Raw genomic sequence first — 269,413 nt, 5'->3', positions numbered from 1 at the left:
GCTGTCTCCACAAGGGGTACTTGGGTTTTAAAGAAAAGGACTTTTACCGAAGCCTTACAAAAGTACCTTCTGTTAGTGATTTGGGCAGTGAGCGCTGTGTCTTGGGGTGGCTGCAGCCCGGGGCAGAGCGTGACCCTCCTGACCAGGCATGCGCCTGCGGAGTAACCCGCCGAGCAGGAGAGAACTTGGATACAGAAGCAGCATCCTCATCTGGAAGATGGCCCGCTCTCTCCTTAGCTTTTATCAATATACTTTGCTATTAACTTGAAGCAGCAGTGAGTTCTCGCTGAAGCTTTTGATGAGCTGTGCCGCGGGTGGGGTAGGGCTGGAGCTCGCCTCTGCCCGGGAGCAAACCCTGCGGATCCCGGAGAGCAGGGGCGTGCCTGTGGCTGCCCTTGACAGCGCAGCGGCAGGGCTGTTAGTGCCGATCAGGCTGGATGTGCGTGTGGGAAAACAACTTCTTGCACGGGATCTGAACTCCCAGCTCTCCTCGGCACATATTTTATCTTCAGAGCAAAATTTAAAAGTGTATCTTAAACACAGGAGATAATTCTGCATGAAAGTAAGGGGTCTAGCACCCAGCTTTGCACTCCTGGAGGCTTAAGGGGCTTCTAGGTTAATTCACCAGTGTGAAGGGGATAAGCATCACCTCTGTTGCCACTTTGCTGCTCGAGCTGCCTGCTCCTGCGAGGGCTGGATGTGTCCACGGGTCCCATGCAAGCTGGCAGCACCCCCTGCCCTGAGTGGAGCACAGCAGCAGTTTTCAGTGAAAATGTGAGGCAGGAGCTGGCCTCGTGCTGCTCAGCACTGCGCAAAAATCGTCTTCATCTCCGTGATTATCTGGGCTGTCTGAATGGGGAGCTGAGACATTTCGTGTAAGCCGCTGTGCCTGCATGTGGGGCACGGTGCCTGAAAATAGCGTCAATGGGCAGCGCCGCTGTATATGACAGTCTGCAAATAAATGAGGCTCTGTCCCCAGCTGCCAGCCTGGCCAGGAGTTTCTGTAGCCAACGCAAGTCAAATCCACCATCACTGACTTTTTTTTTTAAGTGGCTGCAGGTGTTTTCCGATGGAGCATCCAGCCCAGCATCGGCTTCTCTGAGTGGTGTTTGTCACTTGGCTGAAACGGCTCCGTGGGGACGGGAGGAACCGCTCTGGTCCCTCGGTAGCTGCCGGCGTGACTCTGCTGATGAGAAACTCTGCTGCCATATGTAGAGTTCAGAGTCGGGCTGGTGGTAACGTGTGCTGTGGGGTTTCTTGCTTGTTCTGTAATCTGCTGCGTGCATTAAAAAAAAGACTCATGTAATCCTGGATGTGGATCTCTGTATGTAAATGTACAGAGCTTTGCTGTGCGTTATCAGGGTGGTGACATCACACCGAGCTGTGACTTCCCGCTGTGCGTCTTGTGCACGAGCATCCCTGAACTCTTGCATCGCGCTCTGCTCGGCTCGGTCTCTGGGGCTGCTCACGCTGCTGGCTGCTCGAGTGGTGTTCGGCTTTGACGAAACAGCCAGCCTCGGTACAGATAAATCAGGAGGTTTAATAGTCCTGAGAATAAGAAATATTTGTTGGGGCTGGTGACTCGCCGGCCTCAGGGCCTCGTCCCCGTCGCTGGACTGTGCAGGACGTGTCCCAGCCGTGGTGGGTGATGGCCGGGGGCCCGGCTGCTCAGCGAGGCCCGACGATGAACCCGTGCAAGGAGATGCCCTCCCGCTCGAGCGTGCGCTGCCGGCTGGATCAGGGCTGCCTTTCCATCCCTCCCCTCCTGCCTGGCTTCTCCCCTCGGCACAAATTGCCGAGACACCCAACTCAGACGTGCTGAGTCTATTTTTGCTGGCAGGAAAGAGTATAAATACTGCAGAACCTGAGGTGCAAAACTGAACCGGCTGCACAGCAACATCGCACCCAAAACTGTGGGGTTTGCCCTCCCGCTTGCAGTGCTCCCCGCCGGGTTGTGTTTGGAGGCTGGTTCGCTCTCTGTGTCATTTATTTGTGGCTGGTGTTGGCTGCCCGGCGTCCCCGGCCGTAGTGGCACGGGACGAGGCTCTATCAATGTGCGGACGAGGATGGGGCCGGGGCAGAGCTGCCCCAGCCCTTCCCGCCTGCACCCTCCTGCTGTTTATCCCTGCGGGTCGGTGCTGGGGCCGGCGTTGCCGAGCGGAGCCTGGAGCGACACCATGGCCCCGGCAGAGCCACACCAGGAGCTCGCCTGGCTGCAGCCATCCACAGCCATTCCGACCCAAAAATACTCCTCAAGCATAGCCCCAGCATCCTTGAACATCAGCTGGTGGCCGGTAAAGGCACCCTGGTCTCGGGACAGTTATTTGGTGTATTTCTGGAGATCTCCCCTCGCTTTGGCTTTTATCTGGCATTTCCGGGGTGATCTACATATTTCTAAAGTGCACAGTATAAGTCTACCACTGAATAAACAGGGGCCTTTGTACAGATGCTCTCAATAGAGTACTGAACATGTTAATCAAGTTGCTTTACACTGTTGAATTTCCAGGACTGGAAGCAAACCTGTCCTGGAAGCATGGGGCAATCTCCAAAGTGTGCTAGACTTAAACATCATAGGAACAGAGAGAGAGCCCCTCACTGAGCTCCGCATCCCATCAAACTACTTTTCTTGTTCCTCAGCTCAGTCGGGGCTGGTGTTTGAATTTTCTGAATCAAGAGCCCACAGTTCTGCAGCCCCTTAATCAATCCTAGGGAAAATAAAAATGCAAAAATGTGCACCCGGAGCAGAGTAATGAAGCCCATGAGGGTCTGTTTGTCAATTTAGAAACAATATTGTGATGTACAAAGGCTGTTTCTTAGTCTGATGTTCTGAGATTGTCTCCAAAATAGTGTCATAATTTATGTGTCAAGAAGCCCCTGTCAAGAATTATATCTGTGCTCTCAAGGAAATCCAGTCTGCGGCTGCATGGTAACAAGTGCTCATTTTTTATTAGAACCACAACAATTTACTTGCAAGTTGTAAAAGGGAACCTGCGTATTTAAGGAGCCTCCTCGAGCCTTGAGCCACTCTGCACTCGAGCTGCAGGCACGGGGCGTACCTGGGGAGGGTCCCGGTTTCCCAGGAAAGCTCGCCCGGCGCTCCCCTGGGATGCCATGGCTGCAGGGGTTTGTCTTTCGGCGGCATTACAATGTTCTTCCGTGGCCGGGCTGCGGGGCTGGCCGGGCGCTTTTGCCCCCCAGGACCATGGCGGTGGGGCCGGCCGGGCTCTTGCCCCGCGGTGCGGGCAGGGGATGGGTGCTGAGCACCCCAGGGCTGCGGGCAGCGGGGGGCTTTGCTCTGCAGAGCCATGGGGCGGCCCCCGAGCACCCCCGCTTCGCAGGGTCTGAAGGCAGGGAAGGTCCCCCCGCTGTCAGAGGGCCATTTATAGTTGGATTATTTTTAAAAAAAACCCACTACTTTTTTCCCCCTGCAATGTAAACAGCCTTTTCCCCAGAATGAATACCCGGCCGAGCGCCAGGGAGAGGGGCCGGCGGCGGCCCGGGCTCTCGCGGGCCCCGGGGCGGTGTTGCCCGCGCGGGTGGGCCCCCGAGCCGCTGCGAGGGCAGGGGCGAAGGCGGCGGAGCAGCGGGGGCACCTCCGGCTCCCGCGGGGCCCAGCAAATCGCCAGGCCCTTCCCTGCGGGATTTAAAGCTCTGGGGGCTGCAGAGCCCGCGCGGGGCGACGCTGGGCTGGGCCCCGGCGCTGATGGGGGGGCAGCCCGGCTCCGGCGGGGGCTCCGAGCCCTCACTGCGGAACAGATCTGTGCTGCTTTGAAATGGGAACGTTCCCGAGTCGTGATTTTCTCTGGCCTAATTATGGAAATTTTTTAATTAGTTGATAAGAAAGATCACTTGGAAATTGCAAGGGAAACATTTTGAGGTTAAGTCCTAACCCGTGCCCCCGTCTGCCTGAAGACGGGAGCTGCTCCGGCGGCGCGAACCTCCGTAAGGCTGCAGCAGCCGGGGTGCCGAGGAGGCAGGGCGTCCCTGCCACCTCCTACGGGCTCCTTCGGCCAACAGGTTTGGTCCTGGAGGAATCAAACCGACCTGGGTTTCGCTCGGTTTGGCTCTGAGGCCAGGCTGTCGTTTCATACTCCACGGGCTCTGGGCTTTTCCCTCGCGGAGGGGAGGTGCCCGCGGGACGGGGGCTGCTGAGCTCCGCTTGGCGCAGCCGTGGACCACAACGTCCTTTGTGGTTCCCGCTGCTGGCCCATGCCCCGTCTTGCTCCAGGCACCCTCTGCTCCGTTGGAACGGATCCCCTGCACCGGGCTGGTTTTCCTCCCCTCCCAAACCAGGCGGACCTGGTGGTCCGGTGGGAGCCCGCGTGGTGCCGGCTTTGGTCCGCGTGTGTCAGCGTGGCACGCACGCCCCGCCGGCCCCCCAGGCCTGCTCCCGCGAGCGGGACTTGGCCTCGGACCCCAAGTAGGGGATGGGCTGGGGCATCTGTGGGGGGGATCTGGGCTGATGCCACCGGCCGCCTGCCCGGCAGGGCTGTGCCCTGCGCTTTATTTCCAGTTTGGGTATTTCTGGCTCTGACGTCGAGTTGCTGGCTCTTGCTCCGCATCGGCGGGGGATGAAGGAGCTGTTGAAGGTGGGGTGGGTTTTGCCAGCGTAAGATCAGAGGCTGCTTCTCACCTTCCTTTCACCTCCCAGTTCTTTGAGACCTCCGCTGCTTTGAACTGGGAAGAGTACCGCAGCCTGCTGCAGCGGGGAGCAGCAGGTCGCCTCTTTGTAAAACTGCATGGCAAAGGGCCAAGAGCTTTTTGGGGTTATTTTTTTCCTCTGTCTCTTGGAGCAGGAGAGACGTGGGACTGGTGACCTGGGCCTTGCAGGTGCCGCGGTGTTGCTGCCCTGGCCATCCGGCTGCTCCCTGGACCCCACCGAGCCCAGGACCGGCGTGGCGGAGGTGCCAATGGCCACCCGCCTGGGTACTGGGAACCAGACCCCAGAGCGGACCCCAGCCTCCTGGCCAGCTGCTTCGGGAAGAGGGATGGAGCTGGCCAGGTCCCGGCCCCATCCTGCCTGGGGATTCATCCCGGCCCCCAGGTACAGCGCCCAGGGGGATTTCTGGTCTCAAAACACTTCAAGCTCTCTCCTCCGGGCAGCGGCAGTTCCTGGGGGGTGGTGCCCACGGCAGGACCCTGCCCTGGTGCCGCAGCCTTCGGGGGGCTGGTTTCCCAGGGTTTGTGTGTGCCTGGCCGGCAGCCCGTGGGCTGTCACGGCTGGCTGCAAGCGGTGTGGAGGGAACGCTCCCGCTGGCGAGCGGAGCAGGAGCCTCCTGTCAGCAGCCAGGTCCGTCCCTGCGAAAGAGGGATGCGCACGGGGGAGCTGATCCCTCTTCCCTGCCGGGGAGCCCCTTGCCCGGCTGCTCTGCGCCATCGCCATCCCGCCGGCCAGCGTTGCGTGGCCTCTGCTTCCCAAGGGGAGACGGCAGCAGCCCCGCTGACGAAGAGCACGAGCGACCTGGCGCTGCCCTGCGCAGCGCGTCCCTGAGGCACGACGGCGCCGAACAGCCCCCGTGCTCGCAGGGGCCGCTGCAGCGCCTGGCGTCGGGGTCGAGCTCGGCACGCAGGTGTTCCTGGTGGCCCTGACCAAGCAGCTCCCTCTGGGATTTTGTGGATGTGGGTAATTTCTGGCACCCGACATTGCGCCGAGCTTTGGTAGTTGTTTCCCCACACGACTCTGCTTCAGCAATTCTCGCTGAGCCCGGGCAGTAATTCCTGGGTACACATCTTCAGCAAGAACTCCTGCCATGTTAGTGGAGAAACAATTGAAGGCTTTGTGCCACTCCTTCATCCAGCACCAACACGGTCCGCTGCGCTCTCCTCGTTTAATCTGCTAGTCACAAAGATATAAAAAAGAAGAATGGTGGCTGAGAATTAATATTTTTAAAACCAAGAACCCTGCTGTGGGACAGATAGAGGCGTCAGGGCTGGCCCGGAGGGCGCCATGTCCTGTCCCCGCCGGCGGCAGTGCCAGCCCCGGCAGCCCCTGCCTAAAGCCGTGCCTCCGGCAGGGCCTGGCCCAGGCGCTGCTCATCGCCGAAGCAGATTTCACCGCACGGTTGCAGCTGGTGAGGGACCTCGTTCCCCGGCAGGATCTAACCCACCTCTGGAGGGGAATCGGTTCTCCAGGACCTTTCTGGCTCTTTGTCCTTGTGCCGAGCCTGGCGGAGGAGATGCTGACGGGGACCGTGACGGTCCCTGGGGACACACCTCCTGCCGCGTTCCTGGAGAGCGAAGCGGAGCAGCCGGGAGCCTCAAGCGTGTCGCTGCACTCCCGCCCCGCGCACCCCCGGCCCTCGGGGCTCGGGTGTTTATTGGGAAGAGAAACAACTGCAGCCCAGTGGGGCTGGGCTCCTCCAGGCTGTATTTATTTATTTTTATTTTGAAGTGTCACTTTTCCCATTACTGTTTGTCATCTGCTCCCCTCACCCTGCCCTCGTCCTCCCAGGGAACACGTGCTGCGGGGCGCACCCACAGACACTGTTTGTCTTGGTCAGGCGCGCCGCTGCTTTGCATTCGTTTGAAGTGCTGGAGGCACCTCAGCACAGAGCCTGACTGTGCGCTGGGAGCTGGAGTTTCTTCTGAGGAGCCCTGAAATGTTTTTAGGGAAAAAAAAATCCCAAACAAGGGAAGCTTGTTACTGAGCCAGTGGGAGATGGGGGAGCGGCACAGAGCGGGCTCCTGGCAGGATTGCGGGGGTGACCCTGGAGGGCCCGGCAGCAGGTCCCCCCCGGCAGCAGAGCCTTCCCACCCATTGCCGGGTGCGCTTCGTCGCACGCAAGGGCAGAGCCTATAAATATCTCAACTCCCAATTTTTTGAGCGCCGTTACGAAAGGGCTTTAGAGGATTAAAGGGCGCCCAGATTAATCTGTGCTCCCGGAGGCGCAGGGTGCCGGAAGGGCAGCTCTGACGCTGCGGGGACGCGGTGCAGGGGGTTCACCGGGGCTCCTGGGGTCACTGCTCCCTGTCCCACTGCAGCGCGGGGCGGCAGCAGCGGTCGGGCCGTGGGGCCGTGCTGGCGGGGCAGGGAGGGATGCTTCAGCCGCGTTTCCAGTCCCCCGCTCGCCCCTCAGCCCCGCTGGGCACCCCAGCCCTAGCCAGCATCCCTCGGGTTTTCACAGCTCAATGTCAAATTTCTGTCCTCTCCGGTTTCCAGAGGAGGTAATTAGCAAACAGGCATAATAGCAGTTTAATAAGTGTGTCAAATTAGTAAGCCAGTCGTGGTGTAGGGCACGCTGTGCCTTCGGAGGAGCCTTCCACGGGGTGGGGATGTGGCAGGCGGCCTTTCAAAGGGGAACACAGCAGCCCCCTCCTCCAAGCTGGGGGTCAGGCTGTTCGTCCCGTGGCCGCGCGTGAGCTGGCTCCTGGCAGGGAGCTGCTGCGGAGCTCGGGGAGGGACCTGGGACAGGCACCCCGGCGTTTTCATCCGCGCCGGTATCTCGCGTCCCCGGCCAGATGCGGAGGGGAGATTATTTGTGCTGCTCCATTACCGCTGGAAGGGACGCGCTGCTGCGGGGTGGGAGCTCGCAGGGCAGGATGAGTGCCGACTCAGGCAGCGGATGAGTCAAAGGGATTTGCAGGAACCCGGCAGCCACCTGCACCTCCGGATGCTCGCGTGACGCCAGCGCTGCTGCAGTGCCCGTGCTGCTCCGCGCGGGCCGCGGGCTCCGGGCAGCGGCGAGCACGGCTCGGGGGAGCGCCGAGCTGGGCTCTGGCAGCAGGAGATCTGGCTCCCGCGCATGCCTGGGTTTGGCCTCTGCTTAGCAGTGGGAAAGCTTTTCAATTCGTCCTCCTAAGGACTCGGGCAAATCCTCTCTTTGGCGAGGAAGGCGGCGGCATGTGCTGGTGAGATGCTGGCAGAATCCCCCCCGAGCCCACACCCGGCTGACGAAGGAGCTTTTTCTTCTCGTGCCGGTTGCGAGGAGCCCGACTCCTCTGCAGCCCCGGCCGGGGATAACGCTGTGAAGTGACAGAGGTAACAGCAGGCAGGGCAGGATGGAGGCAGCTGCCTGCGCCGAGGTCTGGGGCAGCAGGGCCGGCGTGAAGCCGCAGTCCTGAGCAGGGTCCCCGCTGGGCGCGTCACCTCTCGGGGAGGGTGACGGGGAGCGGCGCTGGCTCGTGGCAAAGTGCCAGCTGCATCGCTAATAAAGAGCCGGCCCATTTGAATACTAATTAGCACACGGCGCACAAAGCCCATTTTGGCTGCGGATGGAGCGAAGGGGTGGCTGGTCCCAGGGGGCTCGCGCAGACGGGGGGGACGTGGCCGCGGGAAGGTGGTCGCCAGTCCCGGGGGGCTGCAGAGGGTCGTGCGTGGGGCCGGGCAGCGGCCGCGCCGAGGCAGGCAGGGCGGTGGGCTCTGCCCCCAGCACGGGGATGCCTCGTGCGGGCAGGGCAGGCAGGGTCACAAAGATGCCTCTGGAGAATTTGGCCTCTCCCTGCCTGCCCTGGCCCCGGCAGCACTTCGATGGGGTGTAAATCAATAATCAAGAGCAGGAAGTCCCCAGAGAGCCCAAACCGCAGCGGCACAGGGCTCCCACCCTTTCCCCAGCACCACCGAGCCCTGTCCCGCTGTGGGACCGTGCACGGGTACCCCGGCACCCACAGCCACGGTCCGGAGCCCTCTTCCCATTGCTGAGGCAGGTGCCAAAATTTCTGCCTTTCTTCACCTGCTGACAAGGCGTTGGAAAAGGGATGATTTTTTAAAACATAATACAAATAAAATTAGGTCTTCTGGTAAGGGATTAAATCGGTGCCCTCAGCTGTATTTATAGAAGGTTCAAAAGTAAATCTCTTCCCAGACTGAATAAATATTTTGCTCAGGCAGGCGCGATCTTCAGTTCATCTGTCTTGGAAAGACTTGAGTGAGAGGGGAATTGATTTTCTTCAGCTTGAACAAGGCAAGCAACTCTCAAACCCAGATAGATAGTGAAGTCCCATTATCAGCTAAAATGGGGAGGCAGCTGGGAAATCATTAAAGAGAGAGTGAGAACGAAGCCGCTTTAGGGAGGCAGCGATTCCCCGTCCCCCCCGTCCCCCCGATGGCTGGGGCTGCCTCCCCCGGGCGCTGCTTTGGGGCCGTGTCGGTCCAGCCCATGAGAGCGTTTGGCGATGCTGGGTGACCGTCTGCCATCAACACCACCAGCAGCTCCCCGGGGAGACAGGAGCGGCCGGCACTGGTCACACTGGTGCAGGGACCACCCGCCAATGGCCCTGTGCCGGGGATGGGGGACCTGGGGGTGGCGCGGTGACAGTGCCAAGGACGTGGACCTCAACCTCTGCACCTGCACTGATCACCCTGAAGTCTGGACACGCCGGCAGCTGGGTTAGCACCGCCGGGCACGGAGCCACCCAGGGTTGGACCCGGCTCCCGCCGTGTCGCGCTTCAGCACTCGGACGGCTGATGTGCTGCGCTTGCCCTGCCTGGAAAGATGAGAAGAAATTCATGACATGTCCCTGTCACCGACCCCAGCCTGCTGGGACGCGGCCATTCGCCATGGGCTGCCCGTGCGGTCTGGGCAGGGCCGGGGCCCCCGCGCTGCTGCTGCAGATGGCACGGGCAGAGGTTCTCTCCGGCAGTGTTTGCTCCGGCGTTGGCTTGTTTCGCAGCAGAATTCCAGCTCAAAGAGCTTGTTAATTCAAGCCGGCACCTGGTGTTTTCAGACATCAGTTTCCGCTAAGACAAGAGCTTAGTGCTTTGCTTGTGACAAAAGCTGCTGCCGGGTCAGCTCCAGCGCGGCACGAACTGCGCAGCGAGCGCTGCCGGGGCTGCCCGTGCTGCCGGGACTGCCCGCGCCTCCCGGCTAACGGGGGTTGTAGCGCTCCCCTTTCCTTTTCCCAGGTTGTAAAGGAAAAAATAAAAGGGAGAACTAAGAAAAAGCCAAAGCCCTTGGCAGCGTTGTCTGATTTCTTCTCCCCGTTTTCCAGAGGAGAACCGCATCAAGCAGACACTTGTCTGCAAAAGCTCCGCAGCCCAGGTGGGCAGCCCAGTGCTGGGATGCCCGGGGGGTGGGAGCGGTGGCGGTGCCAGGCAAGGGTTTGCTGTGCGAGCTCTGCCCGCCCCGTGCTAAAAAAAGCCACGAGATGAGCAAAATTATCCGCTGAGTCACTGATCACTCACCCGCTGCTTTAGTCACCAGCTTTCCCACACTGGGGGGACGTTTGCTGCTGAGGGGGCATAAACTGAATTGTAATCGCGTTAAATAGATGTGACCGAAAGAAATAAAAGAGCTGCCGCTGCACACGTAGCTTCTGACACCAGATGGATCATCGGGCTCTACGGCCACCAGAGGTGCTCAATTAATGACGACTCCCTAACGAAACCATTGATTAATAGCGCCCGCGTGCTGCGGCGCCGAGGTGTGCTCCCCGCGGAGGTGGTGGCAGCGGAGCAGCTGCTGCCCGTGTCCCGTGACGGCGCGGGTCACTGCGTCCTGGTCCCTCCCCACCAGCGCCTCTCCGCGGGCATCGCAGCTCCTGCCTGGGGACGTGAGCTGCTTTTCCATGGGTGCTGGTGTGGCAGGAGCAGCCCCTGCTCGGGAAGGGGTACTGGGGGTTGGAACTGTGGTTGGGTGACCACAGTGGAGGCACGTCCAAGATGCCGGGACTTGGGAAAGCAAAGCTGCCTCCTGCTTCCATCACCTGAGCCAGAGGCTCTTGTCCTTCAAGCAGAAAATGCTGCTGGAGAGCCGGGATTTGCCACGCTTCTTTCTCAAGCGTGTGACCTGGAAATACTGAGGAAGGACTGAGTCAGGGCTGCAAACCTGCCTGCGAAGGCCCACGGTGGGAGCCAGGGCTGCGGGGTCCCCCATAACACAGCTTACTCCTCCGGCCCGGGGAAGCCCCGGTCCCCTCCTGCTTCCTCTCTTACCCGGGTGCCAGCAGGCACCTTCCCTGGGGGACCGCAGCACGCTTTGCTCCGCCATTTGCCCCAAAGCATCTCGGATGAGGAAAGAGAGATTATTGCTCAGGTGTCAACACGTTTGCAGCTGCAAACGCAGAGGGACGGATGCTGGCAGGGCGGCTGCCCCGTGCTGCTGGGGGGGCCGGGTGGGTGTCACGTTGCTGGAGCCTCCAGACAGAAATAGCTCCCTGCGCAGCCCCATTTGCAGGGAGCCTGCGGGGCCAGGGAGAGGTGCCGGCTGCTCTGTCCCTGGAAGAGGCTCGCTCTGGCGGGGGGGATTGCTGTGGGGGAGAAAGGAGCTGGGAGCTGCGGGGTAGCCCCGAGTCTGCAAATCCTGTCTGTGTGCATGGAGCAGGGGCCTCTCTGGGTTTGGTGCAAAACAGCGTGGGATTGGGCTACAGGTGGGCCTTAATCTGCTGGTGCCATGCCGCCTGGGCTAGAGGGGACCGGCTGGCGCAGGGGGTGTCCTGTCCTGCAGCCCAGCCTCGCCGCGAGGGATGCCCCGGGGCAGGCACGGGGTGCTCCTGGCCGGGCACCCTCCATGGCATCTCTGATGCCCACCTGGCTCGCTCAGCGCTGGACCTGGCCATCCCTGTCGCTGCTGTCCTCTGACCTGCCCCAAGCCAGCTTTTCTCCCGTCCCGGACGCGTGCCGGCATGGTGGGGCTGGGCCGGGCAGTTTTCTGCTGCACCGCGGCCCTCAGCCTCCCCGGCGGCCGGTGCCTCCCTGTCTCCCCCCGCGCCCAGCACGAAGAGCTCTTTTAGCCGAGTAACCCTGCCGTGCCAGAGCCAAGTGCATGTGAAAGGGCCTGTCTTAGAGCAGGAAAGAGCCATAAAGGGCCTATTTATGTAGCTGGCTCCTTGCAATGTTTTCAGACACAACCCTCGCATGTTTTCATAACAGCAACGCCTCCACCTCTCGCCAGCTGCCAGCGGAGACGAGAGCCTTTCGCTGCTGTCCTCCGCTCGCGTCCCCACGCACCCGGGGCCCTGGGTGGCCGTGGTCGGTTCTGGGGCAGCGCCGGGCTCGGCGGGGCGCGGGCGCTGCGGGGCTTGCTGCTGGCGCAGGGCTGGCACACTGCTCGGCGATGCTCCAGCCGCCCTCCCCGGTTAGCGAGCATCTGGGTAGCGCGCAGGGCTGCAGCCAGTGTGGGGGCACGTGTGCTGGGGCCGAAAGGAGGGGCCCCTCTCCTACCCTCCTGCACGTCCCTGTTTGGAGCGCGTGCTGCCCCTCCGGCTCCCATCCGCCCCGGAGCAGTGCTTGCCGCAGGGGAGTGGTGAGCTCTGGCGATGGGCTGGGGCTGGGGCTCCCGTTGGGGTGCTGGCCCCAGCACACGCCCCGGAGGCAGCCTGCAGGACCGTGCCTTGGCTGCCTCCCCCGATCCCGGCTGCGAGGGTGGCACTGTGCCCACTCATGAACACGCTCGGACCCTTGGCACGGACGGGCTGCGTTGTCTGGCGGCCGTGCATCCCAGGAGGCGGACTTGCCAGCACCTCTGCCCGGGCCACCTCGCCACCGTGTTTCCTGTCGCCTGGAATTTGCTGGCAGGCACTGCCAAGCACAGGGCTGCGTCTCGCGCCTGGCTGGAGGAACAGCAGCTCCCAAGCTTCACCCTGGGAATGCCCCTGCGGAAGAACCAGCCTCTCCTCCGGTCATGGCTCCCGTGCTGCTCATCGGCCGTGCACGGGGGTTGGTGTGAGCTGCCCTGTCTGTGCCCAGCCCTGCCATCCCCCCTGCGTCAGGCACCATCCGGTGACAGCAAGGCAGCCCCTGCGGTGACAGCACTGCAGCGACCGCAGTGTCACGCATGCCGAGCGGTGTGGGAGGCAGGTGAGCAGCAGAGGAGGGAGGAGGGAGATCTTTCCCGTTCAGCACCGATGCGCGGGGGGGAGGCAGGCGCCGGTGCCTTGGCTTGCACAGGGCTGAGCGCAGCTCCTGTGGGTGCCCCAGCACCCTGTGGGGACCCCGTAACCGCTCGCGCGCTCTCCTGGCCACGGGGCAGTGACGGGCTCCTTGTCCCCTTTGGCGCGGTGTTGCAGAGCGGGTGCAGAGCTGCGGCCCCTGGGGCTGGAGTGGGAAAAATTTCTAAGTGCTGGGGGTGAGTCCCACTCCCTGCGCCAGCCGAGCCTGAGACAGGACCTGGGCGTTGTGCTGTTACAGACCTGCCTGGAGCCTCCCCCCCGCCGTGCAGCGAGCCGTCTGCGGCATGTACCGTGCTCCGCTCTGCGTGCCCGGGGCCGGCTGCTCGCAGCCCGTGTCCGTGTGTTTTCCATGGCAGGGAGACAAGTAACTTTTCATGAGTCCATTTACGAATTCCTTTCAAACAGGAAAGCTGACCCACTAGAGCTCATTAAATAGCGTTAATGGTGCTGCCCAAATAAATATTAGAGCTGCCACCTGCGCTGCCAGCCAACACTTGCTGCCTTCTGGCCTCCTCGGAGCAAAGGTTTCTCAGTTTAATTGGACACACGTGCTTCTCTCCTGACACCGGCGACCTCTGCTACAGCAAAGGATGCTCACACTGCAGCGACTGGCTTCCTGCAAGTTTATCTTGGTGCTGCGAGAGGAGGGGAGTGAGTCCAGCCGGCTCGCAGGAGCCACAGGCTGCCGAGCTTGGAGATAACCGAAGAAACCAAAACAGCGTGCGGAGAGGAGGTGACTAATTCAGGCCAAGCTTATCACTGAACTGATTAAACCCGAGCTCTAAAATTCTTTTCCTCTTCCTTCTGTCCTCTAGCCAGCGAGTAACGTATAACTTCATTAGTCCATATCCAGGAGACACTGAAAGACATGGACAATTAATTATCATCTGTCCCGTTTAATTTCCCTGCCCGTCAGTGATGGCTTCCCAGCGGTTCACAGACAAGTCAGTGTTTCGAGACGTGAGCTGAGGCTGAAGGCCAGCGCTCCTGCAGCGCAGCTCCCGCTCGCGTAGCTCTGTGACGGGACCCTTGCACCCCCATTGCTCTTGGGGAACCCCGCAGCGGCATCTCCGGCTCCTTGCTGCTGCCGGGCTCGGGGGGCTTGGGCGTGCTGTGCCGCCCCTGGGCTGCAGGACCACCCCAAGCAGGCTCGAGGCTTTAGGGGCTCGAGGACTGGATGGACCCAAAGTGCTCCCACATACCAACGTGCGCCCCGTCTTTCCAGCAGCCCGGGAATGTCTCTGCATTTCTCCCCAGCCGCCCCGAGGCAGAGCCCTTCCGACACCTGAGAGATTTTGTCACTGTCCAGAGGGTTTAATAATTCTGCCAGATCCCCACAAACACCCTAATTACCTGGCTGAGGCCAGTCCCCGGGGGCGCTGGCTGCTCGCCGGTGCCTTTGCCATGGGGCCGGGCTACCTAAGCCGGCCGGGCCAGCGCCGCGGTGGCGTTTGGGTGCTCCGAGCAAGCGAGAGGCGTCGGGGTGCCCCGGAGGTGCAGGTGCAGCAGGGTGGGACGAGTCACCCCGACACCCGAGTACCTGCGCTGGTGGAACCTCCTGAGAGCCGCTGCTGCCAGCGGGGAGCCCGGGGGTGCTGCAGCATCGCCCTGCCGGGCCCTGATCCCCCTCGGGGCGGCCGGCCATGCACCCCAGGGCCTCGGAGCAGCCGGCAAGAGCTGCAAAACCTGGTGGAGAACTGGCAGCTAACAGTTGATAAAAATGAATAAACCCAATTAAAAGGAAAATGACAGAGCCCCCCTCCTGCGAGGCGGCCCAGATGAGGGGTGAGCCCGGCGGTGATGGGAACGGCCGGGCTGCCTCAGGCTGGTCCCCAGCCTTGGCGGGGGAGTTCTGGGAGGGGATTTAATAAACACCTTGAAATTTCTATAAACAAATAAATGGTTGCAAAAATACTATGCAGATGGAGGCATTGCCACGGCTAAGCTGAAGGCGTCAAGCGCTGACTGTGTGGACCCTCTCCAGCCTGGGCACGAGACCGGGGTGGATGCAGAAGCGAGGGATGGTTTCGGACCCCTGTTTCTGGCTCCTCTCCTCCCCGCGGCTCCAGTGCCATCGCGCTTTGCCCTCCTCAGACCCGTCCTTCCCGCTGGCACTGCCGGCTCGGCCATGTGCCCCTCCTGAGCGGGGACCAAAGGCCGGTGCGTGGGGCTGAGGCTCCCGTGGTGCCGAGGAGGACGGCCGCAGCGGGTCCTGCGGGGTCCTGCCCGTACGGCGCTCGCCTCAGATCCTGGTTACTAATTGCTCTGCAGAAAGCATTTCTCGCAAGGTTCTTTTGTAAGAAATGGTAAGCACAGGCTGTGATTTAGCTCTCCTTTTCCTTTCTTCCTTTCTTTTTTTCTCCCTTCCTACCCCAAATGAAGAAACCCTTTTGATCGTGCCGGGTTCAGACTCTGTAACAAGCTTCTGTTTGTGTTGTGGGGTTGTCAGCGTGATAACATGACAACGCGTCTCCTCGTCGTCTCACACACAATGAATTATTTCTTCCACTCTTTCTTTGTACCATCTCTGGGATAAATTACTGCTTCCAGTATTAGCAGATGGGCTTGTCAACCAGTGAAGCATCCTTAAACTCTTAGATTATATGCTGCCCAGCACGGAGCGCTGGCCACTGTGGCTCAACCGAGGCTGCAGTAAAGTGTTTCTGTGGGGAATTGTCAGGCTGGCTTGAAAGCAAATTGCTTTGCCAATTTATTTTCTTTCCTGTGTATGAACATATTTTTCTTAAAGGGATGCTGTCACATTAAATATGGAACTGCCAACTGCAGGCATTAAAAAATCATGGGTCGTCCCATTTTCCTTCCTCCCACTCTAAATTCTAAGACAACAATAAATTCGGGGTTCTTTTTACTTGTCATCTGCCTTTCAGCTAGAGACGCTCTTTCAAGCTCTTCCCGGCAGTCGGGAGGTTTGGGAACTTCAGAGCCATGCCAAGTGCTGCAGATCTGGGGCAGATCGTGCCGGGGCGGAGCAGCGGAGGGGCAGCCCCTCGTGCTGCGGTTTCAGGGCAGTGGGCTTTCTCTCTCGGTGCCTTCTCTCCAAAGCTCAGGGCCTGGTGGCCAGCGCTCAGCGGGCAGTCTAGTGACAGAGCACTCGGGGAGCCTTTCGTTCCCACCGAAGCTGATGGGACCGAACCGTGTGCTGGTAAGCAAATTTTCCCCAAGTTTGTCCTTGAACACACATTCATCGTCATCAAGCCCGATCCTGCTGCCTGGACTCTGTGTCACATCTGCTGTGACTGATGCAGAAAATCCTACTCCAGCCTTTACATTTCCAAGCACTTTTTAAGGGACGTTAATGAAAGCAGTTTTGTTATATTTTGACAAAGTTTCATTTTTAAAGTGTGTTTTTATACAGCAAACATATTGCTTATCTGGGGAAGCAAATCAGGCATTTGTCAGATCTGAGCCGCTTCACGGCAATTCCTGCAACACATCTATCAGAGATCTGTTTGAAAACAGGTTTCACTTTTGGCAAGGTGCTTTTCCTTCTCGCTGGGGTGGTGAGTCCCCTGGCCCGCAGCTGCGGGTGGTGGGTAACACCCAGCCAAGGGCAGCCCAGCTGGGCTGAGTTGGGAGGGGTATAAGAAGGGGAGGGGAGCAGCTGGGGGGGCTTAGGAGGGGGTCTCCTTCCTGGCATCCCTGCTCTGCACCCGGCATCCTTGGCCTCTGCCAGCCGGCCCCCTGCGATGCTCCGGTAGGTCCTGATGTGCTGTTTCATTTGGGGGGGTCCTGGCCTGGGAGGAGCTCGCTTTGGCTTTGGTGGTGGTTGGTGCAGCTCCCGCCCGAGTTTAAGCTCTTCTGAGTGTGATCCTGAGATGTAGGGAGAGCCTCTGTCGAGACACGGGTGTTCAATGCCGGTGGTTAAAATTCATGCAGCATATGGTTATGGAAGTTTCAGAAGGCAGAAGTAATGCAAAGTCTTTTGCCAGTCTTAGCTTTTTAATGAAAATAGCATTCAAAGCTATGCTTTAATGGCAGGCTCGTGGGTCAGCAGGGCTCAGCTTATTTACTGTCCCCCCGCACCACTGAGCTCCACTGCGTGGGCTCCGGAGCCTCCTCCAGGAGATTGGGTGTTTGATAACTTTTATTTTAATAAAGCTATGGGCTTGTTTTGATGGACTGATCCAAAGCACTACATGGGTCTAAACAGATCCTGTTGCAAATATCTTTATTTGATACCCCTGCAATGACTGGATTTCAAATGTCACTTGCTTAGCGCTATGAAATATTTAATTTAGGTTGTAATATAGTAGCCTGCAAGAGCTCTGACTTAAATTGGAGGTCTCCTGCAATAGGCAGCAGCTATCCACAAACACGCTTAAAAGCCGGTTTCTGCCCCGAAAAGCTCCTGACCCAGATGTGGGAGTGAGGGGGCCCGGGAGGGAAGACCCTGCCCGCCTTTGCTGCGGGTCCCTGCTGGGACCCTGGCGCGTCACTGTAAGTTCTCGTGGTGGGCGTCCCCTACCTCTGTCCTCCCGGGGCACGTGGGGGTGGGGGAACGCGATGCCACTGCCGCCGCCGCCATGCTCGTGGCTTTGTGCCCCCGCTGGCGGCTGCTGCTGGCCCAGCCTTCGGTGCCCGCGGTGGGGGTGGCGGCTCGCCGGGAGCTGGCAGCCCCGCGCCTGGTATCGGGTGCCTGGCGGGCGCCGGGCTGCGGCCGCATCCCGCCTGGGCGGGCTGGCTGGGATACCGGCCCCGCGGAAGGGTCTTTTCTGCCCTGGGGACAAAAGCTTTGAGCGGTGCTTGCCTGGCGAGGCCTCCGAGCTTTGCTTTCTCTCCTTACGTGGTTCTAGCACAAATCCAGCTGCAAGGAAATTGAGCTCCGCAGAGGGAGCAGCACTGGCCGGTTATCTCTGAATTGTGACTTTTAATGTTTAATGCAATAATCTCGCTCTGAGTCCTGCACATGTGGTAAATCATCTCCTCCAGGAACTTGCTTGTGGCAGCGTCAGTGAGCAGTGAGAGGGGCACGAGGCGCTGCCGGGGCTCGGACCTCTCCCCATGGCATAACGCGTTTCTCTGTATTTTATTTTCCAAGAGAAGGTAGTTGCAGCAAGTTCAGTGAGGAGAGCGGCGAGGGTCAGGATCAGGGCAGGGGTTACCTCGAGCAGCACGGGAGGGACGGTGCCTTCGGGGAACTCCAATGCAGCAAAACAGCATCACCTCGTTTGTCTGTGCGAGTTGCCACGAGTGTCGGGGCTCCCTGGGGGTGACGGGAGCCAGCCCTGTGCCCAGAGGAGATGTTGCCACCTCAAAGTGGTGACTGGATTTGATTTCAGGGGGATTTGAAAAAAACCCTGGTTGTAGCAATTAGGAAGAGCCAGCGAGGAGCAGCTCGGCCAAGACTTGCCCCGTGGCTGCATCGGGTTGCACTCCTCGGGTCTATTTTAAGAGGCGAGCGGCGCGGAGGCAGGGGAGCCGCCAGAGCTGTCATCTGCCAGATCCCTTCGGCTGGGCAGCGCTCCTCCGGCAGCCGCCCCGTGATTACCGGTGTGCCAGGGCGACATCCCCGCTTTCTCCCCAAAGCTCGGCTAAGCCTCCTGTTTTGCTCCTCTCCTGCCATGACTCTTCAGACCCCCACCTCGCCGGCTCCTCCCTGGATGATGCCCGCAGGCAGCCCGCTCGGCCCTGGTGCCCTCTCTGAATTTTGGTGTGGTGTGGGGGTGAGGGCTTGGTGCCGGGCGGCCGCACCAAGGGCAGGCACAGCCGCAGCTCGCCGCGGGTTTGTAGTAGGCGGCTCTGCCCTAATCTTTGTGCTGATCACAAGAAACCTGAAGGATTTTGTGATCTTGCAAGCCCCGTGCCAGGCGTTCCTCAGCTGGCAGCCTGCGGAGCGGCCGGGGGGAACAGCAGCAGTCGGGATGTTGAATTGCTGGTGCCTCAATCTTTCCTCTCCCGCTGCTCCCTTACGCTGTGCTAACATTTACAGCCGAACCCCCGGGGACAAAATGTTAGACCCCCTGCCTGTGTTTGCTTTGCTTTTTTCTCCGCTGGTGCAAGAGCGGGTGGGTCGCTGCCGGGAGCCCCCCCCGCTCACCCTCACCCACCCGGGGAACGAACGGCACCCAGCCGTGGCACGTGCCCAGGACAGCGTGCTCGCCAGACCAGCACCATCTCATTTATCGTTCTAAAAAGACACAGCCCATGCAGCCTGCCTGCCCTGCCACCACCGCGTTTTCTCTCTCATTATCCCACACTTTGCCCATTTGGTCCCTGCTGAAGCTGATTAATCAACCTGTTACGGACGCGGTGTTAGAGCTGAGGGACTGTGGGACCCTGGGATAGGAGCCGAGAGGTTCCTGGGGCAGACGGGCATGTTCTCTGCACCGCTGCAGAAAAGCAGTGTTGTTCCTTCCACGGCATCTCCTTCAGTTCGGGTTTTAGCTGTCCTCGCTGTTCGGGAGCAGGGCTGTGATCTGCTGATTCAGGGGACGCGCAGCCCCGCGGTGTTAATGATCTCTGATGTGCAAACGAGAGGACAGGCACAGCAGCACCGGTGTGCCCGTGCAATGCCCTCTGTGTGCCCGGGGTGCTGCAGGACGCCCTGCTGCCCTTCAGCGTGTGGGAGCGGGGCTGAGGGGGGCCCTGGGGGGCATCCGAGGGTAAGAACCAGTCTGGGCGTTTGGGGGGCTCAGACCCGAGGTCTGAGGATGGTCTGAGCCCGCTGGGTGCCCTGGTCCCTGTGCCAGGAGCCACCATGCAGCCCTGGGCTCTCTGGGAGGGCTGGCTCACACTAATCCTTGCTCTGACAACGGGTGGTTTATGCACTGACCCTAAAGCGTGCCTCGCTCTGGCATTAGTGCAGCATATGTTGGGGCTGGGGGGGCAGAAGGGGGCTGGTTTGACGCCGTGTTATGAAATGCTGGAAGTGATGTGGGCATGGCCAGGGCCCTCTGAAATCTGCGGTCTGCCCACGTCTGCTTAGCTCTTAGTCCAGGACGTCAGAGCATCTCTCGATGCCGTAGCAGGTCTCCTGGGCCACCTCCATCCCAGGGGGCCGAGCACCCGTGCGCTCGCTGCAGCCGAGGCCAGTTGCCTCCGCATCCCTCCACCCGTGGCCGGTGCCTCTTTATGAAGCTGCACGGGGAATTTTCTGGGTCTGACCTCAGAGGCAGCCTGGGGAGCTCCCCCACCTCCCCGTTCACCGGCAGAGCTGATGTCCGGTGCCTTCGCCCGCTCTTGGCTCAAGGTAGCTCCTCCAGCGCGGGCTCCTGCCAGCTGGCGCCTGCTCCCCCGCGTGACGCTCGGGGCTTTCTGGGAACTTGCTGAGCCGCAGGCACCCAGCTCGTACTCACCCCGGCTCTCGTCTGGAGGCTGCTGATGAGGGCTGATTTAGTGGCGATCGAACCGCATTTGAAGAGCTCCTTGAAATATGAGACAAGTGTCGGAAACTCTCCGGGCGTAGGGGCATCTGCTGTGCCCTGACGGCCGCGGCACACGGGCAGGAGCCGGCTCGGCGGCTGTGAGAGGGCAGGGCTTGGCGCTCCCTTTGCCGGCGACCAGGTAAGAGCCTCCCCGCGCTGGGCTGGGGGCTCCGGGCGCTGCCTCTTCAGCATCGCTCTGTCCTGAACCCAGCTGGATGGGTCAGCTGGAAATCGCCTGCGCCAGCGGTGAGGGGTCTACACGAAGGGAGGGTGATGCGGCTGCCTCCCCCGCTGGGCTCCTCTGCACCCCGAGGCTTGGGGGCTCCCTGGGGGCTCTAGAGGGTGGCCATGGCCAGGCGTCCCCGGTGCAAATACCCGCCTGGCCTCTGTGGGTGGCAGTGGTCACGGAGCTGCTCCAAGACTCGAACTGCCCTTCTGCTGAGATGTACACCTCCAAGCATGGTATAGCTATTGGCTAATTTACGCATTCAAGCCAATTTTAATGGGGACACGCTATCAGCTCTAAAGACAAATTTCAGTAGAAAAGTGTAAACTGAGCCAGCAATGTGATGCAGTGATTTCGGTCGCGCTCCGGTAAGGGTTTGTGGTATTTTCTGGCTTTCCTGTGCATCTTTGCAAATTCAAACAGGGCCTCTGCAAATAAGATCATTGCTCGGGGGGGTTTAAGTGAGTTTTGTGACAGCTATTGGTGGCAACTTTCATACTAATTCTTCTACTTCTGTTGCTTTTATTTACTATTATGTGCACTCAACCAGAGGTAAGGAAAGCAGGTTCAATGTTATGGAATCACGTGAACTCAAATCAGATTTTTTTTTTTAGATTTCTTGCTCTCTTAGCAAGTTCATCCAAACTTCAGGTTAAGGTGGTAGTTTCCCTGATTCCACATTGTTGAATGGGACAGATCTTCAGATCATCAATTTTGATGCCGCTCTGCAGTGAAGGTGGTTTTACTTGGGTGGAGGTTCTGCCCCCACGTGTTGGGTCCGTTGTGTTCAGGCCCAATAAAACACCTGTGGGGCACAAATCGGTGCCAATGGCAGGAGGGAGCCCGGGGGTCCCTGCCAGGGTGGGACTGGGAGAACATCCCCGGGCAGACGCTCGGGCTGCATCGGTACAGAAGCCTCTGGCTGGGCTGTGTTTAACTGTGCTCCCTGCGCGCCGGGACAGCCTCGCTGGGTCTGTCCTCAGGCAATCTGGAATGTCGGAATTGAGGCAAAGGACCCAACATGCATCAAACCTGCACTCTCATCAGGATTTCGTAGCTTGGCCAGAACCCTACTGTCCTGGTGACTTAGCTCGTGCCCAGCCAGCTGCTTTTCTGGGTGCAAGCCTATTCTCTCTGCTAAAAAGGAGCTATTTGGAGATTTGGGGGCCCCAGCATGGAGGGTGGGTGGCTGCAAGACCTCCTCCTTTACAGGCTGAGGGTGCGTAAATGTGTCAGCACGCTGCAGATGTCTGCTGGCATCGCCCTCACTAATCGCCCTCGCTGCCGGCATCGGGGGCTGCTGTCGCCCGCGCGCTCCTGGCAGAGCCGCCCAGCAGAAGGTGGCCAACAGCAGCACGGGGCACGCTTTGGTCCACTCGCACAGCCCAGGGGCTCAGCGAGACCTGACCCTCCCCGGCCGCAGAGCTGAGGGGTGCTGCGTCCCCGCGCTCGCCACGTGCAGGCGCGTGTCGGCACGGAGCCGCTCTCCTCAGCCTGCGCGGGAAGCTGTAGCTTCTGGAGTTTGGCTCCCATTTAGGACCTGAAGTAAAGGATGTCCCAGCATGGGGCTTCTTCAAAAACTCCTCCACTGACTGCACAGAGCAGCCGCAGCGATGTCCCCTGCGGAGGGGACCACAGGGCCGGGCAAGCCCGGTTCCCGCAGAGGGAGCCTGGAGGCGCCGCGGTCTTGGGAAATGGGATCTCTGCCGTGTGCGCGCCAAGGACGGGGCACGGCTGGGCCCCGACGCCCAGGTGACCAGTCAGGGTTCTCCAGGGGCTGAAATTAATTTGGGCTGTGGCATCAGCTGAACAGTCACCCCGGAGCCCAGGGATGCGGCGTCCCTGGGGCCAGCGCCAGCGTTGGGACAGTCCTGCCGCCTGGGGCCCCGGTGCAAATGCATCCGGCCCGGTTCCTGGAGAAGTGGCTGTTGGTGGGGAAGTGAGGTCCGTGGGGGGCTGAACGGGGCAGTCAGGGAAGGGAGCAGTGGCTGCAAAGGTCCTGGAGCAGATGAAGCGGCGTGTCCTCGCCCGGCAGAGCCTCGCTCGGCCGCTTGTCTTCCACGCGCAGGGGTGCTCTTTGGAAAGGAGGCGAGGTCTGCTGTCGTGCACCCTCTATAAACCAGAGTGTTTCTTATTTCAGATATTCAATGCCTGGATTTTAAATTCTCTCTAACATTTGTCAGCGCTTTACAGCCTTTTGCAACATGTTTATGGTGTTATTAAAAAAAGAAAAAGAGGGAGAGACCTGAGGTTATGGACTACTGTACAAGAGTATAAAACTGACCTTAAAATTATGAACTCGCTGTGCAGAGCCGCCTGCCCAACAGCCTGCTGTGCTGCTCGGGCTGGGGAGACCAAGCCTGGCTGCTGGGAGTGACGGGGGACGAGAGGATGGCAATCCCAGAACCAACTTGTTATTCTAAGTGATCGCGAACAATAAAAGCAGCGAGGACTAGAGGGGAAAAGCTGGAAAAGCTCCCTTGGACTCGGAGATTGGAGTGCTGCAGTCCTGGGCTGGGCTGTGTGTGTGTCTGCAGGGTGTCCGGGGCTCGGGGACCAGGGCTGAGGATCAGCGTCCGGTGGGGGACGGGACGGGGGCTCGCCGTGCCGGGTGGGCAGCGTGTCCTGGAAACGCCGCACCGTGGGAGGACGGGTGCTTTGACGCAGCGCTCGCTGCTGCAGTGACACCCAAGCCGCTCTGACCTTCTTTTATTTCAGAGAGATTTGGACATCTGTCAGGGAGCTTTTCGTACCCGGCAGGAGCATTTGGCCCCGCTCGGACAGCGCGGACCTCGGCGGCTCCGAGCAAAGGGCAGCAAAAAGCGCAGATGGGGGGGGGCATCGCGGGCCGGGGAGGTGTCGTTGGTGCTGATCAGCCAGGTGAAATATGGGCAGAGGTAAATCTGGGTGAGTGGCGGCTCAGCCCCCCATCCCAGTGGAGCCCTGTGCCCCTTCGAAGGCCACCCGAAAGAGGAGTGGCTCACGCTCCTCCATGGAGAAGACAAAGGTTTGGCTTCCTTGGCCCGGGGTGGGATGGGGCGGTGGAGCTGGGATGCGGTGACCCTGTGCTTGGTGCTGGGTTTGGCTCAGAGCCCCTGAGTCACCTTGGGGCATGGGGGGTATCACTTAACCTTCACTGTGCCTCAGTTTCCCCTCCTTCCCTTGTGTGGGCACCATGAGTACAACCACCATGTTGGAGACAGGGTGAGGGCTGAGCTGGCCATGGGCGGACCTCTTGGGGACCTCAGCCCAGGTAAGGGGCCCATATTGAGGTGCTGGGTGTCAAATAGTGTCCCCCCCTCGTCCCAAAGATCCTTGGTGCTTTGCTGAAAAGGTGAAATCTGCCCCAAAGTAGCCGTCAGTCAAGGAGATGCAGGTCCTCATATGTGCAGTGACTGGGCAGTGAGCCAGGAATCACCAAATTTATGGTCCTGACACCTGAGAAGCAGAACAGGCGCAGCAGAAATTAAGTGAATGAGACAAGCGTGCGCCCAATTAAGACAGACCTTTTAAACACTGCAACAAGAGCTGGGACAGGGAGCTGCTGTCTAATCAAAGCAACAGCAGTTCCTTTTTTTAAGATGAGGGAGACTTTTGGGATGCTTTGTCCACATAATGTTCCAATTTTAGCTCTGCGTCCCAGGGTGTAATTGCATTAAAAATACCCGGGGAGGGGGAGGATGCCAAGGGCACCCAGGGACCTGCCTCTGCTGGCGCGTCCCCACCAGTGCTCCGCGTGTTCTGCTGCATCCCTGAGGCCCTGTTTCACATTCCCAATGCTGATCGTCTCCCAGATCTGCTTTCTGGCTGCTCTGCTAATGGTTATTCTGGTAAAGGCCCTCTCCCTGGGGTCCTGCGGGGCTCCCTGCCCATCCGAGTGCAATCAGGCATCGATCGCAGCGAGTTTTGGGGAATGACCACGGATGACGTGGTTCGGTTGGACGGGGCAGCTCTGCTGCTAAGATCTTCGCTCTCGGCGCGGGGCGGCTCCCTCCTGCCACTGTGCCACCCCCGCGTGCGCCAAGTCCAGGAGGTTTCATTTGAAAAACGTCAGCTGTTTTTTGGTTTTTGTAAATAAAATCTAGGGGGTTTTGAGCCTTTCGGGGTTGGGCCATGCTTTTTTCACTTGTCTCAAGCACAAGGGCTATGCATTTTCTTTTGTTTTCATTAAAAGGTGAAGCTGGAGCTTCAGGAAAAATCCTGAGGTCTCTAGAGAGAATCCAGAGTTAACAGGTACCAGAGGGCTGCGTGCGAACTTCAGGCTCCTAAATCCTTCTGCCAAAAAGTAGATTTACTTATTTTTAATGTAAAGCTCCTTTTAGTTATGCTGCTTAGTATTTAGCTGGTGAAGCAGGAGTTTAAGGATCTTATTGCTAACATTTTTGGCTAATCGTGGAGTAATTTAGGCTGGACGTTGGTGGTTGGTCCAACCTTCTGCTTGATACACAGCGGGCTTAAAGGTTGGAGCATGTTGCGCAGGTCCTGGTCCATCCCCACATGCGGACACCCTCCCTCAGCAAAAATGACGTTAATTCCTTCAGGAGATGGTGGCAAGTGCCACGGTGGGTGCGGGCTGGTGACGTCCCCTGGGGTGACACCGGGCTGGCTCTGCTTGCGAGCCAAGCAGGGTCGGGGGCAGCCTGGGTCGCCCTCCATCCCTGCAGGTCCTGGCTTTTGCCCCGGCTCAATTAACAGCTCGTGGAAAAAACCTTCTGTTACTCTTTGCTAAATATAGCCATTAAGGGAGATGCTTGTTGTCACCTCCAGGGAGCTGGAAGGAGCAAGACGGGTCTGGCGCCTTGAAAATGCCAAAACCCGCTGAGGACCGGGGCGTTCGCCGCACGGGTGGGTGGGTGGGAGCGCACCCACGCACCGCGGCGGGGGGGTACCCGCTGCCTCCCCGTCCCCGCAGAGCGGCACCCTCCCGCACCGCGGGCCCGGGCAGGGCTTTTCGGGGCCCCCGCTGGGAGCGGGGCCGCCCCGGCCCCCCGCTCCGCTTTGCCGCGGGGACCCACGCGCGGGGACCGGCGCGGAGCGTGCGCGCCACCGCGGGGCCGCGGCCGGGGCTGCAGCGCCCGGAGCTGCCCGGGCCGGGGCCCCGCCGGGGAACGGGTACCGAGTTGTGCCTGCCCGCCTCTGGTGCACCAAGACCCGCTTTACCTGCGCGGCCCCCGCTGCTGGGTGCTGGGTGGGTGCGTGGGCAGCCCCCACCGAACCCACCCACGCCGGGCTCCCGGGGCTGCCCGGGCTCGCTGCTGAGCGCCGAGGGGCTGCTGGGGAACCCGGGGCACTTAGGGTGCTCAAGTTGCAATGGGTGGTCTTTGGGGAGAAATTACTGGACTTGTCCCGGAGAGGAGCCTGCGGGAGCTCGGCCTGTCACCTCCTGCAGCAAACACGGGTGGGGAGGGCTGGGCTCACGGTGGGTGCGGGACTGGGAAATGCGAGGTGCGTCGAGGGGATGTGCAGAGCCTCCCACCATCTGGAGCGGCGGGCTGGGGCTGCTGGGTGAGGTTTTGCAGGATGGTGCTGCACCAAGTCAGGCAGGGAGGACCGTGGTGTTTCAGGCTGCCCCTTGCATGAGCCCAAGCCTCTGGTCTGGTCCCTAATGCCCGAGGTGTGCCCGGGTGAACCCCCGAGCAGTGTCTGCGCAGCCCTTCCCGATGCCAGGGGCATCTGCAGTGCGCCTTTGGGGCCTGCCTGGCCGCCCACAGACACCCCGGTCCCCCGCTCTCGGGGCGTCTCGGCGCAGCGTGCCTGTGTGTATGTGTAACCGGCAGCTGCCAGCTCCAAAGTGGTAACTGGATCGCAGGGCACGGGTGACCTTCACGCCTCTCCGAGGCTCAGTTCTGGATGTCCCACCGGCTCCCAGTTCGGGGTCGGGCAGTGGGACGGTGTGTCTGCGAGGCGAGGGCCCTCCGCGGCTGACCCCAGCCCTTCCATGGGCAGCTCTTCCACGTGGTGTCCCTGTGCGGGTCTCCATGAGCTCCCAATGCGAGTTGGTCCCGCAGAGCCCTGCGTTCAGGACAGGCACCCGCTTAACGTGGGTGAGAAAGTGCTCGTGGTTCGAGGTGCTGGTGCCAGTCCTCCTCCTGCCGCGGTGGGACGGGCTGTGGGACACCAGAGCAGCACATGAGTCCTTCCAGTTGAATTTCTTGCCTGCAGAGAGTTGGTTACCATCCCAGCTCTGTCCTGGGCCAACCTACAGTGCTGTCTCGGCGTGAACAGAAAGACCTCAACTGACCTGAGGAGCTTTGTCTGGTGCTAGATTCTTGGAAGAAGTGGGTTATTCCCTGCTCCAGCACTTACCTCCTAGGAATGCTGCTGCTCATGTCTTGCCTAATGCAACTCCTTGCAGAGATGCAAACGCTGTTGCTCTTGCTCGGGCAGTCCCCGGATCCAGGCAGCCTGAGCACCGCAGGGCGTGGGACCTGTGCTGCCTCGCCTGGCTCCCTGTTCTGGTCCCTCCGTCCTCATGGCAGGTCTGTCCTTCCTCCCGCAGGCATGAAACGACCGCTGAGCCCATCCCACAACCCCGAGAACGGGGTGCGGCTGGTGGAGGCGGCCAGCTGCCCGCCGAGCCAGCCCGAGCAGCGCACGAAGCGGGAGAAGAAGCACCAGTCGTTCACGCTCTGCGAGGTCTGCAACATCCAGCTCAACTCGGCCGCGCAGGCGCAGATCCACTACAACGGCAAGTCCCACCAGAAGCGCCTCAAGCAGCTCAACAAGGGGAAGATGCCGGCAGCCCAAGGTAGGAGCCCATCCATCAGGCTGAGGTTGCCCAAAGGCTGCTCCTGCTCTGGGACAGCTGCTCCGCCGGGCTTGGTGCGCTGGATTTGCGGGATGTTTGGGAACGCTGTGTGGTGTCCTCGGCGTCTGTCACTTGCTGGTCTGCCTGAACTCCGGGGGCTTCCCCACCCCACTGTCACTGCTGGTCCTCAGGTGGTTTTGGGGCCTGAGAGCCCATGGTGCTGTGCCGGACGGATGGACACATGTGGGTCCTCTCTATGTGCAAGTGCGGTTGCTGGTACCCTGTGTCTTCATGAGCATCTCCTTGGGTTTCTGTAGATGACTTGTGCAGATGGGATGAGTGCATCCAAGGGTGGAGTGGCTGTCGGCTTCTGGGTTACTGGCTACCTGCTTTCCAGGTGCCATCTTGGCCCCGTCCCTCCAGCCACTGCTGTGCACGTCTCCTGTAACTGTAATAGTTTGGCTGCTGTTGACTCAAAATGCTGCTTAGATTTTGGTGCTGAGGGTTAAGGGCGGACCACTCAAAAGCTCTCAAGTGACATTTTCAAATATTGGAGGTTTTCCTGGAAACCACGATCTTCTGAAACTTCACCTGTGTTTTTCTGTTGGGGTGCTCTGTGTTGGCAGCCCCTGTTAGCCTGCTGGGCCCCGTGTCAGATGCTCTGGCAGTACGTAGCTGCCTGGCATCCCACTGGCCTATCGACGTGTAACGTCCTTGGCAAATTGTCCTGCCGTGCTGGCTTGTGGGCGATCTTGCTTCTTTCTTGCTGCCCGGGGAGGGCTCCCGTGGTGCGTTTGCACAGGGGAGGTCACTGGCCCGAGTCCCTCGTGCAAGGGGAGCTGTTACCTGCCGTTAGCTCGCTGGGGTCCCAGCGAGCGCTGGGACATCGTCTGCTGCGACACCGGCACTTGTCGGGCCCTACAATAAACCAGACTAGCTGAGCCGCCTGCGGTCGATGTGTTCAACAGGGTCGGTCTCTTCCAGCGAGAAGGAAAGCACCAGCACTGCAACACGGGCGGGTTTTGTCTTCTGTTTAGAGAGCGACGTTTATCACAAAAGCCACTTAGCAGAAGTGGCAGCCAAGACAGCTCGGTGCTTGCCCTTGACAGGATGCTTTAAGGTCCGTGGTTTTGTTTCACCCAGCGTTTAGGTGACGGGCTGAGCGCACGGGACCTCGGGCGTTGCAGCGTTAGGAGGCAAAGGTGTCTCTTGTGGGATGCCCCTAAGCACCGCTGTCTGAACTCCCGGGGTGACGTGCTCAGTGGCCTGGTGCTGGTCATCCATGCGATGCTGGGGATGTAGTGATCCGAGGCTGCTGCGCGTTGGGGACGGTTTCTCTTTTTGGACAGTGGAGCTCCTGTTCATCGCCTAATTATTATGGAACACCTCCGTGGTGTTACGGCTGGCAAGAGAGCAGCCCAGCATCACCCCTCCAGGCAGGCTCGACGTCCACTCGATGTTGTTAGCAACTCCGGGAGGTGCAGAGCAGCACAGTAACTCGTCCGGCTGCAGCACGAGGAAGGAGCGTGTCCTCTGACGGCTGGACAAAGAGCAACAAGGTGATCCCTGTCACGCTGAGCCTGACTAACCAAGTCTCTGGCTTCCTGCCTGTTTTTTCCCCAAATGTCACCCTGGTGAGGACGGTCCCCCCTAAGCCCCCCTCATTAGTTCTCTGAGGCACTTTCTGAGCGCACAAGAAGGGCTGGCACTTGCCCCGGGGGTGGCTGGCTGGGTGGTCCCGGCCCCTCGCCGTCAGCCGAGGCGGGGACGTGGCACAGGGCAGGTGCTGCGCCGCCGGGCGGGAGCTCGTGCCAGGGCAAAAGGCTGGTTTGCCTCCGCCATCTCTTGGTGTTACCGGACCTGGGCCCGTGCCGTTGACTGCTGCAGGGAAACGTCCCCACAAACGTCACCCTGCAACAACCAGTGACCAGCTCTGCCCGAGCCTTCAGCTGCGAGGGTTTGCCTGGCATTAAGCAGCAAACCAAGGGAATTTGTCCTTCCTGGGGCTGGTGCAGGCACCTGTGCCCAGGGCCGTGCCCAGAGCCCGGCGTCCCCAGCCTGGGGCTGGGGCCAGCGCCTCCCCTGGGAGCCCGTTGCCATTTGCGGGTGTCGCTGGTGTGACCCCCTTCGAGCTGCACTGGGCAGCCCACTCGGTAACTGCCCTCCTTTCCTTACAGACTAATTACAAGTTGGATTAATGAGCTGAGGTCTCCAAAGCACTTTGTAGCTAACTGATGCCTTTATCTGCTGTGCGGGTATGTGAGTGTGACGAGAAGTTGAGGGGATGGGGAAAGGGCAGGAATGTGCTGGAATCCTGTAAAACGGCGTGTTTGGTGCCAGCCCCTCGCTCCCAGGCACCCTGCGCCCCGGCTGCCTCCTGCGGCCCACGGCCTGCTGTCCCAGGGAGCTGCTCTGCTGAAGAGCCCTAAGGGGCTGCAGTCCAGTCCCAGTTTTGTCAGGAAATGTTTGTTTAATAACATCTCAAGGGTTGGCAAACAAATCTGCAATGCTTTTGCAAACAGCAAAGCAGCAGTGGGTTGCAGGGTGGTAAAACCTGCTGCGTCCGGCCCCCCCAGCCCCGTTTAGTGGGATGGGGGATCATGGCAGCGTCCCACGCGTGCACAACGCGCGATGCTCTCTGGGTACCAGGGTGGCCGTGCTCGGTGCCGGTGCCTTTGCTGCTGGGCTCACTGGTGCCTTCTGGCACATCTGCGGTGGGGGGTCCTGGGTGCGAACGTGGACCCGTGCTCCCCTCCAGCACTTTCCATCCTGCTGAACACTGAATTTCCTCAAAGGCAGGAAAGTGCTGACAGGACCTGGCTCACAGCCGTGTCGGGAGGATGCTCGTCCCCAGCAAACCAAGAGGCGCTGCGGTCGGTGCCAGGGCCCTGGCTGCGGTGCCCTGGCCTTGGCAGACCCCTGGGGATCAGCCTGTATAAATACCTGCTCCTGCTCTTGCTAAAGACTGGGCAGGCTGGAGCCGTAAATTCCTAGCATGGCAATGGTCATCTGTGAGCCAAATGCTGCCCTCCCTGGTGGTGGTTTTGTTTGAGCAAGGTTGGGATATGCAAAGGAGCTGGTCTGTTTATCATCATTTACTGACAGACGGAAATATCGTCTGCTATTTTAATGGGAACAGGGCTCATAAATTCCAGCCTGCAGCTTCCAGATTCTCCCCCTGGACTCGGTTGTGGCTCGATGGGAGGCTGTCCAGGGATGCGTTTCCTACCAAGCCAAAGAATCTCAGAGCATGCAAGTATGCTCTTTGTACTTCTGTATCCTCCCTGACCTCTGCCAGCGTCCAGGGCTCCAGCAGACAGTCGCAGCCCTCGGGGCTTTGCTGCACTGTCAGCCTCGCGCGCGCGTTGCTCTGGCGTTCAAGGTGAAGTCGGCTTCTCTTGCGCAGGGCTGCAATTTGCTTATGTAGGGAAATTGTAGATGGCATCTGCTCCCCTCGCCTCCCCGTCCCTCCTGTCCCCCCCGCAGCGGCAGCGAAGAGGCGCCCGTGCAGGATGCTGCTCCCGCTGCAGCCTGCTCCACACGTCCAGAGCCGACCTTGTCCCCCATGCTTTTGTTCAAAAATGTCATTTCCAGCTTTGTCAGTGGCAACCTTTCCCAGCCTCCTGAGGCGTGAGCATGGGAGGGCATGTGGCCACGAATGACAAATTAGGGCTGGGAACTGGCTGACGCGATGCCCGTGTCCCCTTCGCGCTGGTCGCCGAGCGTGCCACCCGGCCCCGCATCCGCTGCGCTGGGAGAGAGGCTGATCCCCCCCAAACCCAACCGTCCACCGCTGCCGAGAAGAGGGGACCAGCCCTTTCTGCCTTGCCCAAGTGAGCTGAGGACAAGCGCTGGAAAAGCTCCTGGTCCGTGCTCCCGCCTGGGCTGCAGCGGGCAGGCAGGAGGGTGCAGGCAGGGCTGGGCAGAGGTGGTGGCTGCTTGGGCTGAGCCCGGTGAGGGGGGCCCTGCCCGGCCCCATCACGCTCCTCTCGGAGCCCTTCACCAGCTGAACCAGCACCTTTGGGTGCTGAGAAAATGCACCCGCTGCGGTCACGGGAGCAGTGGCCCCTTCTCGGGCAGCCCGGCGTGCGCCCAGCCCTTGCTCAGGCCAAGCTGCTGCTCCGGCGATGGCCGCAGCCGGCGGAACCCACGGAGAGGGCAGGCTAACGCGGGTCTCTGATAGCGTGTCAGCACTGGGGGAGCCTTGGGAGGAGGGGGGGGCTTTTTAAAGACAATGGGTTAAATGAAATAATTGAGTTAGACAAAGATAGGATATTCCTCTGAGCTGGAGTCTCTGTCTCGCGCTGACATCTACCGCTACATCAAAGGCAGCTTTCACAGGCGCTGCTCCATCTTCCCCGTTTCCCCTCCGGCTTCTCTGATCAGTTATTTCTGCAAAGGCTGTAATCACTTGTGTTTCATGGAGCAAAGCTGTGGAGGAGCTTAGCTGGCAAACAGATGCAATAATCAGTATCATTACAATTTATTAGCTCTGTGCCAGAAAGACCTCCAACTTAAAAACAAATTATTGTTCATTACGCATTTTCTTACAAGGCAAATCATAGATTTCTGTTGTCTTGTGTTGAATTGCAGTGCAGCAGCAATTAAATACGGGATGTCCACAGATGAAAGATGTTTTCATGTTGCAGATGCCAGTTCAAATCCAACTGGGTCAAGAGTGATTTAATTACTGCCTGTGATTTTCAAGGGTGCCCAAGTGAGCTCCGTTTGCTCTTGGTGTCCTCATGCTCCCGCAGCCAGGAGCCGGACCCCCCGTTCTGGTGCCGAACGAGCAGAAAGAGCTGTGCCTCCCCCAAAGCAGGGAGCGGTGGCTGCTGGCACAGCCTCCAGCGCTGCTTTTGTGCCAGGGCAAACTGCTGGGAGAGGGCAGGGGACGGGCGACGAGGCTTTGCTGCCTTCCCTCTTTCCCCCTGGATGATCTGGGGGCTGCCCATCGCAGGACGGGCTGAGCTGGAGCATTTCAGGAATTCACTCCCTTGCTGTCCGCTGCTCCCCAAAAAGGCCCTTCCACCAGTGTCCCAAAAAAGTCACGGGATGTAAAGAGCAGCTCATGCTCCCCCGCTGCCGGAGCGGAGCCGGTGTCCCCGGGCCCTGTCAGCTCTGCATCTCGCTGTAACGCGGCGGGGAAAGCGCTCTCCTTTGCAGCGGGAGTCTCCCGGCTTCCCTGGGCAGATCCCAGCTGACAGCCGCTCGTATCCTGCCTCGGCCGGTGGGTGCCCGGGCGTCCCTCGTGCCAGGAGGGTCCGTGCAAGCCCTGACCCACCTCGAACCACCTTTCCCGGCCCTGGGGGCTGGCGGGCTGCTCCCCCAAACCTGGTGCCAAGGCTGGGTGGGCAGGGTTGGGCCAAAACAGCCGGAGCTGTGCCCCGGTGCCAATCCCTGTCGCAAGCTCTTCCTCCGCTCCACGTGCCCCCATGGGGTTACGTACCCAGACCCTCCCCGGGGCTGCCCCGTGCTGTCCCCAGCGCTAGCGCTGGAGCTCCCTGCGCCGCTGTCCCCCCGCTTGGCAGCACTGCACAGAAATAACGGCTCCTTGCAAAGGGGGAGATCCCGTTTCCCCAATTAGCCGCTGAAATGTCTGTCTGTGCGTGTTTGCAGAGCAGAAGGATTTGAGATGAGCAGAGAAATCGGTGTGACAGCTTCAGCATCACTGGGTCTGCAGCAGAGGGGGTGGGCCCCCGGGAGGGGACATGGGGACCCCAGGGGAGCCTGTGCCACTCCGGGAGCCGGGGAGGGGCTGGCGGCTGCCGGTGGGGGTTCTCTTGTGTTGCATGGGGGGTGCCAGCCAAAGCCCCTGATTTTGGCAGCGGGCGGAGCTGCTTCTGTGGGAGCTGGGGGGGAACCCACTCCTCTGTCGCAGCCTGCGGTGCAGACCCGGGGGCGCGGTGCGCGAAGGCTGGTTTATCCAGACAGAAGTGACGGGCTGTGGAGTTAAACCGTGGGAGACCCCCAAAGGGTCCCGGGGTGCTGCACTGCTGACCGAAGCTTGGCGTCCCTGGGCATCACCCAGGCTGTGGCTGGCCCGGGCGAGCAAGGGGAGGGTCCCCGCAGCCTGCTGCGCTGACCGGGGGGCACCGGTGCACGGTCGTGCTCTCTGCTGGGCTGGGATAACCCTGCTGGTAGACGAGTCCTGAAAACCACCCGGAGCATCGCCTGGGAAAGCAGTGCCCTGGCGTGGAGAGCAGCGGCGGGAGGGGAGCTGGCAGGTCTGACCGTGCACAGGCCGGCTGGTGCGTAGCTGCTCCGGGATCCTGCTCCGTGTGCTCCGGCATCTCGCAGGTCAGCCACAGGGAGCGTTTCCTCCTGCCTTCCCCCGGCTGCTCTCTGCTGTCAGAGCTCTTCAGCTGTTAATTACCAAGGAAATGGGTGCCAGTCTAATTTTTTTCAACTTCATGTCACGCATGGAATCCTTTCATTGTCTTTAATAAACAGGGCGATGCTCAGCGGCGCTTTGTCTGCGATAAAATCCAATGTATTGATTTAAACAATATGCAAACATGCAGGATTAGAGTCTAACTGGGACTAATCGGGGTGCAACGGCCGTGTCGCCGGCTGGGCCAGGGCCGGGATGTCCTCGAAGCCGGGGCAGGCGCGGTGGGAAGGTGCCCGGCTCCTCCGGCCGTGCCATGTTGGTCCTTGCCGGGAGCCCCCGTCCGTGACCAGCCTCGGCAGCCTGCCGGGAGCTGCACCAGTGATGCCACGGGGGGGAAGTCGGCTTTTCTGGCTTCCTCCTTAATTCCTGCAGTGGTTTGCTGCTCTCCTGCTTTCGGGAATTTTTGGAGAAATTTGGCAGGGAAAGCCAACGGTCCAACTGGCCCGGGAGCCGCGGTCGCAGCGCTCCCTTGCCTGGCACAGCCGAGCGGGCCCCTGAGCGTTACGTTGGCTGATGGGATTAGTTATAGATATCGGAGGGGGGAAGAGCAGTTGGGAGCGTAAAGGAGCAGCAGGCGAGTGGGGAAGGGCGGGCGCGGGTCTCGCAGGGGCCGGGGGGGAACACCCCTGCTCCACCCCCGCCGGGAGCGGAGCCCGAACCGCCCGGGGACGTCGGTGCAGCGCATCAGGCTCTCCCGAACTTCATAACGGGAGGTCCGCGCCCACCCTGTGTGTTACAGGGTCTTTAACATTCAGCTGCGAGAGACGCTGCGTCTGCCCGTGTGTTGATCGATAACCTCGTGGCCCAACAGCGGCGGGGTTCATATTTTAAGCTTCTGTAAATTTAGTGAAGGACAAGCAGACGGAGGACTCCTGCTCGGTTGGCCTCGGCTGCTCCCTTCAGCTGCGAGCAAAGATGATTAAAAATAGCTTTTCAGATCGGATTTGAATAACCTGGAATCTCAGAGGGGGAAATGTAATGTTTTTTCACATCTTAAAGATGTTTGCTGGGATCAGGTGTCATTTGAAGAAGCGCAGTTGTGCAATTGTACGTTTTCCTCCCTTCTGCTTATTCCCAGGCTTCTCCCTTCCCCGTGGGGGCGCGGGGACGTCCCTCGGGGCTCCCGGTGGCAGCGAGCCTCGGCTGGGTCGGGGGCTGGGGGTGCTGGGGGGAGCAGCAGCCCTGCCCCAGCCCAGCTGCCGAGGGGCGAGAAGGGAGATTTACCCTCGTCACTGGGAACTGGCAGAAAAACCTCTGTCCCACTATACCGAAAAAGCCATTTCGCGTGGGGGAAAAGGGCCCGTGGGCTCTGCACGAGAGACGCCATGTGAGCCCAAACCCTCCTCGGCACATCAGCCTTGTGCCAGCCCATTAGTCTGGGGAAAACTGCTCCCTTTTTAAATCCTCTGAAAATACCCCATTAACTTGCACTCCCTCTGAAAAGCCCAGCTATTCAGTTTATTGTGGATTAATAACTGTATCATAATTAATCTCTGGTTTAACTGAGTCGGTAACTTCAAGTAAAAAATAAATTGGTCAGCTGTTAGCTTTTGCTGGGAGGATTTTCTTGATGCAGTGCCTTCCCCGCCAGGGCAGCGCCCCTCCGCTCTGCGCCCTGATTTCTGGCCAGAGGCTTCAGGGATTTTTTTTCCTGACACGTTTATTCTAAAAAGATCCTTAAAATTTAAACTCTTGGCCAAAAAATGACACAGAGAAGCTACCGGGCTTTGCTTGTGCCCGGCGCAGGCAGTTATGTGATGCTCAGAGTGAGGGGGGGTCGGAGCCCCTGCGGCGGGGGCTCGGGGGGCTGGGGCGGATGCTCCGGCTGCAGCCACGGGAGGGTTCTGCCTTTAAAAAAAAAAAAGAGACCAAGCCAAAAGATAACAAACTAAGATAATATATATCGAGTATAATTTTGGGGTGGGCTGGCAGCCTGGGCTGTGGGGGTCAGCGACTACGGGGGCGTTTGGAAGGGGAGCGGAGCAAGCTGTGGTTTCTCAAGGTGTTGAGGGGAAACCGGGGGGGTCTCACGGGAACTGGACCCGTGTCCGAGAGGGCAAGAGGTGTCGCTGCAGAGGGTGAGGACAGCGCGAACGTCGGGGTGAGGGAACGGGTGGCAGGAGGGACGGGGTCATTTTGAAGGGGAGCCCTCGGCAACCACTGCCAGTTGCACACAAATATTAGAGACTGACTCTTGGTCCCGTGCCAGCCCCCAAATTGTCTCCCGAGTGTGAAACGGCTCTGACCTTCACGAGGCGCTTCTCAGGGGGAGGGTGCGGGCCCTGCCCGTCTGCTGAGGATGGGGCATCGTGGGGGGAGCAGAGCGCTTTGATCCGAACACTTGGTCCTGCGCTCAGCTGCGCAGCTGATTCCTCCTCTGATAACGTGCTTTTTTTTGCCCCGCTTTCTTTCTCTTAAAATCACCCTCACCAAAAGGCTGCGATCGTTTCTGGCAGCTGGGATGAAGGGGTTTGGTCCTTTGAGCCCCGAGTGGGCACAGCAGCCAGCACGGCGTTCCCACGCGTCCGCTCGTTCCTCTGTGGGAGCGACTGATGCCAGGGATGGGCTGGGATGAGCTGGGATGGGCTTTGGGGGAGCCATCAGCTTAAATCATGGCTTGGGGTGCCCGGGGACAATGGCCCTTGGCTGAGCCTTCCAGGGGGGTTTGGTTTGTGCCCCGTGGGACCGTGTGTGGGTGCTGTGGACGTGGGGGCAGCGGGGCTGTGGAAACGGAGAGGTAAGGGGAGCAGCAGCAGCCGGGCAGGGCTGTGCTTTGCACGGGGCGCTGCCGAGATGTGTTGGAGGCAGAGGCTGAGCTGTACTGTGTACGGAGGATGCCGCTGGCGGTGGCGATTTTTCCCAAAATCGGGAAGAAATTGCCTCATGTTATTTTTAAGTGCTGTTATTTTGTGAGCCAGTTATCCTTAATCTTGGATTTTGCTGTAATTTTCTTCCATTTGGTTTGCTATCAAGTTGCAACAATAGCATTTTATGGCCACTTAGCTCAGGCATGCGTCACACGTGATCTTAATTAGAAGTGGATTAAGAGCAACGGGGAACATGCCGTCATGGAGCATTTCACGGTTTCCCATGTAGCATCAGCTCAGCAGACTTGGAAGAGGAAAGCCTGGGATTTATTTTAAGTGGGGAAAAAATGGTAAATGCGGCAGCTAACCGTGAGCGTGTCTCGGCTCGTTAGTGGCCGCCGAACCCTGTCCCGGGCGAGCGCCGAGCCTGGCGGGGCCTTTCCCAGGGAGGGCTCCAGCAGAGGCTCCGAGCGGGGGCGAGGTCCCCCCGGGAGGGGGGCGAGGTGCTGGGTCCGTGCCGGGGGCTGCTCCAGGGTCCGGCAGCTCCTGGCTCTCGCAGCCCCCCGGGCATCGGAGCCGACCGCGTCCTGCTGGAGGGGGCTCGGCTGTGCCCCCCAAGCGCTCGGGTGCTGCTGCGCAGCCTCGCCCTGCCAGCCCTTGCACAAAGGTACGTTTTGCTCCTTAAACGTCCCCAGGGAGAGGTGAGGACGTGCGGGGCCCCAGGGGACACTACGGCGGGGGAGGCTCTGCTGTTCCCGGGGAGCTCGGCTGCTCCGGCATGGGGGGAAGGCGAAGCATCCCACTGCATCCCGCTCCCTCCCGCTCCGGCTGCTGTCGTCAGGGATTAGAGGTGCTGGATAAAGCAGGTCGCACCGGGCTGTCGTGCGTGAGGGCTGCCCGGCCGCCCTGTGCCCAAAGAGCACCAGGGCTGAGCGGACAGGGGGTCTGCGGCACGAGGGGTGACAGCGATGGGGAAGTGACTTGGCTGGGGTCTCGATGAACAGCCAGGCTGGGAACGCAGCTCGTCCCTCCCGGCCTCCAGCCCTGGGCCCCTCTCGGTGCCCGCTGCGCCTCGGCTCGGCTGCTTCGCTGCACGCGTGTGCTGCTCTCCCGGGGAGGGGGGAGCGAGCGTTTGAAAAAAGGAAAATGGGGAGGGGAGGTAGGTAGGACTGAGCTGGATAAGCGCAAGCAAAGGTTTGTGGGTAGTGTAAAGCTGTCACTGTGATTTAGGGTCGGCTGGTTAAACTGGTTTATGTTCACAGACAGTAAGTCATAAGCAATATAAAATTTTCTATGAAGAGATGATCTTCCCTCGTCATGCTTTATGCCGTCTTTCCCAGAGTGATCGCTCCTTTTTATAACCCTGTGGTGTCGTGGCATGGTTGTACCGAGGGGAAAAAAATGGATTTTGGCCATTTGAGCAACGGCAACAGCCCGAGCCCCGGAGGTTGGGTCTCCGCCCGGGAGGGGAGCGGGGAGCCAGCGGGGCTGGGCTGCGGTCGGGGTGCTTGGCTCCCTCAGCCTGACCCCCGCGATTTGGCTGTGTAAGGCCGGGCGCTGCTGCTCCGGCCCAGGACCGAGGGGACGGAGGGTCCGTGAAGCGCCGTGGCCGCGCAGGGAACCCGCAGCCCGGCGGGGCATCGCTCTGCCCCGGTGCTGCCGCGGGGCGGCTGCTATTGCTGAGAATAGATCGGCGCAAAGCCCGCGTGTGCCGGGCGGGTTGGCCACGAGTGACCGGTGCGCGCTCCTGCACGGCCGTGTTTCCCTCCGGCACAAGGACCGGTGGCCTTTCCCCTGCGGCTCCTCCCGGGGCTGCGGCCTCTCCTGCTTCTAGTGCATGGGAGGCGGCTATAGTCTATTGGGGCAGGACAGCATTTGACTGCAGTCATTGCATGATCGCCTTAAATTGGGTTTCCTTCCTTTTTCTTGCCTCTTGCTGCTTTTTAAAAACTTGCACACAATGCTGCTCCAGTTCACCTTTGATATTTTCTACAGCCATAGATTTATGAGTAATAGTTTCATTTATTTTACCGTTGCCGTGTCAGCGGGAGCGTCTCGGCGTGCTCTGCGCCGTGGCACTGCAGCGTGGTGCTGCTGCACAGCCAGACCGTGCTCCCCGGCAGCGGCAGGTCCCGGGAGCCCCCCGAGGCACGGAGCTGAGCGGGGACCTCGCGGGCGAGACCAGAGCCAGCGTCACCCCCTGGCTAATTAAGCATCAAGATGATTTTGGGTAGCTGGTTGCCATGCCAACCCCCAGCTGAGCTGATATGGGGGCTCAGGAGCCCTGTGGTCCCCCCGGAAATCTGCACAGGGCTGGGGGGAACCGGCACAGCAAACGCTTCTCACCCTCCAGCCAGGAGGATGAGGAGGGAGGAGGAAGGCAGCTGCTCTGGGTGCCGTGTGGGGCAGCCCTCGGCCACGGGAAGGGGATAACGATGCTGGCCGTGTCGGAGCGAGGCTCTGCCTCCGGCGCTGGCGGTGCCGAGTGGGCTGGGGCTGGGGCTGGAGACCCGGCGACGGGGGGAACCTGCGGCAGATGTGCCTATAGCTGGGCGGAGGCTGGAGCCCGGGAGCTAACAGCGGCTTTGGGAAGGCGTGGGATTTCCTGTGGCTGTGCAAGCTGCTCCCAGTTAGTACCCCTCATGTCACAAAACCTCCTCCAAATATTTTCAAGCTGTTGTGCTGCTGTTGATGCCAAGTATCGGAGGTCAGGTGCCGGGTGGGCTCTGTGCTGGCAGCCCCGGGCACCTTCGTGCCGGGTGGGCTCCAGGCGTCCTTCCCGGCAGCGCGGGGCGAGCTTGGGATTTCAAACAAAGCACCGGCTTTTAGATCCGTGCGTGCGTGCTCGGGGCTCAGTGGTGTGTGAAGGGTTTCTTCATGTGCTGAAGTGTGGTTGCAGGTGAAATCCTCTGCCCTGTTTCTTCCAGGAGGGCCCTCCTAAATTAGATGGAAAATCTTACACTCTCTCTGTGAAACTATTTACAGGTGTAATTTCCATCCCTTTTCCTGATAATTAAATATTTTTAGGTCATCCAGTTTCTCCACCCTATTTGCAGACCTGTCCTGGATGCCTTTGTAATTAGACATCTCCCTGTGAAAGATGATTAACGCGGGAGGCAGCAGCCGTGAGCGCAGCCCCGCTCTCCTCCTGCAGCCCTGCCCGCGGCGGTTCCGGCGCCCGAGCAGTTGCTTGTCCTTGGGGCTCCTCGCGGGCGTCCAGCCTCAGGCACGCTGGAGCCCCGTCCCCTCGGAGGGTAACGATGGATGCGGCAGCCCCTGTTTAACGTCCCCAGATCTGGGGGCACGGTGGCCGTCCTCTGCGGTGACATCGGGCAGCAGTTGGTCTTGTTATTAAAGGGTGAGAATTTTGAGAACACGCGTTTAAGCAATTTTAAGCAGCTTTTATGGGGTGGATTCTTACTAAAATGAGGGGAAAATAATGTTTTAATGCCTTGCCCTGCAACAAAAAGGCCCTTAATGGCGTAGTTTCCATCACGGTTTAAAGCAGAGGCTTCGCACAGGAGCTGGGATTAATGAAAGGGCAATATTGTTCTCCGCTCCTGAAACGGCGAAGATTAAAGTAGCACAGAGAAGAAAAGCCGAGGTGTTTGTCTGTTATCCTGGTTCTTAGCAACACGATGAGAACCAGACCTTCCCTTCATGGGGAAAATTGAGGTCAGACCCCAGCCCCCCGGCTGCAGCCTCCTGCGGCGCGTGGGCTCCTGGCAGCGGTGGGCAGCAGCCGGAGGTGCGTCCCCCCCCAGGGAAGGCCAGCACTGCCGTGGGTCACCCCTCGATATGGCAAAGGCATCGTTAGCTCCTCTGGTTTGCTCTTTTTAGATGCGTAACAGCAGAACTCTTCAGGAAGAATTAATCAAAAAATCAGGATGCCCTGATCCGATCGGGGTGGGCACCTGCCTGCGGACTCGGCGGTTTGAACGGGTCCCTGTTTATCGGGGGGGTTATGGGGGGAACGCGAGCTGCAAACCCCATCCTCTTTGTGTGGGAACCCCCCGGGGGGAGGATTCAGCTCTTAAAATATGTTATCTTAATCCTGAGCAAACTCGGGAGCAGGAAAGGTCAGCGCCCGCCTTCCTGGCCTGGCGGGGATGAAACGCGGCTCCACGCCTGAGCCTTCTGCTTCTGACGGGGCTCAAGTTACAGAGCAGAAGAAAACCGATATGCGTCCTCCAGGTGTATGGGTCTTGATCCTATCTGGCATCTTTCACCCCCAAATTATACCCTAAATCCTCGGTGAACAAAGTCAGCCAGAAAGGCTCTGGAAGGCTCGGGCAGGGGGGGCTTCCTGCTGGTTTTTTATCCCTCTGTCTCCCTTCTCATTTATTGATGTGTTCATTGCCCAATTCTGGTCACTTTTTGCCAGGCTGCTTTGGGAGTCTAAGGTTGGGGAGAGCCTGTCCCGGTCGTCTCTCAGCCAGCGAAGAGTTTAACATTGCCCTCGGTAGGTTTCAGAGTAATCGCTCTGTTGTGGTTCCTGGAGTCTGTCCTCACAAAGAGCCCGGTGAATCGGCGGCGCTGGGGACAGCCCGTGTCCAAACCGAGCCTGATGGGTCACAGCCGGACCCGTTCTGCTTCCTGAGCACCCTCCCCATCTCCCTGCCCTCCTTTTCCCTTCGAGCCGCTGCTGCCTGGGGTGCAGGCACGGCTTGAGCAGACTTGCCCGAGCAAGCCCGGCTCCACGGCGGGTGTGAGCAAACGCTCCCCTTCTGACTGCGTGTTCGGGATTTGCCTCTCCAGGACGCGCGCAATGAGCTGCAGGCTGAGGACTGCTGCGGGGCTGCGGCCGAGCCGGGGCAGGCAGTCCTGCCTCTTTGCGGAGAAGCCTCTGGTTTCATCAGCGCTCCCTCCTAACGCTCTGCCGTCAGGGCCCTGAGTTTGGTTAACAACCTGTGTCGAAAAGTAGTGACCGCGGGGGGGGTGGAGTGGTGTAGCATCTGACGCAACGATGCCCGTTGGCTTTGATTGTTTTTAGTGCCTCCCACGGTGTTACGCCAGGATGGCAAAGCCGGTTGTCAGGGCCCGCGGGCGCCCTTCGCAGCGGCAGGCTCTGGTGAAGGCGCTCGGCGGCGGCAGTCCATCCCGCAGAGGACGTTGCGGGAAGACGGGGCCGCGGGCTTTGCTCCCCCGGGTGCAGGGTGGCTGGCGATGCCCCCGGGAGGGCGATGCGGGTCTGAGCCCGGTGGGAGGGTTTGTGCTGCTGCCGTGTGCCAGCACTGGGGTCCACGTACAAATATAGCAAGTTATGCACCGGCTGGACCCACGCTGTGTCACTGGGAAATTCCAGTGATCCGCTGCGGCTGGGCAGGGGAGGGCAGGAGGCGTTAATGGCAGGGGTCTGTAATCAGTACCTGCAATTAGCCACTGCTCCAGCTGGCCTCAAAGGCTCGGCCATAAAACACACCGTCCCACGCTGTCGTTCCTCTCTCCCACCCCTCCATGTCACGCCAGCTCAACCCCTTTCAGCTGCGGTGATGCCGGCCAGGACCTGCCCGCCCAGCTGCGGTAAACTTGGCACTGGCCGGAGCAGGGAGATTATTTATTGATGAAACTGCTGTGCAGAACTCGAGGGGCTGGTCAGGGCTGGGGGTGAGGGTGGATGGAGGATGGAGTGTGGGGGTTCAGGGCTGTACGTTGGTCCGGCCGGTCCTTGCCAGCGGGGCTGGAGGTCAGGAGATGCCAAACTTGCCCTGGCTTGTGGTTGTCCCAGGGGAAAGGAGAACAGCCCCTGGATGGTTGTCAGCCCCCCGCTCCTCCTGGTCTTCACACCTCCACGCTCCCCTCCGCTTGACGCTCGCTTGCAGTAACACCAAACTGCTGATGACATTAAACAAATTAATATCGGGTTTAAATAGCCTGCCAGGAGGCTGGTAACAGGCGGCGCTGGCCCAGCTGTCAATCCCAGATTAGCGAGTGGCTGGGCTAAACTTACTGCTGCTGCTAACGACCCCGAAAGCAATACCCTGCGTGGGGGGCACGTGTGCCCGGTGCATCGACCCTGCTGGGGGCTTTGCCGGTGCTGCCCTGCTGCCAGCCGAGCCCGGGTGGGTGTTGGGAGAAGGACCCACGCAAAGCCCTGGCCTGGTAGCAGCGTGCAGGGGGGGCCCTGACAGCTTTGGGTGCTTTTCAGAGCACCAAAATGCTAGAATTTACCCCAAAAATGCCTGTTCTGGCTGCAGCGCCTGGGAAGGGAATTTGGCATCTCGTGGTTTACATCTTCATTTTTGCTCTGCTCGTGGCTGAAGGAGAGGTGCTCCTGCCCGACTCTGTGAACTGTTTGACTTGAGGGAAGCATTTAAATCCTTCCCTGTTCTCATCTCCCTTTCGGGGGGAGATGATTGTTTCCTCTTTTCACAAGCAGGTTTTTTCATCATTTCCCTCCTTAAAAGGCACCATGCAATCGAGTTGTGAACCTCCCCTCCCGAAAAGCTCTGGAGGCCAAAAATTCAGCACAGAGAAGGTGCTGCCATCGGGGAGGCCGACTGCCTCAGCCTTTGCTAATGAAAATGATGGGGAGGGCAGCAAACCCTGGGCTCCAGGGCTTATGCAAAACCCCAGTCACAGGTGGCTGGGGCGAGCCCCCCACCCGGGGCAGGTTGCCTGTGCCTACCTGTGTTGCCCCGCAAGGCGATGTTGTGGCCAAATCGAACCCTGCGTGTTGCTGGGGCCGAGCCAGGCAAGGACACGCGGCTGCCAGGCAGCGCAGCCCCTGCTGCCCCTTTCCCCGTGGGGCCGCACCGCCTGCGCAGGTTGTCCGGCACCCGATGGATGCTCCGGGGCCGGCTGGGAGGTTCGGACCTCTCTCAAGTGGATAGTGGGGAAAGGGATGAGTTCGTGCTGCTGCTCTTGAGCGAGTGCCAGTGTCTCGGTCATGAGCCCCGAGAGCTGAGGGATGTGCTGGTGACTGGAGGGGGGATGGATGCCGGTGTGTGCGGGACGTGCTCGGGTTCCCAGGCAAACGAGGCTCACGCACTTCCAAGGGATGGTCGGCTCAGCCCGCACCCCGCCAGCGCGTGCGTGCGACCCTGCCCCCGGGGGGGATTTCGGGGAGCCTTTCCTGGAGGGGTTCTGGGTGGGCGGCTGCCTCCCCTCCCTGAGCAAGCCCCGCACGGGGGCATCTCGGCAGGTGCCATCTCGTGATGAGGTGGCATCTCGGCCACCCCAAAACAGCCCCCTTAGAGGGGGGTCCTGGGCACTCGGAGAGAGAACTTGGGGGTGCAGACGAAGCCCGTGGTGGGCTCCCTCCTCCCCGCTCGAAGTTGCTTAGCCCCGGCGTTCGCTCCGCGCCAGGCTCGGGAAGCAAAGGGCGCTTGTGCTGCGGGGGGGCGGGGGGAGCCGGTCCCTCCGCTCCCCCTCCCCCCGTTTCCATGCTAACACCCGGCACCTCCGGCTGCTTCTCCCCTCCGCGCTCCGGCTTGGGCCGAGGCGGGGCCGGACGCGTGGGCGAGGGGCTCGCACCTCCCGGCGGCGCGAAGCTGCTAAGTGGGGTGTGCGGGGGCTGCGGGCGAGCCCAGCCCAGCCCAGCCCGCAGCCCTGCCCTGCCCGCAGCCCAGCCCGGCGAGCGGGAGGCACCAGCAGCGCCGAGGCGACGCAGCCGGATCCAAAATGCTTCTAGGTGGGTGAAACGCAACTTTCCCTCCCCCGCGGGAGCAGCCGGCCGGGGGCTGCTCAGCCCCGCCGCTCCCCGCCGCTCCCCGCCGCTCCCCGCCGCTCCCCGCCGCTCCCCGCCGCTCCCCGCCGCTCCCCGCCGCTCCCCGCCGCTCCCCGCCGCTCCCCGCCGCTCCCCGCCGCTCCCCGCCGCTCCCCGCTCTTATTAACCCGCAGGAAAGCCGTTTGCGGAGCTCGCCGCCCGGGCTGGGCGCGGAGGGTGGGTTAGCGGGAGCCCCGCGTTACACGGAGACCTTGGAGCGTGCGGGGCTCGGCCGGCGTGGCGGGGGCGGGGGGTCCAGGGGGAGCTATGGGCAGGGGGCTGGCCGGGGGTCCGGCGGGGGCTGGCGGGGGGCAAGGTCCGGGGCGCTGGCCCTGCTGCTGTCCCGCGGATGTTCCTGCCTGCACGGACCCAGTCGAAGCGTTCCTGCAGGCAGGCGGCTTTTGCCGAGTTACTTGAGCTTGATGAAATTTAAATAAATCAGGGTGCGAGTTGTTCTTTAAAGAAAAAAATACATCTAATTTTTTCTTATTTTGTGGGTAGCTCTGCTAAGGTTATGAGGAGGGGGTGTCTTTTCTCCCCTTTGCGATTTTGACCACAGACTTAATAGTGAGAAATTGAGGTGGGTTTTTTACTGCCAGGAAAGAGCTCCAGAAATATGTGGTGCTTGAGTCCGGGCTCGGGAGCGAGGGGCTGGTAACAGACTCGGCATCAAACACAAATATTGATTCACCTGTGGGGTCCCCATCCTGCTCCCATCAGGGCTTTAGCATGCTAAATTACCCTCATGAGATTTTCTTATTTCTAAGCAAATCAGGTCGTTACCGTTCCCTATTGCCATCCTGCTGGAAAACCCATTTAAAGAGCTGTTCTTTTTATTTGCATCAACTAAGCTATGTACCATACACCCACAAAATGGTCCCTCCTAGCCCAGGCACACATGCAGCCTTTTTCTTCAGCTCCCAGCCTGCTAATCCTAATTACTTACAGGATTCAAACTGAGTTGGACTTGCCGCATCTTATTGATTTTTCCCAGGGCTGCAAAAAGAGGAAGAAAAAGGTCACACGCTGACATGGCTTTATTTTGCCCTTGCTCCTCATTTGGGGGTCAGCTCCAACTTGCGTTTCTGCTGCACCCACGATGCAAATGTTTGATGCTTTTTGGGTGAAATGAAGCTGGGGGGAGAGCGACCAGCAGCGCCTTTGAAGAAAAGGCAGGGAAGAGCTGGCCGGGCGGGTGGTGGTGGTGCCTCGCTGCTGGCTTTGGCTGTCTCGGGCTTGTGGAGCGGAGCTGCGGCAGCAAATGGAGCGGAACGCTGCTTTCGGACCCGTTTCACGCGCAGATTCGGGGCTGGTAATTTCGGTGCTTTTGTTATTATTGGCATTAACTTTCCGGCAGGCTGCTGGGAAGGAGCATTGCCCCCGGCTGCCTGCGCTGGGCAGAGGTAGGGGTCCGGCAGGTCCCTGCGGGCAGCGATGCTGGTTCTCTCCATGCGTGTATGCACGCATGCAGTGTACACATATGTGTGAGTGCGTGCATGTCTACATGCTTACATGCACTCCTGTTCCTGTGGCATCGCAGGCGCGTGCTTGTTGTGCCTGCGGCTGTAGGAGAGCGGCCGGCCCGGGCAACCGCGGGTGTTATTGGACTGGCATGTCTGACAGGCGGCTCCGAGGTGCTCGCCGTGTTGTTGTAACTGCAGCCTTGCCCGTCAGCTGTCTCCTATGGATCTCTTTAATTTTTCTAATAGTTTGAAATACAATCTTTTCTCCGTGAGCTGTCTTTCCCTGTATCTCTGGAACGTGTAACGTTACTCAGGATATTTAGCTGGAATACTTGTCAGGCAAAGCATTTTAAAAAAAAACAAAGTAAACCCCCGTCCCTGTCCCCCCGCCCCAGCTTGCTTTTAGCCTTGTGGTCTCAAATATGTAGGAAATGTTGTAAAGCCACTAAAGCTTCAATTTTGAACCCGTGCTGCTGGGGCTCGCTGGCAATCTCCATGATGGGGCCAGAGCAGACGTGGGCTCGGGGTAGAGAAACGCGGTGGTTGCAAGGTGCTTGTGCGGTGGCTGCTCCCTGCCAGTGCCAAGCATCCTCTCCCTGCCATGTTTTAAACACCTTTTCAAAAAAAAGTGGGAACTCGGAGTCGTGCAGCTTCGCAGTGCAGACCCACAGTGGGCAGCGCAGGGTGGGACCACGCGTGGGTCCTGGTGCTGCTGTGAGTTTGCTGTTGTTAATTGGCTGCTTAATGAGGCTTCCTGTCCTCTCCGCTGGTGTTGGGGTTAATGGAGAAGGGAGCCGGGCTGGGCACGTTTCTGTCCCCACTCAAACACTGGGTTTGGCTGTGGGGCTCCCTCATCAGGTGGTGGGACTGAGCTTTCCCTAAGGTGGTTTTGGGTGAATTTCCCTGTAAATGCAGCAGTTGTTTTTATTGCCAGGGGCTTGCTCCCAGACATGTCCTGGGGAAAACATCTGTCCCTTGGTTGCAACCATGAGCGACACCCAGGGGGGTACTGGGGGCTCTGAGCTCCTCGGACAGCCTCAGCCTCCCCTTCGGAGTATTTTTAGACCAAACTGTCATCTAATCTTGACCTCCGGTATGATGTGGGCTAGAAAATACCACTGCGTTGCCAGCATCAAGCCAAGGGTATAATTCACAAATCTTTTTAGACCATTTCTAATTCTACCTCACCTTGCTGGAGCAATGGGTTGCTGGTGGGTATTTTGAGCAAACATGAACTTTTTTGAAGTTTCTGCAGCGACGATGCTCCCAGCAGGCTGCTGGCGGCCGCGCTGCTGGCACCAGCGCTTTGATGGTCCATTCCAGCACCCGCCTGATGTCCCTGAGCTCGTAATAACTGCAGGGGCTGGGTATTTCACAGATTGCTTTTTTTCCCTTTTCTGAGCGGGATGTTAGAACAAGTAGGCTGGCTGTTCCCACTCTTCTCCGAAGTGATTATATTTGCACGGCCTGGGTAGGAGTGGCGGAAATTACAATGAAATACTAGCGCTAGGAAATACAAATCTAATTAAAAAATAATGACAGATGTGTGTCTGCTTCCAAACCCCGGGTATGACCAGCCTGGCCCCGGGGCAGCATGGTGGGGAGTTACACACTTCTGCAGCTGTCAGCGCAAACGTGACGGTGCTCGGGGCTCCCAGAAAATGACGTGAGCAGAAAGCAGGCGGAGGGAGGCAAAGGGCTTTGACCTTTATAAAACTTAGAGGGGGAAAATATGTAAATGGATTAGGGTTTGCAAGTTCTCTCAGCCCCCTGGGACTTGCACCCCCAGAGCCTGAGTGGGACCCCCTGAAGTGGGGTGAGTCCCCTTTCGCCCCCTCGAGCAAAGCCGGGAGGGACTGGCTGAGGCCCACGTGGTTTCTCTGCCAAGGGGGGCATGGGGGCCCATGCTTTGGGCCTCACCACGGTGTCTGCGTGCGTCGCTCCGGTACGTCTGGGATGGTACTGCTGAGAGGGGACGGCCACCAGCCCGGAGCCTGGCTCTGCCACCGACCTGCTGGGTGCCCCAGCCATGTCTCTTATCCTCTCTGAGCCCGTCCGTCTCCTCACGGCTCTTCTCTGCTCCCCGGGGGCTCGGTGCCCAGCCCCGGCGCTGCGAGGGAGGCACCTGCCTTCGGGTGCTTCAATAATAGAAATCATTAATTTTCACGGCTAAAGGAGGAAACGCTGCACTATGAAAAATGTGCGTTGGCTTAGAGGCAATTCAAAAGGCTGGTAGAGATGGGAGCCCCTTAATTTGTTCCAAACTGGTTGTTTCACTGGAATGGTGAGGAAGCATCAATTTGAGTATCTTCTTTCCCTTTTAATGTCTGTCAGTCGCTCCCTGGCTGTAATGGCTGTAATTTTTATGATTTAAATGATGCCCAGAATACGGGCTGAACTAAGCTGGGGCGCCGGACTCCCCCCGCCCTGAGCTCTCCATCTTTTGGAAGGACCCTGACCTCTCCCCCACCACCCCAGAGGAGAAGGCGATGGTGGGGAGGGGCGGGCAGGGCTTTGGGGAGCGGAGTCGGGGTCAGTATTTAATGCTCGCTGCCTCCTTTCTGCCGCCGCCCCGGGTCAGGATTAGCCCAGCTCGTTCCTGAGCAACTCGGTACCTGTCACGGAGATCAGCGAGGTCTCGGCCAGGCTGCGCCAGCCCCGGCAGTGACGCCGGCCGCGGCGTGGGGGATGCTGAGCTGGTCGGGGCTGGACGGGGGCTCTGCAAGGAGGGCATCACTAAATGCTCATTTTCAGATAATTAGACACGGGGAGAGTTGGGAATGAAAATCCAAGGAGAGGTGTGCTCAATGCCTGTGGACATGGGGAGGAAAAGAGGCTTGATAGATCAAGACCTGTGTCCAGTTGTGCTCCTCAGAAATCATTTATTATGTCAGTTGTGCAGGGTTACCGCTCCCTGCAGCTCCCGAGCGGCCTTTCAGGGACCGGGTGCATCAACTGGGGGGGAGCTCAGGGTGGGAGATTACCTTGTCTCTGCTTCTGCTCTTGCTCCGCGACAAAAGGGCTTTGCCCTTCACGGCTGCTGCATCGTGGAGAGCAAACTGGCCCCGTCTCTGATCGGAGGAGCGTTAGCCCGGAGCTGGGGTCGCCGGCAGGGGAGAAATGAGCACTGCCCCCCTCCCCAGCCCAGACAAATAATCTGGTTTGCGGCCATGCCCGGGAGTTTGCAGGGATGTCATCTGAGTTTATTTCAAGGCTTGTTCCCTGCCAGCTCAAGTCACGCAGCAAAAGGTTGTGACAAGGCTGTGCAGGGGAAGGAGGCGCAAGGCAGCGTCCTGCAGGCTGGTAGTGGCTGGGGGGGCGGGGGTTCCCCATGTCAGCCGCTCGGGGGGCTTCCTTCTCCAGCAGCACCCCTCAGTCTCCTCTCCATGGCCCATGCCCACCCAGGCCCCTCTGCAAGGACCTGAGCGTGCCCGGGGCAGAGCCCCTGTGCCCGCAGCGGTGCTGGAAGGGCCCCCCTCGGGGAACAACCCCCCGAGCATGTGCAGGAGAGCTGGGACACAGCAGGGAAATATTGGGGTCCCCCATCCCCTTCCCTGAGCCAAGGGACCCGCTCCTCCCCCTGACCCCCCGGTCTCTTTGCAGCGATGCTGTGAAGCAGCAGATCCCGCAGGAGGAGCCGGCCCTGCCAGATCTGCCTGTCCAGGCAACAGCCCCGGGGGGGCTGCAGAAGTATTTTTAATTTGTCTGAGCTGACATGGTGTTGAGTGCTGTCTCCCTCGCAGAGGGATGGCTCTCTCCTACACAAGACAGCGGCTCCTCGCAGCCTGCCTTCCTCCGCCATGCACAGCAGAGATTAAATTGAACTGTCACCACCTTCGGGCGCGAGGGATGCTGCGGCGGCGGCAGGCGAAGCCGGCGGTGGGGCTGGGGCGGCCCTCCGCGCGTCCCCCCGCTGCTCCCAGCCCCCGGTTCGTTCTGGGGCCTGTGGCAGCTGGGGCTTTGGGTGCAGACGGGGAGCGGGGACCTGCGGGGCAGCGTGCGCCTTCCCTCCCCCCGAAATCCTCCCTGTGCGGTGTCAGCACCGCAGCCCTCCTCGGGCAGCGTGCCGGGGCTTTCCCAGCCTGTGCCCGCGGGATGGATGGGGAGGAGGCGGCTGGCGGAGCCGGGCACCCAGGGTGGGCGGGAGAGCTGGGGGGCTGCAAGGGGATGGGGCTCCCCTGGGTTAGCAGCTTTGGGAGCACCAGCAACTCCTCTTCCCCGCTGGAAAAGCGTGAGTCATTCCCCAGAGGCTGGCTTAAAGCAGAGAAGGAAAACAAAATCTCGTAAATATGTTTGGACTCGGGCATTTAGTATCTTTTGGGGTAATATGGCTGGGTTTTCTGTCTCTTCTGTTCAGCTTCTTGCAGATGCAATGAAAAACCCTCAGGGAAACCCAGCCCCCGGACGTGGGGCTGAAGTGCTGGCGGGGGGTGCCGGGGTCTGGCCCCTCGGCGGGAGCTCTGTGCCTCGGGTTTGGTTCGGCCGGCGGGGGCGCGGGGCTCAAATGGAAACTGTGGCTCATCGGGCAGCGGCCGCCCTCGTGCCACGCTGATGATAAATGTGCTCGTGCAGACAGGGCACCTGCCCGCCCAGCTCTCTGGGCATGTCACGGGGGAGAAAAATAGCAATGATCGAATCAAACCAAGACTGCTGCTGCTGCATAGGCGTAAACAGAAATATTTCCATTTCAGTTCCTTTAGGAAGGACGTCTGACATCCTGCAGGGACGCAAGGGCAGGGGTGCTCGCGAGGGTCAGGGACATCTGCAAACACTGCCCAAAATCCACATTAAAGCTGGAGGCTTCCAGCAGAAGTGTGAATTTATGGAGAAAACAAAAAAAGGCGATTAGAAGCCTGTTTCACACGAGGCGTTTCAGCTGTTTCCTGTAGCCTCCCCGCCGCAGGACGCCGGGCAGAGGCGCGCAGGGCAGAAGAGACCAGCGGGCTCAGCCACGCTGACCCCAGCACGACGCAGGCAGAGCCCCCCCTCACCCCGGCGCCCGCGGGGTTCGCCCAGCCCACCCTGGGGCCGACCTGCCCCGTCTCCCTGGTTTTCTGGCCGTGCTCAGAGAGGGGCCCGGGCCCCGCTGCGATGCCGCGTGCTGCCGTGGTTGGTTTGCCCAGCGGGATTTTGGTGTCCTGCCTGGTCCCCGTTGCTTCTTTTCTTGAGCGGTTTTGTTTTCCCGCTGCGGATTTTTCCTGCCTGGCTCCCTTTGGCTCATGATAATTATAAGCGACTGCGTTTGTCTCTAGTGCCGGTAAAAGCGGAGGGGAGGATGGGCAGTGAGTGCTTTTGCCAAATCCGCCTGTTTTTCAGGACTTTGCGTGGGGGTCCCTGGCGCTCGCCCTCCCCGTCCCTCTGCTCCCGGTTTGGGTGCCTCTCCCGAGGGTGAGGGGCCGGAGAAGCCTGCGGGATCGGAGCGGGCTGCTCTCTTTGGGAACCAGGGGAAAAAGCAAGCCTGTTCCCAGAAGGAGTCCCCTGGTCCTGCCAGCGGATCCCGGTGCGGGGGCTCGGTGGGGGCCAAGCGCTGCCGGGGCCATGGGAAACGGGGTCAGCCCCAGCCCGCGGGGCCGCCGGCCGCTGCCCGCCCCGGGACCGCTGACCTTTGCAACCTGCTCCGGATGCTGAGAAGCAGGGGATGCGGGGATGCGGCAGCCTCCTGCCTGAAAACTGATTAAAAAGGCTAAGTCCTCTTTTCTCACTTGCATTAGCACAAGAATAAATAGTGCATATTTTCACCCCTGGGAGCCCCGGCTCTGGTTTCACCCAGCTCCTGTTAGCATTAACCCTGGGCTGAGGTGGCGGGGCAGGAATGTCCCGAGAGCAGGAAGAGCCCCTTGCCCCGGGACATGTCGAGGAGCCTAAAGACAGGAATTCACTCGGGGGGCGCCGGTCCCCTCCCTGGTGCGGAGCCAGCCGGAGCCAGGTACAATGCAGCCCCTAATCCAGGCACATACCGTGGGGCCGCGGCACTCCTCGGGGCCTGACTCTGACCGGGAGCAGGTGGAGTCGGGGCGAGAGCATCCTCCAGCGCCCGCGCACCGTGTCCGCGCTGGGGGGTGGGGAACGGGTGGGGTGTTCCCATTGGAGGCTCCTGCGGGACATCAGTGCTCTTTGGGATTTTAGTGTCCTGGGGAGCCTTGTTTGGGGGAAAGCAAAGGTGGCGTAAAATCCTATTTTTGGAAGAAGTTGAGGGGCTCTAAATTTCACCTGCATTTAGTGCTAAAAGAAGGGGTTTTGGCATGAGTGGAGCCCCCCTGCTCATTAGGGAGCCCTAGCGCGAGGGGGTGGGTGCCAGGCGCGGGTGCCAGTGCTGGTCCCAGCGCCAGTCCTGCAGCCATGGACCAGGAGCGCCGTTAAATGGGGCTTGAGCGGGAGCTCGGTCCGAGTCCCGCTGCAGTGTTCCCTGGATTTTGCAAAAGCTCAAGGCCTGTGGGCAGGGTTGGAGAGCGGCTTTGCCTGCAGCTGCCTGCTCGCGGAGCACTTGGGTCCCGCTCTGCCCAAAGCCGGGGACACCCGTCCTGGCTGGGTGCAGATGCTTTTGCAGCTCGTCCTGCTGCATGTGCTCAGCCCTCGGCCGAGGGACCCAGGGCGGGGGTCCCCGGGGGCCACGCGCCGGGCACCCGATGCCCATTGCCTTTGCTCTCCTTGCGTCTTGGGGGAAGGTGTCCAGGCCAGGGAGCGTGCAGCGTGCATGGAGCTCAGCTCCACGTGCTCCCCTTCCCCAGGGGCTGGAGCCCATCGCCCAGCCACCGTTTCCACCATCCCTGTGGCCAGGCCACGGCCACCGCCACGCGGCCTTCCCCGTTCCTGGCCACCGCTAGTGGCCACTGCCGCCGTTGGCTGCCGGGAGCATCCGCGGAGCCAGACAGTCCTTGCAGCAAGATGGCTGCTCCCATGCTCCCGTGAGCGCGGGGCGGCAGCCGCAGGCTTTGTTCCCGCAGCCGCTGCGCTCGGGGCCGCGGCAGTGCCGGCGGGGCGCCCGCCCCCATGCGCTGAGCGGGGCTGCCGGGGCGGGGGGTGCGCTGCTGCTCCCTGCCTCCCGGCCAGCTTTTTATTTTTATTTTTTTTTGTGGCTTTGCATTGTTTGGCTGGGTTTGGTTTTTTAATTAGATGTATTTTTTTTCCTATTTAAAAACCAAAATCTGGGAAGTTTGCAAGCCCCCTCACCCCAAAGCTTATGGCAGCCTTTAAATGGTACGTATGTAGGGGAGGGCGGGCGTGCGGGTCGGGCACGCAGGGCTGGGTGCTGGGGGTTGCGTGCTGCTCTGCTCACCCTCACCCGGGCGGGCATTAGGTGACCGGCAGCCAGGGCTGATGCACCCGGGCGCGAGGGTCAGAGCAGCGGCTCGTCCTCTTGCAAGTAAATCCTGATCCTGCCCAAACTTCCCTGCGGACAGCGCTCTTGCCCTGGCTGGGGGCAGCAGGAGGCTGGTGGGGTACAGTAGTGTCACCCCCACTCCCAAGCCGCCTCCTCCCCCCCGCATGCTACCGGGTCCCCGAGGAAACGCAGTGCTGCTTTTCCCGTGGCCAGCAGCGGCCGGGGAGCGACGCGCACGGCGGCAGTGAAGGGTGCCCGGGGCTGGTGCCGGTGCACGGCAGGCGCAGCGGGAAGCGGTGCCGCGGTGCTCTGCTCCACCCCGAGCTCCCCCCAGCCCCGTGCACCTCAGACACTGATTGCTGCTTTTCTTCTTTTGCTTTCCGAGGTAGAAGTTTTTGCTGGAGTGAGTGCCAGGGCTGTGTGTAGGTGGGGAGGGGTTTGGGAGCGAATGGGGTCAGTGACAGGGAGGGAACAGAGGAAACCCCCCCCAGGGCTGTGCACCGTCCCGGTTGCAGCCGGGGCACACCACGCTCGACGCCTGCCTGGTGCAGGGATCGCGGGGGGTCCGGGGCAGGCTGGGCACATGAACCATGAGTGAGGCTGTCGAAGATGGCAGAGCTGTCCCTGCGGTGCGGGCACCTCCTCTTGCTTTGGGGTGAGCCCTGAGCCTTGCCGGGGCACGGCAGGGGCACCGGCGCAGTCCCAACCCTGGCAGAGCCTGCATCCCTGGGGAACGTCTGACGGGTGCTGGCAACTGCAGAGGAAACAGTTGACTCTCACGTGGCAAGTCCATCACGGTTTCCTAATTAACGTGCTTCTGAGGAGACGCTGCTCTGGCCGGCACTCGGCGGCTGTGGTGCGGCTCTTGGACCGGCCTGAGGAAGCGGCTGCAGCTTTGGCGGGACCCCCCGGCTGTGGGAATCGTTCCCTGGGTGCTCTCGGCTGCACCGTGCCAAGGTGTGGGACCAGGTGGGAGACCTGGCTGTGGGAAGCAAACCAAACCACGTGAAATAGGCTAAGAGCAAGATGCAGAGGGAATCCGCGCGCCCGTTGCAAGCCTTGAAAGCTTTGTGCTCCCTGCAGGCAGGAAGAAAACTCCCAGCAGGGCTGTGTCCTGGGGTTCTCTCTGCTTCCTTGGAAGCATTTGATGCTGACTGTGGTTAGAGCCAAGTTTTGGACTAGCAAAGCCCTACTCTGACCTGGGCTGGCTGCTCTGGTCCTTCTGTCCCTGTCCCCCTGCCCTTGCAGAGCTGGCTTCCAGCTCCGTTTGCTGGAAGAGCAGAGGGTGGGAGCTCCCAGGGCTGGCAGCAGAAAGCTAAAGCTCTGAAGATGCACAAGTGCCTGGTGAACCGGGACAGGGCTGCTCAGGGAGCCGGGGCCGCGATGCACCTGCACAGCAGCAACGGGAAATACGGGCTCCGAGGGTCCGCACCATGCCGAGGGGCCGCACCGCGCCAGCCCCGCAGCACCCGCCTCTGCAGGGCGAGGTTCGTGGGGCTGGCCGGCGTGCGGGCTGTGGCCGAGCTTGGAGATGCCGGTGCCGCCTGCTCCTCTGCCGGCTCCTGCCTGGGCGCTGGCGTGTTTTCTCTCTGGACAGAGAGGGGGTTTCCTCCGACACGTTTTTACCAGGTTACTCTGGTTTCTGTGATGGAGGAGCAAAGCGGGAGCACTGCTCCTGTCGAGCGTGGCAGGAGCTTTGGTACGTCCACCCTTCATCGGGAGGAGTTTGATGGGGAGGAGAAGGAGAGGGTCCCCGAAACTGCCAGAGCCCCGGGGGGAAGACTGATGGCTCGGGGCTGGACCTGGAGGGGCCAGCAAAGCGGCGAGCGAGGACGGGCGGCTGCTCCTGGGCACCGGGGAAAGCGCAGGGGCTGAGGGCGGTCACCCCTTCCCCTCCTGCTGTCAGTAAAGGGTGTTCCTCGGCCCTGGGGAGGGTGGCCGGGCGAAGGCAGCCCCGCGGCTGTCGTGCCGGCTGGCTGTGGTGCTGGGCAGCTCCACCGCCACCCAGCCAGCATCGCCCAGGGCACCCCGAGGGGAACCCCTGCTCCACGGGAGCGGGTGTTTGCAGCTCTGGGAGTCGGGGTATTGCTCTAACGCCTGAATCGTGAGGCTTCCCACTTCTCCCTGAGCGCTGTGGTAATGGCTCTGGTGCCTGGGGGTTCGTTCTTTAGAAAAACCCCAAGTTCCTTGTGGGTTTCTCAGAAAGTCACACTGACTGACTATTCCCTGGCTTGCACTGCTGCTGAATGTCCATTTTCTTTCCTTTTCCCTCTGCGTTTCGGTTCCCCCCTTCCCCACCCTGCGCTGGGTTCCTCCTCCTCCTCCCACCACCTTTACCACAGCTCAGTTTGGTTTTTCAATCCAGTTCATGGAAGAACACAACGATCAGACTGAGTGGGGCTTAAGTACAGGGAGGGAGATAAATGGATGCTTAAATACTTCAGCTACCTGGTTTAAATACCTGCCCAAGTGCTTTCCAGCCTCGGGCTCCAGCAGAGTTTGGGAGCCCCGGCTGGAGCGGGTCCTGTGCATCAGCTGCCCCTGGGGAGGGCTGCTGCGCTGGGGCGCTGGCTGCGCAGGGCACGGCCCTGCTGCCGCGGCACGCGGCGCGGCTTTGGCAATTTCCTGGGATAGAGACACGCACGTGTTTCTGAGCTGGCCCCCGAGTCATCCTCGTTCAGGTCTCTGGCACTTGCCGTCAGCAGCGGGTGCTGCTCTTCGTGGGGCTGAATACTCTCATTTTAGGTTCCATACCTTCCCAGCATCAGCCGCAGCATGGAGGTCTGGTCTGACGGGAAGCGTGTTCGGGTGTCCCTGTGATTGTGAGGAGGACCGTGACTGTGTGCCGGTCCCACCAAGAGCTGCTGGTGACACCAGCGAGGCGCTCGGTGGGATCCCCCGGCGCGGTGCCGGCGCACAGCCCCGCCAGCCCTGAGCGCTGCCGCCGTGTCACCGCAGCTCTTCGTTAGCAGCCAAGAATAAACGATGAGCACAGGCTGAGGTTTGCAGCGCCCTAATCCCTTTCCCTTGTGTCTCTTTCATCTCCAGTCGGACCAGGAGAGTTGTAATAGACCTTCTTACTAAATTAAATGTAGAGGCTGCTCCTCCAAGGCACGTTTCAGTTCAACCGTAGTGTTTGATTTCCCAGCCACAGCAATATGGTGCCTCCAGGGAAAAAGCCAGCTGGGGAAACTTCCAATTCCAATAAAAAGTGTAAGCGCTATTTCAATGAGCACTGGAAGGAAGAATTTACCTGGCTGGAGTTTGACTATGAGAGGAAACTCATGTTTTGCATAGAGTGTCGGCAGGCGCTGGTGAAGAACAAACACGGTAAAGCGGAGAACGCCTTTACTGTGGGCACGGACAACTTCCAGCGCCATGCCCTGCTGCGGCACGTCACCTCCGGCGCGCACCGCCAGGCGCTGGCCGTGAACCGGGAGCAGCTGGCTTTCGAGACCCGCGTCCACGGCCACCCAGAGCTGCGCTCGGTCATCAAGGTGGAGGTGAACCCGGCGAAGGTGGCCGTCCTCACCACCGTCTACTGGATGGCGAAGGAGGAGATCCCGGAGGAGAAGTGCTCCTCCCTGCTCGACTTCCAGAAGTTCAACCTGTGCCAGGCGCTGCTGGCCTCCGAGCACAGCGAGTACTACCACCCCAGCAGCGTCAGGGAGATGCAGGTGCGTACGCCGGGCTGGGGGCTCTGCACCCGGGTCTGACGGCCGCTGCGGGGCCGGGCGGTGCCTGCGCCTGCCGCGTCCGGCACAGCGGGTTGGGTGCCCGCACCGGCCGGCTGCGGCGGGGAGCTCCGCGCTTCCCAGCGCCCCGACGAGCGTCGCCAGCACCCGCTTGGCTTTTCTTCGGGTGCTGCGTGTGCGAGCGGGAGCTCCCGTCCTGCGGGCCCCGGTGAAACGCAGGGAGGCAAACGCGTGCTCTGCCTCACCGGGGCTGGAGTCGTCTGCGGCGAGGATCGCTGGATCCTCCCGGCAGCCTGAGCCCGGGAGGGCCGGAGCTGGGTGCCGCGGGCGCGGGCAGGCAGGAGGCCGGGCAGGGAGCTGGTGTCCCTGACTCGCAGGCAGAGCAGGGGCTGGGGCCGCTGGCTGCTCAGGAGCCCCGACAGCCTCTGCGTCAGCGTTTGCTGACGGGCAGACCTCTGTCCCCGTCCTCGGCAGGTAAACGCGCCCCGGGGGACCAGGGCATCTCCATGACGTGCTTGGGACCGCCGGCCCGGTCCGCACAACCGGGCTGCTCCGGGGCGTGCTCTGGTCCCACGGGGGCGCCGGCGGAGCCAGGCGATGCTCCTGTTCTCCAGGAGTTTCCACATTAAACATCAACGTGGCACTTTCTTGGTGTCCTTCCCTGACTTGACAAAGCAGGAGAAGGCGATGGGCTCCATCGAGGGAGCCTCGGGCTGATGGTCACGCATGTGCTTCCAGACACGCAGGGAGACCGGGAGCGTCCTCTCCCGCCTGAGCCTGCCAGGCTGCTTGAAGGATAAAAGCTCCCGAGTTCAATTAGCACACGAGCACCGTGGGTTTTTTCTCTTTTGCCCTAAACTGAGTGATCAGAAAGATCAAGTAGCCAGAGAGTTTAGAAAGGGTTTTCTTAATTTTACTAATGCTTCATGCCTGTTAAAATCAAATTAATTTTTTAGTGAGTCTTGGCTGTTTGCCAGGCTTTTTAGATCTCTAAAGAGCCTTATTTTGCTGCAGATAGACTAAATCCTCTAATTAGATTTCTCAGCCTGAAGTGCTACTTACAGTGCTCACACACACCGGAGAAGTTTTCCCTTCAAACCAGGGCATTTGCCTGAAATGGGGAAGGCAGAGTAAAGAAGGAAGAGAGGCCGGGAAGTTTTGCTGCTCCTACCCCTGCCGGGCTTGTAAAGCACAGAAGCGATTGCTGAAGTTTGAACCGAGGCAGCAGGTTTTCGCGTGTTGCCTCGCTCCCGGCACAGGCAGGGCCTGGGGAGCCCCGGGGACGGGGCGGACGGCGGCTCGGTGCTGCCCGGCGGTGCCCGTGGGGCTCCAACCCCCGGCTCAGGGCAGGGACGCCAGAGCTCTCTGCAGCTTCACTTGGTGTTCGGGCTGCAGCCAGAGGCAGGAGGAGATGGTATATTAGAAAAAAAGAAAGTGATTCCAGCTTGTGTACGTACTTGTATATGCAGCTTGCTTAAGGGCTTCTCTCTGACTCGGGACCTTGCGCCGCTTTCGGGGAGATGCGAGGGCGGGAGCCTTGCAGCTTGCTTTGCGCCGGGTGCTGTGCATCTCCCGTGTGCTTTTGAAGTTCATTTGTGTTTCTCTTTCCCTCCCCGCCTGCCCTGCGCATCCCCTTAACTGGCTCAGGCAGCGATCGCCAAAGTCCTGCACAACGAGGACAGGCACAGGATAAAAGCCTCACCGTTTGTTGGGCTGGTGGTGGACGAGACGGTGGACGTCCTGGAGCACCGCAGCCTCGCCATGTTCACCACCACCGTCTCCCCCTGCAACGGGCAGACCTCCGCCACCTTCCTGGGGAGCTTCGAGCTGCCCGCCGGGGAGGCCTCCACGGTGGCGGGCAAGGTGGGCGAGGTGATGCGCTCCTTCGGCATCCCCACCATGAAGATCACCTGGCTCAGCGCCGACAGCGCCTCGCTGGTGGCCGAGCGGCTGAGCGGGGTGGGGACTGCGCTGACGTCCCTCTGCCCGCTCCTTACGGAGATGCACTGCCTGTCCCACGGGAGCTCCCTGCTGCCGGCCGAGAGCATCGTCAGCATTGAATACCTCCAGAAATACGAGACCACCGTGGACGCTGTGTACAGGCTCTACTCCAGCTTCAAGGGAGAAAGCAACGGCCTGCAGGAGCTGCGGAGCGTCCTGGACCTCTGCGAGATAGACCTCGGGAGCCCCAAAGCCATCCACTGGACTTCTATTTTCCCAGCCGTGGAAGCTATCGATTCCTCGTGGCCCACGCTGGTGCTGCTGCTGGAGAGCGAGGCGGAGCGGTCGCCTGTGGCCCATGGCCTCTGTGAAGAGCTCAAGAAGTTCCAGTTTGTGGCCTTCACCAAGATCCTCCTGGACGTCCTCCCCATCTTCCAGAAGCTCAGCCGCTTCTTCCAGATCGAGGACTTCGACCTCTCCATCCTGAAGCCCATCGTCTCTGCCACAGCCACCACCCTGCAGGCCCAGAAGAGCGCCAGCGGCCAGAACCTCCAGGAGTTCCTCAACGAGATGAACGAGCACCCGCGGGACGACCGGGAGGGCGAGAGCCGCCTCTACTACAAGGGCGTCGAGCTGGCCAACTGCTCCAAGGTACACCTAAAGCACTTTGAGCGCCTGAAGGAGAGCTACCTGGAGAGCGTGCGGGGCAACCTGCTGGACAGGTTCCCCAGCAGCGTCCTAGAGGCCATCAGCTCCTTCTCGGCCATCTTCAACCCCAAGTGCTACCCCCAGTCTTTGGAGGACATTGGCAGCTATGGGGTCAGCGAGCTGAATTTCCTCCTGCAGGCTTACTCCCGGGTGGTGGTGAGCGAGAGGGCCCTGAGCGATTTCCCCCTCTTCAAGCGCATCGTCTTTAGCCTCAGCCAGCTCTCCTTCAAGGACCTGTGCGTCAAGCTGGTCTACAGCAACTCTGAGATGCACGAGCTCTTCCCGGACTTTGCCGTCCTCGCAGCCATCGCCCTGGCCTTGCCGCTGGGCTCGGTCCTTGCCGAGAAGATCAGCCGGGGCCGCGAGCTGCTGAAGCGCGGCCGGTCGCACCGCACGAAGGACGAGGGGCTCTCCGACCTCATGAAGATTGCCATTGACGGGCCGGCCATCAACGAGTTTGACTTTGCGTTGGCCATCGAGTACTACGAGAGCATGAGGGAGTCCGGCTTCATTGTGGCGCAGGTGAAGTGAGCGGCGGCCGGCAAAGGCCGAGCCCTGCGGGCAGGGAGCCGGGTCCTGCGGGCAGTCCCGAGCGCCGGCTCGCTGCCGCCTTTCTCCATCGCTGGTCACTGCCAGGGCCGGGCGGCCGCCGGTGGGTGGTGACCTGCTCCATGTGGGAAGAGGAAACGGGATCCTTCGCAAAGCCGTGCCGGTCCCACGACCACCCCCCCCCATCCCCCAAACATCCGTCTGAATTGGCCAGAATTTAAAATCTTGGGGCCACCTGAAATCCCAAATTGCGATGAGGTTTTTTTCAAGGGTTTGTTGTTATTTTGTTTTGGGGAGACAAAGACAAATCTCCTCTTGAGCTCAAATGTCACATTGCCTTTGCACAGTGATACCCAGCAGCTTTTACTTAATACTCTGCAAAAATACCTGATTTTTGTTGTTTTGGAGCCTCGAGAATGAATGCAGAAAAGGCAGCGCATCTTTCTAGCTCTGTGGCAAACCCCGAAATGCCTGGCGGTGTCTTGTTGGTATTCCTTGTGCACAGCACGAAATAGTTCTAGCAGTGGCATCAAGTCATGATCATTTCAAGAGCAAGAGATTTAGAGAATGATATTGTAATCACCGAGGAAATAGTAACTTTTAAATGCATCATTGTGTATATATGTGTATGTGTGTATATATATAAATATATATATAAATATATATATATTAAAAAGGTCTATCTTAATTTTCCTAGTGTTTAAAGTACAAAGATATCTAAAAGGACTTTTTTTGCAATGACAGAATAAATTATAAGCAGGGGTCCAAAAATAATAAATAATGAATTCCTGGTCTTTTCGAAGCGGCATCACATACCTGCGTTGCCTTTGCACTCTGAGCTCTCTGCAACCTTGCAACCAAAGAAAGTCTTTAAACATCTGCTTTTGGGACAAACCTGAGTTGTTTAGCTTGTTTTTTCCTTTTAAACATTCCCTTTACCCCGAAGCGAGCGAAGCCGTCGGGAGCCCGTGGCGGGTGGGGGCTCGGGCTCCTCTGCCGCCGGGGTCTGGGTGTGCGAGCGCGGTGGCCGAGCCAGGCCGTTGGTGCTGCGTGGCATGTCGGGGTGTTTCGGGGCTTCTCTGGTTTTAACTCGGAGGGACGTTTCCTTCAGCCTGTCGGGGTGGGGTGAGAAGATCCTTCTGACTGATTTTAATCTGCCGTAAAGCCAACGCAGCAGCCTGCGGCATCGTGTCGGTTTAATGCTGAGCACCGGGTCCTCCTGCGGGATCTGGCTCTTCTCCTTCCCTGGGTAAGTTGACGCCATCCTGCAGACACAGGGTCCGTGTCCGGCAGGATTTGACCCCGATGTCCATAACGCTGACGGTCCCTGTTGGTCCCATGCGGTTGCCTCCGGCTGGGACTTGTGCTGCAGCGATATGGAAGGGCCGTGGGGGGGCTCGGTCTCGCTGCTCCCCCTCCTCTGGAGCCAGCAGCCACTGCCCTGGTGGATGGACCTTCCTCCGCCCCAGCCCTGGCTGGCGGAGCCCCGGCAGCCGCTGGAGAGCAGCCTGGGTGGCTGGAGGGGTGGCATGGCAGGGCTGCCTCCCCTGTGGGGTCCCCCCAGGGGCAGTTTGCCATCCGTCCAACCCAACGAGTACCGCGGCCCCAGACCCCGTGTCGGGGTGTTTGGGGGTGCCTGGCGGTGTCTCGCAGGCTCCCAGGGGCACGCTGTGCCCTGCACCTGCGGCGGAGGCAGGGAAAGCCAGGATTTCTGTCCTCGGGGCTGGCGGCAGGTGACCGCTGGTGGCCCGGAGTCCGTGTCCGTCCAGCTAATCCGTAAGGCGGAGGCGCTGGTTTGGTGACAAGCGTATCTGGGTGAAGGCTGCTCGCTCACAAGCGTCCCCTGATTCGGGTTTGTGGTTCTTGGTGTGACCTTGTCCTGCAAGCTGGCTTTGCTGCAGGCTGCTTTCTGTCCAAACCGTGCGCGTCGAGGAGGCGGCTGTGGCTGTCAAAAGTTGGAAATAGGAGGATTTAGCAGGGTGGTGCTCACAACGTGCCCCGTCCTCGCGTTCCCAGGGAGGCTGGGAACTGGCGCCAGCGCACGTTGCAGAGAGCAGCTCAGCCCCGGGGGGACTTGGCCCTTCCCTTCCGCTGGGCTCCGCTGGAGCTGGGCAGGATGGAGGGGCTGCGCTCAGCCAAGGCCGGTCCTGCTGCGGGGACTGCTGTGGCCACGGAGCAAACCCACCGTGCCTGGGCAGCCACAGCATCGCTGTCTCCGGGGCCAACAGATCTGCTGCTCTGCGGCCCAGGTCGGGTTTGCTGGGTCTGGTTGCTCTGGGAGTCCGAGGCCGGGCAATCTGCTAATTACTGACGTTCCTAAAGCCAGAGCTGGAGGCACTGGGGGTGCTCTGGACCCCGAGTGGTGCTGGGTGCTGTGGTCATGGTAGAGCGTTGTGACCGGGTGTTGCTGCTCTTCTGCTGGCAGCCTTGGGCATTGGGGAGCGCACACACGTGTTTCCCAGAGTCTCCTGGAAATAGCTGAAGTGAATTCAGCCGATGCTTGGCCAGAGGCAAAAGCTTTAAAGCCCGGGGTAAGGAATTTGAGACACCACCAAAATTTGCTGAGAACACCTACCAAATGGGGGGGAGCCAGACTGCTTCTGTGTGAATAAACAGCTCCTGTCTCCATCTGCCCTGTGCAGACTCTGCGCCAGATGCTCTTGCGAGGCAGCCGCCATCTGCGGAGATGGGTCCTTGGCAGGTTCTCGTGTCGGAATGAAAACCCACAGCGTTGTTCCTGCCGCTTTCAAAGGCGTTCCTTGGAGGTTTACACATACGTAGCGTTAGAGCGCAACAGTCGCTCTGATCTGCCTCGCGGGGGACCTGGGAGAACACCCGCTGCAGACGTGGGTGTAGTTGCGGTGCGGAGCAAAGACGTGGGGGGGACAGGCTGGGGATGGAGCCCAGGCATGGTCCTGGGTGGGCTTGGTTAAATGAAGGACTGAAACACGTCTTTAAATTCCGAGGGACCTCTCTGAGAGTCGTGTGCCTGCGGGACAGGAGCTGGGCTGAGCTTCGGAGGGCTGGGAAGGGGCTGAGCTGATGGCTCCGGGCTGAGCCCCAGGCAGGGGATGTGCGGCACCGCAGCGGTGACGCCGTCTGGTTTGGCGTCTTTCGGTCAGGCTCAGGCCCGGATGCTCAGTTAAGAACGGCCGTGCACCCTCCCTGCGGAGCTGGGGGGGCGAAGGGACCCCCCCAGGCTGCAGCGGCTCAGACCTGACCATGGCTCAGGGCCTAATGCAGCGGCTCGGCAGCGAGGGTGGCCCGCGCAGCAGGGACGGGCACAGCGACCCGGCTCGGGCCGGGTGGCCCGTGGGATTTCAGATCGGCTCGAGCGTGTCCTCAGCACGGCTGACCCGAGAGCCTGGCTGGGGCGTGGGGTGACGCCTGCGGTGCCCTTGGTGCTTGTGCCCGGAGCACGGGGCTCCTGCGCTCCCCTTCCAAATGCTTCACGGAGCCCCGAGCACGTCCCGTCCCGGCAGGACCCGCGGGGCTGACGCCGCAGTGCCGGAGCGGCCGTGTTTGCTGCAGAGGTGGGGGCCCCTCTGCCAGAACGGGGGGAGAGACAAAGACCGCGCTGCGGTGGGGGACGGCCCCGCTCCGGAGCTGCAGACCGAGCATCTGGGGATGCCATTCACCAGCGAAGGCCACCCTGCCGGTGGCCGTGCCCGTCACCTCGGGTAAGGTCATGTCATTCTATACAGACCTGGGGGCCCTGCCACTCTCCCTGAGGCAAATCCCCTTAATTGAGTGTCTAATTAATACCTAAAAATACAGCCCGCAGCTGCTGCCAGAATCTGCCCTGCAGCAAAGGTAAGGCAGGAGTCGCAGTGGTGCGGCCCCATCACTTTGGGGAGGTGCCCGTCGTGCGGGTGCCCCGTGCCCCGGCGGGGTGCTGCGGCGTGCCGGGGCGGCTCGCTCCTCCCCGGGGAGCTCCGCTGGTGCCGGGGCTGCGGCTGCGCCGCTCCTCTGCCCTCTCCCTGCACGTGGTGCCTGTGCTTTGTGATCGCCTGAGGTTCAGGCACACTGAAGCTGGCGGTGCCTTTGTCCCCGCACGGTGTGACTGCTGTCCTTTCCCCCCTCCGTAGCCAGGGGACAGCAAGCTGCGCCAGCGGCAGCTCGTCCCTTCCGCAGCGAGCCCTGGGTTTCCTCCCTTTGCCAGCTGCAGGCACGTGGCCGCTCCTCGCTGGGCGCCTGAACGACGATGATGCTGTTGGAGGCTTTCGGCCCTTTTCCTGCTCGTGGGGGTCTTGTCTACTTCAATGGCAGAACCGGGAGGGAAAGGTCCTGCCCCCTCCGCAGGGTCCCGTCTCGGCTGGGGTTTCTGGGCTCTCTGCTGTCTGTGCCTGTTTTCCCCTGGACTGCAGACCCAGCCCAGAAATATGTTTAATCCACAGATTTGGGCTCAGGGACATACGGAAGTGGCTTGGCGTATCGCGTCCTTGCTGTGTCGGTGGGCAGCAGCCGCTGCAGGCGGTGGCCGTCCCCGGGAGCCCGTGCCCAGCACCCCCGGGCCACGCACCCGCCCGGCGCAGGAGCTTCTCCCCGGGGGGCAAAGCGCGGGGCCGCGCAGCAGCAGCCGGGTCTCACCGGCGCGGTGGCGTTGGCCGAGCTGCAAACTCCCTTTATTCGGTTACAGTTGAGGGGGGCGGAGGTGTTCACCCGTCCTCTTGTTCCTCCCAGTGGTAAATGTAATATGTGTATATATACATTTTTAAGGCCAGTGCAAAACGCACTGACAAAGGCAAGTGGAATGCCTTTGCAATCCAGCCCCAAATGCCTTTGTTGCAACTGCTGCTCTCGCGCAGGGTCATGGCTGCGTGTGCGGGCTGGGGGGTCCCTGGGGGCGGCTCCCCAGGCGCCGGCCCTGCCGTCTCAGATGATTTGATGCAGAAATACTGTTTCATGCCTCAGAAGGTTAGTTATGCATCGTTCACCCATTTCTGCTTGCTTTTGCTCCCTCCCTCATCGCTGTTGCTATAATTTTATTTATTTATTTTTAAACGGTTTCACAGATTTCCCTTCTGGGTGACTCTGGAATTAACTCGATCAATGCACGCCTGATGAAGCAAAATGTAATTTTTCCCCGGAGTCAGGCCCGACTCAGGGATGGCTCCGGTGCTGCTGAAGAGCGGCCTGTGTGCGCTCTCCCAGAAAGAGGTCGTTGTTGCCCGCAGGGCCCGGCGGGCACTCGCTGCTCAAATTCAGAAAATCTTTCAAACTTGGAATTTCAGATTTGTATCTCGGCTCCTGCACCAGCCTGGTTTCTGCCAGCGGAGGGTCCGGTGTAGAGCAAAAAGCAAAGCACCGCGGGAGAGCAGCACCAACCCGCTGTCGGACCAGGGTCCGTGTCGGGGCGCGGGGGCTGGAGGGGGCGAGTGCCCCGGCACTGTCCCGGCGCGGCACCGGTGGTTACGGCTCCCCGTCGGTGTTTCCGCTGCGGGAGCACCCGGCCCCCTCGGGCACTGGCCGCTTTCGTCCTCCCACGCGGGACGGCTGCTGCTCTCAGCTCCGACGGGGCACTGGGCTGAGGTAGTGCTGCACCGGGCAGCCCGGCTCCACGACCGCCTTTGAGGTGAAAAAGAACCCAGAGATCAAACAAAAAAAGGAGCATCGGCCTTGTCCGTGTTCCAGGCGGAGGGTCGGGGCTGCTGAGGGCAGCTGGAGGAGGGAGAAGGCGTGAAGCCATGCGGGATGCGAATGGGCTTTTCTGGCTCACAGCATTTTGAAACCTTTTCTTATTTATTGTATGTTATTCATTCGTTTGTTTATTCTAACTTTTGCCCCCTCCTCGCTCTCAGAGTGCTGCACGGGCGCAGGAGCCCAGCCCGGGCCCCCCGCGGGTCAGAGGGTGTTTTCCAGGCGGGGGGATGGATGAGTCCGAGTGGAAAACCCCAGCCCTCGGGCTGCTGAGCGGGGCGAAGCGCCGGGACGGGAGCGGGCTGGAGACAGATCCCCTCTGTTTGGCCTTCCCTCCTTCCCAGGGGTGTTTTCTTTTTAAACAGAAAATTATTAATAACGCCAGGCTATTTTTAAATCGCACGCCGGAGCTGGCGGGGGACGGTGCGAGGCAGGCGGCAGCGCCTGGCCAGGGAGCGGGCGGCTCTGGTGCAGGAGCCGGCGGGTCGGGGCGGGGGGAGCGCGTCCCCGGCGGTTTCATCCCAAAATACCAGTGGAGGGGCAGAGCTGGGGCGCCCATGCGGCTTGGATGGTCCCAGGGGCACCCAAAATTCAACACCTTTGTAAAGCCGGGGCGGTGCCATGGCGGGGGCTGCTCAGCCCTCTGCCCCCCACCCGGCACTCGTAGGGTGCTCGGGGCTGGGGCGCTCCTTCGGCTGCTGCCGGCAGCCAAAAAAGGACCGGCCCCGGTACGGAGGAGCCCCCGTGGTGCCGGTGTGGGAGAGCCTGGGGCTGCGTGGGCTCCCGTGGGAGAGCCCGGGGAAGGGGCTGTTTCCCCGGGGAGGTTTTGACGCCTTTCGGAGGGTTCACAGTGAACCCCTGCGCATGTCAATGCAAAAACGGCTTTGAACCGGGATGCTGGTTTTGAGCCCGAAAGGCAGAGGGGTGCCCGGGGCCACCCTGGGCTGGGACCTTTCGCTGAGGGGGGTCCGGAGCCCACGGCAGATGGCCCCGCTGCCATGTCCCCACACGCTGTGTCCCCCTGCTGCGAGCAGGGGCCACCAACGCTAACGCTGCTCTTTCCCCTCTGCCTGCCCAGGTCCCTCCGGACACAGCAGCCCCCTCTTAGCGTCGTTGCCTATCCCTGGCCGTCCCCTTCATCCCCCCTTGGACATCAAGCACTTTCTGACCTTCAGGCTCAACGGGACGTCACCGCTCAACCTCTTCCCCAACTTCAACACGGTGAGTCCCCGGGGGCGGGTGGGCATCGGCTGCCGGACCCCTCCTCCCCCGCAGCAGTCCCCCTTCTACACGGCACCACCCCTCGAACCCTGCCAGATAATTTCTGGCTTAATTACCAGGGTATTTGGCTGCTGGACGCTAGTGCAACGCACCCGCCCTGCCCTTAGCTCGGAGCGGTTCCTGCCCAGCCATCACCCTTATATACCAGAATTAAAAAGATGGTTCATTTTAGCCAAGATCAATTGGATTTTGCTCCTGGAATCAATAGTAATAAAGTAGCTCTGGAGAGCAGTTCATTAGTTGAAAAATAAATAAAGAAAAGGAAAGAAAGAGAGAGAAGGTGGATAAAGATACAGGGAACATGGCTGGTGCTGCGTGGCTGCGGGTGTCGGGCGAGCTTCGTCGCTGCGGGACTTCTCCCACCGCCCGGCTGGGCTCACGGTCCCCAGCCTTGAACCGGACCCAGTGCTTGGGTTATGCAATGAAGCGTGTCTAGGGATGGTCTGCTATACGTCTAAATTGACGTGGATGCGGCCAAAGACATACGACAGCGTCTCAGGTGTGAAGTGGCGTTTTCCCTGCTCCGTGCCGCTCTCCGCAGGCTGATCTCGGCCCGGCTGGGGTCTCCGTCCACGGGGCACTGCCCCGTGCCTCCTGCTGATGGGAGGGTGGGATCCACTCCAGGAGCCCCTCTTGCCTTGCTTTGGGTCCCTGCCTGGTGTTTCAGCCGCCTGGGATCCCCCTGGGACCCGGCTCCTGGCGTCGCTGAGCAGCAGGTTTTGCTGTGCCGAGGGCAGCGGCGGTGGGGAGCGGGACCCGGGGCTGCCCCCCACCCCACAGAGGCAGGTTGGGGGCAGTTCTGGGTTTGGTAAATGCCCATTTTTTCCCCTCATGAGCCTGGAAACGGGACTCCCCACTCGCTCGCTGGCCTTTTGTAAGTGGCTTTGAGATTAAACGTGCTCGGAAGGTGCAAATTATCACTGAGATCTTCAAAGACGGACGTAGAAATTAAGTACAGGATTCCTGTTGCTGTTGAATGGGATTCAGACGTCTAACTCCTTTAAGCTCTTTTGAAATCCCAGCTCTAGCCTGTCTCTCCCCTGTGCTAACAAGCAGAAACACAGGAGAGGAGGATTTTTTTGATGCCATTGAGGTTGCTGCTCTTTGTCTGGGCTCCTTTCTGCAGTCGCTGGAGTCAGTCGCTAACTTGAACCAGACCCTGTTGTTTGTTCTGCTTGGCTCCCGCGTGCCCTTGCCTTGGCATGTGTTCTCCAGAGTTGTGTTGCTTTGAAAAAAAGAAAAAAGTTGGAAAATGAATCTCTTGCACTTGCTGGAGCCGCTCAGCCCCGTAGGGCTGCTTCTGCGCTGGTGGGGACTGCTCTGCCCCGGGAGGATGAGTCGGACACGGGGTGGAGATGCTGGGGGGGGCTGTACGGGCACCTCGAATTAATTGCTCTGAGCTCAGACCCGAGTCCGGCGTGTGATGTTAGCTGAGCGAAGCCAGGCTGAGGCTGAGGGTGCGAGGGCCCAGCGACGTGCCCGGGCAGGCGGCTTTGCGGGGAGCAGAGCAGGGTCCCTGTCCTCGCAGGACGCAGGGCTCGAGCATCGCTGCGCCCTGGAGCCGGGCTGGCGGCTCCTCCTTTCTCTGCCCAAGTAACCACGATGCCAGGTCAGAGACTCCACCTGGCAGCTGAGCCTCAGGGGTAATTTGGGAGAGTGGGAGGGGGCATGGGTCAGGGCATTTTACTTTTTGAGAGAGCTGCCGTATCTGAGTTGCTATGAAGGGAAATTGGAGGATTTGCCTTTGCTTACCCAGCGTCGCTGTGATGCTGTGCAGGATTCGGCGTTGCCCTGCAGAGCAGGAGCTGTTTGCAACTGCTCAGCAGAACACTGTGCGCTGTGAGCAGGTCACAAGGCTCTCATGAACCCAGCAGATGTTTTACTCTGGAGCGAGCGAAACCTTTCCAAGCCTTTCTCCTGCCACTTAAAGCAACAACAACAGGGAAAAAAAAATCCTAATGCAACACAGAAGGTGCATTTCATGCTCAAAAGGCCCTTTCCAGCTCCTGGGATGTTGCATATCCTCAGGACCCAGCAGCACCTCGCAAAACCACGGCAGGAGACGCGATCCGAACTGATGCTGCGTCCCTGTGAATTCCCATTTCTGACCTCGGTGGCCGGCAGGGAGCTCAGCGCAGGGATCTCTATTTATATCGGCAGGAACATCCAGGGATAAATAAAGTAATGTGAGTCAATAAGAATTGGCTATAAAGCGGAGATCTTTATTCTCCAAGCGTGCGGTGCCCAAAGCCTACCCCTGCTGTCGGGTCAGTTCTGCTGGAAACGGCCAGGAAGAGCCTCAGCCCCCGCTGCGGGCGCCGGTACGTACCGCTGCGGCACGGACCCCCGCGAGGAGCCGGGTTTCGGGTGCGAGGAGCTCGCAGCTCCTGCGCCTGCCCGGGGCGGTCGCAGGCAGCACGGGCGCTCCAACGGACCCAACTCCTCCCCTGCCGTGGGGCTTGGCGAAAGCACGGGGGGTGTGAAGGCCCAGGTCGGTGCCAGCACCTTATGCCCGGGGAGGACAAGGGGCCCTTTGCTGGGGCTGCCAGCGCCGCCGCCCGGGAGTCGGAGCTCGACCGCGGCCCCGGTGCCGCTGGCTTCGCTGGCAGGTTCAGGTTCAGGCCAGGACAGTCCCCGGCCGCCTTTGTGTCCTCGTGCCGGCGTCTCCCTTTCCTCTGCATCCTCCTCCGCCCCCGCCCTGCTCCTGCCGCGGTGCTTGGGGGGGACGAGCCCCTGGGGGCCAGCAAGGCTCGGTGGGAGCCGCCAGCCGGGCCCCGGCAGCTGCTGCTGCTGCGGTTAGAGCCGTTTTTCTTTTCCTTGCGTGGAAAAGGTGGGTGTTTCTCTTGAAAACAAGAGCTGGACCTGCTTCTGCCCGCAGACTGGCGGCGCAGGGATGCTGCCTGTAGCACGTTGCAATGTTTGTCGTCAGGGGTGGAGCAGCATCTTTGCCATCTGTAGCTTCCTCCGGGTCTCTGCTGAACCCCAGATGCCTCTTCATTTATATGCCAGCTAAGTGAGTAAAATTTCATAGCAAACAGGCACTTCATTAATCACCTGCTTTTACCATTCTGCTCACTCCTGGAAAGGAATCTGGGGTCTTGATAATGGCTCTGTTGTCCAGACATGTGCCTCGAAGACTGATGCACCTGTCTCGGCAACGAAATAGCTTTGCAGAGAAATACGATCGCCTGAAAACCCAGGGCTCTACTGACAGCAGGACTCTGATAAGATAATCTTCCTATGCCACAGGGTAGGGGAACAATACTTGCATTATAGATTATAGCCACGCTCAAACAAAGAGGTTATTCTTATTTTTCCCCCTTAATAAATGCATTTTGTTTAAAACAATTATGGCTTTTCGAACAAGTTTGCTGCCTGGGCTGAGGAATGACGCCGAGCCCTGGGGAGAGACAGAAGCGCCAGGGGCTGTCATCAGCCTGCACGCATCGGCCTCGCCTGCCGCCCCCGCGCGCGGCCCCGCCGCGAATGGGCTCGTGGAAAGACGCCGCTCATTGCAGATAGCCGGGGCTGTTCTGGCTCCACACACACGCCGGTGAGCTACCGGGGGCTGCGCAGGCTTGCAAGTCATCAGCCTTGTAATTCGATTAGAGCAGGCAAAGTGCATACCTGACCGGGAGCAGGGCAGCCCGGAGTGGCTTTGCACGGGCACCACGCCTCGGGCGAGCTGCGGGCACCGTTGTCCCTCCTGCCCCGGCCCCTGCGTGGGCTGTGCAGTGTCCCGTGGGCAAGCAGCAGGCACGCATGGCTCCGCTCGCACCTTCGGCTTTGCACAGGGACGTTTCAGCTCCTTGATGAAGAGCACATGGAGGATTAATGGCCGGCTGCTCGTTTTGATCACCTCTGCCCCCTGTTTTGGTGGTTTCTGCTCCTGTTAAGTGTCTCGGAAAGCTGCCCTGGCATTGGCAGGTCGAGGACAGCAACTGGGAGCTCAAACAGAAACCAATAATTTGCCACCTGTGACACCAGTGTCTGTGGTGGGGGAGAGGGGACGGGGGCCCACGCAGGGGAGCACAGAGGGGCTGGGGAGGATGGGGTCTGCAATCTGTGCCCCCGCAGCGGCCTCGTCCCCTCTGCAGCAGGCGTTTGGACCCTGCAGGTTTGGTTTTTTCAGGGATGGTTTAAAAAGGACAAGAACAGGCATCAACGCAGCCTACGTTGCCCCGTGCAGGGGGTGCCTCCATGGCAGACGGGCTCCTCTGCCTCCCCAGCCGCTCGCTCTTCCAGATGCCAGGCGCGAGCTCTGCTGGCGTTTGCAGCGGCTCCTCGGCGAGCGTGGCGGGTGCAGGGAGTCTCCGGGTCGCGGTGCCGTGCCGGGGCGGCCATTGCGGCGTGGCACCCAGCCGCCCTCTGCCTTCCCTCCCCTTCCAGATGGACCCGGTGCAGAAGGCGGTGATCAGCCACACCTTCGGCGTGCCCGCCCCGCTCAAGAAGAAGCAGTTCATCTCCTGCAACATCTGCCACCTGCGCTTCAACTCTGCGGTAAGCGGGGCTGCGAGCGCAGGGCTGGGCGGGCGAGCGGGGCCGGTGCCAGCGCCTGCGGCTGAGCAGGAGCATCCCACGACGGGGGCACCGCGCGGGCGCCCATCGCGCAGGCGGCAGCTCCTCGGAGCTCTGCCCTCCCTCGCTCTGCGGCTGCCCCAGCTGACCGCCAGCTCCCTGCCCGTGGGCCCAGGCGCTCCCGGGGCTGCCGGGTCCTCTGTTTGCCACGCTGGCTCTTTCTGCTCCTCGTCATTTTGTTCGGGTCTGTTCCCTGCTACCTTGGTCTCGGTGTTTGCGCTTAAGCTGCTTTATCAGCCTATGCAATTCATTTCTGGTCCTTGGGAGCGGAATATAATCTTCCCTGCCTTGGCTTCCCACAGCTCTGGTGTGGCAGGTGGCCTTTTTTCCCCCTTTTATTCTAAGTAAATCAACCACCTTGTAGAGGGGAGGAAGGAAACATTCATTGATCCCCGCGGTAATGAATTGCACACAGCTGATCTTTTGCAGGGGAAACTGATAAAAAGGTTTGAAAGGGAATTCTCGCTCAAAGCCGGCAGGAGAGGGACGGGGGTTTGCAGGCAGCGGGGCTGGGAGCGGAGCAGCCAGAGCCTCCTCCGCACGGCAGCAGCTCGGAGCCCTTCGCCTGGGCTGGCCCCGCTCGCACCGGCGCGAGTCCACCCGCTCCTCTGTGCCGCTGCTGCGTGGCGCGGAGGTGGAGGCAGGAGCCTCCCGCGCTCAGCCCGGCCGGGGCACACGCGTTACCCGTGGAGCTGCCAGCCTGGGAGCGGCCCCTGGCCGTGGCCGTCCCTTCCTGGGGAGCGAGGCAGCGCTGAGCCCCGGTACCCACGGGAGGACGGCCCCGAGCGGAGCTTCATCACCGCGCTGCCTGCGCGCTCGGTGTCCGGCAGCACGGGCTGCCGGGAGCTGCTCTCACCTCCCCGGGGCGGGAGGTGCCGTCCCAGCCTGGCCGAGCTGTATCAGCAGAGCCCGGGGCTGGGTGCTGCTCTGCCAGCAAAAGTCAGCGTTTCTGGGCTTCATTATTCTGCTCTGCAACCAAGCGGCTCGGGGAAAAGCACCGCTTTCCCGTTCCAAGCTGCATCCCGGCTGGAAGAGCGGTGCCGGGAGAGCCGGTCCCACCACGCGCACTCGCTGCCCTCGCAGGCACCCTGTGCCGCTCGCCCCCGCTCTGCCCGTCCCCGTGTCCCCCCCGAGGTCACGTCTGCGGGAGAGCACGTCCTGGCGCAGACCCTCGCGCGCCACTGGCATTTCTGCGCAGAGCGGCAGCGGTGCCGGGTGACCTACTTAGGCTGCAGCCCAGCCCCGTCCCGACCCGTTATCTGGGGGAGTTATTGTACTTGCTAATGAGGCCCCGCTCCGATGGGCCTTCCGCTTTCCCACGTGCCCGGCCGTCGCTGCACAGCCCCGGACGCTATTCCCAGCCCTTGGAAAGCCGCAGGGGGAGGGAAGGGATGCTTCTTCCTAGCGAGTGCGGGAAGCCTCAGCCGGCCTCTGAAAACGCCGTGCAAATTAATCCATGCTGCTCAGTGGTACGGTGTCTTAATTCATATTGGATTTAGTTTCCATGAATTGCTAAACTGTAGTTGGTTTTGGGGACAATGTGGCATTGTCCCCGACTGCGGAGGACACAAATGTTCGGGTGATTTTCTTTTGTGTGTGTTTTTATCAGTTCGGTGCAGGCATGAACCCATCAACATGCACTTATTATTCAGTGTTCGCTGGGAGAAAGGAGCCCATGAATGTAAATCGCATGTCAGACACCCGTAGGTTACAGTGGGAGACGTGTCCTCCCCACCAATGTACTTTTTTATTGTATTTTTACAGCTAGCAATTCATTGTATGTTTCTGAAGTCATAAATTTTGCCTGAAAGCTTCTTTTAAAAGTGACGTGATGCATTTAATCAGAGCAGGGTCCTTATCTCGGCCGTGCAATGCGGCGATGTCTTAGCAAGGTGATACCTTGGCCTGAATACATTTGTGTGCGGAGCAATCTGGCGGGAGGAGGAGAGCAGCTTTGCGCTACACCCAGCCAAAAATACCAGCTCCTGGGGATGAACGTCACCAGCGGAGGTGGCTGCACTGGAAACGTGTCCGAGCGGCCACGGCCCGGGGCTGACCCCTTCACCCATCTTCCCTGTGTCCGTCTGTCTGTCCGGCCCCAGCACCGACGCAGCCGTCCCCGTCTCTCCCTCCCCAGAACCAGGCAGAAGCCCACTACAAGGGCCACAAGCACGCACGGAGGCTGAAAGCCATCGAGGCCATGAAGAACAAGCAGAAGGCGGCGGGGGCTGTGGCGGTGGCTGCCGGCCGGGACAGCGCGGCCGACTTCGCCCCCAGCCCCGAGGGCAGCGGGGAGCCCGGCAGCGCAGGTACGCGGGCGGGGGCGTGCGGGAGGGTCCCGTGCCGGCAGCCTGTAACACCGGTGTGAGCGACCTGGCCGGTTCCCGGGAGCGCAGCGGCGTTTGTGTTCTCAGCCCTGCCGTGGCTGCAGCATCCTGAAGAGCCCGATTAAATCCCGACCCGCAGCAGCCTCGTGTCCGAGCATCCCGCCACGGTCGGCTGCTGGTCGGGCTGAGGAGGGCTGCGATTAGTGTGGCATAAATGCCACCGTGAGCGTTAATAAATGAGCTTTTGTGCTCCGCTGGCGTCCCAGCGTGCCTGGCCGGGGGCAGCGTGGTGGGGAAGGGGTGGAAATCCAGCCCAGGAGCCTGGGCAGCTCCCGCCCCTGGGGGGAACCCGGCCCCTGTGCGTCCCTGCAGCTGCTCGGGGGAACCGGCGGGTGCTTCCCCCGTGATTTGGTGTCTCTGGGAGATGTTCTGAACGGCTGCAGCGTTCCCTGCCCGTGCCCTGGTGAGGGCTCGCACATCCCCAGGGCTCTGCCCCCGCGCAGGGACGGGGCTGCTAGGAGCCGGGTCCCCCGAGCCGAGGCAGCGCCGGAGCCCACTGGGGCTTTTGTGCTGAGCCCGGCTGCCACGAGCCGCAGATAAAAGCAGGAATGGGAGAGACCTGGGGAAGAGCCATCCTCGGCAGGGATGAACGTGAGCAGACATGCCTGAGATGGTCTCAGGGAGGACGGGGGTGCTCTCTGAAATCCAGAAAACCCGTTCAAGCACAGAGAACTTTCCCTTTCTGCCCATTTCTTTCTTTTTCCCCTTTCCTTTCCCTCCCGCCAGCTCAAGCCAACGGCCTGCAGGAGCCGGAGGGTGAGTGCAGCAGCCTGGGGCTGACACCCAGCGCCGAGGAGTCGCCTGCGGAGCTGCCGGGCAGCGTCGCCCCGCTGGGCTCCCCGCTGGCCTCGGAGCTGTCGGAGGGCACCTCGGACGCCACCAGCATGGCCTCCTCGGCCACCCAGGCAGCCGAGGCGCAGGCAGCCGAGTCAGGCAGCAGCGTCAGCTCGGCCCCCGAGAGCGAGAAGGAGGGGAAGAAGAGCAAACAGCACCTGTACTGTCCCACCTGCAAAGTGACCGTCAACTCCCTGTCCCAGCTGGAGGCTCACAACACCGGTAAGGGCATCGCTCGCACGGGGGACGGGGGGACGGGCCCCTCGCAGCTCCCTCCTGGGCTCCGTGCAAAGCCCCGCCATGCCCCATCACCAAACGGCGAGCGTTAATGAATGTTGCTTTAATTAAAAAGGGTTAATTAAGGTAGCTTGCCAAGACAAGTGGTGGTGTTTTACCTGTGCTGCAGCTTATGGAGTGAATTTTAGCAAGGTCAAATGCTTTCTATTGTTCATGTCTCTTAATGAAAGACATTTTCAGATACATTTAATCAAGTGATTGGAGGCTACTTTATATTCCATTGCAGTTTGGCTTTAAGCTGATAGCAGCCTGAGTGCTAGTGCCTCTTTCGGACCCAGGATAATCCTTCCAAAAGGTTCATGGTCATTTTGAGAAGCCCCTTGGGAATCTAATGAGCTTCGGAGCCCAGTGGCAAGTGATGGCTCAGTGGCAAGCGATGGCTCATCGGCTGTGCATGGCAGCCCCCTCGGGGCAGGCTGGCATCTGGGGCTGGCAGGCGGCCTGGGGGAGGCTGGAGGGGAGGAGGGGGTGGCCAGACCCCGCTGGGGCGGTGGCGGGTGGCTGTGGTGGGGGGACGCCCAGGGAGGTCTGCGGGCTCTGCAGCGCCAGCTCCCGGCTCGCCCCTTTCTCTGGAGGATGCTAAACAAGGACGGGCACCCCGGTTTTAAAGGGAAGGGCCTCCTCTCCCCCAGTTCAGCAAGAACTGGGAACCAGTTCCCCCAGCCCCAACTGCCCGCCGGGGCAGCAGCAGCAGCCGTGCACAGGGGTCGGCTCAGGACACCGCTGCGGCTTAGCTGCAAACGTGTCCTTTTGCTTTTGTCAGCTCCGGTTACAAATTTAGGAGCTGATTTGGGGAAAAAGAACAAACAAACAAACAAACAAAATGTTTGCAGGCCAGCGTTCCTCCATGGCTGTCACACGGACTCAGGCTCCTTGCTTAACGCCTTAAAAAATAGAATGAATTAGCAGTGGCTTAAATTACTTGCCCACCCCCACCCTGCCGTCCCGCGCTGGCAGGGGCAGGACAGCGCGCCCTGTCCCCAGGTGCGCCGGGATTTCGGGTTCCTCCTTCCCCGCCTCCTGCAACCCCTGAGCTGTTCTGGCTCTGCGCCGGATCCTCTCTGACCTTGGGCACAGCTCAGATGCTGCAGCACGGCGGGCGACGCGTGCCCGGCTCTGCAGACTGTGTTAACACCCGGGGACAGGCGACAGGCTCCAGCACACGCTTAAAATAGCATTTTCTCCGAAGGTCTGGCACATGGAGGGGGGGGTCTCCAGGAAGCCAAGCATTTCTGGTCTGCCTGCGAAGCGCAGCTGGCCATGAGAGCTTGGCAGGGCTTGGGAACAGGCTGCCGCGTCCCCAGCAAGAGTCCGGACTTCCCGGCCGGCTCCTTGTCCCCTCTGCCGGCAAGCGCTGCCGGGCGCAGGGAGGTGGTGGGACCAGGGTGCCAAGGGAGCAGGGACGCTGTCGGGCGAGTTGCTGGGAGGGCATCCTTCCTGCTGCCACGGCTCTCGGCACGGCGCCGGGTTTGTCTGCAAAGTCAGTGTTTGCTGAGTGTCCCCTCTGCCACCCAGGCGCCAAGCACAAGTCGATGCTGGAAGGTCACGGCACCCAGGTGCGGCGAGGCCGGGGCAAGCTCCTCTCCCGGGCAGGGCACAAGGCCAAGCGGATCGGCAACAAGGGCAGCATCAACATCCAGAACAAGGCGTTTCACTGCCAAGTGTGCGAGATCTACGTGAACTCGGAGACCCAGCTCAAACAGGTGACGATGCCAGGCCTGGCGCGTACCTTTCCCCGGGGAGCGCAGGGGCACGGGGCGCGGGCGTGCAGACCCCTCTGCACAGGCGCCGGGGGCTCGGGGTGGATTCCTGACGGTCCCCTGCGAGAAGGTGATGGGCGTCCCCCGTGGAGCTGAGCCGCGCGGTGCCGCGGGTCTGCCCTCGCTGTGCCGGCTCCGGGTGATCCGGCTGTTTTCCTCTCGCAGCACATGAGCAGCCGGAGGCACAAAGACAGGCTGGCGGGGAAGCCGCCCAAGCCCAAGTACAGCCCCTATAACAAGCTGCAGAAGAATGCTGCCCTCGCAGTGAGTATTCTCAAGGTATCTGTCTCGCTGCAAATTACGCACCCGGTTTGCTCTCTGAAACATCGTTTGCCACGTTAGCTATCTCTTCCAGTTAGAGACGAGGGGCTGCTTCTCTGAAAGCCGCCGTTCCCATGATCACACCTAACCTGCTCCCCGTGGGGAGGGCAGGCTGTCGTGGTGAGAGGAGTTTCGCGTCTTTATTCGTGGGAAGGAAAGCACAGGAATAACTTGTGAGGCCTCTGGCAGCTTCACAACTGCAGCAGTTGTGATTCTTCCACCTCTTCTGCCATTTCGGAACAGGAGGGCTGTGATAGTTGGGTGCTTGGGGCTGGCACGGCTCAGTTAAACCAAGCCGAAGCATTTTGTCTGCAGAGACACAAGTCTCCCTGTCCAGTTTAGCAGAGAGTTTGGCAGCAGATGTCATCCCAGGGCACCGGAGGAAAGCACTGACGCAGGGCACGGCCCAGCCATTGCAAAAGCCAGGGCAGGTCGCTGGGTCGGCGCGATGGGGCTGAGGACCTCCCTGGGGAGGTCATCACGACTGGGGCGTGCTCTGACCCGGGAGCGGCCGAGCCGAGGGACCGGGGCTGTGGGATGGAGTGCCTGCTGGGTCGGGGCCAGGGGCTGCGGAGACCTGCCGAGAGCTCCGCTGAGAGCGAACGTGGGCAGGGGCTGACGCGGGGCTGCCTGCCTGGCCCGGGGGGCTGGGGCTGAGGGCTCTCCTGCAGCCGGGTGCCTCACAGTGTCTCCTCCTCCCTCCCTGCAGTCCAAGCTGGCTTTGCAGAAGCATCTCACCAAAACCCTGGCGACCCGCTTCCTGCCGAGCCCGCTCACCGCAGCCGCCGTCTGCGCCATGCCTGGCCCCCTCGCCCTGAGACCAGCCGCTGCCACCACCCTCTTCCAAGCCCCGATCCTCGGACCAGCCCTTTTCCGAACGCCGCCAGCCCACGTCCGCACCACGCCGGGCCCCATCGTCTTTGCGCCCTACTAGAGCCGGTCGCCTGCCGAGGGTCCGCGGACCGGGCTGTGCCGCGGGGGCTGCACGGTGCGGGGCGGCGCTGCCGGGCAGGCTGCTCTTCTGGCTGGTGGGAAACCGTAGTCGTAGACATCAACCCCGGCTTCTCCTTTGCTTCGAGCGGGCTCCTGCTGGAGCAAGATACCCTGGCAGAGCCCGGCCAGCCCCGCCGTGCATCCCCGCCGCCCCCCGGCAGAGGAGCCCATCACATGGCTGCGCGGCGCAGGGGAGAGGACGGTGCCCCAGTCACCAGGACCCTCTCGTGTCTCGTGGCCGGGGCTGCCTGTCCTTGGCCCGCTGGTTTCTTGTTCATCATGCTCCCAGTTACCAGACTGGAAGAAGAGGAGCTGGCTGGTCCCTGGGGGAAGGAGCATCCCTCTGGCCGGCCAGTCCCTGCCAGCCCAATGGGAAGGGAACTGCGAGGGGAGTCTCAGCCCAGCTCGTACTGGGAGAAACGACCCCAGCACAAGTGGAAAGTCGGAGGTTCCCCTCTTGGACCAGGCTGGCTGTGCCCTCGCCAGCCCTGCAGTTGCCGGTGCTGGCTGGGCGTTTCCGTGCTGCCCACCAGCCCCCTACACCCACAGCCCCCTATGTCCCACCAGCCAAAGAGCCCCCACCGCGGCGGGCACCGGCCACACTGACCGTATCTTCAGTCCGAGAGCAATAGCCGAAACCCAGGGCCGGTGCATCCTCCCTCCGAAAGCACACTGCCCCTGCCCTGGCCCCTGAGAAGCACACAACTTGGGCATGCGGCCGGAGACGGGCCCTGCTCCAGCCCAGCGAGGACGGGAGAGCCGGGCCGCCCGGTGCGGGCTCCCCGAGGAGGTGACCCTGTGCTCGGCGCCGGCTGTTTGCCTCTGTCCCACGCGCAGGGGACGGCCCTGCCCCTACCTCCCGGGAGATGCTGTGAGGCTGAGTGAATGTCCCTAAAGCACTTTTCGGTTCTCCAGTGAAAGGCAATGCTGCTGCTCGCCCGCTGGCCAGCCGCTGCTGGGCCGTCCAACCCCATCCCCATTAGGAGCTTCCAGGGAGTTACCGATGACTCCCAAAAACAAAGGCGTCCCCGGGAGCCCGGACAATCAGGTACGAAGGAGCAGGCAGCACCCGCAGCCTACGCCCGGCGCTCTCCCTGTGATGCTCCCGTCGCAGCCTGCAGAAAGCCGGACTCTGGAGGGACCCTGAAGCCGTAGCTCTGCTTTTCACTGTGCTCAGAAAGCCCAGCGATAACCTGGTCTGAAAACTGTAACCACAGCGCTCCGGGTTCCCAGCGCACTGCTGTAAATAGAAATATGCAGGAAAGTTGCAACCCAAATGGACCTTACGCTGGAGTGACAACCCCCCCGATCTATGCAATCCAGGAGGAGCAGCTCGCCCGCCGCACTTGCTGTCTGCGTTTTACTTTGGTGCTCATGCTGTCTGCACAGCCAGGAGTGGTGGTCGGAGCAGAGAAAAACAACGCAACACTTAGCTCTGTGCAGACGATTCGCGTCCCGTGCCCTGGCCCAGGGTGCTGGCTCAGAGGGCTCTGCTGTGGCCCACGTTCCCTCCCAGCCCTTGGGAAGAGGCAGCTCGGTTTATGCACCTGGGAATCCACACGCACAAGCACACGCATCCGATGTCTTGGCCATAAGCAACGCCTGGATTTCAGGAGGATTTTGCCCAGCGCGCTCCACCGATGCTCAGGACAGGGTCCTTGCAGTGGGAGGTGAACGGGAACCGGCCAACGGGTAACTCGTGCAGCTGAAATGCTTCTGCTTCCCAGAGCTGGCGGAAAGAGCTGGAGCCTTGGGTGAGGGCAGGAAACCTGCACAGAGGGAGCGGGGTGGCACGGAGCCGTACGCCTGCGTCTGGAGGGCCTGTTTCTCGCACCATGGGCAGCGCTGACCTGCGGTGCCGCTGCTGCGCTCCTGCCGCAGAGGACAGGACTGCGAGGGAGCCCCTGGGTACGGGTTCTGCTCAGGGCATCTCCCCTCCACCCCAGGGAAGGAGGAAGTGGAGAGAGGGCACTAGCAGAAGAGCGAGCTTGTATGGAAGGCTGGGGGTAGAGACAACCGAAAGGCTCTGGTGGTGGGAGACATGGCTCGGTGAGCAGCAGAGGGAAGGCAGGCTCCCAGCAACGGCTTGGACAGGGAGACGATCCCGCAGCCCAGGGGACACGTGCAGTCTGGAGCCCACGTCCCACAGGACAGGAGCCTGCGCCGGCTGGGGCCCGCGGGCGACAGGAGGGACACAGCTCCGACAGCGTTGCAGTGCCAAGCAGCCCGCGGTCAGCCTGGCTCCAGCCCTCCCCCTGCTCATCTCACTGTGCTCTTCCCCAGGCCGCCTCGCCCGTCACTCCCAGCCCTGGCCACAGCAGAGAAGGGCAGCGTGTCCCCTCCTGCAACGTGCCCACCAGCCTCAGGAGCGTGGGGAGCCGGGAGCAGCCGGCTGCGGCCATGCTCCAGCCTGCAGGAGCCACTTGGCACTGGTGGGTCATTCCCCTGCATTTTGTTCTAAAAAGCCTGTGCTGGAGCCAGCAGTGGCTGCTCCCGTCTCCCCTCCACCAATGGAGTCCTAATACACTCCTACACTTGGCACTTTAACCCCTTGAAAGCCATTCCTTCTAATAACAATAATACTGCAACGAGCTGCGCAAGAACACACTCCCTCTATCGCATCCCCCCGCCTCCAGAAACCCTCCCTGCTCCTGTGCTCTCCAAAGCATTTACTGCCTTTGACTTAGCGTACGCTGTACTAGGTAGGGCATAGTCCATAGCGCTCAATAACGTGTGCCCCTCTGTAAATAACCTTGGAGTGATGTGAACAGTTTGATTCAAAAAAACCCACAAAAATCCCCACAAAAATGGAATAAACAGACTCTAGGGACTTGGCCAGTACCCCTCCTGTAATGTTCATTGTATATTTTTTTGATGTACTATAACTGTTGGGAAAAAAAAAAAGGAAAATATTTTGATAATCGAATCTCATCGCTTTATTGTGTTACTCAGTAAATAAAAGGAACAAGTATAAACAAGCCAGGGCTTTCTCGTCTTTTTTTTTTTTTCTTCCCCTAGATCCAGACTACCTGAAGGGAACACGTGTTGCTGGGCAGGACCGGGACCCCTTTCCCTTGTCTTGTGGTGGTTCTGAGAGGAGAATCAGCACTGTGACAGATGGGCAGCGAGAGCTGCCACAGCCCTAAGCGTCAGGGTGTGCAGGCTGAGCCCAGTCATGACTGACTCTGCACTCAGTAAGAGGGCTGCAGTGTGTGGATGGGGGCACCCTGCCCTCAAGAACAGCATCTTGCCCTGCTCCGCACCATGCATTCACTGGGGCAGGATGACTGAATATTTCTGCATAAAGGAGCAGCGGGCACTGCCAGGTAAGGGGCAACCTGCCGGGGAACACTGCACCGCTGCAGAGCCAGCTGGGGTAGGACAAGGAAGAGCTGCTCTGACAGCGGCTGGGCTGGAGGCAGGGCCAGCAAATGGGCTTTTCTTACATGGTGTCAGTAAACGTAAAATGGAGCAGCTCCAAAGAGAGGGAATTGTTTCCTCTCGCCTGGCTGTGCTCAGCCGTGGAGCTGATCCCCACCCGCTGGCCAGCCCCATGCTGCGCCTTCCCTCTAGCAGCCTACAGCCCTCGGGTCTGCTGGCCTGCGCCCCAGGAGCGGAGGGGCCTCACTCGGTGAATCCTGGCTTTCCTGTAGCATCTCCAACATCTGCAGGGGCTGGGCAGTGAAAAGAGCGGTCCCTGTCCCAGTGCAGGGAGATGGGTCACCTCTCTCATCCTCAAAAACCATCCCCAGCCCTGGGACACCCATTCCTTGTGCCACCGTGCTTCCTGCAGGCTTCGCGACACCAAACAGGCTCAGCAGGAGGTATGTGCAAGGGAAATAGAGAGGTGAGGAAGAGGAGGTGGCAATGGAAGGGAAGGGAAAACAAGGCTCAGCCATCCATGGATCCGCTGCCCTTGTTCTTGCGACTCAGGGGAAAAGCAGACTTGCTTTGTGGCTGCGTCATCTTACTGGCCAGGTAGATGAATGGCTCGATCAGCGTACGCCGGTCAGCCACAGACACCTCCCACAGCTTCACCTTCTCGCCCTTGGCCCAGTGCTGGGCTGCGTCATGGTCCACCCGGCGCTGCTCCTGCAGGTCACACTTGTTGCCCAAAACCACGATGGTGACCTGTTCAAAAAAAGGTGAGAGGAATCCCTGAAGGTACTAAATGCAGAGCTGAATGGTGCTGCCTGCCTCTGCCTTGAAGACCCTTGGTGCCAGGCCCAGTCCTGCAGCTAATTCCCCCTCCGTGCTAAGGCCTTTTAAAACACCACATTTCCCAGCGCTCCCTTCTGGCAGCTTCCCCGCCTGTTCGGGTCTGTGTGTCTCAAACCAGCCCCGAAGTGGAAGGGCCTGTTGAGCTCTTGTACGCTCAGAAAGCATCCCAGGACAGGAGCCAGTTACAATTGAGAGTCCTACGGAACAGGGACCCCTGCCACCATCTTGTGACAAGCTAGAGAAAAGCAGAGTCTCTGGGTGAGAACCTGAACACGGGGAGCAGATCCCACTCTGCAGCCCCTTTCCCCTGGGGTACTCACCTCTTTCTTGTCTTTGGACTTGTCAATCTCCTTCTTGAGGAGCTCCACCCGCTTGAAGGACTCCTTGCTGTCAGTGCTATAGACCAGCACGTAGCCGTCCGTGCAGGAGAAGCAGTGCTTGGGAAGCTCCAGGCCGTCCCGCAGGCCCCGCGTGTCGTAGAAGCGCACCTGCTCGCGCACCCCCCGGTCTGTCTCAATGGAGCCCACGTAAATGTCCTCCTGGGTCTCGATCATCTCGGAGCCTGCCAGAGAGGCGGGCAGGGGAGACATGGGGACCCTGGCCAGGGAGCTGGCCCTGGCACAGCCCGAACTGTCCTGCCGGGTGGCCTGGGGCAGGACAGCGAGTCTTTCCTCCGCCCCCACCGCCGGTGTGTTTAGGGGGTCTCCGGGTACAGCCTTGCCCAAGGGGGCCAGGCCCTGCCCGCCCGCAGCACGGAGTTGTCCGGCACCCAGCAGGGCAGCCAGGCCCGCCGGCCTCTGCCAGGCTCCCCGCCTCCCCCGCGGACTCACCCACCACATGGTTCCCGTACAGAAGCTGCTCCAGGATAGAAGTTTTCCCGACGGAGGCCTGGCCGCACACAACCACCTTGCAGCTCTTCCCCATGCTGCCTCACCGAGGGCCGCGGGAGGAACCCGCCTGCGAAACGCGGCTGTCAGGGGAGGGCTGCGGGCCGGGGCCGCCAGTGCTGCCCGGTGCGTGCACCCACGGCCCAGAGCGGGCGGGGACGGGGACAAGCGCCTGAGGGGACGCTGGAGGCGCCGGCCCAGGCCTCAGCGGCGAAGCGGGCCTGAGGGCAGCCTGCGGGGCCGGGCCGAGGGGCCGGCGGGGCCTCACCTGCGCGGCGGCGGAAGGGGCGCGGCGAGGCCTGGGAGCCCACAGCGCCCTCTGCGGGCGGGCGGACCGGCGCCTGCCGGGACCCTCGGGCCGCGGTGACGGCGGGTGAGGGGCCCGGCCCGGCCCCGCCCCGCCCCGCCCCGCCCCGGTGCCCGGCCCCGGTCTCCCCATGGCGGGCGGACCCCGGGGCCGGGCCGCTCCGCCCCGACCGAGTGCCGCTCTATGCCGGCCCGCGCGCCTCCGTCGTTGTCAGCGGAAGCCCCGCCCCTTCCGGCGCCGCGCCCGCCCCCGCCCCGCCGCCAGTCGCCAGCCCGGCCCGGCGGTAAGATGGCGGCGGCGGCCGAGTGCGATGTGATCATGGCGGCGCCCGAGGGACCCGGCGAGCCCGAGAGCGAGGAGGAGACGCGGAGGTAGAGCGGCTGCCGCGGGCCGGCCTCGCCCCGCCGGGCGGGAGAGGGGGCGGCCGGTGTCCCTCCCGGCGGGCGGGGTGGGGCCGGGCTCCCTGGGCCGGGGCCCGGCGGGCGGGTAAGGCTGGGGGAGCCGGGGGCGGCCCCGGGCTGCGGGGAGCGGGAGGGGGCCGGGGCCGGGGCGGCAGGTCCTGGGGCTTCGGTGCGGGAGAGCCGCAGGTGCTTGGCCGGCCCTTCCCGCGCGGGTCAGCGCAGGGGGCCGGCGGGCGGGCAGGGCCCCTCCGGCCTCCTCCGCGGGGCCGGCGCGGCGCCCGGCGGGCTGCGGGAGCTCTGCGGGGGCAGCGCCAAGGGGCCGCGAGCAGCGGGGCTCGGGTGCGCGCCGGGGGGCCGGCGGCTCCCGGCCTGAGGGGCGCCGGGCAGGGCAGGGCGCGCTGCCGGGGGGCTTCGGCAGGTCCCTGCCCGGGCCGGGCCCTGAGCGCGAAGGCCGTCCTCCGAGCCGCGCCTCGCCCGCAGGGAAGCGCTGGCTGCTCCCACCCGGGGCTCCGCAGTCCGCCTGGGGCTGTGACATGCCACATACGGGGCAGGGCTGTGCTTGCTGCCGGGTGACACTTTATTTTGGGATGTCTTGGCTGCGCGTCCCGTGGGAGATCTCATGGCCGCCGTCTATACCAGGATTAGAACATATACCCTGCAGTGGAGTCAGGCTGTCTTCAGTCAACTGGAGTTTGAGCGTCCTAGAAATACAATTAACATCCTTTCCGTCTCGAGGCCCCACGGGCTGGTGTCTGAAGAGAGCTTTCTCCCATCACTGAGGACAAGGAAGAAAGGATTAAACTGTGGTGTAGAAGGGAAGCTTCAAACTTGTAGATTTGAGTGCTCTTTGCTTTTTCATCATCCCCAATTCCCTTGTCCCTGGTGCCATTTGAAATCTACCCGCAGCAATTTTTACTCTGTCCTGCCTTGCTGTGGATAATGGGAAAAATGTCACTTGCAGGCGTATGTTTGGGCAGAGTCCTGCGCTGAAAATGTTATCGTACTTGAAGAGCTTCTTCAAGTTTCAATAACTAGTTTAATTTCTAAAGTGGTCTGGTGCCCCTTGTCCAGGGGAGCAGACAGTGTCATCTAAGGCTGGGGCTGGTGGGAATCCCAACCTTTCTTGCACATTTTCTTCTCAAGAGCAAGTGAGCTGGTTCCCAGCAGCAGCTGAGCGTTGCAGTCTCTGCAGGCAGTGAGATGGGAAGGTCCGATGTCTAGGAAACTCCGCTGGTTCTGCAGCATCTAACGCTGGCAGTTGGTTATCTCCTGGGGAACTGGGGAGGAGAGAACTATTTCTGTAGAGGGTGAGGCAATTGCTCTAGAAAATTATTCAGTGGATGGAATTAGAAGGAGGAAACAAAACTGAAAGTGGCCTCTGAGGAATGGTATTTTCAAAATAATATTGATGGCCTGAGGTGTTTCGTGCTGCTTGTTTACTGTCAGAAATTGAAGGCTTAAGGAGCTGGCTTCCTGGTGATGTCATTCTGAGGAGTTAAATTAGATGTTGCTGAAGAGGCACCTGGATGTTGTGCATAGAATACTGACAAATTGCATGGCCTGTAAAGTTGGGAAAGCCCTGTTTATGGGTAAATCATTCCTTCCCCCAGGCTAATTAAATGTGGTGTTTGAAATGTTAAAAATATCCAAATGTAAAAACCACGCTGAAGGCACAGTCATCTTCTGATAGTGACCTCTGATGTTACCCTTCCTTCCTCCTTCCCAAGTTTCATTGCAGAAGTGATGGGCGCAGGAAAAGGAAACCAGTCATGGATAGGATGATCTTCTTGGGAAAGGCTGAGCGGGTGCAGAAATAGAAGAATTCGTGGGCAGTGTTTGGTCCTCGCCCTGCTCTGAGGGGAAGGCTCAGCTGTGAAGAACAGAGGCGGCCTCACACATCTGGGTTTCTCTTGGTGCCATAAGGCCAGTGCCATAGTTCACAGTGATTACCATGAAGTGCTTTTGTAGGTGATTTCACAATGTTTCCTTCTTTGTTGTTGTTGGGATATTACTCCTTCATCTTGCTAAAAGAGAAATGTGTGGGTAGGAGATGATTATTCTGCTTCCATTTATTCTTTGTGGTTGCTCAGAAAGTGCAGGCCTTACACACTCACGCCTTTCTGCCAGCCAGGGCAGATTTTCCTGGGGTCCTGTGCATTAACCTCTTCTCTACTTTAGCCCTTCCTGGCTTACGTAAGTTGCTTAACTTCTGTGGCTCAATTGATCTCATGTAAATTAGGGCGATAGTCACTGTATTAGGGAGAAGTAGTTGGAGGCTTAATTAGGTGTCTAATGTTGTAAAACATCTTGAACTGTGTAAGGGCTATGCAGGCGCTCCGCATTAATGGGCGTGCACAGACGTACACTTGAATCTGATTTAGTACAGCCTTTATGATGTGTCTGTGCTAGCTTCTATAAAAAATGGCAAAAATAAGTGAAAACCCTTTCTGAATCAGCTAAGTCAGCATCAAAAGTTTCCATGTTCTGTATTTCTATTTAGGAATTACAATACGACAAGATGCAGATACTTTGCTTAAGGACTCACCTTTGTCTAAACGCGTGATTCTGTTCTCTGTGGCTTAATAAAAATCAGGAAATTAGCAGATGTGGAGATCTGTATTTCAGAAAGATTGTAACTAATGCACTGGAACAGCTGAAAACATGCCAGATGGCTTGCACACAGGTTGTTTAAGGCACAGGAATAGTGTGGTCACAGGATAATTATTGTCTGCTGCTGCATAAATTGTGGGGGTCCTTATGGAAGAGGGTTGATGTCATTGCATTAATTTCATCTGCTGGGTAGTGGTGCTGTTAGTGCCAGCTCCTCTGCTGGGGAGCAGCTGATGAGCAGGGGTTGAGCTGGTGTGGTCAGAGACTGGTCCACCCCCAAAAAAAGTAACTTTTTTTTTTAAAAAAATTAATTTTAAAGGCTTCTAACCCATGGGAACAGTTTTTCCTGGGCCTAGCTGCTCTGCAAGCTTGGGGTCACTGGAGTTTTGCCAGGGAGAATTTCCTTGTCATCTTCCTGGCAGCTCTAGATTCTGTCTGATGTGCGTGCTTAAGGCTGGATTTTTCTCCTCATTCTTCAGCACTAGAGGATGTGGCAGCCTCTTAAAAAGAAGTATCTCAAATAGTTCGGAAAATATCATTATGAAATTATCTGCACAGACTGTTGCTTTTACAGTGCTTTTGCTGCAGACTTCAGAAGTGTTGATGCCTCGGTAGGAAATCATAGTTAACCTTAGTAAAGCAATGAACATGAAATTTGCCACACAAAGTAAATTGTGCAGAAGTCAAGAAGGTTTCAGACCTCGCCTGACTTTGGCTCACTAATTAGTTCGTCAGATGCTGCCTGGAGGTTGTCAGGTGTCGGTGAGTAGCAAGAATCTTTCCACTGCTATTTTGCATGAAATGAGTTGCTCTTGGTCAAGGCTCCTTCTGAATAAATGTTGTTCCTTGACTGCTTTCACAGGGAGTGCTGGCAGGAGTGGGGGGGATGAGTCGGCTGTAGGGGCACCGTTGGTGGGTAAGCTTCGTTAGGGGATAGCCCGAAGAAGGTTCCACTATTCCTGTTCTGCTTGCAAATGGGCACTTGAGTTTCCCAGGCTGTAAATCCAGCTTATTTTACTAATACTTAATTACTTTATGATCTTATGGTAATACAAGGAGGAGCAGAAGCTGCTCGCATAGTTGTTTGCTCTCCCATACATTTGCAGAGTATTTGAATACTCTGAATTAGGTAGTCGCTTTACAGTATGAAAAGATGGTCAGTACCTACAATTCCAGCCTTTTTCTTTAACACAAGACATGCTTTTCTAGGGTGAATCATGTTGTAGATGCAGTTGTTTTACCATGTAATTCTTACAGCTGGCTGGCTTCCTTCATTTAGGCCTCTGTGGAAAAAAGCAGTCTCTAGCTGGTTCTAGATCCTTCCGTGCGTTCTCATGACAGCTATGATGTGACCGTGCCAGAAATGATCGCGCCATTACTATGAATTAGGTTAATACTGAGCTCTGTGAGCGAGGTGTGTTACATAACTGCGCAATTAAAGTTCGGGGCTCGTCTGGCTGTTTTCACTTACAGCTGCAGGGAGAGGTTTGGTTCATTTCTTTGATTTCTTGTGGCGTATTTTGGTTCTTGCGGCTTTTGGTCTTCCATGTTTGAGTTTGTCCTCGGGTATTGGGAATGTTCTGGGGTGTATGTAGAGGATGGTGTGGGTTTTTTGTGCACTTTCCGTATTAAATGTCAGTTATGTTGCTGTTGTCTGCTCTTCTGAGAGACTTGTGGCAGACCTTTGCTTTTATGTTTCAGTTGCAGAGTCTTTAGACTATCCATGCAGATACTTGCATGTACAGACTTAGTATTTCCCTGGTTTGGGGCATGCTGTGAGTAAATGTCAGTTTTGTTTCTGTATTGCAGCCAGTAGTAAACCCACTCCTTGTTCAGTGGGGGGTGCTCATGTGCAGAGAAAGGTGTTGCGTGTGTACTGTTCTGCTCTGTTCAGTTTGGTCTCTGCTGCAATAGGGTCAGCGTGATGCAGAGGGTGATCACAGTATATGCTATACATGATTTGTGGTGTTTTCTGCACCAGAGGCAGAAAACACAAACACTACTGATGGGAGATTTGAGAGAGAGAGAGATAGAGAGATTCCCTTCGCTCTAAATCCTCACTCAGAGTGTAAAACCTAACCTGGAGGAAGGGTCTCTGAAGCATACAGGGAAGTATACCCTGTATATCTCTGTGGCCACGTAGTGTTTGGCTTCTCTTCTGAGTCCTGAAAGAAGGGAGGGGAGAGTATAGTATGTCCAGTGGCAAATACGACGGCTAATTTTAAGCTCTAGACATCTGCCCGCTGCAAACTCTATTGAGATCACCAAACTTATTTTACCCAAGCAGCTGAGTAACATCTGACAGCTGAGAATCTGGACTGGATTTCAACCAAAAAAAATGCCAGATAAAGGTACCGTATCCTATTAAAGAAAAAGTCTCTGCAATAATTGCTTAGTAAAGGCAGGCGTGTTCCTTTTGTCAGAGCATCCCTAAAAAGATTGTTTGGCGAGGACAGGATTTTGGAGCCTTCCTTAAATCCTAGATATTTTTTTTTTGTCACTGTTTTGTAATGGAGGCAGGAAATGAAGTAGGAGTGAGGGTCGAGAGAGCAAGTCTGCCGCCTGCTTAAATGCTGAATTTCTCTAGCTGGGTAGCATTGCTTTGAGTGCATGTATCTGTGTGCACAGGGTCTGTGCCAGCACCCCTAGATCTAGGAAGTGCTGTTTGCACAGATCCCAGAAGTTTCCGACAATTTAGAAGGCGAGGTGCATTGCAAGGTAGGTCTGCGTACGTCTGGTTAGGAGCTGGAGTAGGAGGGGTGGAAGCCACGATCGGCGCTCGGGCGGGGGCAGCGTGTGGAAGCTCTGAGGAGGCAGAAGTTGTTAGGCAGACGTGGGCTTGTGTCAGTGGTGTGTGGGATGGCTGCTTCTCATAGCTCTTCTGTTCTGGGAACGAGCAGGGGCTGAGCTTTCAGCAGGGCACGGGGAATAGAGGGAGCCTTGTGATGGTGCCTTCTCCCACCAGGCAGGCAGCGAGCGCCGCATGCTGCGTCCTCAGAGCCTCTGGGTGTGCGAGGGGAGCATCAGAACATGCGGCTGCTGCTTGTCTTGATGGCAGGTCCTCTAGGGTGCAGGGGCCGGAGCACTTGAAGAATCAGGGGTCCTGACAGATGTTATGAAAGAGGAAAAAAAATCGACTAGATTGCAGGGAGAGAGTTACTGCAAACAATCCCCTCCTTGTGAGCCTGTGGTGCACGCAAGCAATGAAAGCCAAGCTTCTTCCCGAGATCCTTGGTGCGACTCTTCCCTGTCTTCTGTGTCCAGCATGGAGAGGCCCTGAGAAGACACTAACCTCCCCTCACAAAGCAACCCATTCAGCCTGGATCGTATTTTTAGCAAAGCACGATTCTTCTTCAGTTTCAAAAGTAGCAAGTGGGGAATGCAGCCTACATCAGTGCGAGATGCAGAATGATCTCATTCAGGCTGCAGCATCTGTTTCGATTGAAACAATTACCAGTGATATCAGGAGATCTGCATTTTTTCTTGTTATAGCCAGAGACTGTGGTAAACAAGAACTGTTTTCTCTCTGTGCTTTCTATGTCAGTGGAGCACAACTGGGGAGAGATGCCTCTGTTCTGTGTCTAGGATCTCAGACCACAAGCCTTGCGTTTCCAGCAACTCTTTGCCTTCGTGCTTTGGAGGCAATTCGCTTTTTCTTTCACAATCTTTTTTTCATCGTTAAGCTTTAAGCCATGTAAGCCATAGAAATACCTGTGTACGTCTTTTCTGCTAGTGTTATTTGAGACACTGTGACTTGTCGATATGTCAATTTGTGTAAAAGTAAATGCTTAAAAGGAAAATAGACCAATAAAAAAGAGTAGAGAACAGTAATTCTTGTGTTTGCATGTTTTCTCTAGCATCTCAGAATACCAATGCTTTGTGAAAGTTGGTTTTGCCATGTATCTGTTTTCTTTCTCCTGTTTTCCCAGCTCTTCCCGGCAGTTTGTTGGCAGACAGGGTGTTCTGGCACCCAGCCCTTTAGCTGTATCTATTAGGCAATGCTTCCTCATAACACGACAGGTAGAATTGCTAAAAGACTTGTGAATCAGGGACTGGTGTGCTAAGTAGGTTACAGTGGTGGCTCAGAGAGAAAACTTCTGCCATTAATACTCTTCACCCTTTTCTTTAGACTATACAACAGGGAGCTTCTGAGAGAAGGTACTTTAATGGGATCTGTGATTTTCTTTTCCATTTAGGATTACAGAAACAAGAGAATAAAGTTTTGGTTAAACCACTTACTGCCAAGGTTCCAGAAGTGCAGAATTGCTGATTATTTTTTCCACTGTATTTTGAACGTTTGATCTGTAATATTCAAAAAAGGTGATTGTGTTTGGACACATTTTTAATCATGCAAAGTATGAGTCCTGTCGCTTGTGGTACAGATGCATCCAACAGGCACATAATCATTTCTAGATCTTGTGGCCCTAGGGAAGGAGGAGCACCGTACTGGCAGCTGCCTGCTGTTCAGGATCTGGCAGCGTGCTGGCTTCTGAGGAAGAGAAGGCTGCGGAACAAGCACCTTCCTTGGGCGAGGTGGTGGGAAGGCTGGGCTGGAGGAGGTACGGCAGTTTCCCATCTCAGGCGGGCGAGTTCGTCATCTGCTGGAATGGGAGCGGGTGCAGCAGGGATGAACTGAACCCGGGTGCTGTGACAAGACCCTTCAGAGGCAGGGGGGTGCATGCGCTGAACCGTTTCTTTGCCACCCTGTTACTTACTCATCTTATTTCAAATAAGTACAGCAATGTGGTTGTGTGTTCTTTCCATTGCTTGACTTCAGCAGAGTTACAGTAGAGGTGCATCTGGTCCATTGCCGGCGTGTAGCTGATAGCAAAGGTTAAAAATGAAAGTGAAGAGCACACACTTCAGCTGTGGCCCGTGGGCCCTCGGCCTGGCAGCTCCCTGTGTCTATTGTTTTGCCAGCTGGCAAAACTGTGATGGTTCAGTGAAAACAACCCTTTGCATGAGGCAGTTGTGTGGGAATGGCCAATGGCAAGCCTGAATGAGGTTAAAAACATGTGAACTTGTTTCAACACAATTCCCTTTGTTCTTTCTCTGGTAGGCTTGCTGAACATTGCTCTCGTTCACTGGTGGGGTCCCTCCTCCTCGTTTCGGCTCCTGCGCTGCCTTTGCCGAGATGTGCCCTGCCAGCGCCGGGGGCTCTGGCAGCGCTCCCCGCTCAGTGAGGATGCTGCGGCTTGAGTTCAGTCTGTCCTGGTTTGGCAGCTTCATAGTGAGGGCAGCTTCCCATAGATAAATGCATTTCTCGCATAAGGATCTGATCTCTAGGTACTTCCAAAATAAAAATGCAAAGTGGTGGTCGACTCTTACCAAATCTGCTCTGCACCCTCAGGTCTTGGATTTGGCAGCTTACCAAAATGCAGGACTAGTCAGCAATCTTCCCTTCGGGTTTTATTTTATATACTGAAAGAGGCTTCTCACTATGGTACATTCTAACAGTACGTCTTCTATAGTAAGAGCCCCTTTTCCACTCTTCAAATGTGTTGTAGCTACAGCCTTCAGTGAAGACAGTCAACTTCTATCCTGTTAGGTTTATTAAGAATGTGATTTGCTTCCACTGGGCAAAACCCAGTCCTGAAACATGCCCAAGGCTGCATCTAATTTTTGAAAGTTTTGTAAAGGTGTACAGAAATATAGAAGTGGAATCACTTGCGTTATACTTTCAGCGGTAGATGAGCCTAAATTTTTAAAGCTAAAGATTATCTCTGTGTTTATAGTACCCGGTAGACTGAAGACTGGCTCTGACTCAGGCCTTTGACTGTTACAGTAGTGTTGTCAGATACAGAAATAAAGCTCCTCAGCCCTGAGCGCAATTGAACAGCTTGTGCTTGCTCTGGAGTTGGATGGAGGTATTTGTGTGTAAAAGGTCCTGTGACTCTTCGCTCTCTAATCCAGTGTTCTCTGATTTGGCTTGCTTTTGTTTACCTTGGGTTTCCCTGTAAATAGCTTTCCTGCAGCAAGTGGTGCAAAGAGACACCTTCACTCCTGGATCCTTCTTTCAAGAAAATGCTGAAGCCCAGCGTTTCAGCACAGCCTGGAGCTGCCCCGTGTCTGAGCCTGCAAGTGCAACTCTGCTCTGGCAGACTGGGGAGTCACCCAGCTATTTTAGCTTCCTTGGCTTCTGCTTCGTTGCTTCAGCAAAGGCTGTGTTCAGATCAGTTGGTAGTCACCCAGGAGGAATAAGGTGACCTGTAATAATCGACTTCAACTGTACTGCTTGTGATACGGTCATTTCCCCTGTGCCGGTGATCCCCTCGGCTGGGCTGCTCTAGCAGAGGATTGCTAGTTGTTGAAGCAGAGAGTAGCTGGGGCTTGTAGATATGCTGGCTGCGTCCCTGGTGGGACATGAAGGATGGAGTCTGAGCTGGTCTTTGTTCAGATGGTTAGAATTTGTCTTTGTCTGAGGCCAGAGTTCTGGTTGCACAAGTGGTTTGGAGAGAGGACAAACAGTGTCTGTCGCTCTGGCTGCAGCAGTGAAGTCCCAAAAGCACAATGCAAGTCTTGACTGCTGTATCTTAGGGAGAGTGATGCTTCTTTTGAGTTGGCCTCATAGTTTTTACGTGTTAAACAGTCTAGGAGGAGAATCAAGTGAATTAAATCACTGAATTTAATTCAGTGAAGCTGAACTGAACTTCAGCACCATGGTACCAATTCCCTCTCGGACTGTTTATCTAAAACGGTGAAGGTAGATGGGAGAAGAGAGATGAGGGTTTAATTTCCTTCAGGGGAAACTTTGGAGAGTTTAAGGGATGCTGCTTTAAACCATATGTTGTGTGTTTTTAAATGTCCTAAACTGTCTCTGCAAATGCTTGCTCTTGAGTGTGAGGACTATTTCTGGACCTGTTGCCAAGGCAGTGCCAAACTTCTACTTGAGGCTTGCACCATTATTTCTCCTCGATTTAGCTGTCTTTTGAATGTAGAAATTGTTCTTGGCCCTGTTTCTTAAGTATGTGGGACTGCTTCCGAAAGATAGATAGCACTCTGTTTCTTGACTTGAATGACTGCTGAGGTTATGCAGCACCTCACAGGAGTAAGCTGGCTTGATTAACCGTGTACAACGGAGTTTTGCTGAACTCTAGAAGCCAGTGCATCTGAGGCTGAAGGGAGGGTGCTCAAAGGTGGCTTTAGTCTGCTATTGCATTCCTGTAATATTCAGCTAAGTAATATCCCTGTTCATGGCCCTAGTAAAGTGATGAAGTATCTGAGAGCCAGCAGGACATGAGGTGTGCTGTTTTCTCACGGACAATGTATACAGAGGAAATCTTGCAGTGACCAGCTACAAGCATTTTGGAGCACTGAGGAGTTATACTGAGATTGCTTGGGGATCAAATGCTTAGTCACGGTCAGAATCTGTTCTGATGCTCAATTCTTCTTAAAATGTGGTGTTTTGCTTCCTTTCAGAGAAGCAGAATCATTCAAGGAACAAGGAAATGCATACTATGCCAAGAAAGATTACAATGAAGCGTACAACTATTACACAAAAGCCATAGGTGAGAACAATTGATGATAATATTAATATTTGCTGAATACCATGTCTAAAAATCAAAGCTGGTTATTGATTTAAAATTCACCAGCAGGGTTTCTAACAGCACACGCTGGATGAAAACTTTTTGACCACTTTAATTCCTTGCGAAATTTCACTAGATTGATAATGCAAGTCAGTGCCAATGTGGGTGATTGCAGCAGTTCTTTGTTTCTCCTCCAGCCAAGATATTCTTAACACAAAACCAATCCAGCTTTCCCTGTAATGCAGGGTCAGCAGTGTTGCCAGACTGAACACCACAAACTGTTGTTCTCTATGAGTTAATTCCGGTCTATAATGTGGGGAGTGACAGTTTTATGACTTGCTATCAAACAGCTGCTTGACCATCATGCGTCATCTTAAGCCACTCGGGTGACATGTTGTAAATTGGGAGGAATGTGATTTTTTTAATCCAACCACAGCTTTTTAATGTGTTCTGCAAGTTGTATAACTGCTTGCATTACGCTAACAGTGAGTGCTCTTTCATCTTCTCCAGACACTTGTCCTAATAATGCCAGTTATTATGGTAACAGAGCTGCCACACTCATGATGTTGGGGAGGTTCCGAGAAGCACTGGGAGATGCTCAGCAGTCTGTCAGGTTGGATGATAGCTTTGTAAGGGTACGTGGAAAACTTCATACTTCTTATTCTTGTCTCCATCTATTGCCGCTCTTGCAATCCCCTTTTAACTGTCTTCTCAGGGCCATTTACGCGAAGGGAAGTGCCATCTTTCCCTAGGGAATGCCATGGCTGCCAGCCGCTGCTTTCAACGAGTTTTAGAGCTGGATCATAAGAATACCCAGGCGCAGCAAGAGGTAAGAGGTCCTTAAAATTTAAATATTCCCAGTAGATGGGGCTGTCAAAAGGAACAGATTGAACTGGTAAGCCTTTCACTTCGAATTTGCAAGGTGGAATCACAGTCATCGTTAGTAGTGACTGTGTTTGCATGCTGTGAGGTAATGGGAAAACATGAGATGCTGTCAAAGTCTCTATATCTGGTTTTCAGTAGACCGCCAGGTTGCATAGTTACTTTTGTGTGTGATCGTCTCTTCTTAGCAGAAAAGCGTGGAGCTGAGCTGGTCTTTCACTCAGCACTCCAGAGGAGAAATGGTGAATGGTGGTAAGGGAGCACGGAAACGCGTGATGCAGCATGTAGAAGGCTGCTGCCACTTTTGCGTCTCATTCACAGGGGTTCATTTTCCTGGGCTACCAGTTAGGTCACTTGATTTCAAACTGATTTTAATGCTGGCAAAAGTATTCATGTAATCTGCGTTATTGTCCCATGGTCTGCAATAGTTTTTGCTCTGACACTTTAGGGATTGGCTGCTTAAATGCTGCTTGATGGTGTTTCAGAGCAGTGACTGTCCTGCAACACTTGCCGTGTTCTCCTGTCTTTCAGCTGAAGAACGCCAGTACTGTGCTTGAGTATGAAAAAATAGCTGAAGTAGATTTTGAGAAACGGGATTTCAGGAAGGTAAGATTAACGTGATTGTTTCCTGTAGCGTTATGAACGGACATATTTTACCTGGCCAGTTCAGCCAGATGCATGTCTAATTTCCCTGCCTAACATTAGCTGGGTCCTTATGGGAGGTGCCGTACAACATATTTTTGCTATTGAAGCAGGGCTGTCTTGTGAACTGTAATAGTTGTGAAAATGGCAGAGCTCGTGCTCTCTTAGCACTGAACAAATGAAAACTGAAGAGGGTGACTGGCTCAGGCTAAATATCCTCTGTTACTGTTTGCTTTGCAGCGTGAGTGGAACCACGAATGAGCTGTTTGATACAGATTTTGTCAGCTGCAGCATTCCATCATGCTTTGCTCCTAAAATGCATACCCAAGATTCTTCTTTCTCAACTCTTTAATTTAAAAAAAAAAAAAAGGCAGTCTGTCTGCCAGTATTATAGTGAGGGTCATTGAAGGAGGAATGCAGATCCGTGTGGGGCATTCTCCGTACTGTTTCCAAATCTTTCTTCCTGAGGGCTGTAACAGGATGCAGCTGGTACTGACCTGGTATAACAAGAAATGAAATCTGAAAGGCACCAAACACTTCTCAAGCAACTGTTCAGTGGATGCATGTAAGGCCCAAGTTTGGCCCAGAAAGGAGATTGTCCACACTCTTAGGCTAAACTCAAGGTTTTGGAAGGGTAAATCCCAGCTTTGTGTCACCTGGTTATGAGGAGCAAGTGGGATGTATGGTCAATCTGGATTTGGTGTGTAGGAATTGCCCTGCCTGTACTGCATGTTCTGGGCTTTGGCATCTGCCCCTCACTTCTCTCGTCTCACTTCGCTGGGGAGGCTTGCATGAAATGTGATCTTTGTTTCTGGAGAGCTGCTCCGGCTCCTTCCTCACCCAGAAGCCATTGGCTTCTCAGTCTGGAGCACAGCGCTTCCCACAGCGTGCAGTCGTGATGTCACGGGTCGGGGAAGCAGATGGACCTTGGTGGAACAATGACCCTGTTCTCGTGCAGATGTCCCCACCAGAGAGGCAGAGATGGAAAGGACCTATTAGATCACCCTGCCCATTGCAGTCAGACCAGTGTAAGATCAGTCCCCGCACTGTACTTTTTGTGTTTGTCCAGTCCCAACTGTCTCACTCTATTGAATTTCTGTCCTTCCCACATGGCTTTATAATGCAGGAAACGGGCAGAATTGTCTTCCTTGGCTTTTTCCTTAGGGCCTACAATTTCAGAAGAGTTAAAGGGATGGACCTTCTACTGGTGTCCCTTGAATCTTCTGTGTAGTCATAGTAACACAGCAGGTGCCACAGACCTTTGGACACAAAGCCCTTTAAAAGACAAACTAAAAAACCTGCGCGTGAGGAAAATTTTCTAATGCAATATGTCTCCAGCAGCAGAGGAGACAGGTGTCTGCACACTTGCCTTCCTGTTCAAAGGCAAATATGAAATCTCAAGTGTGGTAGTGGCGCAGCCTTTCAAAGTAGGCCTTTGGCTATTTGCTTTGCTCACAGTTGTGTTTTTTCTTGCACCAGGTTGTATTTTGCATGGATCGTGCTTTGGAGTTTGCTCCTGCTTGTCACCGATTCAAAATCCTCAAGGCTGAATGTTTAGCGTTGTTGGGTCGCTACCCAGAAGCACAGTCTGTAGCAAGGTGAGCGTCTTAAGGCCCAGAGTTTGGGCAGTGCATCATGGCTGCTGCTTGTTTTCCACAGCCCAAAATGAATGAGGGAATATAAAAAGGAAATAGTCCTTAATGCAAATTGTAATGAGGAAGAGTGCATGAATTTATCCCCTTTAAAGTTAATCTTACTGGGAAACTGTATTTAGACTCAGTTAATAACCAGCAGTCTTGCTTGAGCAAGTTCCCATAATTTTTTGCACATCTGTACCACGGACTTGATAAAATAACTAAATATCTCAGTGGAGGAAGAGTGCTTTTGGAGATCAGAAGGCAACTGGAATAGGGAGACATTTCATTTTTTTAACATGTCTATTACAGTGACATCTTACGAATGGACTCAACAAATGCAGACGCTCTGTATGTCCGTGGTCTCTGCCTTTATTATGAGGACTGTATTGAGAAGGCAGTGCAATTCTTTGTCCAAGCACTCAGAATGGCTCCTGATCACGAGAAAGCATGTCTTGCCTGCCGTGTAAGTTGTGGATACTGGGGATGGGACTGCAAAATTACCAGTTTGTTTTTTTTTTTTTTAACCAAATACTTAACTTGCTTCTGCTGGATCAATCCCTTCTCCCTCCTTCAACATTATCATTCCCCAGATCTCCAGTAGCAAGTAGTGTGTCCGGCCCTTCCCAAAGACAACACCTGCTGCTTTAGGTAAAACTGTGAGCGGCTAGCAGCTTTTTCTCAGCAGACTGTGATACTTTGAAGACTGCCTCCCTTTCATTCTTCTTTGTTCCTTGATCAGATACGAGAGCAATAAAACTAGGTCTATCAGTTCTAAAAGAACTTCTGACTTTCAGATGCAATATTAGTGCCTACAAGTTGACTTGCGTTTAAACGCTGTTTCTTTCGTGTTGCTCCTTCCCTCTTTTCTACTCCATTTTAGTTCTTTGACTTTTAAAAATCTGTTCACTTGTACAGGCTCTCAAAAAGTGAGTCCCATTCCTATTTTTTTTTAAATCCAGAAGTTTACTTCACTGTCACGTTCTTATCTTAAACATTAGGCAACCTTTGTTCCTGTGGAGAATGCCTGTAACTGGCAGTGGCTGTTCCTTAGCACTTCTCTTGGGGGAAAGGCAAAATGCTTACAGCTCGTTTCAGCTGCTGTAGCAAGGCTGTGACTTTTGTATCCTGTAATGGTGTCTGAAACCAAATTATAACAGTTATGTTTGAGGACCCTCACCCAGCAAAATAAGGTGCTTGGTATCCCTGAGCCACTTACCTAATGTCCTTATCCAGGGTATATTTTCTTCCAGAATGCCAAAGCACTTAAAGCAAAGAAAGAAGATGGGAATAAAGCATTCAAAGAAGGAAACTACAAACTAGCATATGAACTATACACAGAGGCACTAGGAATAGATCCAAATAACATAAAAACAAATGCCAAACTCTACTGCAACCGGGGGACAGTTAATTCAAAGGTAAGAAATGGTCACCTGGCGGGTAGTCTTTCATCATATTCCTCACCATGTAGTTTATAAATTGCAAATCAGTTATTCTGGAAAGCATAGGCTTCTCTGGCTGCTGGGGCAGCTGGATCTTTCTAGTGCTGTAGGCAATGTTTCAGGTTTTTGTACTTGCGCAATGATTGAGTCTGTTCCAAAGAGCCAACGAAGTTGACTCCTGAATAAAAAAAACTCAAATCCTTGGGCTGCACAGAGTGGGAGGGAGAGGAGGAACATAGTTTAGCCTTATCTTAATCAGCATTAAAGCATCCTTATTTGTTTCCTTCCCGGTAATGAAGAGATATATTTTCTTGTCTTACTCTTCTTGTAGATCATCTGTCTTGCTTTGTTTTGTGATCTAAAAAAAAAAAAGACCTAATTTAAAACCCTGGACACTTTTTCCAGGTTTGCTGTTGTGTTTCAGTCATGCACTATCCAGAGAAACAGTCAGTCATGTGATGGTCCTTCCAGTTTCCACACTGCATTTCCTCTAGGCCCGTTTCCTCCTCAGCTGTCTCTGTGTGTTGATGCCTGTTCTACCCCCACTTGGTCAAGAGACAGAGGCTGTCCTCAAATCTTGGGAAATAGGATGAGCTGGAGGCAGCAGTAATGGATATTTTACATGGCTGTTTGTGTCTGCAAACAAACAATGCTTTTTTAAAAAAAAAAAGTATTTTAAATATTTTTAAGTTTATTTTCCTGTTTGGGAATCAGTTTGGACACAGAATAACTTGGTTTCATTCTCAGGAAGACCCTTGTTTCCAAGTGTATTTCTTAGAGAAGCACCACATAGTTCTTCCGTTTCACTAGCCAAGCTTCTGATTTTTCCCTAGGGAACAAAAGCTCTGTGTTTTGGGGGAATTGGAAAAAATTTCTTAGATGCAGATACACAAAACAGTGAGATTTTTCCAAGATTCTTTACACCTTTCAATTGCCTAAAATCATAATGCTACTTAGGATTGGGATTCTCTTAACTTCCCTTAACTTCTGTCTGACGTTGTAGCTTAGGAAACTTGAAGAAGCAATAGATGACTGCACGAATGCTGTAAAACTGGATGACACGTATATCAAAGCATACTTGAGGAGAGCACAATGGTAAGTAAACCTGAGCAGGTTTGTGGGTAGGAACCTCCTCCCTACAACACTGAGTGACAGGAATAATCTAAAGCTGAGCTGAATAAAAGGTTCCATCTTAAGGGGCCCTGAACTTGTTCCTCTTCCTTATGCTGACAAGGAGACAGGGGAAGCTCTATGTAGTCTGTCGTGCCCACATGGATCTGGGACTGCCTATTGATTGTTGTATTTAGGCAGGATTTGTTCTAAAGCTTGACTTATTATGTTTATAGACTAACATAAGATGTTCTGTCCCAGAGAGCCTCTCTATTAAGCTTTTTCAGAAGGGCTGCCGCCCTTCAGAAGGGCAAGAGGTCTTATCCTGGCAGAGCTGTTCACGATTCCAACAAACTAGATTTTGAAATGGGATGCCCTGCTTCCCATAAAGGAGAAATCAGCTGAGACTGTACATATCTCAGCTACTGCAGTGTAGCGCAGCGAGGCTGAGGGAGTTGTACAAAGGATGTTTGAGTCTGTATGTGTCCTTTGTAACTTGGCACCAACCAGGGAAGTGGTCAAAGCTCTGTTCTGACTAGGGATTTATTTGCTACTTTCCTCAACACTGATTATTCCCCAGTTTGTGGCAAAGCTGCCTGGCTTATAGATGAACCAAAACCGTTATTGCAGCCTTCTTGTGGTCCATTCATTTTAATTTACAACCTTCAGTGTTCTTCTCAAGCTCCATCTCAGTAATTGCTAAATTACAGTAAGTAGTTAATATGTGAGTAAGGCTGAAATGCCAATAGACGGGCACACGTCCCTCTATTTGAGGTGCCAAGTTTGTGACTTCTAACCAGCGTTGCTAGCGTACAACTCTGCACCAGCTTCCTTGAAATCTTGCTGGCTGGTATTAGTTCCTGCGGCTGGATAAAGTAATTACCAGATCGTTAAAGTAGAACTTGTGCTGCCAAATGAGATTGCAGTCTCCACTTGGAGCCCAAAGTACAGGTTCCTGTGCCAGGATTTCCCACAAATAGCAGGTGTCTGGGCTTCCAGTCAGTCTAGCAGTGACCCTTTGTGGGTTCCTCTAATGATTGCTCTTTCTGCAGTCCAATGGACATCTTTTCCTTAATTCATATCCATCTAGAAAGTTTGTGCCTGAACCCCCTTTTGATATTTCCTGTGAAGTACACCTTGGCTACTGGTGTTTCTTTCCACAGTTACATGGACACAGAACAATATGAAGATGCTGTAAGAGACTATGAAAAGGTTTATCAGACAGAAAAAACGAAAGGTGAGCATATTGGCATTCTTTTTGTGTGCATAAGTTTGCCTTAACTGGCAATTTTTTTGTTGTTGCTTTTGTTTGCTTTTCCCCCCACAATATGCTCTAATTTGCAGCCTTTTACCCCAGCAGGACAATACTGGAAAAGTCCTCAGAAGCACTCTGAAATGCCTGTCTCAGAATCTGGTTTCTCTTCCAGCGCTGAATGCTGAGAAGAGAATTCAGCTTGTAGCTGAAGCGATGCACTAGATTTAGAATATCTGATTCTGGTTCTTGTTCTTAACTGTCATCTTGCTTTTTTTAGTAGCCTGAAATGAAACGAACGGAGTAACCTTAGTCCTTGTGGTTCAGTGTCTAACAAATACTAGTTTAATAGCACTGAGACGTTTATCTACATTTGGAAACAGCCTTAAGTGGACAGTGAGGCTTTGATTAGCTAATCTGACTGTAAATCCAAGTGGGTTGGTTACTTGTGGCACTTGAATCCTTCAACCCAGGTCATCTCAACATGTTGATCTTCAGCCTCTTTTAAAGCAGGAGGCTGTGCCTGACACTAAAGCTGCTTTCCTTTGGCATTGCACTTCTTTCTAGAACACAAGCAACTTCTAAAGAATGCACAGGTGGAACTGAAAAAGAGCAAACGGAAAGACTACTATAAAATCCTTGGGGTTGACAAAAATGCCTCTGAAGATGAGATCAAGAAAGCTTACAGGAAAAGAGCACTAATGCATCATCCAGGTATCCACAAACAGTCCGTTATTAGGGCATGTATTGTTGCTTTGATCCCCTTGCTCCATGCATGTGCCCTGTGCAGCCATCACTCAGAGGCAGGAATAAATATGAGAGAGGGAATTTCTGGACAAATAGCAGTTCTGAATCTGTGACAGTAGCTGGGAATGTGTAGCATTTTCCACTTACACTAAGAACTTTTTTCCTGCTTGTTTTTGTATCCCTAGACCGACACAGTGGGGCAAGTGCAGAAGTACAGAAGGAAGAGGAGAAGAAATTTAAGGAGGTTGGTGAAGCCTTTACCATTCTGTCAGATCCCAAGAAGAAGGCCCGCTATGACAGCGGGCAGGATCTAGAAGAGGATGGACTGAACATGGGAGGTAAGTGTTCCTTACGATACTCTACCATGGCAGCCTTTAAAAAGATTAGACCATTTAGAGTCTGCCTTCTCCTCTAAAGCAAACCTCCCATTTATAATAATCCTATGAATTGAGTTGGTTTGGTCTCTGAAAGCATTTGAATGGCAGATCCGCACTGAATGTTTCAAGTTGCAAACAGTCTAAGTTATATGGTGGATGTTATCCTTGATTGATCCGGTAGGTAATAGCTGCCATTAGGCAGAAGTCTTTCATAGGAAGTGTAAAATCAAGCAATACAAAGATTGTTCGTCCCTAAATGCTGCTTATCAAAAATTCTCAGGTTGCCCCTGTGACTGAAATTGCCTCTGACAACTGTTGCTTTTACCTGTTGTCTGCTGCTGTCGGTAGCCCTGTACTCTGCTGCTGTGTAGCAGTGCTCAAAGCAAGCTGTTCATAGCTTTTTGTCCATTTGTAAAATGCTTTATGGGCCCTCAATTAAGTGCCAATTTCTAAATTGTGAAAATTGTAACTGGCTGTTTCACTTCAGCTCACAACTTCCTTTTCTTCCCTGTAGACTTTGATGCAAATAATATCTTCAAGGCCTTCTTTGGTGGGCCAGGTGGCTTCAGTTTTGAAGGTAGGTGGAAGTGTTCTCCTGTCAGCGTTGGAAACGTAAGTACGCAAATCACTTGACAGGACAGCTGAGTTTCCCAGAGTGGATGTGCTGTTTGAGAAGAGTATTTGACTTTTCCACAGAAAAGTATCTAAGCTCTTGAAAAATTCTGTCTGCACAGCGTACCAGCTTATGGCCGGTTCTGGTTCTTTTGTGTTCAAAAGCAACAAAACCCAGGAGTTCCCTTTTCAAGAAGTGTGTGTAGGCTTTGCCATCTAAGTGGTGCTTTGCTGCTTAAAAGTAGTTGACCATAACTTGGATCCAGCTGCTGGTGCTAGAGCCACAAAAGGCGATTCTTGGCCAGAAGTCCTGTGCGTGTGTATCCACAGCTCTCCTCTGGTTTCGTAACACTGAATCCTCCTGAGCGCCTCTGCCTGCAAACATTCTGAGGCGACTGGAGGCGAAGAAGCTGTTACTCAGTGTCCCTTCGAATCTCACACATGGTCAGGCTTTCTTCACACACCTTGGAGTAGGATGGCTTTATACAGCACTGAGCGAGCTCTCGGCACTTAGCTAATACCAATATACCCCTTAGGGAAGTGTGTGTTCCTTAAGGTCTTTTGTTAAGTGAATTTTGAGGAGTCTCGCACGCTTCGTGTACTGTTTACCTTCCTCCTTGTAAATCTGCCTCCTTTACCCATATTATCAGTAGTCCACTCTTTTACTTGTTGGAAATTAGCTGCTGGTAATGCATAGCAAAGATCTCATCTCCTACTTTTTGTAGGGATCCAAACGCTTTTGTTTGAATTAAGTACTGGCTTGGCATCAAGCTACTGCAGGATAGTAGCTAACCATATTGTCTTTGAATTTTGGAAGTGCTAATATCTTTCATTTTCTTTTTCAGCTTCTGGGCCTGGAAATTTCTTTTTTCAGTTTGGTTAAAAAAAAAAATACAAAAACCACCCACACATACCTGATCTGCTTATTTTAACCTTGAATACGGACATACTTAGACTCCTTCCTTCATCATGTCTCATTGTACTTAGAGCAGTTTCATTTTTCTCGGTTGGAGACCTCTGTTTTGTGTGCTTTTGTGTGTGAAGAGGAAACCAGCTCGGGGAGGGGAAGGCTTGTGAATTTTGTTTTACTGTTAACTTTATTAAAAAAAAAATTAAATAAAGCTTTGAATCTTTTGGTCCCTCCATGCTGGCCCGTACTTTCAGACTGTTCCTGCTCCTCAGCAGAGGATTTCCCTGAAGTCCTCCTGGAATCTCAACTTGTAAGAGGGTGAAGTAATGTCCTATTTTGTTTTGGTTGGCTCCGAAGTGCAGTGTGGCAGCATGTCTGGGGTTTGTAGTAACTTGTAAGTTATCTTGATCTTCTGAAAATACTGCCAAGATTCAATCAAGTTTCATACAATCGCGTTTTACCTACCAGCTGTCTTTTTTTTTTTTTTTTTTTTTTTTGCCGTGGTTCTACCAGAACGGTACACTTGGGCATTAACTTAACTGATAACGTGTGAGCTTAACAATTTTGTATCAAAAAAATGCTTCTTTGGATTTAAAAGAGCAGCTTATGTGAGAATTCCCTGTGATGCAGCTAGAATTAAGGGCTTTGTGTTTCCACTCCAAGAATTGTCCTGTTTAAGGGAATACTGAATTTGCTCTGGGCTGAATTTCTTCACCATACTTTTTTTAATTAATCCACTTGAACATTTAATATTTGTGCTAAAACTTGATTTTGTTGAGCTTGATATTTGATTTCGTGTTACTGATCCATACCGTGGATGAGCTCTTTCTAGCTCTGAAGAAATGCAAAATAATATTCAGGTTAATAATTGAAAACGGTTACTGTGTGCGTGCAGCAGTGTGCTCTCATTATGTTTACAGGAACTGTACAAATATGTTAAACTAGTCAAGTAGTTTTCAACTAGAAGTAATTTACTAGTCCAAAGAAGCAAGAAAATGCAAAGTCAAACTCTGAACTGACAGTCTATCACTTGCTTCTCTTGCACAATGTCAGGACAAGTGCTGGAGGGATGAGCTTAAAGCCTGGAGCTGTGTGCAGCTGCACCGTCTCGAATTGAAAATGGATTTGGCTTGGTGGTACTGCCAGTTAACGTGAATGCTGTTTTATTTTTCACCATAAATGTAGTGTTACAGCAAGATCTCAGCTGAGAGGACTCTGCTTCCAGAATTCTTCCCTTTTTTCTAGGGAGTGAAGAATCGTTTTGACTAGGTGCTTTGTTCGAGTTAAATACTGTCTGTAAAATGGTTCTGGAGCGCAGCGCGTGGCGTTGTCTGGCAGAGCTTCGGGCAGTCTTGCTCCGAAGTGGGGTTTGAAGGAAAGTGTGTTGGCACTCAGCAGCACCAGCGAGGAGGCAGAGCCTGGGCAGCGTTGCTGTATGCGGAGTGCTTTGGGCTGACCTGCGGTAGTGTAGTGACGTTTGGAGGGCTGAATTTTGCTGGGCTGGAAAACAGGTGTTCACACAAATACATGGAAGACTCTTCCCTAGAGAAACCTGACAGTTACTTTTATATAGTATCTGATTTAACTTCTTACTGCAGGAACAAAAATTGCAATGAATTCATTGCATGAAATGATTACTTCGAATGCTAACATCTTTGTCTTCCTTCCTTTTGAGGGCTGTACTTGTCCTGTTCAGTGGGACAGAGTTGCCAGACTGCAATGCAAGTTAACTTCATTTCCAACAGTTGCAATAGTGTTGTGGTGCTGCCACCGCCGAGTACTACAGTCCTGTGGTGTGTTTTGTCAGAATTTTTGACAATCTGCTTTCATAGAGGGAAGATTTAAGGGCTTAAATTCTAGTACTGCAGAATAAAGAAAGTATTTTATAACTGGCTTGAAAGTCAGCTTTTAAAATGAGCCAATGTTGAGTAATATTTCAGAAAATAGACTCTACAACATTTATTCTAACTTCCTTTGCACCAGTGTAACGTGATGGACTTACCCGGATTGCACTGAAAGCAAAATAAGATCCTAGCATCCTTCAGACTCTGAAACGGTAAATACCTGGGGAATTGAAATACTGGTCTATGCATATTGATACTTCTCCAGTTCTCATGGCACTTGTAAATCAGAGTTTACAGGACTTGTTTTAGTGTGGCATTCTGGATTCATAATGTCTTGTCCTGTGTGTATTGATATTACTGTACAGTTTGGACTTTTCTCAGTCTTTTGTCACCATGCAGAGAGGTGTCCTGCATTTGTCAGTGGTTTTTATTATTATTTCCCGCTCCCACCAGTTAAGTATGACAGGCTTCCTTCTCTCCAAACTTGGAGTGAGACCATTCCTTGGACGACAGAAGTGGAATGGCTTTTCTTCGGAGAGAGAAAATCTGGACAGCAGATTATTTATAAAACTGTACATGAGTGCATGATTTAATGTAGTTAAATATTAATATGGTGAGTGCCAAGGCTTTTCTAAGGAGCGTTACTGTGTGATGCAAAGTGAAGGCGAACACACGTTCCCTTTTGCACAGAGCACGGGGTTTGAGCGGCGTTCGGTGACTCTGCCGTTACCTCAGGGCAGCAGCAGCAGCGCCTGGAGGCAGAGGTGCGGTGGCATTGTAACCTCCGTCGTGTCCTAGCACGGCTTGGAGGCACGCGACTCTCTTCTTTTCAGAAAAATCTGCTTAGACGTGCATTGCTTGAAACGTTGCCTTTCACACTTGGTAGTTCCCGAACGTTATTCGTGGGCTGTATTTTGTATATAGCCACAGGGAACCTTGGTGCCGTTTTTCCAGCTGCTACCACTCTGCAGACCTCCCAGGCTGCCTTCGGCTCGATAGGAGCTACCAGACGTGGGAATTTGCCACAGAGATAATGAATGAGTATCTTCAAGTGATATTATGCCTGTGCTTTTTGTAGAATGATAAAGCGCTAATGAAGGTGGTAGGAGGCGGTGACTGTAGCCGATACTCTTGAAGCACAAGCACAGTGGGATATACCTGCATCGAGCCTTATCTAGAGGCGGGCGGTTCCCTTTGGTGTGACTGAGGCCACCACGTGAACTTGGCAGGTGGAAGAAACCGGTGGTGAAGCCCTTCCTTTTAATGAAAAGAGTTATCTTTCTGGAAGTCAGTTCTTGTAATTATTAGAAGGTTTATTTTTTGGCGTAACAGCAAGAGCCTTAATACTCAACCCTGAAACGTACCTAAACATGCCCCCAGACTGTTCCATGTGCAGAATCTCTTGTGCCCTGCTCTGCCCGAAATGCAGGCGCCGAGCAGCTTGCGCTGCGTGGTGCACGTTTGCCCCTCGGCCTGCCAGCTCCTGCGCGGTGTTTCCGAAGGGGAATTGTTGGTGCTGTGAGAGCTCCTGTACCCAGAGACGGCAGAGCTGACGTGGCTGAAAGCCAGACCAGGCCGCTGTGCGAGGGAGGGATCTTTTAGCAGATGTGGTGGAAGTAGTTGCTATTGAACAGCTCGATAACTGACGGAGTAGCTGTTGGCTTCCTCCATGGAAGTTGTGAACTACAGGAGTAATTGCGTGTGTGTGTGGGGAGCGTGGCTCTCGGCAGACCAAGCGTGTGAAGTGAGGCTCTGTTGTCACGACTGTAGCGTTTACAAGGAGATAAGGAATTGTTTGACTATTACGCTTTCCCTCTGATGTTTTTTTGCCTAATCATGATACTTGTGGTGTCTGAGCTGCTGTAGGGATAGTTTCAAATTAAAATGGAAGCAATTTCATGCTTTAAAAATGAAGACATTCATCAGTAATGTTAGTGTGTGGGAGATATTTGCATGTACAATGGTCTGACCTCTAGACCACGAAGCCTGGTGTGTTTTTTCTTGTGTGGATTTACTTTACAAATCTGATGCTGTGTCAGCTCCACCTTTTGGAGGGGAGTGTTGACAGAGTCCTTTCCAGATACCCTGAACCTGGACTTGAAATCAGCTGTAAAGACCATTAAGATGCTTCTGGCTGCCCACTTGGACAGGCTCTTCGTTGTTTCGGCTACACATGCTACATAGGAAAGTACATGGTTTCGTTTGTGAACTTGGAAGTGTTGCTGTAAAGCTGGATCCTTAGTGCTAAAGGCTTCTGACTGTTTTGTAAATACATTAATGCGAATTGAAAAAAAGGAGAAAGGAAAAAAAAGTTGTTTAGGGACAACAGTATTATTATCCATGGAATATTGCAAGTCCCTCAGCTTTCTGTATCTGACGGGGATACAGAGTGAGAGCTGCTGTGCTGTTGTTTTGTTTCCGATACGGAAACTGGCTCAGCCCTTGCGCCCACCCGCGAGCGCTGGTCTCCGAGCCGGCCGTGCCGGAGGGCTGCGCTCGGCCGAATCGCTCTTCAACCAATTGAATGACCAAAGCGTTTGGACCACGCAGTGGTTTGCTCTTCTTTCAAAATGACTTCCTCAGTTTCAGTAATAACTAAAGATATTCACTTATCTTCAAGTGGATGGTTTTCATCCCGTTTAAATTTGTGCCTTGTACCCTCCCCTCCCCTTTCTTAGGGAGAAAGGAGAGCTCGTGTGTTGCACCTACCCGAGTCTCCCCGAGCGGTGCTGAGGTCCACCTCGGCCGTTGCAGTAGTGCTGTAACGAGGCTGAAGGGTGGCAGACTGGGTCGCAGCAGTTCGTGACCCTCCGTTCTCCCGGAGGCCGCTCACGCGCAGCCGCACTGTGTTCTGGAGCGGTCCCCATTGCCCCTGCTTACCAGGGCAGCAGGACCTGTGCTTGGCTTTGAAAGACGATGCGCAATGCTCTGGCCTTCCTCGACGTACCCTGACCCCTTCCCCGCTCCCACAGAGTCAGGGACAGGATTATCCCTTCTTCTTTGAGTAGTGCTAGGCAAGTTTTCACTCCAGCATAGATCCGACCTCTGAAGGAAAGCCCTGCTATGAAATGTGAGCAGGATGCCGAGATGAGGCATCGTCTGCAGCACGGCGTTACCGAGCTAGAGCTTCGGCGTGATGGGGTGGCTCGGGAAGGCAGGAGTTCGGTGGGAGGACTGGGATGCTGCCTCTGGCTGGGCGTGCAGCTTGGCCGCAGTTCTGGCGTAGCCAGTCTCACGTCGATTACCCCATGTTCCTCCCTGCTTTCACTTAATAGCTCATGCTTCAAAAGAGAAAATCGCGCGAAGCGATGTTGGAGGGGTTGAGTGCGAAACAGCAAACGAGCACCTTCATTGCATGCATATCTGCGTTGTTGTAACGACATTAAGGAGTAGTCAAGACAAAACCAGACACCGATGTGAAGCCAACTTGGAGAGGACGCTAGACCCTGTGCTGCAGTATTTATCTGAATCAAAATTCTGAATGTTTACCTCAGTGTAAATATCGTAACCTTTCCAGTGGGAGGAAAGGCGTATTGCATGGAGCAATCACTATCCCCATCGCTTTGCCAAACGCGTCATCCTCCCTAAGACAGGCTTCACATCGGTATGAACACTGTCCCTCTTTGGACCCTTACCTTTCTAGGATGTGAATGGTAAAAATGTGAATATTTGTTGTTTACTTCATTAGGCATAATTCATAATGATGTGTTTATATGACGAATATCACAGACTGAAGCAAAACCAAATGCAATTGGTTTACTTTATTATAAACTGTATATGATGTACAAACTAATAAAAACTTAAATGACGACAGTCTCACTGTTGTTCTTGAACAGGCAAATAAACACGATATTCCAGCTGTGCATTTCAGTGCTGGATGTGATCTGGAGCATTGGGTCGTTCCCGGGGCACTGGAGGAGGGGGGGTCGGCGTGCGCCTGCGCTCCTGCCGGAGCCGTCCTGGGCAGGCGCTGGTAAAGCGTTTTTAAAGTTTGGATGGGACAAACCCGTGTGACATTTCTGTTAGGAAAGGCCCAAGCTGAGTCTCGGGCACCCGCCCCTCTGCTGGCGCAGAAGCTAGCTGCGCTTTCTCTCTTAAGGTAAGGGAGGATTACAGGTGCTATGGGGGGGTGTAACTTTTTTTACGTTACAATGAGAATTTATTGTCATCCATCCTTCTGAAACAGCAGGAAGCATTTTGCTTTATTGGTAAACTTGCAGAGTGTTTACCAGATTAGCCCCAAAGCACTGCTTGCTTTTGTTTTAAGCATTCAGAGGAGAAACGCTTCTTGCGCAGGCAGCGTCGGGCTTCCCAAGCAACGGTTTCGGTGCGCACCCAGCTGCAGGTGAGCTGTGCCCGCACGACAGCTCCTTCACAGATGCGAGCCCAGCACACGCTTGTCAAAGACAGTAAGTATTTACATGTATTAATATGGGATTAATTTCACTACGCAGTTCACCAAATGCTGAGCCATGGCATGAGTTTAAACTGTTGTCCTGACCTGAATCCATTAGTTGAGCTTTGTGTTACAGTAAAGTAGTGACCGTGTGTCCACCGGCCAACTGGCAGACGGTCTGGCTAAGAGCAAAACCATCAGTTTCAATAAAACAGACTTAATAACAGAAGTGCTTCATCATTAACTTTTTTTCCAGCCAGTGGTTTAGGTTTGAGCAGACTTAAGTTAAGCAGTTACAATACCTCCACTTACTTCCTAAATTACAATGTTACTGCCATCCTAACTTTTAACATTCAAGTGCATTAGAAAAAAGTAGTAAAATCTTGCATGAAGTACAGTTCTGTACTTCAGACATGATTTTAGTTGCTATAAAATAAGACGGAAGAGACATTAGTTCATCTCTTCCACTCCCTGCCGAGGCAGGATTGTTCCCTACAGGACAAGGACACGGTCCAGCCCACTCTGACATGTGAAGTGACTGGAGCCCTGCTACAGGAACGGAATGCCTCTCCTGGTATTTCACTTGTTTTCCTTTCGGTGATTTTTTTTTTCCCAGTCCACGGTGGCTCTTAAGACATCATCTGGCATCGTGCTTGCCTTCTGTCCGCTCACAGCATGTCTCTTCCCTGCAGTGAAGGAAGCCTGCACATGCAAACAGCGAACGTGAGTTGGGGCAGAGCACGGCTGGCCGGCCACAGGGCTGCAGGACCGACCTCTGATCGAGGCTGTTGGATACCCCGCTGCCCTCCGCAAGTTCTCTTCTTAGGGGCTAAACTGTTAGTAACTGCCACGTTTGACAGAAATGATCCACAACTGGGTCTTGCTGGTTTTTACCCAGTAATTCAGCTACCAGAATGACTGATGTCAGTCCCTCGGGAGTGGGCGAAGGGGAGAGACATTACGCGGGTCACTTCACTTGGCTTCAGACCAGTTATGTACAGGCTTTGGTCTGCCACTGTAGTACTGACATGTAAAGATCGAACGATTGTGGTTCATAGGGAAGTCATAAAAGACCATAGGAGATCTTCCTCCGAGGAAGAAAACAAGCAGAACACCACGGCTAGTTCTCTCCAAAACTCCTCCTTTAAAATACACTCAGCAGCGCTTCAGTTATTGACATCAGTTATGTGACAGTTTGTCAGTCAAGAGTTGCTTGTTTTCTTCCTCGCTCCGAGGCCAATAAACTCTCCCCAGAGAGGCTTCACACGGGGGTTGGCAAAAGGGCTTACTTTAGTAAAGGTAGAATTATTTCTCTTTACACTTTTAAAGGTTACAGGAGTTACTTGCCTTTTAACAAACTCGCTACCCTGCCCATGCTCCTAGATGATGGTGCAGGAACTAAAAGCAGAGCCCCGTTTGTTGGTGCTCTGCGTTGGCACAAGTTTTCCTTTTCCATAGTAACCTGAGAATATCGCCTTCACATCGATCTTTTTAGAAAGGACGAGCATCCACATACCATTATCAAAAGACAGCAGTTTCCCTCCTCCAATTTCCCCCACTTCATCCCCTTTGTTCCCTGCCTTTTCCAGTTTCACAAACTCCAGCAGATCGAGCCCAGTCTGGACCGCCTCGACGCCGTTGGCACAGCCGAGGGTGACGTGAGCCCGGCTGCCTTTCGGGAGGCTGTCGGTGGGCAGGATCTTATCGGCATCTCCAGGCCACAGCAGCAGCTGCTGTTCGCTCAGCTCTACGCGAGCACCAACAGTTTTTGTTGTGATGAACAGAGCAGAAATGGACAAGGTGAAGCCTTTGCCGTAGGAAGCCTTCACAGCCTGGGAGAAGAGGGAGACAAGTCCGGAACACAGCTTTAACTGCCTGCAGACAGGTGGGATTTACCGCAGTGTGGTTGGCTTTCTTGTCCGCAAGCTCGGGGTCCTGGCCGATCACAGTAGCTCCTGCTTTGACATATCTGAAATACTGTGTGCAACTACAGGATCACGGCCTGAGGGTCCTGCTCCATGAATTCGGAGCTGGTTACGTCTTTTCCTTTCACCAATTCCAATATTTAACCTGGGCTCATCTGTTTTGAAATAATTTAGCTGGACGTGTAAATACCTTAACTCATCATCATCCAAATTGGGCTATTGGAGATGATGCTGGAAGTCGGGGGGGATGGGGATGGGGTATTTTGTTTGGAAACTAACAGGAAATAGTCACCGTCTCTCCCACAATTACACTTTTCTATTGCACAGGCCACGTGGACGTACTTACTGTCCTTACGGGCCTCTCGGCTCCAAGCAAAGCCGCGTCCCCAGCCCACCCCGAGAGGCTTGTGGATCCCCTGCTGGGAAGGGGGAGGGAGACTGGGGTCGTGGGGAGGAGTCGGAGCCCCGGCACTCACTTCTTGCTGTGCGTATTCCTCAGCTCCGGCTGCTTTTCCAAACTCGGTGTATTTTGTGGTGCAGTGTAAGACCCCGGGCGGCCTCTTCACAAAGTAGCTGGTGAGATCTATTTTTATTTTGGGATCTTCAATAGCGGAAGCAACTGCAAATACAGGTAAACAATATTACTATCAAAAAATGATCCCCCTGATGTCACCCCACAAGCCTAAGTCCCGTCTCAGCTTTCTTCACCAACCTGTCCTTCATATTTTGTCTTTCTTACTGCTGGAAAGGACTAGATGGGTAAGTAAAACTCCTTCCGCCTAGGCTGACCAGATGTAACTAGAAAACAGAAGCTTCTGCGCATCATCATGGCCCGTCTTAACCTTGATGTTGTTGAATCCCTTAAGGGGCAAGATTGCTCAGTCTCTCCCTTTTCTCTTTGACTCACTGCAGCAACCAGGGGATGCCCAGCCACCCGATGTAACGCTGCTGCCATCCGAACCCAGCCCCCTACAGTGTCACAGCTAAACAGACTTCTTAGGAAAAACTCTTTCATTTATCTTTACTTACAACAGCAACTTTGTCAGCTATGGGAATCAGATTAATAGCTTTACACAGTTTTTCTTGTTGCTAACTTTAACTAGAAATTCACTTTGGAAGCTGACCAAACTTGTTCCATTTGCTGAGTGTTAACATTTCATCAACAGAATAAGAACTTGGTAAGATACTTCTATACATACAGTATTTACTCTCCTTTTTGAAGGCTTTGAGACTTCCAAGCTCATCTAAGAAGGCCTGGCCAGCCTTCCTCAGGATCTCTGAACTTCTTTTGCTCAAAAACCACCCAAAATACATGGGTAGGAATTCCTTCTCCAAACTCGGCTTCATCTTCTTCAGCTCTTCCACTGGCAGTTTCCATTGATTCTTTTCCTTCAGCTGCAAGCAATCCATTCGCCACTGGGTTTTGGGCTCAGCAAAGATGACTTTGTACCGGTATTTGTCAGCAATATCAAAGAGTTGGTCCAGTCGTTCCCTCTCGTGGTGAGTGTCATCCAAAACGATAACGCTGATATCTCGTTTGCAATAGTCAACTAGATCCTCATCCACCTTTGAATACTCTTCAGGAATGGTGCTTCTTATTAAAGGTGTAATTTTGTAGCTATCAACAGAGATGACCTTGCAGGCATCTTTATACCTATCTTGAATAGCCTGGGCAAGAGTGGACTTCCCACTGCCAGGCAGGCCTCTTAAAATAAAAAAGGTTTTAGATTCTTTGACTGTGGAGATGGTATCTTCATCGTCAAGGAAGGGGAACTGCAAGCTTTCAGGTCTTTCTTTCGCTGATTGAGTAGACATTTTTCTAAATATTTTAGGCAGGAATGTGTGACTCTTCTTTGAGAAGCCTCTGTTCTGAAATGCAAGAAGAAAATACTTTGCAGGCTAGCAACCCCAAGAGACCGCGTGTTCCCACTGCACAAGCCCACGCCGTTGAGAACCTTCACTGGGAGGAGCGGGGCGCAGGGAACATCTCTACCCCCACGTCCCCTAACCTCGCTGCCCTGCTTGGCTTAAACCCCCTCTCGCAGCTACCCCGGCTGCTCCCGCAGCGGGGACCTGTGCCCTGTCCCACCGCCCGCCGGCACCGGCCGTCTGAGCTGAGGAGCTGGAGGTGCGGGTCTGGCTCCGGCCTCGGCAGCGGGGCCCTGCCTGACCGGGAAGGGGAAGTTTCACCCGTCACGTGGCAGCAGCTGCAGTTTCACAGGCACCACGAGCTGCCACAAAGGTACCGCCCGGGCAGAGCACTTCAAGTGTCAAACTGATCTCCGAACACTTAACCAAACACTTGTGGGTGCTGGATAACGCGGGTGCAGCGTGCTGCGGGGAACTCCGCCTGAAAACAGGAAACGAAAGTCCCAGCAGGTTGTGACAGCTGCTGCCGTCTCCTTGCTTCATCTGAATAAAAAAGACTGCGAGGGATTTAAGTCGGTTTAGGGATCCTCCGTCCCCATAGGAAAGGCTGTTTCTGAGTGAAGTCTGGAGGATGCTGTCTCTCGCGTTAAGGACTGCCGTTTCTTCATGCTGTACTGAACATCAGCACCCCGAATGCCTCAGAGGAGGGAATTTGATGAAGAGCAACTGAAAGTGCTTCCGGCAAAGATGAACCCGCTTTCCAGCAGCCGTTGAGCTGAACACAAAAGTGAAACCAGCCCTCCACACCAAAAGAAATGCTCGTGTTTGGCAGGAGCAGGAGAGCCGGGAAAAGCGCTGCTGGGGAGCTGGCGCTGGCTCTCCCTCCCCTCCTGCCAGGGGCTCCAGTAACTGGAATCCCAGATTAATTCCCAGCAGGACCTGGGAAAACACGGGGCTGGAAGGAAACGAGGGATTTCTCCAACTGTGCGAGTTTTCAATAGCATCAACAGGGCAGCCACTGGTTTTCAGGTCAATATGGGAACCCTCCACCTTCCCTCCCCAGCCGCGTCCTCGCCCAGCCCGTGATCAGCACCTCTCTCGAGCCAAACGCGGTGCCAGCAGCCATGGGGGCGATGCTGAAGAAGTTTTGCCTTTGATGCAAAAATCGAGGGGTTTTGCATACTACATAAATGCTCTGCCTGTGGCAGAAAAATACAGCTTTCCTGTCTGCAGAGTGAAGACATTGTTTAAAAAACAACTATTCAGTTAATTAACTTTTCTATCCCTTATTCCAGAGTTTGGAGATGGGTTTTGGTTCCAAAGCGCCCTGGGACCAGGACTCCGCCACTGCTTCCATGGACGTGTTGGGCAGGGAGCGCTGCCTGCCCTGGGGTCAGCTACTGTGCAGTGCTCCGGGATGGTGAGCGCCGAGCACACCGGGGCAGCTGTGCCCGCTCCCGAAACCGGTGCGGAGTTCCTGCTGCAGGAAGGAATTGGCCTCGGAGAAAGGCGAGGACCACACAGCTCTCCTGGGACCCCTGCGTCGGCTCCCCCATGGATTTGTCATCGTACAAGAGGAACCAGACGGCGTGAGCCGCCTCTGAGAGCTGCTGCTCCTCGCAGTGTAAGTGTCCTGTTTGCCAAGGGGACATTTGGCCCCAGCGGGGACGGGCAGGGCTGGGCCAGGCTGACCTCGCTGCTCCTGCGGCCGGGCCCCGTGTGCCCAGCGAGGGCTGGGGCTGGGGCTGTCCAGCTATTTTGCTGAAGGCAGCTGCTGGTGATCGCAGTAACTGAGGCTGCTTTTCAAACGTGCAAACAAAAGAACAATAATAGAAAACACCCTCCGGCCCCATTGTTTAGCGGCCAGCTTGGAGGATAATAGTCGCCTTCATGGGACGGGGCCACGTACGGCCCGGCCGGACAATGGCCCCACAGAGACCCGCGTCGGCGGAGCGCTGGGCTCCCCGGGCGGACAATCCCCCATTGAGCCCGCGCCCCCGTCCCGTCCCTCCCCGCTGGCCCCACAAAGCCCCCGCTTGTCTTCGCGCCCCGGGCTCCCCGCGGGACTGGGACTCGCGTGGAGGGAGCGATGCCGCAGGCTCGCCCCGGGGGCCATCGGAGGTGCGCGGGGACGGGGCAGCCCGGGACCCCCGGGATGGAGCCGCTGCGCCCCCGGCTCTACCGTGGGGACCCCGGGGCCAGGGGCTGTTCCCGGGGCCCGGCTGCCCCCTGCGCCCCCCCGGACCCAGCGCCCACCTGCCGGCGACCCGCCGGGCGCTTCCCCCGCGCCGGGAACCGAAACCCGCGTCCGGGAGGGGCGGCGGCCCCGGCCCCGGCCCCCACTTACCATGGTGAGGGCAGCGGCCGCCGGTGCGGAGCGGCGCGGCGGGGAAGCGGCTCTGGGCCGGGCGCGGCCGCGGCCCCTTTCATAGCGCCGGCCCCCCCCGGCCCCGCCCGTGGCCGCGCAGGCGGGGGGCCGGGCCGGGCGGAGCCGGGGGCCGGGCTGGCGGGAGCGGGGCGAGCCGGGGCGGCGGAGGTGCGCGCCTGCAGCCTGAGCCGCCTGCCCGGGGCCGGGCGCTCCCCGCTGCGGTGCTGGGAGCTGCCGCCGGGAGAGCGGGGCTGGGGGGAGCGGCGCTTGTCCGCGGCCTCGCCCCACGCGTGGGCGCGCAGCGGTGCCTGCGCCGGGCGAGGGGAGGCGGCGCACGAAGGGACAAGAGGACGGCAGCCGGGGAAGAGCTTGTTTGCGCGGCTTGAGGGGCTGCGGCACGGCCCTCACCGCGGCGGGAGACGCCGCTCTGCCCCAGCCCGGGGCGGCTGCCGTTCACCATCGCCTATTCCTGCTCCCTGCCCCTTCCCTTCTCCCCTCCGCTCTCCTTCTCTTCTTCCTTTCCCCCTTCTTTGTTGCCGCCGTGTTCTTCTCTGTGGGTCTTGGCATCTTCTTCTTGCTTTTCATCGTCGTGATTCTCTGTGCTTTGTTCGCTTTCCCCTCTGTCCTCCAAGTTGTCGTCTTTTATGCTTTCATTGCTGAAATCATAATCTGGGGAGGAAAAAGCAATCTTAACCCACAAGAAAAGGAAGACCCCCGGCCTCTATCACCACGATTAGAGAGCTCCCTCTATCTTCTGTCTCACAAGGTCCGGGTGCTGCGGGCGGAGGGCGCAGGGCCGCGGCTCGGCCCGAGCGGGGCCGGTGCTGCCACCTCCTGCCCGGGCTCGGCGCGGCCCCTGGCGGGCGCGGCCGGAGCGGGAGCGCAGCTGCGAGAAGGCAGCACTTCTGGGGAGACTTTAATTCAATACTTGCAAGGAAATCAATACTGTGTGAACCCTGAGACGCAGCTGATGTTTTTGAAGACCTCGACACTATGGATCTCGTTTATTCAGAGTCACTTTCACAGTCACATTTTGCTTCTGACTGCGTTCTGGGCACTGGAGTGGCTTTCAGTGTTATTAAAAGAAGTTTTTTTAAATGGATGGCACTGAAGAGTGAAACCAGGCTCCTTCACTGGTATCAAGGCTTCGTGGACATCACTTATTTTGGTTTATACCAGCTCAAGACTGAACCTTCATTACCAAAAAACGGAAGCCATAAATTATAACTGTGCTATAGTTTCACATATAAATTAATTCCTGTTACTGCGTACTAGTACAGAGGATGCAATATGGGCCAGAAGTTGGATGCTTGCTACCTGGGAATGGGGTGCTTTGTTCCCATGCCTCTGTCTGTGCTCCAGAAAAGGAAAGTGGAGAATTTTATATTTATGGAGTGCAGACGTCTAAATGACCACTACCTTTAAGAGAGTAAACTGTCGTTTCTTCTCTTCTTTCGTTCAGCTCTTCGATGAAGCTTTTGCTCACATCATCTAAGGCCTGAAAGTGATATGGCTTATTAATAAAAGCTCTAGAAATGCAGTTACATACCTAAGCTTTTCCTGTTTTCTTTTGATCTCTGCTATCATTACCTACTGTAAAAATCTCTGCAACAATATGCTTCATTTCTCCCTGCAGTGATTCCTACCTGTTAGTATCCCTTATCAAATGTCTCCTCCCCTGAAGATTCCATCTCTCACGCTATCATTTTCCTTCTGGCAGGAGAACAGGCTCTGCCTGCGCTCTGGACGCCCACGAGGGATCACCAGATCGGTAGGTGTCTGTGCTGTAACTCTTGCCTGGCAAGCCGGGTGTGCTCAGGTCACCCACAGCCCGCTGTCGGGTCAGTGAAGCAGGCTACCAGAGCACGCAGACTGCTTTACCGTGGGTCACTGGCCGTGCCCAGGTGTTCTTCCATGGTCTGATCCAAGGGGTTTCTCTGGGACATTTTGGAGAGACCAGAAAGGGTGGGCTGTGATTCAGCAGCTGATAGCAACTGAACACAGAGGAGGCACCGCTGTATCCTGTGTGTGAAATCCTTGCTCCACGGAGGTCAAAAGAAAATTTTCCCTTGACCTGAGCAGGGCTAGGGCTTCACCCTTCTATATGTTGGACTGGTTCAAAACTGGGGTTAAGTTTTCTGAGCCAGGAGCTGTCATAACTTTTAATATGCAAACTGCTTCAGAAGCTGCATTCTCCCCCTCTTAACGCACCAGCTATGTAGTGATGTTTTGTCAATTCACAGGACACTAGACAATAGTTACAGCTAACTTATTGATCTGCCCCAAGCTTCTCTCCTCTTTGCAGTGAGCCACTTACAATAATGATGGCCTTTTGAGCAGCTTCATTGTGAATAAGCTTTGCCTTCTCAAGTGCTTTTTCAAAGTTCATGATTGCAGACCGGTAATCCTTTAATTTTACTGTAATAGACAAATGAAAACATCTATTTTAACACAAGATCAATAGAACAATAGTGAATCAAGCAAGTCTCCAATGAGAGGTCTTAATCTGAACAGTTACTTTGGCTGTTAAATCACAGAGATATTTTCACTAAGGTGCTGAACAGACAGGCTGTCTCCATTCTTAGAGCAAAATTTGTTCTAACGCCTTTACCTTGTGCTTGTGCCGCTAGTACAGTAGCGTGGAGTTGCCACTCAACATCTCCCTCTTCATCTGCTGACTGCAGGGACTTCTCTCCGTAATTTTGGGCTGCTTCAGCTTTATTCAGCTCCAGGTAACATCGGCCAATTTCATGGAACAGCCAGGTCTTCTCCAGGCTGGATTTTGCCATTGGAATCTTCTCCTCCCAACTTCAAGCAGAGTAAGAAAGGCAGACACTTACTGAATCTCTCTAGGTGCAGTTATCATTTCAACCACTGATTCTATAAACAAAGGGTTCCAGGTACGAAAAATTTCACAGCCCCCCTTGCTAGCAGTATGAATAAACAAACTGAAAAGACATCATCTATTTAATTCAAAATACAATCATCTTATGCGTTTTCTATTACTAATTTTACATACGTGTCAATAGCTTGCTGGAATTTGCAGATTCTGGCATAAACTCTGCCAATGTTATCAAGGGCTCTGGATACAGCATCTGGCAGGTTGCTGCGTTGAAAAGAAAAAGAAGTTGTAGTAGCTGACGTATAGTCTTGTTCCTGACACAGTCTGCACTTTCTTCAGCCTTATATATTTTCTTTGGTGCTCAACTTGACTTCAGACTAAGTGTTGAGAATTAGAGGTAAAGGACCAATGTCAGACTGAAAGCCGTAAAATCGAGATTTTTGATTTTGTCTACATCTGTTGCAACTGACACCCCATAAGACACAGGGAAAAAGGGTTTAGTTTTGTCTTTGATTTTTTTTTTATGCAAATTTGGCAGTCCTTGTGAAAGTCTGTCCATTTTTCTTTGCCTCAATTTCCCTTTGTGGCCTTGCGGGTCCCTCGGAAGTCCCCTACCAGCTCCTAGGTCCCTAACACTAATAGATGATTTCTGTCCAAGAGGAAAGTGAAGACCCAAAAACGTGTTTGCAGTGTGTCTACAGACTCCTGCAACAGACTCCTGGTAACAGGCCCAGCTCCCAGGGCTGTGAATGAGCAAATGCCTCGTGCTAGAGGCAGCTCCTATAATAATGTAGCCTGTGGACTTCAATTTTTTTCCGTAATTAGTCCTCATTCCCACCTTCGGAAGTGGCCTGCTTTGACTACCCTTCCTTACAAACGAAAAAGCTGATGAAAGGAGAGGATAAATGTGTCGCTGGGGGCGATGCAAGTCCTTACCAACGTCTCCTCCCACCCTGCTGAACTCCAGCCACCAGAGGGCAAGGCCCCCCCAGTCATCGCTGCCTTTCTGTCCTCTAAATGCAACTTTATATCGGTTTTAAAAAGTAGTAAAATTATGTACCTCATTCCTGCCTCTCTACTGCTAATTGTTAACTTTAATTGGCATAACTGGGGAGTGGAGATCACCAGGAGAGAGGCAGAAATTTCTTTAACCAATGTTATTTTTTAAAAGTGATTTGTGAAAACAATAAACAATAACTCCGTTACATTTTAAAAGCCCTATGCAGTATTGGCAAAAATAAAACCAAAATAACTCCAACCCAAGCAACTATTCAGTGTTTTCTCGTGTGCTTTGCAAAACTCTTACTACATCTTAAGACTACATTTTGCTTCATTCTGTTTTTGCTGAAAGAGCTGCAGAATGTGTTCTGTATGGGCAGGTAACTCTTAGATAAATATTTCAAGCCTGCTATCATGGTTTGAATGCAAATGATTTTAAGACAAAATGTAGCAGAAAACTTGTGCAATTTAGAGCCTGACCTTCCTGAGAAGGAAGTGTAGAGGTTAAAGTGCTGAGACTGGGACTTGTGTTCTCTTGCTTTGCTTCAGCAGAGTTTTAGATGTGCCATGTAGTCTAGGTCCGTTAAAAATCTGCTTCAGGCTCCTTGTTTTTGAAATAGTGAAGATAGTAATTCACTAGAGACCATGATACTTGGGCAGAGTCTGAATGCATTGCCCTGTTAAATCTCCAGGTGAGAATTACAACATTACCTGATGCTAAAACATCTTAACAGAGGTACTTTCCTCTTTTCCCAATCCTTCTGAACTTCTCAGCACTTACTTCTGCCTGGCAAATTCCAGATCCATTTTATGGCTTTGCAGAGCTGCCTCCATCTGGCCCATCTCTAACTGAGCATTCCCAATGCAGCTGTGGAGGTTTCCAATCAGTTCATTCTTGTTGGGAACTTCATCAGCTGACCACCCTTGTATTGTTTTTAGCACGCGCTCAGCTTTCTTGCAGCTTTCTTCAGGGGAGTCGCCAGTCAGCACTAGAGACAAAGAGGAAAGTTTAATGCTAGCGTGTGGACACAGTGATATTGGGAAAGCAAGATTAAGTGCAGTTGTGTAAGCCTCAGGCAAAGCTTGGGAAAGGTTAGAGCTTCTAACTCTTCGTGCATCTCCTACGCTCCTCTTTCCAATCTCCAGGAAGTCTGCCCCTGGGAGATGGTACTTCTGACCCTCCCCCTGGCACTACTGGAAATCACTTTCATCACAGCAAGTAAGGGGAAATGGCTCTGGTAACGCTTCACGCTTGCTGAAGAAAAATAAAGGAGGATGATGCTTGCTGTCTGAAGGTTTTTAAAGCTCATAGTTATTGCAGCAGGGCAGCCTGGTCTTGGAAATGAAGTTCTAGCTACAGTACTTGGGGTTTTATCTCCTAAATTAGCTCCTTGCCCTTTCCTGGTGAGCTCTGTTCATTGCGCCCACCTGGGCTACAGTGCTGCAGAATGTTTCTCACACTACCTTCACCGAGCTGTTGTAGCTTAGAAGAACTGAATTGCAGGAACGACTAAATTCTTTTCCCTGGGTTGTAAAATATGTAGCACGGGAAGAGAGAAAGAGACCACAAGTGGCTGAATTACTCCTTCCTTCCAGACCACTGTTTTTCAGCTTCTTCATCTCTGTACAATGGTATTTTTGAACTATAGAAATGATTAACTCCAGTGGCCTGCAACCTCTAATTACCAGACCAGCGGCATTTGCTAAGCATGCAGCAGTGGCCTACCTGGCTTTAATATCTAAGTGGTGCCCTGAAAACCAATTGGCAAGACTTCAAGTACAGAAAAAACTGAGAAAAAATGTGTTGGATTCTGTATCTAAGAAAGCGTTGGGAAAGGTGAAGAATACAAAAGCAAATACTTCCCAAAAACTGCCTACTACTGTTTGTTAATACTTGCACTGCTTCTATTGTTCTGGTCTGTAATTACTGCAACAAATAACTACATGTGTCAATCATCATTTTCTTACTACTTCCAGCCAGGACACCTACACATATCAATGTCCTCCATGCTCTTCACAATGTATTTGCCAACCTCAGCTGGTTTTCGTTTCTTGTCCCGGATCCACCTTTGCTGCCTGAGCTTGCGCTCTCTCACACGGGCATAAATAGGCTTCTGCTGCTGCCAGAATTCACTGCGTGTGTCCAGGTAGGAAATGCCACTCAAAACCAGGTCTGCTACTTTGATCCCCTGCTTTGTGCTGCTCTCCATCAAATCTGAAAATAAGGTGGTAGAACCCAGGAGAGTATTAATGTATATGATGGATGAAGCCGCGGTTCAGTGGGGAACGTTCTTCTGCTCTGATAGAGAGATAGTCCTAGAAATTAACGTCTTCAGTGCTCCTCAGAACTGCAAGTAGGAGGGAAGTTATGGAAAACTTCCTTGCATGTTGTAGTGAGCCAGAGCGGGTGTTCCCAGCCCCTATAGTTGCTGCCTTCGGTGCTGACAAGAGCCAAGAAGGGGCCCAATTAATGGGGGCCAGCTGTGATGTGCGAGCACCCGTCCTCCTGGACGAAACAATTATATGGGGCATTTGTACGGAAATGGCACTTTGGAAAGTGTTGTGGATTAGATTGCAAGATGGAAATTGAGGCTTTTACATGCCTGGGAACCAGGTAGCCCACATGTATTATTAATGCTAGTAATACCATAAAACCTGTGGGTAGACTAAATTCTTAATTACTTCTCTATTACTGGGTCAAAAGTTCCCTAGAAAAATTACTAAAGGGGAATCACCTTTCTGCCTAGTTCTAAAATAAGATACTTCTCCGAATCCTGCATCTTGATCTTAACAGCATTTATAACAAAACCACAAATGACTTACAGTCTTATGAGCAATGCTTTGCACTTAATGCAAGTGTTAGTGGAATTTATCATTATGACAAAAGTTAAGTAATTTGTAATAATACTGTTTCTGCTTTTGATTTCATCAGCACAGATTGCTTTGAGCTGATTTATTTTTCGTTATAAAAGCCTGCTATTTAATAGAGAAGGAAACATGCTCAGACATAGTTATGAACATTAGATCTGGCTCCAAAAATACCTGTACTCTCCAGACACCTGCCTCTCTCACGACCACTGCAAGCACTATGTGCTATGTGAGCTCTGATACAAATAAGGAAGAGTAGTCATAAGGATATGAAAGAAGAAGCAAAAAAAGAACCTGCTTAGAAGGAACATTTAGTTAAATACAATGGAGAAAGACAGACCTTCATCCCTGAGCAACTTTTCTAGGTAGGCCTTGTCAGCATAAAGCTCTCCAAGAAGCTGTCGCTCTGTTTTTGGATTCCTCACAGGCTCCTGTTTCCTTGTCCGTTTTTGATCCTTAGTCAGTTTGATTTGGAGTTTCTGATTTGCTTTTTTGTTCTACAGCAAGAAAAAATAAAGGAGGTTGGGGGAGACTAGTGGGAAACACTAGAATTAGCAGAATTCTGTTTACACTCCATATAAGCCAACTTATTTAAAAAAAAAAGGCAAAAAGTCAGTGTCTCACCAATTGCTTTGGTCATGAGCAACTGACATTTTGCACCCAATTGTGCTCCCGCACTTCCAAGAACAGGAGGGGGCATTATAGTAGGAGCAGGAATTAGTTCTGCCCCAGTGTCTTGTGCTGTTCTGGAGGGCTCCCTGGTCAGTGCCGTGGGAGGACATTAAGGCTGTGGGGAAGGCAGGTCCAGTTGTCCACAGTCAGAGAAACAGAGGCTGTAACAGCCAGGGCTTCTGAAACATCAGGAAGGTACTTCTGAAGTTTCACATCCAAAATCCCAACAGTTACAATGCTAATCTTTAGGCTCCCTTGTATAAATTATTTTTACCACTGAGTACCTATAATTCCAGCTGAAAGAAGCAATAAGCATTCGCTGCACTGACTTCAAAGGGAAATGTGGCTTGGCATCTCGGAGGAACAAGGCACTGCTTCAATGGACCACCCCAAAATTAAGCAATCAAAAAAGTGTCCATTATCAAAAATGTGAACCTTAAACATCAGGTAAAACTAAAGTAAATATTGTAGATAAATGTACCCTGGCTCCGACCTCAGTGCTGTTACTTATTAGCCTTTGGTGGGTGATCAGCAACACCCAAGAGAAAGTCAGGCTGGTAGAGAAATTTCAAACTGGGCTTTGTTCTCCGTGGTTGCTCGTCCCTGCCCTTCTGCCTTCTCCTTTAAATTCTGTGTAGCTTGAACCAGAACTACATTAAAAGCAGGTGCATAAATACTCTCGTAACAGATCAGTGTGCTTCCTATGCACAAAAGGCACTTCACTAGACCAGCTGTATCCCCATCCATGTTGCTGCAGAAACTATTAATCCTCTAATGCCTATTTCAGAAAGTATTAGCATTATAATAACTCTAATTAGCTTCTAAAGCAAGAGCTCTTCAGATTGTACCTCTGCCTGCCTGCTTATAAAGCACAGATCCTCTTTGTTCTCCAGTTTAACTGAGGATGGACCTGCAAATACAGAGAAAATACTTGTTAGTGTTCAAGAATAGCAGTGCAGAGGCTTTAGAAATTAAAATGACCATAAACGTGCCAAGCCTATAATGTCCTGTTTGAAATAACTTTTTTTTCTATTCTACTCTAGAATAACTTTCTATTAATTCTTTCAGATGAAATACGTGGATGTTGGTATGTTCTGTAAACAGGGAATACAGCTCATAGATGCAGCTCCTCCCGGGATTTTAACTACTCTTCTCACATGGCACCAGGGGGCTCCCGTCACAGTGCAGATTTCCTACAGACATGCTACATCCTGCGTGGAAACAGAGGAAGAGAAAGGACGGCAGGTTCTTCTGAGGGATCACCGGTGAAGCTTAAAATTGAAGGAAAGCTCATAAGCACAGGGATCTCCAGCAATCCAGAGAACTATTTAAAAGTTTTTGTGCACTGACATTAGGGCAAAACTCCCATTTCGTTTTCACTCTGACATCCAGTTCTGCTATTCAGATTGCACTCTGGCAGTGGAGTGAAAAACAGGTCTTTGTTTTGGCCTGGTCAGAAGGGAGGAAAGAGCTTCGCATGCTGTTGAAGGATTTCCTCCAGCAAGGCAACTGGGCCAAGATCAGCGGTGCGAGTACCACGGAAGGCAGGTGTTTCTGAATCTGCCAAGCAAAGCAGATTCAGTAGAGCAGTTTTGGGGGTGTACCCTGTTAATGTGCGTGCATTTCCCAACTATTTAAACATCTAAATCAAATGCTAGCATGTTTCCTTGCTTCTTTTCCCCTGCATTTAGGAGCTATCGCTTGATTAAAAAAAAGGTTTTGGTTTTTAATCTGTTCATTTGCCTACAGCCCGGATGCTTGAAGGCATTTAAAGCCCTTGGCTCAGTGTATCAAGCATGGCAAGCATTTCAACTGAGAGTTGCAAAGATATCTAGGCATTTGTATTAAGCTAAGAAAGCAGCAGTAACAGAGGAAAGCAAGCCACATCTGGAAACTCCCTGGTTTTTTTCAATGAGTATCATGTATGAAAGAGCTTCAGGCTTTTACGCAGCTGGGGCATGAAGTTAATCTGTGGCACTGGAGGTGGACTGCAATTTTGAGACTGCTTTCAGGGAGAGTAAGGCACTTAAATATCTCAGGATCAGGGCCTGTGTGTATGGGTGTGCGGCAGGGAGCGTCCCGGCGCTGTGAAGGGACAGGCTGTCGGGGATCCACCTGCGCAGCCTCTAACTGCCCGGGCGGGTTTTGCAGCAGCCTGGTGAGCCACGCACAGGCTGCTCTGTGCACGTGTCTAAGGTGGCAGCCCCAGCTGAGATGTGCCCCTGTGCCTGAGAGTGGGTGCACGTCCTGCCCGTGCTTGTCTGCAGATGAGAGCATTGCTAAGAGAAAAATGAAGGGAAAAGGGACAAGTTTTCAGTTTACTTTGAACATCACTAGGTCCTTGGCCTTTCCTGTCTCCTGCGGGACTCGGTTCTATGATCTAAGCCAGAAATGATGAAAGCAGTGCTCCATTGCAAGAGTCAACAGTTTCACTGGTCTTATGCAATGCAAATTGGAGGAACGTCAGGATCTCAGGAAGGCCAGTCTTCATTACTAACTTTGAATATTGGGATACAGATCTCAAAATGGATTCTGTAATCAGTAGGGCTGTAAATAGATGAGCTGCTTTGTTCTCTATTACCTAGAACATTTTCACGGTGACTTTGGAAATTTAAGTTAATCTCATAATTTACTTACATAACTGAAGTTACTAGACATACAAATATGTCTAAAACGTATATGAATATGCATATGTATATGACTAGGCATTCAGCCAAAAAAAGAAGGAAAAAAGAACAGGGCTGTGCTCTTTTTGGTGCTTCCTGTTTTCATCTAGGAATGTCCACTGAGCACGTGAATCCAGAAGCAAAGAGATTCTCTTGTTGCAGGGTCCTTGGGTCACTTGCTGAGCTAATATGCCATCGGCTGTCCACCGAACAGCTTCTGGCTGTGCTTGTAGGGGCCATAAAATGAAACATCTTACTTCCAATGCAGTTGACAATTGCCTCCTGGGATTTCTCGATACCCAGCCTGAACTTCTGTAGTTCTGGACGTAGTCTGTAGCCTCGATGATAAAACACTAACGCAAATTCAAAATCACCCATGGTATATAATGTCTCAGCTTTTTGGTAAAGTCCCTAGAATGACATTTGGGAAAAAAAAAAAAGAATAAAACAGAGAAAAAAAGAGCTTCAGACATCTCAATTAACTCCCCGCTAGGCAGAAGTGAGAGCCCTATGCTATCGCAATCTGCATACAATAAAATCCGATCCCAGGACTCTTTCTCAATTGTTGACTAAGCACCTCCACTTTTCTGGAAGCAATAAAAATGTCAAGGGTGTGTTTAGAGTTAGCCGTTTCTACACAATACTGTCTCCCAAACCCTTCAGAGTTTCACAGACGAAAGACCAGTCCTTGGCCACCCCAGACTCTTACCACTTCACGCTGTTTACCTTGGAGAATGTTTTGTCATTTTGGAGAGAAGCTTCGGCATCTTTCAGGGAATTTTCTGTGTCTCCAAGTTTCAGGTAACATTTTGAGCGGGCAACTAGACAGTGCTTGTCTCCTGCTCGCAGCTTCAGTGCCTGGAACACAGCAGACATGGATATGTCATCAGTGCTGGGCTCAACAGCACAAGCATATACAAGCACATATATTTGATGCAACCTGCTCTGTCCCAGCATGGATCTTGATGATGGATGAGGGTAAAACCACAACATTGTCACTGGAAAAAATATTCTCTTGATGTTCACACGTTCCCTCTGCTGCAGCTACCCCGTCTTTCCGTGCCGTAGGTGCTGCGGCCCCTCTCTGAGCTCTCCCCCACACCACTGGTGCACCTCCTCGCGCCGCCCCGCGTGTGCCACCTCCCTTCACGCACCACCAGTGCGTGCGACCTCCTTTCGTGCTGTGGCCTGCAGGCGCCCGTGGGGACGCTTCCCTTCGTGCCACCACCTGGGCGGGCCGCGTCCCCTCGCGCTGCCACCTCCCCTTGCCCTGGGTGCCGCGTTCCTCCGCGTCCCCCTTCCCTTCGTGCTGCCACCTCTGCCAGCCGCCCCCACGTGAGCCGGGTGCCACCGCCACGCACGTCCCTCCGCGGCCACCACCTCCGAGTGCCACCTCCTGCCTCCGCGCCGCCTCGGCGCCCCCTCCCGCCGCCCCGCCCCGGCACCCTCACGTTGTTGAAGCAGGCCAGGGCCTTGCCGTACTCGCCCCGCCGGCACAGCAGCGTCCCCTCGGCCATGAAGCTGGGGAAGGTGCCGGCCGGCGCGGCGTCCGCCGCCGCAGCCATGGCCGGCGCGCCGCCGCCGTCGCCTGGCAACCGCTGCCGGGCAACCGCCCGACTTCCGGCGCGGCGCGAGGCCCCGCCCAGGCCGTGGCGGTGGCGCGCCCGGGGAGGTTTCCCGCGCCGCGGCAGGAGTTCCCGCGCCGCCGCCGCCGCGGTGCCCCCGAGCGCGGCCCCGGTGGCGGCTGCCCCGGGCCCCAGCCCCCGGCGAGGCGGCACGGCAGGCGAGCTCGCTGCTTGGGGACGGGGGGCGCGTTCCTCCGGCCGTGGGGACCCGCGAGCGGGCCTGTGCCACGCGCGGGCGTGGGCCAGGTGCGTAAAATTACCGCCACCCCGCTGTGTTTCCGCAGCAGAACGCGGGGGAGGCCCTGCCGGCACGGCACGTGAACGGCACGTCCGCACAAGCACGGCGGTGCGGGGGAAGGCAGCGCGGGGTGGGCTGGCCAGAGGTGCGGTGTAAGTAGGGCACGCGTGGGTGGCGATAGAGAGGGGTGTGGGGAGGGGCTGCACTGCTTGGAAGGGAAGGAGATGCACGTTCTCCGCCAAAATATGCGCGGGCTCCGACCGAAGCCAGTCGGGGCTGCACGCCGGGTGCTTGCGGGATCTCGCACTTTGTCTCTCCCGACTCAACCTGTCCGACCGACGGGGGCTCTGGCACCCACTGGGGTTTTGTTCTTATACTCACGTTTCCAAACCCCCGCGCTGGAGGCACGGCCAGAAAGAAAGGGCGTGTGGGAGCGCAGGCGTTTGGTAAAACCGCTTTGCAGGAGCAATCGTGCGAATGCCCCGGTTACTGCTGAATGTCAGGCTGAACAGGTTCCTCCGCTCAGCCAGGTCACGAGCAGCTGCCTACCGCAGGGGTTTCGCCAGGGCAGCCCACCGCGTCCCTCTGGAATAAGCATATCCAGTGCTTTTTGGTATTTGCTGGTAGCCCGTGGTACCAGTTTCATCACTGCAGTGTCCAATCCTGGACAAACGAATGAGAGATGCTGCTGGTTCTCTCCTCCTATCAGCGACTTTAGCCCTGACTTTATTTTGGCCTTGGGTAAGACCCTGCCAAGATTCATGTTTGAAGCAATTTGTTCCTGCCAAGTGACTCAGGGTGGGTGTGGCGTGTTCGTGCTGCCCAGAAAGACTCCTGCTCGGAGCCTGTAAGATTTAACTTCACCACGGGGAAAATCGGCGCCGCCGCTGGGTTCTCGACACAGCTCAGGAACGGCAGGGCCTGTCCTCACTCCCACAGCTCCTGGGATGGGGCCGGAGCGGCTGCACAGCACCGCAGTGTGGGAGGGAGGCAGAGTGTCTCACGCACGGGTGGCGAGAAACACCAGTTGAGCCCCGGCGTGGGAGGCCAGCGTGACACACCCCTGTCCCCAGGGAGTCAGGCAGAGAATCTGAGACAGTTTAAGCTTTTGGTAACTTTTTCGGGGAGACTTTCCCCACTGGCACCGCCGGGTGTGACACGCTCTCCCTAACGAGACGGCCAGGAGCATCCTGTCTGTGTCCTCCAGTCCCGCTGTGCACAGTGGCTGTTGGTGACAGTGTCATACGGGCCACAGCGGGCCTCATCTCTGGACCAAAGCCATCCACTCTCTTCAGAGACCACCCCAGGGTGTTTCCCGTTAGCGTTGCTGACGCGTGCTTTACTCACAGGTTGGGAATACCAGGGAAAAACCGAATGTGCGATGATTGTTTCTGGCAAACAGAAGAGACGTGATGTCTACTGTTAGAAGCTCGTTACAATACAAGCGGGGCAGTCGGGAGCAGGGAGGCGGGATGGCTGCGTCCTCACAACGCCTCAGAAATGTCTTTTTTTCCCACCTGTTGTGCCTCCGATCAGCGCATGTTCAGCTGCCCTGCGCAGGGGAGAAGCACCTGCACCGGTGATGCTCCGGTGCCGAGCAGGGCTGCTGTCTGCTGCTCCCCACCGCGGGCACCTCCGGGCACCTCCTGCCGCTGCAGTTACAACCGGCCGTGGGAGGTTTCGCAGCCTGCCCCGGCGCGGGGGAAGGAGCGCCCGGGTCTGCCCCGCTGCCAGGGCCCGGCCCGCCGGGCGCGGGTGCAGGTGCGGGCACGCAGGGAGGGCTGTGCGACGGGAAGGGTGGGCGGGCTGCCCGGGCGCCGAGCGGCGCGGGCCGGAGCAGGTGCAGGCGGGGAGGTGTGGGGCCGCTCCGGCGTCGGGCGCCCCTACGGGGCCCGGAGCCCGGCGGGGCGGGTGGCGGGCGGGCCCGGCGGGGAGGCCTCTGCTCTCGCCGCCGGCGGGGCGCACTGCCCGGGGCGGCGTGGAGCGTGACGGTGGCGCGGCCGCGGCGGTTTGCTCCGGCCCGATGCCAGCGGTGCCGGCCCGCGGGCCCCCGCCCCGGGGGTTGGTGGCCGCGGGCGCTGCCGGGCCGGGCCGCGCGGGGGGCGGCAGCGGGACGGAACTACGACTCCCACAAGGCCGCGCGGCCGCGCCCCACCGGCGGCGGCCAATGGGCGTGCGGCCGCCACTCAGGCAAGGCACACGTGGCGGCGGCGGCAGCCAATGGGCGGCGGCGGCGCCCGTAGCCCGATGGGCCGGGGGGGCCGCGCGGCGCCGCAGCGAACAAAAGGCGGCGGCGGCGGGCAGGGTGCGGGCAGCGCGGCCGAGCGGGCGCCCAGGTGAGTGTCGGGGGCGGCCGGCCCGCGGGGCGCCGCCCCGGCAGGGCCTGCTCGCCCCAGCAGCGCGGCTGCGGCTCTGCCGGGCCCTGGCAGGCGGCGGGGCGCTGCCCCTGCCCGGGCTGTCCCCGCCGGGGCTGCCGCGGGCCGGGCGAGAGCGGCGGCGGCGCCTTACGCGCTGTCAGCGGGAGCGAGCCGGGCAGCGCCTCTCCTGCCCCGGGCGGGAGGTGTCTGCGCGCCCCTCGCCGGGAGCCGGGGGGAAGGCAGGGGCCGGTAGCGCTGCTCGGCGGCCCCAGCCGGCCCCGCTGTGCAGCGGGCGGGCCCCGGGAGCCGCGCCGCAGCGTGCGGGAAGCGCCGTGGTCTTGCTCCGGTAGCGGGTTTGCAGCCGGGACCGGAGCAGAGAGCGTCCCGGCGCAGGACGGGGCCGCCGCCCCGGCCGTGAGCGAGGCGCCGCCTCCGCTGGGGTTTCCTCCGGGTCCGTGTGGGGGGAGGTCTCGACTGGCCGGGACGTTTCCGAGGGATGGGCGCAGCACGGGCGCTTGATGAGGGGCTGGGAGAAGGGGCTCTTGTCTGTGCCGCAGCGGACCCAGGCTTCGTCCTCCCATGTTCGCTCCCTTCATCCCTCATCCAGGAAGCCCTTTGCCAGCAGCACGTGTACCCCTTTTCCAGAACGAAGACCCCTTTGTGGTAGCTGTGGAGGCAGCAGCCCCCGTTTCGGGATCTCTTTCCATTCTTGCTCTTGTACCGGCGGGAGGGTGAGTGGCCTGCGTGTCTCTCGCTTCCTGCGACCGGACCTGACAGTTCCAGGAGCTGCCGAACGGCTGTTTTCTGGCTCTTTTGTTTGCTACCTGCGAGCAGCTGCTGTTACTTGCTGCTTTGGAAATTCTCTTTCTTTTGTACAGACTTCTCTTTTTTCCTGTTAAACGACGTTTGTTGTCTGCCATAGTATCTAAAGACTGAAAACTTACGTGCGTCCTGAATATATTGTTTGTAGGTACCTGTATTTGTTTTGTTTCCTTAAGTGGGTTTGGAGCTCAGAATATCAGCTCTACTGTCTAACGCTGGTACTCGAGCCCTGTAAGAGTTTTCTGCATACGAGATTTCTGTGTGAGCGTGCAGAAATCGTGCTCTCCATCCTCCAGCTAGCAGTGCTCTTCCTGCCGTTAGCAGCCCTGCTTGAAGAGGGACCCGATACGAAGGACAGCCACAGCTGGGAATCCTGCCCAGCCGTGCAGGCCAGGGCACACACTGCTACTGTCCACTTTGCAAGTGACACGGGGAAGGATTTAGGGAATAAACTTGTTAAGGACCTTTCCCAAGGCTGCAGAATAAGATGGTCTTTAAAGACAGGATTCCAAATACCCCCCTTCTGGCACTAGGTGCTTAGCAGGGCGTTTGGAGCCTGTCTGCTGCTCTCTGTTAGCCAGACTTAACTCGCTTCGTAGTCTGTTCCCCTCCCTGGCTGCTGTTTCGTTCTCAAAGTTTCCACATCTGCAGGGAACCTTCTCCAGAGCTGGGCATTCAGCGTGCTCGCTGCCTTAGCGAGTGCACCTGCTTGCGTCACACCAGAGCGGTGCCAGGCGTTTCATAATGCACAGCGTTGAGGTATCTTGACCCGTGAAGTTGGCCAACTGCTGCAGGGCCTCTTCCCTTGAGCCCTCTCTCTGTCCTCTGATGAAAGCACGCGTGTTTGCCAGGTGGAAGCTGACGTAGCTTTTCACGCTGCTGTGGGCTGAAAATACTGACTGATCTTGAACTGTGTTAATAAATGACCTGGGATGGGGGGAAAGGTTGCTTTAGATTGTGGTTTTATTGACATAATTCTTGGGAGAGAGGGCGTGAAATCTTTACTGGAGAGGGAGTCCTTTTCTCCTAACGAAAGCATTGCTTGGGTATGATTGGAGTGGAGTATGGTCCTCATCTGGATCTAAGAAAATTCCATGCATGAGCACCATGTTCTGTATGAACACAAACTGGTGAAGCTCATAGAGTTATACCTCTGAGACCAGAAAGGGTTTAAAGAAAAATAAACCAAATCAATGTCTTTAATTTTTTTTTCTCCCCTTGCAGACTAGGCCGAATTGCGCTGAGTAGTGCCACGTCATCTGATCTCTTTGGGAATCAAGGAGACTTTACACGGGTTCTGTTGTCAAGAATGCCTCTCCTTGTTTCCCCATCTTTTTTACCTTGGACTGTATCGCGTTTTCCCTTCAGCTAGTCACTAGTGTATTGGGGCAGATGCATCGGTTGTGTCACAGCAAACACAGCATCCAGCTCTTTAATCCTTGTCTAGCTTGCCACTATCACACTGTTTTTTCTCTTGTCAATATACTCAAGAAACTTTCCCCAAGCATAACTTTTTTTGCAGATTTGATAGGTGGTATTTTGAGGGAATAAGTGCTCCTGAGCCCTTGAAAATGTGATGCAATCCACTTCTCTTACTTGTTCTGGACTTGCTAGCGAAGGCTGAAAACCAGCACTTTGTAGATCAGTGGGTATGGGTGATGATACAACGGTCTCTGATGTGTTGCAGGGAAGCTGTTTGTTTTAGAGCCTCAGTAAATGAACACAAATCATTCATGGAAATCGGTAACGCTTCCAGAAATAACTTACTCTTACACCAGTAACTCGCCTGTCAAACCAAGACTAGGTGTGCGACATCTGTTCCACAGAGCTCTTTCCCTCTGCTTAAGAAGTAAAGGACAGCATGCTTCAGACAAGAATGGTCCTTGTAACCTGGGCTGACTCCAGAGCTGACTCTGCGTTGAGGTTGAGGTTGGACTAGATGGCCTCCCGAGGCCCCTTCTAACCTGAACTATTCTGTGATCCTATGATCTGTTGCATTTTAACTGAAAAGTTCATGGCACATACTGTGGAAAATGCTTTAAAGTGGCAGTAGATTGTCCTTCACTCTGCAAGTTGGGCCAGGAACCAAATGTGTTTCCATCATACATCCTTCAAAGGAAAAGGCAAGGCACTGGATCTGAAGGGTTGTGATAGTGCAGGTACGGTACGGAATTCACAGAACGACCAGCAAATCATCGCAGGCAGCCAGAGAGGCATTACAGGTTAGAAACCGTTAATTCTATCTGCCCCTATCCTAAATCTTGTGCAGCAGAGGATAGCATTAAGAGCAGACTGGAAAAGGCATTTTGTGCTTCTGACATAAGTCTACCATTGTGTGTGGTGGTTGCAAGATTTGGGGCCTAAAGTCATGAGAAAATTGCAGTTCAGTCTTACCTAATGAATCATGAACAGAGCAGCATCTGGGAGTGAATCAGTAGAAGAGAACGTAATCCTATTGCTTGTATTTGGTACAGAGAAAGGGATTATTTCTTTTCTCTGCACCGCTCTGTGTTTCTTCAGAGGTGCATCCGTTACTCTCATCTGCATTCGTTGGTGCTGTGGGTGCTAAGCATGACTGAAAATAAGATTATCCATGGCAGATGAGAGTCCTAAGCTGCCTCATTCTTGGGAAACTGCAAAGATTCTGCTCCTCTAGTTCTGTGGTGACCTGCAGTCCGTGCTTCTGCTCAGTGTTTGCAGAACAGATGCAGCCAGTTAATGGAGTCTGCTCTGATTATGTCTCTCTGGTTGATGAGGGACATACGGCTAGGAACTGCTGATGCCCTATGGACTTTTTTTTCCTGCTGATCTTTTAGCTTAACAGTTCAGCAGACTGAAGCAATTGTTTTGTGCTGTCTATCCCATGAGAAAGGCAGGGTTGGAGCAGCGGAAAAACTGAGTGAGGGGCGTGATTAAAGACTTGGAATGATTAGGAAATGTCTCGGTGAACCATGGGCAGATAAGGGCAGAACAGCCTCATTCCTGCTGTTCTGTTGCCATGACACAAGGATTTTGTTATTTATCATCTACTGCTGTTGTAATAATCCTCTAGGTTTTCTCTCTTTACCCCAGTAGTGTTATTGCAAAAATGAGGTGATTAAACTGGGAGAGGAACTAGGGGAGCAGCAGAATGTAGTGGCATAAAGAAGGCCAGTAAAGTTTCTGAGATGAGCGACTTCACAGTGCCGTGCCTTGTGGGAATGCCCCTGCATTCGGTGTCCCTCAGGCTTAAGCAATCCCATGTACGTCACTGTTGTTCCCACTGACTTTTTTAACAGGACTGTTCTTTAATAAGACCTGAGGGATGTCCTGGGTCCAGTTTCCTGCAGTTGCAGACAATTACGTCTTGGTCACCAGCATAGCTAGCATCAGCTTGATTGTTTTAATTTGTAAATGTGGACTGAAGATCTGCAATATTGTTCAGGGGCTCTGTGTCACCCTGGAGAAATGAAAAATACTTAGGTTGTTTCTAGATTAAGAAATATGTTTGCCATTTTCTTTTATCCAGCTGCTTCTACTGCAGTGGAACGTGACACTCTTTCTCTGGGACGGGCCTTTAGCGTATTGTAGAGTAGGCAGTTGATGGATTTCTAAGGGCTTTGAAAGCAAGGGTATTCCAGCTTCCTACCAGGCAAAATAAATAGCTGCAGGTAGCTGGAGAGCAGGAACTTGCTCTCAGAAATAGCACTGCTTTAAAGCAAAAATCGTAATGGAAAGTTTTCAGCACTACAGTACAGATGACTTATTTTAGCATGTGTGCAGCTGTGAAGGCAAGGTAGCAGAGTGGGGTTTGTGTATTTAGAATTGAGTATGTCTGTGCGTGCTTGCAGAATAAGGTTGGGGGATTTTTTTTTTTGGGTGGGTTTTTTTTTCTTACAGCTCTGCCAACTACTAGCCCAACATATGGTCACTTCTATAGCTTTGGAAAGTCTTCATCTGTCTAGCCTGTGGCTGACTGACCATATAATAAAGCTGTAAGCTTTTGGTCAGAGAAGCTGGCATATTCTTTTTGACAATGCTTATCTGATGCACAGACAGTGCCTCATAATTAAGAAAAAAGCTGTCTCGGAATGATGCCATGAAACTGATCCACGATTAGCAGAGGATAGATGCAAACCAGTTCTGCAAACCCACTTGAGATTCTTCTTAGTCTGATGCAGCAAACTCTAGTTGGTTTCTAGTAATTAAACCATTCTGTCTCTTGCAGCTTCCTTGCTCATAAAGATCAAGCAGTCAGAGCAACTCTGCTAATCCTCGAATTTTTAATGCAGATTACAACACAGTTTACACTTCTACGGTTTTGTGGCATTTGCAGGGCAAAGATGGGCAGAGAATTGTGGTCGGCGATAGATAAGGTTTTGTACAGCAAATACCCAGTTGCTCAATGAGCACAAGAAGCCATGTCTGCAAGCCGTTCAACACACAGGTCATCTGCCAGCTCCCTTACAGCGTGTCTGGCCATTCCTGCTTACCTGCTGCAGGTTGCTTCCCCTTGAGACTGCTACGCGCTCGGCCCCCCTTCACCTCCCTTCCAATCAAAATTCCCATCCTTCTAAAAAGCTGTGGTGGTTTAACACCGGGAAGAGACGAACGGTTGTCCAACTTCAGTGTCCATGCTTAGCTTACAGCCAGAATTGCAGCCTACCTGAGAAGGTTATGCAGTAAGCCTAAGAAAGATAGGGTGCTTCAGAAACATTGCCTGATCCTGTTTTGGAATGGATTAAATTGGAAGCCGCACTGCAATCATGTTGGAGTTTTACATATCAATAATTCTTTGAAAGCTGGAATACTGTTTTTTGACATCTTTTGCCCTTTCTGTAGCTTTTCCTTCTCTGTTTTAACACTGGAATTGTGTTTGAAGAGATGTTAGCAGCAAACTTGGCTGCCAGTTCTTAAGCCTAGTTAACAGCTTTCAATAACAGCACTTACTTGGTCCAACCTGTGTTCTAGAGGCATACAGGCAATGCAGCCTGCCTCCTACTGCTTCTTTCTGCAGAATAAACACTTTGTCTGTTTGGCGGGGGGGAGAGAGGGGAATGGGACGGGATGACACCAAACCTCTTTCTTCCTGCTTTAGGGAAAAAGCTCTTTATTGCTAATGATGGCTAATTATTCCCTGGCATATTCTGTGCTTGCTTATAGGGTGAATAACCCAGCTGATTACTAATGGTTGTTACCCAGAAGGTAGCACAAGAAGGAACTGTGGAATGTAAAACTGTTTCCCTCTGTGGGTCTTAAGTGGGGCATCTATGCTGTGGTGGCATGGGCAGTTGGTCAGTCTTACTGAGCCATTCAAATACGTCACTGTCCAGGCGCCCAGATGGAATCTGAGCTGCTCTTTTCTGTGTTGGTGCCCTTCTGCTTTGCAGCTCTCCCAGAAACCCTGCTAAGCGTGCTCTTGTGTCTCCTGCCGCGCTGGCTGTGCTTGGGGAGCAGTGACGTGACCTCCCGTCCCTCAGAACGCAGCATGAGCCACTGCTCGAGCGTCTCTGTCAGCAGTCTGACCCCTTGGAAAAATCAAAACCACTTTTGACCTCTGGCTGATCCCAAGACTCAGTTCTGATGTTTGACATGTGCAGACGGGTTCACTGGGATGAAGTATTCTTTTAAATAAATGTTTACTGCAGCTAAAAATAAATGCATCTTTGACACCTATGACTTTGTTGCTGCATATCAGAAAGAAGAGTTACAGCCTTGAGATCAGAAATCACTTACTTATGTCAGTTTAGAGTCAGGTTTTTAAAAGGGAAGAAAGGAAAGGTGTGACATTAGGAATTTTTTTTTTTAATGATTTTTTTTCTCAAGAAAAACCCCAAACTCTCTTACCTTAATCTTCTTTGTTGTCTTGAACATCTTATCCTGTATGGTGTGAAGCTGCTTCCAAGACGTCTAGGTTCCGAAACAAAAAAAAAAGATGTAAATGTGTTCTGGTTGTGATAATACTGGCAACGTTTTCCTTTCCCTTTAGAAAAAGGTATGAGGGATTGCTAATTTGCCTGCAGTCAAGCTCAGACTGCAAACGTGGCATGCCGTAAGAAAACAAGCGGCAGGGAGGGTTTTCCTCTCCTGTTGCCTTGTCAGTCCCTGGTACTGAACTAGAAGCAACGGTGGGTGTGTCAGATAGGTCCCACCACAACAAACCCGCGGGTGCTGTGTAGTTTGAGACAAGCTGCCTTAGCTGAGCGCTCCCCCGACGGGGCAGGGGACGCTCAGAGCTGGCAGCTTTGGTGAAGGCAGAGTGGTGGCTGGGACAAGCTGCAAGGATTATGCCTTTCCCTGCAGGCAAGGCTGGACCGAAATAGCGTTAGGGCAGTGGAGCGGGGTAGAGGGTTTAAGCAACATGGAATCGTTCTTGCTTATCAGGTGAGTTTTCTAGCCTTAGTTATAATGGGGAGACACAGCCCCAGCTCTGCATTTGCTTTGGTTTTGCATTGAGCTAGGTGATTGGGAGTTTTCTGGGAGAACTGGACTCTGCTCCTGATTACTTGTTTTTTTTTCTTCCCCCCCCTGCCCCAATTCAGACTAGGTAGCCATGTCAGCCAAAGCCATCTCTGAGCAGACGGGGAAGGAGTTCTTGTATAAGTATATCTGCACATCCTCTGCCATCCAGAACCGTTTCAAGTATGCCCGAGTCACCCCAGAGACGGACTGGGCGCGACTCACCCAGGACCACCCTTGGCTTCTGAGCGAGGTAAGGAGAGTGACTTGCCTTCCTTTCGTGGCTGAGCCCCGGACAAACCTCTGCCCACCCGAGCTGCTCCCTGTTGGGCATGGCACGTCGTGCTGTGGCAGGTTACGAGCAGAACTGTGCTCCGGATCTTTCCTGAAGGACCGGTCGCTGCTGCTGCTCTGCAACATTCATTTGCAACACTGGTGAAGAAACAAACCTTGCTTCAAGGCTGTTCTATCACCTTCTAGGGGATCTGATTATAAAATTCCTTTAAGGACTGTGAAATACATGGGCAGAGATGTCTGCTAGCTCTTACGTTCAGTTAGGATACTGCTTAGGTTACCTGTGTCCAAGCAACGTGTCAGGGAGAACTTCAGTTTTTGCTTTTTCTATGCAAGATCTTTTATATCTCTTTGTGTTTCATAGCCATGCACTTTCTGTAGAGAAAACATATCCAGAGCTCTTTTTATTAGTTGTCCAAGCTGGCTCCTTTCCAGTGGTTAATTATATTAAGTCATTGGTTGGTAGAACATGAATGTTTCACAGTCCTTTACCGACTGACTGATAGAAGCCCTACACTAAGTAATTAAATGTTCCATGCTTAAGTGCATGAGTGAATTGCTGGAAGATATCAGCAGTGCTTCTAAAAAGACTTGAAGAAAGCCAGAAGGGAGCAAGGATGCCATCTATCCTTTAAGGCAGAGTTCTGTGATGCTAGAAAAGCATCACCCTTTCTAGCAGAAAAGCAGAAAGACCACGATCAGCGTTCTGTACTGCAACATGGTATTTTCTGACTCTACATTGTAAGTTGCTGAGGTTCCAGGATCTATCAGCTGTACAGGAGAATGGCACCTATTTCTTACTTTAAAAAAAAAAAGATACTTGCAAGCTAGAGATAAGCGTGCTACCTAGGAACAGCTTCCCATAGGTATGTTGTAAAGAGCCACTGTCAGCTGGCTAGAACGTGCAGGACCCCTGGCCCTAGCCTGTCTCCTATGCAGAGTAGGTAGTAACAGCAGGAGCTTCCTCTGTAAACAGCTAACTGTGCTTGCTGTGCCTCTGGTAGTTTCTCCTTAGGAGCCTCTGCTCACAGAGAAATATTAATTTAATGATGCATCTTACAAAGGCAGTTTGCAAAACTGACAGGATGCTGTATGCTTTTCAGCGTGATTTTTTTTGTTTGTTTGCTTACAGAAAGTGAGTACATATACCCCATCCTAACAGCTGCTTTGAAAGAGCTATCAAAGTTCATCAAAAAAAGCCGAAACAAACTGTCACCTCAGTCTTTGATGTATACTCATGTCTGAGTAGAAATAAGGCAGCTTTTCTCAAAGTACAGCGTAAAAAAACTGCAGGCACGTTGTATCAGGAGATGCATTTGCCAAGAGAGTAAAGAAATTCTGCAAGGATGTTTGCTGAACAGAATTTATCTAAGTTTTTGTTTCACTATCTGCAGAGAATCGCTTGACCAAAATCACTTTCTAATGCTTCTTTCTTTTAATCCCTCTTGCACAATGTTGTAGCGTTTAGTGGTGAAGCCAGATCAGCTAATAAAGAGACGTGGGAAGCTTGGACTGGTTGGAATTAACCTCACTCTGGATCAGGTGAAGGTTTGGCTCAAACAGCGTCTGGGCAAAGAAACCGTGGTGAGTGCCACCGTAGCAACAAAAACGTAAGACTTTTTTGTTCCGTCTTTTCTGTCTACTTGCACGACAGGAGCTGGTGCACAGGTATTTTTCTTGCTTATGGTGGTTTAAAACGCACGTTATGCTGATGCCGGAGCACGTGACAAACTGTCCCACGTGTGAACTTCCTGCTGGTAAATGAGCACTGATAAATGACACACTTTGATAAGGAGCACAGCTCGGTGCTCCCTGTTACCATCCACGGTCCAGGTCTGCTGCGCAGGGCCTGTGTGGTGGGAGCTCAGCAGGAATTGGTACCATTTTGAAAATCCTTCCCGCTTGGGAGTCAGCAGTTGATAGCTCGAATGCTGTGTCTAGTTGGCATAGCTGCTTCACTTTAATACCCAAGGCAGATGTAACAAGACAAGTATAAAAGCTGTCATAAAATCGTCCTCTTACTGTAGCCAGCCAGCGTGTTCTGGCCGATGACAGAGTGTTACTTCAAGTCCTTATTTTAACTCAGTGCTGGCTTGTAATATTTATTCTTCTGGGAACGATACTGCAATGCTGATGATAAAGAAACGCCTGCCATCCCAGCTGCTGTGTTTGAGGAGCTGATAGAGTTCTGCTGCCTCAAGGAAGCTGATGCCTTGGCCCCACCGAGATCGATTTGCCGCTGGCTCCAGTGCCAAGCGGTGCAGCCGAGCCAGCGAGGCTTGCCTGGAGGCCGTTGTGGAACAGCAGGCAACTGCACCTCGTGTGCCTGCCCATCAGGAACACCTCGGCTGTTGAAATCGCTTCTTTAGCACGATACGACAGCCACATCTGAAGGAGGGACTGTGCCAGGACTTGTGACCAATGGTGCTTGCTCCTGAAGCAGTGTCCTCAGGAGCAGGGGGTGTCTCCCGTGTGGGAGTGTCCCCTGAGCCAGGAAGCTTGCTTTTGGGGAGCAGGAAAGCACCCACAGAGGACCTTGGTTCCTGGGACCTTGCTGTAGCTGTCAGTCCCTGTAGGAAGAGGCCAAAGAGTGGTGATGCTCGCTGACACCGCTTCCAGGGCGAGCGCTGGGCAGAGGCCTCTGCTCCTGCCACTCCCTGTCTAGCTCAGGATTTCCCTCACGACTGATTTCTTCAGAGCCCCCAGGAGCCGCTCGAGCCATCGCATTTCGCACTGCGCTAAGCAGTGCTCTGTAAAGGTGCTGTCTCCAGGACAGGAGATGAAGAGGAGCCATTCTGGTGTCATTCTGACAGCATCTGTCCCGTTAGGGAAGGGGAAGGTGACTGACTGCTGTAACCTATGAAGTTCAAATGTCGCGGGGTGGTACAGCAGCGTGTCCAGCAGCGGCTGTGCCTGATGCTGTGCTGGGGAGGGAGGAGCATGGTTCCCCAGGGAACACAGTGGAGCGTGCTTGGGAGGAAGTGATTTTGGAGCAGAGTTGATTAATTCTCAAAGCTTGCCTTATGCTGTCATAAATGTGGATATTGAACAAGCATTTATTGGTGTTTGTCTTGTTTTCTGCCTACAGATTGCTAATGCTAAGGGAATTCTAAAGAATTTTCTGATTGAACCCTTCGTCCCTCACAAACAGGCTAGTATACCAAATAAAGCATTAAAAAGTGCTTTTAAATCTCTTTTGACTTGCATGCGGCTTAGATGGATTGATACAGTGGAGAAAGCATAAGTTTGGTGGTGTGCTGTTAAGCTGACAGCGTCGATGCATGTGGTCAGAGCTGCATGCGGGCGCAGCATTAGTCCATGCGAAGAGCTGTTAATAATCGTGTTGGTTGCTGTTACTCTGCTGGGAGGAGGTTACAGCCCACCTGAGAGGGACCAAGTTGGTCAAGGCAGCTCACTGCTCCTTGAATCTGGTACGCCCGCGTGTGGGTAACAAACTGTTGATGTGAGATATCTCAGTTTGTGCTGGTGAAATGTTCCGCCATGGTCTGCGGGAAGGGTATAATTACCTAGGATAGAAGTGCTTTCAGTGCACGCAAGAAAGGACCTTGGTTTGCACTTCAGTTGTGTAAGATGGGAGCGGTTTTCTCCAGAAATGGAAAGTGTTGTCCCGGCACGTTTCCCCAGGATGAAGCACTCTGGGCCCTGCCGCTCTCCCTCCCAGGCCAGCACAGCCTGTGCAATTCGGGGGGGTGTCTGGGCCACCCCGGTGCTGCTTCTCCTTGGAAAGCTTAGCGGTGTGTTCAGCTTCCCCTGCCCTAGCATCGACACAAGAGCCCCTTCTTCAAGGTATGACTTGCTAGTGTTTGTGCCTGGGTCTGTGCAGGAGGAAGAGTTCTATGTGTGCATATACGCTGCCCGTGAGGGAGACTACGTACTCTTCCACCACGAAGGGGGTGTGGATGTGGGAGACGTTGATGCCAAAGCTCAGAAGTTGCTTGTGGCGGTGGATGAAAAGCTCAGCGAATCGGATGTAAAGAAACATCTCCTGCAGCATGCACCAGCAAATAAAAAGGAGTAAGTACAGATGCCCAGATCCAGGCATGGCCAGCCACCCAGAAGCTCCTCTTTGTTTCAGTGCAACATCCCTTCATTCTGTTTCACCTTAAAGCTTGCTCTCCTCCCCTTCTTGCTGCTCTCAAGAATATGCCATGCATCCTAAATCCAAGTTCTTTGACCTTATCCGAGCCTCTTGTAAAGCTCAAAATAAGTGTTCATAGTGCTTTGAGCCTTCGCTTGACAGGAACACTTCTCAGTCGACTGAAGTCTTGACCTCTGAGATGTTGGAAATGTATTGAATTTTGATCCCTCATGCCAGCGTAGAAGAGTGTGTTTATTTTATTTAGTAGAAACGGCGATAAGGTGTGAATCTGATTGCTAATTCAGAAATGTACTCTTCCTCACTCTGGCCTAGTCTAAGAAGGTATTCTCTTGCTATTCCTACGCTGACTGCAAGCTTACCTGTAGATCTCAAAGCTTCTTCTGCATCTCCTTTAATTGGATACCTATAGCTAGTTATCTTAATATGTCATGATTTTTCCAAACATAAGGTAATCGCTGATGGCATCGTTCAGCACTGAAAGGCTGAAGAAGCCTGTCACTAATACAGTTTACTGCAGGCTCTTCCGCTAACAAAACTTAGTCTGGCAGAGGTGCATACCTGACAGTGAGAGACAATGATGCATTTCTGTCTCAGTGAGGTTAAACAGACTGAACATCTATATGGCAGTTGTGAGCAACTGTTCTCAGCAGAGCTTGGTGGAGTGTAATTAAGATGAGTCATCAAGGTCTTCCTTTCCTTCAGTCATCACCTAGGCTTCTTCCAGAGAAGATGAATGAGAATGAAAGAAATTGATACAGAGTAGATTTGCGGATTGCCGCTAATATAAATGAGCAGGCTGTGCGTTTATGTTTGGCTGCTTTAATGAACTTGTGTTAAATTTTTTTACAGCATCTTGGCTAGCTTCATCTGTGGCCTGTTCAACCTTTATGAAGATCTATATTTCACATACCTCGAGATCAATCCATTAGGTAACAGATATTTTTGGGAGCAGGACTTCCAGTTCTAGAATACTGAAACATGTACTTTATCCTTCTCTGTTTTATGTAGTTCGCAATGCTACTAGGTGGCATATGCAAAAGAAGTACAAAAGTGCTGTGTCCTGGAGCTATTAGTTGAATTAATCCAAAATGAGGACCACTTGCAGGTGTTCTCTGTTACCTCATTTCCTGGTGGAAATGAAAAATTCCATTGAAAGGGATGTTAAGTCAGAACTGAAGAACATAAAAATTGCTCTTTGGATCAGAACAAAACAGCACCTGAGCCAGGGCCTGGTCCATGATCATGGTCAGTTGTTAATTCTTAATGGAACTCTCTGGGTTTGGTAAACACAATTAAATGACCGATGTGGAGGAAGGGGAACAAAGGTGACCTAGCTTTTGTAGTGATCTCTGTATGGTATCAAATTTTATGAGTAAATCTGTAATGCATGTCTCTGTATAAAACAGAGCTAATTCTGGTATTTTTTTCAAATGCAGTGGTGACTAGTGATGGTGTCTACATCCTTGATTTGGCTGCGAAGATTGATGCAACTGCTGACTACATCTGCAAAGTGAAATGGGGGGATGTGGAGTTCCCCCCTCCCTTTGGCAGGGAAGCTTACCCAGAGGCAAGTAACAACCCACTCTGGCCCAAATCCCTCTACTGTGGACTACAAGATTAATTCCTCATTGCTCATATGTCCATGGCATTGAGGTTTTTCCTCTCTTGTGGGTTTTGTTGCTGTTTGAAGTACCTTGGCATTGCTATCCATGATCAGAGCTTGTGCAAACCTGTGTACAGGTTGCTGTGGAACTAGGACTTCTCATAATCGTGCTCTGAACTGCAATTGCTTTCCATCTTTGCTTGGCTGTTGTTTCAGTTCTTTAATTCAGAATTGACTTTTTTAAATGGAGGCTTATATTTAACTTCATTCAGCTATGTGCCAAAGCTCTGTACTTGTACAGTCTTCCCTACGTGGTTCCTGCCTGCATTGCTGCCCTGTCAGCATCATTATTTTTTGTTGGAGCACTGGTTATTGACAGCCTCATGGCAGCTGATGCTCCCTCAGTGTTTCAGTTACTGTTTCTGAGGGTAGAGTAGCAGTTGTGCGCAAAATCCACGTGTGAGTATGAATCCAGAGAAAACAATTACCATCTCTCAAACTTCAAAGTGAAAAGTTAAGATGTTAATACACCTGTTTTCCTGAAAAGTGATGCCCAAGAAGAGACCTGCAGGCAAACTTTTTGCTTTAAAGTTAGAAATGCCTGTTCCCTCTCAGAATTCCCTGGGTTTGTACTGCTGGTTGCATAAATACTGCTTCATACACAGCCTCCCAGCAACTTCAAAAACTGTTGGAAGTAGAGCTCTCTCCTTAATTGTTCTATTACTTACTTCAGGTGATTGTTCTGCTGTCTCCAAAAGGATTTCTGTCCGGACTTTTTCATTTTAATAATTATAACTATGCTTCAGTTGGGGAAGGTTTTTGTAACATGGCCAGAAAATCCATTTAGCTATTTCTCTCCAGGTAGCTTGCTGGATGCCAACACTTAACTCAATTTGCTCTTAAAAGGATTAGTTCATTTTTTGTCTCTCTGAATCATCCCTCTGCAAGTCACTGTGAAGGTTATCATGGCAGTGCCTTTGCTGAGAATTTTAATGAACTCCTGGTGAAGTGCCTCACAACAGGCAAGCACACTGTGATGCAGAACACCATGTTGAGCCAAATTGCAGCGCTCTCAGTGATTACATTCTTGGCTGCGGCACAGCCAGAGAGTGTGTAGCCATGGGTGCGTTGATTTTAAATTTCCTCTGGCCTCAGTCTGCAGACAAGGTCAGAACAAGACTTTGCAATTCAGAGGCATTCGGTTCTGTGACTGTCGTCAGAACTGTGAAACCTGGGAGCTTCCCAGGGTTGGCTGAGCAGTGGAGGAAAAGACCGTGGTTCATGGAAAGGCCAGTGTAGTACAGCTTAGTGAAACACAACCAACAGTCGGCTGCATTTCCAAAGTTTTCCATGTGCAAACAGGATCTGCACTCTACAAATGAAGTAATGTCGAATTTATTTATAGCAATCACTTGTCACCTTACCTGGGACAAGCAAGAGACAAGCCAGCAGGCTTTATAAAGACAACATATTCTTTGGAAGGTATGATTTTTTTCCAAGAAAGAATCAAAATTTGAGCTTATGCTTGTATCCCCTTTGAATTTGTTACAGAGAGAATGGCACAAGCTGTCTATATCCAGTCCAATTTCAGTGTTCTGTCTTGGAGAACACCTAACACAAATCAGTCCTGGCCCCTGAGAGATGAAGCTGGGTCTCTGTCCCTTACAAAAATGGTGTTTGTACTGCTGCTCTCCCGTCAGTTGTAGTTGACAGGAGATGTGGGAGCTCTGCATGTCCAAACGGGCTCAGCGCTACGAACCCTCTGGTTTGGAAAAGGAGGATGCAGAAGGAAGTTTAACTTGTGTGCCGCTCTGTTTGCAGGAAGCCTACATTGCTGATCTGGATGCCAAGAGTGGAGCCAGCTTGAAACTTACTATTCTTAACCCCAAAGGCAGGATCTGGACCATGGTGGCTGGTGGCGGTGCCTCTGTGGTTTACAGGTAACAGGAGCAAGGTTTCCAGAGAGGGGGGTGGATGTACAGTTCTGGAAGAAAATAATTGATGCAGCCTCTGGAAAGGAGACTCTTCTATAGCGATCTTTCCCATGCCATGACTGCTTGGGACCTTTTCAGAATGAAGATGCTGTGCAGATTTCTTACCAAGATGTGGAATGTAGTGTCCCTTAGAGATAATTTAATTCTGGGAGGTTGAGATATGGTTTCTTTTTGCCTTGGAAAGAAACAAGCTGGCTGAAAGCTGTTTATGGTAATATCGTTGCTGTGGTAGTCACTGAGTCCCCATCATATCTAGGAAGTATAACAAGATTAATCATGACTGGCACCAAGAGGGGAGCAGCTTTGTTTTCAGCAGACAGCACGATCTCTGTCTTACAAGTCCCACTTTTCCAGGAATTTGGAATGCTTTATGAAGACCTTTATAGTGACTCAAATTATAACCAATCTCTTAAATAACTTTTTTTTTCAGTGACACCATTTGTGACCTGGGGGGTGTGAATGAACTGGCTAACTATGGGGAATACTCCGGAGCCCCAAGTGAGCAACAGACTTATGACTACGCTAAGACTATTCTCTCCCTCATGACACGAGAGAAGCACCCTGAAGGTAAGGGAGTCGCTGCAATTTCAAAGAAGCTCAGCTGTGAAGTTGCGTGTGGGGAAAAAACTGAAGAAATCTGGGCTGTCACTATGCTTAGACCTCCCTGCTAGAGCTTTTAATGGGCTGCTGCCTTCCAAGTGAAACAGTGATGGATTTCCATCAGCTCTTGCTTCAGAGACAGGACTTGTGGTTTGCTCTGTAGCAAAGAGCAAATGTGGCTCGAGAGATTCTTATCAGAAAAATTCCTGCTTGATACAAAGCTCTTATCTTCCAGGCTCTGCTAAACTCGACTTACTGCAAACTATTGGCTAGTCTGAACTGCAGCATTGTTTCACTTAATGTCCTAAACTGCTTCATGAGCTTACAGTACACTGTGTTCTTAAAGTTTTATTTGTGTGTGTTTCTTCCCTCAGGTAAAATCCTGATCATTGGAGGCAGCATTGCTAACTTCACCAATGTAGCAGCCACTTTTAAAGTAAGTGACTATTAAGAAGAATCAGCAAATTCCCACAGTCGTCAACCCCAAGCCAGTCTCCCCAGTTCGGTGCTGTGCTGAGGCTGACAGTGCATCTCTTCCAGGAGTTCTTGAGGAGATGGGACAGGGTAAACATGGGGCTGCCCAGTTCACCGGTCCTGTATTTTCCTTTTAGGGCATTGTGAGAGCGATTAAGGATTACCAAGGCCCGCTGAAGGAGCATGAGGTGAGGATCTTTGTACGAAGAGGAGGCCCAAACTACCAGGAAGGATTACGTGTCATGGGAGAAGTTGGTAAGGACCAACCATTTCCTTAAGTTTTGTTCTTGCGTCTTGTTTCTGCCACCTGCTTTCTGCCGAGCCTCTTCACGGTTCAACGCTTCACTTCGGCAGAAGCTCATCTTGTTCCTTTTTTCTCCCAAGGCTGACTGTTCTTGTATGCATCCACAGGGAAGACCACTGGGATCCCCATCCACGTCTTTGGCACGGAGACTCACATGACTGCGATTGTGGGCATGGCGCTCGGCCATCGGCCGATCCCCAACCAACCGCCTGCCGCAGCCCACACCGCCAACTTCCTCCTCAACGCCAGCGGCAGCCCTTCGGTGAGTCCCTGCCCCGCCGTGAACGGGAAGGCTTGCGAGGAGCCTCCTGAAGGCAGCTCCCCCTGTCCGAACAGGTCGGAAACGGACCTTGGCCACCATCGTGTTTGTACCAAGCTCTAGGAAAACTGCCTGCACGGTTTATCGGGAGGGGCCCTCCCAACATCCACCTCGCTCGTGCAGAAAATGTGACCCCTCAAAACCAGCAACGTGACCCTTGCATCTGCTGGGAACTTGGTCGTTTAGGAGTTTTCCCTCAGTTGACTGAAATGGTCCTATCTCAGAACTAACTTTCTTTGGTTTTCTTTGTAGACTAGCATAGCCAAAGTGGCCATCTCCTCCCACATGTTCCAGGCCTTCTCTGACTGACTTGGCTTCTGAATCTTTCAGACTCCAGCACCGAGCAGAACGGCTTCCTTCTCAGAGTCCAAACCAGACGATATTGCTCCAGCCAAGAAGGCAAAACCAACCGCGCCTCTTGGTGAGTCCGGCATTGGAAATGATTGCTAGCAGTTCTCTTCTGCTCCAAAAGACAGTATGTGGACTAGACTAATGCTTTTTTCTGGATATAAAGGGAAGCAACTTTGTGGTACCTGTCTGTCTTTGTTTTGAATGCGGTTAAGTGCTTTTCGAACGTTGTCACTTGTCGTGCTGTACACCAGGTGAGTCAGAGTTGCTTTGATGTGGGATGTTCCGTTGGAGCACAGTTGAGGACTCCAGCTTTCCCATGTCCCCTTACGTGAGGGCAGCAGGTTAGAGTGTCTGCTGTGGTTGCTGCATGAGGCCTGCTTTCCAGCTAAGTACCGGGGGGGTTCCCATGGGATGCCGCTGGAACGGCGTAGGTATTCGGAAGGTCCTTCCTGGTGTATGCTGCAGCTTCCTGGATGAACACTCTTCAGTCAGTCAGCTGAGCAGGAGTTGTGATGTACTCCTCTCACTTAGGGTCAGAGGTTACTCTGCGGTGTGTTATGTGGTTTTGTTGGGTTTTCTGGTCTTGGTTTTTAGTTTTGGGGGTTTTTTTACTGAAGTCTGTAGGAAGCTTCTTTAGCATGGTGATATGCAAGAGCTTTGGCAGCTTTTTCCTCATATTTGTTGAAAGCCTTACTGGGTAAGAGCATGTTGCATGGGGATAAAACAACAGCAGAATTGGACAGGGACTGTGATAACAGAATGTGATAACATCCCGGTCCTCTTCCCTTGAACGTGAGGAGATACGGGCCTCATTTACAACAGTATGACATGATAACAGCAAGATTCAGATCCGATTCTGGTGAAACGCGTCACAAAACCCACTACTGCTCTCTTAATCATTGTGCACAGAATTTTGCATAAGCAATGCTTCAAAAAGACATTGGAATTATGTGCGCCGTGGAGCTTGCAGTGCAAGGAACTGCCACCTGAACCTGAAAAGTGTTTGGGCTGGGATAAGTAAAACATTTCTAGACGGCAAAATGCAAAATTTGATATCCAGATGTTTGAAGAGGAAGTACAGCGGAGAGTGCTCCAGTCCGCTTGTTTGTTAACAAAAGCAAAACCCAAAAGGCCGTCAGTGCTGTGGGGAGGAGGGAAGCTGCAGCACCCCGCCGCAGGTGCCCTGCTGTTGGGATGACAACTCTGTCATATTGTTGCATTGGTGATTCTCTCTTTAACAGATTCAATCCCAGCTTCAAGACCTGGTTCAGGTAGGACACGTGTGACTAGCTGAATGTGCCTGGCCTTGCTGGCAGCTGACTTTTTTAGTTCTTGGTTTTGTTGCTGTTTTTTCTCCAAAAGTTTGCAGTGTTGTCTGGTCCTTCCCTTCCCTCCTGCCCAGCATAGTTAGCTATCACCATGTGAACTTTTCATCTGTTTTTTCAAGTACAGATCACATGCTCCTTTGCACAAAAACTTATTTCTGGGGGAGAGAGGGACAGGTCTCAAACAAACTTTAATTTTTCTTCCCTTCCCCCGACAGTCGTGGAGAAAAACAGACCTAGGTATATTGTGAAAAGCTCTGTTCTCTTTGCTTTCAAGAAGAAGGAATCGCTAACCATGCCTAATAACTGGCATTGTGTTTCAAAGGGAAACAAAATAGTGCTGGTGCCGTGGTTATGAGCCTTGAAGGGCGCAGAAAAGTCACTGAATGAACTAAATGTTCTTGTTGCCTTGTCGGTTCAGCAAACCATTAAAGCTCATGCTTAGCGAAGTTATGGGGACTTTAAGCACTCCCTTGAGCTCTGTGCTGGATGAGAATAAACTGCTGAATCGGGATCAAAGTAGAGTTTCAAGCCATCTCCTCTATCATAAGAGGAGGGGCAGTAGAAGGGGAGCTCTCAGATTCTTCCTTGTGTGGTCTCAGACAAAGAGCATCACCTTTCTGGGCCTGCATTTTCCTGTTTCTGTGAATGCTAGTATTACCTCCTTGCAGGCACCTGCAAGATAAATGGAATTTTTCAGGGCAGGCAGTTTCCTAATAGCAAGTCATGTGGCAGTCCATCTAAACTGTGAACATGGAGGGTAGGAGAACACTGACTGATTCCTTGTTAAAGCCAGAAGAACAGTATCCTGTTTAATCCTTAATGCTGTTTACCTTTGATTCAAAGCCAAAAAGAAATTAGCAGTAGACTGAGTTGGCATCAGCGGTTGGATCAGCTCTAAGTTTTTAGGAGTTTTACAATGAGCTCTGCCTGGAGTCAAAGGGAGGAGCTCAACGATTTGCTGTGACAAGTGGTGTAAATATACTTTAAGCAAACAGTCCATCCTCACCAGCTGAACTGTTGCCTTTCCTGTGACTTTGTCCCCCGAAGCCAAGTTTTGGGCCGTATATAAATTCTTGGAGCCATCAGGTTTGTGTTGGATTCTGATCATCAAAAAAAACCTGAAAACAAAAGCTGAGTGTGTAGAGCTCCTTTGCTTTCTTTGTCCCCTCCATTTCCTGCTCTTTTTATTTCCTATCATCCTACTGTGGTGCCCTGACAAACACAGGAGGCAAGCCTCCTGTGGTTCTCCCAGACTGTAGGCCATGCACAAGTAAAGAAATAAAATTCAAGGTTCCCTTCCTCTTCAGCTTTGCAGAATAAAATATCTGGGAGGAACACGAACGGCCCATGTGAGAAGAGGAAGAGGCAGTTTTCACTTATCTCTTCTCTCCTCCACCAGCTCCCCCCGCCCGCCCCGTGATTAAGCACTTGCCCGTTTTGTGAAACCCAAAACCTGGCTATTGTTTTCAGAATCCTGGGAAGGGGGATGCTGCTTCATCTGCAGTTTCTTCCTTAATTTGGACAGTGTGGCTACTACATCCTGCAGTTCACCTGTTGGGTTCAGTTTGGAGGGAGGGGAATACGCTCGTCTGGGAGACTTTCAGCAGACATTTGGCAAAGTTACAGCCTTTTGTCTTGCACAGATGTACATTTTGAATGTGTTTTTGTTTTGGTTTTTTCTCCCCTCTCTCCCTGAGCAGGTAAAGCTACAACCCTGTTCAGCCGTCACACCAAAGCTATCATTTGGGGGATGCAGACACGGGCCGTGCAAGGAATGCTGGACTTTGATTATATTTGCTCCCGGGATGAACCTTCAGTAGCTGCCATGGTTTATCCATTCACGTAAGTAGCCTGTGTTGACTGCGTTATTTTCCTGACTGCTTCCCTCAAATTCTTCTGTTAGCTTCTTCCTCTTCCAGTCTCTGCTGTTCTTTAGTGTAGCTCTGCCCTAGTCTACATCTCTGCTTTAACGCCTTCTCCTATGCTCCCTTCCACCATCAGGTTGGCTTTGCAGACTGCTTCCTGTTTGCCTCAACCATTGATTTCAGGCGGCTCTGTTGAAACAGCTTAATATTAGCCACATAATTTAAGTCCCACTTCATGCTCTTTCAAAGGGTCTCCAAATTCTGTTCCTTCAGTCGGCAAGTAAGGAAGGCATGACTAGTTGGGCTTTCTTTAACGGCCCACTGGCTTAGCAGAGGCAGTAAGGCTATGTAAGGTTTCTTCCAGTCATCTACTGTTGACGCATGCTTGTCTGAGACATCTTGATTTGCGCCTGCAGCAGCTGGAATTTCCCTCCAAATATTAGCCAGAATCGGAGCAGCTGTGCTCATAGGCTAAAGCAGTCCGTCTGTAGCCAAACAAAATTTAAAAAAAAAAAAATCCTGTTCGTCTTGTTGATACCCTTCCCTGTAGTGGCAGTAGTTCCTTCGCAGGCAGGAAGCGCACAGATCCTTCAGTGGCGTAGAGTTCTTTTGTGGTATTCGCCCTCTTCTACCCTATCCCCACAGCTAACGGGGATGAGAGAGGCTATTGGGTGTTTTAAATTGCCCTCAGGAGGAACCTCCAGAGCATAGCTGTGCGTAAGCTGTTTTATTATTGTACCTCATGAGGGGGGGTCTCCCTGTCAAACAGGGCAAGTAGCGAGAAGGAAAGGAGTGGCTGTCTGGCCTGCTGCTGAGACAGCGCGGTGGGAACACATACAAAGGTAGGAGGCTTGTTTCATTTCTGTGGCATTTACAGACATCCAGGATAGCTGATGTCTAATCAACCTCTGTCCTGCAGAGCATTTTGCCTCTTGACAGCTAGGTACCTTGTGCTGTTGTCTGCAGCTCTGATGATAACTGCAGCTCTGTAATACCTTCTCAGCAAGTGCAAACCTCAGGGTGCTAAAACTGAGTGCAGGCATAGTCACATCTATAGATGAGTGGCAGCCCCTTGCAGTGTCACAGTTGTTTAATGAAGAAAAAGCAATAGGGATTAAAAGTTTAAGGCTACCTATAATTATCTGATTCTGCTTGACCTTTTGGAGGAAGCCAGGCTGGCAAAACCTAGAATGTTCTGTTACAAATGTACCATATGGGAACACAGCTAATATCTCTAGACTCTTAAATGATTGAACAGTGTAGACTTGAATGAAGTTCCAGTCGGAGCATCTACCGTATATAAAAGACAATACCTACAGTGAAACTTCCCTAGGTGCATCTCCTTCAGCGTGTGAGGGGCAGGGTGGGTGGAATTGTAGCAGAATTGGAAAGGTGACTGGCCCTCACACTGCTGTCCTGGCTGTTCACGGCAGACGCTGGTTTCCTGTTCCCCCAGTCCGGTATTTGTTCCAGCCCAGTAATGCAGCTTTGCATGCATCTCATTCATTACTCTTTCTGTGCCTCATTCTGTTTTCCAGCTTGGAGTAGAATTGAGGCTCTGGTAACTTCACTGTGGGAGAGCTTATTCATCTTGCTGGATGCCTCTGTCCCCATTAGCCCGTCTCCTTCCATACGCTGCTCTGTTCTATACTCTGAAGAACCTTCTGCTGTTAGTATGGTCCCTTCCCCATGTACGCTCACTTGCTAGTGAGTCTCGCAGTCAGTCTTGGTGTCTGAGAATTGGGGTTTGTAACTCCTCTATCTGCATGCACTGTATCCCTTTGTCTTTCCAGTAGCCTTAAGAGTCAGGGCTCTTTCATCTTCTCCTCCGTAGTGGTGATCACAGGCAGAAGTTCTATTGGGGCCACAAAGAAATCCTGATCCCAGTCTACAAGAACATGTCAGATGCCATGAGGAAGCACCCAGAGGTGGATGTTCTCATCAACTTCGCATCTCTGCGCTCTGCTTATGACAGCACTGTTGAAACCATGAATTATCCACAGGTGAGTGAGGGATCTAGAAGAAGCCCAAGAAAAGAAGGAAAATCTTGTCAGCAGGGTACCAGTATTTCTTAAACCGTGATGGCATTAGCGAATTGTCTTGGTCTTCCAACTTAGCAGATAAATACCTCAATTCTAATTCCTTGTAGACTCTAAGGAGGGTACTGGAGTTGCACAGCAAATTCTAATGCCAGACTTGCAATTTGTGTAAGAGGAACTCAGCACCTCTTTGTTAGGAGTGATTACTTTGGGTTGGTTTAAATACATTGCTGCTCTAATGTGCAAGGGGGAGAAAAAAATTCTCTGAACAGTGCATTGAGACTGCTGTGAAGATGACGGTAGACTGCGGATCCCTCACTGGCCCTTCCTGCGCGACAGCACGCAGCACGACCTCCCAGAGGCCTGACGAGAGGCAGAAGCTGATCATGCCCTGTGAGCGGCTGTGTGCCTGCAGAGTTCGTTAGGGTGGCGACGCTGGGGGGTAGTAATGGTTTTCTTTATCTTGATGCAGATCCGCACCATTGCCATTATTGCAGAAGGCATTCCAGAAGCCCTGACACGCAAACTGATCAAGACAGCTGATAAAAAAGGAGTCACGATCATTGGGCCTGCAACTGTAAGAACTGATGACATTTTTCTCTTCTTGCCCATCTGCCTAAATCTTCAGAACAGCTTCCTCTGAAGGATAAAGTATATCCTACAATCCATTTTGTCTTTAGTCATATAAAGTGCATGCTAGTTTCTCATTTTAAGGTCATGGTACTGTCTTCCGTTGTTTGTATAAATACTGATAAGACTGCTACAGAAATGTTCCTAAGTTTCATGTGTATTTTAAAGGGCTTTACATCTTTCTCTAATTTTCTTGTAGGTTGGTGGGATCAAACCAGGTTGCTTTAAAATAGGCAACACAGGAGGCATGCTGGATAATATCTTAGCATCAAAACTGTACCGTCCTGGCAGTGTGGCTTATGTTTCACGGTCCGGAGGAATGTCCAATGAGCTCAACAACATTATTTCCCGAACCACTGATGGGGTCTACGAAGGGGTGGCCATTGGAGGAGACAGGTAGGAGTCTGCATCTTCAGCAAAGACACTGTTTTTTTAAGTCAGTCAACAGAAGAACTGTTAGTAATTTGGAGGAAGAAGGGCAGGTTGGCTGTTAATTTTTCTTCTTTCAGAAAAGTTTATCAGACAAATTCCACTTCTACCATTTTCCCTGTATTCTACCCAGATACCCTGGTTCAACTTTTATGGATCACGTCTTGCGTTATGAGGACACTCCAGGAGTCAAAATGATTGTAGTACTTGGAGAGGTGAGTGAGACCTCTGAGAAGTCTCCTATCTGAGAAAAACCCAAGTGTTTTGTTTTGGGAGCATCTGACCTGTCTGCAAGGATGCTAAGTAACAGCTATAGATAAGTGGCAGCTATTCATACTTTATTTCATGCTTCTATAATCAAAAGAAATTGAACGTATTCCACAGACAAGCATAGTCTCCCCTACTTAAAAAAAAAAAAAAAATCAAATAAGGAGGCTTTGTTCTGAGACTTCAGCTGTTACTCAATAAAAAAGGAGGAAAAAAAAAAAAATCTAAATAATGCTTCCATGTGCATCTCAGAGCTGGTTTCTACAAAAAGCACAAAGTTTTGAACCAGCTCAGCTCTTTCTCTTTCTGCAGATTGGAGGCACAGAAGAGTATAAGATCTGCAGAGGGATTAAAGAAGGTCGTATCACCAAGCCAGTGGTGTGCTGGTGTATTGGTACTTGTGCCACCATGTTCTCTTCAGAGGTATGTGCAAAAATGGGGACAAATGCATGAAATAAGTATATATCCACGACAGGAAGAAAAAAAACAACTTCTCTCACTGTGCCTAAACCTTCCAGAATTGCCAGTAGCAATTTAACATGCAGAAGTGAGTAAATATAAATGGTAGAAGCTTTTTGTTCTTCTGTAGTCTGCCACTGGAGATTTCCAAGGGATTCTGTATACTTGTAAAGGGAGCCCAAAGATCCCAGGGAATGCAACAGATTCTGATAGCTGCCTACTTCTGGAATGGGAATGGGAAAGATGCATGTTAAGCAGCTCTGGAGAGTGGGGGAATTTAGGGAGGCAGAATGTCAATGGAAGAACATGGAGTGATTCCAGACCAGCAAATGCCCCGCATATTGCAGTACTGACTGCAGTTGCAACCGAGAGTTCTGTGAGCCCAAATAAGAAGGCAGATATGCAGTCACTGGTATTCCTGTCACCAGTTTCCTAGTCAGTTCTTTATTCTGTCTTACTCTCTGCAGGTAAACAACTTGTATTCCTTACTGCTGTCTCTTCTCTTGTTTGTAGGTGCAGTTTGGCCATGCAGGAGCTTGTGCCAACCAGGCTTCTGAAACTGCTGTTGCAAAGAATCAAGCCTTGAAGGAAGCTGGTGTGTTTGTTCCCCGGAGTTTTGATGAGCTGGGAGAGGTCATTCAGTAAGTCATGTTAACAGGGCACCTTCAGCAGGGGACAAAAACTGTTAGGGCACTGATTCTAGCCTGATAAAGGAATATATTCCTGCTTAAGGAAAGCAACTTCTATTCTTTCTGGGTTTTTAAGGTCTAGATTAAGACTACCTCATTTGTATCTCTTGAAAGGACTTAAGTTAATAAATGGATTGTCTCCCTAGGTCTGTCTACCAGGATCTTGTGGCCAAAAGAGTGATTGAACCAGCTGAGGAAGTGCCTCCTCCAACTGTGCCAATGGATTACTCCTGGGCAAGGGTGAGCTGTGCTGTTTTACCTGCTTTTTGGTTCCTTAGAAACCAGGGAGGATATTTGCTGTGATTCTGGTTGCTTCCGGTGATAATGGTGTTGCCTTGGGGTTTTATCTCGCACTTTATAGTGTTATCTGTGAGCTCACTGGCTACGCTGGTTCTAGGCTGTGGAAGCCACTCTGAGGGCAAAGTTAAGGCATCGTTGTTTGACCACTCTGCCTCCTACTGCCCCCTGCTTCTAACATGGAACGTTTAAAATCCATCTTAATACTGCGATTTCAGGAGCTGGGTCTGATCCGCAAACCGGCTTCCTTTATGACAAGCATCTGTGACGAGAGAGGTCAGGAACTGATTTATGCTGGGATGCCAATCACTGAGGTCTTCAAAGAAGAGATGGGAATTGGAGGCGTTCTGGGCCTGCTCTGGTTTCAAAGGAGGTGAGGCAGCTTTTTGCGAAAGCTCCCAAATTCTTTGGCTTGGAGTTTTGCTTGTTTATTAATAGACTTCTAAGCACAAAAGTAACTCCAGGATTCCTTTGTGAACATAGATTCATTGGAGATGCCATCTCTGTATCCCCTCCTCTGAGACCACATTAGCATTTCAAGGCTTCATACAGTATGTTTCAGTCTTGGGATGAAGTTTTCCACAAGTTTTGTGGTGCATTGAGGAAACTTTTCTATTCTAGGCCTGTTTCACACACTGACTACTTGCTTATTATAATTGTCACCTCGACTCTGGAGAGATTGGGGAGTTTACAAACATTTGCTAACCAGCCTACAGGGAACCTTCTGAATGGCAAAAGTTTGCTGCCTTCATCTGATCGTGCTTTCATTAGAGGCACTCTTGGCACTGGCCGGAATCTCCGGCTCAGCAGAACAGGATGAACAGAACTGTAGCACAGCCTCGTGGCTCTCCTCGCGAGGACCCACAGAGCGTACTGATCAGTCAGCTGAGTGTGTGCAAACTCAGCCTACAAAGCTGACCCTCAGCTCTGAGCTAAACAGCTCCTGTGGAAACGGAATAAAAATCTGATCTCTGAGAAAGATATTAGGATGCACTGATGGGTATTGTGACCCTACAGCTCCCTTTCTCTGTTCTACTTCTTTCAAGCATACACCTAAAACCAAAGTCACTGTCCAGCATAACACCAAGTGTCTCAGTTTTCTTTACCGCAAATGACTTCAGTCTCTTCCTTGCCCAGGTTACCAAAGTACGCCTGCCAGTTCATCGAGATGTGTTTGATGGTAACAGCAGATCATGGGCCTGCTGTATCTGGAGCCCACAACACCATTGTCTGTGCAAGAGCTGGAAAAGATCTTGTCTCGAGTCTCACTTCAGGCCTTCTTACTATTGTAAGTACTTAGTCTCCAGAAGATTTAGTTTTGATACTCATTACTCTGTCCAGGTTTTATTACTATTAATTTAAGATTTAGATTGGCTGCAGAGCCGAGGTTGTGTCTGTTCACTCACACTTTGAATTTCTGTTGAATTCAACTCGTAACAGCTTGATGCTAGGTTTAAAACCTAGTCCATTTTTCTAGTAAGCAACACTATTTTGATGTCTCTCGTTTGAGTCTAAAAATATTTTGTACAGGCCAGATTGCTGCCAGCATTGTCCCTATATGGTTGCCTAGTCTCTTCCAACACTGACCAGTAAAAATGTGAATAAAACAGACTTTAGATTGCTTTTCCCCCCACATTCTCTCTAGTGGAGAGGTGTTGGCTACATATTGACACTTGTATTGAGATATAAACAGATGCTTTATCTCAGGTGCCTGCCTGACTTTAATTTCATGAATGCCACTTTGATAGGCAGGGCAGATGGGGAAGATAATCTTGTGCTTGTTTTGTACCTTAACTGGAGTCCTTTGCTATAATTCCCTTTGTGTATTGCACCCAGGGTGACCGGTTTGGTGGAGCACTGGATGCTGCAGCTAAAATGTTCAGCAAAGCCTTCGACAGCGGGATTATCCCTATGGAGTTTGTGAATAAGATGAAGAAAGAAGGGAAACTGATCATGGGCATTGGACACAGAGTCAAATCGGTACGAAAACTGCATTAGTACAAACTGGAGGTTGGTTTTGGTTTTTAGAGGGGTGGGGGAGAGGAAAAAAAAAAAGGAGGAAAGAAAATGAGCAACTTTCAGAGACAGCTAATGACCAAATTCTCGGAACTTATAGATCTAAACCTACAAATAGTAGAGCTTATGGCAAGTACCTGTGTAAGAGGCAACGTCAGTGACTGCAATGTGTTCTTAACTTGCAGATAAATAACCCAGACATGAGAGTTCAGATTCTCAAAGACTACGTGAAGCAGCATTTCCCTGCCACCCCACTGTTGGACTATGCACTTGAAGTAGAAAAAATTACAACTTCCAAGGTGAAACACGCTAGTATTTATCTCCTGTTGAGCACTTTCTCTTACTGGGGGACAAGTGACATGGGGTTAATACTGTATTTTAGTTGCAATGCTTCATAAATTGTTCCTGGGGTTTTGTTTGTCTATGGTAGACTTTGGGGCAAGTACAACTACAGTTTGGTAAGGCTGAAGACATTTGTTGGACACTGGGAAAATGCTGAACAAACCAAAACCCATTATCTGTGTTGTCCACAGTATATCTGAACTTCTATATTCTTTAAATCTGAGGCAGAGCTAGCACACATGATGGGCTGATAATCTCTGTGGTTTGAACCAAATGCAGGCCCATTGTTTGGGACTGTTTTTCCATCATTTGCATTAAGCATGGCTCTTGCTTAAGTTGCTTGTGTGCCCACAATTATGGGTAACCCTCAAATTACCCTTGAGGATGGAAGCTGCCAGGTGAACATCATTTGCCACTGTTAACATCTTGACTGGGGTGTGTTTTCATTTCCTGCAGAAACCAAATCTTATCCTGAATGTAGATGGCTTTATTGGAGTTGCCTTTGTTGATGTACTCAGGAATTGTGGATCTTTCACACGGTAAGTAGGTAGTGCGCTCTTAGGTCATGATCCTATAAAAATGATGGGAGCCATACTGCCAGCTCATGTGGGGCCAGGATTTCAGAAGGATATTGCAAAGGGAATGTAGCCTGGACTTTGGGGAAGGAAGCTTTCACATAAATTCGGTGTTGCTACTGGCACTAGAGCAGACTCATAGCCTTTCTAAGAATGATTCCTTAAATAGATCACTATGAGGAACTATTTAATTTCTTTTCTCTTGCAGGGAAGAAGCAGATGAATATATTGATATAGGAGCTCTTAATGGCATCTTTGTACTAGGCAGGAGTATGGGATTCATTGGTAAGTTTGCCATCTTTCTGCCCTTTCCCGCCTATCAGGGGATGCCCTGCCACCACGAACACGAGACGTGAACCTCTGGGGACTTGTTCTAAAACGCTAGTTGTAGGAATATGGGAATCAAAGTTGTTTCAAGGCAAAGTAAGACTAGGAGGAGCAGAAATTTTGTAACATAAACCACTTTTGTTTTAGGACACTACCTGGATCAGAAGAGATTGAAGCAAGGTCTGTACCGTCACCCGTGGGATGACATATCCTATGTTTTACCAGAGCACATGACTATGTGAGAACCTGTAGTATTGCCTCAGAATGTCACTTCAAGAAGACAGAAGCCTGCACAGAGGACAGCCACAAATGGGACTTTGATGTATAAAGGCCATTGGTACATAGACATTGAGTTGCCTGGTCAAACTGTGCAGAGCAACTGTTTTATGAGAATAGAAACTTACTCTAATAAAAGCCAAAACTTGTGATATTCCGTATGTTACCTGCTGTATTTAATACTGTCTCTCACCCTTTTATTTTTTCTACTCTTGTTTCATTTTGTTTCCAGAAAGGATTTTAAGGGTTTTGGGAGGGGAGTTTTGCTCATAGGCGCAGTCTTACTGAACTTGCGGAAGATCCATTAGTCTGGTAACAAGCTGTCACTTTTCCCAATAGAGGGGAAAGTACCCATCATTCCCATAAGCCATGACTTGGGCTTTTTTTGTTGTTGGTTGTTTTTTAATTTGTTTACTGTGTTCTCATCTTCAGTCTGATTGTATCCTGAATAGTGGGACCACTGCTGATGTATAACCAATGTTACTCAAACTGGTGTAGTAATTTAAAGTGTAAAGTTGTAACATACTGCTGTTAAAACTGTGAAACTACATGTATTCCAGTGTCTGTATTTATGCAAACAACTTCTCATTTACTATTAGATTGCTGGTATATGGAATGTCACTCATGTTATCTGCAGATGCAAAAATAATCTCAGTAATAACTTCAGCGTCCTACTTGTCTGTGTATTGTAACCTAACTCAAATAAATGATACACTACCAATTTATTCTTTTTCCACTTCTGGCTTCTAAAAGTTGGTCCCAGACTGTGTCTAATGGAATGTGTGACAAGTGGGGAAACATTCATTTAACAAAATACCAAACCTCAGAGCAGTTATTCCTCTTATCGTGTGTGTTCTCATTTATTTGGGGGGGGAACCAACCCATACAGACTTAACCTGTCATGTTTCAGTGTGCAAATTAGAAATTTAGCAAATTGGAGAAGAGAAAGGAGGAAAGGTATTATCTATAATTGATATAGCGTTATACAAGAGGTAGGGAACTGTATCATGTTGTATAGTAAACATTGAAATAATCAACTACAGCTTGCTTTACTCTAGTTAACAAAACAAAAAAAAGTGTATTTTACTTGGAGTGAGTGAATTACTCATGTAAAGTCCCTTCCCCACAGGCTTGCCTGAGAGAGTGATGTTAAGGGGAAAAATAATCAAAAAGATAGCTCGAGGCGCTGAATAAAACTGTGCGTGTTATTTCTGGTCTGCGATTCCTGTGCAGTTTGGCAAAGTGATCCAGTTCCCTTGCAACTGCGAGGTGCCCAGCAAGCTACCTTGGCGCTAAACCGCAAGGATCACCGGCAGATGCTCCGGCTGTCACACCGGTGTCCTCACCGACCACCCCAGCTGTCGCCTCCAGCACCGAGGCGACCCCAAAACGGAGGGGCGTCAGGGGCCCCACCAGCTCTCTCCTGACCGGTTTTTCGAGCCCGCTGGGGAGCGAGGGGAGCAGGAACCGCCTGTCCGCCTCGCCTGAGGGGGGGGCCTGGTGCCTCTGCCGCCATGCTGGCCCTCTCTGCTCACTGAGGAGCGGGGGGGGCACTCACCTCGGCCACATCCCTGCTCCCCTCAGGGCACCCCTTGCCCCGAGGTGACGGCGGCCCGGGCTGAGGGGACGGGGCGCCCCGGGCGCTGCGCTTGTGCCAAGCCCCCCGCAACGCCCCGCCCGCCATTTCACCTGCGGCGGCGGCGGCACCTCCCCGCCAGGGGGCAGCGCGGCGCACGTCACTCGCGCCGCCGGCGCCCCGCGCGCAGGCGCACTGGCCGCAACCCGCCATGTCGGACAAGATGGCGGCCGCCGCGGCTGCCCCTCAGCCGCAGCCGGGCCCCGGCCCGCCTGCGGCGGAGGCGGAGGGCGGGGGCCCGCGCGGCGGCGGGGTGGATGGGGAGGCGGAGGCGGAGGAGTTCGGGTGCCCGGCGCACTGCTCCGACCTGGCCTGGCGGCAGAACGAGCAGCGCCGCCACGGCCTCTACTGCGACATCACTCTGGCCTTCGGCGGCGGGCGGCCCGGGGCGGCCCGCGAGTACCGGGCGCACCGCTCCGTCCTGGCCGCCGCCACGGAGTACTTCACGCCGCTGCTCTCGGGAGGCTTCGCGGAGTCGCGCTCGGGCCGCGTGGAGCTGCAGAAGTGGAGCTCGGAGGGCGGTCCCGACCCCGACACGGTGGAGGCCGTCGTCGGCTTCATGTACACCGGCACCATCCGTGTCAGCCCCGGCAACGTCCACGAGGTGCTGGAGATGGCCGACAGGTGAGCGGGGCCCCGGGGGGGCTGGCCGCGACCGGACCGGCGGCAGCCGGGCTGCAGCATCACCCCTGTTCGTTTGTTCTGCAGGTTTCTGCTGACCCGGTTAAAAGAGTTCTGTGGAGAGTTTCTGAAGAAGAAGCTCAATCTCTCCAACTGCGTTGCGGTTCACAGCTTAGCCCATATGTATTCCCTGAATCAGCTGGCCCTCAAAGCTCAGGATATGATCAGGAGAAACTTCCACAAAGTTATCCAAGATGAGGAGTTCTACACTTTGCCCTTTCACCTCATCAGAGACTGGCTCTCAGACTCGGAGATCACAGTGGACTCTGAAGAAATCCTCTTTGAGACTGTTTTGAAGTGGGTTCAGAAAAATCCTGAGGAAAGAGAGAGATACTTTGAAGATCTCTTTAAACTGCTTAGACTGTCTCAGATGAAACCCACTTACCTTACTCGCCACGTCAAATCTGAAAGGCTGGTATCGAGCAACGAAGCCTGTGTTAAGTTAGTGTCCGAAGCTGTGGAGAGTCATGCCTTGCGGTCTGAGAACCTGCAGTCTGGTAATCTACAAGATTCCGCTTGTCCTGTAGCGTTGTTGCCGCGTTTTGGACAAAACATGGACGTCATTATGGTGATTGGTGGTGTATCGGAGGGAGGAGATTACTTGAGTGAGTGCGTAGGGTATTTCATCGATGAAGATAGGTGGGTAAACTTACCGCACATACATAATCATCTTGATGGGCATGCTGTTGCTGTGACAGAATCTTATGTTTATGTGGCTGGCTCCATGGAACCAGGGTTTGCCAAGACTGTAGAAAGGTACAATCCAAACAGAAATATTTGGGAGCAAGTCTCAAATCTAATAACCAGAAAGCATTCTTTTGGCCTTACTGAAGTTAAAGGAAACTTATACAGTATTGGTGGACATGGCAATTTCAGTCCTGGCTTTAAAGATGTGGCCATTTATAATCCCGAGCAAGACAAATGGCTTAACCTGGAGTCAGCACCGAAGATTCTTCGTGATGTGAAAGCTGTTTCTGTGGAAGACCGGTTTGTTTATGTTGCTGCTCGTACCCCAGTTGACAGTGACAGCGAAGATGGATTGAGGGCGGTTATTATCAGATATGATGCTGAAACAAGGCAGTGGCAGGATGTGGAGTCTCTGCCACTCATTGATAATTATTGCTCTTTTCAGATGTCTGTTGCTAACACAAACTTTTACCATACAGCATCGTGCTGCCCCAAGAGTTACCCTATAGATAATGAGGAAGCCAAGATAAAGATCTCTGGCAGGGCCTCAGATGAAATACTTGAAAGCTTACCCCCAGAGGTTCTTAGCATTGAAGGAGCAGCTATTTGTTATTATAAAGATGATGTTTTCATCATTGGGGGGTGGAAGAACAGCGATGATATTGACAAGCAGTACAGGAAAGAGGCCTATCGTTACTGTGCTGAGAGAAAGCGCTGGATGCTTTTGCCTCCTATGCCTCAGCCTCGCTGCAGAGCGACAGCCTGCCATGTGCGAATTCCCTTCAGATGCTTGCAGGGAACACAAAGGTACCCCATGCCACAGAATTTGATGTGGCAAAAAGATAGAATAAGGCAAATGCAGGAAAGGCAGATGCAGGAAATACACCGACACTCCCTATGCTTACGGAGAATGCCACGCTCGCAGATTGAGTGCTAGTTTCTGGAATATCACTCCTGATGAATCTAGGAAATACTGTGCTAAACCATTTTGTTAGGCTTGATGTGTCTTTGTAAGTCATGAGGGTGTTGATTGAATTTGATGCATAAAACCAGCATCTTTTATGTATTGAAAATTAAGAAGCTCAGAAATTGAGGATGGATGGGAATTGAGGAACTTTGTGAATCCGACAGTATTACTTTAATGGTGCCCAGGGAAAAACTGTAGCCTGTAAAGGGCTGTGAAATATCTCTGGGAACATTAAGTCTGTTATTTCTCTCTTCAGATCTTTGTTTTCAAGGATTTCTGTAGAGTTAGTCTCTAACAGTTCTATTTTGAAAATCAAAGATCTCTCTCTTAATAATTTAGTGGTTACATTTGTGTGTGCTTGAAAGCACCTGTTTTATTTGCACTTATATATTGACATTCCTTTGATTCTCTCCTCCTCAGTGAGTAAACTTCACATATAATTAGTGTTAGCGTACTTAGCTTTCCCAAGTTGGAGGCAAGTGCAATAGTTATACCTATATATGAAAACAAAGCACAATCTTTCCTTATAAAATTACTTCAGGATGTTTCTATGTGGGTTAAATATTTTGTATCTGTATGTTGTAGAGAGGCTGCAGAGTTTGTTTATAAATGGATGATTGGTAGAACACAAGACACTTGCTAAACCAGAGAACTTGAGGCAGTAGATTTTTTTAGGGTGTATCTGGAGATGCTTTGAGTTTGTCTTTGACAGATTCATTAGAAACTTGGTCAACAATCAGCTGATAAAAGGGGTGAAAACCAGCAAACCACCCTCCAACATTGACTATTCACTTCTATTAGTGTGGATTAGTAAGAATGAGATTATTTCACAGTAATAGATTGAAACCTGAGCTACTTGTAGATCCTTTCTCAAATGTTGCACGTGTTTTAATTCTAGTGAAAAAGTGATTAGAAGAACCCCCACTAGCCTGTTTCCAGCCTGTCTTTGACAATCAGTACCCTTTGCCTTCGGTATACTTTCCCAAGAAACTTAGAGTAGCTGCGCTGCAGTGCTCCTTAATGAATCGGCACTTGGTGTTCCTCTTGAAGGGAGATAGTTGGCTCTCAATTACTGATAACAAGAAGATTTTGAGAGGCATTTGGAGTTTTCACAGTCTCTAAATATTTGAATTTCCCCACTTACTGTGGCAGTAAGATTTAAGCTGATTTAAATACCTTTTGGCTTTTTGAGGTGGTTTACATAAACCAGTGCCCTGGCTGGCTCTGGTTTGCTTACTGCTATACTCCCAAGGAACAGAACGTGCAATATTTCCTTTCGAGTATCACTGCCTCTCAGTTAACTGTCCCACTGAACACTCCTTCTCCCTGATCCGAAGAGCTCCAGGACGGTTTAGGTTACTAGCGGATTCAGTGCATCCTTCCTACCTCCTTTTCTTCCCCATCCTTCCCTTCATTTGAATGTTCCAGGTTTTCACATGCAATCTAACTCAGGATCTTAGGGAAGGGAAAGGGAGGAGTAACCAGGGTGTTCCAAACTTTGTGTAGACAAACATTGTTGGAGAATCTGTTTACTGTCTTTGGTTCATATGATGATTTGCTGGTGTTTTTGATGTGGGCAACTTCTTTGCAAAAGAAATTCTAAACAGTTTGGTGTTTTGTTTTGTTTTGTTTTTTAATTGTTTAGCTTTCTGAGCTGATACTTCTCATTTTCCAATTCAGCAGGCAACCTAGATCATATCTGAAACACTGGGTAAGTCTTTCAACCACATAGTGTGTAAAGGTTTCTCTGATGTGTACATCCCTTAACGCTCCACTTTGCAGTTCACTTGCCACTTTTGATATCAATAACTTGTCTTTTTGTAATAGAATAATCTAGCCTTGTTTTAAAAAAAAAAAAAAAACAACCTTGAAAATCTTAACAGTTTAGTCTCAATTTACTCATCTATGGTAACCGTGTTGTATTTTATTTGCCTGTAGAATTGTTATGCAAGGGCAGCTTAAATTGTACGATGCTGGCCTAATGCAGGAGAGGAAATAGGTAAGCTTGTTCAGGTTTAAGGCTGATGTTCAGACTTACCAAATCAGTTCATGCAGACCTGGAAGCAAGGGGTTAATCAGTGGCGTTTGGCCCATGAACTCTTGCAGATTTGGCTGGAGTAATTTAAGAATTACTGCCCCTACAGCACGGTTTGTGAATAGAAGTGTGAAAATGCCTCACAGCTTTAGTACTAAATCCATTGATATAACTTAAATTTGTGGGAGCTGGTTTTAAGATACTTTACCAGACTTTGCACAGAAGGAACTGAGAAGATTTTCCATACTCCATCCCACTGACTTTGCTGTAGGGATTTTTCACATGCAGTTGAAGGATGGTAGTATGTCAGACCACCACAGCTCTGTCAAAGCCCTCTTGTAGTCTGTCAACAAAGCGGGACAATTTGTAGGGAGAAATACCAAGATTATTACTTCGGTTGGAATATGAACTAAATAGTTTAACTTGTGGCAGCATGCAAGAAAGTTAAATGCAAGAACAAACTTCTTGCAGTCTTTCATTTTCTAAGCAAAATGGATATTGCACTTAGCAGGAGAACTTTTGGCTGACATACAAGCTGCGTAGTTTACTAAAGACATTCCACTCAAAGACAATGTCAGAACAGCTTAGCGTCTGGACAGCTTAACTCGTGAATGCCAACCGTGATTCTGTATATGATGCACTATAGCTCCGTATGTTCTATTTGCATGGTGAGTGATGGGCACTGTGAACAGCACTGGTTTGCTCTAACTTTTGCTATGCCAATTCTATGGAATTTTTAAGTAGTTGGGGTGGTTTTTTAGCCTTGACTTTAAGTGGACCAATTGCATTGCACATGGTTTTTAACTGACAAGCCTAACTATCCATAGTATCACATATAGGTGTTCGGAAGAATTGCATTATTGACTCTGGCTGTAATTTAGCCCACTAACCTGTGAATTGCATAACAAATTCCTGGTGGCCTTTGACTGCCATAGCTTGCTGGATGTTTATAAAATGATCCTATAAACAAAAGCCTGGGAATTCTTTCAGTGTGTTTATAGTGGCTAGTTCAATGTCGGTAAGATCCCAGTGTGTATTCAGTTAAGTATTAGAAGGCTGACTTCTGGCCTTCCTAATGTAAAAGAACATCAGGTGGAGTTTTTCCTCCTCCTTATGACAATCATACCTCTATACCTGTACTGAATACGTGCCACAAAATGCATGTTTCATGTCCTGTCTTTCTGGTCAAGGTATTAGTAGAGTAGGACACATCCTGCCTAGCACTCGGTTGTCATTGTAGTAATTTGTAGGTGCCATATGTGTACATAATATTTTATAACTACCTGACTACTCTGTTAGTATACTGGGTTTGTATGTATTTTTAATAAGACTTTCTCTTGCACATAGTATGATACCACTCCAGAAATGAAGAAAACATGCCAACTTTTTAGCATGCATTATGAATAATATCTATGCCAAGCATTCTGCTATACTATTTCAATATAATTTTTCTCCATTACAGTAAATGTTAAAATCAGAACTATTGGCTCAACTTGTGTGTCATGGAATATACTGATCGCTACTGGCAAACTGAGTCACAAAGAATTGCAACTTCTTAGGTTATTTTTAACACAACCTTGCAATAGTATGTTGTAACGTTCCATGGGCTTAAAAAAGCAAGCTTAAAATAAGTGGTTTATGGCTTAGCTTTATTTTCAGCTATGTCCACGTTATGTTAGGGTATAAATCATATCTCTAGTTCGATAGTCCTGAGCGAAAGTCTGATAGAACAGGTGCTCCTGAGGGCCTAGTTCTATTACTAATATGAATGTAAAGTGTGGAACTAACGACCATTAATAGTCAGATACTCCTCATAGGTCCATGTCACTGTGGATCACGGCAGCTGTGCTCTCCTGTCGATATTAACGTAGACTTCAACAGATTGCTTGGAGAAGCAGCACTCCTGTACTTACTTCCAGTAAGGTAAAGTAGTATGTGTGTATAGGCTGTTCGAAACAAATCCTACTGTAATGTTCTTTACCTTAAGTACACTGTACTAAAGTTTATTGTAATAAGTGAATTAATGAAAATAAACCTTTTATTTCTCTAGCATTCTGTTGTACCTTTTATTTTTTAAGTTGCTGTGTAGACTGTGGCTGATACTTTTTGTGGTGCCATAGAATGGAAGTTTTAAATACTAATTATTCTTTTGGTCTGTATCAATTGTTTTTATTTTAGAATAAGTGAATACATTCACTTGCTGCTCAGAAAACTTTATTAGCTAAGTGGAGCTGTTCATACAGGCAGGCTACTTGTTGAAGAAATGAACGTGACTTCCTTTGAAGAGTTGTCCACGTAGCAGTCTCGTCTGGCAACGTACTCCCTGATGTTAGATAGACCTGGCACCACGCAGCAGCTCAGAGCACTACGGTATATGCCCATGTCATGAACATCGTACCACTCATTAGCGTTGTCATCATAGCACTCAACGTTGAAAGTAGTAGTAAAACCGTTAAAGCCACCAACCACAAACAAAAGGTCATCCACCACTTCAATCCCAAAGTTGCTGCGAGGATTGAACATGGTGTGGACTGTGCGCCATGTGTTGGCAACGGGGTTGTAAGCTTCTGCGCTCCGAAGCCGGTTGACTCCGTCAAATCCTCCTACCTGTGAATGCCAAAGGCACAGAGTTGAAATAGGCCTTTCCTCGCCCGCTAAGTCGGCCGAATCATTTTGCGCACAAGTGAGGTGGTAACTGGTCCTGCCTCACTGACCAGTTTGAGCATTGCTGAGAGCGTGTGACCTCAAAACACAGCGCCTGCTTATTGCAGACTGCTCCCTTGTTCTTTCTGGAGCTTCCAAAAGTTATTTTGTGCAACTGTCAGGCTTTATGCTTCTACAGAGTTTAAATGCAGTACGTGGATAGGATAAACAGGACCAAGCAAATGTTCTGTGCTGCTAATGCTGTCAGCAGCAGCAGAAAATAATTTCTGTGCTGCAGCTGCTTAAAAACTGTCCACACATTTTTCATAACAAAAAGTATGCAGGTGGTAATACTCTCAGGAGGTGTATCAACCACTCTGGCTCTGACTTTCTTCCCTAAATCTCACAAGCAAACGGCCAGCCTGAAAATCTAGGAAATGCAGATTAGCAAAAATAAGTACCACAAGTACTGGGTGGTGTTACGGCAGAGGTGCCACTTCTCCCTTACCGCGTACACTTCATTTCCATACGCGATCACACCTACTCCACTTCTTCTGCTTCTCATGGGGGCTATAAAGGTCCATTGATTTGTTGTGGCATCATACACTTCAGCTGTGATCAAGCATTCATTTCCATTGAACCCACCACATATGTACACCTGTTTACAGGAGAACAAAAAAAGGGTGAGCAGGGCAGTTATACTCCTGGTGGGAGAACACATCGAGGAGAAAATGAATGGTGTGGCTGGTGTGGGGAGTTGTTTGGGTTTGTTTTGGTTTGGTTTTTCTAATGGGAGCGGTCATCCTGGATTTGAAGCAATAAAAGTGCAGTGAGTTATTCAGGCGAGCAGGATTTAGACCCTTTATTTCCTGAACTGCGTGAAGCAGATAGGCATGGTATGTGACCTGTGGCTAGAAAAGTACTGTCCGGCGGCAAGTGGGCTGTTGGTGGTAAGCAGCTCTGGAAGAGTTTTACCACTCCTGTCTGCATCTCCGCTGCGCCAGTCGGTTGCTGCCTCTTAGAGAGCTTTGTATCTGTAGCTCCAGGATTTAATGAATAAGGTTTACGTGAACTTCCTTCGTCTTTATTTTAAATGATCCATCACGTTAAAGGGAGCATTTGTTACCTTTCCTGCTCCACAGTTCCTCTTTTCTATCTAGGTGACGAACTCAGAGTGGTAGCTATCACTGGCTGCGCTCCATGAAAGTCCCTACCTCGATAGGTGCCATATGAAAGGACAGGCACTTGCTCACGGTGTCATGCTGTGCACTGATGTTTGGTTCCTTGTCCCGCTCACCATACTTCAACCTTAGCTGCTTTCTGTAATCTCGCGGTCCGTTTACCTTCTCATGCAGCGTAGTTGCACTAGCATCGCTTCTCTGCTCGTGCATGGGGGCAATCAGTGTCCACTGGTTCATCTCGGGCTCGTAGCGTTCTGCTGTGTTGAGCCGCATGTATCCATCAAACCCTCCCATGGCATAGAGAAAGTTGTTGAGAACGGCGACGCTGACGTAGCAGCGCCGCGAGTGCATGGGTGCAACCTGCTGCCATGTTTTCTTAAGTGGGTCAAACCGCTTGACGCTGTTGAAATAATCCACGCTGTCAAATCCTCCAATAACGTAGACAAAGCCTTTTAAATAAGCAGTGCCATGATAGGCAAGGGGGCTTTCTTGCTCACATGTGACGTTTACCCACTTGTCTGCACGGGCATCGTATGTCTCAATGGCGTTGGTTGGGCTCCCCCCACTCCAGCCTCCGATAGCAAACAAGATGGCATAGGGCAGGCGAGGCCGACTGAGCGGGTTGGTGAAATCAGAGTAAGATGGGCCATGCATATTGAGGTTGTACATTTCTGTCAGTGCGTTTATGATGAGAGCTTTGCACTCCTCATTGTCCTTCACATAATCGTGCGTTTTGACGTTGTTCATGAAGTATTCTGCTTGCATCAGTGCCAGTCGAACCTGAAAAATGGAAAAAGGAGGTTAGAATATTAATGCAGATGCTTTACACCTTGGTATCCTTCGTGGAGAGCTCCAGTGCTGGATGGCTTTGCTTTTAGGCTACAGTGTTGTTTAAAGCTTATTAGAGAACCAGAGATTTAAATGTGTAGTTTTTAGCTAGTCCAGAAAGGGGTGTGCAAGTGTAAATCATTCGATTTCACGGCAGGGAATCTGCCACTGCTTTGGCACGGTGCTTTCCCGTACGCAGACTGAAACTGCCCTAACGCCTGCTGCTATTTGCGTAGCATAGCTTGTCTAGGCAAATGCTCATAAACTTTGTGTATGTAGAGATAACGTCGTCTCATGTGAACTTTGGCCCTTCCTGGATGTGGTGAACAGTTAAACTTAAGCTCTAAACATGAGGAAATGTGCACTTAAAAGATCTGCCCCAGCCCCAGCACAGGATCTTTGACCTGTGCCCCTAGCAATAGCCTGACGGTCTGAAAGCTCACTTCTTTGAGAGCAGCGTTAGGAGGCTGCAGTTTCCTCCGGTCTTACAGGGAAAGCAAAGCGGCTCTGGCTCAGCTGCCCCGTGCCCAGCTCTGCAGAGCCGCCCAGGCCCACGCCGTGACAGCACCGACCTTGCCCAGCAAGACTGCAATGTGCTGCCTCCTGTTCTGCGGGTCGTGAGCAATCCATTTCAGAATAGCCTCGAACACGGCATCTTCTTGTTTCACATTGAGCTCATCCTTCTCAATGATGTGCTTTAGCTCGTTGACGGAGAGGTCTAGAAACTCAGTAGACACTTTGGTCATCTCCTCGAAGTGATGGAGGATGAATACATAGGCTGCTTCTCGCAGGTCGGGACAGTGGTAATAATCTGTGAGTCTGCAGATGCCGATGCAATTTTCCAGGCATAGCTGGGATTTTAAGAACTCGCAGCACAGTCTGATGATGCCCATGATATTGAACTGGTCTGCTGCGGTTAGCAAACTTTCAACGTTGTCAGCCGTGACCGGTACTGTCCTGGTGTAGGCGTACTCGATAATGAGCCTCATCATTTCAGGTGAAGTGCCGGGGATTTTATATACTATCTTCTCTGCGTTGTTCCAGCTGCTGGTAAACAAAGCCCTGAAAAAACAAAGCAGTGCTGGGGAAAAAACAGCTTTGCTGCTTTAAACCCTGACCCCGTTATCCCCTGTGCCTTCTTCCCCAGGCACCAATTTGGGCACTAGCAGTACACGCTGGGAGGCCGTGTAGTTTATTAATTAACGTTTTTTGTTTTAAAAAGGAGTCACAGCCTCCGGCTGTGGACAGAGAGCAACAGGGCGAGTGGTCACCTTGCTTCAACAAGAATACCAGAGAATAATGGTATGTGGGGAAGGAAAGCCTCCTGCCCGATGGCAGATAAGCCAGGCTGGCCAGGCTCCCAGCCCCGCACCGCAACAGACACCACTTCCAGAGCTGCTGTTAGATACTAGGTTGTGGATTAATTCTGGTGTCCAGGGAGGTACCAGGACTGCGGGGAACTGATGGATGAGCGTTTTAGTGCTGATGTATGCGCTGGAGATACCCTAAGGCTGTGTGACACAGACTGGGAAATAACTGTTTGTCCCCAACCCCTCTTGTTTCAAGCACTGACCTGAAATAGTGACTGCAGCTACAGAGGATGTTCTTGTGAGCGTTGAATTCAATACCATCCACACTGATGATCACATCACAGAGTTTCCCTTCCAGGCGAAGCTCATTGAAGACGGTGCAAGCCATAGCACTCATCTTCCTCTCCATGTGTGAAGATGAATATCCGGTGGGTGCCAAGCTATCGCCCATGTTGAAGCCCGAGGCAGTGGAAGGTGCTTCTCTCTGAGGTGCTTACAGGGCTTTGTCCTTGCCCTCCAACATCGTCTCTGAATCCCTTTCTGTCTAGTGATTCTGGAATATGCCCAATAATGAGATCACAGACCCGGGGGGAGACCCGGGACCGGCTGTGAACCCCTCCGCAGGCAATGGAGTCCTGGTCCTCCCACCTCCCTCGCTCCATCACTGCCCTCAGCCTTCTCCTAACCAGAGCCCAGATTACGCTGGACCCTGCAGTTGAAGGCTGCTCTGAGCAAAAACAGCCTTGTGATTCCCCTGCAACTTTTTAATATTATTTAGCCTGGTATAGAGCGCCCCAAATTTAGGCACCGAAGTGCCTACTTGTGAAGTACCCTTGTACCAGCTCACACAGGAGGAAGCTGAGACACAGGCTACCTAATGTCAGTGGTGAAGCCACAAATACTCTGCCACTGCCATATCTGCTGCTAATTTGGAGGGGTGGAAGGTGCCGCCCAGGGCCAAGGAGAGGAGAGCGGAAGGATGGGGAGCCCCGTCCTGACTCCTCACTGGCTTCACTCGTTGCCAACTGCTTTTCCTCCGTGCTTCAAGGAGCACCTCTGTGAAGGTCCAGAGAAGGATGACGAAGCTGGTGAAGGGTCTAGAGCACAAGTCTGATGAGGAGCGGCTGTGGGAACTGGGGGTGTTCAGCCTGGAGAAAAGGAGGCTGAGGGGAGACCTCATCGCGCTCTACAACTACCTGAAAGGAGGCTGTAGTGAGGTGGGGAGTGGTCTCTTCTCCCAAGTAACAAGTGATAGGACAAGAAGAAACAGCCTCACGTTGTGCCAGGGAAGGTTTAGATTGGACATTAGGAAAAATTTCTTCACCGAAAGGGTTGTCAAGCATTGGAACAGGCTGCCCAGGGAAGTGGTGGAATCGCCATCCCTGGAGGTATTTAAAAGATGTGTAGATGTGGTGCTTAGGGACACGGTTTAGTGGTGGACTTGGCAGTGCTGGGTTAACGGACTTGATGATTTTAAAGGTCTTTTCCAACCTAAACGGTTCTGTGATTCTATGTTACTGGCGGTGTGGAGTTTTTTAAGTTAAATCAGTTTTGCGGTAACGCTGGGGGAGGTGTGACGGCAAAAAAAACAGCCCCTGCCATGAACTTTTTTTTTTTTTAAATCTTTATCTCTCCTTTCTCTTTCGCCTTCCCGGCTCGGAGCGTGTTGCAGAGGAAACGCAACCGCAAGCGCCGGTACCGGCCGGACCCGCCGGAGCCGCTCCGGGCGCGGGGCGGAGGCGCAGCCCCAGCCGCAGCGCAGCGGGCGGCCCCTGGCACCCCCCGGCAGCCCCGCTCGGCCCCGGGCCCCCCCGGCCCCCCCGGGCACCCCCCGGCCACCCCCCGGCCCCGCTCCGGCCCCGGCCCCGCCCCCGCGCCGGCTCCTCCCCGCGGCTGCGCGGCCCCGGCGCGGCTCGGCCCGGCGCGGAGCGGAGCGGGGCGCGATGGTGAGCGCGGGGGCTGCGGAGCCGGGGCCGGGGCCGGGCTGGAGGGGGCCCGGAGGGGGCCCGGGGGTTATAAGGAGCGTGGGCCGGGCTGGGGAGCGGGGTGGCGGGAGCCCGGGGTGGGGGCAAAGGCTGGGGTAGGGCTGGCCCCGGGGGAGCGGGGCCCTGGGGAAAGGGGAGATGGGGAGCGCGGCCGGGAAGGAGAGCACAGCAGGGCTGGAGGGCATCGGTCCCCCAGGGGCTGTATGGGGTCCCAGGGGTGACTCTGAACGGGGGGTCTCTGCCCGCAGGTGCCTGAGCTGGAGAAAGCCACGGTCCGCATACAGCAGCCGGAGCGCGTGATGGGGATAATCCGGTCCATCAAGGAGCAAGGGAAGAACAAGCTGCAGGTACTGGCCCTGTTTGGCTCCAGTTGTGCAGGGGCTGGCCCAGCTGAGAGCAGGTGATGCATCGGTCGTCGACACGCTCAGTCCTTGTCTTCAGCTTCCCCCTCTTCCTCAGCCTCCCGGCCGTGGCCTGGCTGCTCCAACCCGCGTGCAAGGAAGCACCTTCTACACGTTTTGCAGATGGAGAGGGAGAAGCCCCAGACAAGAGGAGGGGACCAGGCTACTTTTCCTGTCGAGGCCCAGGCTGGTGGCTCTCCCTCTCCCTGGATGGGCCTTTTTCTTCCCTGTTTTGCAAGCTATAAATACGAGCCAATCCCCAAACACCCCCCCTCCACCCACGGCAATAAGTCAGCAGGATTAAGCCTTTTGGTGCTGATAAGAGTGCTGGGGTGGGAGGGGTACTGGCTGTCTCAGATGAGGACATCTGCTTCGCGGCTGGCAGGAGTGTCAACGTTCATTGCTGCTGTGCCCCGCTGCGAGTCTGCACCATCACATGAGACGCGCCAGCACTGGATTTGCATCCTTGCAGGCAGCAGCACCCTTGGCTAGCGATGGCAAAGGTAGAATGTGCTGGGTCACACACAGGTTTGGTCTTCTCTCGCCTTCCAGGTCATTTCTGACTTTGACATGACGCTGAGCAGGTTTGGGTGCAACGGCAGACGCTGCCCCACTTCGCACAGTGAGTTGAAGCCGTTGTTTTTACTGTTGCTAATTCTGTTTGTTTTCCGTGTTCGTGTTCTCCGTCCCTGTGGCTCCTGTTATCCTCTGCCTCCCTCCTTTGCCAAGCCTGACCGCTTCGTCTTGTTCTCTCTCGGTGCAGCTCCAGGCCTTGGCTGCTTGCAGCAGCGGCTGCTGGCCCCCGGGCCGCACACAGCCCGCTGCAGAAGCTGTCTCCTGGTCTTGCTGCTTCTCCTTCTAATCCTTGCATCCTGCAGCTTGCTAGCGTCGATGCTGCTCTCTCCCAGCTGAGCAATGCCCTACGATCAGCGCGTGCTGCGGCTTCACAGTGGGAGCCACTGTGTTGAGACCTCACGGCGAGCCTGTGCTCGGGTCTGTGTGCCACACGCGGCTTGTTTTTGGGAAGAGCTGGCACTGGAGACGCAGGCTAGCTGCCTTTTAGAAGGTCTTTTTATGTTTCTGGGCTATGATATTGGCATTTTATTGTCTTTACAGATATCCTCGATAACAGCCGTGTTATCAGTGAGGACGGCAAGAAGAAGGTAGGTGCTGTTTTGTAAAGCACTGCTTCTTGGCTCCGTGTTTTTCGTCCCTGTCACCCATCATCAGGAGGTTGTACTGGCTCGTGTGACAGCTCTCCAAGCTGCGCCTTGCTGCCAGGACAGAGTGGGGCAAGTGTCCAGGCTGTAATTCAGCCAACGGTGATGGAAGGAGAAGTTAAAAAGGGAAATTTAATTTGCATGCCCAGCTGTGGGCATTTTCGGTCCGGTAAGAGGAGGAAGGGTGTATGTGTGTGCCTCTGTACGTGCAGTATTTGAAGCAAGGTGAGAGTCAGCCAGGCTGCCGGAGGGTTAACGCTTCCTTCCGAGACCTCCGGATTTGCCCAGAGTGAAGTTGCTTAGAGAAATGGTTTTGGTTGTGTTTTTCATTAGGAAGTGTGATACTTTGGAGGAATTTAGAAATGCTTTTTTTGTTGTTTATAGTCTCTTTAGACGTGATGTTCACTCTGTTCTTTTTCCATCTGTACAACGCTCCAGCTGAAAGATCTGCTGCACTATTATTATCCCATTGAAATCGATCCCAACCGGACCCTGGAAGAGAAACGTCCCCTCATGGTGGAGTGGTGAGTGCTTGTATGTGATGAGCTTGACCTTTCCTGGCAACTTCTTGTCGCCGAGGACTACAGGACACAAGGCTTGAACCGTCTCTAGGCCTGGCGGCCATACCGGGAAGTTGTAGTTGTTATTTTTCTGATTGCCTTAAGGTTGCAGCCCGGGAAGCTCACTCTGCTGCCTTTCCCTAGGTGGAGCAGGGCCCACGAGCTGCTGTCGCAGCAGCAGATCCAGAAGGGTGACATAGCCCAGATAGTCAGAGAATCGGACGTGATGCTGAGGTAGGGGCTCGGCGTTCGGTGTGCTGCCCGCGGCTCTTTCTCTCCTGCCACTGCGCAAGCGGTCTCCTTGCTCTCACCCTGGCCTGCGCGCGGTCTCCAAAGCGTGGCAGATGCAAGTCTCCCTCCCTTCCTGGGGCCGAGCTCTAATCGTGAAAGAGCCGAAAGTCAGCGCCTGAGCTCGCTCCCTGGCTGCAGGCGCCGTTCTCGGCTGACTCCTTCCTGCTCGGAAACCGCTTCCACGTCCCTTGAGTCTTGGCAAGGAGCGGCCGAGGGGACGGGTGATGGGCAGAGCTCCCTGAACGGCTTGTCAGAGCCCTCGGCTCTTGGCAGGGCAGGGCCGGGCAGGGGCGCAGCGTGCAGCTCCCCTCTTCCAGAGGGATTTTCTCTCCACTCACTGTAGCTGCTGGGCCTTATCCCGGCTCTTGGCTCAGCATCAAATTTCACCCACAGAACAAAAATGTTACGCTGAAACTTGCTGTTAAGGCCGGCCTTGGCAGCGATGGTCCTAAAACCGGCTCAGGGAGCCTTGGTTTGAATGAGCTGCCGGTCTCGGAGAGGAGATGGTACCGTCTGTCCGGGTTTTCACGAACCCAAGTTCCTTTTCTGCACGGGAATCGTGTCCTGGCAGACTGAGACTGCGGCAAGTTTGTCTGATAGTCCTCGCAACCAGTCCGACCTGTTGCGCATCTCCAACGTACGGTTTCCGAGTGGGCTGGCAGCACCCGCTCTCGTGGGCGTGTGCAGGCAGGCTGTGCCTTGTGCCCCCGGCGAGGAGCTGGGCGCGTTCGGGAGATGCTGGGCGAATTGCTGGTGTGCCGCCTGTTCCTGGGCAGTTCCTCGCTAGGTTGCTGCTCCCAGGAGGGGTCTGGGGTTCTGCTGCACACCCCTTGCACAGTAAACGCCACAGAAATGCTGGTGCCACAAAAAGCTCATGCTTTTTGCAGAGCTCACGCGTGCATTTTTGTTTGGGAAGTCCCAAGCAGAAATATGAGCCTTGGAGCTGGGCTGAGAGCGCTCCCAGCCCACAGTACACCGGGCACCTCGCTGGGAGGTGGTAATGTAATCCTGTGTGATGGACACTTCTGCTCTAGGGATGGATTCAATGAATTATTTGATCAGCTGCATAAGTACAACGTCCCCTTGTTCATCTTCTCTGCTGGCGTCGGTGACATCCTTGAAGAGATTATCCGTCAGGCCAACGTCTTCTACTCCAACGTCAACGTGGTGTCCAACTACATGGACTTCGACGATAATGTGAGTTTCTGCATCACGTACGTGTGGTGAGCTTGCAGAGAGGAGAGTTGCTCGGCTGGAATTGAGGGCTGCAATACGTTAACAGAGACACTGCTAGGTTAAAAGCTGCCTGTTACCATTTCTAAGTATTTGATCCCTGTGGATGGAGCTGACCCTTCGCCGGTCATGGCCTCCCGCCCCATTTGCTCTGCCTTCAGGGACTGCGACCTGCTGCCACCATAGCAGCCCTCTGAACATCAGCAGTGGGGGTGGTAGAGGTTCCCCTGCCCTCCCCGGGAGTTGGATCAACAGTGGGAGAGCGCAGAGCACGGATGAGGGGGGCAGGCAGAGTGCAGGAACGGTGAGCATCTGCTCGCCATCTCAGGGACTCGTCGCCTTTCAAACTTGCTTTTTGGTGGCAGAAATGCGCTGCCGTCTCTGTGTCCAGCGCTGTGTGCTCTGTCCTGGGGCAGGGTGAGGATGGAGTTAACCACAGACGTCTCTCCTGATCTGAAGGCCAGATGTCCTTTAAAGCAGCTTGGAAGGCTTTTGTTGATGTACGAAAGCCTGAGAAGTCCCAATGCACATTAGCAAATGGCATGTCTCTTACAAAGAAGCGCTCTGTTCCCTGTGTTGGGACAGGCTGTCCTCGGGGGAGCATGGGACAGTCCTGCCTTCTGCAAGGGCCCTGCTCTGCCCTGGGGCTCCCCTGACTGCGGCTTTCCGTGGCCCCTGACCGGCCCCAGGGCAGCGCAGATCCCCGACCAAGGTCTCTGGGATCACCGTCCTTTGGGTTTGTTCTCACCTTTGAGAAGGGCTTGCCCTGCAAAAGGGGACTCTTGGGGACTGTCTCCAGGCTGTTTCGTGGCTGCTGGGCTTGCAGACTCCTCGGGGGTGTCTCCGAGATGAGAGCTGGCGCCCTGTTAGCATCCTCCCCGTTTGCCCATTCCAGAAAGGGTACTGAGGCTGCGGCACAGCGGAGGAATTGCTGCGGTATCACTTGTCTGTCCTGTTTGCACAGGGAGTCCTCACGCGTTTCAAGGGACCTCTCATCCACACCTACAACAAGAACAACAGCGTCCTGCAGGGTACGGAGTATTTCCAGCAGCTGAGCACTAGGACGAGCATCATCTTGCTGGGGGACTCCATGGGCGATCTGACGATGGCAGATGGCGTTCCCAATGTGGAGAACATCCTCAAGATTGGCTTTCTCAACGACAAGGTGGGTGTGAGAAGCAGTTGTCTCGCTTCCCTGCCAGCCTTCCCCCGGTGCGAAGCCTGAGGGGCAGCAGAGAGGGGCAGGCAGCTGCCCGAGTGATTCGGGGGTTGCGAGAGATTCGTACAAGCTCCCGTGGGGTGCGCGGAGGGAGCTGGAGGGTGTCTGCTGAGCTCCCGGTGCATCTGGGACGTTGTCAGGGTGGTTATTGACCCCTCTTTTCGGTAGCATCAAGAGATGCAAGCGCTGTGGGTGCAGCATCTTCCTTCTCGGCTGCTGGTGTTTACAGTCCTCTTCTCTCTCCGTCGGCCGCGCTGCAGGTGGAAGAGCGGAGGGGGAAGTACCTGGATGCCTACGACATCGTGCTGGAGAGCGATGAGACGCTGGATGTGGTCAATGGGATTCTCCGGTACATCCTTATCGAGACATGAGGTGGGAAGGCAGCGTCCCAGCTCCGGCCCCTCAGTAAGATGCCTGGGCAGTGAATGTTCTTTGCTCGACAAAGCTGGAGTGGATCTTCTGGTCCCTGCTGGATCCATCTGACACTGGGCGGGCCCCCTGCCCTGGCTCTCGTGTGTTATGCACATCCCAGCCTCACTAACCCCCTTCGGTCAGGCCTGGAGCGGGAGGGGTGAGATGGAGGAAGCTTCTCCGCTCCCTTTACCCCACCTGTGCCTGGCTCAGCTCCATCCCGCTCGGGCTCCATCCCGCTCGGGCTCCATCCCGCTCGGGCTCCATCCCAGCCAGCGCCTGAGGCCACAACAAACCGTTTCATGTTTTGGGTAGAGATGTTCTGTGCTTTTTTCAGCAGTCAAGTGCAGGAATGGAGATCGTTTGCTGTGGCTTGAGGACAGACCTGGTTTAGATGGAAGCTGTTTAGTTTTACTGTGTTCCTGTCTAAGAAAACAAGTCTCTCCCTTGTCCTGTTTTCTGTGGGCTTCGAAGTGCCCGGGCTGAGCTCTGGTGGTGCCGCCCACGGATGGGCTGGCGTGGCGTAGCATCGCCAGCCCCCCGTCCCCGCAGAAACCCTGCAGCTCCCTGGCCCCGCGCCCCAGCCCTGCTGTCCCTCTTGCTCCGATACAGCTCTGTCTGTAAAAAAAAAAAAAAAAAAAAAAAAAAAGGCTTTTCCAGGCATCCCTGCAGGCCCGCAGAGCTCGACTGACACTGCTGCACGAAGCAAAAGTCGGTTTGTCTGCCGCGGGTTGGGCTGGGGGGGTTCGGCGGCGGCGGCAGGCTGGGTGCTTGGAGCAGCGCGTCTGCAGCCCGCGGCTGTGGGTGGGGAGGAGAGGCCGACGGCAGCATTTTGGTTTTTAAGGAATATTTTAGCTAACCGGGTTTCTGGCTTGAACGGCTGGGCTGATGCTGGGCTCTGAGAGCAGCAATAGAAAGAAGCCCCTTATTTCTGTGTCGCCGCTGGGAATGTGAGGAGTGAAGCTGTGACAGCCCTGATTCAGCACGGGGCAAATTCAGACCCTGGGGTGGGAAACGGCTTTCACGTCCCGTCCTGCTGCCCGCTCTGAGGCGGCAGGAGCCTGTGCTGTGCAGGGTGAGCTGCGATCCAGCTCTTTGGGGCCGTTGCCGTTGCGGTGTGGCCCGGCACAGGCCGGCAGCCCCTGCCCTGCGCCCTTGGACGAGGGCAGCTCTGGCTCGTGAGCTCCGGGCTGCGCCGGGTTCAGCCCTCCTGCCCTCCACGTGGCGGGACGAGTAAATGTGACTTCTGAAAGTGCAGGCTCCATTCTCCTTGTTGAAATAAAAACGTTGGCTAAAGCTGGGCCGCGGGTGGTTTGTACCTGGCTCCGAGGAGCTGTGGCTGCAGCCACTCTCCTCCCCGGGGCTGGCGCTGGCAGCTGCGTCCCCGTCCCCAGCTCCAGGTCATCCCCATCCCTGCCGGAGCCCGCCGGCCGTCACAACCCGTCTGTGCTGGGGGATCGCAGGAGCGGAGCTTTGGTTTCTCTCTCTCCTGCCCGACCCAGCAGGTGCCGGAGTCTGAAATCCCCCGGGCACCGCGCGCCCAGCGACGGGCCAGGCTTGGCTCTGGGCCGCTGCCCGGGCACGCCGGAGCGTCTCATGGCAAAGTAACCTGACACAAAGGCAAACTCCTTGGAAACCAGTAGAAATTATTTATTTGGTGCAAGGTAGAAGTCATTGTTTGAGGGCTTCGCTCTGACCCTTTGCGCTGTTCTGTTCTTGCATTTCTTTTATCTCTGTCTGCAAGACACGCTGTGCAAAAGCTTCTAGAGCTGGTGGGAGGTGATGGAGCCGTGCTGGTCACGACTGGCAAACCTGAGAGCGCCAAGTTAATTAGCTGCATTTAGGCATCAAACCAAAATAGGGCTGATTGTTCTCAATCACTGAGGGCTGTCGCTGCGGGGCGGGGAGGATGCGGATGGGGATGCTGCTGCTCCCTGAGGGCCTGGGTGGGAGAGGCTTTCTGTTTTCCTTCTCCCAGCTGGCGAGGGGTTTGCCAGGTCCCACCCCCGCTGTCTTGGGGGGCCCAGGCTTTGTGGAACCGCGGACGCCTGTGGGGTATCGGGGTTTCGCCCTGGGAACCTGAGCCCCCTCCAGCCTCTCATCCCAGGGAGGATGGCAGGGGGGAGCAGAGGCTGGGCCAGCAGCAGAGACCGGCATGAAAGGCTTCTCTCCTTTAAAGGATTTTATATGTGTATATTAAAAAAAACCACACCCCAACCCTAAACTACAAAATGCTGCGGCAGAAGTGGAGGGGAAGCCCCCACCTCCCTCCTGCCTGCCTGCCCCAGGAGGCAGCGCGGGCAGGCCAGGAGGCTGGAGCGGGACGTGCAGTCGCTGGCTGAGGACGAAGGGGCTCGGGGAGGGGACGCCGCCGCCCCGGCCCTTCTGGGGGGAGCCGAGAGCAGGGGGTTGAAGCGGGGTTTGGCAGCAGAGCGGGGCAGGGCAGGGCTCCAGGGTCTGGCCCTGGCATCCTCGGCCCGCTGGATGGCAGAGGTATCGTCTGCAGGGCCGGGGAGCACGAGGGGACGGGCAGTGCGAGGAAATGCGGGCGCTGCCGTTCCCGCGGCGTATCGAGACTCCCAAGAACGTGGGTGTTTCCCACCTTCTTGCCTGGGTTTATTAGCTGGGGGTTGGCGAGTTTTCCCTGCCCAGGAAGAACTCATCAAAAAACCCTCAGTTAAATAATAGGGGGGGGGAAACCAAAATTTGCCCCCCTGCAGGGCTGGGGAGGGGCAGGGGCAGATTCCCAGGGCAGCCGGTGGGGGAGACTGGCTGTGGCGCAGCAGGGATGAGTCCTGTCTCCGGGGGAAAGTGAGGTCCGCTCCTCAGAGCTCCTCGTGGATCTTCTCCTGGTCCTCATCCGACTTCAGCTTCAGCTCCTCGGAGGTGATCTTCCCGTCCTGGTTGCGGTCCTGGTTCCTGAACATGTCGGCGATGACTTTCTCCGGGTCGGAGCTGGGCATGAGGCGGCCTTTCCCCTCTGCCACCTGGGTCTTGATGAAGGTGGAGAACTGCAGCGGGGAGAGGAGAGAGATGCCGCTTTGCTCCGCGCAGCCGGCACCGGGCACGGTAGGGAGCACCACGGCCCGCGCCGAGGGCAGCAGCCAGGCAGCGAGGACGGGGCAGGGACAAGAGCACGGGCTGCCCTCGGTGTCCCTGCCCGGTCACAGCGCTGCCTGCACCCAGCAGCGATGCTCTGGGCTGGTGTTTTTTCTGCACAGCTCTTCAGGCTCCCAAGTGCCCGGGGACAGCAGTGTCCTGCGGGTGCTGCTCCCCGGGGTGGGGTCCCCTGCGCCCCTGTTTCCTCCTGCACCCCGTAAGCCCGCGGTCTGGCGGCGCTCGGGGCCCTCGCTCACCTCGTCAGCGGGGATCTCCCCATCCTTGTTCAGGTCCATTTGCTCGTAGAGGCTCGCCGGCGGGTCCCCGTGCCAGATGAAGAGGTAGCCCTCGGGAACCCCCTCCTCCATGGAGATCAGCTCCACCTCGAAGCGCAGCACGGCGCTGCCTGGCACCCCCCGGGCTGCAAAAGCCAGCGAAGGCTGCTGTGCCGCGGGGGAGCCCAGCAACGCGCTGGCCCCCGATGCCTCCCAGCCGGGGCGAGGCGGGCGAAGGGGCCCAGCAGCAGTTCCGCAAGGCAGAACCCCCCCGTTCCCATTGCACGGGCAGCCGCGCGCCGCTCCCCTACCTCCGCTCTCCCCGTGGCCCAGGTGGGGGGGGATGATGAGCACCCGCCTCTCCCCCGTGCACATGTTGAGGAGGCCACTGTTCAGGCCCTCGATCACCTTGTTGGTCCCCAGAGTCACCTCCTGGGGCTTCTCGTAGTCGTGGCTGCAGGAGGCAGAGAAGACCACGCGGCTGACAAAGCCCCTCAGGCCCAGTGAGCAGCCCCGCCATGCCTCGAAATCCCGTGCTCCCCAAAATCCCGTGCTGCCCGAAATCATCCCGCCGTGGCCTGAAGTCCCACACCCTCCACGCCACCACACCCCAAAATCCTGCACCCTCTGCCCTGCCGAGCCCCAAAATCCTGCACCCTCTGCCCTGCCGAGCCCCAAAATCCCGCACCCTCCACTCTACCACCCAAAACCCTGCATCATCCGTCGCGCTGTACCCCGAAATCCCACACCCTCCACCCTGCAGTAAAGCCCCCGCTGCCCGTGGCCATGCGGCCGATGCTCCGGTGCTGCCCGTTGCAAAGAGCTGATGCTCCCAGTGCTGCTCCGGAGCCCGTCCGCCCCCAGCCCTGCCCGGCTCAGCGCCTGCCAGGATTGGGCCCTGTGAAGGAAAGGTGTGCTCGGGGCAGCCCGCGAGCGAGCACGCACGAGGAGAAGAGCTTGGTGCCGTCCAGCAAAGAGCAGTTGTAGTGGTAGCGGACGAAGTCTCTGTCGCGGGTGGTGACGTTGCAGCCCTCGGGCCGGTACACAGTCTCGATCTCTACCGCGTCCGCGGGGTTGTGGAAGTCGATGATGTGGACGTCGAAGACGAGTACGGCTGAGCCGGGAATTTTATTCCCTGGAAAAGGAGCGCAAGGAGAGCTGCTGGGAGAGCTGCTGGAGTCCCGCAGCGCTGGTAAAGCCTTTCCCTGCTTTTTCTCATGCCCTGTGGTGTGTCCGTCCCTCGGAGCCCTGGCTCTGCATGTGTTGGCATCAGCCTTTCCCCTGCCCACGACGCCCCCTCCCAACGCCCAGAGTCCTGGGGATGGAGGTGGCCCCTGGGGTGAGGAGCTGGCCCCGCCTGGCCAGCGCTTTCCTGATGTCAGACCCTCGGTGTGCCGGTGCACAGGGCTGCGGGAGGGGATGCCGCAGCCCGGGGCTGCGCCGTGCAGGCATGCCGGACCCCGCGGGGCTGCCCTTTACCTGTTCCGTTCTCCCCGTAGGCCAGGTGTGGGGGGACCACCACCCGCCGCCTCTCTCCCACGCAGACCCCTTGCAGGCCCTGGTCCATGCCGGGGATGATGTAGCCCTTCCCGATGTAGGTGTTGTAGGTGTGATTGCGGGAGTAGCTGCAGCGAGAGAAGCCCCCGGCGCCATTGTGCAGGAGAGCCTGGCCCGTCAGTCCCCCCCCCCACCCCTGCACCCCAGCCCGCACCCCTTCTCCCAGGCTCTGCCCGGCTCCCCCAGGAGCCAAACCTTGTTCCTAGGCACGCAGCAAACAGGTATTGGTTTTTTCAGCCTACTTCATGCCTGTTACCACCCTCTCCTCCACCTTCCCCCGATTCTCCAGCCTCTCCTTGCAGCCCGCTGCTGAGCACAGGGCAGGGGAGAGAACATCGGGGGATCTCCCCGCTCGGCCGCTTCCCTCCTGCACCTGGAGTCGAAGAGCGTCCCGTCCATCAGCGTGCCGTTGTAGTGGTAGCGGACAAAGTCCCCGGTCACAGCCCTGCGCTTGCAGGACTCCGGCACCTCCAGGTGCTCCAGGAAGACACCGTCCTTGGGGTTGTGGAAGTCCACCAGCAGCACGCTGAACACCAGCGAGGCCTGTGGTGGGATCACGGTCCCTGGGGAGGGGACACGGGTCAGCCCGGACGAGGGTCCTGAGCCCCGTGGGGGGCTCTGCACGGCGTGGGGAGGGAAGGGGCCAGGCACGACGGGGTGATGCCCAACTCACCGTAGCCCTTCTCCCCGTAGGCAAGGAATGGGGGGATGATGATGCTCCTCTTCTCCCCGGCGCACATGCCCAGCAGCCCCTGGTCCATGCCCTTGATCAGCCAGCCGGTGCCCACGTAGGTGTCGTAGGTGCTGCCCTTGCTGTAGCTGGTGGGGAGGAATGAGGGGGGGCGGCTCCAGGGCCACGCCAGCTCCCCGGCCTGAGCGGTGCCGCGTGGGAGGCTAGTTTGGGGGGCACGGAGCTGCACCGGCCGTGCCAGGGTGTGGGGAGGGAGAGCGCAGGGGGAGTCTGCTCTGACTGGGGTGCAGCGTGGGCCCCCATGTCCTGCCCCAGCCCAGTCCCTGCCATCCCTCGTGCCCCAAGGCGAAGGTGCATCCCAGCACCGGTGCCCCGTACCTGGAGTCGAAGGGGGTGCCATCCAGCAGCGTGCCGTTGTAGTGGTACCGCACGAAGTCCGAGTTCTCCACTGTGCGGTTGCAACGCTCCGGTTTGGAAAGGGTGGTGATCTGCAGCTTGTCATCCTTGTTCCAGATGTCCAGCATGACGACGTCGAAGTACAAGGTGGCGTCTGGGGGGATCAGCCCCGCTAAACGAGTGGCAGCAAGGACAGAGCACCTCAGAGCAGCACCAAGCCCAGGCAAGCCAAGGGCTCTGTCCCCTAAAGCCCTCCTGAGCCTGCGGCTGCTTGGGGCTGCTGGCCACACACGCCAGCCCCGGGAAAGAAGCAGAACCAGGGGGGCAGGACCCCTCCTTCCCTGCTCAGGCACCACTTGCCTTGGCTATTCAGTGCCCTGGCAACGGAGCCGCCCTTTGCCAGTGCCTGCCAGCTGGGTGCCCGACCTCCATCCCCACTAACGCTGGCCCCGGGGGGTTTGCTCCCTCTGTCCCCCCGCCGTGCTGTGGCCCCTTACCCACGCCGATGCTGCCGTAGCCCAGGTGGGGGGGCACGATGAGGTGACGTCGCTCATTCACACACATCCCCTGCAGCCCCCGGTCCATGCCGGTGATCAGCCGCCCGACACCCACCACGCCGGCCACCGTGGCCCCTCGGTCGTAGCTGGGGTGAAGGGACAGAGCCATCAACAGGGTGCGAGCAAAGGGCGAAGCCCCCAAAGCCGCTGGGACTGGGGGTGCTCAATGCCAGCGCCGAGGGCTCGGGGCAGATCCAGAACCAAAACACGAACCCTGTGAACACCGAAGAATGGCGCGGGGCTCCCGGATGCCTGCCGCAGGGGCAGAACGGGGCAACAGGGCTGCGCCCTCCTCGAGGGTGCAGGTCACCCACCGCAGCCGCGGGTCCCTGTGCTGCAAGCAGAGCCCGCAGCTCATCCCCTACAGCAAACAGACATTGATCCTGACGGGATCAATCCTGCACTGCCCGGGGTGGAGCTGCCTCCTGTGGAACCGGTCAGGGCTCAGACCTGAGCCTGCACGCCCAGCACCCTTGGACGCACGGCAATGCGGATCTGGCCCTCTGGATGCAAAGGAGGCAGGTGATGCTTTCAGCTGGGATGGAACCCATCATCACCATCCCCAGATCTCACCCGGGGAGCTGGGCTGGAGGCCGGCAGCTCCCCGACTTTCTGCTGCTTCCAAATCATTTCGCATATGGCACATTTGGAGCTTTATGCAGCAAGGAGGAAAGAAGAGACGTCCCAGGCCTCATTTTTAAACTGCAAATTTGTTTTTATTTTTAAATCTTAAAATACTCCAAGAAGCAACTGGGGCCATTTCAGATAAATTGAAATCCTTCATCCCCTTTAATATGCAGCTGACGCTTTCTCCTGGCAGCACACTGCAGTCATCAGGTCAAGGAATTATTTTAGCAGCAAATGCCCCCAGGCTCCCACTGTGTCTGGGGCTCGCAGCAGCAGTGGCAGCACATGGCTCAGTTATTTTCTCCCCCATTCATGCTTGCAAGAAAGATAAGACACTTTTAACCCGAGCAGAATCCCTTTGCTTTCCAGGGCTCTGAAAAATGCCCGTCTGAAAAGTTTCTGTCCCTGTGCAGGCCTGGGGCTGAGCCCCAGCACAGCTCAGTCATTTTCTGCCCTTTCACCAAGTGCCTGATTCTCCCCTGCTCACAGGGGTGCAAATCAGGGACTGCACCAACATAAACACCGATTTATAGCCAGCGTGAGCAGAGCAGGATCGATGCACGGGCCGAGGAAAACTAAGACCAGCCGGAGTGAAGCCTCTTAGATAATGAACGGGTTTCGTTGCTGCCACGTTTCAAAGTGCTTTAAGTGTTTTCCCTGCCTGTGCAGCGCATGCAAATACATGTTCCTGAGTGCAGAATGTCTCACTTGGGGCCAAATCCTGCCCATGCCTGAGACGGGCTTCCCCGTGGGCACCCCGGAGTTCAGGGTGTGCGGACACCCTGGCCCGGGCAGGGGGGCTGCTGCAAAACCCAAGGTGGCAGCGCAGGCGCCCCGGCAGGGGCTGCTGGAAAGGAGCCGGGAAGGGGCTGCTGGAAAGGGGTTGCAGCCCCAGGCAGGGGCTGCTGGAAAGGGGCCGGGCAGGGGCTGGGAAGGGGCCGCAGCCCCAGGCAGGGGCTGCTGGAAAGGGGCCGGGCAGGGGCTGCAGCCCGGGGCGGGGGGGGCTGCTCTCGGCAGCTCGCTCGGGGCCCGGCCGGGGCCCCCGGGCTGACACGTGTACAGGGCTCCCCGCGCTCCCCGGCCCCCCCCCAGCACCCGCCCAAAGCCCTCCTTGGGGTCAAAGCCGCGGGGCACGGGCGCTGGCCCGAGCAGGCAGCTGCCTGCTCCCCGCCTCGCTGCCTGCTGGCCCTCGGGGATGCGACGGGGCGACACGCACGCGGGCTGGGGCGGGCGGCATGCAGGGACCCCCCCGCAGCGCACGGCTGCCGGGGCCGCATGCAGCCGGTAAAGAGCCGAGGGCTATACCTGGAGTCAAACTTTTTGCCATCTTTAAAGGTCCCATTGTAGTGGTAGCGAATGAAATCCCCCATCTGGACTTCCCGCAGGCAGATTTTGGGGATATAGTATCTGTCTATCACCACGTCTTCCAGGGGGCCGGGGTCGCCCAGCCCCGGGGCCCCCAGGGTGCTGAGGAGGAGGACGAGGCTGCCCGGGGACATGGCGCTGGGAGCCGCGGCCGGCGGACGGGCACGGCGGGGGGAGGCGGGAGGCGGAGCCGGCCCGGCCGCCCCTTCCCGCGGGCCGCAATTCCTGTACACGTGGACCCTCGCCGGCCGCGCTCCCCACGCGAGTCGCCCCGCGGCATCGCCGGGGCGATTCCCCCCCGCCGGCGGCAGCGGGGCCGGGCGGGAAAAGCCGTAGCCGCAAAGCTCCGCGCCGGGGGGGGTTCTTTTTTTTTTTCCCCTCTCTTTTTTTTTTTTTTTTTTTTTCCTTTTCCTGGGCAGTTCCTTTGCGAAGGGAAAAGCTGCGGAGAGCTATTGGGGAGGGAGTTCGTGCAGCTGGAGGTCCCATCCCGGCCCCGCTCGCCCGGGTCCTAGCGCTGGCTGCGCCGCTCCCGGCAGCCTCTCCCCGGCCCCACGGCTCCCACGGCTCAGGATGCTGCTACCCAGTCCCTGCCAGTTTGGCAGAGTAAATGCAAGAATTAACTGCTTTAATAACATCTACTGCTCTTCAGTGTGCTGCTGACAGACCTTTTACTGCATGGCAATGATTCAAAATGTGAAACTGCCCATCTAACGGTCTTACACAAATAGGAGCAGCACTAAACGCACGCGTACCATGTTGTCTGCACAACCCCGCTCCCCCCAACCCTGGCAAGAGCCAGGCACCGCGGTAAGACCCCTTGGCAAGTCCCGGGTGGGAAATATGACAGTCCACAAACCCAAACTGAAACCCGGCTCCTCTGAGGCACAGCGCTGCTGGCCAGAGCAAAAGCTCAAGCAAAGCGCATCAGCTCCCTCGAGCCCAGCCCCGGGGTGCTCTGCAGCTCCCCAATGCACCGCGAGTCGCTCAGGGGGACTCGGGGCTCTCCCCATGGCACAGTGGGGTCAGGGCCTGACTCTGGGGCAAGTGAGCACTTATGGGCGATGGCATCCCAGCCTGCGTGCTATCGAGCTGCTCGTTTGCAGGGAGGTGCTGGGCACTGCTAACGGCCTCTGCTCCGCAGTGGAGCGGAGGAAGAAACCCCAGCAGTGTCCTGGCTCCTGCCCCCGTGCTGTGAGATCCCTCAGCAGCACTGTCCAGCCGGCAACAAAGTGCTGGGCTTGGGCTGGGGCCAGCGTGGCCGTGCCAAGGCCTGGCGCGGTGCAGCCCTGGGATCTGGCACGGCGCAGGGCGTGCAGCCTCCGGCTTGGCACCAGCCAGCAGCAACAGCAGCTCCAGGCGCAGCCGGGCTGGGGTGTCCGGCCGGCTGCCCGGGCAGCGCAGTGTGGCACTGAGCGCACCTCGGAGTGCCCGGGGGCTGCAGCACAGGGCGCAGCGCAGCACACCCCGCCCTGCGGTGTGCAGCGCCGAGCACATCCCCGGGGCCGTGCGGCCCCGAGCGCATCCTCCGGAGCCCGCAGCGCGGGGCGCACCCTGAGAGCGCGAGGTGTGGACTGACTCCCCGCAGCGTGGAGCACCGAGCCCGGCGCGGGGAGGGCGCAGCGCTGCGCAACCCCCGGGAGCGCAGCGCGGCGTGCGCAGCACCCAGCACCCCCTGAGCGCACCCCGCGGGCGCTGCGCCAGCCGCGCAGAGCCGCACTAAGACCCTGCGCGCCCGGCGCGCACCGCCCCTTCCCCGCCGCCCGCCCCCTGCGCGGAGCGGTGCGCGGCGCTGCGCGGGCAGTGCGCGGCGGCGGCGGCGGGGATGGGCGGCGCGGCGCTGGCGCTGCTGCTGGCGGCGGGGCTGTGCGCGGCGCAGTACGAGGAGTACAGCGTGCGCGGGTTCCCCGCGGCCGCGCTGGAGCCGCTGCAGCGCGCCTACGCGCGGGCGCTGGCGCAGTACGCGGGGGCGCAGTGGGCGGAGAGCGCCCGGGCGCTGGAGGCCAGTCTGCGCCTCCACCGACTGCTGCGCGACAGCGAGGCGCACTGCCACCGCCGCTGCGCCGCGCCCGCGGAGGGGGGCTCCGCGGAGGAGCCACCCGCGGAGGGAGACCCCGCGGCGTGGGAGTGGGAGAGGGAAATGCAGCTCTTCGGGCGGCTGCTGCGCCGCGCCGGCTGCTTGCGCGCCTGCAAGCGCGACCTGCCCGTCTTCCAGCTGCGCTACCCCCCCGCGCAAACGCTGCGCGACTTCCAGCGCCGCCTGCCCTACCAGTACCTACACTACGCGCTCTTCAAGGTGAGGCGGCGCGGCGCCCCGGGGGCGCGCAAATGCCGCGCAACGTGGCTCGTGGTGGGGGGTGGGAGTGGGGGGCTTCCCTGGCCTGGGGGCGGCAGGCGTTCTGCACCTCCGTCCTGCACCGCTCTAATCTGCACCTCCTCTTCTGCCCTCCATCCTGCGCCCCTCCACTCTGCCCCCCCATCGGGCACACCCTCATCCCATGCCTAATCCTGCACCCCTGTCCTGTGCCCCTCATCCTATAGCTCCTCTTCGACACCCCCATCCTGCGTCCCCCCTCCGCATCCCCATCCTGTGCCCCCATCCTCCACCACCAGCCTGCACCCCCTGATCTGCACCCCCTGAACCCTGCTCCCCTCCCTCCTGCACCCTGCTGTCATGTGCTTTCCCATCCTGCATCCCTCTTCCTGCACTCCCCATCTGGCATCCCCCCCGCCCCCCGCTCCTCCATCCTGCCCCTGCGCCGTGGCACGTCAGCATCATCTGGGATGCATCAGGCAGGACGTGAGGGGTGCGCCTGGGACTGGGGGCCCTGTGGTTGTGGCCCCCCACCCCGTCTTGTGTTGCCCTGGTCACCCAAGGTCCCCTGGCTGGGCAGAGTGTTGACTGGGGAGGGGGACGCAGGCGCTGCCCCAGACGAGGGGCCCGAGCTGCCGCGTCCAGTGCCACCGTGATTGCTGCGGGACACGTGTCTGGGTGCTCCGTCAGGGAGAAGCGCTTGCTTGGGCTCACGGTGCAGACGTGGAGGCAGGTTTTGTAAGGGATCGCCCCGGGGTGACCCTCCCTTGGCCAGAGCTGCTCTGGCAGGGGACGCTCCCCTCCCCAGGCGCCGGTGCTGGTCGGGGTCCTGAGCTGCACCGCTGGCCAGCTGCCGGTGCGGATGCTGCTTTAGTGCTTAGCGCTGCTGCCCCGCTCACCTGGCAGTGGCGAGGGACAGCCTGGCCTACTTCCTTAATGCCTTTTCCTCTTGCTTGCTGTGGCCAAAACCCATTTCATGGACAGTTCGTTCATCCCCCCCAATCTCGCTCCCCTGAAGTTGCAACCCGAGAGCTCATAAAGCAGCAGGGGAGCGGGGGCGGCTCGCCTGGGCCGGTGGCAGTGCCCGAGGAAAGCAGATGTGTGGATCAAGCCCATGCCACGTGGATCACTCCTGGCAGGACGTGGGGGTCCGCGAAGGGCTGAGCTGTTCCCGCTCCCACATGGGCACGGAGGGGGAGGTTGGTGCGGCTGGGCACCGGCGGCTGCCATGCATCGACTGGATTTATCTGCGTTGTCCGTGGTCCCGGATCCTGTCTGTCCATTGCTGTCAGTGGATGATTGGGCTTGGGGCTGGCACCGCGGCTGCCAGGCTGTCCCCTCCCGAGGACCAGCCTTCTGCTCTGCAACCATGGGGTCCAGTAGGGTGCTGAGCCCCCCACAGCGGCAGCATCAGCCCCGGCTGCCCCCACGGCAGCCTGCTGCACCGGCTCTTCCTCCCTCCCCAGTCAAATAAGATCGAGAAAGCGGTGTCCGCTGCCCACACCTTCCTGCAGAAGAACCCCAAGCACGAGATGACCTTGAAGTACCTGAACTATTACAGGACGATGCTGGACGTGGATGAATACCTGGTCGACCTCGAGGCTCAGCCCTACGAGGTGAGGAGGGGAAGGGGCTGGGGTGGGAGAGGGGCTCCCTGGGGCTCGGTGCACGCCTGGCTGCCAAAGCCTGGTCCTGCTGAACCTGAGGGAAGTGGCTCTCCCTCACTGAGCCCTGGTTGCTCACCTCCTGCCCCCAAAAGAGCATCCCTGTGGGGCCCACGTTGGGGACGGAGCTGCCTCGGGGAGAGCAGGGCAGGTCGGTGCTGCTGGCGGGCAGAGCCGGGCTGCAGCACCCGGCAGGGAGGTGAGCGATGTCCACTTGGTCCCCGGCAGCCGATATTCGTGCGGTCGGTGAAGCTGTACAACAACGGGGATTTCCGGAGCAGCGCGGCCGACATGGAGCAGGCGCTGGCCGAGTACTACAAGGCGTACGAGGACTGCCTGGCCGGCTGCGAGGGCGCCTACGAACTGGAGGAGTTCAAGGACTTCTACCCCGCCATCGCAGGTGACTGGGCAGGGGGCTGGGGGCTGGCAGGCTCGTGGCGGGGGGCCAGGGGCCAATGGGGCACAGAGCCTGACATCTCCCCCCAGACCACTTTGTGAGCGTGCTGCAGTGCAAGGTGGACTGTGAGACCGAGCTCACCCCCAACGTGGGCGGCTACTTCGTGGAGAAGTTCGTGGCCACCATGTACCACTACTTGCAGTTTGCCTACTACAAGCGTGAGTGCTGGCAGGAGTGGGGGGCTGTGCCCCCGGGGCACCCCAGGGTGCTGCAGACCCCTGGGTGGGGTGTCGCCCCCCGCGTCACCTGGCGCTGCTCCCCGCAGTGAACGACGTGCGGGACGCGGTGCGCAGCGTCTCCAGCTACATGCTCTTCGACCCGGGCGATGCCGTGATGCAGCAGAACCTGGTCTACTACCGCTTCCACCGCGAGCGCTGGCGCCTGCAGGAGGAGGACTTCGAGCCCCGGCCGGTGAGGACCCCCCAGTCCCCCTGTCCCGTGGCTCTGCCGGCGGCGGAGGGGCTGATGCAGCCCCCGCTCCCTCCCCGTGCCCAGGAAGCCGTGCGCTACCACAACCGGACGGCCGCCCAGAAGAAGATGCTGGACTTCGCCAGGCAGTATCTGCAGGCTGACGATGAGGTAAATGACGTCCCCGGTGCAGGGTGCAGCTGGGTGCTTTTGGGGGTGCTGGGGTGGTGTGAGTGGGTGCTGTGGATACTCCAGGGCGGGGCCCTTCCTGGGGCAGGGGGTCCGACCCCCAGACCAGCCTTGGAGAAGAGGCTGTAGCTCGGGGACGAGCTGCGGACAGGGCCGCCGAGCCCCGCTGCCTCCTCCTGCCCGTCCCGTGCTGCAGATGGAGGTGGACGGCGGTGAGGGGCTGCCGGTGCAGGACCTGCCCTCCGACGGCGAGTTCGAGGGTGAAGGCGACTACGAGGAGGGCTTCTTCGCAGAGTGGTGGCAGGAGCCCAAGACCAAGGGGGACAAAGCCGACCAAGGTTCCTGATGCTAGGGCTGGGGGCTGTGCTGCGGGGCGGGGGGCAGCTGCTGCTGGCGCCCCGGTGCCATCGAGCCCTCCTTGTTTGCAGAGACCCTGCGATGAGCCAGGCGAAGGGGGGCCTGGCCCCGGCGGAGCTGGACAGCGGTGGCCTTGCAACACCATCTTGGGGACACTGGGCTTCAGCTCCTGCCAGCTGCTGCGCAGAAACTTGGGCTCATGGGGAAGGGCTGATCCTGCCCGGTGCTCTGCGGCAGGGCTGCCTTTGCCACCTGGACATCTGCTGCCCTGAGCGCAGCCCGATTCCCGTCGGTGGAGCCCCGGCACCGCTGAACCTCCCTGCCTGCCTGGGAGCTCGCCTCGGGCCAGCCCTGTCCCCGATGTCCCCAGGAGCCCTGGCCAGCAGCGGTGCCCCGCAGCACTGGGGTTTACTGTGTCCCTCGGCTCCTCCCCAGGAGCTGCGGACAGTGCACCAGGACCGACCCCCGTGTTGTCTCGAGGGGTTCAGGGGGCTGCCCCTGCTCTGGGAGCGATGCATGGTGCTGCCAGAGCCAGGCGTGCGTGCCGGTCCTGCCCCTCCTCGGAGCTCCTCCGGGCTCCTACCCTGGAGCCTCCGGCCTCCCAGCCCACCCCCAGAGCCCAGGGTCCCTTCGGAGCCCATGGCCTGGTGCTACAACGGGGCTCCCGGTGTGCCGGTGTCCCCGTGCCGCCGCGTGGCTGCAGCCTGGCGAGGCTGCATCGCCCGTGCCCTGCGTGTGCCTTGAATTTTCGCCACACCAGCCCTCTGTAGCCTTAAGCTCCATTAATTTAATACTTCCCAACTTGCACAGTCGCTTTTTTTTTTTAATATTTACTGGTGCTGAACTTTTAATAAAATCCGGACCAGTCTTTTCACGGCTGCCTCCGCCTCAGGGCTCCCTGGGGCTGGGGTGTGCTGCCGCCGCGGGAGCTGGGTGCTTGGGGTGGGAGAGGCCCTGCCATGGGAGGGGGAGGGATGGATTGGGGGGCTGGATGCCCCCATAAAGTGGGGGAGACCCCACAGGAGGGCTGGGGGGGAGCTTGTGGGGCTGGGAAACCTTGGGGACCATGAGTGCAGCCAGGCTCTTGTGGGCCTGTGTGGTCCCTGAGGGGGCCACGCTGGGACCCTTGTGGGGATGTGTAACCCCCAGTTGCGCAGGGGAGGCTGCCATGTGGCATTGGGGGGGCTGCAGGGGGGGCTGGGGGGCAGCATGTCTCATCCCGATATGGGTGTTTGGGGTGTAATGTGCATCACCTGCTGGCTGTTTTGGGGGGGGTGCATCACCCTGACACTGGTATCCGGGGGACGCATCGTTCTGCTGCTGGTCCGGAGGGTGCAGCCTGCATCCCCCGCTGCTGGTCCAGGGCGGCAGGGTGGGACGACCCCCATTGCGTTTCAGAGGCCGTTTCGGAGGCCGCCACTGCTGCTGACAAGCCCACGCCTGCCCTGGGCACGGGGCGTCGGGCAGCATGTGGCTGCCTCGCTCCTCCCTGCTGCCCGGGCGCGTTCCTGCTCCCCGTGGAAGTTGGCTGCGAGGACTGAAACCGAGAGGCTGAATCACCGCGTTCGCCCCGGGGGAGGGAAGGGAAGGAAGGGGGCGGCGGGGAGGCTGCCAGCACCCCACCCTGCCCTGCCCTGGAGCTCCCATTTACCAGGGCTTTCCCAGCTCTGCCCTCCCTGCGTGGGGCTGGACACCGGGATGGGGGAAAGGGCTAAGCCCCCAGACCCGCGGGCAGGGCTCGGGGCAGAGCTAAGGGGAGGCAGCGCTGGCGGCGGGAGCAGCCCGTCGCACCCCTGCGCAGGGCAGGGCTGTCCTGTCCCTTGGGAGGAGCGGGGTTTGTCACCCATGGGTCACGGCCACCCTCGGGACGGGAGCGCCAGCCCAGGGGGGTGCAGCCGGCGGCACTCGCGCCTGGATCAGCGGGAAGTGCTCGGCCCAAGGCGCTGGCGTCGCAGCCCGAAGGACAAGGGCTTGTTTATCTTCCCAACAAGCCGGGTGAGGGTGGCACAGGGCCCACAGGGCCTCCGCCCTGCTCTGACGCGCGCCTGGGCACGGTGTCCCCTCGCCAGCCCCAAACTCACGTTGGGGCACACGGCTCCCACTCCTCTGCCAGTGCCGGGTGAAGCCCCTTGCAGGCCTGGGCCCGGGTCCCTGGGGTCCCCTTGCTGCTCCCACCGCAGCTGCTGGGTGCAGAGGTGCCGGCTGGCTCTGCCACTCCCGGCAGCGGCGAGCAGGAGTAGCAGCTCAGCGAGCGTGGCCGCCGTCCCCCATGGCGTGCAGGGCCGGCAGAGCCGGGCTGCGGGGAGGTGCCAGGGGTGCAGAGGTGGGATGCAGGGGCACGAGAAGGGATACGGAGGTGGGACGCAGGGGGATGAGCCTGCAGGACTCCGTGGGTTAGCACCACGAAGGCAGCACTGCGCTCCCCTGACTCCCCTGACCTTCACCAGGAAGGAACATATATGAGTTTTTTAGCTGTCATCTCAGCTGTGCTGTGCCCTGCCCTGCCCTGCTGTGCCGTGTGCCCCTTTCCTCCTCGCGCTGGGAGGGCTCTCGCTGTGCTTTGGACCCTCTGCTCTGCGCACAGCCATGAAATCCCATTTTCTTGCAGGGGTGTCTGCAGCTCCGTCTTTCACCTCCCTGCAGAGCTGTGATTTCCCGACTGAGTCAGCGCCTGCAGCCAGATGTGGCAGAGGACTGTGCAGGGGCTGATGGTGGGGGGTGCAGGATGTGTACCCTCGCCCCCACTCCCAAATCTGGGAAGCAGCAGGTCCGGGGATCCCCACCGTGGGCCGGGACATGCCCTGGCGCCGGGTGCTCATTGGTGACTCGGGCGCTGGGTGACGGAGGCTTCGCCCGGGGCCGGTGGGGAGCGGGTGAGCCGGGACGCGGCAGCAGCACCCGGCTGGACCAGTCTGGCCAGGGACGGAGGTGACGCAGGCTGCCGTCAGCCGCCCGAGGCCTTCCCCAGTGCCTCTTGCTGCTGCTGCTGGGCTCCTGCCTGGTTTCCCCACCTGGGCAGTGTGGAGCCCTTCCTGGGGCTCAGGGATGCTCCGGGGCCGGACCCTGCCCCGCACTGCCAGCTCCGTGCCCGGGCACCAACTGATGCAAACACTGCAAACGGTGCAGGAGGCAGGGGTGGCCCACGCAGCGCCCACGGCGTGGCTGCACGAGGGCTCTCGTGGCGGCCTGGCCAGGCCGGGGCAGGCGGGAGCGGGGAGGACAGCCGGGGAGCGGCAGGGCTGGGGGGGCAGCCCCGAGCCCTCTGCCCTCGGCCCCACGCCCTGCTCCTCTCTGGCCCCTCCTGACCGGGTGCCGGCCGCAGAGCAATGCTGCAGCCCCCAGGGGACCTGGGCGTCTGCAGCCCACGGACAACGCCGGAGGTGTGTGGGGACACGGGGGACACGCCCCACGGTGTGTGGGGTCTGCAGCCCGGGGGGACACGCAGCGGCGAGGCCGTGGGGTGCCCGAGCTCCCTCGCAGGGGTGCCCGCACCCCACGCCTGCCCTGGGGATCCCCGCACCCCACGTTGCACACCCCGGCGCGGGAGGGCTCCCCGCACCCCACGCACCCCCGGGGTACGAGCAACCGCACAGCCCTCGGGGGTCCCCGCACCCCACATACGTGCCCGGGGGTCCCCGCACCCCACGCACCCCCGGGGTACGAGCAACCGCACAGCCCTCGGGGGTCCCCGCACCCCACATACGTGCCCGGGGGTCCCCGCACCCCACGCACCCCGGCGGTGCCCCCGCCCTGCCCAGGTACGTCCCGGCCCCGCCCCCTGCCCAGGGGAGGGTCCCTGGCCCCGCCCCGGACTCAACCTCGCCCCGCCCCGTGACGTCACCCAGGTGGTCCTCCTCGCGGCCGCGCCCTTCCCCGCCCGCCGCTGCGCCCCGCCCACCCTGCCCCGCTGTCCAATCGCCTGCCGGCGAAGGGCGGGGCGGCCGCGCCCCCGCCAATGGAGAGCGGATAAACACGGCCGGCGGGGGCGGTGCCCGGTCCGCCGCGGGGTTGACGGGCGTGCGAGCGGTCCAATAGCGGTCCGGCGGCGCGGGGGCGGGGCGTGTGCCGGGGCGGGGCAGGGCGGGGCGGGGGCGGGGCGGCGCGCGGGGCGCTGCTCGCCTTTTGTTCGGGCAGGAGCGGGGCGGCCGCCAGTGTCCGCGCAGGGGGAGCCGCCGCGCAGGTGAGCGGGGCCGGGGCCGCCGCTGCGGCGCCTGGGGGACCGGGGCGCGGGGCCGGGAGGGCCGGGGCAGCGGGTGTGGGGCCGGGGCAGCCGGGCGTCCCGGGCTGGGCAGTGCCGGGGCCGGGCGGGGCTGGGGAGCGGCCGCGCTCGGGGCTGGGAGGAACCAGGTGTCCGGACCGGGCAGCACCGGGTGCCCCGGGTCGGTCCCGGGGCAGGGCTCCCCGCAGGCGGCGGAGCCGCGTGCTGCCCGTGAGCCCGGCTTGTCCCGCCGGGGTGAGCGCCGCGGCTGTCGGCGGCTGAGCCCAGCCTGCGCGGATCCGGTCGGGCGGGTCCCCGGGGCGAGTCCCCGCGGGTGGCCGGGCTGTGCCGGCCCTCGCTCCCCGCCCGGTGCCGCAGGAGCGAGTTTGCAAGTTGCGCCCCCGGCCCGCGCCGCGCTGCGAGGCGGCGGCTTCGTCCCCGGCACCGCCCGGGCGCGCTCGGAGTCGCGGCTCCGCGGACGAGGCGGTGGCGGGGCCGCGGGCGAGGCCTTGGCGCGCCGCTCGCCCAGGTGGCCGCGGGGCTCTTGCGTAAACCCCGGCTGCCCGGGGCCGGCGCGCCCTGGGTCGCGCCTGGTGGCCCCGGCGGGGGCCCGCGGTGCCGGTGGGCCACCCCTCGCCTGCAGCCGGGCTGCCGTGGCTGGGAGCCCGAGGCGATTGGGAAGGAATGGGGGCCCGGTGTCCCCTGCGGGGCGGAGGGTCGCTGGGCAGCGCTCTGCTCGGCGGGGGGGCCCGGCTGAGCCCCTGGCAGCGGGTATCCACGCCGGGAAGCACGGGGGGAGCGAAATTCGGCTGTCGTTTTGTCTGGTGTTTGGAGAGGAGCGAGCACTCTAATTGTGTTAGCTGAGTGATTAGCTTAATTAATCAGGTTTACAGCGCAGATGAAAGGATAATGCTGAAACGTTGCTGGGAGTTGCCCGGAGAAGGAAAACGTAGGCTGTGGTACGAGCAACTTGGAGAGACGTTTGTGCTGCGAGAGGAGCGTGAACGCTTGCTGAGAGGGCACGGCCGCCTGCCGGGGACGGTCCTGGGTGACCCGCGCCGCTGTCATGCCCGCACGGGTGTGAAGGCAGCGGCCTACAGCTGCTCTTACCGGGCTGCAGTGTCCCTGCACCCCCCCGGCCTTCCTGTGATGCTGTCGGGGTGCCTGGGTGAGCCCCGTGTCTGGGGTGATGTTCCCTGTCGGCTTCCATGTGACAGAAGGGTGGTGGGGGCTGGGGACGCCCCATCACCCAGCTGGGTCCGGCTCCCACGGTTGCTGCACCTCCTGCTCCAGCCCACGTCGTGCTGGTTTTGGCGCTGGTGCCGCTTGCCAGCCCCGACACCCGGCGGTCTCGCGTCCGTCTGCCATCGGGCTGGCGGGGAGCCGGGGGCGAAGCGTCTCCCTGCCAGCTGCCGCGGGGATGGGCCTGGAGCGGTGCTGGGGCTGCCGGGGGCGTTTGCTCAGGGCTGTCATCCGCGTCCAGGGTGGGTGCGGTGCCCGCGGGGTCTGCTCCTACCCCTGTTCCCGCGGGGAGCGGGTGTCCAGCCCAGCCGGTAACGGGGCTGGGGAGACTTTAAGGTCCCTCTCTGTGTCCTTGCCGGTGTTCTGTCAGAGCCGGCTGGAAGGATGCGGGGTACCCAGTGAAACAGTCTTTGCACATCTGAAGCCTGTAATCGTTCATTGCTTTGGAGGATTTCCATAAAGTGTCATGAAAAACCCATTTTACTGCTAATTTGGCTTAAACAAGTTGGCCATCAGGACGGGAATGCACAGAGCTCCTGGCATCAGTGGCTGAGGGGTGTTTTCCTCTCCAGGGCTGAATCCTGCGCAGGTGCTGGGGAGATGTGGGTCCCCAATGCTCAGGGGGCTCACGGGGTGCTGGGGGAAGGTGGGGGCGGCCGGGGCAGGGCTCTCCCTTCCAGACAATGGCGTTTACGGTCTATTGTCTGGGCGGTGTGGCGTGGCCTCACCGGCTCCAGGAAGCGCCTGCATCCCGGTGGGGCCGAGCCGGGCTGCTGGGGGGGTCTGCCAGGGCTGGGCATGCAAGCGATTTGTGCACTGCCCCCGCAGCATCGACCACCTCAGCAGCGCAGGCGGCCGGTGGCTTGGCTGCAGCTGGGGACCTTAGAGAATTTCCCCTCTGGTCCCAGTGCTGTATTTCAGTGTAATATTCAGTGCTGTCCTAATCCTATTAACTCCCCCCTTTGTTTCCCTCACCTGAAATCCTTAATCAGCTCCAGCAGCTGGGGCAGGCAACTGTGGTGCAGCTGCACGGCTCTTTCAGCTGAGGCTGTTCCTGTGACGATGGCTTCCCTTCAAGGCTGTGGTTTGGTGTGGGAGCACTTGATGGGATTTGGCTTTTTATCGCACTTCCAGATCTCCGGGGTTTAAGACGGTGCTTCTGCTGGGCGCGCTGCCGCTCGCAGATGGCAGAGCCTTGGGGAGCGGCGCTGCCCTTGGCCCCCGCTTTGCAAGCTGGGGAAGCGGAGGCTCTTTGCAGAGAACTTGCAAGACTTTAATTGCAGCATCTGTACCCTGGGCTTGTGCTAGTCTTGAAGGTTTAAATTAGACTGGCTTCTAATTAACAGAAGTTAAAAAGAAATTTAATTTCTATTAAAACGTACAAGCCTACCTTGGACTTCAGCTTTTACCTTGATTTCAGGTGGTGCTTTCCCACCTCGACAAGGTGTGTGGGGCACCCAGCATCACCCAGAGCCAGGGCTTGGGTGGTGCCTCTCAGTCCCGTGAGACCGTGGGGTGTCTCAGGTTGGTCTGTGCAGATGGAAGCAGCTGGGGTGGCAGCTCGGGAGGACACCAGGGCTGCACTGGTGCCTTGAATCGCTGCAGCGTTCTCCGCTTCAGGAGGGTTGCTTTTACCCCCCTTCCCCATGGACACTGTTTGGCAAAGCGGTGGAGGACAGCGGGGGTGTGAAGGTGCAGGTAATCCTTCTCCAAGGAAGTCTTAAAACTTGACCTAGTAGCTAAACACCATGTCTGTGCTTAAACTGGGTTGGCTTTGGAGCTGCGCAGGTGCCGCGATGGGCAGAGCTCCTCGCCCCCTCCGCTTCCCGCCTCTGGTGCGGGAATGCCGCGCGGCTTGTCGACGGCTGCGAGGGGAGATGAAGATGTTTCTAATTAGGTAGAGGTTTGAAATACCCTTCTAAATATGCCAGCCCTGATGGGTTTTGCTGTGGCTGCTGACAGGCCCGGAGGCATTTCGACACGCCTCGGTCGCTCGGCTACAGAATCGCTTTGCAAACAGGGCAGGAGCCTCGTGCTGCGCCGGCAGATGCTGGGGCTCCTCGGGCAGCCCTGCGACGTCCGCGCTCGTTTGCACCGAGCGAGTCCTCGGGCTCCTTCTGAGACCCTGAGCGGGAGCTGGAGCTGGCGGCTGGGTGGAGGGGGTGAAGGTGGGATGCTCGGTGTCTCCCGAATATCCCACGCCTGGGTGATCAAACCAGGAAGCGGCGAAGGCAAGAGAGCAGCAGTGCCCCCCCGGAGGGGAGCCTCCTCCGGCGCTGGAGACGCGGACCTTGCGGTGTGGGATGCGCCGCGGTCCCGCTGGATAAAGCGCGTGTGCTTCGCTGGTGGGGGAGAGACCTTTGGCTGCTGGAAGGAGCCCTGCCGTAATCGCTGTGACGCGCGGGCAGAGCCCTGGTGACAAATCATTAACTTGCTCCGACAGGCCGGGTGCTGACGGGTGTTGGTGATAATTTCTTGTGAAGCGTCTGAACTTTACAGATGTAATGCAATTGGATGGAGAAATTAAGCCGGGGCTCAGCAGCCCTGCGTCCCTCCCCGCTGCCTCGGCTCCTCCGGCAGCATCGGGGCCAGGTGGTAAAATCCCGTGTTTCTGGACACCGTGACTGGAGCTGGGAACAGCCTGTGAGCCTCAAAGCCTAAATTTAAAGCCTGCAATTATCATGTTCTTAAAGGACAACTTGTTCTTTGTGCTCTTTAAAACAAAATAATGATTTTTTTTTTTCTTATCCAGATGGAGTTATTGTGATTAGTTGCATCATGCCAGTGATCCTTTCCATGGACAAGTGGCGAGTTCCCATCTTTCCCAGCAGCGTTTCTAATGAGATCAGCAAACTTTATTGAGGAGGGGATGTGCCCATGTGGGTCCTTCTGATCCCCCGGTCTCTGCGGGTCTCCGTGGATGGTGGTGTCTGTGCCAGCAAGCAGGGATGCGGGGAGGGGAGATGCTCTGCCAGAGACCACACGATGGGTCTTTGGTGCGTGAATGTCCCTGGGAAGCCCCTCCTGGACTGGGTCCTGCCGTGGGGCTCGCCCCGCGTGGGCAGAGCCGGCCAGGCACGGCGTGGGAGCTGCTGGATCGGGGGCATGACAGAGCTGCTGGATCCCTGCCGGTGCCCAGCGGTGCTGTGCACGTGGGGCAGGGAGGTAACGCTGGGCGAGCCGGGGCTGCGGCAGGGCACGGTGTTGGCAGTGGGGCTCCCCAGGGAGCCCGAGCCGTGGTTCAGTGGATGGTGCTTTGGCACAGCTCTTGCACGAGTCCCGGGTGCCCGGTGGTTCCTGGGGCCGTGGTGCCCCAGGCGAGGGCTCGGCCGCCCCTCAGTGTGCTGCGGGAGGGTGGGTGTCATGCCCGGTATTGCCTGTGCTTTTGCAACGGGAGATGGATAATACCTTGTCATTTTGGGGTGTGAAGTGCCAAAATGTTACGGCCTGGACTTGGCGTGTGCTGGAGCTGTCAGGAGCTGTTAATTCGGATGAAGGCGAGGCACTTCCAGAGGTCCCCCACTTGGGGAACGCGCTCTGCTTTGATGGAGAGCATCAGCTGAGCGGAGCGGTCGTGGCGGAGGTGCCACGGGGAGCCTAGTCTCGCCGCGCTTGGGGGGATGCGGCAGTCCTGGTGCTGCCTGAATAGTGGGAGTAGGGGGTTTGCATGGGGCTTTCGGTGGCTCAAACTTAACCTCATCAGGAGCAGCTGGAAAATAAGTAGGGTTTTAGAGCCTCCTCCAGTGAGGGAGCCTGGGTCTGGAGAGCGGCTCTTGCACCCCTCGCTGCCCTCCCCAAGCGACCTGAAGTTGTCAGAGCTGTTGGGGCGGCTGGGAGCTGCTCCGGACGTGTGAGCGCCGACAAACAAAGGCCGTCGGCTCCTTTGTGTGCAGGGCTGGGGCGGCCTCGTGCCGTTACAGCCCGCTTTCTAACGAGACGCCGGTTGCCCGTCTCCTCCTCATTAAACTTCAAGCTGCTTTCATTCCCCTTTGAATTCTCCCACTTATCTTCACTGTAAAGCCCCATTGAAAGGGCTCGTGGTAGCTGGGATCTGACTCTAACACTTCCCATTGATGCTGGTGAGGTCTTGAAAAGCTCCTTTCTCTGCCGCCTCCTGCTGCGTGCTCCTGCGAGGGATCCTCTTCAAAACCATCGAAGCTTTTGTACAGCGCTGGGTCTGTTGCAGCGTCTGCGGGAGCTTCGTTAGCTGCTGCCCCAGCTTCATTAGCTGTCGGTGCAATGGTGTCACTTCTGGGTGCCTCTGGGCAGGGGGTTGCAGGTGATGGGGGACCGCGGGGTGCAGCTCTCCCGGGTGCCCTTTCCCCTAGGAGGGCTCCGCTGCTGCCGAGGCTGCTCTGCCCCAGCCTTGCTGTCTGAGCAAGCGAGCGCTAATCCCCTGGCTTCTCCCGGCGGGTGGGGAGGACCAGAGATCGCTTGCGTGTAGCATAAGTGCTTCTAAAATAGTCTTTTCTCGCATTGCATTTGTTGAATTGCCTTAACTGCCTCTTTCCTTTTCTTAAAAGCCTAAGTGACGGTAATTACAATCGCTCGCACGCTTCCCGCAGCCGAGCTCAACCCCCTCGCACGGTGCGGCTCCGGAGCGGGGGCACCTCCAGCGCTGCTGCTCTCTGTGCCCGGCAGGGCTGGGAAGGATGCGTGCAAGGACGGGGCTCTGCGGAGGGCTACGGCAGCCCCTCGGCCGGCACCCCACGCTGCTCGGGGCTGGGCAGCACAGCGTGCTCCGCACAGGGGCGAGGGCGGGCTGGAGCCGCGCGTGAGGTGCTCAGGCTGCCTCTCACACCCACCCACCCCCGGGTCCTGGTGCCTGCTCCTGTGCAGCCCTTGCCTGGGATTTGGGATGTGGGGTGCTCTGTGCCCCCCGCCTGCCCACTTAGGGGTGACCCCACAACCAGTTGGGGGTCGTGGCTGCTCACCCCAGGGACCGCTGCCCCCCAAGAAGTCCCTGGGCAATAACTATTTTTGCATGAAGCGGCATTCACGGCTTCCCTCTGCTGTTTTGGGCAGCTCAGCTGTGCGGCGGCCAGCTGTGTGCTGCCTGCGTGAGGCCGAAGGCTTCTCCCGGCAGCCGGAGGGAAGGGCTGGTCAGGCCCAGGGCTGCGTGGTGCTGGAGACTTCCTCCGCAGACGGTGTCTCGGGGGGCGATGCCGCCTGGACGCTGATCAAATGGCTCTGGGGGCGGATGAGCCGCTGGCCGGTGCCTTCAGCTGCCGGAGCTTCCTCTGCCTTCCCCGGCGTTCCTGGCTGCGGGAAGTGGTGGGAGAGGGATTAACCTTCTCCTGGCTCTCCCCTGCGCGGGGGGTGGCTGAAGCCCCTGCCAGCCCCGTGTCCCACATGGGGCCATTGGAGGTGCTCCCCCAAACCTGCTGTCCCCTCTGTGGGGTCCCCCCACATCTGCCTTACCGTTTCCTGGGAAGTTTCTCGCTGTTCCTGGAAGCAAGTCCTGTTTCCCTGGGCGTCCCAGCTCTGTGCAGGCAGGGCGGCTCAGCCAGGGCTCGGTGGTACCGCTCTGGTTAATAACAGCCCGATGGGAGGGAGATAAGGGCCGGGCTCAGCAGCAATCGTCCTACCATAGGCCTGGTCGTGGAGGGGGCTGGAGCCCACCCAAGCATCCCCCATGCTCACGGCTGAGCCCTCCAGGGCAGGTATTTTCACGTGTGCCCTAAATACCCCCGGCTTCTCCCTCCTGCATGAACCGCCGCTCTCTGGGGCCCTGGGGATGGCGGGGGTCCTGCCCTGCTGCAGCCGTTCGCCACCAAAAGCGTCACTGGTGAAGGGCTCCTGCTGAAGGTGAACGCAGGCGTAACCAGCATCCCCGGCCCGGGGGGCCGCCCGTCTGGTCTGATCCTGCTGAGGAGGAGGGAAGACATCCGGGGACAGAGCCCAGCCGTGGAGGACGGGGAGAAGCTTGTGTGGGGTGTCTGGCGAGCAGAGGATGCTTGATGTGGCGTTTAGAAAATGTCACTGCTCACTGCTGGAGCGTCTGACATTTGCTCTGCTGGCCCTGTCACCTCGAATGCCGCTGGCCTTGCTGGCTGCCCGTGGCTGTGAGCAAATCCCCCAGGGGTGCTGGCGGGGTGATGCTCCGGGGGAAGGATGGGGGCTGTGTTTAACTAGGTGCCCGTGGTCCCTTCTGGGGGACTCCTGGGGATGGAGAGTCCCCCGAGCTGTGTAATGCCCATCGCCGGTGGCCCCTCTCCCCTCGCTGCAGGGTGCCATGCTCAGACGGGTCTGACACGGTGCTCGTTAGCTTGGACCCACTCTCCTGCTTGGAGCTTGTCTGGGGCCGCTCACCTGAGCTCGTGTCTGGGCTCTGAGGAGCTTTGCTGGCTTTTGATGTCTCTGGGGTGCTGGCGGTGCAGACGGAGGGGGTGGCGGGGGGGTGGCTCATGCATAATGCAGGGCTCTCTAAGAAGCCGGTGTCTGAGCTGAACTCATGGAGGTTTGAAAAATTAAGTGCCTGTCAAACGCCTGTAAATTCTAGAGCAGCCGTTACCAGTCGACCAACGGTGCAGGCAGCACCAGCCCCTCCTGCCAGCTCCAGCTCGCTGCTGCCTGGGGGTCCCTGCCCTGGCTGGGGTGGGTGCTCAGGGTCCTTACACCCCTCTCTGTGGTGCAGGGAGCTTTCCTGCCCTCGGCTTTGCTCTCCCCTTGCCCGCCCTGTCCAGGGCAGCTTTCCAGTGTTGGCCTGGGGGTGCCGGGGTCCCTCTGGCCGCAGCCCCTCCGGAGCTCTGCGCGCTGGCTCCTGGCTGGGATGTGCGATGCCTTGCACCAGCTCCTGCACCGCAGTGACTTGCCCCGCTGGTGCCAGCAGAGCTCTCCTGCCCACCATGCTTCCGTGGGCATGGTTTGGCGTTGCTTTTCTCAGGCTTCCTGACACGATTTGGAGGCTCTGCCACCGTGGCCAGGGTGACCCAGCTGGGAGGACTGGCTCTCCCAAACACCGATGCAACAGCTCATGAATACACACGGGGTGTGCGGCACAGGGGCTCTCCTGGCCGAGCCCTGCTCTGGCACAGGGTGGGGAGCGGAGTCGGGCTCGCCCCTCGCCTCCAGCGCTGTGCGTCACACACTGCCCTGCCGCACCAAACGGAAGCCCCAGCTCCCGCCCGGGAATGATCTGCCCCCGCTGGCCTCCATTAGTGGGTCCCTCTCTTGCTGCCTTATAAACATGCATTATGCACAACCCATTAAAGCCGGAGCAGTACTTAGTCTGCGGATTGCTGCTTGACAGCTCAAAAAATACTGAATTGACAGGAGCAGCCCCTGCAGTGGCTCCAGGAAGGTGGCTGGGGGCGGACGCGGACATGGTGGGATGCAGGATGCATCCAGCTGGGGGATGGGAGCGTGGCGGGGCTCCTGCCTCCCACCCGGCTGCTGCTCCCCGGGAATGAGTGTTTGTGCTGGGGTTTTTCCCCGTGAGCGCCGGCCTGTGCTGCTTGCGAGGGCTCAGCCGCTCCTTGGGAACAGCCGGCAGCGCTGGGGCGAGCCGCGCCAAGCCCATGCGCGCCGTGCCGTGCCGGGCCGCCCCGCACAAGCCGCGTCCTCGGCCGCCACCCGACGCCCTGACTCAGCCGCCGGCGTGGCGGGGGGCCGGGGCTGGTGGGGGGCTCGTCCCCCGTTCCCCTTGCTCCCTCGAGGAGGGTGCTGGGCCCGAGGCTGCCGCAGCAGCCTGGCTGGTCCCGGTGAGCCCCGAGCTGTGCCGGCCGCTGGAGCGGCGCCAGGGGCGCGCGGCCGCCCTGGTCCGGCTGGCTGCATGAATCAGTGCCGGCGGAGGTGGTAATTACGCCTCTGTTTGGAAGTGCGGTTGCTGCTGCGCCCAGCTATGCCGGGCGGCAGCTGCTCCCTTCGCCTCTTATCGCCTCTGAAACTCTGACTCATCCCCACCCCTGCGCGGCCGGAGGAGGGGGCAGAAATCCCGGGGGGTGCCTGGGCGGTGGGTTGGCAGCGGCGGGGCTGGCCGGGCGCTGTCTCCATCGCTCCCTGCCTCCCTCCGTCCCTCCCCTCCAGGCCGTGCCGGGGGGCTGGATGCGGGGCGGGTGACTCACAGCCCTGCAGCGTCCGCCTGCCCCGATGAGCTCAGGGGTTAATCCATGAGCCATCCTCCCTCCCTGCGTCCCCAAATTAAAGACAAGGGAAACCCAGCCCTGCTCGCTAGCAACCTTGGCTGGTTTGTCCTGAGTTTTGGGATGTGTTGGGCTGCGCTGTCCCGGCATTGCGCAGCCACGGCGTGGTGCTTGGCACAGCATGGGGAGCGCCCAGCCCCGGACAATGCCGTGGGCGCCTTGGTGCAAAGCACCCATGGGAGATCTGAGCCGGTGGCTTTGCCTGGTTATATTTAGGTGCTTTAGGAGTGTCCCAGAGGGCTTCTGAAAAGGTTCGTTTTATTCTTGGAGCTCCAGCCTTGTGGCTGTCCCCAGCTCTCTGCCAGGTCCTGTCTCTGGAAACTGGTCTTTAAAAAGCCCGTGGCCAGCCAGGGGAGCCTGGAGCAGGGGGGCCTGGCCGTGGGGGGAGCGGGGAGCCTGGCTGCGGGGTCCCTCCACACCCGGCAGAGCCTGCTCACACCTTCGTCGCTGAGGCGGTGAGACACGGCGTTGCGCGGCAGGCGCTGGCTGACAGCTCAGCCAGCCGTGCGCGGTCTGTGCTGGTTGCAGCGGTGTTCATGTCTGAACACGAGCAGCAAAGTGCTGAGCTGTGGGTTCGTCATCCCGGTGCTGCCTTTCATCTCGCGTGGGGGAGGAGGGCAGATAGCGATCTGCTCGTGGGCTGCGCAGGGGCCGGCTGCCGCGCTGGGGTCTGCCACACAGTTCGGTGCAGGACACGGGCAGGAGGGTGCTGTGGAGACCTGGGCTCTGCCAGAGGCATAACTTCTCCCCTCCCTGCCCTGCAGAGCAGCCATGGAGGTGATGAACATGATGGAGCAGCCGATCAAGGTGACGGAGTGGCAGCAAACCTACACCTATGACTCGGGCATCCACTCCGGTGTCAACACCCAGGTGCCCTCCGTCAGCAGCAAGTGCCTCGGGGACGATGACGAGGTCTACGGGAAGCAGTACACCATCAAGAAAACGACCACCACGAGCTACTGCCAGGGAGGGAGCCAGGGCCAGAGCCAAGCGCAAGGTAGGGGCTGCGGGGCTGGGCATGTCCGCGAGCTCGGCTGCTCCGCTCTTGCCTTGCTCTGCGTCCCCTGCAAGCCGTGCTCCTTCTGGGCACTCCTCCATGCTGCCTTCCACACCCCGGGAGTTGTTACTGCCTAAAATATGCTCCCTCCTGTCCTCCTTCCCCACGCCGAGAGGCTCTTGCGTAGGGGTGGCGCGCAGCCAGCCCGCACTGGTGCTGAGCTGTGCACACACATCCGAGCGCGCCGGTGGGTTGGTTCGAGATAGGAACAGCTGATCCCGGCCCACGGATCGGCCGTCTGCTCTGCTGCCTGTCTGCCTGCTCGGGAAACCTGTCTCAACGCGGCTGACAGAGCTGCCGGCGTGCGCCATAAAGCCCCGCCGACCGGCATGTCTTCGCGGCTGCAAGGGCAAAGCAGGCGGAGACGCAGCCCCCAAAGCCAAAGGAGACGTTTCCCCCGGCTTTATCCCTTGAAGGAGGGCTGGTTTGCTCCGCTCGCCTCTGCGGTTCCCCCATCAGCGATGGGCCCTGGAAGGTTTAATCGCCAGGTCCCCCGGGGAGGCAGACCCCCGTGGAGAGAGACGAGCCCTCCTGAGCCCTGCGCGGTCCCTGTGCCGCAGAGGTGGGGACCGCGGGTGGCAGCTGCGGCATCTCTGCCCCTCGGGTCGCACTTGTCCCGGCATCCTCAATGGGGAAGGCCTCCGTGTCCTCCTCCTAATACCCAGTGCCAGCTGGTCCCAAGTTGCAAATTTCCTTGGTTTTTTAATTAATGGGCCTTGTGTGACAACTGCCTGATCATGCTGCCTAATTGAGCGTTGTCTTATCTCTGCGCTGCCGTATCTGTTTACACTTTGAAGCACCGGCTCCTTGCAGAGCGTGCTGGGACTGCTGACGTTGCCGGTGTCGTTGCGCTAAGCTCTGGCTCAGCTAATTGAAATTGGAAAGCAGGGCTGGGAGTGCTCCTCGGCGAGAGCCCGAGTCTAACGCTGCCTCCCCGTCTGCCCCTGCAGCGGACATGGAGGCTCAGCTGGCCATGACCCGGGCCCAGCGTGTCCGGGCCGCCATGTACCCCGAGACGGTGGAGGACCGCTCCCTGCTCATCACCACCCAGCTGGAGGGGCAGCAGACCAACGTGCAGCGCCTGGCAGAGCCCTCGCAGATGCTGAAATCGGCCATCGTGCACCTCATCAACTACCAGGACGACGCCGAGCTGGCCACCCGTGCCATCCCGGAGCTCACCAAGCTGCTCAATGATGAGGACCCGGTAAGGAAGCGTGGTTTGCCTGCGCGCGTCTCTGGGCTTCCAGCTGCCAGGCTTGCGGGGTGCGCTTCCCCAGCCGCGGCAGCACAGCCGGGCTCCCGTCCTCGCGGGCTCCGCAGCCGCCGTCGGCTCCTTCCTCTTGGCAAAGCTCTGCGGTCGCCTGTGTGCTGCAAGAGGCCTGAGCCCACCTCTGCCCACACGCATCTCCCCAGCCTGTCCTTGCTGCTCTGGCACGGCTCTCCTGCCCTGGCCTTGCACAGACACGGAGCGCTTCTTGCCGGCTCTGGGCGCTCCAGCCCCGCGGCCCTCCCCCTGCCCGTCCCTGCAGCATGCTGTGCTCCGTGGGCCCAACCGCAGGCTGCCCGCTGCTGCGAAATGCAGTGCAGCTCCTGGAGCAACGTGGATAAGGATTGTTAAAAATAGCAATCCTCGCCTGCGCTGGCTGTGCCGGCTCTGCCGCTCCAGCGCCGCCCTGCCCGGCATCATGTGCGGCGGCCCCGGGCCAGCTCTTGCCCAGCAGAGTGGGATCCCTCCTGTCCCTGCTGCGATGGGCAGCAGGCAGCAGTGGGACCCCCTCCCACCCACCGGCTTCTCTCCCCCCCCAGGTGGTTGTCAGCAAAGCGGCCATGATCGTCAACCAGCTCTCCAAGAAGGAGGCGTCGCGCCGTGCCCTGATGCAGTCGCCCCAGATCGTGGCGGCTGTGGTCCGCACCATGCAGAGCACCAGCGACCTGGACACGGCCCGCTGCACCACCAGCATCCTGCACAACCTCTCGCACCACCGCGAGGGCCTGCTCTCCATCTTCAAGTCCGGTGGCATCCCGGCCCTCGTCAGGATGCTGAGGTACGGGGGTGCGGGCGGGGGTCCTGAGAGGACGGCAGGGCCGAGCGGTCCCTCCCGGGCTGGCAGCCAGGCGAGTGCCTGGGCTGGGGGCAGAGGAGGGGAGGGCTCGTGCTGCCCCTAGACGGGGGTCCTCCTTCTGCTCGCGCCAAAACAAGGGAGTGGGAGACCTTGAGCCTTTCAGCCTGCGAAAGCCCAAGGGGTTTGCTGCATTTGGAGCCTGTGTGGGGGCAGGAGGAGGGGAGGGCCCCCCGTGCTGCCTCGTCCATGGAGGCAGGGCTCAGTCTCTGCTCTGCCCCGAGGAGGAGGCGTCCCTTCCCGGAGGGCAGCCCCGGGGCCATGCGGCATGGCAGCCTCGCACCGGGTCCTGCTCAGGGTCCTGGGCGGGCATCGGGACTCGGGGCAGCCTGGCGAGCCCGGAGGCAGCTGCCTGCGCTGACGTGGCTCTGCGCCGCCTGCCTGCAGCTCGCCGGTCGAGTCGGTCCTCTTCTACGCCATCACCACCCTGCACAACCTGCTGCTCTACCAGGAAGGGGCCAAGATGGCTGTGCGCCTGGCCGACGGCCTGCAGAAGATGGTTCCCCTGCTGAACAAGAACAACCCCAAGTTCCTGGCTATCACCACCGACTGCCTTCAGCTCCTCGCCTACGGGAACCAGGAGAGCAAGGTGGGCTCGGGGAGCCTGGCCTGCCCCGCGGCTCAGGGTCCTGCCAGGGGAGGCAGGGAGGGGGGCGGTTGCCCAACCTTGCTCCTCGCAGACAGAAGCCCGGGAGCGCAGGGGTGGGAGCTCCCGCCGTCTCAGCCCGCGTGCCCCCCGGCCGCAGCCAGCAGCGGAGCAGTTGTGCTGTCTGCAACGCTGCCACATCCGACCTCTCGCAGGTGGCGCGTCCCCGAAAGCACAGACTGTCCCAGTCTGGCCGGTAGATCGGCTCGGCTGGGTTTCTCCCCCCGCTGCTCCGGGCAATGCCTCTATCTTTGTTCTTTGGCTGCTCCTTTCCTCCTACGCACGAGTCGTCCCGGCCTCGCATGGCGGTTCGGTCCCAGGACCTGCTCTGACGCTGGCTGGGCGAGGGGCTGCTGCCCGTCCTGCCTGCGGCGTGGGGCGAGGGACCCCGGTGCGCAGGGCTGGGGTGGCCGGGGGCGGTGGCAGTGCTCGGCCCCGGCGGGGGAGACCCGAAGCACTCCTGCGTGCCGAGGGGCTGGACCCCCTGCCTGACTTGTGCCCTGGCACGAGCTGGGGAAACCCGAGTGCTGGTCCCAGCAGCCCGGAGGTGCCGCACGCCCCGACCCTGGCCCTGCTGTCTTACAGCTGATTATTTTGGCCAACGGAGGACCCCAGGCCCTGGTGCAGATCATGCGCAGCTACAACTACGAGAAGCTGCTCTGGACCACAAGCCGGGTGCTCAAGGTGCTGTCGGTGTGTCCCAGCAACAAGCCCGCTATCGTTGAGGCTGGTAAGAGGGGCTGGGGGCCTGCGGCAGAGCTGGTGTCAAACAGGAGGAGGAGGATGGTGGTGTGGGGATGATGCAGCTGAGGGTGCCGTCTCACAGCTGGTGTGCGAGACAGGCAGATGCTTTGCACAGCCAGGTGAAACCACCTGCATGTGGCCTGGTTTCCCGAGGTGCTTTCCTGGCACCGTGCGTGGGCAGGATCTGAGCCGGCTGGCCAGCCGGGAGCTGTCTTCCCGCACCGCATTTAGCCTCCGCTAAGCCATGAGGCTGCATCGTGCGCTGGGGACCTCGGTCAGGTGGTGCCCAGCCCTCGCTCGCCACGCAGCCCCGCTGTCTCTCCCTTCCCCTCTCTGCTGGGGCAGCTTTGGGTACTTACAGACGGGCTGTGTCTCCTTCCCCGGCAGGCGGCATGCAGGCGTTGGGCAAGCACCTGACCAGCTCCAGCCCCAGGCTGGTCCAGAACTGTCTCTGGACCCTGCGAAACCTCTCGGACGTGGCTACCAAACAGGTCAGTCTGTGGGACCCTGAGTCGTGCTTCAAAACGCAGCATTTCGGAGGCTTCTCCGTACCAGCTGCCCCTCGCCCTCTGCTTGTGCCAGACTGAATCCAAAGCAACGTCCTTGTGCCATTTCCGACCCCGGCGAGCTGCGGGCTGCGGCAGCGTGTGTGCCTGGCAGAGCGAGGGGGTGCCGAGCTGTGCCCGAGCCCCGCTGCAGCAGGGGTTTGCCTGGCGTCACGGGAGGCTGCTCACTGCCCGCGGCCCTTCCCATGCCAGCTGGCTGCCAGCGCTCGTGCCGTGTCCCCGGCGGGGGGCCGAGGCCACCGGCGGTTGCTCACGCGCTCAGCGGGGCATTGCCGGGGCTGCTGCTTGCTGTGCCGCAGGGAGCCCCCGGCAGCCTGCCCGGGCGCCGGCCGCCCGCTCGGCCCCTTCCCAGCGAGGGAGCTGCCGTCAGAGCCGCTGTCGAGGCGGTTGTGCCCGCGGGGCTGGGTGGCAGCTGGTGCGAGGGTGACCCTGAGCTCCGCTCTGGGGTTGTTCTTCCCAGCCCTTTGCTGCCTCCTGATGCGTTCCCCATCTGCTGGGGCCGCCTCTCTGTGCAGATTAGCGCCTGATGCAGCATGGAAACTATTTGGGCTGGCGTGTAACCATCCCTGGCTCTGCGGATTGAGGGGGGACGTGGCCATGGTGCCTTTAACTCCTTCCTGCCCCGCTGCTGGCTGCCTGCCGGCATGGCTGGGACCAGGGTCACCCCGGGACCGCTCGGGGAGCGCTGGCGAGTGCACTGTTTGCACTTCCCAGCAGAGAAAAGCTGCTGGAGACATTAAACTCTAAGTAAAGCTGCCCATGTCGGGAGTGCCTGTGGCTCGTGCCGTGCCGGCATCGCGGAGAAGCAGCTCTGGCTGCTGGGGGACGGGGACGGGCGCAGTGTGGGAGGTGTAAACGCTGCCTCTCCGCCATGGCTGCCTGCTCTGGCCCGTGCAGAGCCGGGGGGCCTGTGGGGCTGGGACGTGGGGTGCTGGAGGCTGGGGTCCGCAGCAAGGGCTGTGTGAGCTCCAGCGAGGGCAGACACACAAGCCTGGGTCTCGAGGGGAGAGGGTGCCAGGTCTGGGAGGAGGAGCGCGGCTGGGGGCTGGATCCTCTCTGCGATGGCAGGAGCCGTCCTTGCGGGAGGGGGCTCCTCCTCTCCAAGGACGAGTGTCGGGCCCGTCTGGGGGGAGCAGCTCTGGCTCCCCATGCCCAGACGAGAGACCCAGGGGACGGGCGCGGGGCTGCAGCCCAGCCGCTGGCTGAGCCCAGATCCGGCTGCGGGGGGGCTGGTCTGACCTCCCGTCCCCGCTCCCGCAGGAGGGTCTGGACGGCGTCCTCAAGATCCTGGTGAACCAGCTGAGCTCCGATGACGTGAACGTCCTGACTTGTGCCACCGGCACCCTCTCCAACCTGACCTGCAACAACAGCAAGAACAAGACCCTGGTGACGCAGTCGAATGGGGTGGAGGCCCTGATCCACACCATCCTGCGGGCGGGCGACAAGGAGGACATCACCGAGCCGGCCGTCTGCGCTCTCCGGCACCTCACCAGCCGGCACCCTGAGGCCGAGATGGCGCAGAACTCGGTGCGGCTCAACTATGGCATCCCCGCTATCGTCAAGCTCCTCAACCAGCCCAACCAGTGGCCACTGGTCAAGGTAAGGGGCTGGGGGGATGTTGGGGGCCGCAGAAAGCCAGTGGCTGGGCTCGAACGAGCCCCCGGCTGCTGGCCCATGGTGGGATGTGCTGCTGAGGGGGTCTGCAGCTGGTGCCGTGCACGGAGCGATGGCGGGCTGCTGCCACTGCAGCTCTGGTCCCGTTGGGCGGCGTCCTTGACGGCAGCTAATGGAGGAAATGGCTCGTGCTGGCTGCTCGGCTGGAATCAATACTCGCCCCGGTCTCCCCCGCGGGGAGGGGGCCGGATCCGGTGTGGGAGGAAATTGAAGTCAGCCTGCGCCGCAGAGGGGGATGGGGTGGGACAGGCAGGGGGAGGGGGGCCCGGCTGGCGGGTCCCGTGGGAGCACATGCTGCTCTGATCCATGGTCGAGACAAACCTCTCTTTCCCCTTCTCTCCTCCAGGCTACCATAGGCCTGATCCGCAACCTGGCCCTGTGCCCGGCCAACCATGCCCCGCTCCAGGAGGCCGCCGTCATCCCCCGCCTGGTCCAGCTGCTGGTCAAGGCTCACCAGGACGCCCAGCGGCACGTAGCAGCCGGCACGCAGCAGCCCTACACGGTGAGTCCCGGCGGCAGGGTCTGCCGGGGGTGCCCCTCTGTCCTGCTCCTGGCATAGCTTGGCACCCCAAAAGCCGACCTGTCCCTGGAGGGGACGCTGAAGGTGGCCGTGCCCTGGTGTGGGGTGCCCCGGCTGAGCGCTTGTCCCCCGGCAGGATGGAGTGAAGATGGAGGAGATCGTGGAGGGGTGCACAGGGGCACTGCACATCCTGGCCCGGGACCCCATGAACCGCATGGAGATCTTCCGCCTCAACACCATCCCTCTCTTCGTGCAGGTCAGGGGCTGGGGGGACATGGGGGCTGCGCTCTGCCACCTCCCAGCTGGCTGGCACAGCCCCGCGGTGCCGGGACCACGGAGCTGCAGCGCTCGGCTGGTGGCACCCGTGCGTGTCAGACCACATCAGGAGCACAACAGCTTCTCGCTGGCTGCTTCATGTTGCCGCTGACCTCTCCTGACAGCTCCTCTACTCGCCGGTGGAGAACATCCAGCGCGTCGCGGCTGGCGTGCTGTGCGAGCTGGCCCAGGACAAGGAGGCGGCAGATGCCATTGATGCGGAGGGGGCCTCGGCTCCGCTGATGGAGCTGCTGCACTCCAGGAACGAGGGGACAGGTGAGTGCCGCCGTGCCGGGCCCTGTGCCGGGGGCTCTCCGCCACCTGGCATTGCCCCAGCTGCAGCCGGTCTGGGTCTTCTGGTGCTTCAGGCACCGGGAGCTGAGGCTGCCGCCCTTCCCCTGCAGCCACCTACGCGGCCGCCGTGCTCTTCCGAATCTCAGAGGACAAGAACCCCGACTACAGGAAGCGCGTCTCCGTGGAGCTCACCAACTCCCTCTTCAAGCACGACCCGGCAGCCTGGGAGGCGGTGAGCATCCCGCTGGGCACGGAGATGGGTCCTTTTCCCCGGGGAAACCAGTCCTGGGGACAGCCCCGTCCTGCCTCCAAAAGCTGCTGCCACCGCCTCCAGAGAGAGCTCGGACAGGAGCGACCAGCAAACGGGGGAGGCGGGGGGTGGACGGGCTGTGGCCTCGGCTCTCCGGCAGCCCTGGGTCGTGGTACCTGCTACCCAGGGCACCACGTAGCCCCTGAGCATCCTGCACATGTGAGCATGAATCCCCTCTTAATTGTGTCACCTTCTTTCGTAGGCTCAGAGCATGATCCCCATCAACGAGCCCTACTCAGATGGTGAGTACGGCACCAGCTCTTCCTGCGGGGTCCCCCCGTGGGCTGTGCTCGGGGGGGGCAGTTGCCTCCTCTCACCAAACCAGGCTGGTTTTAAAGCCTTTCTTGGGCGGCTGCTGGCAGAGTGCAGCCCGGCCTGCCTGGGGACGCTCGGCGGGATGCTCAGCTCCCCGGGGAGCTCCCCTGTGCGCCTGGGTGGCCCAGAGGCTTGGGGCAGGTGGGTGGCCCTCGTGTCCTTTGCAGCGCCACGTGCCACACACTGCCCCAGGCGGGGGGACCAGGAGGGAGGCTGAGGTCTGGAGAAGTCTCTTGCCGGCGGAGGTTGACGCGTCTCTTCCCTGCAGAGCTGGACCCCGGCTACCGCCCCATGTACTCGGGTGACATCCCCCTGGACCCCATCGACATGCACATGGACATGGACGGGGACTACCCCATGGACGCCTACAGCGACGGCGTCCGAGCGCCCTTTGCTGACCACATGCTCGCCTAACCCGCCCCGCAGCCCCCGCACAGGTAGTTGCGGGCATGTACGCGGGGTGCGGGCGCTTACCGAGGGGGCGGGGTGGGGGGAGGCAGGGCTGGCTGCTGGCGCCCAGTGTGCCCACGGGGTCCCTGGTGCCGCCGTGGGGTCCCCAGCACTGCCGTGGGTTGGCATCCCCATCGCCTCAAGGCTCGGGGGGCCCTGGGCTCTGGTCTCCTCCAAAACCCCCCCTCAGGCGAGTAACGGGAGCTCTCTCCTGCCGCACGCAGGTGTTTTCTCCATACAGAAGAGGGTGGCCCCAGAGCTGAGTATTCGCAAGAAGGACTTGGGAGACAGAAGTGCCTGAGAAGACAAACTTTTCCATTCCCACGAGAGGTTTTATTTTTTGATTTTTTTTCTTCGCTGTGGGTCTGTGGAGAAGGTCCTTCCTCCTGGGACTGCTTCAAGCACCTACTGCCACATCCAGCATCTAAGATACTGTTTCTGAAGCTTTAAAACACACAAACCCTGCACCGTTAACGACCTTTCATTGGCAAAATAGTCTTTTCTATGAATATATATTTCTTTTTTATTTTTAATATGGTGCCAACGGCTTTTGCCGTCTTTAAGTTTGTGCTTTCTAACTTCCCCACTATTTGTTCTGCGTGTTAGTGTTCTAGGAAAGGAATCTAACATGGGAAAACCCCTTGCTTTCTGTGAACTCTAACTTAATCAGGCCAATCCGGAGTTTGCTTGAAACCAAAGGGTGCCGTGTCCCAGGATCTTCGTTTTAGCCATCGGGATGTCTGCGGTTTAATTCTTTCCGATCAGCCGTTGGGGAGCTGACTTTGTGTACCTGCCTATCCTACCAGTACCCATAGAGGAGTGACTCCAGCATTAGGAACCGTGTCCTTGTACTGATCTCTGTTGCACATTTTAACCCATTTCCCTTCTTTTTGGTGAGTGGTGTGTTTCCGTCCCCTCCTCCCTTATCTAACGCATTTTTTAAAGAGGCTCTAGATCTGATGGTGGGTTAACGCTTCCACCAGAAAGGGATGGACAGTTACTGGAGTGTGGTTCAGGAATGGAAGATTTTATTATTTCTGTAAGTTGTTTTTGTATAGACCAAAGCAAAGAATAAAATAACCCCCCAGCCCCGTGTTGCCCTGAGCCTGTTCTGTCAGCTGGGGAAGGTCAGCGTGTCGCCTTGGGGCAGCCGGGGCGAAGGTGGCCATCACCCTCCTTGGGCCAGGTGTTGGTGGTTCCCTCCCGTGGGGCTGGGTGGCCTTGGCTCAGCTCGTTCCCATGCCCTGCACCCGCTGTGCCTGCCCGAGGGCTCAGGTGGCGGCCGGGGGGACAAGCAGGCTGGGCCCCTGCCCGTGCCTCGGGGACGATGCTCGCAAGGCACAGGCCACCCGCTCACAGCCCCGCCGCACCGGCAGCAGCTCCCACCGGCAGCCCTGCGCCCGGGCTCGTTTCCCTCGCCCGTCGCTGTGCTGGGTCGTTAGCATGCCGGCTCCGTCCAGGTGTCTGTCTGCTCTGTCAGGAGGTAAAAACTCCCAGTAATTAAGATGTTTGTTCATTAGGCAGCATCACCGGCGTCTCCTCTCTGCTGCTGCGCAGAGCTCACTTTAACGAGCTCTGGGGGATAAAGGCGCCGGTCGGGAGCGAGCCCTGCTGATTGATGGAGAGAAGCCTGGATGGAGCCGCGAGAAGCCAGGTTAAAAAAAGTGATTTACTCAGTCAGACCTGGTTGCCTCCTTCCGCAGCCCGACTTCCTAGCGGGAACAGATGGCAGGAGGAAATATTCTCAGCTGAACGCTAACTCTGGCAGCTGCGCCCGGGGAGGGCGATGGGGAAGCGGCGCCAGGCAGGGATCGTGCTGGGAGGTGGAAACTGTTCGCAAAGTTACCCACGAACTTCAGGGCTGCCCGTCTGCCTCTCAGCATGGGGACGGGGCCAGGGACAGCCACCGCTGGCAGCCGGTCGCCCTGGGCTTTCCCACAGCACCTGGCAAGAAGGCGCAGGCTCAGCCCCGAGGCAGGGGATTGCCTGCAGCAGCTCCGTGCGAGGCTGCGGGCAGGGGCAGGGCTGTGGGTTTTGCCTGCTGGGGTGTACGTGCTGGGGGATGGAAGGGTGAAACACGGGTGGCCCCGGGATGCCCACGTCCCCGTCCCTGGCGGGTGTGTACCTCTGCCCCGTGCATCCATCCTGCAGGGGCAGTTGGGGGGACTGGGGGCTCTTCGGGCAGAGGTGGGGGACCCAGAGAGGGGAGTCGAGTCACGCAGCAATGTCTGCACTATGCCGGTAGCTCGGGGTGCTGCGATTGCTGCATCGGTTCGGTGAGATACCCACCACCGTGACACAGGGAGGCAGCTGGAGAGCCAGGACATCATCCCCGACCCCCCAGCTCTGAGCTCTGCCTGCTGTAACACAGCTCGTTCTGTGCAGCCACTGGCAGGACTCTAATCAGCCCGACACGGCTGCCGCCAGCGCGGGGAGATGGGGGGACGTGATCAAAGGGAGCTGGGAACAAAGTCGCAGCCATTCCTGCTCGCTGTCAGCGTCAACCCCTCTGTCCTTGTGCATTCGCTCGGCTTTGCTGCAGCTCCTAGCCGTGCCGCAGAGGGAGGCGGGGGGGACGGGGAGGTGGATGTCCACCACGCACAGGGCCCGGGCTGCAGCAGAGTGTGGTGGGACGTGAAGGTTTGCACATCCATCATGGTGTGCCGTGGTCGGTCCCGGACAGTCCCGGTGGCAGGCTGGGCTAGGGCAGGAGCGAGCCAGGGACAAAGGCAGCAGGAGCGGGCCTGGGAAGCGGGGCTGGCTCTAGTGCTGTCCCGCTGGCTCAGGGGAACATCCTGCGCTGAGCTCAGCCCCGCGGCCGCGGCCAAGTCCCGGTGCAGCAGGGATGCGGCTGCGCTTCCTGCCACGGCCCGTGCCAGGACCAGGGACGAGCAAAACAACAGCCGCTTTCCGGGCAGCCCCAGCAGGGCCGAGCGCGCTTCCGGAGGGCAGCGGGACCGGGGTGGCTCGTGGGACGAGGCTGGGGGGCCAGGCAGCCCACTGCCTGCTGCAGCCGCTGCCAGATCTGTGACAGGCAATGGGAATAAGCCCCCTGTGCGGGGGGGGGGCGGGCGATCCAGCCAGGCCAGCCCTTGCTCCTTGGGCTGTGAAGTGTGGGACAGCATTCGTGCACCCAGATCTGCTTCTCCATGGGTGCAGGCTCTGCTGCCCTGCCGGGTGGGTCCCCAGGGCGACTCAGAGGAGTGGATGGAGTGCTCCTGCTCCCAACCTGCGCCATGTCTCACCCCTGTCCCCACGGACACCAGCCGAGCTGCCAGCACTCTGCTGCACCCCAAGCATCCGCGCCTGGGTGGATGTGGGACACGGGGCTCCAGCCCTGTGTGCCCTGGGCTGGGGGTTTGGCTGCGCCGAGCCTTGAGCCCCTCTCGGGGCTGCCAGCCAGCCCCACTGCAGGTATCGGGGATGCTCTCAGTGTCGGATCTGGCTGTCCCCGAGGTGCCAGTGAGCCCAGAGATGTCCCAGAGCATCTGCCCCAGAGCTGCAACCCCCCGGGGCGGGGAGGGCCGGGGGAGCACCCCGGGAGGCGGCGGCCCGGACTACAGGTCCCGGCATGCCCGGCCGCGCTCCGCACCTGCCCGGGGAGTGGCTTTTGTTACCGGCGGACCGCGGGAGCGATGTACGAGGGCCTCGCCGCCGCCTCCGCCCCGGGAGCAGCGCCTGCTCCTGCCCCCCGGGACCCCCTGCTGCACCGAGACCCGCCGCCCCCCGGGACCCCCTGCTGCACCGAGACTTATTGCTCCCTGGCATGCCCCGGTGCACCGAGCCCCTGGCTCTCCCGGTATCCGCCCCCCCTCCGGGGTGCACCGGGTCCCCGCTGTCACCGGGTGCTCTGTGCCTCCAGCTCCCCCCCGGTGTCCCGCTTTCCCCCGGGTGCACTGAGCCCCGGCACCTCCGGGCACCCCGAGTCCCTGAGCAGCCCCGGGCCGTGCCCACCCGGTCCCCGCCGGTCCCCCGGGAGTGTCTCAGGCAGTGGCTGCTGGAGCCCCCGGAGAATTTGCCTCGTCTTGCCCTTTCTCCTGGTGCTCAGCTCCCCCCGCAGCCCCGCTCCCACTCGTGGGCTCCGACACCCTCCGACACATTTCCACACTTCACTGCCGAAGCCTTTGCCTCTCGCCTGGGCAGGATTTCCCGCTCCCTCGGCGTTAGCGGTCGGGGCCTGCGGCAGGGACGGGGTCCCGGGGTCCTGGGGGACGGTTTGGCGGCAGCAGTGGCTGGCTAGGGAGGGGGTTGGCGGCGGTGGCTGGGGTCTGGCTGTGTCTGGTCCCTGGTGCCTGAACCAGGAAGTCTGCGCGGGAACGGGGAGGGTTTTCCAGCTCTGTGGGAAGAGGCTGACGCTGCTGATATTTCCGCAGGGGGAAGGGAACAGAGGGCTCAGTCCCCTGGGCGCGTGGAACCCATGGTGTGGTCAGTCATGGCGAGGTCTGGGCAGGGGTAGAGCGTCAGGTGTTGGGGGGTCACGACACAGCAAAGGCGACGGAGCTGAGCTCTGGGCTGTGGAGCCTGTTCGGCTGGGAAGCCAGGCAGCAGGCAGGGTGGACTGCTGGGGCAGGAGTCCATCCCCCGACGGCCTCAGGTGCAGGGAGAGACCCATTTCTGAACAATGCTTCAGGCAGATGCTGGAGTCACCTGAGCATCGGGATGGGATCGAATGGGATGTGGGAGCCGCAGCCTGGTCGTGTCCGTACCCATCCCTGCACAACAGCAGGGACGTTCCCAGCCCCAACCCGGAGGGCTCTGCAGGGACCCCTCTGGGGACGTCCCCTGGGCTGGGGCAGGGCAAGACTGCAGTTACCCCCATCCCAGCGGTGGGACTGAGCCACCACCTCATCCTCACCCTCACCCCGCGTGTTGGCCTTGCTGCTCTGCACCCCGCCGAGACTCCTTGCTCCGAGCAGCCTCCCCTCGCCAGCCCCGGTCTCCTGCCTCCACAGCTGAGGGGAAAAAACAGCCCGGAGCGAGCCCAGCCGCCCCAGTGCCACTGAGCTGCTGCCGAGCGTCGGCACCCGGGTGCAGGGTGGGGAAGGGGCTTCGGGTCGAGCCCAGCCCGGCCCTGCCGCGAGGCTGCGCAGGCAGGGAGGTGCCCGGGCAGGAGCTGCATGACGGCATCGGGGCAGGGCAGAGAACAGTGAGCACAGGTCTGCACGTGCACCCAGGCGCGGGCTGAGCCAGGGCCCCACTTCTCCTGGCCCACCACCGCTGTGCTGTGCCCCGGGTCCACCGTCCTCCTGCTCTCGTCCAGCTCCCCACCAGCCCCGTGGGACAGGTCCCCAGGTCATCCGGCAGCCAAACGCTGGTGGCTGGGGGGACAGTGCAGTCCGAGGCGATGGGAGCTGCTCACACATGTCTGAACAAGGTCCCCCGTGGGGAGAGTTAATGTACGTGCAGGAGCTGGGCCAAAAGGAGACGCAGGGCTCTGGCAGCCCCGGCCGAGCGCTGACTCACCAGCCAGGCTCCCTCCCTGGAGCCAGCGGCCGCGCGGGGAGCGGGGCAGCGGCAGCCTGGCACCTCGGCACGGTGGGTCCCCTTCCTTCTCTGGGGAGAAGTGGGGAGGGAGAGGGTCTGTGGGTTTGGGGCTGGGGAGCTGTTCTCTGGGTAGCACAGTGCAGGATTGAGCCACCTAGCTCTGGTGGTCCTGGTGCCATGGGGCAGAGGGCTGTGGGGTTGCAGGTGTGCTTCGGGGTGTCCCTGCTGCCTCGTGCCTGTCCCGTGTGCCAGAGAGGATCCGACTCACCGCAGGGATGTGCAGGGTGGCCTCGCCTGGGTGCTGTGGATGTGCCAGCAGCCATGAGCACATGCCGGGAGGGAGGGCAGCGATGCCCTGGCATGAACCTGCTCCCAGGGACAAGGGTCTGCTTGTGCTGCAGCCCCCACTGCAGCGGAGGTGGGAGCGGGGGCGGAGGTGGGGGCATGGGGCTTGTGCGGGAGGTTCCTACCCCACAGGGCAGAGGGGCAGCAGTGCCAGCAGTGGCTGCAGCCCGAGCCAGGGCCACTGGAGGTGGTAGGAGAGCAGGAATGTGTTGGTTTTATGGCCTGTCGTGTGATGTGTTTATGGCTGGGATAGGACTGCCGTGGATGCTGCCCAGCCCTGCCCTGGGTGACACAGCAGGTCCCTGCTCCGCATCCTGGTACTGATGGGGTGGAGGATTGCAGCAGAACTTTGCTCTCCAAGGTGGGGCTCCTGAGGCCTCCCGCGAGAGCCACTGGCACCACAGCCGTGTCCGCCCACTGCCAAGCAGCTGTACGGCTCCTTCTCCTGCCCGCTTCCGCAGGCAGGGACCCGGCTGCCAGCCTGGGGGGAGCAGGGTCCCGCCCGGTCCTTTTGGAGCATCCTCTGCCCTGTCTGGCGCTGGCGCTGATCCGGACATCATCAAGTGTTTGCTTTGGTGCTGAGGCCCCTGCATCATGTAGCGGCTGCTGCAGAGACGGTGCTGAGCAGGTATGCTGACCTGGTGCCATCCCCAAAACTGCTCCACGTTCGGCAGCAGGCGGAGGCCCCCCGGGCCTGGCAGGTGCTGCCCCCGGGGAGGGGGGCTTGGCCAGCCAGCAGGATGCCAGGGGACATGTGAATGCTTGAGCATTTGTGTGGCTGGGCTGCAGGATGTGACCCCAGTCCCCAGAGCGTCACCCTTACAGCTCCTTCTCCCCAGGCAGGGGCCGGAGAAGGGACCCTACTGCCCGCCAGCGCCGCTCCAGGGAGCCGGGGCGGAAGGTGCTTCTCCCCATGGCAGCCGGCCCCCCCACGTAACGCCAGCCAAACTGGACACCGTGGTCCCACGAGAGACCCCCCCCGGCCAGCGCCCGCCCGCCCGCCACCTCCGGCCCAGCCCTGACTCGCCCGCCACTGCCCTGCCCCACGCCGGCCCCACGCCCCACGGGCTGGCCACGGGTGGACGCCGCGATGCTGCGACCATCACCGGTGGGTAGAGTCGGGCAGCGCCGGTGGGTGGCCCTGAGGACGGGGGTGAGGAGCTGGGGCAGCTCCGGGCTGGTCCTTCGTTCTGTCCTCATCCCCTGGCCGGAGCTGAGCCACCGACCCGGCACCCCTCGCCCCACGCCGGCATCCCTGGCCCGTTGTCCCCAGCGCCGCTCGGCCGGGCAGAGCGTGGCCAGGAGGTGGCAGCAGGACCCTGCCCGCAGAAAGCGGGCGAGTGAGGGGGGGGCAGGGGAGAGCTGGGACCGGGGTCCTGTGTGCCACCCTGCGGGGGGACACCCAGTCCCCCACACGAGTGGCTGTGGGGACAGACCCAGCTGGTGGCACCAGCCGCAAACCCCGAGGGGACAGACTGGGCTGAAGCACTCCCTTGCCATGGCCCCCCCGCACCCCCTTCCTCCTGGGTGCCCCCCACCCTCGGCTGATGCCGTGCCCCTCTGCCCCCAGACTTGTGCGGCGGCGACGTCCCCGAGGTGGAGATCATCAGCCTGCTGGGCGAGCAGCTGCCCCGCTACACGCTGCGGGCTGACACCGTCTTCGGCTACGATCATGACGACTGGCTGCGTGCCCCCCCTGGCCCCCCGGAGCCTGCGGCCCCCCTCACCCCCCAGCAGATCGAGGAGACCCTGCAGTATTTCCGTGAGTGCATTGTCCCGCGCCATGGGGCCGACAAGGGCAGCGGGGTGCAGGCAGTGGTGCAGGCAGCGGTGCAGGCAGCGCAGGCCGGGCTGGGTCAGGGCCAGAGGGGCAGCGCGGGAGCTAATCACCGCTAACGGGATTGACGGGCTGGATTTCCTTGCCTGGAACATCCTGGGCTAATTCTGGGAGCAGCTCTTGCTGAGCCGAGCCAAATGCTTCGAGAGAGCCACTGTCATCTCCAGGGACCCTCTGCACATCCCTGCTCCCCCTGCACTGCGCCAGGGCACCCCGGGCTGGGAGACTGGTGGGGGGACGGTGGAGGGTGCGCCGATGGCCCCCAGTGCTGCTGCCCCACCAAACATGACAGCCTGGAGCGGCCGAGGGGGGCGCGGGACTGCTGCTGCCGGCAAAGGCCCCAGTGGCCGGGCAGGGGCGATGCCCACAGCGGTGCGTCAAGGCCTGTTCCTGGCATGGGGTCGGGGTTCAGCGGGGGGCACAGACGGATTATCTCTGCTTTGCTTCTGCCTCTGGCCCACGTGTGGCAGGGGCAGGATTAGAGCGAGGGGCTGGGGGATGGACCTGGGGCAGCAGGAGACAGATGGGGCTGAGGGCCTGGCCCCGCTGCCAGCCCGGCTCCCACCCCCCTGCCTGCGACAGGCTGGGCTGGGGACAAACCCCCGTCGTGCCCTGCCCGTGCTCGCAGCCTTCCCCATCCGGCTGCTCCCCTCCCTGTTCAGCAGGCAGTGGGGTGCAGCCCCCCCGGCCATCAGCACCCCCCTACCCTGCAGTGACAGTGCAAGGGATTGATCCCCAAACCCTGTTTGCGTGCCATGGGGCAGGGAACACCTGGCTCAGCAGGATCCCGGGCACCCCCATCCCCTCTCCGTGGGGACAGCCGTGCTCGGCCCCGGGAGCCCCGCGGGTCACGTTTCTCCATGCCTCCGGTGCCGTTTGCATGTGCCGGCATGGAGGGGACCCGCGCTGCCTCATCCCTTTACCCAAACCTTTAAGCTGCCGTCAGAAATAGCCCCCTGTAATCTGCTTGCGCAGAGACGCGGGGGACCTGCCCAGAAGAGCAAATCCCGGGGCAGGGGATTAGGAAGAAGCAGCTCCTGCCTGTCTGTGCCGAGACACACGCTTGTGTCCTTGCAGTCCCCGGGGGTGGGTGCCCAGGTGAGCTGGCCGGGTCCCTGCCCCCACACTCTGCCATCCCCGGAGAGAAACAGCAGTGCAAGGAGGAGGGAGAGGCTGGGACTGAGGGTGCCTGGCTCCAGCCCCAGCTCCAGGAGGATCCCAATGGTTACGGCAGGACATGGTTTGGGGTCAGGATCCCAGCGGGTGGGAGTCCAACAGGCAAATAAAGGCACTGTGTGTTGCTGAGGGGCAGCTTCAGCCCCAGCCTCGTTGATTCATCGATTAGTTCGGTACTAACGAGGAACTGCATTGGGGCAGGTGATGGGGCCCGGCAGTGTGTCTGGTATGTTGGCATTACCAGCATCGCGCTCAGCGCACCGTGGTGCTGTGGCATGGGGTCCTCGGCGCAGCCCCGCTGCCCTCCTGCCTGCGAGGCTTGTGCTACGTGCCAGCCAGCTCCTCCATAATTCAGCACAGCATGATTTATTCAGCTCTCCTGCGTCGGTGCTGCTTCTGCACAAGTGTGGTTGTGGGGGAGCTGAGGGTGCCAGCCAGGGAGCGCGGGGCAGTCTGGACTGGACATGGGGGGGCCAGGCTCCTGCCAGCCCACGCTCAGAGTAACGGGGTGTTGAGCGGGGCAGGTTGGAGGGGGACGGAAAAGCCCTTTCCCGGCTCACAGACCCGGTGTGTCCCAGCACTGCACCGGGCACCCGAGCGTGCAGGATTTGGGGTGAGCTCTGTTGGTCACAATGGGGGGCCCAGGCCTGGGGACAGGCTTGGGGTGAGGAGCAAGGCTGGCCAGCTGAAGAGCAGGGAGCTTTGGCAAAGGCCGTACTGTGGCGTAACCTGACCATCGCGGGGACCCCAGCCCTGCACACAGGCTGGGTTTGGGATGAAGGACCCGAAACCTCTCCCTGTCCCTCCTAAGGGGCAGAAACTGTTTGTGCATGATCTGTCTGGGGTCAGCCCTGCAAAGCTACTGGTCAGGGACCAGTGACCCCCCAGTGTCCCCTCTCAGCAGTTGGCGCTCGGCACCATCCATGGGGACCCATGTGCCCAGACCCCCCTGTGTCCATGGGCTGGGGGCTGGGAGGTGGGACACAGAGCCCAGCTTCACCAGCACCCCAGGGCTGAGCAGGACTGTCCTGATGGGTCCCCAGGGTGCCCCAACTGGGAGCCCGGTTCCTGGGGTGCCTGATGGGGAGCGTGTCCGTGGGGTGCCCTACGGGAGCCTGGTCCTGGGATGCCTGATGGGGAGCGTGTCCCCAGGGCGCCCCGGGGGAGTGGGCAGCCGCAGCGAGCCGATCCACGCCACGGCACGGCGCGGCGTGGGGAGCGGGCAGCCCCGGGCAGCCCCCGGCCCCCCCCGGCCCCGCCGCCCCCGCCCCGCTCCCGCCCGGCACCGCCCCCGGCCCCGGCCCCGGCCCCGGCGGGACGCGCCCGGGCAGGTGCGCGCAGTCGGGGCGACCCTATAAATAGGGGCGGGAGCGGCCGGCTGGGCTGGGCTGGCTGCGGTGGGCTCGGCTCGGCACGATGGAGATCTGGAGCAGCCCCGCCGCCTACGACGAGCTGAATGGGAACGCGGAGCGGGACGGCGGCGCCGACCCCATCGCCCGGGAGCTGGAGGAAGGTGAGGGCGGCCCGGCCCGGTCCTGCCCCGGGGTGCGCGGAGCGGGGCTGGGGCTGCTCCGGAGCGGGCGGGGGGGCCGGGGCCGGGGTCTCTCCCCCGGGCGGGTGCTGTCGCCCCTCCCGTCCGTGTGTTTCCCCGTCCCTGCTGCGGGGTGGGCAGCCCCGGCCCCGCTCGCAGTGCTCCGTCCCAGGGAAGCTGCCACCTGGTCCCTTGGGGGCCCCCGGGGTCACCCTGACCCCAGGGAGGGCTGTCCCCGCTCCGGTGATGGCGGGGAGCAGGCAGAGGGACGGGGCGAGGGGCCCCCGCCAGGTCTGCGTGTGCCCGTGGGGTTGGGGGTCTGCCCTCCCGTGGGCACGGGTCCCCGCATTGTGCTGGTCCCCGCATCGCGCTGGATCGGGCCCGCGGATGGGGCGGGTGTTTACGTGTTTGCCAGTGCTGCAGCCCCCAGTGTCTCCCAGGGCCTGCCACTTGCTCAAACCGTAACGATGCTCATGCTCTAATTATTTCCAATTAACGGCTCAGTGGCCTGATGAGGTGCAGTTGGGGACCCCTGCAGGGAGCAGGCCCTGCTGGGTTGTGGGGAGGGGGGACGAGGCTGAGGTTGGCATTGGCCCCTCTCCCTGTGGATGTGCCTGCTGGGGTGTGTGCCCGCTCGGGTGTGGGGCCAGCACCCAGGGCAGTAGGGATGGGATGGGGGTGGCGGGTGGGGGCATTGCCATGGCAACGTGCACACCATTACACAACCCCAGCTGGGGCGGCGTAATGGGATTTGTGTGGCTGAGCCTCTCCCGTTAACCCACTTTGTCTGCCCAGCTGGGGAGCGCGGCCGTGACTGGGGATGCAGGTCGAGGCCCTGAGCACAGCCAGCGCTGCTCTGCCAGGGGAAACTGAGGCACGTGCCTTGGGGCAGTCGAACATCAGAAGGGAGCATCAGGAACGGCTGTGTGGTGCCGGCAGGGCCTGGGGCTTCGCGCTCGCTGCCAGCTCCCTCCCACTGCACAGCTCCAGCGCTGCCATCTGGGTGCGTGCCCGGCGCTGTCTGGCAGCTTCTGCAGGCGCAGTTGGCAGGATTGGTGCCGGGGGGGACAGACGTCCCCGTCCTCACACCACCTCTCCCTGCCAGAGACCCAGATAGCGGCAGGGGAGGATGCAAGGCTTTAGCTGGGGCCCAGCCCGATGAGTAGTGCTGCGTGGTGCTGGCGTGGCAGGCAGCTGCCTGTTACTGAGGCAACCTGCCTGCAGCTGCCTTTGCCCCTGTTGCTCAGAGTGTGGATCGCTGCGTCGCTGCAACTGGAGGGGCATCAGGGTGGGTGTGGGGAGCAGCATCCTGAGAGGATGGGCTTGGTTCTGCCTCGGCCAGCATCTCCAGGGAGAAACTAGGGCAGGGCTGGCTTCCTGGGGGGGGGATCTGGGGGAGGGGGCTGGGGACAGATTGGAGAGGGCGCTGCCTGCGAGCCCAGCTCTGCACAGTGCCACCCACCGCTATTTATTCTGGAGCTCCAGCCTGCTTTTTGCTGGAGATGTCACCTCCGATGCTGTCTCTGCTGCCTGCCTTTCCCCATCCCTCCTTCCTGTCCGTGTATCCTGCGGCGGGGCTGGCACTATGTCCGGGCTGGAGTGGTGGGAGCTCGGCATCTTTCCTGCTGCCCCAAGATGCGGGCAGGGTTGGGGGGTGAGGTGGGAGCGCCCCTTTCCCGTGGTGTTGTCACAGCTGTGAGTGTCCCTGCCTGTCTCTGCCCTGCACCATGGCTGGTGCTGCCCAGCAGATAAAAGGTCCTTTTTGGTGACCAGCGTGGAGCAACTTTGTGCTGCCTGCAGCAGCCACCCCCATTCCCTCTGCTGTGCAACCCCACGGGCAGCGAGTGCCGATGGGAAGCTGCGGCAGGGGACGGTGCTGAGCCCCCGGGCTGGTGCTTCCGCAGTGCAGGGGTTCACCCTTCGCCCTTCTCCCCCAGTCCTGTGCGCTGAGCGGGTGGTCAGGATCACGAAGACCTACCACGACATCGATGCCGTCACCAACCTGCTGGATGAGGTACGCCAGTGCCCGCCCTGCTGGTGCGAGGGCTGGGGGCCGGTGGCACCCCAGGGATGCAGGGGTGGGCGAGGGCTGGGGAAGAGGGGCCAGAGCAGGGGACCAGCCCTGGCTGACACGGACCTGCCCCTTGCAGAAGGAGCGGGACCTGGAGCTGGCAGCGCGCATCGGGCAGTCCCTGCTGAAGCAGAACCGGAGCCTGACCGAGCGCAACGAGCTCCTGGAGGAGCAGCTGGAGTTGGCCAAAGAGGAGGTGACGGCCCCTGGGTGCAGGGTCCTGGCCTTGGCCCCCCGCGTGCCCGGCCCGGGTCCGTGGGTGGCTGTGGTCCCCTTGACCGTGCCCTGATGCCCCATCCCCTCCCAGATCGCGCAGCTGCGCCACGAGGTCTCCATGCGGGACGACCTGCTCCACTTCTACACCACCACGACAGAGGAGAGTGAGCCCACCTCCGCCACCTCCACGCCGTGAGTGGGGGGGTCCCTGTCCCACCACTTGCCTGGGGCAGGACTGCTCCCAGGGGGCTGGGCAGAGGTGTTGGGCTGTAGCCATCGCCCTCCCTGGGGCAGCGCTGGGCCTGGCACTCCCTTCCCTCGTGTGGCTTCCATGGGTCCAGCCCCGCGGAGCTGGGTCACTGCAGACGCCTGCCTGGGAGCTGGGGGGAGTGGGCAGGGGGCTGGGCAGGCAGCCCCATCCTGCCTGCACTGTGGGCGCTCAGCGCCTTCCCTGCTGTCCCCAGGCTGCGCCGGCACGAGTCCTCACTGTCCCTGCAGCAGTACTTCCAGTACGACACCTTGCAGCAGAAACTCAAGTGCCTGGAGGAGGAGAACCAGAAGCTTCGCATGGAGGTGAGCAGAGCTGGCTGGCGGGACGCCCTGCTCGCTGCCGGGGGACCTGAGCTGGCCCCCGGGGCGGCTGGAGGTCCTGCCCGTTGCGCTCAGCCCCTCCGACCCTCTCCCCCAGGCCAGCAACATCGCAACCGAGACCTGTCAGTACGAGGACCAGGAGCAGCAGCTGATGATTGACTGCGTGGAGCAGTTCTGTACGTGGGGCTGGGCGCGCGGGGGGCAGCCCCTCTCCGGGCTTGGGGTCTGCAGGCACTGCCCAGCATCGCTGCTTGGGCTGGGGGCTGTGCCCTGGCGGTGACAGACCCCGGGCCCTCCCCAGCCGAAGCAAGCCGGCAGGTCGTTTACCTCTCCGATGAGCTGGCCCGCAAGGCGGAGGACACGGCTCGGCAGCAGGAGGAGATCAGCCAGCTCCTGGCGCAGGTTGTGGACCTGCAGCAGAAATGCCACACGGTGAGTGTCCCCTGCCCGTGCCGGGGGTGTGCTGGGCGGGCGCGGGGCGCCGCTCCCTGACCTGCCCGCCCCTACCCGCAGTACGGCTCGGAGGTGGAGGAGCTCCAGCAGCACCTGGCCGTGGCAAAGGAGGTGCAGCAGCAGCTCCGGACGGAGGTGAGCTGGTGTGCCCGGCCGGGGGGGGGTCCTGCCCCGCTGCCGCCTGGGCCGTGCCTGAGCTGTGCCCGTGCCCGCAGCTGCGGGACCTGCAGGAGAAGTACGCCGAGTGCGGCGGGATGCTGCAGGAAGCCCAGGAGGAGGTCAAGAGCCTGCGCAGCCGCAGCCTGCCCAACAGCACCGTCAGCCGCTACAGCGCGCCCAGCCTCCTGCCCGTGGTGAGTGGGGGGCGCGGGCAGGGCTGGGCAGCGGGAGGGGCGGGGGGCTCTGCTCTCCCCTCTGCTGACACCAGATCCGCCGCGTCTCCAGGACTCACTGGCAGCTGAGATCAAGGGGACGATGAGGAAGGGGACAGACAGCTCCTCCTCGGACTACAAGTGAGTGCTGGCATCGGTGGCTGGGGGGGGGTGTCCCTGGGGGCTGGCTCGAGGGTCCATCCCTGCCTGCTTCCTGCCCGCAGGAGCTGTCTGCGCGTCTTTGAGACGGTCAAAGCGGTGAACCAGGTGGCCAAAGCCAAGTCTTGCTCCGAGTCTCCTCACAATGTGCCGGGCTCCAAGCAGTTGTCAGCCGCCCCCTCTGGGGGGGCCAGCACCCCCCACACCAGCTGCTCCGGCTCGGAGGGTGCCCAGTGAGTGCCACAGCGGGGGCTCGGGCCGGGTGGGACAGAGCTGCTGGCCCTGCGGCGGAGCTGGGGTGTTGGCAAGGTGTTGATCACACCGGGGCATTAATCAATGCCGCAAGCCTGGGGCAGGGGGAGGGCAGGCGCAGCCAGAGCCCGCTGCCGGCTGGGGTCTGGCACAGCATGGGGGGGTGCAGTGCGGGACCGTGGCCCCGAGCACCCTAACCCTGCGCCTGCTGGCAGGGGTGAGGGGGCCGGAGAGGAGCCCCGGGCAGCCCCGGGCCGGCAGGACCTGGAGGCGGCGGTGCAGCGGCTGTCGGCGCAGCAGCAGAGCCATGCCTCGGAGGAGCCTTCCTTCTTCGAGGTGGAGCGGGAGCACAAGCTGTGGCGGCTGAGGGACGGGGAGAGCTCCAGTGGCTTCCTCACCCCCAACGAGAGCATCATCTCCACTGGGACCAGCTACTCGGGGGGCTCGGAGCTCACCACCGGCTCTGGCTTCTCCCTCGGCTCCCTCACCTACCTGCCCGACAAGCTGCAGATCGTGAAGCCCCTGGAAGGTGAGGGGGGGAGGTGGCTTCCCGGTGCGCAGAGCTGGAGGTGCCGGGAGGGTCCCACGACACCAGCTGAGCCCCCCGGCTGTGTCCCCCTCCCAGGCTCTGTGACGCTCCACCACTGGCAGCAGCTGGCGCGGCCCAACCTGGGTGGGATCCTGGTGCCCCGTCCCGGGGTGCTCACCAAAGACTTCAGGCAGCTGGACATCGACCTGGAGGAGGTCTACAGCCTCAACGACCTGGAGGAGGATGACGTGGACACCAGCTCCTTCCAGCTGCTCCCTACCTCAACGCCCGACAAACCCAAGGAGCGCCCCGGGGGTGAGCGCGGGGCGAGGGGGCGGAGGGGACGCGGCCCCCGGGATGCCCCTGTCCTGCCCAGGCTGCCCCTCGCCCCCCGCCGCGCTCTCCCCTCTTGTGCTGGTGGCCTGTCCCTGCCACCCGTCCGTCCCCGTGGGGATGCTCCGTCTGCAGCTGCAGGAGGGCTGTTCTCCTGCAGCCGCCCTGCCGGGGTGAGCCCTTGCCGTCACGCCGGTACGCACCCGCTGCAGCCCCGGCGTGTGGAAGGGACAGGTCTGGGAGAAACGGCAGCTCCTGTTCCCACGTGTGCTCGCAGCCCCCTCCTCTGAGCAAGCGCTGGACCCAAATGCTGCTGGAGATGTGCCCCATGCATGCAGCTTTCTGCTGGCGGTGGCAGCTCATAGCCCAACTTCATGTGCCCAGAGCCCTGCTCTCTGCCTCTGCCTGTGTCGTGCCCCCCCTCCCCGTTAACCTGGTGTTTCCTGTCCCTTCCAGTGTTCCTCTCTGTTAACAACCTCCCCCAGACCCTGTCTACCTTCACCATCACCACCTGCCACATCCTCCACCCCACCACCGAGATCACCACGGTGACACCCAGGTAAGGCGCGTGGACCCCCACCGCCTGCACTGCCTGCACCGCCACCCCAGCCCCCCCATCCCCCCTAACCCTCTCCTCCTCACCCCATGCCTGACTCCGTGCAGCTCGAGGAAGCAGCGGGCCGGGGGTCACCTGCAGCCTCTGATGCTCTGAGAGATGCCTGGCACTTGAAATGTCCCCGAATCTGGCTGCTTGAGCGGCTGCGTGCCCAGAGCTGGGCCCCCCCGGGGGGCTGGGACCAGTCCCCCCCGGCCTCTGTGCTGCAGTACCTTGATGGGCAGAAGAGCCTTCCTCGGGGCGCATGAGGCTGGGCTCACCCTGCGGAGCAGCTCCCTGGGGGCAGGGCGTTTGCTCCTGGTGCCGATGGGGAGTTGCCTTCCCTGGGAGCGGACATGGATTTTCTCCTCCCTGGACTTGTGCACAAACCAGGACCTTTCCCCAGGCTGGGCTGCGGGTGGAGCCTGCCTGCCCCTTAATTAATGAGCACTGTTGCTTAGCCCTAATGAGCCCCTCCAAGGCTTGTTGGGGGTCGGTGTGAGCTGGAGTTCACTGTGCACTGTTAGACAAAACCCTGTGTGTTTGGGAAAAATGCTTGTGGAGCAGCGACCGCCTCCCATCCCCTCCTGCTTGCCTGGGAGCTGTGGGGGGCATGGCTGCAGCCCCCCCAGCTTGGTGCTATGACCTTTGGGGTGCTTGGGCAATGCTGCAGTCAAGGGGGGTCTCCCACAACCTGAGGCTTGTTAGGTGAATGAGCATGTAGGAAGGAGGAGAGGGGGCCTTGCTCTGCCCAAGGACCCCCTGGCCCCTGCAGCAGCATCTGCTGGGACAGGACCCCCTGCTGACCCCTGCCTCTGCTCTCTCTTCCCCTCCAGTCTGTATAACGCCGTCGTGCCTTCTTGTGGGCCCCTTGAGAGGCTGAGCCTCGGTAGCCCCTCGCTGGAGCAGTCTTCTCCCGTGCTGGCGCCTGGCCCCGGACCCCCCAGCACCCCCATGGGACTTGTCAGACTCTTGCTGGTGCGGGGCATCTCCGCCTTGGTGCCAGGGACGGGCTTGTGGTGGGACCCCCAGCCTGCTGACACCCGGCCCTTGCCCACGGGCAGGGGGCAGGACAGATCCCCCCCACCCAGGAGCAGCATCTTCAGCTTGAACCTGGTGGAGAAGCTGAGGCGCCTGGGGCTGGACAAGGTGGTGGCCAGAGGGGAGATGTCCTACGCCCGGGGAGAGCGCAGGGGCGCCCGGGGTGCGCTGACGTGATGGCGCTGCGCAGCCCACGAGCTCAGGACAAGACGCGTCCTTCGTCCTCTTCATCGCCCGTCCATGGGGAAATGGAGACGGGACGGGCTTTCAGCCTCAGCTCCTGGTGAGGTCCCGGCACCAGCTCGCGGGAGCTTTGCCCTGGCTGCCGGGACACAACCCCGCGGTGCTGCGTAGCCCCAGCGCGATGCTCCCCTGGCCCTGCGTTACGCTGTGGCGGGGGTCCCATGCGCAGGGAGCTGTGTGGGGCGATGCTCGGGGCTCTGGGGGGAGCCAGCTCTGGGCAGGAGGTGCGGGCTGACCCCCCCCGTGGGGGTACGGACCCTTCCCAGGAGCCGATTGCTGGCAATAAAAACTGTTCCTGCTCCTGCTGAGCCTGTCCGAGGGGCAGCTCGGCCCTCGGGGCTGTCTGGGCTGCTGCAGCAAAGGGCAACGCTCAGCCTGCGCTTGGGTGGTCCCGGGGGGCCCCGCGTGTGCTGGGGTGAGACCTCCCATCCTGGACTGGGCCCCTGGCCAGCACCTCGGCTGACTTTTAAAGAGAATGGTGGTTTTAAGCTCTTTCCTGCCCACTGAATAGCTGTAGCAGCAGCACCCCCGGCTCAGGGGCCGCCTGCAGCGGGTGTTTCTCGGGGTGTAGCTATTGCTCCCTCGGGCTGGGCCCTCACCCCAGGCTGTGCCCTGTCCCCTGTCAAATAAATGTGAAGTCACAAAGCAGCTCGTGTGCCGTGTCCGCCACCACGCGCTGACGGGTCTCTGCCCTGCGGGTCCTGGTGGGGCCGGAGGGGCCCCCTGCCTGCCTCCCCCCGCTCTTCCCAGGAAAGACGTGAGCCGCAGCGGGTGTAGTGCCAAAGCTTTATTGCAGGCAGAGACATGCACTGAGCGTGCTGGTGCTCTGCACAGCGCGGCCAGCGCAGCGGCTACGCGGCATCGGCCGAGTCCTCAGCGCTGCGGCGGCCGAAGTCCATCCAGTCGGGGTAGTAGTGGTCGTGCAGGGCCTCTGTCCCCTCGCCCCCGTGCACGTAGCCCTTGCGGTCACTCAGCTCTGCTGGGGCAAGGGCAGCAGGTCAGAGCTGCCCCGGGCTGGGGGCTGGCGCGGGGGCCGGGCTGTGCCTTTCGGGGCCCCCCGAGGGCTGCCCACCCGCGCCTCCCGGTACCTGCGAAGATGTGGGGCAGGAACCGGGAGATGAGGTGCTTCTGCTCCTGGGACAGGGACTCGGGCCAGTCCCGCCGGACCAGGCTGGCGGGGAGCCGGCGGGGGTCCCCCGCAGTGCCCGGTGCCTCCGCCGCAGGCCGGCACAGGCAGGCGGTCGCCACGATGGCGAGGACGAGGCCGATGCACACCTTCACCTTCATGGCTGCGGAGAGACTGAGCGGGGAAGGGGAGCGGAGGGGCTGCAGCCCCCGAACCGGGGGCACGTGCTCAGCCTGCGGCGAGGGACGACCCGTGTGGGGAGCGGGGTGCTCTTCCCCAGGGCATGGCCGGGCCCCAAGTCCCTTCTGTCCCTCCCAGCGGGTCCCCAAGTCCCCTCCATCCCTCTTTCCCGGCTGGTCCCCAAGTCCCCTAGAATCACAGACTCTCTCAAGCTGGAAGGGACCCGTAAGGATCATCGCCTCCAACCCCCCGCTCCTCGCAGGACTGCCTAAAACTCAGCCATGTGCCTAAGCGCCATCCAGCCGCCCCTCGAGCTCTGCCAGGCAGGGAGCGGGGTGCTCTGCCCCGGGCACGGCCGGTCCCCAAGTCCCCTCCGTCCCTCCCGGCGGGTCCCCAAGTCTTCCCCATTCCTCTCTCCCAGCGGGTCCCCAAGTCCCCTCCGTCCCTCCCGGTGGGTCCCCAAGTCTTCCCCATTCCTCTCTCCCAGCGGGTCCCCAAGTCCCCTCCGTCCCTCCCGGCGGGTCCCCAAGTCTTCCCCATCCCTCTCTCCCAGCGGGTCCCCAAGTCCCCTCCGTCCCTCCCGGCGGGTCCCCAAGTCTTCCCCATTCCTCTCTCCCAGCGGGTCCCCAAGTCCCCTCCGTCCCTCCCAGCTGGTCCCCAAGTCTTCCCCATCCCTCTCTCCCAGCGGGTCCCCAAGTCCCCTCCATCCCTCCCGGAGGGTCCCCAAGTCTTCCCCATTCCTCTCTCCCAGCGGGTCCCCAAGTCCCCTCCATCCCTCCCGGCAGGTCCCCAAGTCTTCTCCATCCCTCTCTCCCAGCGGGTCCCCAAGTCCCCTCCGTCCCTCCCAGAGGGTCCCCAAGTCTTCTCCGTCCTTCTCTCCCGGCGGGTGCCCAGGTGCCCCCCGGCCGCTCCCCCAGCCCCGCCGGGACTCACCTGCTGGCTCCGGGGCTCGGCGGGGCGCTGGCTCCAGGGCAGCCCGGCTCGGCCCCGCTTTTAAAGGCGCTGCTGCAGCTGCCCCACCCCGGGGCGGCTCCGCACCCGCCCGCAGAGCCCCGGGGAGCCCCACGGGCACCCGTGTGTGCACAGACACGGGGGGTGTAGGGGGGTGTGTGTACACATACATACATACATACATATGGCTGGAGACTATATGCGACAATGGGCATATGGTTGTATGGATGCCTATATAAATGCAGAACTATTTCATCTATCTACATTTGTGTATTTTATACATACACACATATATGTAGATCAATGTATACACAAATACGTATATAGACACATATAAACATATACAGGTATAGCTGTAGATATAGACGTGTGTGTGTATATATATATGCATATACACACATTATGCATAGAGTGCACACACACACGCATACATTGATAGAGATATATCCCTATATATACACATACATAGACACACGCACACGTGCATATACATGCATAGATATACATGCACAGACATATATAGGTATGCTCATATATAGCTACATATGGACATATCTAAACATAAATCTAGGTAGTGCTACCTACAGGGTACTTGGCCTTGGTTGCATGTATGTATATAGAAAAGTATCGCTATTTATCTAGCTGAACATGCACACACACCCCTATACATACATATCTATACACCCACATACGTATGTATACAAATATAGTTAGATATACTTACATATAGAGTCTTATATGTACATACACACATGCAAATATTTATACACACACAGAGATATTTATGCCTGTAGCTACATATACACATGTATATAACTAGCTAAAAGATATAGAAGTAGATGTATATAGATACACACATAGGTGTAGATCTAGACAGAGCTATAGAGCTGGAGTTGGGCAGGGTGTGTGTGGAGGGGGGGTGTGTGTGTGTGTGTGTGTGTGTGTGTCGATGTCTGTGTGTCTAGTCTGTGTGTCTATGTGTGTGTGTGTGTCTCGATGTCTGTGTGTCTATGTGTGTGTCTCTGTGTGTCTATGTCTGTGTGTGTGTGTCTGTGTCTCTGTGTGTCTATGTCTGTGTGCGTGTGTCTATGTCTGTGTGTGTCTATGTCTGTGTGTGTCTATGTCTGTGTGTGTGTCTCTGTGTCTCTGTGTGTGTATGTCTGTGTGTGTATGTCTGTGTGTGTGTGTGTCTGTGTCTCTGTGTGTCTATGTCTGTGTGTGTGTCTCTGTGTCTATGTCTGTGTGCGTGTGTCTATGTGTGCGTCTCTGTGTGTCTATGTCTGTGTGTGTGTGTGTGTGTGTGTGTGTCTCTGTGTGTGTGTGTGTGTGTGTGTCTATATGTGTGTGCGCGCACGCTAAATTTATAGGTATCTGTCTAAGCAGATACATAATGCAATGCATACCCAGCTTATACAGACACACGTAATATATGTATAGCTACATCTAGATAAATGAAGGGAGGTATGGCTGTAGATACAAAGATATAGCTATAGGTACAACGGATAGCTATACTTATAGATGTGAGTGCACACACATAGATATATGTGCGTGTGTATAGATGGAGCAGATATGGGGCAATTAGCCATGATTATGTGCATGCATATCTATGTGTCTCTGTGCTCACATGCCCCCCCGATAAATCCATATATCGATAGCTAAACATAGAGTTACACAATTACATACATATATACTTGCATGCTCATGCTGGATTGTGCATGTGCTCTGACCATACAAATGCACATAAGATGATATATCTAGGTTCATATAGACTAGATTTAGCTGTAGGTGTAGCTATAGACAGAGAGAGAGCGAGAGAGCGCACAAGAGAGAGAGAAAGCGCGCGCACGCATATACATATGCATGTGCACAACCATGCGCTCATTCATATGTTCATATGGATGGTGACTCTAAGGGGACATGTATTATGCTACACAAAAACCACACAGGTATCAATAGCTATAAATACGTGTGTCTATATGTATATACAAGTATATCAGCTATAAATGTTCATAGAGGGATATGGGGGTGGGTGGGTGTGCACCCACATGCATATGCACCTGTATGTCTATACGGATGGAGGACAATATATGGGGCAATTGGTCCCAGCAGTATATATGTGTATCTATAAACACACAGCTGTTGGTCTGGCTCCCTACCTACGTACATACTGGCATAGACAGGTATACATATCTATAAGGGGCACTTAGCCCTGGCAGTATAATATACTATAGTAAATTGACAGACAGACACACACCCCCACATACACATATATTTTATAGTATATATGTATTATTATATTTTATAATAGGCTATGTATGCAGATGAATTATGTACTACTTTTTATGTATTATTTAATAAACAGCAACTATACAGTATAATATATAACATTCTACACAATATAAAATATAGATAATATACATAATGTATATAATTGTAACAGATAATATAGTGTATTTTGTTCATTTGTCTAAACATGTACACATATTTGTATGTATACATATGGCTCCAGATATATAGCTATAGATAGACACACATGTGCATCTATGTTTATAGGGATGGAGATTATATGGGGCACTTCAGAGAGAGAGAGAGAGAGAGAGAGAGAGAGAGAGAGAGAGAGAGAGAGAGAGTGTATGTGTGTACACACATATATGTGTGGCTCTGTGTGTATATATACGTGTGGAGACTATATGGTGGCAATTCGCCCCAGTGGAATGTGTGTGTCTGTCTCCGTGTGTGTGTGTGTGTGTGTGTGTGTGTGTGTCTGTGTGTCTCTGTGTGTGTGCGTGTGTCTCTGTGTGTCTGTGTATATACGCACATATATGTGTGGCTCTCTGTGTGTATATGTATATGTGTGGAGACTATATGGGGCAATTTGCCGTGGGGGGGGGGAGAGAGTATATGCATGCACATAATCATGGCCAATTGCCCCACATATGCTCCATCTATACACACACCCCCCCATATATATGTGTGTATGTGTGCGTGCACTCACGTCTATATGTATATACATATGTGTGTCGCTGTATGTGTGTGTATCTGTACATATCCATGTACACACGTATATGTGTGTGTATACACGTACACCACCCCACACACACACACCCGCCCCACTGGGGCCAGTTGCCCCATATAGTCTCCATCCCCATAAACATACATGCATGCATATGTGTGTCTATAGCTATAGGTATCATATGTATATATACGAGAGAGATGCATAAGCTATACTATATCTATTATACATATATATACACACGTGTCTACATACCTACATCTGCGTGTGTGTACATATATGTAGATATAGGTATAAAGACATACGCACGTGTGTTTGTATACAGGCGTGTACGTTGATACTGACGGCCAGTCTTCGGGGCCATTGTCCCCGTCAGGACCTACCTATGTGCGTGCCCTCGCTGTCACTGTGCCCCGGCCGCGGTGACCCCTGCGCGCGGGGGCTGCGGGGCAGTTCTGGGTGCCTGGGGTGCCCAGCCCGTGGTGCGGCTCCGGCTGCCGCACTCGCCCCACCGCAGGCTGGCACCAGCTGAGAGGTCTTTGCCCCCCCTTACAAACAGGCTGGGCCGGGGCCCCCCCCAGCGTCACGGGGGTCCCCAGGGTGCTGCGCCTCCGGCTGCTTGGGCTCGGCGGAGCGCAGAGCTGGGCCCATGTGGCACTGCGAGCTGTGCCCTTTGCCGGGACACACGGCCCGGAGCAGCCCATTTCTGCAGCTCTGTACCTCTCCCCCACCCCAAAAAGCTTTGGGGTGTCATGGAGGGGGTGGGCACTGCTCAGTGCCTCTGTCTGTGTGCCCCTGCTTGGGGACACGCGATGCCCACCCCGCGGCTCAGTAATGCCCCGCTGCCGAGCACGGCCTGCCCCAGCGTTCCCCCAGTAAACCCGTCTGCTGCCACTCGTCTTTTCTTTCAGCATCGACAGTTCCTCTTGCCCGTATTTACCCTCATCTCGTCGTACTTGTAGAGAACATTTGTCTCCCTCCTTCAATAAAACACGTGTGAGTGGCATGCCACGGATCGGTGCCCCTCGCCGTCTGCCCGTGCCCCCAGCGCTCGCTGCGCTTGCAAAGAACGGTATCGGTGCTCCGCAAACAACCCCAAACAAATGGGCTTTGGATAGCAGGAAGGCAGCAGCGCTCCCGTGCTCCGCAGCGATCGATTGCTCGCTCTACAGGGTGTTTTTTACAAGGAACAAACAAATTGTTTTGCAATTTCTGGCTTTTAATGGCTCAATCTGGACCAAATGAGCCATCAGGGTGACGGGGCCACAGCGGCCACTTCCTCCAGCGCGATGGGGCTCGGCAGCCCCTTGACGCAGGTCTGCATCCTGACCCGGGGCGCTGGGGCTGGTCCCTCCTCCCAGCGCTGGCCGCACCTCGACAGCACGGGCCTAGGCAAGCCCGTGCTCACCCCATCCCTCGCCTCTGCCCAGCCGGGTCTGGCTCTCCTGGGCCAGCCCGGGCCGCGGAACGCTGGGCCGAGGTGGTGCCTCCCTCTTGCGTCTGAACGGCTGCGAGCAGCCTGGCAAACCCCGGCCGGGAGAAACCCGGCTGGATGCACTCGGAAAGGCCCCTGCGCAGGCAGGGGAAGTTGCATTTCTGGAGCAGAAGCAGACCGGAGATTGCACCGCGTCGGGCTGCAGGCACGAGCACACACCCCGGTGCGAGTGCCGGCCTCGACGCTGCCTGCACTGGCTCTCGGAGGTGCAGGCAGGGCTCGAGGTCACCTGCCTCCTCAGTGCGCTCGCTTTGCATAATTGCAGCAATTTGGTTTCCGAGAGCAAAGTCTCCCAGGGAAGTAAATGGCAGTGAAGTGAACCCGGTGCTCCACCACAGTGCGTGGAAAAGGGGTGGAAAATCAGGATCGTTGCAGGCAGCGAGTGAACAAACAAGACTCTGTTCTTCGAAAGCTGCCAGAAGCCCAAGCGGCTGCCCAGGCAGCTCCCTGCGCTTCCGCCACCACGCAGGGTGCAAGCCAGCCTCGCCAAAGCCCCCCGGCCCTCGCGGCAGGCAGGCTCACGTCTGCAGCCACAGCATCACCTGCCGGGGGGGACAGGGCCAGGGGCAACCAGGAGGGAAACTCACGGACTTTCCGCATGCTTTCTTACAGAATTTTGTGCATTTCACATGGCTCTCCCGCAGAAGGCAGTTGCCAGGCCCCCAAACCAGATCTGCTCTGGAAGGGCGCGTTTTACCCGCGGTGACTTCGTCCTTGCTTGTCGGGGGCCCCTCGGCCCAGGGCCGGGCTGCGGCAGAGCCTGGACACGGTGACAGGCCCCCCCGCAGCGGGTCGGCTCTGCCGGAAGCAGAAGCGCTGACCGTGCTGGCCAGGCTTACGGGAACGCAACAAGCACGAGACCCGGCGCGAGGGTTAAAGAGCTCCGGCCCAGGAAGGGAATGACTCAACACCCACCCACGCGCAGGCTGTTTACTCCAACTCCGCTCAGGGACCAGAAGGCGCAGCACCAAGGGTGCTCCTCGATCCACTCCTGCAGCGGGACACACGGGGAAACGCTCCCCAGGACCCCGCAGAGCTCCCACCCCAGCGAGGGAAGCCCACCGGGCTCCTGCTCCAACAGCACCAGAAGTGCTGAGCCAGCGCCGCTGCTTGCAGAAAGCACGGCACTTTGGCTCCAGAAAGCAACTGAATCCAGCCAGCAAATGCCTTTGAAAACCATTTTTATTTAAATAAGACTTTAAATACATTACATAAAACATTAAAAATGAAACCAAAAATCTGTTACTTCACAGGGCATCAGCAGCAGTTGCTAGTGACACATAAGCTCTGCGGCTCTATCTACAATGATACTCGTTACATTAGTCCAAAATTGATCCCTTGTCAGAAGTTTAACCCAAGGTAACGGTTCCTTCCAGTGCGCCAGCCCGGTATCTTGGGGCTCGCAGGGTACCAGCGCCTGCCAGGCCTGAGCTGCAGACATCCAGCCTTGAAGTCACTCTTCAGTCACTCCTCTTGTTCACCGTCAAACTTCCCCAAATCCCTCTGCCACCAGGAGCCAACACTGCCTAGAGGGAAGGCGCTATCTCCCCGTGCCATGTCCCAGCTCGGTGCCGCGCTCCGTGTAGGACTGCGGGAGGCACCGCGGGAATTACCGTCCATCGGAGTGGAAGAGCAGCTGGACTGAGGAGCGATCCGGGCAGTCTCTGGACTGACAGGCCGAGTCCCTTGGCTTAACTTGGAACATCTGGTTACTTTTAGCTTCAGGCTGGACCATGCCAAACGCCCGATTTACCTCTGTTAAATGAGGGACAGCAAGACGAGATAGCATGGGCTCTTGTCAGTTTATTACATCACTGAATTACACTAGTCCAGACTGAACAGTGGACCCAAGATCGTTACATTACACAAACCGGCTGGTTTTAAACTTATGACAAGGGACAGATGGGAATTTCATGGTAAGGAAATCTTCTTGCATAAAGCTTCAGTGACCCACAGGCACTTAAAACCCATGGACTTTCAGCTGGTCGTCTTTAGCCAGTCCAATCTGCAAGAAAGAAAATGCACTTTACAGCACACCGAAGCAATCAGGCCTCTGCGCACATCCGAACGCCATCTACGCTGCAGACGCTGCAGAACTGTCAAATTCCTGCTCCCCCCTAAAGCATGGAATGAAGATTAGACTGCAACTGCAAAACCCTGCCGGATGGCATTTGCCTCAAGCAAGACTTTCAAGGAGAACAGAAGAGCTTGCTCCGTCAGCCTGCCCTTTTAACGCTAAGAAAATTAGAACCTGTGTGGTTATGAAAATAGAGACTCCTGTTTAGTTTAAAGTTGAGCTAGCACACGCCGCGGACCGAAGATATCCTACCTCTACGAGGAACTGGCATATGTTCTTGCGCTGGTCACCTTGCAACTGAATCACTTCTCCATATTCGGGGTGTTCAATTACAGTACCATTGCAGGCGAATTTCTACAAGGAAGAGGAAGGCCCCCTTAGTACGACACAAATCGCAAACGCCACTCCCCGGTGCGGCGCAGCCCCGGCCCCCCGGCAGCCCCCACCTTTTTGAAGGCCTTCACCAGTTTCTTTTTATCGTAATCATCCGCGATGCCCTGGACTGTGGTGAGGGTCTTCCTGCCGTTCCGCTGCTGGATCCTTATATGGATGTAGTCCTCAGTGCCGGCAGGGAGCAGGTCATCACCCTTACTTGCATCAGCAAAGGGGTCTGCGGAGAGCGCCCGTCAGACCCCGGCCCGCCGCCGCCGCGCTCCCCATTGGCCAGCCCGCCCGCCCGTCAGAAACAGGACCCGCCCCTCCTCCTCCCCCCCCCCCGCGGCTGACGCAACCGGCCCCGGGAATAGCAACTGCGCCACGGGGCGGGGCCGCCCCAGGGCGGGGCCGCCAGGCCGCTCCCCCGGCGCGGCCCGGCCCCGCCGCCGCACAAAGGGCCTCACCGAAGGGTTGGAGGTTCTGGATAGCGGACATACGATACGCTTCCCTTCCCTCGGCGGAGGCGGCGGCGGCGGCGGAGGCGGCGGGCGGCGGCGGCGCGAGCGGCTCTCAGCGGAGGATGCTCTCGCGGCGGCGGCTCAAGACGCTGTCAGGGGGGCGGGACTGGCGCCGCCCGCTTATATACCGCCTCCGTGTGACGCCAGCACGCACGGGAAGCGAGGGCGGCGATTGGCCGCCGCGCGGAGGCGTCACGCCGCACGGGCGAGCGCGGCCGCGCCCCAGCTGGCGCCAGAGGCGCGGGCGCATGCGCGGCGGAGGCCCGGGCGGGGGGGGTTCGGCCCCGCGCGGGGCGGCGCATGCGCAGTGCGGCGGAAGCCTGGCGGGGCCTGGGGCCGCGCCGTGCCCGCGCCTCGGGGGCCCCTCGGGGCCGCGCCCGCCGCGGCGCCCCGACCACCCCCGGCGCCCCGCCAGGCTCGCCCGCGGCTTCGGCCCCCCTGGCGGCCCACTGGGCCCAGCTCTGCGGCGGGCTGGCCGGGCTGCGGGGCCGGGGCCCGGTCCCGGGGTGTGTGGCACAAACCCGGGTGCGGGGCGGGATCCCCAGGGCGGGATCGAGGCCTCAGGGGGGAGACACGGCCCTTGGGTGCAGGATCCCCGAGGGGGGACGGGGCCCGCGGCGCGGCGCGCTGCCTGCCCGGCCTGCTCTGTCCCGCCGCTGTGGCGGCCGGCTGCAGCGCCCTCCGGGCGGACGCGGGAGCGGGAGCCGGCAGCAGCAGGAAGCGGTTGGATCGGCCACGTGCCCACGGCGCTCACGGCGCGACGGCCGAAAGCTCCTGGAAGGCTGAACGGAGGCGAGGCCCTGTGGAGGGGCCTGGGTTTCTGCCAGTCGGGCAGGTTATCTCCCCATGGTCAAAGCAGTAATCGCCCGCGCTGCCGCATCCCAGTTACCCTGTATGGGCCCTCGCAGCCTGGGTTTGGCCTCCCTGAGCCCAGCGCAGGCCAATTTATCCACCCTGTGTGCCACAGCCGCACCTCTACGGGTGCTGTGTGGGTGGATTCTCTACAAGCTCCAGCCCGAGAAGACTCAAGACTGGAGAGCTTCCCTGTGGACGTGTGTTTGTCACTTGGCTATCACAGGCTATGATGACAGCCACGCTTGAAGCAAGTACAGCGCCATATGCACATAGAAATCGGGCTTCTGTACTCGTTTCACGAGGCTGCTTGGCAGGGAGATGCTCTGAGGACACCAGGGTGCTGCAGAACACGATGTTCTTGAGCGAGGGCCTGGGGGCTCTTTGATGCCAAGGGGAAACGCTCAAGGTATCATCTGAATCTGCCTGAAGAGGAAGCTTTTTTTCTCTTTAAATGTGTGAAACAAGTCCCCTTGCTCTTACTGTATTTCAACTCAGACAGTCAGACCCTGGCAAACTTAAGTCCTCCTCGCAGGGTGAACGCGGTCCCTCTTCGCTGTCTGTCCTGAATGGCCGGCGCAGCATGGCTGGCGTCGGATCATCACCTCCCCGGCTCCCGGCTGTGCTGCACGGCCGGGGGACTGCGATGGCCTGGCTCGGTCGGGACATCCCATAACCCTGGTCACGGCCCTTGGGAAGGGGCAGTCTCTGGCCTTTTGTAACATGCTGAGAAAAAAGGTGTTTTCAGGAGTCGGCTCAGCAGAGCAATGAACCCAAACGTGACCTGGAGTGGGGGTCCCTCGGGGACCCCATCAGCTGCTGGCTTATGGCCTGTGCTGCCCACGAGCTCCGGGACTGCTGGGCGAAGCCGCTGGTCATTGCCTCAGAGCCCCGGTCGCTGGTCAGTGGGAACTGGCGATCTCAGGTCTGGTTCTTGCCTCGAAGCCCTGTGGATGGAGACGTGACCGAATATACTTCAAAACCAGATGTGTTTAATCCTGCTTCCAAGTCCTAATTTGGGGGCCAGGAGCCTGGGTCTCGGTGTTCAGTATGCGCTGCTGAAGACAGACAATTTATCGCTTTCCTGGTGCCTGCTGTGTGGCTAAAAACCCCTCGCAAACTGGCGAGTGTCTCCCAGCACTTGCTCAGCACAATGCAGAGCGGGGGCTGCTGGCAGATGAACGTCACATCCAGCTCAAAGATGTATTACATGTTCTAAAAATACACTGAAACCCCAGATATGAAGAACAGTAAATCTCCTACACAATTAATGGGGTCAAAAGCCATATAGATCCAGATGGAGCGTAAACTCTCCTCTGGGAGCTAGTTAGAGCTGCATACAGAGCGGGAATATTGCCCCCAGGGAGACACGGGTCTATTGCGTGGCATCTGTTGGGCTGTGGATTGTTTATCCCGGAGCTTATCAGCTCCTTTTAGATCTCCTGCGGCCTCAGCTCTCACTGTGTAGGTGTTCCTGCCCTGCTTTGGGAGCCATCTCTGAAATACTATGTATTTTTGACAGATTATTGGCATCTGGGTGTGCTGCCATCTGTGGGTCCTCGCAGCCATTACATGGTTTAGATGTTGCATCAGTCTTGGGGGTTTTATTTAAGATAAACGCAAATTGTTTATCTTGCACTAGGTAGAAGGAATAATTTGCATTGCTGTATTTCAGTGTCTCTCTGGTGTTTTTAAAGCATCTGTCACTTTTGTGTGTCCGTATGTGACAGATCAGCTGGAGAACTGGCTTAAATTTTCATTAAAATGTGAATTTGCTCCACGACCATCATGAACAAGCAGATGGGCTCTTTTCTCTCCTCTTTTTCTGATCAGATTTTCCTTTTCTCCCAGAAATTGAACCATCTCTAGCAGCCGCGTGGTGGTGTATCCAGACAGCAGAGAAGCAATTACACATTTACACTGCATCTTTCTGCTGGAGGCATTTCAAAGCCCTTACTACAGCAAAGCGACTGTTTATCGTATTCAATGCCAAACACTTGAACAGAGTCATTGGTGCCTCCTGTCTTATGCCTGCTGGTGGGCAGGCTGGTCTCACGTCTGAGCCAGGATGCCCGGGATGCCCCAGAGAGTCAATTTATGAGCATCGTTGCAGATTCACAGTGTCCATACCATACGTGAGGGTTTGTATTCTCCCACTGGACCCCCAGAGCCCTTGCTAAAATACCGAAAGAGGCGAGTGTGTGTCAGCCACTAGAGCTAAGCCCATCGCTGGTGATGGGCTGAACGCTGTCAGGGAAATGTTAACATCAGTTTTTCGTCCTTCAGAGCAGGATTCGGAGCAGGCACCTGCAGTCTCGGGTGGCTTCGGCTGGGCACCGGGGCTGAGCCCCCTGCACCCTCCTCACCTCTGTCCTCTGGGTGCTCGGTCCCGACCTGCTCCTGCCTCCCTGCCCGCCCGAGGAGGTGCCTCCTCCCAGGGAGACGTTCGTCCCGGGCTCCCCACGAGGTGGCAATGCTGATCTCCTTTGCAACAGCAGCTCTTTCAGCAGGCAGCACCGAGTTGCTGCAGTTTATTTTATGCCCAGTGCCTGGCACGTAGCCACGTCCCTCCGTCCTCTCCAGGCTGAACCCTGGCTCTGCGCACAGGAAAATCCCAGTGCGTGGGGCCCTGGCAATGTCTGGCGAGCCGCCGGGTTTGTTTCAGGGTCAGCAGAGAGGGCCCAGAGCAGTCTGTGTCCTTATCGTCCCCTCAGAAAAGACATGGCTCTGCGGTCGTGCTTGGGGCTGGGGGTGGCTTCTGGAAGCCATCTTGTCCCGTAGCAGCGAGTGGTACACACAGACCGCAGAGGGCCCCCGTGACAAGGAAACGCGCTGATGGCGAGGGCAGGGGCTGCCAGCACCGGTGCTCCTGCTAGACCCAAGGATTTCAGGGGGAAACGCTCCCGCCTGCACCTGCACTTGTGCGGCACGACAGGCCCGGCGACCCTGGGGTGATGCAGCTCAACCCGGTGTGCAGGGGTCCTGAACGGTGGTTCCAGGTGCTCACGGGTGCTCTTGGGTGGGCGACCAGCCCTGGGGTGCTGCAGGTCTCTCCCTTTTGAGTCCTGCAAGGCCATTTCACCCTGTGCTCTGAGGTGGGGGGTCTCGGTGCCCCTCCAATACACCTGGGAATTGTAACAGAAATGAAGGAATCATCCTGGCATTTCACTTCACTGCTTCTCCCACAGCTCAGAAATGGCCTCCGGGCTGCGACATTCCTAGAAACCAGCTTTTCTCCTCTACATCCTTCCTGCAGCCTCTGTGTGACTGCACAGACTTGGATTCAGGATGAGCTGGATTTTTGATGTACAGTATTTGATCCCATTAATCAGCGAAGGCAGCACTGGCAGACGTTAGCCCTGGTGATTAACCTGCTCCTGGAAAGAGCTGAGGCATGGCCGGGGTGAGCCCGGCTGTCACGGGGCCAGAGGCAGCGCAGGGAATCCCAGGCTATTTGCTCAAGTACCACATTCCCTTTCCTTACACAGCTATTCCTGGCAATGCTCATCCCAAAGTTTGCAAACCCTGAAAGTGTTTACTTAATGAGCAAGTGAACTGATCTCTGCCCACCTGAGGTCGGGCCGTGGCCCGCGGGATGCTCCCTGTGATACCCATCTGTCTGTCGGATGCTCCTGGGATGGAGGCACGGGATGTGCTATAACACAGACATTCACAGGAGGGTTTCAAATGCATCTTCCCCAACGCTGCAGCGTGTCCCTGCGCAGCCCTCTCCCCTGCGACGCACAGCAAGGGCCGCCTGTGGGCACGTCCCGATTCCTGTCTAACCCAGTGACCCCGCTCACCAACTTGGCTCCTGGTGTATTACAAGCAAGGCTTTCTAATGGTGTTTATTCACCCTCCCTCCCACTGTTCAGCTCCCCCTTCCCCTGGCAGGGGCCTTCCTCCCCGCTGCTCCCAGCGCCGGCTGTGAAACCTCTCCTCTCCGCGAGGTGCCAGGCGAGGTCTAAGCACCGGGGCCCAGCCCAGCCCAGCCCAGCCAAGCTGCTGGGGCTGGCGAGCAGGCACAAGCCTGGCTCACAGCCTGGCTCGCAGCCCGGCTCAGCCTCTCCCGACGCGGCTTCCCCCGGCTGGGAACGTCCCGGTGTCCGGCCTCACGCCGTGCCCGCCGGGTGGGCGCTGGGGAACCCCAGCGGGGCGGGGGCTGCAGCCCGAGCTGTCTGTCCCTCCGCGCTTGGGCCCAGCCCCTCCGTGCCTGTGCAGGGGTGCTGGGGGTTGTCCCAGGGAGGGCTGTCCAGGGGCTGGGAGATGCCTTGGGATTCCTGCAGAGAAGGGGTGCTAGACCCCCCGCTGCAGCCCCGGCTGGTTCCCATCTCGTTCCCACGGGGCCGGGGTCAGGCCTGTCCAGCACCCACGGGGATTCAGGCCCCATGGCCAGGGTTCAGGCCTCCATGCACACATCGCTCAGCGCTCACATTGCAGGAAAGGCATCAAATAAACGTCCACCGTGTCGGGGTCACCGGGGCCTGGAGAGCCCCAGCCCTCACCTGGGCACTCTGCATCAGCCTGGAGCAAACCTGACACAGGAGCAGCGACCGCAGGGACTGGGAAGGGTGGGAGCAGCTCCCCTGGCCAGCGCCTGCCTGCCCTCGCGCCCAGCTCTCAGCACGCTGGCAGCCTGTTCGGCTCTGCCTGGCCTCGCTCTGCCCATGGGGCTGTGGGAGGTTTGCAGCGAAGCAGATGCCTGCTCGGGGCCGGGCTGTTCCTGGGCAGTGCCGACCCACAGTGCAGACCCTGCCAGGGCTTCCCGGGGTCCCCAGGTCCCCCAGGTCCTGCAGGTGTCTGATGGAGAGCAGAGCCACTGCTCTTAGACACGGTGACCCCTGTGCATGGGCCACACTGTCCTCTGGGCCCCCCAGGGCTGCTTCCCCCCTGCTTAGTGATGGGGAAGAAGCATGAAGGGTTTTCTGCTGTGGAGCGGCCCAGACAAGGTGGAGAGGGCAGCTCAAGGAGCCGGGACAGGGAGAGCCGTGACGGGTTTTTGCATTTGGCCTCTCCTGATGGAGGACAGGAGCGCGGCGCTGCCAGTGCCAGGCGCAGCCAGCGCTGAGCTGACTCAGAGCCTCGGCATCGGGCTGTGCCGGGGCAGAGGGAGGGACCGCCGCTGCGCAGCAGCTCTGCGTGCCAGCCCTGGTACGGCCTGTTTGCACACACCACAAACGTGCTCTTGCCAGGCACGTCCTGCTTTCTGCAGTTTTTCACAGCGGGTCATGCTGTCGGGTCAGAGAGCTGCTCTGGGTGCCATGGGAAGGGGCAAAGGTGCCAGGTTTTGCTCCCGCTGGCTCCCTCGCTGGGATGCAGCGGGGCTGGCCAGTGTGGCAGAGGAACAGCCTGGGACACGGGGATCCAGCCGGGGATGTAACACATCTCCAGCTGCTTCTGCCCTGCACAGCTCCAGCCCTGCCTCCCACCGTGCAGCCGGGTAGGGGCAATGTGGCAGTCCTGCCCTGCAGCCCCCCTGCTCGCGCCTCCCCCCTCCACTCTGGCTGAGCCAGGCAGCTTCACCTGAGCCCGGAGGGAGCTCTTTGCTCCGTGCCAGGAAGAGAATTTGGGCCACGGAGAGACCCTGGGAAGGGCCTTTGCCGGAGGACTTATGGGCCGGGCAGGGCCCTGCTGAGCTGGGCTTGCCTGGCTCCTGGTGTGTGGGAGCTCGCTGCCAGCACCAGCACTAGCACTGGGGAGCTCTGTGGACACAGGACAGCCCAATATGGGCCCTTTCCTGCCATTCTGGGTGCCCGGGTTTGAGGATACCCCGAATGCACTGGGAAGAGCAGTGAGACCTCCCAAGTGCCCCACGCATGGCCCCATGCTGCCGATGCTGCCTCGCACAACAGGGATCAAGGCAGAGTCCCCTGTTACGGCACGGCAAGGGCAGAGGGAAGAGCCTTGCCATGCATCTCTCCCCGAGTGTCCGAGGTGCTCCGAGGCCCCCAAGAGGAGCAGCCCTTTCCCTCCCTGGGGTATTGCTGCCTGCTTTGCACTGCCCCGTGCATCTCAGCCCAGGCTGGGGGTTACCCTCCTGCTCATGCCAAGGGAGGAACCAGCCCTGCTGTGCGACCAGCCCAGCTTGCAAACAGCTCAGGCATCCTACCCTGCCCTGGTGTGACAGGGAGAGGACACCGGCCTGAATCCACCTCTTGCTGACCCAGGGGTAAAGGGACAGGAGCTTTTTGGGGTAACAGCAGCAGAAATGGTGAGCACAAGGCAGAGTCTGGCCGTCCCCGCTCTGCTGAGACGAGCAGAGAGAAGGGGCAAGTCAGGCCAAACACCTTGGTCAGCATCTGCCTTGCTCCAGTTCGTATTTCACTTACGGGGCAAAACCTGCGAGGGGTGTGAGCACGTCCCTCCAGCCTCAGCCCTGCCCCTTCCCTGCCCCACGGCCAGGCACACTCATCCCTGCCTACACACAGCAACTCCCCGAGGGCCAAACACTGGCTGCCGGCCAGCCCTCCTTCCCGCACGGCTGGCAGAGCCCAGCCCTGCCCGCCCCGTCCCGGCACAATGCCCAGCGCTGCAGGGATTTGCCTCTTACAAAACACTTGGCCGCGGCACCCGCTCTGCCTAGCCGCGTCGGGAGCCGGCAGCGGGGCCGGCCACGCTCTGGGGTCCCAGCACCCTGGGTGCTTCCGATGCTCAGATCTGAATGGGGACAGGCTGGCCCTGGGGAAGGGGGAGTTCTGTGGGCACAGCCGGGCTGCAGAGAGCACAGGTTGCAGTGGCAGAGGGACACTTGTGGGGACCCCAGGCCCTGGGGTGCCTGAGGTCCTTCGGGCCATTGCAGCTGCTAAGTCCGGAGCCACAGCTCATGTTTGCTGCCATATTCTGCAGCTGCCTGGCCCTCCCGTGCCTGCTCACGCTGCCCGGGGCTCTCCTGGCACCCCGGGGGTGCAGCAGCAGCGTGTTTAGCTTGTCCCACGGTGCCAGGCAGCACAGAGCTGCTCAGGCCCCTTATCTCGGCAGGCCAGCATGTGCCAGCCTGGCAGGGGGACAGGGAAACCTTGGCAGGCTATGCCTTGGGGTTCAATTGGAAAACAGCTCAGCCACGGCCCCTTCTTTTGGCTACGAGACATCAGGGAGCCAAGCACCCGTCTGCCTGCAGACCTGCCCGGCCTCACCTAGCAGCACCCCAGAGATGACACCAGGGATGTGCCCTCCCCAGGGGACCCTGAATCCCGTCAGCTCCCCCCGCTGAGGCATCTGCAGGCAGCGGTAGGGCTGGGGCCTCCTGGCTGCTCCATCTGTATCTGCCCCCAAAGCCCCTCTCTCCGCAGGGGGTGTTTGCTGCGAACCCCGAGCACAGGCATTGCCGTAACAGCACTGCTCAGCCACCACGTGCTCAGCCTTCCCGACGGCCACCGTGCTCTCCCCGTGGCACAGGGCTTCCCTGGAAAACCAGGTCAAGATGGAGCCATTGCCATTCCGCAAGCGGCTCCACTGCAGTTTTTGCTGTGCTTGTGCCACGGGCTCAGCCTTGTGCTCGCCAGGAGGTAGAGCCATGGCAGACGGCCTGGGTCTGGGGGCTGATGGCGTGGGGCAGGGAGGGCTGGTGGATTGAGCAGGTTTCGGGGGCGCAGAGAAGCCCAGGGTCCGGGTGCTGGGGCTGGTGTTGGCCCCGAGGCTGCAGCACCCCGGCTTGGCCGCAGGTTCTCACCAGGCTGGGGCTAGGTTTGGGTGAAACCCCGTAGGGCTGAGGTCAGAGGTGGAGACACTGCCCTGCTCCCTGGTTCCCCCATCGCCCTCCTGCTCCAGGACAGGCTCCAGATGAATTGCAGTCTTTGACTTTGCTTCTTAACGAGGAGCAGGAATAAACACCCCCCGCAGCCTTCCCCTCTTTCTGAGCCCTTCAGCCTCTCTGGAAGCAAACACAACCCAGGGGACAGGGGCTGCCCAGTGGCCCCCAGCATGCTCCCCTGGAGCCGGTGGGCGATGGGGTAAATTGCAGGTGTGTCAGCCCAGCGGTGTGTCAGCCCGGCGTTGTTTCAGCTGACACGGCCGCCCTGCCGCGTCCCTGCCGCGGCTTGCCCCCACGCCCAGCGCTGGGCTGTGATTAGCGAGGCGGGGGCCTGCCCGCGCGTTCCCATCTCCCATGTCAGCGCCGCCACCGCCCTCGCAGGCGCTGCCAGCCGGGTGTGCCGCCCCACCGCCCGCTCGCCCCGGGGAGACGCCGGCACTCTGCTGCCTAATAAGGAAACCACCCGCTCCCTCCTGCTTGCAAAACACCTTGGACTTGGTGCTGTGCTGACGCCGCCCGTTCCCAGCAGCTCCCGGGAGGTGATGGAGGCCAAAATGGCCCCTGTTTCCCCCAGCTGGGCTGCAGCCGACAGCCCCAGGACCCTGCAGAGCTGATCTCTCTGCACCCCAGCAGGGTCAGTCGTTGGGCTCCCAGCGCCCCGTCTGCAGAGTGAGGGACACGGGGAGGGGACGCAGGTTGGGAGCCGCAGTCTGAGCACAAGGCAGCCCCATGCTGTGGGACCCACACGCCGTGCATGGCGTGCACGGAGCCCCAACTCCAGGCCCTGTGCTGCAGGACCCAAAGGGCTTGCTGCCTGGCTGGCAGGGCCGGCTCCGCGCCGTGTGCTGCGCTGGCCTGGCTGCTGTGAACCACATCCCTGGTCTTGCCAATGAGCCACGGACCGGTGCTGGGCGCAGAGCCTTGCTGCAGTAACGTTCACATTCCTGCAACAGCTTTTGCTGGTGCTCAGCCCAGGCTGCTGCGGCACGCGCCAGACAAACCTGCAGCAGGACAGCAGTCCTGGTGTCCCAGCGATCCCACAGTGGCCTCAACACTGGGTCACCAGCACAGCGTGGGAAACACAGCAGTGGCTGGAGGACAAAGCAGGCAGCTCCGGTGAGGGCTGTGCAACAAAGCTGGCTCGGGGAACTGGCTGCCTGTGTCTCTCCATGTTCATGGGGGACAGGGAAAGGCACAGGGGACAGGAGGGATTCGGGTCCTTCCCTACTGGTTTACCAGCCAGGAGGGACGGGATGTGTCTGAAGGGGCTCGGCGGGTCCAGCCCTGTCTGTAATTTGGGGAACGCTGGCTGCCTGCTGGCTGTGGGCAGACAGAAGTGCCCTGCGCCCTGAACAGAAATGGCCCCTGCACCCCAGCAAGTCCCACGAGTTCCCCCGTCCCTGACAACAGCCCTGGGTCCAAGTCCCAGGTCCTAGGCAGTCACTGGGGAGCTGTCCCCAGCCAAAGCAAAGGTGAAGGGCCTGGCTGGCCACCCGTGAGACTCCAATCTCTTGGGTGCAAGCCCCCCGGCTTCCAGTCACCAAGATCCACAGTTCTCACCCTCTGGGGAAGCGCAGTGTCGGGGCACTGAGCTGCACTGCACCCCGCGCAGGGAGTGAAGGCAGCAGCCCTCCCCAGAGCCTGCAGGAGCTCCCGGGGCAGCAGGGGAGGGGATGGGGCTGTCTGCAGCACCCAGGACAAACCCGAGATGGGGCTGACGGGAGCCCCCCAGTCCCCTGAGCCCGCTGGGCTCCCCAGGCAGGGCTGTGGCTGGGTCACGCAGGTGGAAAGTTATTTCTCAGGAACTGGCTGATGGTGAAAGTTGTTTCCCAGGTGTGGCCCGAGAGGAATGTAAATCCTCTGAAGTCCTCATCTCCCCTGTAATTATCGTCAGACAAGTTTCAGCTTGGAGCTGGGCCGCCCCAGCCCCAGGCGTGGGAGCGAGAGGGGGTGACGCAGCCAGCCTGTCCCTGCAGCGCACATGTCCCCTCCTGCCCCAGGAACACGCCCGTTGACTCACCGGGACCGCGGGGGCGGTGGGGCTGGGTGGCGCGGAGGGGAGCACCCGCAGTCGGGGTGCTGGGTGGGTGCACCCCCCTGGGCTCTGCAGGTGTGGAGCCCCATGTCGTCCAGCCCAGATGTCCCATGGGGTGACTGAGCACCCACACGCTGCCCTCCCTGCCCTCACCCAGGGGATGGAGCCTTCTCCATGTCACAGCGGGCAGCGTCCCAGTCCTGGGGTCTCAGCAGACCCAGGAGAAAGGCACGTCCCTGGGTGTGCGGGATGGGTCTGGCTGTGCAGGACACAGGCTGGGCTGCAGCCTGGCCTGGCCCTTGCCCCAAGCATCCCTCACCCTGACCAGCTCTGCAGGCACCATCCCCAGGATGTTGCCACTGGGCCAGTGGACGTATTTCTGACTGCTCTGAGCCAGCGGATGTCAAAGTGCCTCGGCTCGTGGGGCTATCAAAAAAAAGGGCCATTGCATGGGGCTGACAGCGTCTGGCTCATCTCAAGGGAGGCCTGTGCAGCTGTACAGCTGGAGCCGGAGCAGTGCGCGGGGGGCAGGCTGCCTCAGGGCCCTGGCACGGCGGCTCGGGGCCAGGGGCTCGGGATGAGCACACTGAGGGTATCCCCAGAGGGGAATCACTTGGGAAGGAGCCCCACGCTGCTCCTGCACACCACAGCTGGGTCTCTGTGTGCTCGTACTGTGCAACGGGAGTCAGTAATAGGTGCATGGCCAAGGGCTGTCTGCTGCAGCAGAGCAGAGACAGCAGCCACCGAAGCCCCGTGTCCTCATGGCAGTGCAGGGGCTGCGCGCCGCAGCCGGTGTGCCAGAGGGACACTTCCCTGACAGCCTCTCGGCGCGGTGAGCTGCGAGTGGTGCCATCTGTGGCAACAAGTCAGAACTACGTACAGACAAGCATGCACACACATGTGCACACCCTTACACACTTGTTCACACTCGCCTCCTCCCCTCTCCACCCGAGGAGGGCGAGGGCTCAGCTCTGCCTGGCAGGACGCAGGCGCCAGCTCAGCACCAGACCCAGCGATGTGGCGGCTCTAACTGAGGGCCTGGTTCTGCCTGCACCGGGAGCAGGAGCAGGCACTGCCTGCCTGGCCATGGGGCTGCCAGGATGCAGAGTGAGGGCAGGACCTGTGGCCAGCTCTGCGAGCTGCGTCCAGCCCCCATGTGATGCACGAAGCCTCACCGGTGTGGCGGTCCATTCCCTGCCTCTCTGGAGGGTGCTGCCAGCGGGCCCCACGCACAGTGTGCCCCGTGTCCCCTGCGCTGCAGGAGCCCTTTGTGGGGAGCGGCACCGGCAGGATGCAGGCAGGGAATGCCTGCCCACACTGGAGCAACCCCTGCACACCCTGATGGACACCTGCACACTCCAGCACCCCCCTGCACGTGCTGGCGCACCCCAGTACTCCCTGTACACCCCAGCACCCCCCTGTACACCATAGCAGCCCCCCCGTACACCCCAGCAGCCCCCCCTGCACACCCCAGCAGCCCCCCGTACACCCCAGCACCCCCCTGCACACCCCAGCACCCTCTGCACACCCCTGCACACCCCAGCACCCCCTGCACACCCCAGCAGCCCCCCGTACACCCCAGCACCCCCCTGCACACCCCAGCACCCCCTGCACACCCCAGCACCCCCCTGCACACCCCAGCACCCCCTGCACACCCCAGCAGCCCCCCGTACACCCCAGCACCCCCCTGCACACCCCAGAACCCCCTGCACACCCCAGCACCCCCCTGCACACCCCTGCACACCCCAGAACCCCCTGCACACCCCAGCACCCCCCTGCACACCCCTGCACACCCCAGAACCCCCTGCACACCCCAGCACCCCCTGCACACCCCGCCGCCCGCTCGGGCCCCGCCGCCCCCGCAGCCGCGCCCCGCGCCGCCGCGCCGCCTGCCGCCAGCAGGGGGCGCCCGTGCGCAGCGATTGCGCCCTCCGGCGCCGCCCGGCGCGAACCGGCGGGGCCCGGCCGGTCCCCAGGCGGGTCCCCAGCACCGGCCCCCGGTGCAGGTCCTCGATGCGCGGCCCAAGGCGGGTCCCCAGCACGGTCCCCAACACGTGCCCCGTGCGGCTCCACACCCCATCGCCCCTGGGCTGGGCGCGGGGCCCTCCTGGTGCCCCCCGCGGGGCTGGATGCACCGGCACCACCCAGGCTCCCGCCACTTGGCGCTGCCGAGGCGGCCGGGCCGGGCGGCAGCTGTGCCCAAAGGGTGCTCAGCCGGCCCCAGGCTCTGCGCCGCGCAGCACCGGGGAGGCGGGGGGGTGTTTGTCGCGGCCCAGCCGGCCAGGCTACCCCGCCAAGCCGAGCACCACAAGCCACCCCAAACCGGCACAGGCCCTGGCTATGCAGAACCACAACTACGCGATATGGTGCAGTGAAACAGGGATGAAGTTTAATCACAAGCATTTGCTCTTCCCTGCAGTGACTGGCTGAGCGCAGTTATTTGGATTAAACAAAAAAATAACAGAGTCAAGAGAGCTGATTCCAAAGCTGCAGCTCATAATTACTGTTGCATATCGGGAGGATCAGCCGTGCCCCAGGCGAGAGAGCGGAGCCGAGCGCTGTGCCAAGCCCAGGCAGGTAACTGCCTCCTGCCAGACACCCAGCTGACAGGCCGGCTTTGTCTCTTCTCTTTGAACTCATGCACAGAAAATCATTAGTGCTCCAAGGTGGAGCTGTGGACTTCCGCCAGGAGACCTGCAGGGCACGGCGCGAGGGACGAGCGGGGAGCAGGGAGCGCGGTCCGGGCGGGTGCTGCAGCGGGGCTGGCAGAGCCGTGGGTGGGGCGGCGAGGCTGGGAGGCTCTGGTCCTCGGGGGGAAGCTGGGGATGGATGGGGGGAGGTTTATGGCTGGGGACCTCTGGTAGGCATGGGCTGTTTCAGTCTTGGTAATGACTTCAGAAAACCGCCTGCCAAGTACGGATTAACAAGCGGCCAAGTAATTACAACTGTGTGGGAAGCGACAGCGCAGCCTGGTTACAGGGACTGCTTCGGGGCAGTGCGGTGCATCTCCCCAGCGCAATGGCTCTTGCGGCTGGGCACCCCCTTCCCTTCCCAGCAGCTCTGGTGGCCCCCTGGGAGCGCTTCCCCAACGTCCCCCCACATGCACAAGGTGACCAGACCCTGCTGCACCTGGGCAACAGCCAGCGCAGCCGTCAGCCCTCGAGGAGCACAGAAAGGGAGATTGGGAGGGGACCAGAACACACGGCAAATCATACCTGAGGGGCCATGCCAAAGCTCTCCACAGGGGACCAAGCCAACAGGCAGGGTCCCACCCAGGGAGAGGGGCTTCCCCCAGGAGAGCGCTAGAAAAGCACAGTCCGTGGGGACTGTTTCCATCGCTCGTGCCCATCCTCCTCTATCATCGGGGCTGTGTGCGTGGGGTGGGTCTGCACAGAGGCCAGGACAAGCCCTGGGAGCGAGAGGGCACTAAGTGCCAGCCGAGGCTGCTGCGGAGGAGTCATGGGGCTGGTGGAGTGCCTGTCGCCAACACGGGTTTGACACATCCACCCGGGGTCCTTTGGCGTAACTGGCTGCACCCCAGAGCAGGGAGAACAACGCGATTCCTGCCCTTCTGTGAGCGCGAGTGGCTCCAGGCTGACGCGAGCATCTGCCTCACCCCGCCGCCAGCGTCACGGGTGTCCCCAAGCCGGGGTTCCCATCTGTGGCTTGGAGACCTGGCCTGGAGTCACTGTAGGTGCAGCGGGTGTGGGCACAGAATGAATGCGGGAGCCGCTGCTTGTTGCTCACCGTCAGCATGGGAAAGTATGTGCGCAACTAGCTCCCTGCCTGCTCTGCCGTGCTCAGCAAGAGGAGAGGAATGAACAGACAGGGTGTGATCATATTTCCACACCAGCAGAATGAGACATGAGGAAACGCAAGAGCTGCTTGCTATCTGGAAGACAGACACTGGAAAAATAACGTGGGAAACTCCAAAGGTCGGAGTTTGCTGTGGAGATAGAGCTAAAGCAATTCATGATAGCTTGGGAGTTTGGCTCTGCTCAGACAAAAAATATTCTATTGTCTAGAGTAAAATAAGCTCTGATTTGTTGTCCGTCTGTCCTCCCTTTGCTAGCTGGGACGACTCTCTGGTCATGCCTCTGACTCTGCAGCTTGGAGAGATTGGCGGGGAGAGCCTCAGTTCTGCACCTGCTGCGGGGTGGCTCTGGACCAGGGAACCCCCATCTCTGGTCCAGGGCTCTGCGTATTGTTACCGGCCTGAGCCCTGAAGCATACGAGCCGGAATGTCACCGGGGAGCCCTTTCAGAGTAAGAGGGAGTCGAGCTGCTCATTGTGCTGAGCTCGCTGGAACGGGTTCCTCGTCCCCAAGCAGGGGCAGAAGGGCCGAGCCAGTCCTTGGAGACAAGACTGGTTGTGATCAAAAGCGATTCAGTATCTTTATTGCTGAAACATGCCAGCAGAAAAGCAGTGCTCAGCCAGCCTTTGGTGGGGTGAGCTGACAGCACGATGGGCGGTCACAGCTCTTGGGTGGCTGCGAGGGTGAATAACAGCAGCAGGACCTGGGGGAAGAGCTTGAACGATCTGTTGAAAGACTGTCTAGTGCCAGACAGGTCTGTGATCCCCGAAGCAAAGCAGAGATAACCGCATCACTCTGCACTGCCCAGCCCCTTGGCTGAGCTGCTCCCGCAGCTGAGCAACGGAGCTGGCTGCGTTCGCGGCACTGATTCACTGGGAATCACTCCCGTAATGGGATCTCCTTGGCACACGCTGTGCCGAAATGGGCAGAGTGGGTCTCAGTCCGGGGAGCAGGTCTGTGCTCCAGCAAGGTGCTCACTGGTGCAGGTGGCTTGTGAAGCGTCAAATGACGCAGGGCCACGACCTCGCCTGATGCTCTGCAAACAGCTTGGGGCACGAGCCAACACGGAGGAGCATCACCCTCTTCCACATTCACCGAGAGGAGAAAAGGGCTTGTCGAGAGCCCAGAGTGGCCCTGACACAGGACTGCCTTGGGCTGCCGATGGAGGCTGCCTGCAGGGTCCCGCAGGCAGAGCAAGGCCTGGCTTCACCATTGGCAGGACCCAGTTTGGAGCCCAGAGAAGGACGATACAGAGTCACTCCCCTTGTCTTCCCTCCAGTCCTTCCTGTCAGTCCTTCGCCCTGCTGGCTCCATTGCTGCCTCCTCCCCTTCTACAGCGAAAGGGGACGAGGCCATGCTGCCTGTCTCCCCTCCATCCTGCAGGCAGCACAGCGGGCAGCAGGGGACCGAACGCATCACCCTGCAGCTCGGGCCAGCCTTGGCTTGGCCCGCTGGCTGATGGCTAATTGCCCTGAGCCTGCCCAGAGGGAGTTTCCATTGCACACACACATAAAGTTTCCTTTCATGGTAACGATCTAGGATTGCTTTTTTCCAGATAATGTGGGGTGGCTGTCAGGACATGTCCTAGAAGATGATAAAGAATCGGCAGCTGAGATAGAAGCAAAGACAGCATCTTTCACTCCACACCTTGATATACTTGTTACCCATCTTGGTGGTGTTCAAACTTACAGAGCAAACCTGTCAGCAAGGGTAAAGCCTGTGCCTGCCATTCCTTGCATGCAGGAGACATCTTTCCCAGGGTTGCATCCTTCAGCTAGTTTCTACTGAGCTGTGAATTGCTGCGAAAGGCGCTCAGGAGAAGCTGGCCCACAGGGGAAACCCAATGACTCCTAATTAGCTCTTATTCATTGCATTAAAAGCAAAATTAAGTGCTATTGTTTGAGGCAAATGCAATGCACTGACCCTGGCCTTTTCACACCAGCCCTCACCACACTGGGTTACTGTGTGCACTTGCTTGTCCACTCCTAACATATAATTTCACCTCCCTTCCTATGTATGTGAACCAGAGGAGTTCAGTTCTTTATTTCCCCCTGCAGCACACCTGAGGGAGAGATAGCATCTACGGCATGCTTCTTGCTGGAACAGACTCTGATACCATCTCCTGAACGTTATGATGTGTTTTGTTTTATCTCAAGGGAATTTATTGTGGGTGAGTGTTTCAGAAGAGCCTGGGAGATTGAATTCTTCTGGTAACATAAAATAGCTGAAGTGGTGCATGCTCCTCTGTATAATCATGCCCTGTCAACAGAGCAAGCGCAAGGGGAACTTTGTGCTAAGGGTTTCTCCTGTAAGTGTGGGGCCAGTTTGGGGATTACTGTTTAGGAGCTCAGCCAGAGGTCAGGGCAGCAACTGACTGCCAAGAACATTGATCAGAAAAGACCAGAAAAAGCTGATATTGCAGGACAATCTCCAGATCTCATCTTAGGCTTCTGTGCCAGCTGTGATAAAAGAGCTTAGACATGGGCTGAGGTTGTGATAATACGGAAAGAAAAGCCCTAAATCCAGGTATTTCCTGCCTAGGGGGCTGTGGCAGGGCTTTGCCTCGTTTTAGGGCAGTTGTCACCTTCAGGCTGTCTCGTAACTTGGCCTAAAATGTGGGGGTGACCTGAGCAGGGGGACAGAACTCACAGCACAGTTTTTGGCCCATGTGAGGGGCTCATGGCTAACATGGGAATTGCCTGGAGCAGGAGGGTGTTTGCTAGGGCAAACATGAGCAAAGCGAGCACATTTGGAAGAACTCGGAGCAAGCGTGGCCAAGGAATGGCACTTGAGCACAGCTCCCACACGACGGCTGTTGGGTAATCCCGTACTCCCCACTACGGAGGGAAGCGGGCCAGCAGGAACACTGATCTTCACCCTGCCAGGTTGCCCCAGGATTTTGCTGCAAGCTGAGCATGCTCATCTGCACGCTCCGCCATTTGCCAGCAGTGGGTTGCTCCCAGATCCTCTCCTTTCCCCCAGCTCCCTGAGGGACAGGGCATGTGGGCATCCCAAATCCCCAGATTTTGCAGCTTGGGGAATCAAAATCCAAATCTGAAGCCAATCAGTTCTGAGGCAGTGCTGCCCGGAGGCTAGAGCCCTCAACTAAGAGGATCTGGAGTCTGTTTCTGGTTAAGCTGCTTCCTCTGTGGCCACCCAGAAAAATCACACCACCTCTCCTGGAGCTGCTAGAGAAAGAGAACGTGACTCCCTATTAAGTCCTTGAGATCTAACAGCGATGCAGATAAAGAATTGTTGTTATTGTGTCCTTCAGGGAACAGATGAAAGAAAGGAGGCACTATGAATTACCAGGGGTGAGGCTCTGGGAACATCTTAGCAACTCCAAAATCAGTTAAGTGCATTAGAACGTGAAAACAGCCAGAGGGGCCCCGGGAAGGAAGGAGATCACCACAGGAGAGAAAGCACAAAAGGGTTCCTAATCCCTGTAACTCCCTTTCACTACCTCACAGGCAGCTCTGCTAAAAGAAAAAATAACTTCTCTTATCCGAGAATGACATCGCTGGAGCCAGGCAGGCCAGCAGGTTGGGTGTGCGATTTTCCACTGTATACTGCAAGAGCTGGCGCCACATCAGTAAAGGGATTTTTTTCCCCGACAAAGAATAAAACAGTGCAGTGTCTCCCTTCCTGGTTCTCTGCTGCTTTTTTCACACTAATACCTGTCCAGCTGCATTACTATAATCACTGTGCTCAATCCCTTAATAGCACGATGCAGGCGTGGCTATCGGGGTGGCTGCATTGCCTCATCTCTGTACATCTCTTCTGCGTTGTCCTGTTTAAACCCTCTGCTTCGCAGGTGGTCGCAGTGTTCTTGCTCCTCACTGCTGTGTGTGTTGCACTTTGCCCGTCAGTACTTTTGGTACAGGTGCTGCTGGTCCTGCTGAGTTAGGTTAGCATTGTGTCTTGCAGCTGCAAATTGTAGGAAAAAGCACATCTGCATGCAGGCATAAGCACTGATAAGAGTTGATCGTACCCTTCCCATCAGGAATTGCACGTAATGTGTCCTGGCAGTGGGTGTCTCATGTAGCTTCAAATTCTTTTTCTCTGATTTAGACTATTTAAGCATTAAAACCTGCCTCAGCAATGAGACAGAAAAAATTGTGGCACAGAAGTTTGTAGCTTCTACTAATCTTTTAGAAGTCACAGACTGCTTCTCTGGATTTTGTGAAAGGTGATGCAGCAAAGCAGGTGCCACTGGGAAACATCAGGCATCTGCCTTTTAAACGGACTGAAAAACCACTGCTGTCGGGACTTTCCAGTCTCTGTAGACCAGTACGTAAGAAGAAATTACTGGAGTTTCTTCTCTTTTGAGCGACAAGATTTCTGCCAAATACGGTATCAGTACACAAATACCGCCAGGTCTGTGCTTGTCCTGGGATAGAGGTCCTGACAGGAAAATTTCCATCTGGCTTTGGGTTGCCCCATATAAAGATTATGGATGTGCAGAATTCTTAAGTCAGCAGCTTTCGTTGGCTTTAGACTCCTTAAGAAAGCAAATAAATACATTTGTAGATTTTTAATGATATAAGACACTTGCGGGCGACGGCATTTCACAGAGGATTCACTTGTGTTACTTCATGAAGGAGCAGCGGGGTGGAGCTGGAGCGAGCACCTCTGCGTCTCAGGTGCAACAGCGAAATGCTAAAACGTAGCCCTGAGCAAGGAGCCTTCGGTCTGAATCACGCTGGGTGCTGGGAACTAAAGCGGAAGGAGAAGGTCCTGAGTGTGCCGCAGTGCTTCTAGTGGGATGTGACAAAAGACGTGAAATCGGGGAGAGAAAAATGATGATTCTGGAGTTTGGCTCTGGCTGTCAGGGGTGACGAAAAGCGCCGGCAACGCCTCCTGCCCGGGCTATAAAGGGCTCCAGGCCAGGGGAAGCGAGCACTCGCTGTCTGCGCTGCCGAGCCGGGTGTCTCTCTCCCGCCCTCCAGCCTCCGCCAGCCTTCGCCATGAGCACCACTGTCAGGCAATACTCCTCCTCCACCTCCCTCAAGGGCTTCGGTGGCCTGGGTGGAGGCTCCAGCAGGCTTTCCTCCGTGCGTGTTGGGGGAGGAGGGTACAGAGCCCCCAGCGTCCACGGAGGCGCTGGCAGCTACTCTGTCTCCTCCCGCATTGTCTCGGGGCTCGGAAGTGGCTATGGGGGCAGCTACTGCAGCAGCGTAGGAGGGGGCCTTGGCGGTGGCTTTGGGGGTAGCTACGGGGCTGGCTTTGGGGCTGGCTTTGGAGCTGGCTTTGGAGGTGGCGATGGCATCCTCCCGGCTGGCGAAAAGGAGACGATGCAGAACCTCAACGACCGCCTGGCTGCCTACCTGGACAAAGTGCGTGCCCTGGAGGAGGCCAACACTGACCTGGAGGTGAAGATCAGGGAATGGTACAAGAAGCAGGGACCTGGTCCAGACCGTGACTACAGCCCCTACTACAGGACCATCGAGGAGCTCAGGAACAAGGTAGGATGCTGTGATTAACACAGTGGGATGTCTTGTTATCAGAGAGGAAGCAGAAACACTGCCTGCTACCTCTGTAATTAGTAAGCACTATGTTGTAAAAAGTGTCTCAGGTGCACATGCGGCGTGCCAGGCTGGACATTCAGAGATTTCTCAATGTCAGCTTTTGATTACATCCTTCTAGATGGAGCGAATGGCACTTTTCACTGGAAGAAGCAGATGTAAAAGGACATAATGCAAAAATGAAGAATAAGAGACAAGTCTGCATATTTTTCGAGAGTGTAAAATGAGTATGCAGGGAAAGTTGTAGGTGTGTGCAACCTGTGAAACGTTGATGTGATATTTGTAAACATTCCATCAAAAAATTCGCAAACTTGTTTCAGCTCCTCGGTTTTGATGTGATACAGATGCTAAAGAGAAAAAGATGGAACTGACCAATAACGAGGTTTTTGCCTCCTTTCGGCAGTCACTGCCCTAGGGCCAGGCTTGCTTGCAAACCCACCAACTCAGGCAGCTCTGGGGGGATTTCTCTCGGCTCTGATTTGATTCCCACCACCCTGTTTTGGAGGAAATACTCAAGAGTTGACTTTGTTCTTCTCTGTTACTTCTTATGTATGAATTGCCCCCAGTAAACATGGAGGAAGGCCGTGCACAGCCGGAGCTGCAGGAGTGCTGGCAAATGATGCAGGGAATCCATTTTCCCTCCCTCTCCTTGGCACCATAACAGTGACTTGAATCTTCTCCCAGTGTGGATTATTTGCTCATGGTTTTGTAATATAAGAATCAGAAGCTGTAGGCACCTGCTCACTGCATTTTGCTCCATTTCTGCAGTCAAAAAATCAAATCCATCCCTGAACAAATGGGCACAAGGTTTGCCAAGCACAAGCACCCTGCCGGTCCATCGGTCCTGCAGGAGGGCCGCACGGTGCTGAGGATGGGGGAGCAGGTGATTCCTTCTTGACCCTTGCATAATCAGCACATGCCCTGAAGCATGGGAACAAATGCTGTCCTCGGATCTCACACATCTTACGTGGCTTCATGCTGCCTTTTGAAACACTTACTGAAGGATTTTTGGAAAGGGAGGTCACAGAGTAATCAGCCCCTTCCCGCAGTCAGTCTCAGCTGTGTCTCACTTGCCCCGATTCAATACACACTTCTGCTAAGGAAACCCCAAGCTTCCCCAAAACTACTCCTGTCCTGACAGTCTCACTTGTGCTCCCATCCCTTGGTCAGCCAGGAGGAGTTCCTGACACTCATTTAGTGCTTTTGCTTTATCCTCCACCCTTCAGGTCCTGGTGGCCACAGTCGACAATGCTAACCTCCTCCTGCAGATTGACAATGCCAGGCTGACAGCTGATGACTTCAGGACCAAGTAAGCCACATTTCCTCGAAAAATGGAACAAAGTCTGCAGAGATGTTTGATGAAATGAGGAGAAAATCCCATCTAAAACCCAAAAGGGCAATGTGGAAACAAAGCCTTCAAAATGAAGGTGTAATTTCCAAAGCAGTAGGTTGTCTAAATCTATAGGCATTTAGGGATTGTTTTGCTTCCATCCAAAACGTCACTATTTTTTCCCATTGCTTATTCCTCTGTGGTAGGACCTCTCCTGTGCAGAGAACTTGCACTGTGCCTCTGCTGTGCATTTAACTTGTGTGTGTATAGCTCAACAAAGCCCAGACCCAGTAACAAGGCCCAGTGATATCAGGAGCAAGGTGATGTTATGGACTCAGATGGACACTGCTTTATCAGTTGTTCCCCTGCATTCACTAGCATTCACCGTCAGAAAGTTGTCCACGCACCATCGGCGTCGTGCAGTATTGACACGATGACAGCAGCAGCACTGAGGTGCTCTGTCCCCAGCTGGACAAGATCCTGTGCGACTGTTGTGACTGTTCTTGTGTTCCCAGGTTTGAGACGGAGCAGGCTCTGCGCCTGAGCGTGGAGGCCGACATCAACGGCCTGCGCAGAGTCCTGGATGAGCTGACCCTGGCCAGAGCTGACCTGGAGATGCAGATCGAGAACCTGAAGGAGGAGCTGGCCTACCTCAAGAAGAACCACGAGGAGGTGAGCACAGAGACAGGCTCAAAAAAGTCCAGCCTGGGCCCAGAAAGATGAGGTCTGGTCCAGCCTTTAAGACTATGCTGAGTTTTGAACTGCTGGGAGGGAAGATGAGAAGTGCTGGCAAGGAAGTAGAGATGATGCGTTCTGGATAACAGCGCATCCTCTCCGGAGCCTGTGTAAAGCCATTCACCACTTGTTATTTCAGTAATGTCCACTGTAGCTGTTAGAGATTTATTAACAACCCTAGCAGCTTCAGGACTGGAAGGTCTATCTCCTGAGAAACAAAGCCAGCTACAGGCTCTGATTTATTCTCTGAAGAAAGCCAGATTTAATTCCAATACAGATTTCTTGAGAATTTGGGTAATTTGATTTGTGATTGTGGAGCAAAGGCGCCAGTTTGCTCCCTGTTGATCTGCCCCAGAAATACCTTCCTGAAGACCTCAGTCTTGAGAGGAACATATTTATATGCTGATTGTTGGATTGCATGAAGATATGTTTCTCTTTTCTGCCAGGAAATGAATGCCCTGCGCGGGCAGGTGGGTGGAGAGATCAGCGTGGAGATGGATGCTGCTCCTGGAATCGACCTCACCAAGATCCTGGCTGAGATGAGGGAGCAGTACGAGAGCCTGGCGGACAAGAACCGCAGGGACGCCGAGCAGTGGTTCTTCAGCAAGGTAAGCTGGCTCGCCAGCAGTGCAGCGGGGCACGTGGGACCCGAGGCTGCCCCGCTCGACGGTGCTGTAACGGCACGGTTTTGCCTTGGTGCAGACGGAAGAGCTGAACCGGGAGGTGGCCATCAACACGGAGCAGCTTCAGAGCGGCAAGACGGAGATCACAGAGCTACGACGCACCATCCAGAGCCTGGAGATCGACCTGCAGTCCCAGCTCAGCACGGTACGAGGGGCCGGCTCCCTGCGGGGTGGGGGGCACGCAGGAGCGTGGGCCGGGGGACGCATGGGTGCTCCCATCCCTCCCACCCTCCGTCCCCGCCCTGAGCCCGTCCCTCTCCTCTGCACGCAGAAAGCGGCGTTGGAGGGCACCTTGGCCGACACAGAAGCCCGCTACGGCACCCAGCTGGCCCAGCTGCAGGGGCTGATCACCAGCGTGGAGGAGCAGCTGGCCGAGCTGCGGTGCGACATGGAGCGCCAGAACCACGAGTACAGGGTCCTCCTGGACGTCAAATGCCGCCTGGAGCAGGAGATCGCCACGTACCGCCGGCTCCTGGAGGGCGAGGACGCCCAGTACGTAGAGGGGCTTGGCTTGGGAGGGCACATCGGGAGGAGACGGGTAATAGCAAAGGAAATAAAAAATGAACAACCTGCGTTCCCTGGAGGATCCTGTGAGCCCGTTTCCTGACCCATGGCATGCAGCAGGGTCTCCCTTTTTGGTCCTACTAGTCCAGAAAAGCCCAGTGGTTATCACAGCACTGCAGCATCCCTGGGATCCACTTCCCATCCCTCCAGCATCTGTGTGATCCTGGGGAAGGAGCAGGTACCACTGCTGCTCGTTGCAGCTGAGATGCGTGCTGCCTTGATGTCTGAATCCCCTTGGCACACCTACATCCTTAGCATTTTCTTCCTTTCCGTTTTGACACCAGGCAGTTTCCAGAAGGCATTTCAATCACATACTGGTACAAGAAGAAAAGGCGGCTTTTTAAATAATGATTTTGTCTTAGAGACTACTCACTTTTTTTCTGTTTCTGACCATTCTTTCTCTTTTCTCCTCCTGTAGTATGTCTTCCCACTATGTCTCGCAGGCTGTGAAAGAAGGTAAGAACATGTCTTGGCTGAAGCACTGATCACACGTAGCATCCTTAGCCACCTTCTTAGCACAGACTCTTTTTAATAATTTACTAAAATTACTATTTTATTATATTTTCTAAATGTGAATTGACATAAACCACTCTTATGATATACCAAAACATATTCCAGAAGATTATCTATGCAGATTGAAACTGCATAATAAAGTATTGAGGGGTAGGAATGTGGTGGTTATATTGGGTTTCTGAGGCAGTTGTTGGTAATAACAAATATACCTATGAAAATCTTTAAGACACTTTCTCCTTGCTTCCCTGTAAATAATGGTTCCTTCTTTCTCCATTGTAGGACCTGTAACTACCCGTCAAATCCGCACAATCTTTGAGGAAGTCCAGGATGGGAAGGTGATTTCCTCCCGTGAGCAGATCACCCAGGCTGCCCGCTGAGACGGCTGCCTGGTTTGCTGCAAACCTCGCATAGCAAAGCAAAAGAAGATTCCAGCTTGTGTGCTGTGGCTGTGCAGATCACGGAACGCATCTTCTCTTTTTATCACACCCCTGCTTCCCTTGCCCTTTCTCTAAGCGCTGTGCCGTGCTCAGAAATCAAATAAAGCTTTTCTTTCCACTCGTGCAAACCAGGGTCTTGTCTTGTGGCTCTGAAGAGCCAGGCTGTCCCACTCCTGGGGCTGAGCTCCTCTCTGGAAGGAGTCATATTCTCCACCTTTGGTACCCGATGGGGGGCCAGTACACCTACACTTCTATGACACCCGAGACCTGGCTGCTTCCGTGAAGCTGATGTGGGTGGAGGTCTAGAAAGGAACTGATTCCATGGTTGTGGGAGGTGAAACCTGTGAGAGTCTTTGTATTTAATCTCAGATTTGGCACTCTGACTTTCAGCTCAGGACAAAGTGCAGCTTCCCCGGCTGCTACGTACAGCAACAGTAGAGCTGAAGCTTTTAACTTAGTGAGTCCAAGCAAGAAAGTGAACAAAAATCAGGTCATGCAGCCAGGACGCTGCAAACGACTCCCTTCCCAGCTCTGCCTCAGCAGTCGCCATCAGTCCAGATAACAAGCTTTGCGGAAAAACAAAATTAAGCCATAGATGTGGCAGGGATACACGGGCTGACACCCCCGGAAATACAAACTCAGCTTAGTTTAATTCTTGCTTCCAAAGGCACCGCTGAAGGGTGAGGAAAACAAGTGATGGTAAGTGGTGGGTATGGTCTATACAAGCAAAAAGATAAAAACCCTTCTGGGAGTTATTTCTGGCACTCCCTGGCTGTCAGTGGCTGTTCCTGACGCAGCAGTTCACGTTGCCATCAGCTGGCCCAGCCGTTCCTGGAAAGCCAGTTCAGACACATTCTTGGCTGGATTCTGCCACATTTATTACTTCATAAATCCAACTTCTAAATCAATGGGATGATTCAGAGAAATGCTACTGAATGTGTGTAAGAATAAAGCTGGCCACACAGTTTTAAGACCCCTTTCCAGAAAATCTGACTGGATTTTATGGGGAGATAAGTGAGAATTCAGGTTTTTTTCAAAACGTTGAAAGGATCGCTGCAGCGCATCATCTACACCACAAGCCGAGGTAGCAGGGGCGGGGATGCACGGTCTTGAGGCACCCCACGCTGCAGCCACGCAGCTCTGACCGGTGTCGGCTGGGGCTGTATCCCCCCTCTCCACGCAGAGCAGATCCTCTGCACCCTGCGCAGCAGCCCTGAGCGCAGCAGCCCTGCGCGAGCCAGCTTAAAGTATTCCCAGCATCCACCGACCTGCGGTAGACATGGCTTTGGTTTTGAAGCTTGCCGCTGACGAACAGTGATCTCATTTCCACTCAGATTCCACCAAAGGACACATAAACACAACGCAGTAAAGGAGCGCTGTGGTCAGGAGAACGGCTCCCACCGCTCTGCCACTGCACGCCCTCGTGGTGCATCGCGGACGGGCCACAAGCAAATAACAGGGCACGATTCCTGACCCAAGGCTCTTCCAGCCACAGCATCTCTGCAGTCCTACAGACTGCGCTCCCTCCGCTCCCGCACCCTTGAACGAGCCGGAGGGGTGGCCCCGAGGTGCTCCACGCCCCGGGGCCGGAGGAGGGCAGGCGCTGTGCAGCCCGAGCTCAGATGCCTAAGAAGGGTAGGGACAGACACAGCCTGCAGTTAACACTGGGGCTTCCCAGGTCACCTCAGGGACCCCCTGTTCTCCCCATGGATGGTGCAGGGACCACCAACACCTCTCACAGCTCCTCTGAGCTCCCCGCGCTGGTCGTGCCCCTCGTCTGCCACCCTTGTGACACCCGGCGTGGGGATGCTGAAGGTGCCTCGCTCGAATTCATCCTTGCTTTATATTTTTCTCCTGGAGAAGTTGGGGCACACCCATGTTGCTATAGAAACAACAAATAATACTTTGCTAACAAAACCCCCTGTTTTAATTACTCCTGCTACTGCAAATTGGGAGGGAGGTGTGGAAAACAGATGTTGATTCTCTCCTGCCTTAAGCATTAATAATTAGTCCTGACCTTAAGAAACCGGTTGAGGAGGGAGCTGCAGGTGGTGGCTTATGCAGACAGGCAGCGGCAGCTTGAGGCAGGTTTCAGAAAGTGATATTTTATTCCAGAAAGACGGTTTGACTTCTCAGGCTACACTGAGTTAATCTGACATAAAAGACCACTTTAGAAAGAGACATTAAGGTGTGGCTTTTCAGCTCATTTTGGGGAACTTTCCTATGATAATTTGATACTAGGGCAAATTTTATAAGTGCACTAAAATAAACAGAGAAGTGTTTTTGTCCAGGTAGTTTTATCTACCAGGTCTGCTGATATGTGTATTTGGAGCCAGAACTTCATCTCCGTTTTCCTCCTGAAGTGAGACAGAATTGCACGTTTAAACACCAATGTGCACAAAATTACTGTTATGCCATAGAACTGGCATTCTGATTTTGAAATGTTAAAAATAGGCTCATAGTGTGCATGTGCTCATGAAACAGAGGCAGAATCTGATTTAATAGTCAGCCTTTTATTTAAAAGAGAGTGCGATACAAACAATATGTAGTCATTTGTGGTTGTGTTCAATGGGAGGTCATGTAAATAATGCCTTCGAATTTTTAATACGTTGTTTTAAGTCTTAATTAACACCTCATGATTTTAATTGCTGCCTTGTGTATTATCAAAATATCATAGATATTTTGAGCAATGTGTATTTTTATGACACAGTGGTTAAATAGGAAACAAAAGATGAAAGAAAAGGCAATTTCATGTAAAGAAAGAATACGCTGTTAACCTTGTAACGTTGTGACAGTTATTCATCCTACAGCCTGCCTGTGGGAAGCTGATTATTGCTGCTGGCTGACTGGTCTGAAAGGCTTTGGGTTTGGACTTGCGCGGAGGCTCTGTACTGGTTTCGTCACTGACATTCCCCTTGCTTTGTGCCACCGCTGCACTCAGCGGGAACAACCCACGAGTTCTGCCCTTTTGTATCACCCAGGTGAAGGTGAGGAAAAGACGGGGAGAAAGCACATTCCTGGGAGCTACACGTCCCAGCCGCCCCCACGCTGCTGCGCCTTTGCCATCTGCACCTGGGGAAGGTGAGCAGAAAGTGGGCGTCCGCTGGCTCCGCACCCCGTCTCCTGGCGCTCACGCGACAAGAAGATGCTGCCGCCAAGAGACTGAACCCGTCCTCCGGCCAGAGCAAACAGGGCGGAGATTCCACTTCCCCAGTTCTCCAAGTCGCACAGACTTGTCTCCATTCTCCAGTGGCAAATGGGAACATCGCTAGCTGTGCTTCTCCATAGCAGCCAACTCCTGATATTCCAAGGACACATCCCACTCCTGTATCGTTTCCAGCTTTCTTCAGATAGAGGGGAGGGAGTCATGCCCTTTAAAGCTACTTAGAAATGTACCTTTGTTGCTTATTTCCATACTCTTTCCCCCCT

The 269,413-nt window shown here is 56.9% G+C and overlaps 17 protein-coding genes and 1 long non-coding RNA gene across 33 annotated transcripts in view; 10 read left to right on the top strand and 8 right to left on the bottom strand.

The window, feature by feature from the left end:
• Positions 1-26,937: 26,937 nt before the first annotated feature.
• C22H17orf113 (chromosome 22 C17orf113 homolog) lies at positions 26,938-60,391 on the top strand. Its single transcript, XM_075171895.1, has 3 exons — positions 26,938-27,184; positions 56,175-56,554; positions 58,220-60,391. The coding sequence occupies exons 1-3, from the start codon at positions 26,938-26,940 to the stop codon at positions 59,750-59,752; spliced, it is 2,160 nt and encodes a 719-aa protein (XP_075027996.1). The 3' UTR covers positions 59,753-60,391.
• Positions 60,392-71,076: 10,685 nt separating this feature from the next.
• On the top strand, positions 71,077-77,924 carry ZNF385C (zinc finger protein 385C). Its single transcript, XM_075171157.1, has 6 exons — positions 71,077-71,191; positions 73,407-73,578; positions 74,383-74,712; positions 76,303-76,490; positions 76,713-76,826; positions 77,578-77,924. The coding sequence occupies exons 1-6, from the start codon at positions 71,081-71,083 to the stop codon at positions 77,800-77,802; spliced, it is 1,140 nt and encodes a 379-aa protein (XP_075027258.1). The 5' UTR covers positions 71,077-71,080; the 3' UTR covers positions 77,803-77,924.
• A 2,849-nt stretch (positions 77,925-80,773) lies between these two features.
• On the bottom strand, positions 80,774-222,197 carry NKIRAS2 (NFKB inhibitor interacting Ras like 2). 5 transcript variants are annotated; one of them, XM_075171663.1, is made up of 4 exons: positions 222,186-222,197; positions 82,913-83,039; positions 82,403-82,644; positions 80,774-81,992 (listed from the first exon to the last, which is right to left on the bottom strand). In XM_075171663.1, the coding sequence occupies exons 2-4, from the start codon at positions 83,004-83,006 to the stop codon at positions 81,753-81,755; spliced, it is 576 nt and encodes a 191-aa protein (XP_075027764.1). In that variant the 5' UTR covers positions 83,007-83,039; positions 222,186-222,197; the 3' UTR covers positions 80,774-81,752. The 5 variants fall into 5 exon arrangements, with proteins under 5 accessions (XP_075027764.1, XP_075027763.1, XP_075027766.1 ...); XM_075171662.1 differs by lacking the exon at positions 222,186-222,197 and adding an exon at positions 83,238-83,364; XM_075171665.1 differs by lacking the exon at positions 222,186-222,197 and having other exon boundaries at positions 82,403-82,469; positions 82,567-82,644; positions 82,913-83,231.
• DNAJC7 (DnaJ heat shock protein family (Hsp40) member C7) lies at positions 83,445-109,598 on the top strand. 2 transcript variants are annotated; one of them, XR_012676926.1, is made up of 15 exons: positions 83,445-83,647; positions 93,707-93,795; positions 94,324-94,448; positions 94,529-94,642; positions 95,227-95,301; positions 96,817-96,935; positions 97,284-97,437; positions 98,225-98,389; positions 99,417-99,508; positions 100,687-100,760; positions 101,343-101,489; positions 101,708-101,860; positions 102,414-102,476; positions 109,102-109,364; positions 109,533-109,598. XR_012676926.1 is itself a non-coding variant. In XM_075171629.1 (14 exons), exons 1-14 carry the CDS (start codon positions 83,460-83,462, stop codon positions 103,392-103,394), a joined length of 1,596 nt encoding a protein of 531 aa, XP_075027730.1. In that variant the 5' UTR covers positions 83,445-83,459; the 3' UTR covers positions 103,395-103,654. The 2 variants fall into 2 exon arrangements, 1 of the variants encoding a protein (XP_075027730.1); XM_075171629.1 differs by lacking the exons at positions 109,102-109,364; positions 109,533-109,598 and adding an exon at positions 103,357-103,654.
• On the bottom strand, positions 109,012-115,913 carry CNP (2'',3''-cyclic nucleotide 3'' phosphodiesterase). 2 transcript variants are annotated; one of them, XM_075171648.1, is made up of 4 exons: positions 115,803-115,913; positions 112,786-113,455; positions 112,063-112,205; positions 109,012-111,493 (listed from the first exon to the last, which is right to left on the bottom strand). In XM_075171648.1, the coding sequence occupies exons 1-4, from the start codon at positions 115,803-115,805 to the stop codon at positions 111,041-111,043; spliced, it is 1,269 nt and encodes a 422-aa protein (XP_075027749.1). In that variant the 5' UTR covers positions 115,806-115,913; the 3' UTR covers positions 109,012-111,040. The 2 variants fall into 2 exon arrangements, with proteins under 2 accessions (XP_075027749.1, XP_075027750.1); XM_075171649.1 differs by lacking the exon at positions 115,803-115,913 and adding an exon at positions 113,702-115,472.
• Positions 116,152-127,471, bottom strand: ODAD4 (outer dynein arm docking complex subunit 4). Its single transcript, XM_075171627.1, has 12 exons — positions 127,322-127,471; positions 126,597-126,728; positions 126,128-126,281; positions 124,053-124,114; positions 122,873-123,029; positions 121,655-121,879; positions 120,446-120,653; positions 118,843-118,929; positions 118,435-118,631; positions 118,141-118,241; positions 117,243-117,321; positions 116,152-116,492 (listed from the first exon to the last, which is right to left on the bottom strand). The coding sequence occupies exons 1-12, from the start codon at positions 127,433-127,435 to the stop codon at positions 116,287-116,289; spliced, it is 1,722 nt and encodes a 573-aa protein (XP_075027728.1). The 5' UTR covers positions 127,436-127,471; the 3' UTR covers positions 116,152-116,286.
• Positions 129,960-159,673, top strand: ACLY (ATP citrate lyase). 6 transcript variants are annotated; one of them, XM_075171619.1, is made up of 30 exons: positions 129,967-130,069; positions 137,434-137,603; positions 139,106-139,228; positions 140,733-140,795; positions 141,489-141,679; positions 142,614-142,693; positions 143,201-143,331; positions 145,189-145,307; positions 145,792-145,928; positions 146,336-146,397; positions 146,573-146,690; positions 146,847-147,001; positions 147,389-147,479; positions 148,651-148,680; positions 149,785-149,823; positions 150,438-150,579; positions 152,437-152,605; positions 153,114-153,218; positions 153,471-153,667; positions 153,834-153,915; positions 154,280-154,390; positions 154,940-155,067; positions 155,262-155,355; positions 155,631-155,785; positions 156,550-156,700; positions 157,249-157,392; positions 157,614-157,727; positions 158,227-158,309; positions 158,554-158,630; positions 158,820-159,673. In XM_075171619.1, the coding sequence occupies exons 2-30, from the start codon at positions 137,445-137,447 to the stop codon at positions 158,912-158,914; spliced, it is 3,345 nt and encodes a 1,114-aa protein (XP_075027720.1). In that variant the 5' UTR covers positions 129,967-130,069; positions 137,434-137,444; the 3' UTR covers positions 158,915-159,673. The 6 variants fall into 6 exon arrangements, with proteins under 6 accessions (XP_075027725.1, XP_075027720.1, XP_075027721.1 ...); XM_075171620.1 differs by having other exon boundaries at positions 143,201-143,335; positions 145,193-145,307; XM_075171623.1 differs by lacking the exon at positions 140,733-140,795.
• Positions 160,726-167,283, top strand: KLHL11 (kelch like family member 11). 2 transcript variants are annotated; one of them, XR_012676925.1, is made up of 5 exons: positions 160,726-161,208; positions 161,293-162,759; positions 164,565-164,630; positions 166,772-166,877; positions 167,198-167,283. XR_012676925.1 is itself a non-coding variant. In XM_075171625.1 (2 exons), the coding sequence occupies exons 1-2, from the start codon at positions 160,736-160,738 to the stop codon at positions 162,887-162,889; spliced, it is 2,070 nt and encodes a 689-aa protein (XP_075027726.1). In that variant the 5' UTR covers positions 160,726-160,735; the 3' UTR covers positions 162,890-164,558. The 2 variants fall into 2 exon arrangements, 1 of the variants encoding a protein (XP_075027726.1); XM_075171625.1 differs by lacking the exons at positions 164,565-164,630; positions 166,772-166,877; positions 167,198-167,283 and having other exon boundaries at positions 161,293-164,558.
• KLHL10 (kelch like family member 10) lies at positions 167,190-170,613 on the bottom strand. Its single transcript, XM_075171670.1, has 4 exons — positions 170,179-170,613; positions 168,941-169,558; positions 168,106-168,255; positions 167,190-167,561 (listed from the first exon to the last, which is right to left on the bottom strand). Exons 1-4 carry the CDS (start codon positions 170,596-170,598, stop codon positions 167,190-167,192), a joined length of 1,560 nt encoding a protein of 519 aa, XP_075027771.1. The 5' UTR covers positions 170,599-170,613.
• NT5C3B (5'-nucleotidase, cytosolic IIIB) lies at positions 171,978-179,532 on the top strand. Of its 3 annotated transcripts, none has more exons than XM_075171655.1 (9): positions 171,978-172,304; positions 173,150-173,248; positions 173,855-173,924; positions 174,419-174,465; positions 174,961-175,046; positions 175,227-175,316; positions 176,408-176,570; positions 177,571-177,771; positions 178,086-179,532. In XM_075171655.1, the coding sequence occupies exons 1-9, from the start codon at positions 171,993-171,995 to the stop codon at positions 178,194-178,196; spliced, it is 1,179 nt and encodes a 392-aa protein (XP_075027756.1). In that variant the 5' UTR covers positions 171,978-171,992; the 3' UTR covers positions 178,197-179,532. The 3 variants fall into 3 exon arrangements, with proteins under 3 accessions (XP_075027756.1, XP_075027755.1, XP_075027757.1); XM_075171654.1 differs by having other exon boundaries at positions 173,831-173,924; XM_075171656.1 differs by lacking the exon at positions 171,978-172,304 and adding an exon at positions 172,776-172,862.
• FKBP10 (FKBP prolyl isomerase 10) lies at positions 179,863-187,704 on the bottom strand. The gene is made up of 10 exons (XM_075171628.1): positions 186,744-187,704; positions 184,752-184,897; positions 184,237-184,426; positions 183,841-183,986; positions 183,541-183,730; positions 183,090-183,235; positions 182,556-182,745; positions 181,922-182,064; positions 181,593-181,756; positions 179,863-181,247 (listed from the first exon to the last, which is right to left on the bottom strand). The coding sequence occupies exons 1-10, from the start codon at positions 186,935-186,937 to the stop codon at positions 181,062-181,064; spliced, it is 1,695 nt and encodes a 564-aa protein (XP_075027729.1). The 5' UTR covers positions 186,938-187,704; the 3' UTR covers positions 179,863-181,061.
• Positions 188,586-193,063, top strand: P3H4 (prolyl 3-hydroxylase family member 4 (inactive)). Its single transcript, XM_075171635.1, has 8 exons — positions 188,586-189,096; positions 190,581-190,730; positions 191,007-191,178; positions 191,265-191,393; positions 191,501-191,646; positions 191,731-191,814; positions 192,029-192,170; positions 192,261-193,063. The coding sequence occupies exons 1-8, from the start codon at positions 188,626-188,628 to the stop codon at positions 192,272-192,274; spliced, it is 1,308 nt and encodes a 435-aa protein (XP_075027736.1). The 5' UTR covers positions 188,586-188,625; the 3' UTR covers positions 192,275-193,063.
• JUP (junction plakoglobin) lies at positions 196,323-215,879 on the top strand. The gene is made up of 15 exons (XM_075171618.1): positions 196,323-196,369; positions 206,538-206,770; positions 207,781-208,034; positions 208,637-208,875; positions 209,338-209,539; positions 210,182-210,326; positions 210,728-210,831; positions 212,167-212,505; positions 212,927-213,082; positions 213,237-213,356; positions 213,541-213,691; positions 213,820-213,941; positions 214,222-214,261; positions 214,603-214,771; positions 215,009-215,879. The coding sequence occupies exons 2-14, from the start codon at positions 206,545-206,547 to the stop codon at positions 214,746-214,748; spliced, it is 2,244 nt and encodes a 747-aa protein (XP_075027719.1). The 5' UTR covers positions 196,323-196,369; positions 206,538-206,544; the 3' UTR covers positions 214,749-214,771; positions 215,009-215,879.
• A 2,845-nt stretch (positions 222,198-225,042) lies between the features above and the next one.
• On the top strand, positions 225,043-232,651 carry HAP1 (huntingtin associated protein 1). Its single transcript, XM_075171626.1, has 15 exons — positions 225,043-225,139; positions 227,095-227,171; positions 227,308-227,424; positions 227,536-227,636; positions 227,909-228,017; positions 228,133-228,211; positions 228,337-228,467; positions 228,549-228,623; positions 228,704-228,841; positions 228,933-229,000; positions 229,084-229,251; positions 229,486-229,799; positions 229,896-230,114; positions 230,589-230,691; positions 231,564-232,651. Exons 1-15 carry the CDS (start codon positions 225,043-225,045, stop codon positions 231,943-231,945), a joined length of 2,178 nt encoding a protein of 725 aa, XP_075027727.1. The 3' UTR covers positions 231,946-232,651.
• A 135-nt stretch (positions 232,652-232,786) lies between these two features.
• On the bottom strand, positions 232,787-234,301 carry LOC142091994 (gastrin/cholecystokinin-like peptide). 2 transcript variants are annotated; one of them, XM_075171668.1, is made up of 3 exons: positions 234,251-234,301; positions 233,100-233,311; positions 232,787-232,987 (listed from the first exon to the last, which is right to left on the bottom strand). In XM_075171668.1, exons 2-3 carry the CDS (start codon positions 233,296-233,298, stop codon positions 232,863-232,865), a joined length of 324 nt encoding a protein of 107 aa, XP_075027769.1. In that variant the 5' UTR covers positions 233,299-233,311; positions 234,251-234,301; the 3' UTR covers positions 232,787-232,862. The 2 variants fall into 2 exon arrangements, with proteins under 2 accessions (XP_075027769.1, XP_075027768.1); XM_075171667.1 differs by having other exon boundaries at positions 233,100-233,300; positions 234,251-234,266.
• A 5,639-nt stretch (positions 234,302-239,940) lies between these two features.
• Positions 239,941-241,981, bottom strand: EIF1 (eukaryotic translation initiation factor 1). The gene is made up of 4 exons (XM_075171666.1): positions 241,693-241,981; positions 241,300-241,463; positions 241,106-241,207; positions 239,941-240,781 (listed from the first exon to the last, which is right to left on the bottom strand). The coding sequence occupies exons 1-4, from the start codon at positions 241,721-241,723 to the stop codon at positions 240,737-240,739; spliced, it is 342 nt and encodes a 113-aa protein (XP_075027767.1). The 5' UTR covers positions 241,724-241,981; the 3' UTR covers positions 239,941-240,736.
• Positions 241,982-261,164: 19,183 nt separating this feature from the next.
• On the top strand, positions 261,165-266,089 carry LOC142091981 (keratin, type I cytoskeletal 14-like). Its single transcript, XM_075171634.1, has 8 exons — positions 261,165-261,662; positions 262,949-263,031; positions 263,568-263,724; positions 264,234-264,395; positions 264,490-264,615; positions 264,742-264,962; positions 265,453-265,490; positions 265,827-266,089. Exons 1-8 carry the CDS (start codon positions 261,165-261,167, stop codon positions 265,922-265,924), a joined length of 1,383 nt encoding a protein of 460 aa, XP_075027735.1. The 3' UTR covers positions 265,925-266,089.
• LOC142091998 (uncharacterized) overlaps positions 265,311-269,413 on the bottom strand; it is a 167,679-nt gene continuing 163,576 nt past the window's right edge. The window contains exon 3 of the long non-coding RNA XR_012676928.1: positions 265,311-265,478. This is a non-coding gene — a long non-coding RNA (uncharacterized LOC142091998). The remainder of the gene's footprint in view (positions 265,479-269,413) is intronic.

Source organism: Calonectris borealis, chromosome 22, assembly GCF_964195595.1.
Source record: "Calonectris borealis chromosome 22, bCalBor7.hap1.2, whole genome shotgun sequence".
NCBI classification, from domain to species: domain Eukaryota; kingdom Metazoa; phylum Chordata; class Aves; order Procellariiformes; family Procellariidae; genus Calonectris; species Calonectris borealis.
Note: the sequence above shows the minus strand (reverse complement) of the source record. Positions and strands in the feature narration are given on the sequence as shown.

Bases quoted from the DNA above. Each gene is read 5' to 3' on its own strand.
- JUP (XM_075171618.1), top strand. From the start codon at position 206,545: ATGGAGGTGATGAACATGATGGAGCAGCCGATCAAGGTGACGGAGTGG. The intron at 208,035-208,636 runs GTAAGGAAGCGT...CTCCCCCCCCAG, and splicing joins TGCTCAATGATGAGGACCCG to GTGGTTGTCAGCAAAGCGGC. The intron at 213,942-214,221 runs GTGAGCATCCCG...CTTCTTTCGTAG, and splicing joins ACCCGGCAGCCTGGGAGGCG to GCTCAGAGCATGATCCCCAT.
- C22H17orf113 (XM_075171895.1), top strand. From the start codon at position 26,938: ATGAAACGACCGCTGAGCCCATCCCACAACCCCGAGAACGGGGTGCGG. The intron at 27,185-56,174 runs GTAGGAGCCCAT...TGTTTTGCATAG, and splicing joins GAAGATGCCGGCAGCCCAAG to AGTGTCGGCAGGCGCTGGTG. The intron at 56,555-58,219 runs GTGCGTACGCCG...TAACTGGCTCAG, and splicing joins GCAGCGTCAGGGAGATGCAG to GCAGCGATCGCCAAAGTCCT.
- HAP1 (XM_075171626.1), top strand. From the start codon at position 225,043: ATGGAGATCTGGAGCAGCCCCGCCGCCTACGACGAGCTGAATGGGAAC. The intron at 228,842-228,932 runs GTGAGTGGGGGG...CCGCGTCTCCAG, and splicing joins CGCCCAGCCTCCTGCCCGTG to GACTCACTGGCAGCTGAGAT. The intron at 230,692-231,563 runs GTAAGGCGCGTG...CTTCCCCTCCAG, and splicing joins ATCACCACGGTGACACCCAG to TCTGTATAACGCCGTCGTGC.
- CNP (XM_075171648.1), bottom strand. The intron at 112,206-112,785 runs GTATGTATAGAA...CTGTATTTGCAG, and splicing joins CAAAAAGGAGAGTAAATACT to TTGCTTCCGCTATTGAAGAT. The intron at 111,494-112,062 runs GTGAGTGCCGGG...CTCTTCTCCCAG, and splicing joins AGGAATACGCACAGCAAGAA to GCTGTGAAGGCTTCCTACGG.
- LOC142091981 (XM_075171634.1), top strand. From the start codon at position 261,165: ATGAGCACCACTGTCAGGCAATACTCCTCCTCCACCTCCCTCAAGGGC. The intron at 261,663-262,948 runs GTAGGATGCTGT...TCCACCCTTCAG, and splicing joins TCGAGGAGCTCAGGAACAAG to GTCCTGGTGGCCACAGTCGA. The intron at 265,491-265,826 runs GTAAGAACATGT...TCTCCATTGTAG, and splicing joins CTCGCAGGCTGTGAAAGAAG to GACCTGTAACTACCCGTCAA.
- KLHL10 (XM_075171670.1), bottom strand. From the start codon at position 170,598: ATGATGAGGCTCATTATCGAGTACGCCTACACCAGGACAGTACCGGTC. The intron at 169,559-170,178 runs GTCGGTGCTGTC...TCCATTTTTCAG, and splicing joins TTGCAGTCTTGCTGGGCAAG to GTTCGACTGGCACTGATGCA. The intron at 168,256-168,940 runs GTAAACGGACCG...TCCTGTAAACAG, and splicing joins CAACTACGCTGCATGAGAAG to GTGTACATATGTGGTGGGTT.
- DNAJC7 (XM_075171629.1), top strand. From the start codon at position 83,460: ATGCCGGCCCGCGCGCCTCCGTCGTTGTCAGCGGAAGCCCCGCCCCTT. The intron at 94,643-95,226 runs GTAAGAGGTCCT...CCTGTCTTTCAG, and splicing joins ATACCCAGGCGCAGCAAGAG to CTGAAGAACGCCAGTACTGT. The intron at 95,302-96,816 runs GTAAGATTAACG...TTCTTGCACCAG, and splicing joins AGAAACGGGATTTCAGGAAG to GTTGTATTTTGCATGGATCG.
- LOC142091994 (XM_075171668.1), bottom strand. From the start codon at position 233,298: ATGAAGGTGAAGGTGTGCATCGGCCTCGTCCTCGCCATCGTGGCGACC. The intron at 232,988-233,099 runs GTACCGGGAGGC...TTGCCCCAGCAG, and splicing joins CCTGCCCCACATCTTCGCAG to AGCTGAGTGACCGCAAGGGC.
- NT5C3B (XM_075171654.1), top strand. From the start codon at position 171,993: ATGACGAAGCTGGTGAAGGGTCTAGAGCACAAGTCTGATGAGGAGCGG. The intron at 173,249-173,830 runs GTACTGGCCCTG...GGTCACACACAG, and splicing joins AAGGGAAGAACAAGCTGCAG to GTTTGGTCTTCTCTCGCCTT. The intron at 173,925-174,418 runs GTGAGTTGAAGC...TTGTCTTTACAG, and splicing joins ACGCTGCCCCACTTCGCACA to ATATCCTCGATAACAGCCGT.
- EIF1 (XM_075171666.1), bottom strand. From the start codon at position 241,723: ATGTCCGCTATCCAGAACCTCCAACCCTTCG. The intron at 241,464-241,692 runs GTGAGGCCCTTT...CGCTCTCCGCAG, and splicing joins CCAGAACCTCCAACCCTTCG to ACCCCTTTGCTGATGCAAGT. The intron at 241,208-241,299 runs GTGGGGGCTGCC...TCTTCCTTGTAG, and splicing joins TGGTGAAGGCCTTCAAAAAG to AAATTCGCCTGCAATGGTAC.
- ODAD4 (XM_075171627.1), bottom strand. From the start codon at position 127,435: ATGGCTGCGGCGGCGGACGCCGCGCCGGCCGGCACCTTCCCCAGCTTC. The intron at 126,282-126,596 runs GTAAACAGCGTG...ATGTCATTCTAG, and splicing joins ATGACAAAACATTCTCCAAG to GGACTTTACCAAAAAGCTGA. The intron at 116,493-117,242 runs GTAGTGGTCATT...TTTCCTCCCCAG, and splicing joins GACAGTTTACTCTCTTAAAG to ATTATGATTTCAGCAATGAA.
- ACLY (XM_075171619.1), top strand. From the start codon at position 137,445: ATGTCAGCCAAAGCCATCTCTGAGCAGACGGGGAAGGAGTTCTTGTAT. The intron at 137,604-139,105 runs GTAAGGAGAGTG...ACAATGTTGTAG, and splicing joins ACCCTTGGCTTCTGAGCGAG to CGTTTAGTGGTGAAGCCAGA. The intron at 155,786-156,549 runs GTGAGGCAGCTT...TTCCTTGCCCAG, and splicing joins CTGCTCTGGTTTCAAAGGAG to GTTACCAAAGTACGCCTGCC.
- ZNF385C (XM_075171157.1), top strand. From the start codon at position 71,081: ATGGACCCGGTGCAGAAGGCGGTGATCAGCCACACCTTCGGCGTGCCC. The intron at 76,491-76,712 runs GTGACGATGCCA...TTCCTCTCGCAG, and splicing joins CGGAGACCCAGCTCAAACAG to CACATGAGCAGCCGGAGGCA. The intron at 76,827-77,577 runs GTATCTGTCTCG...CCCTCCCTGCAG, and splicing joins TCGCAGTGAGTATTCTCAAG to TCCAAGCTGGCTTTGCAGAA.
- NKIRAS2 (XM_075171663.1), bottom strand. From the start codon at position 83,006: ATGGGGAAGAGCTGCAAGGTGGTTGTGTGCGGCCAGGCCTCCGTCGGG. The intron at 82,645-82,912 runs GTGAGTCCGCGG...CCTCTCTGGCAG, and splicing joins GTACGGGAACCATGTGGTGG to GCTCCGAGATGATCGAGACC. The intron at 81,993-82,402 runs GTGAGTACCCCA...TTTTTTGAACAG, and splicing joins AGTCCAAAGACAAGAAAGAG to GTCACCATCGTGGTTTTGGG.
- P3H4 (XM_075171635.1), top strand. From the start codon at position 188,626: ATGGGCGGCGCGGCGCTGGCGCTGCTGCTGGCGGCGGGGCTGTGCGCG. The intron at 191,394-191,500 runs GTGAGTGCTGGC...TGCTCCCCGCAG, and splicing joins GCAGTTTGCCTACTACAAGC to TGAACGACGTGCGGGACGCG. The intron at 191,647-191,730 runs GTGAGGACCCCC...CCCCGTGCCCAG, and splicing joins AGGACTTCGAGCCCCGGCCG to GAAGCCGTGCGCTACCACAA.
- FKBP10 (XM_075171628.1), bottom strand. From the start codon at position 186,937: ATGTCCCCGGGCAGCCTCGTCCTCCTCCTCAGCACCCTGGGGGCCCCG. The intron at 184,898-186,743 runs GTATAGCCCTCG...CCTTCACCCCAG, and splicing joins GGCAAAAAGTTTGACTCCAG to CTACGACCGAGGGGCCACGG. The intron at 184,427-184,751 runs GTAAGGGGCCAC...CCACTCGTTTAG, and splicing joins CTACGGCAGCATCGGCGTGG to CGGGGCTGATCCCCCCAGAC.
- KLHL11 (XM_075171625.1), top strand. From the start codon at position 160,736: ATGTCGGACAAGATGGCGGCCGCCGCGGCTGCCCCTCAGCCGCAGCCG. The intron at 161,209-161,292 runs GTGAGCGGGGCC...TTTGTTCTGCAG, and splicing joins GTGCTGGAGATGGCCGACAG to GTTTCTGCTGACCCGGTTAA.